The following is a 241,956-nucleotide window of genomic DNA, read 5'->3' on the forward strand; positions in this document are numbered from 1 at the left end:
ATGACAAAAGATGTTATTTTTGAAATATACAAATTTTAAACATATGCATTGATTAAACTAAAATAAAATCGTGGGGCACGTCCAATATCTACAATCGAAAGACATGGCATGTGACTTCACCCACCTAGTGGTAAGTAGCAAGTGTCGTCCATGAATGGGGTTGACGGACGAAAGTATATCAATCACAAACTGAAACCAAAACATGAACTCATTTGCATGAGACATTTGACGGGTTGTGCCTTGTAAAATCTTCACTGCGCTTAAAACTATCAAAGATTATCTTAAAGTTATCATTTCATTATTCAATGAATATGATACAGTTAATCCCAAGGTCATCCAAAATTCATTTAAAGTGGACGTGCCCTACGATTTTATTTTAGTTTAATCAATGCATTTGTTTAAAATTTGTATATTTCAAAAATAACATCTTTTGTCATAGGTGTTTACATAAATGAATATTGCATTTTTAGAAATTTATGTGACCATAGATATTTCCAGAAAGTGAGTAGGTTACGAGTTTCTTTATTTTGAAAATATAACAATGTATACATATTGGTACCCATGACTGTATCCATGAAATTATTTTTTTAGCTTTAAGTACATTTATCTGCAATATAAAACCGTTTAACTTATTTTTTTTTTTACTTTTTTATTTTTAAGTTGTTAGTTTTTATTTCTCATTCTATTCAATTCGTTGAGTGCCTCATTATTGCAAGGTTTCTTGCCTGTTAGTTTATTGCAGTCAAACTCTTCAATACGTAATCCCTCCAAAGATCTCACTCTACTAAGAGCAACGTAGGCTTGGCCTTCCTCAAATAGTTTAGCGCCTAAGTATACGACGGCGTGATCCACAGTGCTGCCCTACATTTTATGCACCGTGGAAGCCCATGACAATATTAAGGGCAACATTCGTCTTTCAGCCGTCCCGTAATTAAATTTGGCTGGAAACTGTATGGCTTTCGGGTGTATAACATGTACGCCGTCTCTTGCAAAGTCGATTCGAACTGAAGGTACGTCTGTTGCGTACATCTGAGGTCGACGAAATAGGGGCCAAACGATTTCGTTGATATATCCCAGGGGTGGCCAACCGGTCGATCGCGATCGAATGGTCGATCGCGCCGACAAGCCCAGTCGATCGTGGCAAGGCAAAAATATAAATACGTAGAACAGACCGCGCAACATAATCACTAACTGCTGCACGCATCGTCTTGTATCATTTTTTAATCAAAATAATAATAAATTATGAACTGAACTATGTTGTTTCATTTCAGATTTCAAGATGTATGTAGCTTGGTAGATCGTACAGATTATCATCAATGAAAAGTAGATCTTGGGTCTTACCAAGTTGGCCACCCCTGATATATCCTATAGCGCCATTAACTAATCCCTTTGAAACGTCAATATTGGACCGCAACATGACTTTTGCTCCCACAAATATTTCTAATTCTGCTGGTAAGCCCCCAGTCTTATTGATATCAGCTGGTATTATAGTAGCTATATCCACATTATCTGCATTTCGGGCAGTGTGTACTAGCTGGTCCTGTGCTTTTATTTTATAAATACGAGCAACGTAAAACCGCTCCCTTTGTTTTTCACGGCTTTCTTTAAGCCTGGCCTCATATTGCTCTGGTGTTTCCGAACCTAACCGCTCTGTTTTTCTTTCACGGATATCTTTAAGCCTGGCCTCACGTCGTTCAGGTGTTTCTGCCGCTAATTTTTCCCGTCGTTTCTGTAGTCGGCTATTAGTTTGATCTTTACTTCCTTGTGCGCGTTTAGCTTTATACTTGTCTTTTGCTTTTTGGAGCCGCCTTTTTCGTTGTGTTGCAGTTTCTGTTTTTTTATTTTTGTTTCTGTTCTTTTTGTTTTTTGTATTTTTTTCTGCTTTTTTTGTGTTTTTATTTTTTGTAGAATTTGTTGTTACCATTTTGTTCCCACGAGGACTGGACATTTTTACGGTCGACCCCCCCAGACGCCTAATAGAGGGGCAAGGTTATGTACAACAAGATGTGCCTGAATCTTGAAGGGAAAACGCTAATGACATATCATTTTTATCCACCCTAATGCCATACAGTTCTCGGCGCGCTTTTACCTTAACTTGGGTGGTGTACCCTTAGCGAGGTATCATTTTTAGCCACCCTAACGCCACACAGTCCTCGACAGGATACCAGATCTTGACTTGGGTGGGAGATTCATATTGTAATTTTGTATAGTATACTGTATTATACTTACCAAGCCCTTTATTTTGATACCCATATTGATGGGATTGAAAACTACATTATCCGCCGTTTTGTAGCAGTGGCCATCTTTGATTTTGATTTTGTATAGTGCACTGAATTCTACTTGTCAAGCCCTTTCATTTGATACCCATATTGATGGGATTGAAAAAAACTAAGTTGTCCGCCATCTTGTAGCGGCGGCCACCTTGGATTCACAATAATATTGAATATGGATAATTGTATTGTCACCAGAATCAAAGGCGTATACCAAATTTCAGATCAATCGGTTAACGGGAAGAGGGTTAAATTTCAATTACTAAATTTGACCCAAACAAACAAACGGGGTGAGCTAAATAAAACCGTTTAATAATAAAAAGCCGTTTAATAATAAAAATCGTTACCTATTTAATTCTTCTTTCATAAAAAACAAAACTTCGCGTTCATAATTAATGAAATTAAATAAGAAAAATAAGACCAATGCACATTTTCTATAATCCAAAATTCGCAACGCTTGTCGCTCGCAGTTAAAGGAAAACGCGGACGGGCCGCCTGGCGCAGCGATTGCACGCGGCGCGCGTGCCTTTGTGTGCCTATTTAATAAAACAGCTGATTGGGGGCATTTTATCTTTTCTACATACATTTCTTTTATTATGAAAATAATTTACTTCCTGTTATTTTAATGGAAGTGGGGTTGTGTTACCGTCTGCCTACAGCTACTCGTGACGCGAATTGCAATGCGATTTGCGGCGCGGCAAGCGACAAGCGATGAAAACAAATGTAGGAAACGATATGAAGTATGCCACAGCTACTGGCCCGAATTGTGATGTGATCTATGGCGCGGCGAACACCGAGCGAATCGCGGCAGCGATTAGTGACGCAAAACAAATGTACTAGCGAGTAGTGTTAATTAGCATTCCATTTAATGTTAGCATGCTAAATCACATTAAGCATTTCACAAATTAAATACAGTTGCTAAATTTCATGAAGTGCTTATTAATTCGCGCGTTAGCGCCCTTCGCAATAGCAGAACAAGCATGCGTGCTATCTTTAGCGCCCACATGAATAATGATAAATTCCGTGCTAAATGCTAATGCTATCGCGGCCTGTTTTGAGTGGAGGAGTGAGTGAGAAAAAAAGAGCGAGAGATGCGTCGCGCGTAGTGACTCATTCAATTATTTATATTCTTGGAAAAGTACCGAATATTATTCCGGATAATATTGCGCACAATAATATCAATTATGCTTGAATAGAGAATTAAAAGTAATTTTATGAAAGGCTTGCACATTCTACTAGGTACTTATAAACTACTGGTATCTCTTTCTATATTCTATAATATATTTTTTTTATCATATTTTATTATAAAAAGAAGTAATAAAAATTTGACGATAAATAAAAAAAGAACTTTAAACTTAGTTCGTTGATTGCGCGCAATTGCTAATTCTTCATTGTGTATTTAAATTTGCGAAATATAATTCACAAATTAAAATTCACACAATTTTAATAAATGCGTCATATTAGCAATTAACATTAGCATGGTTATTTGGCATGTTAAGACATAAAAATTAGAATGCTAATGAAATTAATTCGAAATAGCATTAATTGCCATTACTACTAGCGAGTACCGACCCGGCCACAACTCAGAGAGGCGCGCGCGACGGCGCGGCGTCGGTAAACGAACAAAATATTTTGTTTTTATCGCGCGTTCATAGTGAATTCAATCAATATTGAACAATATAATAACAAAATTATTGATAGACCCGCAAGCCACTTTTGATAGCGCCATTTTTTTAAATTACTACTAAATACGTCCGTCGCCTAATAAAAATCTTCGAATTGACAGCCTCTTCCTATTGGAAGTTGATTAAAAATTATTCATATTAATAAATAAAAATAAGAAAATAAAGGAACAGAGTCATTTGTAATATTCAAATAAAATAGGAGGTGGTTGTTATGTATTGTTCTTATCAATGAGCGTACAGTTCGTAAATTGTTGCGCTCTTTTTCTCGGACGTTTTTGAGAAGTTGATTGTGTATCTTGGCTATTTTATATATCAATGCTCCAGACATTCATAATTAGCTACCTAAGGCATTAGAAGATTTGAACATAATATCAATATTAAAAAAACAGTAAAGAAGTTTATAATGGATAAGATGTATTATTATTTACAACATTTATAATATTATGGAATAACAGAAAGTGTCATACTTCTCTTTCTTTTAAAATCTTAATTAACAAACTGACGTGACTACGAATTTTTTAATATTTTTTTCTAATTTTCTTGCGTTATAATTGTGACGTAAGTATTTTAAAACTTCAAACAATGTAATTTTGTATACTATACTCTGGTTAAATATGGTTGTTCTAAAAATCTCATGAGTTTATCACATTTGCAAAAGAAATATAACTTTAAAGCATTGATTTTTAAAGAAAAACCATCAAGCGTCGTTACAGGTCGAATTTTGGCCACAGGACGGCCAATAATTTAATAAATCTGCCCATTAAAAGAATACAGATTATTTCATAAAACTTATCTAAATAAAACTCCGCTCGCATTCGCGCATAAAACACTATAGACTTAGGAGTCTAAACCGCAGTGGCGAAGGGTGAAAATTTTCAAAAGGTAACCCGAGGAAATATTTTTTTCTACAATTATCATGTAATACGCTGTTCACAATAAATTAAAATCAGTAAAATATCATAATACATAATAATTTCCTTCTAACATTAACATTATGTCTTAACTCTAAATTTAACAAATAATCACATATTTTGAACAAAGGTACTTATCTAAAAGAGCCCAACAAAAATTAATAACCCACACTATACACAAACACTAATTATACATTCTAAATTATTAAAAAAATTCACGCCAATGGCCCAACATTAAGGCGATACCTCAAGGTCCATTTTCATACATTTTGTTTCGGCTTTAATCTGGGTAACTAAACAAGTATTGGCAAGTAAAGAATTTAAATTCACGTCTAGTTAGTGATTAGTTCTCGCAGTTGAAAGAAAAACGTAAAATAATTAATAATCATGGATATTTCGGCCTTTAAAATTTAATATGACGAAATTTTAAAGGCCGAAATATCCATGATTATTAATTATTTTTACGTTTTTCTTTCAACTGCGAGAACTAATCACTAACTAGACGTGAATTTAAATTCTTTACTTGCCAATACTTGTTTAGTTACCCAGATTAAAGCCGAAACAAAATGTATGAAAATGGACCTTGAGCTACCACCTTAAGCCGCAAATTCTCGGGTTACCCTGAAGTACATATACACGCACGCACACATGTATTTTTACGTCACTTCCAAAAGATTAGACAAAGACACCGCGCTGCGTGTAAAAGAGACAACAATATCGCGAGGGAAGCTATGCGCGGTCGGGTTCACTTCGAATACTATAAGGCGCAAGCACTGCGCGCGAGTTACGATTTAACGAATTGATAATAATATGAACTATATACCGTAATCGTTGAAGTATTGATTTAATGGAATAAGTATAGGATAACTTGTTTGAATATACTATTATTATTCCAGTTATATAGTTATGTTATTCATTTATTATTTTAAATTAATTTACAAAAAGTAAGCCGGTAGGAATCGGCTTGTATGGACGCTTCGCCACTGCTAAACCGTACTGTCATTGTCGGTCAAGAATATTTTGTAATATTTATTTTAAAGAGATTAATTCTAAAAGATTGTATTTCATAAGCAATAATTGAAGTTTTTATAATTATCTTATTTATTGACCAAATATATGAAATAGGTACTTGAAATTACTGTAACAAGACTGATAAGATTATTATTTATCAATCATCATCATCAATCACAGTATGATATGTTAGAGCGATTGAACCATAATTACAGGCGACGTGCCTTGAAGCAGCGGCGGGCGAGCGCTACCACGTCCGCGTGAGACGCGGCAGTCACGCAGGGAGCGGGTCGAAGGACATCGTAGCCACAAATCTCTCTGAAATGTTTTCGAATAACAATATTGTTCCTGATATTCATTTTTTATGAACCCCCATATAAGGGCGGTAAACGAGGGAGAAAATAAACAGCTGAAGCGAGTTTAGTGATATTTGGTATGGATACTAATAATATCTTAAACCTTGAATATAAAGCTAGGAATATTCAATTTTAGTATCAGCACCTAACTGAATGGATGACCGGAACCAAACTGATAAACCGAATGGTTGGAATTTTATTTCGCCTATATTTTAAATCCTAGGAATAATTAATATGAGATACCCATTTTTATGAACCCCTAAATAGGGGGGAAATGGGGAGGTACTTACTTAATAATATTTAAACATTTAATTCTTACGGTAAGTAATTAATTAATTAAGGTTTGGGTCCCGGGACGTTTTGTGTCTTGAAGTCCCGGGACTTTCGGTTCGAGACTCGAAACGAGATAAGTTTGTCGAAATTGTTATGTAATCATTTTTATTTTGAAATAATTTAAGGAGCCTAGCGTTTTCTAACTATGAGATTAACTTGCTTAAATTTCAAAGACATTAAACAGTTTAGCTGGTTATAGAGCGGACATAAGGACTAAATTTGAGCTTCAAAAGTTGTTACCAATTGGTAATAAATCCTTGTCTTATTTGAAATGACCGTGTGACAAGATATCACGACGTCCTTAGATAAATAATATATTAACAGAAAATATGCTAATATGGTCATTGAAAACGTATAAATAACGATATGGAAAAATGTGAAGTAAAATTGCATTGATGTCTTGCTATTTCACGGTAAATTGAGTAGCCATCGCATGATATCAAGCAATCTTACCAATACCAACTCTATATAATATTAGAATGAATCTATGTGTGATTAAAAGAAATAAAACAAGCAATTATTAAGAGTAAAATTAACGTAAAAGTGATGATTAAATTCCTGTTTCATAAATCTATATCTTCTATACTTATAATAAATCTGTAGAGAGATCAATTCTGTACATGAAATATATTTCCAAAATTACTATCAGGGGGTGATTAGGGATCGATACTGATGCCAAAAATGCAATTAGTAAAATTTTTGTCTGTCTGTCTGTATAACCGTTATAGAAACAAAAACTACTCGACCGATTTTAACGAAACTTGGTACAATTATTTTTCATACTCCTGAGCTGGTTATAGTACACTTTTCATCACGCTACAATTAATAGGAGCAGAGCAGTGAAGGGAAATGTTGGGAAAACGGGAGAAGTTTCTCCATTTTTTAAGCTTCCGTCGCGTGTGCAACCTCAATGGTTAAAGCTACACAGAAATCATGTATGACGAAAATGTTCGCCTTAAAATTATATAAAAAATATCCCACGACAGTATATGTCTATCTTTTATGGTTGACTCACAATAACACGTGTAACTCCCGATAGCTTAGCAGTTCGAAGCTTTCTCATTATATTTGTCTACTCTTACGTTTATAACACTCTCAGTCATCCCTAATTAAAAAAGTTAACATTATTAAATACTCCATAAAAAAGAATCATAGAAATCGGTATAGAAACACCAAAGTTATACATGAAATACGCTAATAATAAGCCATCACGCGTGAATACTGAATCATCTTCTAAACGCTAACGGAGTCGCGGGCACAGCCATTAACAATAATATTGTGCGGTTCCGCATTGCGATATTTTCAACAGTATTGTACATTGACATATTATATTTCCCTACTATAATACAAAAGTTAATCTGTCTGTTACATCAAAACCACTGAACCGTGAGGAAGGACATAGGCTACTTTTTTTTACGAAAAACGACGGAAAAGCGGACGAAGTCGCGGACAACAGCTATGCTATATAAAATACCGAAATCGTCATAGGTTTGCCTATAATATTAGAGGAGTTCCTTCGATTTCACCAGGATCCCACCATCTGACCCTGACCGGACAATCGGACCACCTGCATACCACCATACATTAAAAAAACATCCCGACAAATGGAGCACCTCCTCCATTTTTTAAGTCCTAAATCCACGCGGGCGAAGCTGCGGGCGGAAGCTAGTGTTTAATAAATGTTGATTTTACAAAGAATTGACTTTTTTAATACGTTTCACCATAAAGTAACTCAATTAAAATTCTTCAAAAAAGACTTAGGTACCCCCCTGGAAAACAAAAACACAAAAAAATCTTAAAAGTCTGAAGTCCCATTAATTCCCGGGACTTTGAAATTATCGGGAATTCCCATCCGAGTATAACATACAAGATCGTTCATGAAAATATAGTAGATATTTTTACACATGACATGGAAACTCCGCGTGCAAAGTCACTTACCTAATCTGTATCGGATACGATATAGCTAAAATGTTGAGAGGAGAAACCGAAACACCATCTGCTGCTTGAAGCTCGGTCTCAGAGTAGCACAAGTTTAATCTAAACCTCGGTTTAGACTAAACTTGTGCTGCTCTGGACGGTGACGCTGGAGACGGCAACAGTGGACAGTGGAGACGATTCTATTTTACTACAACAAGACGGTCGGCATTCACGAAGCAGCGCTCATCAATCAGACCGAGCAGCATGCGGCGCAACTGGCGAAAGGTGAAATCTTTCAAGAGGTGATCCGATTAAAAAATATATATATTCTCAGTGTTTGCGCGCACGAGTATTTTTTGTACTAATGCGTTCTGCCGCGACTGTTTCGTCACGGTTTTTTCTGTATTGATCAAAAGTAAAGAAACAAGTCGTAGTGACATAGTATCGATAGCTGCAGTGTGTATGCGATCGGTCACCACTCACCAGCGCGCGACCCCGGGGGAGTCGCCGCACCGCGTCGCACTGCGACATAGCCATTGGAGGTCACGCACTATCAACAGGAACCAATCCAAACGGTTAACTCGCTAGTTACGCAAGCGTCCCGGCCGAAGGTTTCCTAATCCTTGCGATAAGATACCTAAATAACAACAAATCAGTATATAAGCGATGTTATGGACACAAGAGTCCAACTCAACACTGTAAGCAACATGAATGTGACAGCAGTGGTAGTGTCAGTGGTGGTGGCGCTGGTGGCACACGCGTCGGGGGCGACGATACCGCAGGTCGGCGAGCTCCTCGAAACCAATTACCACGAGGTGGCCGGCATTCCCGCCGCGGCACGCATCAAGTGCGGTGAAGAGGCGCAGGACTTCGACGGGGCACGCATCGTGGGCGGCTCGGCGGCCGGCGTCGGCGCATACCCACATCTGGTTAGTGCTCGGGACGCTTTTGATCATGTATTGTGCTCGCCTTCGTGTCACTAACGCGTGCACTCCCTCAGGGTGGGCTGGTGATCACGCTGACGACGGGCGCTACATCGGTGTGCGGCTCGTCGCTGCTGTCGACGACTCGCGCGGTCACGGCGGCGCACTGCTGGCGGGACTCTCGCAACCAGGCGCGCCAGTTCACGGTAGTGCTGGGGTCGACACGGCTGTTCTCGGGCGGCGTGCGCCACAACACCAACACCGTGGCGGTGCACTCAGGCTACAACGTGCACACGCTGCTAAACGACGTTGCTATGATTACACTGCCCTCCGTCTCCTACACCAGTAAGCGTGCAGTTCACCTGTGAGTGTTATATGTAAGTCGTTACTCTCGCTGACTCACACGCTCTTCGCTCGTTCCAGACGCGATCCAGCCCATCAATCTGCCGAGTGGCTCGCTTGCTAGCAGCAATTTCGCAGGCACGTGGGCGCAGGCTGCCGGCTTCGGAAGAACCAGTGATAGTGAGTTATATATGTATAATCGTGCCTGAATATAACCGCGTTATTATTTGTACTCAGTGGTATGGGTGAAGGTACAGATAATATTGCGTGCATCAACAAACGTTCAGGTAGCGTCGTCTGTATGTTACAGATGCGGGTATTAGCAACAACCAATTCCTGAGCCACGTGAGCCTGCAAGTGATCACGAACGCCGTCTGCCAACAAACATTTGGTAACACGGTGGCCGCGTCGACGCTGTGCACGAGCGGCGCCGGCGGGCGCAGCACGTGCAGCGGCGACTCCGGCGGCCCGCTGTCAATCAACAGCGGCGGGCAGCGCGTACTGGTAAGTGCCACTAGTGGTGTACTGACACTGAGCCGGTGTAGAACGCGTGCTGCAGTCTGACATATCTGAACGACTGGTTGTTCACAGATCGGAATAGTGTCGTTCGGGTCGTCGCGCGGGTGCCAGCTGGGCCTACCTGCCGGGTTCGCGCGCGTCACATCTTTCGCCTCATGGATACAGTCGCGACTGTAAAGCCCCTGTGTCACGACCACAGGCTACTACATCATATAACAACTTCCCACTAGCGACCCACAAGTTCCTATTAGCTGTATTTACTTTTAAGCAAATATACTTACGACGATTACGTTAAACTGTACTGATTTTCAATTGACTGGAGAAACCCTAGTCCGATGGTACACGGGTTGCACAGTGGTCGTGTTTACCCCCGCCACATTCCTTCTTAGACAATCTAATATTTGTATTATTGTTGTTGTTTGGAGATGGCACTTTAACAATACAAATGACATGAAATGCTGATGATAAAATTTTATGCGTGTATATGCTTGCTATTACTATACCACGTTTTGATTTATGAGGAATATGCATAAATTCAAAATTTCAGCCGTATCGTAACATATGTTCCGTAAATTTTAGTTACAGTTTAAATTAAATATGGAGCGTACTCGGAATACTCTCCAAAACGAAATAGTAATAATTAACAACCCTAAAATTATTGGAGAAAATATCCATTTGCAACGTTAAGTCTTAATACTCTTGATTTAGTGTTGCAATCAATACATTTTAATCCTTTTATTGTTACCGCGAAGTAAACATTTTGCTCAAAAATAGCAACAGACTTTTAAACCATTTGACTACTACTACAATAATTTAATTGAGAACGCATGTATTCATTTTTGAACTTTTGAAGGGAAAATGTAGCGGGATGTTTTGAATTATCGGCTCTGTTTTGACTCATCTAGCTGCGCCAGTGTTGCCAGATGCCGGCATTGTGGTACGCCCAAATGCTCAAACTGAATTCTCACTAAAATTAGGGTTTTTGAAAAAAAAATCCCCCACAGTGCGCAGCTAAGGCTCGCCAATTTTCCCTTTATGAAACGGCTCTTTAAACTGTATTTCGTGCGTGGTACGATGACAGCTCCGAGATCTTGGGTTTGAATGGCAAGTCAGGGTAAGTGATATTGGGTGTTTGCTCAGTATCAGCCCGTAGTCTGGAGTCCCGATGTGGAAATAGGCCCTCTACCTATCACGTTATGGGACTGAATACACATCGCGAAAATGTTGGGTTATCCCACTGCCTTCATCTTCAAGACAGGCGTGAGTGTATGTTTGTTTTTAAGGCAAATTACTGTAATGTTCCGCTTTGAAATAAGTAAACATTTATCTCCAAACCCGCCTGAAAATTTTTGGCACCCAAAGTTTCCTTCAAGGCATTTAAATCCTTCTTATTTGCGGAAAAATCTCGCAATCTTACTTTTAGTAAGTTGAGCGTGAGTCCACATGTACTTATAATTCCCAATATTTGAGCGAAGTCGAATTCAAGGTCACGTTGATCGAAAATAAATTACCTAAAACATTTTCTGCAAAGTAGCATTAATTGTACCTTTTGTTTCTCCTTATTATTGTGATGATTATAAATTTCTTCGCGCTCGTTGTAAACTGCAAATGTGTTATACACTGTCAATTTTAGTTATTCGCTTTGGGAAGTTTACGTTACTTTTACATATTTACTGTAAACCGGAACATTCAATAAATTGATGACCAAAGTTTTTGTAAGTAGGTAAAGATGCGCAGATGGGATTTTATGCACTTTATTTATTTTATTTCGAAACACCATGAGGTAATACACAGTATAATTATCTTAAATGAAGTAAGTATTAGGGTATAGATATCAGTGTGTTTACCTTTTAAAGCTATTTACAGCTTACTCCAAATAAGTAATTAGGTACTTAATGGGATATAGGTAGGCATATTAATAACGCAATTCTGTTTTTTTACAATTTTAAATAGGTAAGTATAATATATTAGCGGTTCACTAAATTAATATTAACAAGGTTGAGTAAAAAAAAAGTATACCGAGAGTCGGGACACAGCACTTTTCATTATGAGGTACTGGTGGCGTTTACTTTTTTGTATTTTTTTTTCATTACTTTGGAAAACTCTGTTTTAATATATTTTAAAAAGCTATTAATTTATCACAAAAAGTGTCAATGTCATTACAATGAGACAAATAATTTAGTAGTTGATTTACACTTGAGGCAATAATTTTGTGGTAGGTAGTTAGTCGCATAAAAAGTAGTGGATAGGCAATGCCAGTTTTACGTATTATTAATTACTCGGGCGGACACTAAAGATCGCGATTGTCAGCTGCATTGGTATTGCAGTACGTAGGTACTACAAAGCAAATGCCGACTAAGCGTCAGCGTCCAGCGGCCCGGTCCGACCAGCTATGTGCGATTTTTGACCCGTCAGCTGATTGTACTTACGTGTTACATTACGACTTCTTTTTAATACTTATTGATTTTTTTTTTGTTTTAATAATATTTTAATAATTTATCTATCCGTATGTGACGCAGTCCCAAAATGTAAGAAAAACTTAGTTAATTACTTAGTAAGTCATCATTCGATCGGTTTTCTTATTGCCGTCATGTCAGGAATCACCAGCACTATCATCTGTCTTCGTTTACGGTAGCGTTTCCTTTACACTTATTAAATGGACACTTGCGAAAGCTAGCATAGAATAAGTATCCCTAGGTGAGAACCGGCGTACCCAGATTTACACCGGAGAGTGGTTCTTGTGCCAGTGACAGCGCTGGTAGCATCGGCGGCACTGACTCATGGTACCGGCACCTAGCCGCGGAAACATAACGCAGAGATGCGCAGGAGTTAAAGAAAACACGCACACACGTACATGAACAGATTTATTCGTTGACTCTTCGGCAAACTTAATTGGTCCACCTTTATTGCTTCTAACTAGTTGCGCGCTGCGGCGTGTGCGTTCGGGACCGCCATCCACGGGGCGGGCGCGGGAAGGACACAGGAGGGGCGCGGGTCGGGGAGCGGGACAGGAAGGGGGCCGGGACAGGAGGGGGGCCGGGACCGGGCGAACCGTGTCGGGGCGGTGGACCAGCGAAGTGGCCGCGGCGACGGCGGCGGTGGCGGCGCACCGCACCGCACCTACTCTCACACTTAACCTAGCTATGTACAAAATTAGTACCCGTTTAAATGAATGTATATCGAGGCTATTTACACGAGAAGGGTCGCCGGGGCCCGCGGGGGCGGCGCCGGCGGCGGGGTCACTGCACGGACGCGGCGGGCGCGGAGGCGGGCGCGGGCGCGGGCGCGGACGCCGGGGCCTGCGCGGGCGGCGCGGAGGGGTCGGCGCCCGACAGCCGCGCCAGCGTCTTGTAGAGCGGCGAGTTGACGAAGCGCGGGTAGGAGTCGCGGTGCATGAGCGTGTAGATCTGCAGCTGCGCCTCGTCGAACGTGTGCGGCGTGGGCTCCACCATGTTGCGGTTCACGATCTCACGCACGCGCGAGTCCAGCGACACCTGCACAATGCACACCTACTTATGATACCTAGTAGTGAGATAACGAATATCAGATTTTTATACTTATTCGTGAATAGCAATACGAGTATTTGCTTATTATTATAGCGGCTCTAGTAATATGTCTACAAACAAATATTTTGCAAGCAGCACTGCGAAATTTTCTAAATAAATGTGTTGCCCGCGTGGATAGCCTTACCTGCTACATGAGTCTCTTAAATCACTGTAACGCAGTGGCTGTAACACGATTCCTGCCGGCTTCCATTTCGTATTTATGTAAAAGCTAGTTATACTTAGAACAAGTAGTAGACCGCATATACATATGTAGGTAGGTCTTACATTATGTTATGTCGAGTTACTTTTCGGAAAACTTCACCCTTCGCCACTGCTGTACATAACATACATACATAACATCACGCATTTATCCCCGAAGGGGTATGCAGAGGCGCAACTTGGGTACCCACTTTTCGCCAAGTATGTTCCGTCCCATGATGTGATAGGTGGCGAGCCTATCGCCATATCGGGCACAAATTCCAGACTCCGGGCTGATACTGAGCAGAAAAAACCCAAATGTCACTTTGCCCAACCCGGGATTCGAACCCGGGACCTCAGAGCGCTATTGTACCGGGCATGCAATACAACTACGCCACCGAGGCAGTCATGTCGCCACTGCTGTACCGATCTATAACGCAATCTATACGATTTATTTTTATCTATTTATGATTAAATAGGATAAAAACAAATATTTCTGCGGGAGCGAGTTTTGAGATAAAAAAAAGCCTGTGTTAAACCAAAGATAGTCTGTGAGACATTTTTCATCAAACCGTTCAGTGTTTTCTGCGTTTACTTCTAATAAACTTTCAAACTAAACATGTCCACAAGTATTTATATTTATAATTTTATTAAGAATAATAAGAAAAAGTAATAAGTATACGAGTAGGTATACTTAATATCAAACAGTATAAAGTGTACATATACTAATACAATAAAGGTATAATAATACTATAGAAAATGCCTGTGCCATAGAACAGAGACAACGATTGAGCGCCTGCTCGCTTCATTTTGTTCTTCAAAGTGGTCAAATAACTAACTGTATTTCACTCATCTTTACATTCTATAATGTGCTGAACTGTTCCCTTAACGACACTAATCGTTTTCAACAAATGATAATTGCGCCGCATCTTAAGCTTAAATTATAAAATTTGTCCGCCTGGGTGCACCAAGCAGCAGTGTGTAGTCACTGTTGTGTTCCGGTTTGAAGGCCATTGTAGCCAGTGTAACGACTGGACATAATAAGACTTCACATCTCATGTCTCAGGATGGCGACCACAGTAGAATATCAAACAATACCTTGCAATTCAAGGTGTTGGATGGTTTTCTACTGTTTATGGGCGGTCGTATCCCCTACTTAATTATGAAACAAATCCGTGATTATGAGAGTTAACAATGCTGTGATCATAACACATGATTTGATACTAGAATTACTAGATAATAGTAAAGTTATCAAGAATTAGTATGATTTTAAACTGATTTCGTTTTATAACTATAAGATTTAACTGCTTAAAAGTGAATCAGTGTGGGATTAAAAGAAATAAACAAAACCATTATTAAGATTAAAATTATGGTTAAAGGTATTAAGCCGGCCCGGAGTTTCTTTCTGCCTTTCTTCTTCGGGTAGTCATCACTTAGGTAGCCAGTGAAAGGCTGGTAGGTTAGCTAGGCTAGGGCTCATGTCCTCGCCGGTGAGGATCGCGACGCGTTACCCTTCTATTTCCCCCTACTTGCCAGCCCGAGCTGGTTACTTCGGTTTGTACCTTGTCTTTTGTATAAACTTTATCCCTAATTTAAAATGTCCATAGTTATATAAGTAATTTTAATAGTTGTTTAGAAATAATAATTATTCTTATTCTTTGTTTTGATGTATCATAAGTGCAACTTTGTTCGCCTACGTGATAAATAAAGTATTTTATTTTTTAAGATTTAATTTTCTGTTTAATAAATGTTGATATTTACAAAGAATTGCCTTTATATACATACAAACCCTAATATATACATTATAGAGGCGTTGTAAATTGCATTTGAGTGTCAATCGCGAGCGACCTGACTCGCTCGTCGGAGTAACTTCTGCCCCACGACTCACCTCCTTGGGAGAGAGTATGGAGATGTAGTCTTCGTAGATGAAGCGCGCCTTCTCCTCCACAGCGTCGGGGTCCGTCTCCCGCTTGAGCTCCTCGCACGCGAGCCAGAACATAATGTTCTCCTCCGAGTACTCCCCGCGCAGGAAGTCGCGGAACACCTTGCGTCCGGCTGTTACACACAACATACGGTATAATAATGCACAATACTTATTACTTACTGAAACACGGCACGCTGTTTAGTCACCCACGACCGGCACTGTGCTGTTCAGTCGATACCGGCTGACTGTAGGTGGCCAAAGGAATGGATCTGTTTATGATGATATCACTACTGCTACTCCCGCACGAAAGTTATAATTGAACACAATTAAGAACATTAAACCATTCTATATTGTCTTCACTAGCCAAGCTTCAGTGCTCTCGTCAGACGCTGCTGTGCGGTCGATAGATAACGTTTTCTGTATCCCTGGTACTTAACTTTTAGCTTTAGGACCTCTCGGCATTATGACAACAGGCAAGTCAAATAATACCTAGATGTACTGTTAGCTCGCAATACCAAAATATTCAAGGAAAGACTTGACAGATACATTGCGAATTTGAAAAATAATTAGAGATTAACAGGATACAGGCGCTTATCAGTTTGTTATAACTGTTTGCGTGATAAGAAATAAATAAATTAAAAATAAAACCCCAGTGTATTCTCATGTCCGCACAGGTGAAGATCGCGACGCGTTGTCCTTTTATTTCCGCCTACCTGCCAGCCCGAGCTGGTTACTTCGGTTAACCTGACCTTCGGTAAATCGGTTAACCTTATGCGTTTCTCATTAATTCAAATGTCCGTAGTTATATTAATGTAAATAAAAATGCTTGGTAAGCCAGTTAAATAATAAACAATTGTAGGAAGATAATAAAGTATGATTTTAATTAGTCACCAACGCCAAAATTGGTATATACTTGTTATGTTATTAAAGATTTTTGCTTGTTGTTTTACCGCTGCTGCACCCGATGCGGGGCACCACTCACTTACTTACTTAATTTATATAAATTGATCTCATTTTATCTAAAAAAATTTTTGTTTCCCTTTGGTTATTTCTTTTCTTTGGCAACCATGGCTGGCATGGCATTTAAATACCAATGAAAGTTATTATTATTATGTTATTATTATTTATTTTTTTTTGTATCTTTCTTATTTGAAACTTCATGCATTCTTTTCATTTAAATTTCGAATTTGTATAATTACCCAAGTACCTATGTTTGCCAAGTTTGTATAGAAATACTTATTATATTTTTTTATTCTTTCTTCTTTGTTATATAAAAGAGTTTGTAGATTTTAGTTTGTTTATTATTATTATAATTTTTTTAGAATAACTGTTTTTATTTGTCTGTAATTTGCATTATCGGCTACTCATGAGTTTTTGACTCTCATTATAGGTATCCCAAGATACAGGCATAGCCTAGTTTGGGGACCCCTGACAATAATTGAAATGCTTAAACTCAGATATGCCAATTACTGTTTATGTACTTCGTAATGTTATTATTTCTGTGTTCTTTTTGTTGCAATAAAGTTAAATTATTATTATTATTATTATTAAAAAAAGAAAATAAACCCCAAAAATGAATTGTATCAAACGAACATAAGTCATTTCTAACCTTTAATGAATTCTTATGAATAACATTTTTAAGAAGAATGCATTTGTTATTAATTTGATATTCAAATTCCGGGGGCTGTCCGGCAGGGCTCTTAAAAAGTGTCCGGGTGCAACCCTGGCACTTTTGTTGTCAGGAGAAATTTCATAATTTTATTCGCCCATGACCAGCTTTGTCTATCTAACAGCCAACTGAAGCGAACATGTTTCTCAAATATTAACAAATCACAGCGCCCTGTGTCTTTGCATTGCAAAAACTCTCATGCCGAAAGGACCGAGAAACAGACTTGCCCGTAGCCTAGTAACGTTTGTAATTTCGGGCATTACAATTTAACACGGGCAGGACCGCGTGCAAAAGTGAATACATACTTAAATGGTTTTTAATTACAAACTTTTATTGAAAAGGAATGCGTTATCGCCGTCATTTTACCGGTCGCCGTGCGTACACCGGAGTGCGCCGTGTGGTTGTGTGGCCGTGTCCAGTCAATTGTGATGCATTGAGTACAAATTGTCGCCCTACCGCTGTGACGCGTCACGCATTTCATCCCTCCTACGGCATACTAAACTGTGACCAAATTCTTGTATACCATATCTCTAATGCAAGTTCAAAACCAGACATTAAACAGTATAGTTACTTATAGAGCGGACATCAGGGCCAAATTTGTGCTCCAAATTTTTTTAACCATTGGTAATATTAGTCGCTGCCATATTTGAAACGTCCGTGTGATAGATATCACAGCGTGCGATACAATTGTATCTTACATAATTCTAGAAATTTACGTAAATTATAAAGAGCATTAGGTGTTATGTGAGTGTTGTTGAAAACCTTATTTTCTGCTTCTGAGCTGCAATCTGGTGTTATGAAATTGATAGTTTTGTGTTATCGATAGTTTTTTCTTTTGCTACAATAATGACCTACAATTACAAATATAATTCTCACTCTAATACGTTTTAAATAAATAATTTGTATATTTAAGTATTCGCTTGGCTGATCCACTCAATCTGTAGACAAAATTATCTGGAGCGTGTCAGTATAACTTAAGCTTTATAGAAACAAGAAGAAATTTGAAATTTTTACACCTTTTATGTTGATTTAATATTTACAAAACGAATTTGTGAAATTTATTCTTAATACTTATGTTATTTCGATCTGTAAGAAGGCCATAGGTTGTGTTTATAATATAAAAAGTAAAAATGATGTATTTAAACATTTTAAAATGAGTTATTTGTTTTAATAGATAATGAAAGATAAACCGGACATAAAATTGGTTATATTTCTTTTTAGCTCTTGATAATCGACAATTCAAACAATCGACAACATTTACACGTTTGTCGTTAAAGTTCTCTGGTGCCGCGGCATATTATTGACCGATAATAATTTGCATTCATGATCGTGAACTCATTCTACGGAATGCAAGAATGAAATATTATGTAGGTTATAATTTAATTATACAAAGATGAAACTAAGAGTTTTGGAGGTATTAATGTAATTTTCGACCGATTTCTTTTCAGTAATAAAATATTTATCCAAACAAAATGTTGTAAAATGTTGGCGTTTTATCGATAGGGGGATCAACACTTAGGATTATCTGGCAACATGTGTGCATTTACAATTGTCAACCGCTGAAGGACATGTATAAAATAGGTACAATACAATTGTCACCGACCTACTGTGTCGAATTAAAGAATGAAGTATAGTGTGTACCCACCTGCGCTACGCATCAGCCGGTCGAACGACTGCCCCCAGCTCTGGATCTCCTCTAGTGTCGGCCTGCAAGTTAATAAAGCGAAATCGTAAATGCGTTTACGATCCGTATTGTATACGTGTACAATATTGTTAACAGTTATTGTTAAAATATTCAAACAGTGATCTGATGTCACGTTTGACATCGATAACAAAACTTTTCTTCCCGTCTGTATGAGCAGACCAACAAATTATAATTAGTAATTTTCTTCGATGACCGCAATTAAATTGTAGTGTTTAGTGTGAGTGTCGGTTTTTTTTTGGGTATCGGACTCCGCGGTCCACACTGAGGGAATCCTGTGAATAGGATGCTGGAATCCCCATGCTTAGCGGCTACAGGGCTCTGGAGGTAAGTTCGGAGGGAATAGCTGGGAAGGAAGTGTGGGGAAAGGATAGGGAATCTCTCAGGATGGGTGGAGGGGAGATAGCCAGGAAATTTTCGCCAGCCCCTTATAGGTCTCAATGTGAATTGGCAAACATGAGGTATACACCACATATACATTATACACACTTAACTGCGTGCCTCGGGCCGGGACAAATGTCGCCCAGTGCATGGGCGTGCATTCGGTGTAGACCGAGCGCACAAGAATTGCGTCCGGGGGGTGATATCGGTGTCGGTGTCCATATAGGTGTGGTGCGGTTTCTACGATAACCTTTGATATAAGGGCGAGAGTGTAGAATGGCGGCGTAATTAGTGGGTAGGGCAGATTTACCAGCTGAGTCCGGAATAAACGAATTTGTTAAAAAAGTGTGTACTCACGGCGCGTCGCCGTCGGCCAGAAGCGGCTCCTGCGGGCCCGGCTCGCGGGGCTTCTTGCCGGGACCGCCCTCGGAGCCGCGCGCCGCCAGACTGCGCAGACAATAAGTTTAATGCCACATTGTGCCAGTGACCAGACTCTAACACTTCACCGATCTCAACTACAGAATACTCATTGTATTAAACCATTTATTTATTTATTTCAATTTGAACGGATAAACCAATGGCATAGGTCTCCTCTACTACTGAGAGGGATTAGGCCTTTGTCCACCACGCTGGCCTAATGCGGATTGGTAACTTCACACACCCTCAAAATTCCTATAGGGGAATTCTCAGGTACATATGTGGGTTCCCCTTCACCGTTAAAGTAAGCGATAATTCACAAAGAATACACACATCATTTTGGAAAAGTCAGAGGTGTATACTTTTGGGGTTTGAACCTGCGACCATTCATCTCAACAGTCCGTTCCACACACAACTAGGCCATCGCCGCTTTTTGTAACCATGTTTTAAAATAAAACCGACAAGTTACGATTGTGTACTTTGACTAAAAATCGAACTGAAATTAAATAAGCTACCTAACAAATACATATGTCGATTCCTTGAATGATAAATGGTGTAACCAGCGTTTTGCCCAAAAAAAAGTTTTAAATGCAGTGTTACATAATTTTTCATGCCCTATCGATGTATATATTCAAAGTTTAAAAATGCACAAAATGTGTTGAATAGGTACATTCTCCGAGTTAAACATAGATAAACAGCATATTTTATGGTCGTAAATACTATTAACAATAATAATATTATTATGATTTTGGTTATATTACTAAGTAAAAATATCGATGTGATATAATGAAAAGAGGTATAAGGTGTCATTTATGAACTTGGTGTTTTCTGAGTTACGACCCAAGTTATTTGAAATCCAATTTGAAATAAATTCGTTTATTTTGGCCTTTACGCAGTTAAACATCAGTGTTACCAAATAAATTGACAAATAAGCCGCATAACTTTTAGAAATCAAAATTTGTCTTGAATTTTTATGATATAGGATTTTCGTACAATTTAGCGGCTTTTTTAGAACTTAAATATGAAACACCAGAAGAATATTAATAGCAGTCAGTACACAAGTTAAGTTCCTTCTACAGTTGCTCGTGCGATGGCAAAAACGAATATAAAACAAAGCTTCAATGAAGATTGCCGTAAAAGTGCCGTAAATAGGGTATTTGACCTATTTTTATGTACTTATAACTTTATAAAATCTGAACGTCGTTTAAATTCTAAAACAGAAGAAATCTGATGAAAAATATCCAAGTTATAAGCCATTGAAATTAGGTAGTAGGGGTACTTAAGTGTCAAAAAACAGAAAAGTGACGAAATACTTGCATGTGACGTCATCGGGAATTACGAAGCGCGCGAAAGAAAGAGATGGAGCTATATCCCCACTTTACGCCACTCCTGCACGTAGCAATATTTGAAACATGAATAACTGTCTCATTTCTTTTCGAATTTCAATGCTATTTTCAGAGGATTTATTTTTTGTACTACTTATTTGTTGTTACATATAAAAAAATGCACAAAATAAAACATAGTCAAATACCCTATTCCAACAGTATGTTAAGATAAAATTTATAATGGATGATAATACCAATATGCCGGTAGATTTGTTTCACACAATCCTCGAGAGAAAAATGAAGCATTTGGAAACAAGAATTACTCATGCAATAAAAGATTTTTTCAATTCGAACCAGTACCTAGTTCCTGAAATTAGCGCGTTCAAACAAACAAACAAATTCTTTAAGCTTTAGTATAGAAGTACTTATAGATAAATATGAATATCCAATCAGATAAAATTAATAAATAACCATGAAACACACTGTTATTAATATGTAGTATCAGTCAGAACATCATTATCAGCTAAAAGCACCTAGATATAAAATTTAAAAATAACTAGATTCAGAAACCGCTGTCAATAATGACTCCCTTAAAGCATTACGTTACTGCCGTGTCACACATGACTCATCTCTGGCAGCAGAACGGCCCTCATAAAGTAGTTCTTTGTTCGGTGTAAAAGCCCATTTTTTAAATTTTCGATACATGTAATTCCGAAATGCTAAAAGCTATCAAGCACTTAAAAAATTGAATGATATCGAATTCAATACGCATTCAGCTATCATCTTATAGAGTTGCGTTTGACCAAATAATCCATGTTTTTTTATTATTACAAAGAATTTTTTGTAAGAATGTGCAAACGCATTTTGTTTTTTCAGAGAATAACAAAGCTGAGTGAAGAGCTTTTTTTCTCCTAAGACTTTAATCTGTAGAAGACTGTCTTAATTTTTAGTTTCTGCTAGTCTGGTATTAAAACCCGTGACCAAAAGTTAGTTATAGTTACATAAAGCGCGAAAACAAGCGATGTAATCGTAGTGTTTCATACTCGTCGTATAATTATATTTATGAATATGGAGGACTGGAAGCCAATTAATCATGATTATGGTTTTATTGTAACAATAATATATTTTCCTAGTGATTAGTGGTCTCCACCGCGAATGAAGATCCGCCGGGGCACAGAAAGAAACTTTGTGCTTTTCATATTATATTGTTGGATCTACCACTTAACTTCTACTACTAACGAATAATGGTACTAGTAAGATTTAGAGTTATAACTTGTGTCAAGCATCGTATTACAGGATGGTGAGGGTTCAGGCAGCGCCACGTGACGTCATGATGTCCGCGCGGGCGACTGCGACACTTACCACTTGGCCCTGCAAACGAAATACACGCGAGTGAGTGATAATGCAGTAGGTACAGCGTCCACCACTCAGCGCAAAATAATAAATTGTCAAATGAACAATTGTGTTGTTATTTTCAGTAAGGATTATGGATTGTAAGTTGTGACTGACCAGGAGCAGGAGCAGCAACAGCACCAGCAAAGACAGCACGGCTTGGCGGCGGGCCGGCAGCCGCGCGCCAGCGCTGCCAGGCTGCACATCTGCAACGCACAACATAGCGGCGTGAACGTTTCGGCGCGCGGTCGAGCCGACGGCGGCAGCGGACCCGCGCCGCGCCGGCGGCTCGACCGTCACATCGTGAACGGGAGGCTGTAGGCGCCCTCTCCTCACTAGTCACACCACCGCGGGTGTGAGAGTGATCGCTCGGGAGTATTTGTGCCTGTATCCACATCGTACAATAACAACCCGATTCCCTAAACACTGTATGTGCAACACACGTGTGTGCGAACGTCGAGTGCCGACTTCGAGCCGCAGTGTGCGCGTCTGACGAGTTGCTCGCATTAATTTATAAACAATCATAAGTATAAATATTTAGGCGTCCAGACGCGGCGTGACGCGCGCGCCGCGTGGGAGCTCACTTATACTGCGCATGCCGGGGGGATTTGGGGATTCGCCTCGGCAACATCTGCACTTCTTTTACACTTATCTCCCAATGCACTGGCTTTTAGATAACCACTTAGGGTCGACAGTTGGGACTCTTGCATGGGCACGGCTTTCGGCAACGACAGCGCGAGCGCATTGCTGCAAAGGCGCGTGCGCTGCGGAAGCGGACTAGAGGAGGCGCGAAAATAAACAGCGTTTAGAGGGTAGTAGGTGAGGGTCGCGGGCGCCAGGCGCGGTGAGAAGGGGGGAGCGTATTTATAGCGCGCCCTCATTGAGGCACGCACGGCCGCGTGTTTATGCGCGCCGCTATATCGGTGCGCCGCTGCTGCCGCCGTCATCGTAAACAGCGGGCGGTGCGGCGCGCTCCGCCGAGCTCGGCGCCCGTACCACCGCTCCACTGTCCCGACCATAATATAGTCAATCGAACTAGTACCGTGTAGAAACCGATAGAGAAGCCACGGAAGGCAAAACAATGATTAGACTGAAAGTGACTGCGAGCCAAGTGGCAGATGTCTGCGCTGGGATCTGGGCGTCGGCCGCGAGAGCTGCACTCGATGGAACACTCCACTATAACCATTCCGTTGCGGTGCGACCTACATTCACACCGAGCGACGCAAACGTTAAGCCGGCTCAGGCGGCGTGCCGCGGGCTCCGAGGCGGCGACACACACGCGGGGATGGCGACCGGCGGCCGACGACGACGGTGCGCCGCCGCCGGCCGCGGCTCGACACGCGAGCACACGGTGCAGCGCCCGGCGCGGCGGCGCCCGCGGTCAATAACGGCTACGGGCGAAAACGGGCGGAGTGCGGGCGGCGGGCGGAGTGCGGCACGTGCAAGCCGCACATGCGCGAGCGACCGATCGATCAGCGAGCGACGGCTCACCTGCCCGTGGCCTGACGGGCGGAGCGGCGGCGGGCGGCTCGCCGGCCACGCCGGCGCTAGCGAGCGCGCGGGCGCGGGCGCGGCATGCGGCGAGCGCGCGGCCGGCTGCGGGCGAGGCGGCGGCGAGGGCTGCACGGGGACGGGCCGCGGTCGGGGCGCGACTGACGCGACGAGAGCGCGCGCCGCCGCCCGTCTCCCGCACGCCGCACCACACGCCCGCCCGACCCGGCGTGCGCGCGCCGCCCGGACGACCGTCGCCGCTATGAATGAACCGGCGCAAGCCACCGCCGCAGCGACCTCGTACGCGGAGCGAGTACGGCCGCGCCCGCCGCCGTCTCGCCCGCACTCTACAGCGGCACCTCCGTTCGCGCCGCCGACAATATAATACTATATTAATGCACTGTGAGAGACCCTTGGTTCGGTTTACCGATTCATAGTTTACAGTGACGGCCGGGCATCCCCGTGCGAATACGTACATACAGAGCGATCGGGCGGACCACGGCCGCGGCTGCACTGTAGCGCGGCCGAGACAGGGCGGGCGGCGCACTCGCTACGTGCGCGCTACAGGCGCGCTACGAGCGGCGCGCGCTGCGCTACGGTTGAGCCGCGCGGATGGATGCTAAACACGAGGCTGCGGACCCGACGGCTCCTCTGACGAGAGCGAGATCATACTGTATCGACAATGCAACACTGAGATGCTGATGGTGACAGTAGAATGGTTCTGGCAGTAAAAACTATTATTGGTGTGCAAAAGATGTAAGCCTTACCAGATACAGTCATTTGTAGGTTTTACTTGGATCCTTATCGACTTGGTTCCAATACATTACATAAATACATCCGGATCGAGAACGGTGTTTAACGCGGACCATCCTTAGTAACATTGGCAAAAGGTTAATAATAATAATAATGAAAATGTTTATATGTCAGGGATACATTAACTACAGAAATAACATGATCTATGTTCTAGTACTTATTGATAATTTAATCAGTTATTGAAGAAGATTAAATAATGATCAACATAACGTGTAGAGGCGCGTTGGGTCAATAAGGGCGGGCGGGCAAGGAGGCCGGGGCGGCGGGTGGCAGTAGGCGGCGGGGCGCGGCGGGGCAGCGCGGCGCGGCGGCGGGCGCGATCGATGGGCGGCGGGAGGCGGCAGTCGCGGCCGGCGCGCCGCTCCGAGCTGAGGTGGGTCTCACGACACCCGCCGCCACCGTCGCCACCGCCACCGCCGCAGGTGAGCACTCGCCGAAACACGCCGCGCGCCGCCGGCCCCTGCCCGGCGCCGGCACGGGCCCGCCACGAGCACAGCGCGGGGGAGGGGGCCGGGGGTGCGTGTGCGAAACGAGGGTGGAGCGTGCGGGATCGATCCGCCGACCGCCACCCCGGCGCGCCGCGGCCTCTGTGCGGCGCGACCCAGGGTGCACAGTCGCAGCACCGGGCGCGGCAGCCCAAATGGAGGCGGCCGGGGGGTGTGCGCCGGTGGGTCCGGGCCCCCACGGATGCACCGCCGTCACCCCGGGCTTGTCACCCGCACGCAGTGGAATGCCAGTCTCCCCTGGCCGACAATGATGAAATTTGCAACGCAATAAGTACGATCGGGATCATTCCCCACGCACTACAAACCCCAGCCTCGCGACACCTATCGTTACTCTCGGGGGGCAAATACGGGGAGAACGGGGGTTAAGCTGAGGATGACTGCATTTACTGGGTGTTTACTTTATCAACAAGTCCGTTTCATAAAATGTTTAGATCATATTCGATAGCTAGTTGAGCGACGCCTCGCGGCGGTGTTATACCTAATATTTATGAGATTACAACCCTCTGAGAAGTATGTAATAGCGCGTGATGTTCCCAGCGGTAGGGTGCAGCAGAAATGGACGGAGGCGCGGTGGGCAGCGTCGCGTCCCTCACGATGGACTGCGAGGACATGTTCAAGGAGATCACAAAGAAGCTTTACGGTGAAGAGGCCAGCGTGGGCGTGGGTGTGGGCGGCGTAGTGGGCGTTGAATTCCCGGCCGCCGAGCGGGACCTCGACGACGAATTGCGTCCTGAGGAGCACATCACCGCATGGGGCCTCGCCGCGCTCATGCAGAACGGCTTCCCACCGCCCGGTATCCTGCAGGTGAGTGCATTCCGCCCGGCACAGCGCACCGGTCGGCACCACACACGCTCTTACCGGGCACACGTGACTTTCGCAGGCGAACTTCACGCCGCGCATAGACCCCACGGCGGAGGACCGGTGGACGGCGGCGGAGGAGCCGCTGGCGTGGGCACACTCTCGCATCGCGGCGTATAACCCGGCGCAGCGTCTGTTCAAGTGCGCGCACTGCGAGTGCGTGGGGTTCTTAGCGCGGGTCGCAGAGCACTGGCTGGGCACGCACTCACAGGCTCGCGCGTTCCAGTGTCCCCTGACGGGGTGCGGGTTCGCATCAAGCTGGGCGCGCGGCGTGCGCCAGCACCTGGCGCGCGACCACCACTCGGACCCCGCCGCCGCGGACCAGCTGCTGCGCGACAACCCCGCGCTCGACGACCTCACCAGATACCTGCAGCGCCTCAAAAACAAGGTACACTTCCCATCTGCTTTCATTTCACTCACAACACGACACACTCGTACTAGGTATAAGTATTAGGTAGTTATAATTGAATATTTATTCGTCTATACTACTTACTAGCTTAGCAATTTAAATGAAACACTGGCTACAAAAAGAATATTTAATTTGTATGTAAACATAAATACACTAATCGGAGAGATGATTACATTGCATGTGCTTAATTATTTTTTTTATTAACCGACTACAATTAAAAAAAATAACCTTTATATTTCTTATGAGAATTTATCGCGTTTATAATAGTACTAGCTTTTGCTCGCGGCTCCGCCCGCGTTATAAAGTTTTTCAAGCTAAAGTTTTCCGTTATAAAAATAGTAGTTTCCCGGGAGCCTATGTTCTTCCCAGGGTCTCAAACTGTCTCCATACCAAATTTCATCTTAATACGTTGGGTAGTTTTTGAGTTTAACACGTAACAGACAGATGCAGCGGGGGACTTTTGTTATATTATTTAGAACTTTTTAAGTGAAACAATCCCGTCATACATCATTGTTGCATAACTTTAACCGTTTACGCAGCGCAGGCAACGGAAGCTCTCAAAACTCATAATTTTCCCCGTTTTTGCAACATGTTTCATTACTGCTCCGCTCCTATTGGTCATAGCGTGATGATATATAGCCTATAGCACTCCAGGAACAAAGGGCTATCCAACACAAAAAGATTTTTTCAGTTCAAACCGGTAGTTCCTGAGATTAGCCATTACTGCTCCGCTCCTATTGGTCATAGCGTGATGATATATAGCTTATAGCGGTCCACAAATGAAGGGCTATCCAACACAAAACGAATTTTTTGGTTGAAACCGGTAGTTCCTAAGATTAGCCATTACCGCTCCGGTCCTATTGGTCATAGCGTGATGATATATAACTTTGAGCACTCCACAAACAAAGGACTATTCAACACAAAAATATGTTTTCAGTTCGAATCGGTAGTTCCTGAGATTAGCCATTACTGCTCCGCTCCTATTGGGTATAGCGTGATGATATATAGCCTATAGCACTCCACGAACAAAGGGCTATCCAACGCAAAAAGAATTTTTCAGTTTGGACCGGTAGTTCCTGAGATTAGCCATTACTGCCCCGCTCCTATTGGGTATAGCGTGATGATATATAGCCTATAGCACTCCACGAACAAAGGGCTATCCAACGCAAAAATAATTTTTCAGTTTGGACCGGTAGTTCCTGAGATTAGCCATTACTGCCCCGCTCCTATTGGGTATAGCGTGATGATATATAGCCTATAGCACTCCACGAACAAAGGGCTATCCAACGCAAAAAGAATTTTTCAGTTTGGACCGGTAGTTCCTGAGATTAGCCATTACTGCCCCGCTCCTATTGGGTATAGCGTGATGATATATAGCCTATAGCACTCCACGAACAAAGGGCTATCCAACGTAAAAAGAATTTTTCGGTTTGGACCGGTAGTTCCTGAGATTAGCGCGTTCAAACAAACAAACAAACAAACTCTTCAGCTTTATATAATAGTATAGATTACAGACTAGCTTTTGCCCGCGGCTCCGCCCGCGTGATAAAGTTCTTGATTATAAAAGTCACACTATATATTTTCCCGGGTTAGAAACTAGCCTATGTTCTCCTTAAGGTCTCAAACTATCTCCATACCAAATTTCATCTAAATCCGTTGGATATTTTTTAAAGTTTCACGCGTTCAGACAGGCAGATCGATGCGGCAGGAGACTTTGTTATATAATATATTTTTTAGAACTTTTTAAGAGGAACCATTCCGTCATTAACATTTATTTCATATTTTTAAGAGTTTACTCAGCGCACATAACGGAAGCCCTCAGGAGGAATAAATTTTCGCCCGTATTTGCAACATTTTTAACCGACTTCAAAAAAAGGAGGAGGTTTTCAATTCGACGTGAATTTTCTTTTTTTTTGTATGTTTGATAGCCTCAGAACTCGCTCATTTATGAACCGATATAGAAAATTCTTTTTTAATTCGAAAGAATTTCTCTCCGGATTGGTCCCATAAAATTTTTTTCAACATCGCTTCGGTAGTTTGGTTTTAAAATTAAAAAAACTAGAATAATTATGTCGTCCAAGAAAACTAAATCGCGAATTTAGCTTTCCTGTGACGTATTTAGTTATGTTTTTGCATCGAGTTTGGTCCAGTGTACTTCTCACATACTTATACATATAGCATAACACCTTTTCCCCGTGTCAGGGGTAGGCAGAGGCATAACATTTCATCGCGATAGTCGTACTGTGTGTGAAACATAAGGTCAGGTGGGGCAAGTGCGCCGACGGGGTAAGTGCACCTACCCTAAAAAAATCGAGAACTATTGATGTTATACAATTACCGCAATCTTACATCTATGCTACTAACTGAAATACAGTTCCACTAAAAAACATAAATGGCTATGTTCATTTTAATACGATTAATTCGCCATTTTATTTTAAGTGTCATTTAGACCTGTAAACCGAGATGACCCCGTGAAAAATAACATCAAATATTTCAAGATATTTAACATATTTCTGTAAACCAGTAAGGTGAATACATAGTTTAAACCTTTTATTTTAACTTCCTGCCTGAATTTTATTTATATATACTAAAATAAATGATTTTTTAGCAATGCGAAAAAATGTACCTAAAAATTGTCGAGTAGGGCAAGTGCGCCACATTTAATAGTCGTATGGCGCACTTGCCCCTGATCCATATATAACCAACCTTTTTTGAGAATAAGTTTTACTAATATGAATTATTATTATTAAAATGTCATACTTACCAGCAGAATTTTTGTACTCAAGGTATTTTGTTTTGAGCCGACTTAAATAAAAGGGCGTATTAGTTAATTCGTTTTTACAAAAGATAAACTGAAATACCTTGGTCTAGAGCAACTTTACGTGAATAGATTGCAACTGTTCGATCAGGCGCGTTATCTGGATATAATGCAGCTAAAACATATCAAATGTCATAGGGCCAAATTCTAAGTAATTGAGTTATAACGCATTCAAAATTATTAATTCCTACATAATTGTATCTTTTTTTTAGTTTTTAGAAATAAAATGGATTTTATATTAGGGCTAACATTTTTTTATTCCAACATATCCGTACACAAAACTCTAACATAGCAAAAAATTATATATCAATAAAAAATTTAAAATGTTTTCAAGCCCTGATTTACATATATATGGCGCACTTACCCCGAATTTGATTTGACAGCCATAGTTTGTTATAATATTGATTGATTAAAAATTATCCAAGAGCAATGCGTATAAAACTTATTTCTCTATGGACTAAAGTGAGTGTTTTCTTTATAATGTTTCATATTGGCGTTTTTTTTTACACAGGCGCACTTACCCCTTTTCCGGAGGCAAGTGCGCCTACTACCATTTTTTTTTACTTTGAGCAAAATATTATTAATTTATGGTCCGATTTCCTTGAATGGCTATAGGTTGTTATCACAAAATACCAAATATTCTTAAATTAATAAAATTACATTCTTAAGTCAGCACAAAAAGAAATTATTTTGCATTGAATCCAGCTATGAAAATTTTATGGCGCACTTTCCCCGACTGACCTTATCAGTTGTGTTTTTGGGTTGGGTTTAATTGACTCTACTTCTTACATACATACATACATATATGTATATAGCATCACACCTTTTCCCCTTTTTCGGGGTAGGCAGAGGTGTTACACCACAGCGCGATAATTGGACTGTGAGCCAAATATATCAGTTGTGTTTTTGCGTTAGGTTTGCTTGAATCTACTTCTTACATACATATATATAGCATCACACCTTTTCCCCTTTTCAGGGTTAGGCAGAGGTGTAATATTTCAGCGCGATAGTCGTATCGTGTGCGAAACACAACTATGCCATCGAGGCGGTCTATTTTTTAGTAACGCAAAAAGCAAAAAATAAAAATAATTTTAACAAAAAATTAAACCGCCTTCAAAAACCACTCAAAAACAAAAAAATACTTCACATAACAGGTATATATTGGATACCAATTTTGGAGTCGGTGCTAATTAAAATTGCTAGTTAAGTTAGAGAAATACATTTACGAATATACGAAAACAATGTGCTACCAGCGTACAAAGTCAGCAAGTCAGATCGTCACCGGAGATGAACGCACCGCCGCAGCACAGCAAATGGAAGCTATTAAGGAAATATTAAAATTTGTGAAATGTACACTGTAGTATAGTTAGCTTTAGATATGTATAAGAATGAATATTGTATTAATGAGGGTAATCTGGCAGTCCGCAATAAATGGTCGAATAGAATACACGCGTTTCATTGTGCTCCTTGCTAAGATACATTACAGTGGCGACGAGGATACTTTTAACTCGCTGTGTAACAATTTCTTCCCCTTACCCAAAACTTCTTTACCCAAATTCTTCCCCTGTTGCATATAGCTAGTCAAATATGGGTGTATTACACTCCCTGCCCCGAAAAAAGAGGAAAGAAAGAGATGAAACACCATACATGTGCTTTGTATTACACCTTTCACTGTGTATGTTTGTTATTAGTAAACGCAAACCTACTCCTTTTAATTGATTTGAAAGAAATTTAGCTTATAGATGGACTATGCAACAAATATAGCTTAACTAGCAATTTTAATTAGGCACCGACTCCAAAATTGGTATCCAATATATACCTGTTATATGAAGTTATTTTCTGGTTTTTGGTGGTTTTTGAAGGCGGTTTAATTTTTCATTAAAATTATTTTATATAATACTAGTTGACCCAACAGACGTTGCAGATTTGCATCGCGCATTCTGTCAATCGCTGAAATTAACTTTTCTTAAATTTTCAAACGTTCCGCTCAACTCCCTTATTTTTTTATTTCATAAGATCCTTATCCTGACAATAACAAACACAACAAAAAACACTGTGATATCGGTCCAGCCGTTCACGCGTGATGGCGTCACCAAGGGAAATAGGGATTCATTTTTATATACAACTTATATAATAGATAATTGTTAGTTTATTGTTGTTGTTGTAGCTAATTAATAGTGGTAAGTATATATTACGATTTTTTAATTATTTTGTGTAGTTGTAATTGTAATACCTATATTTGATATTATTTGTTACCGCTGCCCTTTACCAGGGTGACATGACTCCCAGGAGTTTAACATGATTGCGCCTCGTGTGGCTACATTCAGTGACACTCGCCTTTTATAAAAGCCCTGTTCCACTCGAACAGTCAATCTACGACGAATCTCATGTATAGCTTCGCTATACCTGTTTTGTTCCGGTTTCAATGATATTGTGCCCGGTTAATGTATGATACCAAATCGCAATCTAAATTTTAATAACTTGTGACTCAAGAGCTTTCAAATAAAAACTTATATAAACTTGTATTTAGCAATAATTAAATAGAATAACTACATGAAACGTTACCAGGTGGAATCAATGCGTAACGAAAGGCGCGCCAGTGGCAGTAGCGACAGCGCACACACCGAAGCGAACAGCAACGCGGCGGCCGGCGGGGGCGGCGCCGCGGGGGAGGTTGGCAAGCGGTATGCGTGCGGCGCCTGTCCCTACGCCACCGACCGCCGCGATCTGTTCACGCGTCATGAGAACATCCACCGGGACGAGAAGCCGTTCCACTGCTACCTTTGCCAGAAACAGTTCAACCGCGCTGACCACGTCAAGAAACATTTCCTGCGCATGCACCGTGACCAGCCATACGACCTGAACCGCATCAGGCGCGCAGCCGCTAAGCCGCAGCCGCAACCGCAGCAGCAGCCGCAACCGGCACTGCATTACTACAAGCCCCCGGCGGAACCGCCACCCGCGCCAGCACCCGCGCCAGCGCCCGCCCCTCCGCCGCCGCCGCCCGAGTACCGCACGTCGTCCGCGCACACTCCGCAGGCCGCACAGCCCCCACCCGTGAAGCTGGAGCGCGCACCTCTCAAAACGGAACCGACGCCGGCAGTCGTAATGCTGAAGCCACCGCCGGCGCCGGCCGCACCTGTACCTCCACCTCCTCCTGCGCCAGCGCGTCGCAAGGTAATTGACTTGTTGACCGTGCATTTGTCGGGAGTAGTGTCTTAAATGTTGTCTGACCGAGATTGAGTTTGTTGCAGGGCGAGCGGCGATACGCGTGCTGCTACTGTGCATGGTCGGGCGTCGACAATTGGTGCCTGAAGCGGCATCTCAATACACATTTGAAGCCGTTTGCGTGCGCCCTGTGCGAGTACAAGGCGGCGCGCGCCGAGAGGCTTGCGACACACGTGCATAAGGTGCACAACAAGAAATCATGCGGAAAATGCCCGTTCCTGGCGGACGACCAGCACCAACTGGCGACCCACCTGCGTGACGCACAGTGAGTCAAATGTGTTATCAGTAGCCGCCTACGTTTTTACCTCACACGAGGCCTCTCCTCATAGTGCATCTATCTTGACAGCCACATCGAAAGCAGGAACCTGAAGGTGCCAACGGGAACAGGTCGCGGAGGAGGCGCGGGCGGCGTCGGGTTTGCAGGCAGTGCGGCGGCGTTGGCAGCGGAGGCGGGCGGCGTGGGCGCGGGCGGCAGCGGCGGGGCGGGCGGCGGGAGGCGACGCGAGCAGCGCGCAGGGGGAGCTGCACGGCTTTTCGGATATCTGGAGGCGTCGGACGGTTCCGGTGACGAGTACGAGGCGCCGCCGCTGACAGGGGAGTTCGGCGCCGGCGGGCCGGGGAGCGCGGGCGGCGCGGGGAGCGCGGCGGGGGCGGCGGCGGGGGCGCCGCACTACGCGCGCGACAAGGAGAACGCGGCGCCGCTGCACCACGCGGTGCACCACGACCACTGCCTGCGCTACTAATGGCGCCGCGCCACATCGAGCCACACCGAGTGCGTGCGTGTTTGTTCGACAGTACACTTCACGCGTGCGTTCAGTTTGCGGTCGCGCTGATAATGTTAAGTGTTAAAATCTATTCGTTAAATATACTATAATGTTTCACAAATGGATTATGTACAAAATATTAAACTATTAATAATTAAATTTTATGGAATTCATGGGATCCGTTATTGTATATCCCTAAAGTCTAAACCCGGAGCGAATCATCACTCCTTTGGTAAAATTTATTGCAGTGTGCTTAAGCAGTACATTGTAAAGTCTCGTTTTCAGTAACATTTCGGATACGACATCATACATAGATTTCCCCAACATTGAACTTCATTCCCCAAAAAACTTCGAAACTTGTCGGTAGCCGAGTAACCATAGCCTATGAATAATCTCACTCTATGTACCCACTTCTATTCAGATTTACCTCAGTATATACATTTCCTTTTTGTATGATGTTGCTTTGTATGATGGTGAGCGGCGATAGCCTAGTTGGTTGTGAAACGGACTACCGAGACGAATGTCCGCAGGTTCAAATGCCAAGGGCACATACCAGTGACTTTTCTAAAAAAATATGTGTGTATTCTTTGTGAATTATCGCTTGCTTTAACAGTGAAAGAAAACACCGTGAGAAAACCTGCATACCTGAGAAATTCTCTATTAGGAATTTTCGAGGGTGTGTGAAGTCTACCAACCCGCACTAGGCCAGCGTGGTGGACTAAGGCTTATTCCCTCTCAGTAGTAGAGGAGGCCCGTGCCCAACAGTGGGACAGTACTTATATAATTCAGGGCTGATATTATTATTATTATGATGTTCACGTAATCCATATTATCGATAATAGGATAATATAGGTACATTTAATTTCACAACTGTACACTAAAGGCAGCATTTATCTATCGCTGTCGTGAGTCTTGAGTAAGAGAATGACTATTCCGAAAGGGCGCGCGGCTCTCCTGTCCACTCAGCCACTGTGACCAAACTTACGATATACGATACTTTGATCCTAAACTAACATGTAGTCAATAGCGATATTCCAGGAATACTTAACACTAAATAAAAATGTATAGAGATAAAGTTGTTCTTCAGTGGATTACGGGGCACACATGCAAGAAATGCGTTTCATTTATATCCGATACTCCCTTACTAATTTCGAACTCTGTATGATAACGACAGGAAGAGCTCGACGGCACTTAGCTCAGCAGATACGTGAGTACGTCAATAATATTGATTTAAGTAGTGGTTTGAAATAAATTGCATTTAAAAAAAAGTCCGAAACGAAGAAACGACGAACTTTGGATTTAACTTCACTACTAAATTACTTTGGATCCGTCACCCGTCTGTAGATTAACTTAGTGGTAGGTTCAATTCCCAGTATTTTTTATTGGAGAACTACGAAGGGATGGCGAAATCATGCGGTAAATGGATCGTATCCGTCATCGGATCCGTAACACTTCGTAGGAACAAATCGTGCAATCCGTCATCCGAAATTACGGATTTCGCTTTTCGAATAAGTCCCTCAGGTCCTAGTGAATGTCCAGTGTATTGAAGGCCGAGGAATATGTTGCCCACCGAGAGACTATGTACTTATTCATCAATGGTCTGCACAATTTTGTTCTTCAAAATATGCTTTTAGTAGGTAAGTAATGTAAACCATACGAAATTGCCCAAATTCCTTGCATTTGCATTTCAAGAATATTATTTATTTTAATAATAGGCTATGTTACAGCTTTATATTGCTACTAGCTTTTGCCCGCGTTATTGTCCTCCTTAGGGCCTCAAGCTATCTCCTTACCGAATTTCGTCTAGATTCGTTGGGTACTTTTGAGTTTATCGCGTTCAGACAGGTAGACAGATGCGGCGGGGAGATGCGTAATTTTAACCGTAAATGTAACGTACGTAACGGAAGCTCTCAAAATCAATAAATTTTCCTCGTTTTTGCAACATTGGCTCCCATAACAAGTACGTATCGTTGATGGCGTCGGAACAACTCACCCTGTGGCTGACTTCAGGGTAGACAGAACTAGTGCTGTGTATAGGAACTTCACACGTCGGTTTTAATTAACATACATTTAGATAAACAAACAGGTGAAAAATTTACATTACATTCATTAATTCATAGTTTCTAAATAAAATACATTAGAAAGAAAAAGTTTATTTATTCAGATCTATAAGAGTAAGCAAAATAAAGCTCCTACAGCATAGAATAAAACGACTCGTGCGTATCAATAATACTGTTTTATTGAGTATGTAGTTAGAAGAGGTACAGCACATTGCAGAGTACACGGTCACACCGCGACGTGTCGCCAAGCGTCGGCCACGCGTCGCCACGCCGCGGTGTGACGGGATGGCCACATATGACGGCCTAAATTACATCAAAAAATACATCACGATCATGTCTATCATACATAAGAGCGTCCGAGGTGTTCTGCAGCTCCTCGGACGTTGCGAGATTCATTTCAAGCCAGTGTGCGCAGTCATCACAAACATCGCGGCCGCTCGCACTACACTAGTGCGGCGCGTCCGCGTCGGCGTCGGGCGGCGCGGGGCAGGCGGGGCAGGCGGGGCAGGCGGGGGGCGCGGGCGGCGAGGCGCGCGGCGCGTGCGGGTGCGGCGTGGGGCGGCGCAGCAGCGCGGGCTTGGCGGCCAGCGCCGGCTTCAGCGAGCCGCCCGTGAGCGTGAGCTCGGCGAACTTGGCGGCCACGCGCGCCGTGTTGCGCGCCGGCACGGGGCTGCCGTCCGCGCGCGCCTCCCCCCCACCCTCGGCACAACCCTCCGACCGCGACTGCCTGACGACAACAAACACATAATAGTCTATAGTGGCTGAACAAAATTACCTCTCATATCTGCTACCAATCATTTGTCGTCAGTCGACATTATAACCTATAACAGGACAAATAATAGGAGCTCGCATATCAGGTACGATGTATCGAAAATAAGTTGAGTATACTATTTGAGGTAGCACTCTATTTTATAGATTGTTTGTCGGTTTAAAAATGTATTATTGTAAAATACTTTATTAGAGAATCTGAAATCGTATTTTTGTACATTCATATTTCTATCCATTGTATTTTCTGCAATTATGTAGGAACGCTTTATTTACTGTGAGCACCCCGACGTGACGATGACGCCAGAATGTGGCGAGATATACCCACAGATGTAAACATGCGCGCTAGATTGAAACTACAGAGAACGTACATATAAATTCGGCTGAAATTCATATTTATAATGCGAGTGACCTTACGATGTCAAGTCAGTCCAAGTAAATCGCTGACGGTAGTGGTCATAAGTAGGGATTGCAATCCGGTCTCATTTTCAATCCAGCCGGATTCGACCGGATTTCCATTAATCCGGCCGGGTCCGGTCTGATCCGGCCGGATTGATTTATTTGATCAAACCAAGACAACTTATCTTTTTTTTTCGTTCCAACGTAGTTCGGTATAAAGCGAAAAAAAAATTATTCATCTACAAAATCAACTTTATTATGAAGAACTTTTGCAAAATAAGTATATATGTATTTTGCATCATCATCATTATCTAAATCACATTTTATTAAACATTTTGCCCTTCGTTTTATACATACTTGTGTTAAAAGGAACGGTGCGTCAAACGCTGAGTGAATGAATCAATGGATTACGGTAATTTTTTGCTTATACTCTGTGGATACTAATTAAATCAGGGACTTATCTTCGGTACTACATAATCCTCGGTTGGTCTTGGATTTGTAATAAGAATGAATTTTAGTCCCAGTACTAACTTTAATACCGTAACAAACCTGGACTTTTTAGTCTTGGTTTAAACCCAGTACTAAGCTATCTTTTTGTAATAAGGCGGTATATATTTAACTAAACACTCTTTATGGATTCTCTTGAGTGATTCTATTTGACGAAGCAATGACTAAAACAAAACACACATTTATTGACTTGAGCGATGCGTTGCTGATTGATTGAACTGGACAAGTAGTGACAAGCTGCTGCGCGGGTGAGAAGAGGGGCGCAGGGCAACGCAGTGGCTTAGCGTCGAACGACTCGCGCGTACATGCAGGCATTTAAAGTACCTACCCTTACACCAGCGCGGTTATTTTAACAAAAAATGCTAACACCGGACCCGATCATAAGAGTAAAGAGGCTGATAGGTTTAGAAGGAACAGTACAATGCGGCACCAGTGTGGGCGAGGCAACTAACTTGTGGTGCGGCCTCTTCTTGAGTGTGTCTCGGTTGTGCGCGAACGTGTCGGCCGAGTCGGCGGCGGGCGGCGCGTCGGGCGGCGCGTCGGGCGGCTCGGCGGCCGGCGCGGGCGCGGGCGCGGCGGGGGCGGGCCGCGCCGGCAGGTCCAGCACCAGGTCCGGCGTGCTCTCCGCCAGCCGCCTGCCACACACACCACGTACATCATTCGTCTGGGATTCCACTCTAGTGGCAATTGTAGCACGAATACAAACTATAGAGGTACCTGCAGCGCGCCGGCTCGGCGGCGTGCGCGGCGTGCGCGGCGTGCGCGGCGGGCAGGGCGTGCGCGGCGGGCGCGAGCGGCGCGGCGGGCGCGGGGCACGCGGCGGGCGCGGGGAGCGCGGCGGGCGGCGGCGCGGCGGCGGGCTGCGTCTGCACATACGCGCCTTCGTCAACACTGACCACCACATTCTACTCTTGCACTCTTGCACCGCCACCAACTATACACTACAAGCGAAATAAAACTCACGCGTGCTAATAATATATTCTTTATTTCAAATACTATTCAAATTGTGTGTACAAGCTCGTCGCGTGTCTACTGCGCAAGCGTGGAGTGAAGCGACCGTCGGTCGATACTGTGGGGCATGTTTTTACAGCAACACTCATAGTACTAGCCTCTATTTAAGTGAGGACCGATTTGAATTTAGATCGGATGGAGTGACATCGGTTATGCAATTTTACGCATAATATATAAATGCCTGAGCGATATAAACACAATAATGCATGCCCCACACCGACACTACAAGCTGGCCCGGTCGCGCCGTGCCCGCGCGGGGCGGGAGCGGCGCGGCGGGGCGCGGGAGGGAGGGGGCGGAGGCGCGGCGGAGCGGGGGGCGGCGCCGTCACCGCGGCGGGGCGCCCACCTGCGCGGAGCCGCGGCGTCGCTCGTCGGGCGTCCTGCAACAAGCGCACAGTGAGAGCGGTCGTGGCACGTGGCGCGACGGCGTGCGGCGCCGGTGGAGGCGGTGGTGACGCTTACCTGTGTCGCTCCATGGAGTCGCGATCTCCCCACTCGCCGTTCTCACCCTCGTCGCTCTGCTCGTCTGAAAGTAGAGATCAAAAAGTCACGAGTATTTCATTGCATCCAGACTATTTATTACACATTCTCATTGACAAGTACAAAAATGTGCAGGTCATTACAGAAAGAGGGTATCGATAATGACTAAGCAAAACATTATTTATATAAAAGCTAAATGTTCATTTATACACTAGCTTTTGCTCGTAGTTCCATTCGTATGTAAAAGTTTTTCCGGGATAAATCCTGCTTTATATATTACTATAACACGATTTGTAATGCAGGAAGGGTTATGGATGCATATCGCTGGCGAGTGCTGACCGTCGTCGTCGTCGTAGAGCGAGAGGTCGTCGCGGTCGTCGCGTGCGTCGCGCTCGTCGAGCGCGTCCCCCGCGCCCCCCTCCCGCGCCGCGCGCCCCGCCGACACTGCCGCGCCGCCCGCCGCGCCGCCACCCTCGTCCCCGCCCTCCTCCTGCGCCTCGTCCCGCGCCTCGTGCTCCCCGTCCGCTTCACTGCAACATAAACGGCGTCGGTGGCGAATATTCCTTTTCACTTCTAGCGACAAGCGTCTGCTCACATGGTCGCGCGCGCGTTAACACTCACTTGAACCTTGTGTAGAGGGCATAGGGCGCGACGTCTTGCGGGAACACGTCGCGATGGTGCAAGATGGTACGTTTTACGAGTTCATTGACGAGATTCTGCGCGGTGACCTGCGCGCCGCCCTCCCCCCACGCGGCCAGTAGTGTCGGCCCCACGCAGATGGCCAGGTTCCACGCGTCCATCATGTTGTGCTCGCTGTATTCGGTGAGGCTGTAACACAAGAGGCGCATGAGATCAGGCCAGGAGTCTCAGCAGAGCAGCAGACGGCGACCAGCGGACACTCACTGCGCTAGGAAGGCGAACAAGTAGCGCAGCACAATGAGCGCGGGCAGCGGCAGCGCGGCGAGCGTGTCGCGCAGGCGCCGCACGAATTCGTCGCGCTCCGGCAGCGCCGCGATGCGCAGCAGGCGCTCCTGCAGCTGCGGCGGCAGCAGCGGCGGCCGCACCTCGCGCAAGTACAGCTTCAGCAGCCCGCACACCGAGTTGATGTCGGAGGCGTCGCGCACGCGCGCCAGCGGGTCTTCGCCGCGCTCGAACGCCGCGCGCAGCGCCTGCATCTCCACTTGCGAGCCCGACACTCGGAAGATGCCTTGGTGTTTCAGGCCGTACGTGGCGATCACGCGCACGCACGACGTCAACACCACGGGCAGTCGGTGGTCGAGCGGAGCGGCGAACTGTCCGCGGCGCAGGCGTGCGGCGGCGCGGCGCGGGGGCGTGGGGGGCGTGGGCGGGGCGGGCGGCGGCGGCGCTTCCTCACCCAGCAGGCGTCCGCGCACAGCCGCCGCCTTGCTCTCCAGTCGCGCCAGTCGCCCCGCGCACGACACATATGATCGGAACTTCTGTAACCACATCACTCCTTAACTCGGTTGCTTCATCAAAAATGATACAACACTAATATAGATATGTGTGTGTATGTGTATCTCACCGCGAGGTAATAGTCCTCTTGGTCGCGGCGCGGCGCATCAGGCTCGTCGGCGGGAAGCGTCGGGGGCGAGCCACCCGCGCCCGGACCGAAAAATTCGCTCACGTCCCAGTTGGCGTCGGCACCCTCCATCTGCAAACGAACAAATGATGAGTGCCGGACGGCGGAGCGATGCGGGGCGTGGGATCAGGCACGCACCTGTCGCACGAGTTCTGCCTCGGCCGCGTCGAGAGTCTTGGCGTGCTCGCGGCACTCGGCCCGCAGGCGGCGCGCGGCCCCCTCCAGCTGCTGCAGACGCTGCGCCAGCTCGCCGCGAGCCTGCTCGGCGGCCGCGTCGCGCTCCTCCGCCGCCTCGCCGACAGCCTCGCGCATCTCCGCGTCCTGTCTGTACAGAGCGTGCGAGCGGTCAGCGTCGGTGGTGGGTGGTTGTGGGTGGTGGTGCAGTGTTTGCGTGGCGGCACTCACTTGTCCGGCTGCGCGCCGCGGTAGGGCAGCGGGCGCGGCGGCGCGAAGGCGGCGGCGTGCGCGTCGAGCAGGCGGCGGCGGTCGGAGAGCGCGTCGAGCGCGTCGGCGGCGGCGCGCACGGCGGCGGCGGCGGCGCCGGCGGCGGACGCGCGGGCGCTCTCCGCCGCGCTGGCGGTGCGCACCGTGCGCCCCACCACGGCGTCGAAGCCGACCTCGGTGCACTGCGGGATGGACGGTCGTGAGAGCAGGACGCGCGAGGCGCAGTGGGCGCGCCGCCTGCGGTGGCACTCACCAGGATGATGTCGGCGATGTCGTCGAGGTAGTAGCGCTGCAGCGTGGCGTTGGCGGCCTCGAGGCTGAGCACGTAGTCGGCGCGCGCCCGCAGCGCCCGCACGCGCGCCTCGCTGTGTCGGGCGCGCCGCTGAACAATCACATTTATTTTGACTGTTTGGACTGGTATTTCCTGAGATTAGCCATTACTGCTCCGCTCCTATTGGGTATAGCGTGATGATATATAGCCTATAGCACTCCACGAACAAAGGGCTATCCAACGCAAAAAGAATTTTTCTTTTTTTTTTTTTTTATTGTATGTTTTCTACGTTGAAACTTTTGAGTGATTGAACCGGTTTTGATGATTCTCTTTTTATTTGCAAGCTGGTGCTTCCCGTGTGGTCGGTCCCATGTAAATTTTTATATTGTTGGACCCTAGACACTCGCAGATATGTACATCAGAAACCTTTTTAAAAAGTTTTTGGAGGCGGTATAATTTTTCCATATCTACACAGCAATTTCTTGAAAAACCAATTGACATCCAGAATCCTTGACGCTTATGCGTTCATAATTTCTGATTTCCTTATATTTTTTAATAACATAGAATCACGCCTTTTTCCTTTTCAGAAATAGACGGAAATCTGAAATACACACATTTCGCCAGCTATGTAAAGTCCTGTGTAATAAGGTAAGGCTAAGGACCTAATGCCATTTATTTTTATTTTTTATTTTGGCCGACCTGAGTTTCGAATCCAAAACTTAGCATGATAGTCGTATTATTACAGCAATCGGTGCGACAAAACAAATGATAGCTACCTTTTCTAAGTCCTTGTCGAGCGCCTTAAGTTTCTTGTGTCTTGGCGGGTCGGCACTGGCGATGCGTTGCCTCTGGTCGTGCGCGTGTCGCAGCTTGAGCGCGGCGGCGCGCCACTCGGCGGCGGCGGCGGCGTGCGCCTTGCCCGCGCCCCACGCCTCCGCCAGCGCCGCGCCCACCTCCTCGTGCCGCTCCGTCACTGCACAGACACACACGTGACGTCGCACAGGGAACGCGTGGCTCGCGGTGCCCGGCACCGGTGCGATACTGACCGATATCGCGACACTTGCGGTGCAGCCGCAGGACGTCGTCGGCGGCGCGCTGCAGCCGAGCGGCGAGCGGGCCGCCGTACAGGTCGGCGAGCGCGGCGTGGTCCCGGGAGAGCGCGCGCGTGTTGTCGAGCGCGGCCTGCCAGCAGGCGAAGGCGCCGGTGAGCGGCCAATGCTCGCGCTTGTGCTTCTGCCCCTCGTGGCGCTGGTGCGCGGCGCGGGCGAGCTTGTCGAGCGCGCGCGAGTACTCATGCTCGAGGTCGGCGCGCCGGCGGCAGTACTCGTGCAGCTCGCCCGCCACGCCCGCCGTCGCCTCGGCGCGCGCCTCCAGCACGCGCGTGTGCTCCGCCAGCTGCAGCCGGATGTCTGCGGCACGACAACACTCACTCAACACTGTATCTTAAATCTTATCTGACTAATATTATAAATGCGAAGGTTTATGAACATGTTGATAAATCGAAATGTTGGAAGCAAATAAATATCGATAATTTCAATACATTTCTTAATATTTTCAAAAATGATGGTGTCCCCTAAGAAAGTTTTCTTGCGGCCATAATGGTTATTGTAACTGCTTTTACCGTACTGATACAAGAATCCGCCTGTATAGCCCCTCGCGTATAAATCGTCGTGAACAATGCTGTGAGTGCGTCACCGCTTGAGAAGTTATGATGAAGATTATAATTGTTATACCATTATTTGAAAAAGGTGAACGCCAGCTATACTCAACCTGCGGCCCCTGAGCTTCCAAATGAGGCGCGCTGAGCTTTAACAAGTGGCCTGTATGGTATCAAAGTTTACTTAAACTAAAAACCTTTTCCCAACATTGAACTGCGAACTATCCTTGGATATGGAAGATTTATACGGGAACTCTTAAAATCAAATAGTGTTTCTATTCAAGGGGTTTATACAATTTTAAGGTATTTCTATTCCATGTCCAAGGACCCGTGCCAATAAAGTTAACATCGGAGCATCTCGAAGCTATGGAAATTACAGGGTACATGATCGCTGAACAAAAGAAATACGTCGAACCTTATTGCAAGTGCAATGAAGTAACCTCCAAATGATTTTTTTTAAAAACGATAACTAAAATAATTAATAAATGAACGGCGATCAGTTTGTTCATATTTTAGAGTTTGCATTAGAAATACTGTACAGAGATTCACGCAATATCTAAACACTGCTTTAAAATTGTAACGATGATGACGATAACCTATAGACCATGATTTCGGTTAAATTTATAGTTAATAGAAGGGTAACGTGTCGCGATCCTCACCGGCGAGGACATGAGCCCTAACCTAGCTAACCTACCAGCCTTTCACTAGCTACCTAAGTGATGACTACCTGAAGAAGAAAGGCAGAAAGAAACTCCGGGCTTTCTTTTTTGTTATCAATTGTTCAGTACTTCTTTTGTATTTTTTTTCCAAGTCTTTCTTGTACAAAGTCACAATAGTTATATAAGCTAATGCACGCACATCACCGTTAACATGGAATAAGATGAAATCCAATCGACTAAACCTGGAGCGGCATAAAATAAAATTAGCGATAGGTAATAAAAGAGAACATGGATTCATACTTAAATAACGTCGTACAGCGTGCATTCGCCTACATTTACAATACAATCATAGTTTTCAATCATGAGAAAAGAAAAAAATAATAAAATAGTGATTTTAAAGAGGTAAACACAACATGATCGGGTGGTCGTGTTTAAAAATTACATTTCATTAAGATATGATACGATTATGTCAAATTAAAATTACAGAAATGTCATTATTATAAAAAAAAGTATGTGAGACATGTAACAAAGACATTTTAGGCAGTTAATTAATTACTAATGTGTGCTAACATGGTGGGTCATTGTGTGCAGGACAAACTTTCCAAACCGTCTTATCATTAAGGTAATCAGATATAGTATGGTATCCTTTACACATTAATTCACGCTTAACATTACACTTGAATTTTTGTTCGGTCAAATTGGTAATTTCGAAGAGAAGTTTATTATAAAACTTAATGCTATTAACTAAGAAAGATTTATTGGTTTTACAGAGCCTATGATTAGGGACAACCAATTTAATTTTATTTCTGGTATTTTGACTATGCAAGTCACTGTTTTTAATGAAAGTACTAAGGTTTTTACGGACGTACATTATATTCTGAAAAATATATTCGCCTCCTTAAACATTTGCCTAAGGGAATCATGAGAGCGAAGGTTGTAAATAGCTCTAATCGCTAGTTTCTGCAAAATAAAAATGGTCTGCAGATCTGCAGCAGAGCCCCACAGAAGAATACAATGGGACATAATGCTGTGGAAGTATGCAAAATACACTAGCCTTGCCGTAGCCACATCAGTTAATTGTCTGATCTCCCTAATAGCAAACACGGCAGAGCTTAATTTACTAGTTTTTTTTTTAATATGGGGGCCCCATTGCAATTTACTATCGATTGAAACCCCGAGGAAGACCGTTGAGGGAACTAATTCTAATTTATCCCCATCTAAATCAATATTAAGTTCCTTTTTTTTATTCAGTAACGAAAATCTGACACATTTCGTTTTTGCGGCAATTAAAAGTAAATTATTAGAAGAGAACCAGTCAGAAATCAAACTAAGTACTTTATGTGGGTCACCGAGATTCTCATCCCTTCTGTTTAACATAAAAATTATCGAAGTGTCGTCAGCGAACAATACTACATCTGCCATATTATCAACCATGTAAGGCAGGTCATTTATGTAAACTAAGAATAGAAATGGACCCAATATGGAACCCTGGGGAACCCCAATTCTAACTGCGGACCCGGCAGAGGAGACGTTGTCCATAAATACTTTTTGATTTGATTTAAAAGAATCTTACGTAAGATATCTCCCAGTTCTTTCTTATTGTATAGATCGGCAACAAGTCACGCGAGTTACCAGGTGTGAAGAGATCCTTACATGAAACATGGATCCGCTTCCGGTGTAGGAATGAATATTAGTCACGGGAACTATACGCAACGTGGCCCCAGCAAGCTGCCTAGGCTAAGGCGCGCACAACACTTGCACAAGGTGTGCGTGTGTGTTGTCTCTGAATAAACATGCATCAGTTGCCATGACGACGCATTAACAAACTTATAAAATATAGAGTAGTTTTGGATCTTTGTTTTTGATAGTTAACGCTCATTTATAAATTGTTATAATTTTCTGATTAAACCCGATTTGGCACAAAATATCGTGTACAGCAGGTAGACATAATGCGGTATAAGTAAGGAGTGCTAGTATAATGCGCAACTGCGTTAGAAATGCGCGAGTCTAATGGTGCAGTCAGAGTGTCATATTATCTTTATGACTATTATATAATTCTAAAGAGTTTGTTTGCTTGTATGAACGCGGTAATCTCAGGAACTACTGAAAGTCTACTTCAAAAAATAAATCTGTAATTTGACGGATCGCACATTTTGTTTTTACTACGTGTTACGGATCCGATGACGGATAGTCCATTAATCAAGGAAGGCTATACGCTATGTAACATCACTCTATGACCAATAGGAGCTGAGCATCAATAAAAAAAATGTTGCAAAACCGCGGTGAAAATTACTGCTTTTGAGTATGTACGCTGCGTAAACGGTTAAAGTTACGCAACTAATATGTATGACGGAATTGTTTCCTTTAAAAGTTAGAAAGAATATTATAAAATTAAAATTCATCGCCGCATCTATTTGTCTGTCTAAACGGGATAAATTCAATAACTACTCAACAGATTTCGATAAGAGTTTGGGAATTCCCGACAATTTCAAAGTCCCGAGAATTCGAAACTTTTAAGAGATTTTTTTTTAAGGTGGGTATGATATTGAAGAATTTTAATAGGGCAAATTTCTTGTAAAACGTAATTAATGCAATTATTTGTAAAAAATTATCATTTATTAACCAGAAAATTAAATCTTTATAACTTTAATGTTAATTTTAGTTTTAATAATTGTTTTGTTTATTTCTTATCATCACACACAGATACACTTTTAAGCAGTTAATCATAATTATTTATTTGTTAAACATAGGTAAATACAGTTCTCAAATATGTTTCAGTAGTAGCGCGCTATGTTATACCACTGGGGCGTAAAATATTATAGCCGTTAATTATCATTAATGTTAATTAAATTTACATTTAATCAAAATATGTTTACTAATTAATTAAATGTTAAAAAGGACCAAAAAAAATAATAACACCTGAATCAAATAAATAAAAAATATAGCCTAAAAATGTGTCAATCATTCAAATTAAATTTATGTGATGGAATTGAAATTTACATGATTATATTATGATCTAAGCTGTTATCAGTAATCAATTAAATCAATTCACTGGTTTAAACTTGTCTGTAAGAAACTCTTGTAATACTGTAATAGGCGTTTTTTAAAAAGATTAACATTAAGCTCCTTAATCGAACAATCATATATGATTATATATAATAGGCGCCATACAAAATACACTTTTATGCATCATACTTGTATTTGATTTTTCACACATTCTATGGTTGTCACGTCGGTTACGCATATTTATGTCTGATAGTTAAGGAAATAAACTCAAATCTTATAGTTATAAAATGAAGTTAGTTAAACGTCATAGGAACGTTGAAGGAAAACATCGTGAGAAAACCTGCACATCTGAGAAGTTCTCTATAGGAATTTCGAAGGTGTGTGAAGTCTACCAATCCGCACTAGGCCAGCGTGGTGGACTAAGGCCTAATCCCTCTCAGTAGTAGAGGAGGCCCGTGCTCAGCAGTGGGCAAGTATATTATAATACAGGGCTGATATTATTTATTATTATTAAACATCATAATAATTCTTAATAAATTTACTATTATCTAGTAATTCTAGTATCTAATCATTGTTAATACTCATAATAACAGATTTGTTTCATAATTAAATTATCTGAATATAAATAATAAAACAGACTTATGAATCACTCTTTTAAATAATTTACTTCTTTCCTGATTTAATAAAATAGGCTTTTAAAAAAATCAGGGCGTCAACAGCTGTGTCTGACAACCTGTTTCTATTTTTTGTAATAATATTCATTAAAATGGGACATGAGCACCCAAATGTGGTCTCAATAGCAAATGGCGCTAGGCTACTTCAATATTGAAAATAAAAATAATTAGGTACATAACAGTTTCAACGATATTGTCTCGTCACGAGTTTCGAGCCGAACATTCCGGGAGCTAAACCCTATTTTCGATGCTATTTGGTATGGAAATATTTTGAAACGCTGGGAAGGACAGAGGCTACTTTCTATCCCGGGAAAATATAACGCGGGACTTTTTTCCCGGTAAACTTTCGCGTGGACAAAAGTTATTATAAATGTTTATGCGTCTTGTAGAAGGAAACGCAAAAACTGCTATGCTATGCATTTAGAAAGAATAAAACACAAAGTCCAGGATTAACGTAATTGGGTATTTGACAAATTTTCGTAAAGTACTTTAAAATGTTCTAGAGTCACTAAAGATACGCTTGACAATTGTTTTTTTTATATTTAGAGCCATTTTAATAGCTAAAAGACAGTTTTAATAATTACATTTTGTGTTTCCCACTGAAACGCTAAGTCACGTGACAAATAAGGGGCGTGACGTCATGATGTAATACTCTTAATATAAACAATACGTGAGATTCGTTTATTATTCAAGATTATAAAAAGGCCAATACAATAAAATACCTTATAAGTAGCACACCTGATGGTATTATTAACTACATTTCTCCCTGGTTATGGTGGCAGGATTAGCGATGTATGTTTGGTTGAAAATTGCAACTTTTTAGATCATTGGGAACCTGGTGCGATTATACTAGCTGATAGAGGATTCAAGCATATTGAGCAACTGTTATTACAAAAGGGATGCAGTTTAGTGAGACCGCCAAGTGTATCAGTTAAGTCTAATTAAACCAAAGTTGAAGCTCCAAAAACTAAGGAGATAGCAAGTTTACTGATACACATTGAAAGAGTCATCCGACGTCTAAGGGAGTTCTCAATGTTTTTATAATAAGTTTGTAATTTGTAACCTTTGAAATTGTAAACAAATTCGGTTATTTACAATAAAAAATTATTATTATTATTAATGTTAAAACCGCATTCAGTTGTCAATACAAATTTAATTAAGTTTTTGGACGATTGCATTGTTATTGCACGTGCCTTAATTAATTTACTAGGCTCCTTAATTAAAAACATTTGACGAATAAAAACAAAATTTAGAATATAATGTTTTATTTTCCTATATTAAGTTATAAAAATAAGTTTTTACAATAGATTGTAAACATTATTCTTCCAAAACTTTACAACTTTAGATAAAATATCATTTACTTTGATCTCATCATACTCTATTGGTATTACATGGACTTTATTATTTTTTTCAAATTCCCAATCTGCCACACAAAATAAACCTTTTGTTAAATTACTCACATACATTTGCAAAAGAACTTAGACTGCAAACTTTTCTGTGATTGTGTTGTTACATACATAGTATATAAAACTTTTTTGGCTTGTTGGACATTTAATTTCAATAACTGTGTCACCCTTTAAAATACCATCTGGCGATGCAGCTACCATTGGGAATTTTTGGCTAATAATAAAACGACATTCTGCAATCTTGTCATATTTTTTTTCCAACTCCTTTCTTACTACTTCTTCCAATGATTTTCCTCTTTTCATGGTTGGAGTATCTGGTACTTTAGCTCTCATTATTAAGGCAACCAAGGATCCAACAGTTATTTTGCATCGTGAAACATCAAATGCTTTTGATGCTTTTATTCCTGAAAAGAAAATTCATTTTTTTTTAAATGTTAAACTAGTGACTGTCTGGTGGCCACATATACATTTATATCCCCACTAGGATGCCCTGTAGAATGGGTGCCCAACACATATGAATGTGAACACAAACATCAAAGACTAGTAAAGCTACAAGACTAATTTACATTTTGAGATTGCATCTCACATGGAAACATATAATTCCAATATATATTAATCTAAGACAGCATTTTCCAACCTTTCTTAGCTGTGGACCACTAAATGAGCAAAGATGATCACCACAGACCTCCTTAAATCACAATAAAATGCTTCTCTTAAGCACAACCTGAAACTTCATATAGCTTTAACATTGAAATCAGCCGACTCTAGATATGTCCACAGACCCCAAGTTGGGAATTTTGCTCTAGAACATTGATTTTAAATATCTTATTAGTTCAATACTTACAGTATCAAATCACATTTAAAAAGGCAACATCACATTTAAAATGCAATCAAATACCTATAAATAAATAATACCTTAACTCATGCCATGCTTGAATTTCGTGTTGTGCTCGAGTCAGACTTTCCACAAAATTTATATTTTCTTGTGTAAAAACACCATTAATTTTGGCTAAAAACGTTTCACAGTCACTTCCTTTCTTATGCTTGATGCTCTAATAATGCATCGAGAACTGAAGAATGTCGGGCACTTTGTAATCAGCTTGATGTTTTAGGATTTGAATTAGCATATGAATTAGCATCATCACCATACAACTGTCTTGATGATCTGTAAAAATAGAAATAAAGCATCACAGATAGCCACAATACGAGAAACTTTTCGTTGAAAAGATTTTACACAAATAACAGGTACCTAACCAGAGTAAGATTCTTATAAGTTATGATTTTATTGATAACGTAATAAATGTATTATTTGTATTTATAGTCTACAAAGTAAACATGTACCTATCATATGCATGACACGAAGGTTATTTTATAGCAAAACAAAATAAGGCTAAGTACATAAATCAAACTGTAATCTATTGTGAATTGAACAAAATATCAGAAAAGGATAGTTTTGTACTTACAATGAAGTTTTCACGTTCCTCAATTCTGCAGAACAAAAGTACGAGTTTGAGGCAAAGAAATTTGCGATCATAAAAGACACAATTTTTGGCAAATTTGCACTGTCCGCTTGAATAAAACCAATTTCCATGTTTGTTTTTCGGTGAAGTGCACTTTGGACACGAAATAATCAAATAAATATTAATGAAACCTGCGAAACGCGCCAAAAATCTTTTTCGGAATTACAAAACCAATAGACAAGACATTACATATAATACATCGTGACGTCACGTTCTCTAGTCTTGCTCGCTTGAGACGTTTCTTGTAAATGATGCACAGATTCAAAAACTCTTATTTTTATTTAGGAAAATAAAATATTAAATAATTTTTATTTGTAATTTAAGTCAAATATTCCTAATTAACACCTTAAATTATATAATGTTCAATACCAAATTTATTTATTTCTTTACTATGTCAAATACCCAATTATGGGCTACTTTTTATATGGGTAAATTGTATATACCGGGATAACTGTATATGTAGGATTTATATACCAGGAGAGAACTCCCACGCGAGTAAATCCGTAAGTAAAGGTATATAGATACTATAAATGAGGAGGGTATAAGATGCGGTCGGCTACTAGCTGCCCTGTAGCGCCAGGACGCCTGGAGAGCGCGCGGCCGGCCGGCTGCCTCAGCACAGCCGTTCTAAGATGCACGCCACATCATTTTGTCCATACTATTTCTCCTGTTTTTATCGTTTATGACACTAACATGCGTGCTCGTTTTCTCGACTTCTTATGTCTAAAATAGAGAAAATAGTAAATTTTATTTATCTGTAGCATTTTTTGTCTACCAACCCTAACATGACAAACATTGTTATCGATTTTTGACACATGTAACAGAGATATTTCTCTTCGTTGCTTTTGTACGAAGAGACAAACTGAGAATATTTTAATTAATTCGTTAAATAAACGATAGTGGTGTCTTATTATACTAATATAATATCAAAATACGACAAACGAGAGGCGTGTAAAGTGGAAAGAAGACATATTATAATAGATTTATGCGATCCCTCTGACGCAAAACCAATGGCATTGTACTTGTATTAAAGAAAAGCTTGCTCCCAATTTGGGTTCTCAAGCCAAAGACATGGCCGTTCGTTTCAAGGTAATTTAATATATTTACTTTATTACATAAGTAGCCGAGTTTACTATCTATTAAAATTATTTTGATGTTATAGATAAAAAATATTTTTTTTTCAGGTGTATGGCTTGTGAATTTTAAGAGACATTTAATGTGCAAGGTATATTAGGGCTCTTAGATTATACCGATATAATAAATATAATCTCCCTTTGAGCCACAAGGTGTACAATGTCAAAATATGAGGAAGGCTGTCTGTGACATCAATGTTCAACTGGTAATATACTATATATACGAGTAAACTTATGTCTTCAACGAAAAACTTATCGGTCGTAGCGTGTAGGTTAGGTAAAACCAAAAGCTCCTTAAATAAAGATTAAAAAACGAAGAAGGTAAAAGATATGTAAATAATTTAGCCATTGTTTATCGCTCTTATATTCGCCACATAATTTCAAATTCAAGCTTACCTAGCTTGTGTTACCCAGGTAAGATTATGGTGGTACACATTTATAATTACAGTACAGCTATGACCCGCTATAAAAGCATCCAATAATTTAAGATTTTAAAGATAAATACAAAGTATAAGATTTCATTGTTTGTGAAAGAATATTCATGTATGAGTGAAAGTTAGGTAGTGTCTGGCGGGTGTGATGGTGACGGTGGGGCGTTTGGTGCCCGGCGCAGGTAGCGGGAGGTGAATGCACCGATCCCGCCGGTCCCTACTACGTCACTACAAACTGTGATCACAATCGACCCCCCACCCTCCGCCCAGACACCGCGGCATCCATCTGGTGCACACGACCACTGCATTCGGCATCGACTGACTAATGGGAATATTTTGCGATGTCGACAGATGAGAGATCGAGGGAGCGCGGAAGCCCGAGGGGAGCGAGCTGAGGGTGCCCGGCGGAAACCAACTCACTTTTAGGTTTGTACACATTTAAGCTTTATACGCGGTGCGTCGGCTATTGTTGCATAGTGGGAGGGCGTGCACGGGATACAGGACGCAAGGGGGCGATGTGCACGAGGGGGCACGTGGAGGGGGAGCGGCGGGAGGCGCGCCGGCTGCCGTCTCTTGCAAGTACCATCTGCTCTGTGCTTTGTTGCACGCGCAACTAAACATTTCTGATTCCAATATCCATCCGAGGCAAAACACGCACAGTACGATAATTACACACAATCACTATCACACGCTCACGAGACGCAGGACGTCAAGAACTGCACGTAAAAAACCAAATGAGTCGGTGTGCGCCGAGTTATAATTAGTTATTAGCATTTATCAGTGTAGTGTTAATAGAACATAACGGTGTCGGTTTGTCCTCGTCGATGTGTAGGTGTGTGCGTGGCGCGGTGCGGGCGAGTGTTGACAAACATAGTGACGTCTGCGCGTGTTTACCGGGGAACGCATTGGCGAGGTCGGCGGTGCCCCAGTCATGGCGCGGTTGCACGATGCACTGGAACATGGCGGCGCGCTCGCGACTCCGCGGCCGCCGGCGCTCGACTGCCGCCCGCAGCCGCCGCCGCGCAGCCTCCGGACGAGATGCGCCCGGAGACCCGCGCCGCTCAGCTCCCGCCCCCGCCGCGCCTCGCCCGACACCGACCGCCACCGACGACGATACACCCTCATTACCTACGGTACCACCATGACAAGCTGGTGGCTTACGGTGAGCTCGAAAGAGATACTGATGCGTCCGTCATAGAAGAGACTCCATAGATGACAGTGCTACGTGTGTCGTGGTGCCAGACACACATGTTATATATATTTTATACATCTAATTACCTTTAACTATGTACATAATAATACAGATATATCTTTTATATTCAACTAATTTGAAACTATCTACAAGAAAATATTTAATACACATCGAGAACGAGTTAACTTGAACGACAAGAAGTGTTATATCAGTCGGTGCATCAGTTTAATGATTGCGCCGACTGCTATAAATAATGTAGAGTATAGCCGGAAGCATGTTTAGGGGAGATTCATGCGCACCCCGCCGGGCGGCGGGGGCGGGGGCGGCGGCGGCGGCGGTGGCGGGGCGAGCGGGTGCCGCGGAGCGAGCCCGAATACGTGCATCGAGAAGCAAACGAGCCCGCCGGGCGGCGGGCCCTCCTCTGGGACCCCGCGCGGGAACAGCTTGACGCCGGGCCGCGCCGCGAGCGACACTAGCGTCGGCCTCGACGATCGCCTGTCAATTGAACGAGAGTTCTCCGCGCAGTGATTATCAAGTCAGGCAAGCTCGAGATGGGTGTCGTGCGGTGGTCGTGGCGGAGGCGGAGGCGGGGGGCGCGACCGGTCTCGCACCGCGTGAGCTGTGTGCCGGGCTGGCTGGATGCGCCGGGTGACAGTGATGCCGCTCTTGCACCGTGCACTGTGCACACTAGTGCGGCGCGCGGTCGATACTGAGCGCCGCCAGCCGCCGCGCAGCGCGTCGCGACGCTTCGCCCTACTGCGCAGTATCACTCCTCAGTCCCAGACACTTTTGCAGCCCACACGGAATGTCCTCACAGTTGCCATTTATTTACTATTTATATTACTTTTTAAGCGGCGATAGCCTAGTTGGGTGTGGAACGGACTGCCAAGACGAATGGTTCCGCAGGTTCAAATCCCAAGAGCACACACCTCTGACTTTTCTAAAATCATGTGTATATTCTTTGTGAATTTATCATTCGCTTTAACGGTGAAGGAAAACATCGTGAGGAAACCTGTACATCTGAGAAGTTCTCTATAGGAATTTTGAGGGTGTGTGAAGTCTACCAATCCGCACTAGGCCAGCGTGGTGGAGTAAGGCCTAATCCCTCTCAGTGGTAGAGGAGGCCCGTGCTCAGCAGTGGGCAAGTATATAATGTATAGTGTTTTGGCTAAGTGCTGTAAACTTTCATTGAATTATAATAATAAATAAATAATACAGGGCTGATATTATTATTATTTTTTGAATATTCTCTTTCATGTCATTTGTAAAGTGAGGCGGACTCACTGGTTTATCACACCTCATCAATTATATGAATCTTAGCTTATTGAAATTAAAGCTTAGCTTATTGAGTCAAACATACGCGGGTAGTGAGAAATTTAAATTTATGGATCCCCGACGCAATACAAACGTACAAGCTGTAAGGTGGGACGCTAGTATATATGTACCTATGTTTATACTAGCATACAGTCGAAGGGCTGATGAGGTGTGAGGATGCGCTCTATTCATCAGGTATTATTCATAGTATTCTTACCGACACAAAGACATCTAACCTGCCTAATCCAAGTCCCATTATCGGATAACGGTGAACGCTGCCCTCCGCTATACGTTCACACTTCTGAATAAGGTGGAGCTTGACATATCCGAGGCTGTGTCTTTTCTCGGGCTACGAAATGTTCCAACACGTAATACCCATATTACAATTTGGGGGGCGCTCGTATCAGCATCGAGGTGTCAATGAAGTATTAAGGACTCGTTCTCAGTAACCAATAGAGTATTCATAAATATATCGCTGGCCTACTCTCAAGCTAATGAATGTCCCAGCAGCGTTTACATAGGTGACCTAACTCCGTCTGCCGAAAGCTCTAAGCAAGGTTGGCATGGTCTATGGACCTGTTCTATAGTCTGTTGTCTCAGGCACCTATGGTATGGGCGGATCAGCTGGCGGCCCGAAACATTGCAATATTGTGGAGCTATGATGGTATCGCACGATCTGCTACGAAGCGGCCTTCTTTCTGGGCGCATCTCTGGGATTTAAAGGCGAAGGCCTTTGCATTTTTGTACCAGTCGCGCTAGAGTGCACTAGCACTGAGCTTTCGACCAGCTGACCGGGTGGTAGCAGCTGAAAGAACTCAGCTCCAACATATCCTGGAGGCGGGATGGGAGCAATGCTTACAGCGTCTTATTTTGGTGCGGTGACTATAGAAAAGATTCGGTCTATATTTGAAAAATGGCTTCAGAGGCGGCAGTTGGCACGGCACTCTGATCTTTAAGGCTGCGTCACACAGAAAACGTGGCTGGGTGCGTTGTCGACATGGCGCGATGTACCTTAGTGTAGTGGGGCGCCATGTGTGTTCACCCATGGATGGGTTGAACACATCCATCATCGGTTGGCGGGCACTTGACACCTGTCGTATTCATACTCCAAAAGCAAATGACTTAGAGCAACTCTTTCAAATATTTACCCTTTTAAAGCTAAACTAAGCTAAAGATTTCTTCTTGTTCCGCCTTTTCAAACATACGTTTGAGTATAAAATAAACTTTAAATTACAATTTATGGATTGAATGTCAAAATCTATAAAATTATAATATAATCTATATACCTATATGTATATATCTATTATCTATACTATTATATAAATCTGAAGAGATTGTTTCTTTGTTTCCACGCGCTAATCACAGGAACTACTAGGTCGGATTGAAATATCTTTTAGTTTTGGATAGCCTATTTATCGTAAATCCCTTTCCCCACGAAACTAAAAAAAAACAAAGGGTTCAGAGCCGCACGTACGCGCAGCACAGCGTTACACTCGCGGTGCGTCATGTTGACTCGCTGTTTGCCACTCATTAGGTTGCAAGGCGCGTGCTTCACCGGAAGCTGCTCCCATTGTTCCTCCACGACGCCGATTGCCCTCGAGTGTCCATCACGAATCCGCCACCGACGCACCGGCGGCAGAACAATACACATTATGTTATGGACTTAAAGAAGGAACGACGCTCGCCCATAGCGAAAATCCAATAATATGTTCAACGGTCAGGCGCGCCGAGTATGTGTGTGTTCGGGGGTTCCAGCATCTCTAAAAGCGAAATAGTGGGTGTAGACTGTAGAGCATTTTTGACCAAAAGGATATTTTATTTCTTACTAGCTTTTGCTCGCGGATTCGCCTGTGTTTGCCGGAATAAAAGTCCCGCTATACGTCTATTTTCCGGGATGAATAGTACTCTGTCTTTCTCAGGATCTCAAAACTATCTCTATGCAAAATTTCATCGAAATCGGTTAGACAGTTTTTGAGTTTATCTCGTGTAAACAGGTTCAGTTCAGTTCAGCAACAAAGTTCGTACAACAACAAAGTAAGCCTACAATTTACAGACCTGAAAATAATGGATAGATATTGGAAGATGGTCAATATCTATTTAACTGGTTCGATGGAGACCAATTACCGAACCTGAATCTCTTCAGAACGAACCAGGTATTTAACTATTACTGAATTACTTACAAGAAATTGTAACTATTTGATTCTTAATAATGATTTTTTTTTACAGCAGAGGATACAAAACATGCTGAAGATGAAGATAATGAAGATATTCCATACCAACATTGGATTGATGATGAATTATCCAATATCAATGATGATGACTATGAAGATTAAAAAAAATTATTGAAATGTACTATCAATAAATGTAAAAAAAAAATACATTAGGTATTTTTTTTTACAAATAACAAAATTTAAATAAACTACTATTTCCTCAAATTGATTACTGTTAAAATAATAGATGTCCCAAGTACATCTAATGAAAAACATTTTTCTAACTCAACAAAGATTTGTTCATAATATTAATTATTTGAAATGTATATATTTTTAATTATGCGTTTATTATTGATATCATTCAACGTGAACATTTTACTTAATTATTACTGAAGATCCATTAGATAATTAATAACAAATTTTACAAAACTATGCTATAAAACCGTCTAACAATCACGATTGCGTTCATACACACAGAAAGCCTTTATATGTGCTGGGGGAATGTTAGGCCTCTCTGAGTGGTCTGGCTGCTTGCAAAAATATTTGAATTAGTTTCCTGAGTATCATATACAAAAACAGCACTGAGACTTTAAGTAATGTAAGTATAATTTTTATCTACCTTTCGCACCTAGTACCTGTAAATTGGCCGGCTCAAGCTAGCAGGTATGCATACTCTTATTGTATATACTAACACTACGTTATTTTATATATTTTATTTCTGAGAAAATAAGTAAAGTCTGGGGGCTCTGGGACCTTGGACTATAAGAATACATTCGCAGACCGTATTCTGTCAATCGCTGAAAGATATTTCAAACAAATGTTGAACTGTTGACAGTTATGTAAAATTAACATTGTGGTTAAGTTTTATTATATTTTATAATCTTCCGCTCCAGTTCCTTAATTTTTTCTTTCATAAGAACCTTCTCCTGATAATAATAAATACAACAAAAAAGAATTAGCGAAATTGTTCCATCCGTTCACGGGTAATGCGATGACAAAAGGAATAGAGATTTATTTTTATATATTACTAGATGACCCGGTGAACTTCGTATCACCTACGTAATTATAATTAGTTCATTATTATTATTATAATTATTCACTGTGGAACGCAGTTCTGCCATACCAATACGAATGTTACCATTGTCTGTCTCTCGCTGGTCGATAGTGCGTTTCGCACGCGTGGTAGCTCGTCGCACATTTGATTGACTTCGACGACCTTAAAGTCAGGTCGTCTTCTCCAAGGCATTGGAAAATGACAAATTAGTTTTCCCTGAGACTCGCCGAGCTTCACTGCTCGGTGTCATAAAATGCGTGCCACTGCTGATCCTGGCTTACAGGAGTTGTAGTGGTGCGTGTGAGGGTGGGAAAGTCTCTCAAATCTGGCCCATATACAATGTAACAATATCGATAGTTGCGCTTAGAATAATATGTGATTTTCATTCAAAATATGTATCTTAAATGGTCTACAATATATTCGCACGCAAGATTTACATGTTAAAGCGTACAAAATTTAACTGACTGTTCACGTAAAACGAAGATATTTATTTGGAAGGGTGCTTATTTTTCAAACTATATACATATATATTTCGATTACTCCAATTAATTTAGCGTATATGATATTAAATATTAAACCCTGTATCATATCCATTAAGAACCAATATAAAAATTACAACTTTAAATTAAAAACTTCTTATTTCTCTCAAAATTACTTATTGCTTGAACGTGAGACACCGATATGTCTGGTTTTCGGGTTATCATTTATCAGAACGTACAAAACATATTTAATCCTACAATATCCACACCCAAAGCACATGTTTTTGAATGTGCAACATATGTCACTGACCACGATGGCGATGATTGATTCGAAACAGTGGCGATTAAGTGCAGTGCTGAACACTATTGTAAGGATAAATTTAAAACTTAAAAAACGCATATAACTTGCTAAGCAAATAATTTTATTGATTTCACAGTACTTGTGTCTTATTGATTGATTTGTAGCGTCGTGAGCGTGGTGCTCGTCTCGCGTGACGGTATTATCAGTTGCGATCGGGCGGAGGGCAGTCGCAAAGGGTGTTGGCCGGTCGTGATGATTGGGCATGGGGCTGGTGTCTGTTCCGGGTCGACCGATTATAATCAGGCCACGCCGGGTGCAGACTCCCGAGCTTGAGCGCCCGCGCTAAGCTGCCTGGGATCAGTGTCCGAGACCCGCTCGCCCACGCCGACTGCTCATCGACGTCTATAAAATCATTACACTTCGGCGAAATAGATATCTCACCATATGTAAGGCTGAAGGCACTGATGTACACGAGTCCATTGAGGCGGGCTAGGGACCGAGCTAAATATAGCGCGCCGGCGCCGCCCCACTCTGATTCACGCGACGCGAAACAAACGAGGGGAGCCGAATTGTTTTGCGGCGGAAACTACTCGCTAATAATTCTTCGACGCGTTTTTATAATATGAATACGTGATCGAGCGCCACTCGCCTCGATCCGTGACACACATCGCTAAAGCAGACGCCGCGCCGCTCCGGCGGCAGTAAACAAACCCCGTGCTGCGGGTGCGAGTGCGTGTGCGCCCTTAGAACTAGAGTAATTGAATGAGGAAAACCTTGTTCGTGTTGAAGTGTGATTGCGCGGTGAGCGGTGGAATTCGGCCCGGTTCCTCGCTGCCACCCGTACAAGGATAAAACATCCATTATATGCATAAGTAACTGTCGCTGCCGCAGCCGCGCCCGGTGATACATCTCGTTTATCCTATTTATTGACAGCAGTTTCACATTCGCTCAAAGAGCCCTAAAACAATGTCAGTAAGATAATATTATAACGATTTACAAGAGTCGCAGCCCGCGGGCTTGTTACTCGACGCGAGTAATGACCGCCTCTAGCTCGGTCCGTACTCCGCAGTCGAACCACTTATCTATTTATTTCCATGAAACCTAATCATCATACTAATACCACGGCACGGCGTCGCTGGGAAATTGTTATAATTTGGAATAACATTTGTTTGTTAGTTTAACGCGTATTATACATGTGTGGTGTATGTGTTTGCAGTGTGGCAGGAGAGTACACCAAATGAGATCTATGACACAGACCGCGCCCCGCACTCGGCGCAGTGCTATCCCGCTCCTACCATGACCATGGTAGTCGGGTAATTCACATTTAACGACCGCAATAATTATACTTAAACGCCGATATTGACGATTTTACAGATTTCAAGTGTCATCCCACGACATCTACATCCCAAGACGCAAGTACACATAGTATGTAGTTTGCCATGACAAATACGTATAAGTAGTAATTTTAAAAGCTCTTCATACCAGACGCGCGGTTTATTATTGATAGCATTACTTGCAATGTAATCGATAATTCAGTGGACGCGTGTGCCGACTGCCTACTGCCAGGCCCACTCACGATAGTTTTTCTAATTAATGTGCTTGCTATTTGCATGAGGGCGAGTCTGTCCACTGGCGTCCCTTGTGACCTGTAGCCGTGCCTCGTTCGAGGCGCTCCCGGGTTAATGTCCCCGATACTTTTTAAAACTGACGTACTTTAAACTGGTACGGGTTCAATTATTATAAGCAGGTTTTTTTCGGGGATTCGAGAAGACTGTATTAACATACAGCCTCTGTTAGATATATACAACACAAGATAATATTGTTTAAAGAGTAAATTTAGCATGATTGGACCAATTCGAATGTTGATTTTGTTGGCACGTTGCTATTGTTCTTTGTTTATAAGCCTACTGCTGGCATGGTGGAAATGTATGCAGGCTATATAAGAATGAATATATTGTTCTACACAAAAAAAACATAATTAATGATAGTTTCAGATCTTGTTATTAACTCGAGTTGATTAGTCATATTACTTTTGTCCATGAGGCTCGAAATAGTTTATTCAAGATTGTAATAGTCGTATTTCTCCTATGGTAGAGTCCAGGGGAGTAGGTACCATTGTAATGTCTATTTCTGCCTCCAAGCAACTGTACAAGCACCGTTGCGTTCCTGTTTGAAGGATATTGTTACCACAATAATTACTGAGCACCATGAGACTGAACATCAGCTAATGACTCAGAATGATAAACGTAGTGCAATATGTAATGGATATTTATGGATAGTCATAATATGTGCACTGATTTCACGAACGAGATTAAACATTAAGTATATAGGTATACTAATCCGAGCGGGACTTTCACGCGGGAAACGTCACAAGCGAAAACTAGTAATAATCTGGAAACATGTTATTAGTTATTAACATGTAACGTAAGATGATTAGTGGTCGCGAGGATATCGGAAGCGACGAGCGATGACATGTGCGTGCCATGTGTCGCCCACTCCGGCGTGCATCGCTCTCTAGCCGCCGCCGTGTGCTCTCACAGCACCTCCGCATAATGAAATGGACCAGTTGCCTGTAGTAACGTCTATAACCCACGCGCGACAAAATAAATCGGCTCAAACCTTACACTTTCAGTTCAGGCTAGGATTTCCAACACTTATGTACGTCAGGCTAGTCCAATCCTTATGGCTTTTTATATGATTTATATTAGTCAAATGTACTTCTTTTTGTAGTTTTATGAACTTGCGTAATTTTAAACACATTTACAAAGTAATTATAATTAGAGCCCGTCCCTTGCGTACCAAAACTACTAAAAATATAGCGACTATGTGTACAAAATAATGTATTCTGTAACTTACTTAAATTAACAGCTTAATTTATTACTAAAATGCAAAAACACAGGAGCCGGACCAACCTGACGAAAACGCGCGCATCTTGTCGAGCGTAAGTTTCTACTTCTCGTTACAATGTCGTATAAAAAAGAATGAGGACCGTTTTAAATTTAATGTAACCATAGAATATTCCCATAACTTCTAAATCTATTGTCTTACTTATTTTTTAAGCAATTATTAAATACATTATAAATAAAATTTAAAAAACGATTAAAATATTTGAGGGAAGTTATAAGTATCGTGTTTTGAGCAATACATTAAATCACAGCACAGCAAATAATCGCAAAATGGCTATAAAATTATAACGTAATGTATTTTTTCTAATAGTGATAATGCTTATTCCATTGTTTAAAATTTTAGGAAAACGAGGATCGAATGGAATATCTTTGCCTTAAACATCTCTGACAAAGAAAAAAACATTTTTTATCCCTAATCTGCAAATAATATAATTTCTCTTTTAATTTACAAAGAAAATGCTGTTTTATTGCAATAAACCAAACATTAGCTTCAATGTTAGGTTGTGGAAATACTAAAATTACGAGTAAATAAAAATAATGAGGATACCAGGTTTATAACAATGTATTTTCTATACATTAAAAAAAACAACATTACTAGGTAGACATCTTGACTTAATAACCGCTTTTAAACGATTAAATTATCGATTTTATAAGCATATCGTTTACAAGCGGGCGGTTTAGCGTCCCATTCCTCAGAAAATTCAGCTCTAAACTCAGCTTTCTGATAGTGGCGCAGGATTCCTAGCACAAAACTTCCCTCTTGAGTTATTCCCACAAATTAAACATTCGATAGGATTCAAGTCGGAGTTGCTGGTCAAGCGTAACAATAATTTGCAAATCATACAAGCACCGTCGTCGTACAGAAGTTGCCAATAGAGTAGTTGACGACTTTTTTAAATACATTTATCAAAAATCTATGGGAATAAGAATTTTTAAAGTACACACAATTATAAATAAGCTTAAAAGCCTTGAAATTTGGTGGACAGGGAAGCTGTGAAATTACAGTAATAGTGAAATATGACGTCACCCAGTGCCACCGGCCATAATGCTACATGAGTGAGAAAAGGATAGCGCGATAACATCACCACATCCCCACTTTTGTTCACAACAATATTTCAAATATGAATAACTGCTTAATTTTACAATCAATTGTGATGCTGATTTCATATTATTTTCCGTTACATATAAAATAATAATACGAAATCATACGAAACTACGCTATTGGGCTGGGCATCATCACGGATCAGGATAAGGTTTTGTAATGAAATCGGCGCAAGGAACAACACACTCTCCCAGAATTTGTCATATACGAGTATATCGGGCCAAAGTCCCGATTCCTTTGCTAGTCACTAGTTATACAAAAATTTGCTCCGTTTTTACGATTCAACGAACCTCCTCTAAAAGAAACATTTGCTACTCAGTAACATTGTAAATCTTTCTTAGTTGCTGTGTATACACACCAGTGACTTCACATTCTCTTAAAACCACAAAGAGCGCTATTAGTCATTTTGTTGGATCTGCAAGCAGCACTAAATGCAACATTGTAACAAGTTCTCGCCGGTATTCCGAGTCAAAGATAGTCCTGGTGGAGTAGGTTCATTCTCTGGCTGCAATTGTTCTGCAGACATGAAAGGCAGGCTCGAATGTGTGCATGTGCTCAGCACGCTTTACACCAGCTGTTAGTCGACGGTCGGCGGGAGGCGGCGAGAGGCGGCGCAGCGCAGCGGCTGCGGTATTACGGGAGACCACGTCACGTGTTTACGGCACCCAGACACGCGAGTTCAATACCAACAAACAGTTATATTTAGTGAAGATTTGATTCAATACACCTAACCGGACTATGCATCTCTCACTGACGAGGAGCTGAGTGCACGCAACGCGTTCTTTGTGCCACCAATCATGTTTCTCTACTTCTCCCGGCAACCAATTATATCTAGTGTGCATGTACACTGAATAATTTATGTTCCTTTAATTGCAATAACAACAGTCTTATTAATTTATATCCTTGCATATTATAAAACAGCGTCTCCCGCCGCGTCTGCCTGTCTGAACGCGATTAACTTAAAAACTACTGACTGGATTTCAATGAAATTTGGTATAAAGTTGTTTGAGACCCTGGGAAGGACATAGGCTAAAATATATCACGGGGTTTTTATCCCAGAAAAACTCTTTCACGGCGGCGAAGTTGGTATTGAAATGATGTGTCAGAGAGTCAAGCGTAAAGTCATAAGGCCGTGTAATGTAAACTTTGCAATTTAAAGGTTACGTTACATTTAGTCGTTCTTGATTTTATGATAGACATTGGATAGTCATATTGTTGCTCATCATTATTAGAGGAGAGACAGTTACCCACTCCTTTCGGCGTTTAGTTTTCCTTGACTTGTGTTTTTTCTTTTTCATTTATATAATTATTTTAGGTCGCCCGTTTTTTATCTATGTTTTTCTTCATATTTTATATTATTATGTACTTATTGTTAAAACGTCGAAGCAATCAAGTTAATTGTGATACATTACAAGTAAAGGCACGCACTGGTCGGCAGGCGGCAGGCGGCGCGCGGCTCGTTGATGCATCTCGACTCACACCACTACACGCGCGCCGGTTCAATGAATAAATGGTGCGAGATTGTGCAACTAACACTAACCCCCTTATTCATAAACGTTTTTTATCTAAGGACGAAGTAAAGCTGTGATAACAAGCCTGTTTCTCAATGCCCAACGGCACTGAGAAACAGACATAGGGCCTTTGTGATTGGCTAATATTGTTGTATCTCAATATTAGCCAATCACAACGGCCCTATGTCTACGCACTGCGAGGGCTGTCATGCCGTCAGCACTGAGAAACAGACTTGTTATCACAGCTTTACTCCGTCCTTAGATAAAAAACGTCTATGAATAAGGGGGTAAGTCTCCAGGAAAATAGCCTATACTCATAGAATAGTCTCAATCAAAGAGAATACATAAGGATCAGCAAGGGCCTTTTTTGGTGTTTTGAGTGCAGTGCGACTTGCATAAAATCGCAGTGCACGAGTATCAAGATATCAAATTCAAAAAGTTTTTATAATATTGATTGATGTAATATGTAGTGCTGATGGTGTACCTTATTACAAATAAATAAAAAGTAAAAAACCATATTTATGCAATTATATTTCAACTTCTGTGAATCAGATGCACATTATGTTTACATCGGCGGCTGTTTAAAATTATTACAATAGGGTAATTTTCATTAGCGTTAATTATTATGACAATAGCATTATTACTAATAAGATTGATAGACGTGTCGAGTGTTTGGTCCGAATCAAGTATAGCCTATCGAATGCACGGCATTACATGGTGCGCATTCGCGTCGTGTCGGTAGGATGCAGCGCTGATTAGTATACATCAGCTGTCGGAGGAGGCGGCGATTGCTCCCGAGCTCCGCCGACACGCGCGGGGCGCAAACGACGCCACGCTGCATTGCTTCGAGGAAAATTCGTATTACAATAACAAATACTATCACTCGCGGCGACACCTACCTACTAGTTCACACGCATCACGCATTATATTGTTGCTAATACATGTGATAGAGGTAATGTATGTACCTACGGGTAGTTTTCGACCGGGTATGGTTGTCTGTGTTATTCAGAACTGCTAGAAACATTGGTTCACGAACTTTATATTTATTTAATGTTATATAAATATTAAATCTCAGTAGTTTATTTTCTTATCTGGTAGAAGGATATTTGTATCCCCGTCCGGAGAGTAGCCACCGTACACAACGCGTAAAGGCCGCTATAGTGGCCCGCGGAAGACAGTGTGTTTCAGGATATCAACCTATGAATACTTATTCGACTAAGGACAAGCAAGTATAATAATAGTATCGCCTGGCGAGGAAAGATTGATATCATTTATAAACCAGTCGAAACATTTACTATGAAGCAAATCATATTATAATTATATGTAAACCGTACCTATTGTGAATATGGTAGAGTGCGTGGCCGCTTTACTTGAGTAAACAGTTTTGTTACCAGCAAATGACGAGGAACGACCACGTGAACTCTGGACTCGGTAGCTCCACAGCTCGCCGAGTGTCCCATGCAATTCGAGCGCTAACAGCTAGTGTTAGTCATTGATTTTGTCGTTGGAATTAGTATCTACACAATTAAAATAAAGTATAATAATAATTAAGTACATAATTAGCGGGAATGGGATAGTGTGAGCCGGTGAATCCGACGTACCTACATACCTCTACAGTCTGCACCTCAGCTATCTCTCTGGCCAAGTAATGTGTTCGATCAATTTGTCGGTTATACAGTTCAAATCTAGGAGCCAATAGCAGTAGAGACGCGTAGAGTGGAATGGACATGCTCATTGGAAGTCGTTACAAAATACCTATATCCCAATACTCTATAAGCCAACACCAAGGGTTAACCGCAGTCATTTCATTGTCTTGTCACTGTCAACACCACACCAGCAGCAGCAAAAAGAAAGTGTTTTCGAAACCATGAGTTCATTATCGTACAGGAGTGACTTGTGTAGAATTATGGCCTAGTAGATGTAGAACAAACAAACAAGGGGTGACGTATAAATTATAATTATAAATTTAATATAATAATATTCATTCAATGGTCGTTCATAACGATTTCTTCGTTTCAATTAATCCTTATCCCTGTACAATTCAGATACATTCTTTAGTAAGTTTTGTTATGTAAAAGTATTCATGTTAGTGTTCTACACCAAAGTTTAAAGAAAGTTGTGGAAACATAAAACAATGAAAAATAATCGAAACAGATTTTGGGTAAAGTACGGCGGTCGCTAGTCGACGGGCCGGAACTATACGATACAATCTGTGCCAAAGGTCTACGTGCTCGGTGCCGCGCCGTGAGGAAACGATACGCGTTCCCATACAAGCCAGCTGTTTTCGACGAAGCGGCGGTGTTGTTTCGGCAGCGCAATGACCGCCCCTCTCGGCGCCGGGGGACGCAGCAGCGGGGACGGGTGGGGCCGTGCGCGAGCGGTGCGAGATAACAGCCTGAGTTGTTTGTTGTTTTCTTGTTATTGCACTAATTGGTACACATAACACAATACAAAGCGCAGCCGTTATCTTGCGCGCAGATAATACATATTCCACGCAAGTCTACACGCTTGGTGGTGACAATGGGTCACAGCGTCTGAAATTAACTGAAGCCCACAACATCCAAATATCCGTTGCGCGTATTACAAGGCCTTATTAGACAATACTGCATTAATATACGATAAGACAGTATGCTACAGGCTACGGCATAATTCAATGGCTCGACAAAGAACATAGTGAGAACTGAGAATATCAAATGGCATGCGGGCGCCAGCCGTACAAAAAAATACGACAGTATAATATAAAGCGGCGATAGCTTAGTTGGGAGTGTAACGGACTGCAAAGATGTATGTCTATAGGTTCAAAACCCAAAGGACAGTGACTTTTCTAAAGTTTTACATTTATGATTATGTATTCTTTGTAAATTATTGCTTGCTTTAACGGTGAAGGAAAACATTGTGAGGGAACCTGCGTAGCTAAGAGGTTCTCCATAAGAATTTTGAAGGTATATGAAGTCTGCCAACCCGCACTTAGCCAGCGTGGTGGATAAGTCCTAAACCATGTCACTGACAATATTACTGAGTAGAGGAGGCTCATGTCCAACAGTGGAACACAGTACATAATAAAGGGCTGATACTATAATGTATAATAGCGGCGATAGCCTAGTTGGGTGTGGAACGGAATGCCGAGACGAATGTCTGCAGGTTCAAATCCCAAGGGCACACACCTCTGACTTTTCTAAAAAATCATGTGTGTATTCTTTGTGAATTTATCGTTCGCATTAACGGTGAAGGAAAACATCGTGAGGAAACCTGCACATCTGAGAAGTTCTCTATAGGAATTTCGAAGGTGTGTGAAGTCTACCAATCCGCACTAGGCCAGCGTGGTGGACTAAGGCCTAATCCCTCTCAGTAGTAGAGGAGGCCCGTGCTTAGCAGTGGGCAAGTATATAATACAGGTCAGATATTATTATTATATTATTTATTATACTATAATTTAACTACTTATTTTTTATATTATCATATTATGGCAAAGAAGGTTTGAGAGAGAGAAAATTGTGTTTTTGCTGCTCACCACCAGCTTGCTGGTATGACATGAATTATATTACACATTATACCACAAATAACACTTCGATCACTTTTTTAAGTGACACGGTAAGGTACCTACGCATGCGAGGTGTTATACCTCTCATGACGTGCAAAAAGTATATGCTCGTGCTCTTAAAAAGTATTAATACGGCTGGACTACACAAACGATGTCAAACTACAATCGATCGAAGTCGATGAGTATCCGCTCGGTGAGTATCACAGTTCACATCACCACATTCTAAATACAAAGCTATCCTCCCATGTCCGCCCTTGACCGTGTTGTTAGTGTTCAGTTCTGTGTGTGTTGTTAGAGGCGGCGAGTGCACCCGCACCGGACCGCTTCACTAGGCTTTATGTAGATCCATAGAATAATAATATAATCTAAAGGCTCTAAAGCGGTTACTTGACATTGAATTTCGCTAATCATTCTAAAAACCTTTCTTTCATTTTTCTTGTCAATTCAGAGTCATTGCAGTGCCGGCGCCGGGAGATAGAAACTCATACATTTTAGTAGTTACGGGTTGAACCACCAATAGCGAAAAATCAGTAAATTTTAGTATGCCAGTAGCCAACAACCACTCAAGCTAAAACAGATTAAGATATTATGTGCGGCATGGGTCAGTTTCCTGCCCACGATTTTCGTTGTGTTAACATGAACATGTACAGTGGGAGCTTACGCGGTGCTGAGGGACGAGGGTGCGTGGGTGAAGTCACGGGAAGTGTCCAATGAGCGGTCGCGTGTGGTTCACCAGCTCCTTACCGCATTACATAATTTATTCATTAGAGAGCGCGGAGGAAACGATCTCGCCGACGCGAGCGGCGGACGGCCGCGGCGGAAACATTAAATTACTCGAGACAATAGTAACGTACAGCACTCGCCACTCGACACCGACGCTCGCCGAGGAAAGGGCCACTCCGGGAGTACGCGTCTTACGCATAGATATCAAACGCAGCCGAGTCCCAATTGTTACAGAAACCAAACATAGTACAAAAAGTCAATCCATTCCGGTTCTTCGACGTCAGACACAGACGTCGTGAAACCGTTACGCTGGCTCATTTAGACACTGCTATTTACAGCACGCGCTCAATAATACAAGAGCACAGCTAGCTCAAAAAGCTTTGTCAGCCATATGATGACAATAACGTACGTGGATAATATTCTAACAAAATTTCGCCTAATGTTAAGTTAGTATAGTTAAGCCCGATACAATGTTTCTAATAAGTTTATAATATATAGCATATATGGTTAAATATAATATAATTGGAGAGATGTATGAGCCCTCGGAGGTGGGGCGCGACACAGCGATTCAAACGTGTCACTTATTGAATATGGCATTATGTTCGCGACACCGAGCCCGACAAAGTCCGACCGCGGCTACAAGCAATTAGCTTCACTCGCCTGTGATTATAACACGTTCTCGTGCCGACAAATTAAGCTGTCCGCACACGTGATGTCCAAACCCGCCGAGTGCTGACCCGCGCGGTGAGCAGCCCAGCATGCATCTCGTAACTCCTAATGCAGATTGTGTGGCGATGCCTTAGTGACGCAGATCAGCGTAACCCAGAATTTCGCTAACTTTTAAAATATTATATTTAATAAGTCAAGACACTTGTGCTACAATTTATCATTATGAGGGAAAATGACAAAGTAATACAACGCCACATGTAATAAAAAAAAAGAAGACTATACATTTACATATATTACTAGCTTTTGCTGGCAGCTTCACCCGCGTGGAAGCGTTTTTCGGGATAGAAGTTCCGCTTTATATTTTCTGTAATAAAAAGTAGCCTCCATCCTTCCCAGGGTCTCTCAACTATCTCCACATCAAATTTCATCGAAATCCGTCGAGTAGTTTTTGAGCTTATCTCATTCAGACAGGCAGACAGATGCAGCGGGGGACTTTGTTTTATATATACGAGTATTTTTTTTTGAACTTTTGGAAAGAACAACATTCCGTCATACATGATTGACTTTAACGGTTTACACAGCGCACGCAGCGGAAACTCTCAAAAGAAATAAAGATTCCTTTTCTTTTCATGCTCCTATTGGTCATAGTGTGATAACCTATAGCTTTCCTTGATAAATAGGCTATCTAGTACTAAAAGTTTCATTTAAATTCGAATCGGTAGTTCTTGAGTTTAGCACGATCAAACAAACAATCAAACTCTTCAGCTTTATATAATACTAAAGATAGAATAGTATACATTATATATTGCTGCATCGCATAAAAGTCAGCATAGACTTAGATTTAAGAACTTGATGGAGCTGGCACAAGCTGTAATGCGCCGCACATACGAGTCATTACATATTGCCGCACAAGCGCTGCACGTGCGCATCGCCGCGGTGCTTATATAGCTGTGTATAGCCAGAGCTATCTCCTCAAATGCGCAACTCAATTCATATTATGCTATGAGCTATGAGAATCAGGAGAGTCACGCGCGATGGAGTTACCTGTAGATCGATAACATAATCATATTGTATTTGTCAAACATTGTACTTCTACTTGAGGTGGTTCGTACCTCCTATGGTATTACCAGATTGTCACCGATTGGCAGTAGCGCCTCAATGAGTCATGTGCAATTATCAAACGTATGAAATTGTACCACTTCCGAGTAATTACATTATTGCTGACTAATATTCGTAGTTTGCTCGATGACGTAGAGTTCAACCCCCTCATGTGAAGCGAGGGCAGGTGCGGGCAGGTCTGTGAGACGGATATAGACTGATTAAGTATTTAAACAAAGTACACCCGAACCATGCGTGATGCAGACTCGAAGTGTCTGCACTCGGCAACAATCAACCGGCTGATTAATTATTTCATGTGTCTGCCCATAAATAGTAGCCGTATTGCCCAGATGTTTGAATTACAACGTACTGCTAGGCACTGATCACAAAATATACATACACGATCATTATCTTTTTAATTTACATACCTATAATAACATTGTAACAAGCCAAAGTCTGTACATTATATATTGAAGAAAATCTAATATGGAATAAACTAATAACTCTTTATTAAAGCAACAAAAGCCAAAACAACTGTTTTAAGAATTTTTATTTTGTTATCTCGGGACACACAAAAATTACTGCATGGAATCGAATACAGTTTTCACCGATGTATTGATAGAGGTCTAATTTAAAATAGAAGTTCCATTATATCCCAGGAAAATATAAAAGGAGGCTTTTACATCCAAAAACTTTTTCACGCGGACAGAGCTACAAGCAAATACTAGTATTCTATAGAACATGAATATGCCATTAGTAATTTTATTTTATTTATTTAATTAATTAGAATATATGTTTACGACCTGTGGTGACTACTCGGGGGGAATACGAAATGAATTAATTATATTTTATATTGTTATTGGACGGAATGATGTAATGTTAAGTGTGTAAAACTAGTTATTATTTTCATTAAATACGACCAAGCCGCAGTTATTTATCGTCCACTTTTCCCGTTGGAGTACCTACGTGGTATTTATTCGCGAGGATTGCGATGACGGCGACGGGCGCGGCGCGGTTGGACCCTGCCCAGTGGGCCGTGGCAATGTCCATGTGCACAACTTGCACAAAACACGAACATACATAATATGACCTCAAATATTTGATTAAATACGTTATTATATTACAATTATAAAATATTAGTTATCTTAGTAATCCTTCCAAATTCACGGCGGTATTTACGTTGCCTGAGAGTTCCATTGGAAAATACTGTAAGAGCATTTGGCACGGCGGAATATTCCAGATGATAGTGACAGCTGCAGCGGGAGGCGAGAGGCGCCGAGTATCGAGCGAGCGCGCCGCCCGTAACCGAAACAACATATAACCGAGCTATACACACGGTGCACACGATTTTCATGTTCTCTGGCAACGAATAACTTTAGTTAAAAATTTACTGAGCCTATAAACTAATTCATAAAACAACCCTAACTGACTGAATTTTTTGCTCATTTCTAAAACAGAAATCAAGAAAGTATTAATAATTATTTGATTGATGTATTATTGAAAAAAATAAAAGACATATCTTAGGAGCCGTTCAAGTATTGCGATCGCAATTTGGGGGGAAGGGAGGTCTTGTAAAACGTTATGTAACATTGTTTTTTTTATTTTAAAACAATTACAAAGGTATTTTGCGTAAAATAATTGTGAATATTACAAAACAAAATGTCACTTTAGAGTTACATAACATTTGAAAGGGGGGCGGGGGCGTACAGGAACACGTTACGGCGCGTTACAGTGGAGGGTGAGGGGGTCAAAAATCTTCAAAAATTTCATTACGTAATACTTGAACGGCCCCTTATTACATTTAAAAAAAATCTTTTGATGAATGCCTGTTTGCCGAATATTTCGACCTAAAAAAATCGACTACCAGAACCGACACATCTTGCATTCGTTACAATTACAAGATTCGTCTGACTTTTCTGGCCATCACATTATTTGGGTGTTTTTTATTTTTAAAAAACATAAAAAAAAATAAAAGTCCGTTTCTAGTAGATATTTGGCGGATTTGAATTATTTAAGTTTATCTGAAAATATACACACCAACCTTAAAATCTTATTTAACAAAAAAAAAAGGAAATCACAGTAATAAACAAAATTTTAAAGAAATATTTAAATTTGCCTAACTTTTATTATTAACATGGTGGTGACCATTTATGCTCATAGCATGTAATATTGCAGATGTACTGCCCCTGGCAAGAACTTATAACTAAGACAAAGTATGGTGTTTCATGCATATAAGCATGCAATATATATTTTTGTAATTATGCTTGGTGCGTTACGCCTACATGGAAGAAAAAAAAATTCACAAACTTTACAAGAGATTAGTATTGATGTTCTGCAAACAAAACACCTTGGTTACAAATTATTGATAAATTGTTATTTTCTTAGAGTAATACTGCAATTTAGTTTTAGTTTTAAAGCAATTGTTTGCTAGCATTTAGATGTTACTTAAGGTGGCTACTGAAAATCAGTGCCATGCTGTGACTCACGCTGCAGTGCAGCATTATGCTGAGTGGCAACCTACCTGTCGCAACCACAGCATGAAGTTTCACATTGTATATTACCTAATTATATAAAAATGTGCATACTGAGCAAGTGTTTCATCTTTCAACTAAGATTTATCCGTTATTTAACATATAAGACAGTCCAAAGCATATATAGTTTTCTTTTCATATGGGAGTATGACATTTGTATTGTCACCCGATATGTATATCTACAGAGCTCATAAAAAATTCAAAATAGCAGTTAAAAGATTATTTTCCTACATTTGTTGCAAGAAATATTTAAAAAACTTATGCATCTATAAAAAAATTACATATGAGTGAATGTGACTGGTGCGAAAAAAAATCCTATTATTCCCCACCTTTGTGCAGTGTCAGTAGAATTTTAGCTAAAATATATCATTTCAATGTAAGCTTTTTCTCTTCAATGTAAGCTGTAGAATGTTTGTGAGTCTCTGTTATAATGACAAATAATTAAGCTAGCTGTAACAGAAAATATATTCAAAAACATGACTAGTGGGGCAGGTCAAAAATATAATAGAAAAACTTTTAAACTCTGGAATCTACAGAATATCCATAATGAAATTGTCTCCTGAACACTTCAAATAGAGATGTCTCATTATATAATTTTTGCTTCTTTTAAGGAAAAAAGTAAAGTGTAAATTGTTCCACTTTTGTTTAGTAACAAAACAAACCCATACTTAACTGTTTTAAATCAATGAGTTGGTGACTCATCACTCACATTTGGGATGTGTGAGGTATACTTTAAAACTGTCTCAAATGGATATTAACATCCTTTAGCTATTCAAACACTTTTAAAAAGTGTGACAACATGTTTATTGCTACTTCTAGGAAATATCAAATGAATATAGCCAAATCAGAGGTAATGAAAATAACTGTTATGGTTTTTGTGTTGTGGTGGTGGTGGCATGCAACATGCTTCTGTTCAAAGTGAAAAACAGCAGGAGAACTTTATCAACTTTCCTCTTTATTTACCTATGAATTTGTAAATATATAAGTGTTTCTTAATTTTTGATTGCATGCTAATTTTTGAAATGAGTTATCAATAGCATAATACAATATGTTATAGATATTTATAAAAAATATATAATTTCATGATTTTCCTCCTTTATGTGAAATGACTCATATACAAAATATACATAGTGTTTACTCATTTCATTGAAATTATTTCTATAAAACTTAATTCTTTAAACATATTTTGTATCATGAACACTTAATAATAAAAATATATATGTGAAAAGTTTAAAGTGTAAAAAAAAATTAAGTCTATGGCTTGTGCTAATTTGTTTCGTGATCAGTAAAATATGTGTGTATCGAATTATTATACTTGCTTAATGCATCTTATGTAGTAACGAAATATTATTACCTATGTATATGTAGTAGGCACAAGTCAACAAATATTATTTTATTAGTAAATCAAGACGACAGTTTGGTAGCCGCTGACGCACAACAAAGGATCTGCAATGGAAATCATAGAAGAGAGCATGTGAGGTGCGTGAAAGACGCCGGACCCCTGTACCTGTAAAATACACGAGAGTAAGCTTTCACTTACTGTTGAAGGCGGCCAGCTTGCGAGTGGAGCCAAGCCTCTTCATCGGCGTGCGAGGCTCCACATCGCGCTCGTCCAGCACCGGCACAGGTGCCTCGGTCGCCGTTGGCGTCGCCGCTCCGGACATCGCCGCTTGCATTAACTACTGTTCGCTTGTATAAACATTACACAGCACAACAGTTTCTTAAAAAGCACGGAGAACGCATACGATTTGCTTGATCACAAAGAAACGATCGCTTGCGGTTACGGATCAAAAAAACCGTATTCGATTACGTCCACCGGTTGGCGCCGCCGAAACAAAAATAACGTTTGCACTTCGCGGTACAAACTGTGACTGCACGTTCACTTAAACATTTTCAACGCGATTCACGTTCCTAACGTAATCTCCGTGTGAAATATTAACGTCTACGATAATTATGAGCTACAATAATAAAAATGAACTAAGTTATAAACTCAAACGAAGCTTTTTAAATGTTCTACTAATTCAAACAAACAGCTTTTGACTTTTGACGGACTTCAACTGAGATTTGTGGATTTCTATCGGAATTCGGTGATTCAAACAGAGTTACCAACTCATAGAAAAGTTTACCCCTAATGTTTAGTAATACCGCGCGAAAATAAAGAAAACATTATTATTTTTTATAAAATATTTTTATTAAAATATAATCTACTGTACATACCGATTTTGAAAACATTTGTATGGGGCCCAAGTGGAAGTCTTTGATTAAAAATGCGCCTAGATGAAGACGCAAAGTTGGAAACGCGGCGAAAAAAGTTGAGGTGAATCATTCACCTCTATATCCAATTCCCGGGCTTTAATGTGATTCGACTTTCGAGCTTCGCTTCGAGCTTTTATGTCACTGCGTTCACACCTGTAGCTACTCAAATTTACATTGTTTAAAATCGGTTTAGGTTTAGTGTACAGAAACTACAAAGGTCGATTTAATAATCACTTTTTGCAAAATACACCCGTTGATTCATATAAATTTTCTGAGTTCGCCATTTCTTTTGGGTTGCCAAGTTATGAAATCAGTATTTCCTAAAAAAAAAAGAATGGGAAACGTTAATCCGAATGCTCAGCGTGTGATTTTGCAAATGGCGCATTACGATCAACCTCTTCAAAAGCCAGGCAATACTTTTTTTCATTAAGACAAAGAAAGTCGAAGCGTCTAACGCTTCAGTTCGCATGTGTGATCCGATCATTCCTTGAACCAATAGGGTCAACTATTTAGGAGTGACCTTTCATCACAAGTAGATTTTCGTCCCACACGGTAACGCAGTACCTACGCACGCGATTCGCATCACGATGGGTCAATTACATTGGCTCATAAATAAAAATAGTAAAAAGTCGAGTAAAAACAAAGATTAGAATTTTTCTTTAACTTCGTGCGTTAAGCAGGGCCGTAGCTAGGAGGGGGGGGGGGGGGCATTGAGGGGCAATGCCCTACCTTAAAATGCTAATGCCCTACCTTAAAATACTAATGCCCTACCTTAATAATGAACTAAATTGTACATTACGACTCAATGAGTATATATGGAGCAGCGGTTTTATTTTACGATTTGGAAGTTGGTCCCATAGTAAGTTATTCGTATTGTGGGGTAAAATACCTTCTTTCGAGATTTAGGGGAATTTTGTTACAATCTGTATATTAGCTTAAAAATTACGTAAGTTAATTTACCTTTTTTTTTTTTTTGCTCACTTACACAAGTTAAGGAAACCAAAAATCGATTGAGCAGATCAGATCTAGTAACATTTTTATTTCCGCTCTGCTTGTAAAAACAGCTGCCCTACCTTAAATTCAAGTCTAGCTACGGCCCTGGCGTTAAGCCAATCATGACTAGACCTGAAATATACGTGACCTGAAATATATCTGAACCATTTATTGGGCTGATCTCAGCGTGGGCACTTTATTTTAAAGGGTTGCAAGGGCCTAAAGCGCTCACCCGAAAGTCCGTAGGGTGTGTAAAAGCCGACGTTTCTCAGGCTAACAAACATATCATGTCAAAAAAACACGTCGAATTGAGAACGTCCTCCTTTTCTTCAACAAACTTAAAAAAAAAGAGGATATCAATTCGACGTGATTTTTTGTATTAATGTTTATTACCTAATAACTCGCTCATTTATGAACCGATTTGGAAAATTATTATTTTTTTTATTCGAGAGAATATACCTCCAGATCAGTCCCATAGATTTATTTTCAAAATCGCTTCATTGGTTTTAAAACTAAAAAATGAAATCGCGAATTTAGCTTTCTTGTGACGTTAGTTATTCAGGGATAGGCACAGGTGTAACACCACAGCGCGATAGTCGTACTGTGGGTGAAACACAACTACGCCATTGAGACATTCTATTTTTTACTAGGCAACACAAAAATGCAAAAAACAAAAATAATTTTAACAAAAAATTAAACCGCCTTCAAAAACCACTCAAAACGAAAAAATAATTCACAGAGCAGGTATATACTGGATACTAATTTTGGAGTCGGTGCCTAATTAAAATTGCTAGTTAAACTAGATAAATATACGTAGACCCAGTCACACACTAGCGGCACGCCCCCGCTACGCACGACGAGCAGAGCATAAAGGTCTATACTTCTATCCTGTCGTATAAAATATTAATGAATCTATACTATTATATAAAGCTGAAGAGTTTGTTTGTTTGTTTGAACGCGCTAATCTCAGGAACTACCGGTCCAAACTGAAAAATTCTTTTTGCGTTGGATAGCCATTTGTTCGTGGAGTGCTATAAGCTATATATCATCACGCTATACCGAATAAGAGCGGAGCAGTAATGGCTAATCTCAGGAAATACCGGTCCAAACTGAAAAATTCTTTTTGCGTTGGATAGCCCTTTGTTCGTGGAGTACTATAGGCTATATATATATCATCACGCTATACCCATTAGGAGCAGAGCAGTAAAAGCTAATCTCAGGAACTACCGGTCCAAATTGAAAAAATATTTTTGCGTTGGATAGCCCTTTGTTTGTGGAGTGGTCTTAGTTATATATCATCACGCTATGACCAATAGGAGCGGAGCAGTAATGAAACATGTTGCAAAAACGGGGACAATTTATTAGTTTTGAGAGCGTCCGTTGCGTGCGCTGCGTAAACGGTTAAAGTTATGCAACAATGATGTATGACGGGATTGTTCCTCTTAAAAAGTTCTAAAAAATATATTATAAAACAAAGTCCCCCGCTGCATCCGTCTGCCTAAACGTGTTAAACTCAAAAACTACCCAACGTATTAAGATGAAATTTGGTATGGAGACAGTTTGAGACCCTGGGAAGAACATAGGCTCCCGGGAAACTACTACTTTTATAACGGAATACTTTAGCCTGAAAAACTTTATAACGCGGGCGGAGCCGCGGGCAAAAGCTAGTTAATACATATACATAAACCTTACTCTTAAATTACTCTATCCATTGGTGAAAACCGGATGAAAATACGTTCGGTAGAGAGTTATTTGCGTGAGACCCACTCGGAGGGGTTTGGAGCTGTTTAATAATGTGTAAGGATAAAATATATTTTGGATTAAATCAGGCGCAAATACTGTACTTTTTTAAATATGTTTATACCATAAAAGACGAAATGTACTTTACATGTTTTAATAATTACTACCGTAACGCGTATATATATATATTTTTTTTGTTTTTAGTGGTTTTTGGTGTCAGTTTCATTTATTGTTACAAAGTTTTTATTTTCTAAACCCACCTTCTATTTGAACGCAATACAAAAATTTTCATTCTATTGTATTGAGGAATTCCCTTTTGCATCTTGGAAGTTCCAGGTCCTATAAGTACTAATAAAAATGATATGGGACCATTAAAAGCTATACAAAATCGAAAGAAAAAAAAATTTGAATTGGATCACAGGGTAAAAGTTAAGCTGAACACATACAAAAAAATACGAGGAATAGATAACTTTCCTTCTTTGGAGTCGATTCAAAATACATCTGGGAAGATTTTCTGGATGATGAAATTGTATTTTATGTTTGTGCCGATAGGTTATAGAGGCATTGCAATTATTTTATACCTCCGTATCACTATCATTGATCTTAATGTAGTTTGGTAAAAATAAATGACACAGCCAAATTCAAAAAGTTTTTAAGTTTTGTACAATACTTAAATAACGAAATGAATTTCCTCGCAACAAAAATGAAGGCTGGTTGTGTTATGAATATTTAATATGAATAATCGTGGAGTGCTCAGGAGTAGAGGCGGAGGGTGGCGTCGGCGCCGGCGGCCAGCAGCCACGGCTGCTCGGGGTGGAAGCGCAGCTCCAGCGCGCACAGCTCGTCGCGCACCGCCGGCCCGCGCAGCTGCTTCAGCGGCACCAGCAGCGGGTTCTGCAGCAGGTCGCTGCACACACACACGCACTACAACATCGGCGACCGCTTCTCCAACTATTGTCTTTTTATAATAATATTATATATATTTGTATTTTTTCAAAACACGGATAGCACCATAAACTGTTTATGTACTCAATACTGTATTCTATTTCATAGCATTCAATGGAATATTGTAATAGTGTGGAAATAATGTACTCACTTGTAGACCATGCCGTGGGACACGACGATGTAGGGGTCATCGCCGGCAGAAGCGAATAGCGGGTACCGGCGGTGGAAGGCGACACTACGCACCGCGCCGCCGTGCAGCCGCAGCGTCTGGTACGGCTTGGACGACAGCTCCAAGTCGAACCATATGCACTTCCTGTCGTAGGAGCCGACAAGCAGGTTGTCGCCGGCGGGGTGCATGGCCATGCTGCTGATCCACTGCGCGCCGGTGAGCAGCTTGCGCACGAGCTGCTGCCGCACCAGGTCGTACAGCCGCACGGCGCGCTGCGTGGCCACGGCCAGCAGCGGCCGCGTCGGGTGGAACAGCGCGCACTGCACCAGCCCCTTGCTGCGCGCGAACGGCAGCTGCGAGCGGCGCCGCGACACCTGGTGCACCACCACCGCGCGCGCACCGCCGTCGCGCACCGTCGCGCACAGGTAGTCGCCGCGCGCGTGCCAGCACAGCTGCAAGCACACAATACTGTACACGCACCCGCCCACACTCGCGCCACCACAGATACTAGCATGTGGACTCACGTGCACGACAGGTTTAAAGTGAGTGATGGCGATGCGGATCCCCAGGGCCCACTCCTCAGTGGACACTTCGTCCCATTTCACGCACGCCGCCGTCCGCTCGTCCACTGAAAATAAACCAAACACAGTCTCATCATACATTTAAATACGAAAAGGATTGCTTTACAGCAAAAACAGGCTTTTGTTGTAGGTATGGAGTTGTGATGCAGAGTTAGTGAGTACTGACTGCGCACGTCTCCCTGCGGCGGCGGCTCTTGCAGCAGCTCGTCGGTGCGCTGCGCCGCACGGTGTGCGCCGACGCGGGCGCCGGGGTTGAGCAGCAGTACTCGCGACCCCACTGCCACCGCCACTAGCGTCAGCGCACCCGTCGGCAGCCACGACACGCGTGACACCGGCTCCTGCAGAGACACTGTGCGCAGGCAACGACCACTGCTCGTCTCCCACACTGGAAACAACATATACAAGTCAATATGTTATTATAATCATTCTATACAATTAAATAAAGAATATCATCCAAATTGTATAAAATTGTGCAACTACGTATTATGTCACTAATCAATATATTCTTATGAATTGCCGCAAATCGCATGGAACTCACCTTTAACGGTGCCATCATCGCTACCGCTGACGATATACTGTCCTGAAGGATCAAAGTCGACGCTTCGCACGAGCGCAGTGTGGCCTCGGAAGCAAAGCGCCTCGCTGGTGGGGAACGGCTGCAGATCTCGCGGGGACGGCAACTTCGGCACCAGGTCCTCGGGTTTGATCGTCAGCTGAAAGCAGAAACACGTTTAGAATGCAGAGCGGCGGCGTGCCGACCAGTGCAGCGGGAGGAGGTGCACTGACTCGCATCTTGATGGCGCGCGGCGCGAGGTAGAGGTCGAGGCAGCGCAGGAAGCGCTCGCGCGTGAAGCGCTCGTAGGCGGGCACGGCGCGCAGCGAGCCGAAGCGCTGCGGCAGGAACGTGTACTTGCGCTTCCACGGCGTCTCCGACAACTTGTTCCACTCCTTCATCTGCAACATGACCTCGACTGTCACCACTCACGTCCCACTATAAACACCAACTGCGTAAATACTTATAATTCTATTAGATGACTTATTTGCGAGTAAACAAAAACTTTAACAGAGGTTTTCATCAGTCTTTATTTTGCTCACAGAACACTATAAAATGAATTACAAGTGATATAGTACCTCCTTGTCATCGAGCAGGTACTCAGGCGGCGGATTATAGCTCTCTGCGTGGGAGGGTAAGGGCCTCTTCGGCGCAGGGATGTGTTTGTGAATGCCGCGCTGCGCTCGTTCCTCTTCACTTGTTGCTGAACCCCACAGGTTGTAGAAATTCTTTTCCTAATTTGGGAATATTCAGTGGTTTATTATATTAATGTTATTGAAAATAATATAAGTGATTATGAAACTCTAATATTGGCATAATGCACACCCTTCTCTTCCTTCTCTCTTCGGCGAGCTGTTTTCTAGTCTTGGTCCAGCCCATCTTGAGCGCGTGCACTATCCTGGAGATCTGCAGCTGTTCAGATCGCGATGGCAGAAACGAACGCTTGTGTTCGGGGAACGCGCGCAGCGGCGTCGCCATCACCTCGCGACTGAACCACTCTATCCATGGCTATAAATGTACAAATTTACATTCTGAACACATAAAAAAAAATACTTCATAATCAATACCGTATTGGGGTGGGTTAGTTACATTGACATGACAATTAATAGTATTATTGATACATTGCATACTGCTAGACAATTATTATCATCATTCTCACCTGGTATTCATCATGCTCAGGGTTGGGCACACGACCCTCGCGTAACCGCTGTATCAGTTGCAGATCCTCCTTGCTGAGCACCACATCTTGCCCTGTCGTGGGATCCCGCACTGTGCGCCAGAAGTCGGGATCTTCACATTTCCTGTGCCGCAATTGATTACTTCTGATTATGAACCTATTACCTAGCTGGTTTACTGCATATGCAGTCTGCTAGAACTAACTTAAAACAATTCTCCACCATATCCCAATTGGTAAGAGACTGATTGTAGATAAATTAATAAATTAACAAAAAAAAATTTTGACATTGTTAAAAGTATTAAGTGTGTAGGTAATTTTATATGTTACTATTATATTCTACTCATTATTTTTAACATAATTAGGTTCACATTCTCTTTTTTTTTTACATAATTTTATGTTAATATAGTTGCTAGTTCTATATTGTAAAAATATATGTTATTGGTTTATGTTTTCAATGTATGCTATGGCACTTAAGAATGTAGGGCATTTAATATAATTATTGTTTCATATTATTAGAGCTAGTTATATAGTAAAAACTATTGGTGTCCCATTTAAAAAAAATAGTAACAGCCTATATCACTTGATTTAAAAGGAGACTGTATATATTTTGATAGAATATCAAGAATGAATACTAGGTTAAAGCTGCCATAACAACTTGTTCCAAGATTAGGTGAGGTGCACTCAGCTTAAGCAATTAAATACATTTTGTACTACAATGTCTCTTGTTGGTCATATTGACATCTTAAAATGCAAACAAGAGAAAGATGTAAAAGAGAGTAGATAGATGTATCACTTGAGAAAGTCGTCAATATGGTCGCGCTGCGGCGGCTTCATGATGCGCCGGCCGTCCAGGTCGTAGCCGACATGCTGGTACTCATTGTACCACCACATGGGCACATCCCCCACTGTGTTTCTCCGCTCCTCCTCGTCCGATGTGTCACCAGACTCATATTCATCTGCAGTGAACATCACATCTTCATTATTACAAACTCTATACTTACGCTGAATAAATTAAACCTATAAACACACCAACTATTCTGTGAATTGTTACATTTATTATTTATAATTCTACAAATTAAACAAAGGAATTTATTTAGTATTCAACCACCAAAATATGTATAATCAAAACAACTATGGCCTAATGATCATGATCATTAATGAGAGTCTAGGGGAAGTCATGACCCCACATAAACAGTAGCACCACCAGAACTTTAACCTTTATAGCACAGCACAATGTCAATTATTTATTTCATATGGCTCTAATTCTAAGTTTGTGTTAACTGCCTTTTCACTACAAAACTGAGGAACAATTTACAGCACAATATCATATGAGAGTAAATGATAACTTTCTGCTCCACGGGCTGTGTGACACTTGTCTTTTCTATTGTGCTTGCAAGTCTATTGATGCTGTCATGTGTTTGTTTGTCATCATAGGGGGTTTTCTTTTGTTTCTGATTTTTCAGTTTAACTTTCTGTTTCTGCTTAGTTTTTGCAGTGACCTCTTGGACTTGTACATTAGTTTTTGTCTGAGATTTGGACTTTCCATTAGCAGACTCGGCCCCACTGTCCACGCTGTCACTGGCTTCCTTTTCATCATCAATCTCACCTGCTGACCCATCATCAGAGTCTTCATCATTTTCTGAATCTGTTAATTCCTGGAAATAAATTGAATGTTAGTTCTGTACTGTTAGTTATATACCTTTTATAAGTACAAAGCAATGTAAACTATGTTCAACACATAGAGTAATACTGTTTACTGACATTTGCAAAATTGATTTTATTATGTACACAATTATGCACTGTAATGTAATGAAAATACGAGCAGCACTCACTGAGGACTCATCAGATGCATACTCGACCTGCTCGTCGCCGCTGAGCGCCGAGTCCGCGCTGTCATCGAACAACACCTCCTGTTACGTGAACAATAGCGCCAAAATGTACCAAAAATATTTATGTATACTTATTCTTTTGCATTATATTTGTAGAAAACAACGAAAATTTGTTAAAAATTACATCCTGTTCCTGATCAGAACCGGTCTCTTTTTCGTCTTCATGTTCCGAGTCTGTGTCGTCGCCCTCTACATTTAGTTCACCGCCAATAAGATCGTACTCCTCAGAATCACCTGACTGCTGCGAAAGGGAACAGTCATTGAAATTATTTAAACAATATATAAGTTAGTTTAGTAAAAAAGAACCTTACACTACCTCATCTTCTGATGTATTTTTTTCGGGTACTTTCTTCGACTCTTTTGAATCAATTTTCCTTTTTAAGAGCCCAGTTCTGAACGGAGGCATTTTGGAACCCTATTTAAATCTATTCATCTATAATTAGCAAAAAAGCAATATATAGTTGGAACAATAAAAACACGTGTTGATTGGTAAATCTTGGCTTGACAGACGAAATATTGACTTTAGTGACGTTTATGTCAAATGACAGTTTTTTTTAAAGCAATTGTTATGGTTCATTATGCCAATTTCAAGTTATAGTTCATTACTATACTATTTATTAAATGGAGATCCATTCGTTTTTAAATATAATCGTATATTTCAAGTTTTAGGATTCAAAATATCACAAGATATATCATATTGAATAGCATTTTAAAGATAACCTAATTTGTCAAGTTAAACATTCTGCGTAATATGGTTTATGATCGAATCCAACGGTTTCAAAATACAATATTTACAATTTTGAGAATTTGAGGTTATATTTCAATATTACCTCTAAGTTATTTAATGAAATTAAAGTATTCCCAATAAAATGTTTTAAATCATATACATGACATATATATAATTTGTCTAGTCTTAGAAAAAAATAAAAACGTTTGATAAAATAGACAGAATTGTGTTCGAAAATGTTTCGTAACTTGTTCAAGGTCTTCAGACCCGTCGGCAATTATTTGGTAAGGTATTCTATATTTTTAATACTTAATATAAATATTCAGGTCTGAACGAAACTGATATAAGGATTTACTGAAACGGCAGATCCGCGGGTCTGGTGGAGGCTCGAACGCCGCGAGCGTCGGCGGTGCGGGTAGTGCTTTTCAGCAGAACAGCGTGTCGAAAGAGCAGCAACTATCTGCAGCATTGCGCCGCTCGATGCCCGGCATCACGTACATTAGCGTGGAGGATATATCTGGTGGCTGCGGAGCTATGTTTGAAGTAAGCAAATATGAAAAACCTATTAAGTACATGCAAAATGGTCTATTACAATTTAGGTACACTTGGCCACAAAAGTAATTAAATAAATTCAAAACTTCAAAGCGTCTTTACGCATTAAGGTTTTAAGGTGTAATTTATTAATTTTTTTATTCTTGGTTTGAAGTAAAGTAAAGCCCCTTTATCTTATTTTAGTAAAGAAAAAAAAATTGGTTATAACACAATTGAATATAGGTGATTTGAAGTCTTGAGTTTGTTCAGCTATATATTTGGACAACCGCACGTAATATTATGTAAGTAAGTAATTATGTTAGTATGTAATTATGTTAACTAAACTATATATTTTCAGATCAGTGTAGAAGCTAAAGAGTTCATAGGATTGAGCACAGTAAAACAACACCGCTTAGTGACTGAATGCCTCAAGAAAGAAATAGCAGAAATGCATGGCATACGGATCCACACAACACCGACCCCTAAAGAAAACAACTGATATCAAACATTACCTACTTATTATGTAGTACCTATATGTAAATAGTTATTATAGGTGAACCTCTAAAAATATTGTTTTATGTCTAGTTTTAAATGACTTGTTAAATATTAGCAATGTATATTATGTGTTATTAGTTGCTACTTTCAAATTTTATGATAGGATAGATTTGTTTACCTAATGCATTGTTAGATAACTAAAAAAAATAAAAATTGAATTAATTTCTTTGTTAATTTGTTCCTTGTGGCTCTTCATAACTGCTGCAGATTTTTGTAGATAAAGCACAACTGTATGTGGTACTAGCGGATTCCATAAATTGTCAGTACACAATCTATTTTTTTGTTTGCAAATTTTATACTTAAACAAATTACCCTTCCTGATCTATACTAATAATAATATAAAGGTAAAGAGTTTGTTTGCTTATATACGCTAATCTCGGGTACTAAGGATTTGATTAGAAAAATTCTTTAGTGCTTGATAGCCTATTTGTCGAACAAGGTTATAGGCTTTATAGCATCACGATATGACCACGAAACTGTCCAACGAATTTCGAGGAAATTTAATATGAATATTATTTGAGGCTCAGGCTAACAAAGGCTACTCGAGTATCACTCAAAAATATTCAGCTGTAATTTTATAGCGGAAAACTTTCATGCGAGCTAAGCCGCGAGCAAGAGAGTATATTATAAACTAGCTTTTGCCCGCGGTTCCGCCCGTGTTAGAAAGTTTTTCCGACTTAAAGTTTGCCATTATAAGAGTCACGCTATATATTTTAGCGGGATAGAAACATTTAACGTTTTCTCAGCGCACACAACGGAAGCTCTTTTAAGAGGAATCAATTTTCTTCATTATTGCAACATTTTATATTAACGCTCTGCTCCAGAGACCAATAAACTACTCTGCTCTTTCTGGTAATAGCGTGATCCTATACATCCGATAGCCAATAAACAAAAAAACAATTTCTTCAGCTTTATATAATAATATAGAATATAGATTCCGGGATAAAAATCCCGCAATATTTTTCCCGGGATAGAAAGAAGTCTAAGTCCTTAACAGGGTCTCTATCACCATACCAAATTTTATCGAAATCCGTTGGCTAGTTTTTGAATTTATCACCTTTAGTCAGGCAGACAGATGTGGCTGGGCTCTTTATTTTATTATATAAATAATAAGTATTTTTTAATTTTTCACGCAGCACACGCAACGGAAGCTCCCAAAAGGAATAAATTTACCCAGTTTTTGCAACATTTTTCATTACTGCTCCGGTTCCATAGGACATAGCGTAATGATATATAGCCTATAGCCATCCTCGATAGGTAGTTCCTGAGATTAACGCGTTCAAACGAACAAACAAACTCTTCAGCTTCAAATAATAGTTTAGTTAGCTTTTCCTCGCAGCTCCGTCCGCGTGAATTTCCTTTTGTCTAGTCTAATTTACAACCTCTATTATTATTCTAATTTACAACCTCAAACACTTAGGTTGTTAAAGTGGCAACACCATTTAGTTCTCTCAAAATCAAAATGGCGCTCAACATAAGTGTCAAGGTGCATCCCGTAGTTTTATTTCAAATTGTAGATGCATATGAACGGCGCAATGCTGATTCTCACAGAGTTATCGGCACATTACTGGGTAAATATTATTTTCTTATGTTTTATGTGTCCATTTTAAAAGCGGTTTTGTTGTGTTCCGAGTTCCGACGTCATGTGCGAAATTTATCTCCTGGTTAGTGTTTACATAGTGCTGATGGTTACTAGTGTGGGTATCTTAATACAGAGCTTTGATACAGAGATTGGAGCTGTAACTTCGGGTTCTGTGCGAGGAGCCTGTCGTATTGATAGACAGGTAAGTGTCGTGGCAGTGGCATATATAGGTTATGTTTTGATGTACGTTACAGGCACCAGCGACAAGGGAGTGGTGGAGGTGACGAACTGTTTCTGCGTGCCGCACAAGGAACACGCCGACCAGGTGGAGGCCGAGCTCAACTATGCGATGGACGTGTACGACCTCAACAGGCGAGTCAACTCTTCAGAGAGCATTGTTGGTGAGTCACCAATCAATACATAACAGATTTCCCTTGTCATGTGTAGTGTGTACTGTATGTAAAATAGTATTTTTAGCATGAATTTAATTTGTTAACAATTATACTTTAAACAAGATTGCTTTTGTAACCACAATAATCTTGTGCCTTTATTTTAGTATAGTGTTGTAATTGTAGTTAGCAGAGAGTGCACAATGTATAAATTGTTAACTTTGAGTATTCAATTTTATACGCATTTTGTTTGCAAAGTAGGGTGATTGGGCCTGTTTCATGACCAGCTCGAATAAGCAACTACTTGACGGAGATTTCTTTGCTGACAGTACAATAACCTTTCCTGTTAAAATAAAAACAAATAGTATTTTTTTGATATTGTGTGAATAGATATAGCATAATATTATTTGTGTATTTGAATACATTTTATACCAACCACTTAGTGTTTTGATGTCAGTTTTTAATAATTTGCTTCTGGTAGAACAGTTTTTTTTTAATATTACAAACATCAATAATTGGCATACCCGAATTTTGTCACTTGCCACCACTAGGATATGGGCCATTAGTTTTCCATCCCTGATGTAGGGTATGATATATTTAAATGAGAAGTCTACATTCTTGTAATATTTGTTCATTAGGCTGGTGGGCGACTGGCAATGAGGTGACAAACCACTCGTCAGTGATCCACGAGTACTACTCGCGCGAGTGCCGCGACCCGGTGCATGTCACGCTGGACACGTCGCTGCAGGGCGGGCGCATGGGGATGCGCGCCTACGTGTGCGTGGCGCTGGGCGTGCCGCGCGGCAAGCAGGGCTGCATGTTCACGCCCATCGACGTCTCTCTCACCTGCTACGAGCCTGAGGTCTCATTGTTACATTATTTTCGTAGCATACTTTTGATAGAGTATGTAGGTGTATTTGGATGATTGTTGGGCTACAGAAATATCACCTTTTTAAAATGAAATAAAACAAATTTTTATTGTAAATTTTTTTTAAGCCGGTGGTTCATAATACTATTCCAATTGAGCCATTCTCAAAACATGGCCACCAGTGGCGAAGGGTGAAAATTTTCAAAAGGGAACCTGACGAAATATTTTTTTCTACAGTTAACATAATGTAATACGCTGTTCACAATAAATTAAAATCAGTAAAATATCATATAATATCAGCCCTGTATTATATACTTGCCCACTGCTGAGCACGGGACTCCTCTACTGCTGAGAGGGATTAGGCCTTAGTCCACCATGCTGGCCTAGTGCGGGTTGGTAGACTTCACACACCTTCGAAATTCCTATAGAGAACTTCTCAGATGTGCAGGTTTCCTCACGATGTTTCCCTTCACCATTAAAGCGAACGATAAATTCACACATGATTTTAGAAAAGTCAGAGGTGTGTGCCCTTGGGATTTGAACCTGCGGACATTCGTCTTGGCAGTCCGTTCCACACCCAACTAGGCTATCGCCGCTTGTAAATATCATAATCCTTAATAATTTCTTTCTAACATTAAAATTATGTCTATTCTCTAAATTTACAAAATAATCATATATTTTGAAAATAGGTACCTAAAAGAGTCCAACAAGAATTAATAACGCACAAATACTAATTATACATTCTAAATTATTAAAAATATTTCGCGCCAATAGCTCAACATGAAGCCGCAAATTCTCGGGTTACCCTGAAGTACAGACACGCACGCACACATGTATTTTTACGTCACTTCCAAAAGATTAGACAAAGACACCTCGCTGCGTGTGAAAGAGACAACAATATAGCGAGGAAAGCTATGCGCGGCCGGCTGGGCTATTACGTAAAATTCAGCAATCGACGAAAACATCGCAAAGCAAAAGCCAAGCCATAGCGATCAATTGCTAATGTTTAAAATTTTGGTATCACGTAACCATTCGTTTGCTTATCGCTCGCTGTCCGCTCTGAGCGAATATAATGCAGTTTTTGCTAGAGCACTAGCGCCAAAAACCATCAGAAGGCAATCAATGGAACTATTTAACGTCAAACTTAAAACATCTGATTGTATTGTTACAAATAAATGGTAAACATTGCTTTTTGGTATTTCATCCCTGTGTTAATGAAAATCATATTCGACACAGTCCACTCTAAATTTCAACAAAAATAATGAAGTGCGCCATGAACAGTTAGTGAAACATTGAAACATGTGTTAAACATTGTGTAAGGATTGTTGAAAGTTAACAAGTAAAATAACTAAGCTTCCAATAGTACTTCGTTAAAGAGACGATGGAACCAAATCTACTTTGGATTTTATACGGCATTGATGTATTTTAGAAACAAGGTAAGTTGTTACATTATAAAATTACAATAGATTAACTAGTAGTAAATAACTTCATGCACTTTTGATAACTTTGTGCAATAAAATAAAACGTTAGTAGGTAGTGTAAGGAGTACGCTGTTTCCCAGTGTTATGTCACATTACAATAATTTGTTTTGATTTTTTAGGATATCAAGATGAACAGAGTGTCAAAAGAACAGCTTGAGGTTTTGTTGGAGTTTTTATAGTTCTTACAAGAACATCATTCTTTAGCCAAAGACATAGACTCGGCACCACATTCAAGAAAACTTTCGATAGTCAGTGGAAACATCTACCGATAAAGCTGAACTCTATTGGTTTAGGTTCTTCCAAAACTGGAGAGCATTTGAAACGGTAATATATTTTACTATAAGTATTTTTTTATAACTATCTTCCAATAAGTAGTATGTATAATTAATGTTATGTGTATCTATTTTTAGTACTGGGCTGATATTTAATAAGAGCAAAACCAGACTTGCTAAACATAGATGGAGTCTTCTGACTGACTGACTGGCAGCGGTCTGAGTACACCGAAAAGATATTTCCGAGATGGACATAAAAATCTGTCATTGGAGAACAGGCTCTGTTTGGGATGTAGAAAACAGAGTTCCAATATTGTAAACTACCATAAATATTATGTATATTAAAGAAAAAAAAGATTTTTATTTAATAACTAGCCTTGCCAACTTCACAACATGTCAAACATTTTAACTTTTTTTTATTTTATGTTTTCTTGTGTAGTTCACATTAATAATAATCACATTGAAATATAGTTTATTTCACTCAGGAATAATGTAGCTTTCTACTGGTAATAGAATTTAAAAAATGAATTCAGTATTTCCAGAATTAACTTAGTGCTAACAATCTTATTAACTTAGATTTTCACACATAATTTGAGTAATTAATTAAATCATTTTTTTGTTTTTAAAATGTACATAGTACTTACATGTATACAGTAGCATGTTTTATATAAATAAAAATGCCGTTTAGAATTTGATTAATAATTTAATACAAAAATTAAATTCAAATTATCTCCTAGTCGACTACAAACATTGCACAATTCTGTGTTGTTGGGCCTTTAACAATGGGAGCTCCTCAGGCTCCCTATTATCAGATTGTGATGGAGCTGACACCTAGTTATTACTGTCTTCTATATATTTGCCAAAGGTGGAACTAGCAGTCTAAGTCTGTAGCAGATGTACAAAACAACACAGGCATTGGTAATTATTGCTACCATATTATGATGATCATAATCCAACACTATGGCTAGCAAACTTTCCAACATGCTTTAATATTCCAATGTAATGCTCAATCAAATTCCTGGCGAAGTTGTAGTAAATATTGGTATAATGTTCTGCGGAACCTTTTTCTGCATTCACAATTGGATTTGAAAGCCATGTTATTAATGGATGCCCCAAGTCCCCTGCAATTTAAAGTGTTTCTCAATAAGATTACATTTAAATAATTTAATATGTATGTTTATCAAAACTATTATTACATACCTAATAACCAGATCCTTTCTCCTCTACTGTGTAAGTTTTGTAATTGAGCCTGCATTTCACAGTTTCTCCAGATATATGCATCATGACTCATCCCACTAAATGATGCATCCACATTAATTATATTTGAATCACTGTAACATATCTGAAAACATAATAGATATTCTGATACATATGGTTAGTAATAAAATTAAATATTATTAGGTGTATGTATTAAAATTTTACTTACAACTTGAACATTTATACCGTGGTAATCCTTTCCATTAAAAAATATTCAGCATGTTAATCAATGCAACCCACACAGCCAAATTTGTTTGAAAAACTGAAAGAAATGAAGTTTGTAAATTTTACTTTAAATTAAATACAATTTTATATAATTAGGACCATACCCATATATGTCATTATTTCTTTGCTGCCATGACTGAGGGAAACAAATATATCTCATCAAAATTTCTCTCGAATTTAGAGCTTTCATCACCTTATTTACTAAATTTGACACATTAGCTTGGCTCAGAACATGTGACTAGCTCATACCTGCAGGTTTTTGATATGAGCCTATAGTGAAGGAGAGTACTGTTAGCACCTGTTATGGAAAATGTAATCGTAAAGACTATTTATAAATTTTTAGACAATGTATATAGGAGCAGAAATAATAAAATAGCTTTACTCACTTTACACTCAACACAAATTTTTATTTCTCCTGCGTGTTTGCGACTTATAAGGCCTTAATTCATCGCACAATTCTTGGGATTTAATTATTAGGCAGATCCAAAGCTTCGGCATCATCCCGAAGATTGCGCCGCAAAGTAGATGTCTTACGCTTTTCTAGTTTCCCCATTCATAGCTTCTAACAATAAAAATACACTAGCCATATCCAAATAGGCACAAATTGAAACAAAAACCCTTAATAATCAACTTAAAACTATTAATAAACAGCGTTACGAACTGAGCGATCAGCGAGCGATCGACCAACAATCAATGATTTACCATTTGCTATTTGACAGTTGTATTTGTTCGCTGATTGCTATTCGATCGCTCTTAAAACTCATACGTAATACCAAAATCTGCTGTGTCTATAGAGATTGAATGCTGTTTTACTTTACCGATTGTTCGACAGAGGCAGCACTGTGTTAAAAACCGTTTGCTTTGCTATCGCTTTGTTTTTGCTCTTAGGTAATACGAATTTGACGTTTTTAGCCATTTGAAAGCAAAAATTGTACAATTTTTGCGATCGCTTTGCTATTGCAAATTACGTAATAGCCCTGCGGGTTCACTTGGAACACTATAGGCGCGAGCACTGCGCGCGAGTTACGATTTAACGAATTGATATGAACGACAAATATCATTGAAGTATTGATTTAATTTAATAAATATAAGATGACTTGTTTGAATATACTATTTTTATTCTAGTTATATTGTGTTTTTCTTTTATTATTTTTGGTTAATTTACAAAGGTAACCCGGTAGGAATCGGCTTGTATGGACGCTTCGCCACTGATAGCCACAGAAAAGTTTATTAATCATCATAATACTTATAGATAATGTACTGTTTATGCCTTTTTCTAATATTTGGATATGTTTCCAGATTGTGGGTCTCCAGTTGTGCCAAAAGACTATGGGTCCAGGAGGTCGGTCGCGACAAGTCCAGCCCATGTTAGACCTGGCGCAGGTCGCTGAGGCCGCCTCCAAACTGTCCTCATTACTAGATCAGGTACAAAATAAATTATAAAGTATGTTGTATCCTTGGCATGAAACACATAATTTTAGAGTTAAACATCTTATGTTTCCTAGTCACATCTCAGATCTCAGATAGTTATATTCGGTTACCCCTACTCTCGATAGCTTTGAAAAGTCCTCTGTGTACTAAAGGGGTGCAACACAGAAGCTATAGAACTTTCTGTATCATTTCTATTTCAGAATCCTGCGCTGCTTGCAAATTCTGTATTTGTTATTTAATTACTTAATTGACCAGTCACATGTTGGCACCAGTCATGAATTACATTCAGATATCCTAGTTTAAGACATACATATATAATTGCCAACCAGTAAATCTGTTTACTTTTGTAGATCTGTTTAATTTTAGACTTCACATTACAAGAAAAGAAATATGTTTGGTACTACTGATGTGGCAATTTCGTGTTGGGAAAGAGATTTTAATGGTCTACATATATTATCCAGGTGGCCAAAATAAGAGTAACTCCATATGATGGAAAGCAAAAATAAATAAATAAATAGTAATAAAATTTTTCACTTTGACTAAATGTCTTGTCTTACACAGTGCCACAAGCTGGTTTGAAATTAGAAATTAAATTTGACTAAGAAAAAGGTGGGAACAAATGTGGTGGTAATTTAGTTCATATACGAAATGAAACAATTACGTTATATAGAAATATAAAGGTAACAAGTGGCCGACTCCTGTTTGTGACTGACTGTGCCTGGTGCGCTGGTGCGGTGTCCTGTAGAGGTGTGTGCGCAGGTGCTGCAGTACGTGGAGGACGTGCTGGCGGAGCGCGTGGAGCCCAACAACGCGGCGGGGCGCCAGCTGCTCGAGCTCGTCAACTCCGTGCCCAACCTCTCCGCCGACACCTTCGCCGACGCCTTCGCCTCCAGCGTCAAGGACCTGCTCATGGTACCCTCTCCGCCTCTTCACACTACCAACTACAATTCCAAAACAACTCTGCATACCCAAAATATTCCTCAACATTATTTTTTATCCATGTGTTATCATAGAAATTGCTCAATTTTTATTTATCATGTAGTGAGTCTATTTTATCACTCAGCCACAAGGCTGATATGCGAGTCTCAAACATGTTGCCTTGCATCAAAATAATACTAGATTTCGGGATTTTACCGCGGTTTTGGTTTTTATGTTACTCTCCGAAACGCTTTGAAAACTAGTGTTCTGGTTGTATTATCATATTTGTAAAAAGAGTCACCAACAAAATTTTCTATATCCTGAAGCATGCTTCAGTTGAATTTCATTAGTAGCACATGGCCACAAATTTTTGCTAAAGACCGCGGATTCTCAATCAATGCAAAAGATAGTTCGAAGCTTGCACACGCCTGGGATCCTGTTAAACATTTAATTGAATTGGAACTCAAAAGACTGGCTGCCAGACTTCAAGACACTGCAAGCTCATTCTGCAATGATGGGACCCTCAGCAGCAATTTTTTTTTAAATTGTGTATTTGTAAAATGCAAGGTACATATAGTAAATATGATATTTGAAATGACCAACACCTCAGTCCAGACCATGACCATAAAGAGTTGTAAAATCTTCGAAACGGCGGAAGTAAAACAAAAAGCATAAACGGTGATAAAATCTTGATTTATATATTTTGTCTTAGGTCCCCTCGCTTGTGTGGTGTGACACGATATTATATCAGTAATACGAGTTAATTTGCCGCAGGTGGTGACCCTGGCACAGCTGATCAAGACGCAGCTCCAGCTGAACGAGAAGTTGACGCTGCTCACGTCGCAGTGAGGCGCGCCCGCCGTCCACCCTGCTCTACCGCAAGCCTCCATCCCCTCACCGGCGACACCTCGAGTGTTGCGCCGGAGATCTATAAAAGCAATTGCTCACTAGTGTAGGCCATAGCCATAACTCGGTTGGACGCAGCTGGCTAATAAAATGGCATACCTTGATTTTTCTCTCAAAATTCAGAAAATTCACATTAATTATTATAAGACTAATAAATATTATATGTAATAGTTACCAACCACATGCTCAACACTTAATATTTCTTTATATAAAATTGGCGAATGGCACCACAGCCGGGGCACGTGGCCGCACTAGTGCGCTGTCAGACAACAATAATAAACGGTGTGAATTGTTTGCAATTGTTTTATTTATGGATCAGTTGGGCGGCAGCAGCGAGCGGCATCGGTGGCAGGCCCACACCCAGGACGGCGACACTACACGCCCGCCCAAACGACCCACACTACCCATCTCCGTCCGCCCCGACACACACACCACGTAGTCCGCCTCTCCCTGCAGATATTGTAATGTCGGTTTATTGTCAAAATTCAAATACACCATTACATATGAGGCATACCACGTGAAGCGGGCACGCAAAAAAATTCGATGTCTCAGATTTTCGTAATATTTGATTATGTATGTGTCCTCGATCCAGATACAAAATATCATTAAAGTATAAAGTCTGGTTAGCGACTCAAAAGGACTTTAAAGTTTTGACTGGCCGGCTGGTATACGCCACTTCGAATCCCAATATCAAGTTTTTAAATTAAAATAAATAAAGCCATGAAATAAATACTTCATCTAAGAATGGAAGTGGGGCCAGTGCCCTTGAGCGTTTAAAGTTTTTCGGGCTTAAGTTTTCCGTTATAATAGTTACGCTGTATATTTTCCCGGGAACCTATATTCTTCCCAGGGTCTCAAACTGTCTCCATACCAAATTAAAAATCACATTTGTAAAAATTATAAAAATATTTCCGCTAAGATAAACGTGTCTAAAAGTTCTTGTGCAATATAGTAAGTACTGCGAAAACTTGCTAGTCTAAAATCGGCTCTAGTGTGTACTAGACTCGTTTTGTGGTCCAAAACATGTCCAGGTATCGACTTTAAAACGGAGCCCAAAATAATAATATTCAAAATGGTGGCCAGCAATACCAAATCTAACATATTTTTCTGTCTAGTGACCATTGATCTATAATATCAATATTTGTAATAAAATAATTCAAACATCCACCCATACCCAAATTCCAATTATTGTAATATATCGCAACACCGAAAATTACTCTTAGTAACCGAGTGACAAAATATACATAGTTGCCTAAAAATATTGTAGTTTGTCAAAAACAAAGTTTGTATGGAAGGATAAGGCATTTAATATAAATTAGATGAAGTTCAAATCACATGTTAATATTTTTTAGTTCTTATTTATGTTTTTTAATTTTACATAGAGTGTATACAGCATTTTAGAATATTTTATGTTACTTAGTACATAATATACACATCCTAGATGAAATGATGGCGACATCAATTTGTGAGAGCGCCTGATTGCGCGTAACTGCAAATATTCCTGTTACTATAAGCTGTTGTTTGAGTAGGCGTTTTTAAAAATAAATTAATATTTCGTTATATATAACGGTATTAAAAAAAATAAGATGAGTGTATTTAAAAATAGGGTATAGTATTATTTCAGAATATAGTTAACTCAAGTAAATAAGAGAGATATCGAAATGTTAACGATGTAAAATTCTTACCGTTGAGCGATGTTTGGCAGATATTATGATTTTATTCACGGTATCGTGTTTAATAAAAAGATACGCCGCTGTGCAAAAGACCATAAGCCAAACTACTTATTTCTTGAAAAATATTTCCAAAGAATGCTTACATTATTTTTTGCAGGACGCCCAAAGTGGACATAAAATTGAGTTTTACATATCTTAACCCCTTAATGAGCTTTTTTATTGTATTTTTGGAAATTGAAAAAATATTTTTATTTCTCCAAAAAAAAAAAAAAATGTTTTAAAGTTTCAAACTTGAATTTCACTAAGTTTGAAATAGAACAAGTTAATACAATTAAATCTTTTTAAAATGTTATTTATTATGCACCGTCCGCAATATAAATATATTTTTTTATATCATAATCAGTTATAATTGAATCCTGAGAGCAATGCAAAACATGATAAAATACTCTGATCTAAAGTATATAGTTTAATTCAAAGTTTTTACTACTTCGCTCTTTCTGGCGACCGCTGCGCTTCGGCACTGTAGCCGGTCTAGCTCCTAAACGACTTCTCAGTCCATTATGAAAGTTCGCAGGGATTATCTAAATAAAAGTAGCTATTTTTAGAAAAAAAAAAAAAAAATATATAAATATGCCAACTTTGTGAAATTACAGTTTGAAACTTTAAAACATATTTTTTTCGAAGAAAAAAAATTTTTTTTTTCAATTTCCAAAAATACAATAAAAAAGCTCATTAAATGAGGTATTTATTTCATGGCTTTATTATTTTAATTTTACATACATAACATAACATCACGCATTTTATCCCCGAAGGGGTATGCAGAGGCGCAACTAGGGCACCCACTTTTCGCCAAGTATGTTCCGTCCCATGATGTGATAGGGGGCGAGCCTATCGCCATATCGGGCACAAATTCCAGACTCCGGGCTGATACCGAGCAGAAAAACCTAAATATCACTTTGCCCGACCCGGGATTCGAACCCAGGACCTCAGAGCGCTATTGTACCGGACGTGCAATACAACTACGCCACCGAGGCAGTCAATTTTTTATTTTAAAGCTTGATATTGGGATTCGAAGTGGCGTATACCAGCCGGCCAGTCAAAACTTCAAAGTCCTTTTGAGTCGCTAACCAGACTTTATACTTTAAAAATATTTTGTATCTGGATCGAGGACACATACAGGTATAACATAATCAATTATTACGAAAATCTGAGACATCGATTTTTTTTGCGTGCCCGCTTCACGTGGTATGCCTCATATCGTATAAATAAAAAAGTGCAGTTGTAGACACTCACGTCCACGACGACTCCCCCGTAGGCGCGCACGTATCTGCGCACGAGGTCGGCGTCGTCGCCGCGGGACTCGCGGGCGTCGATCGCGAATGTGTATCCGTCGAAGAAGTTCGGCAAGGATTTGTTTTCATCTATCTGAAATATCGTGGCGATAGCCTAGTTGCGTGTGGGACGGTCTGTCGAGATGTATGCCTGCAGGTTCAAATCCCAAGGACACACATCACACACACCTTTCTAAAGTTATGTGTGTATTCCTTGTGAATTATCGCTTGCTTTAACGATGAAGGAAAACATCGTGAGGAAACCTGCATACCCGAGAAATTCTCTATAGGAATTAGGGTTTTCCAATCTGCACTGGGCCAGCGTGGTGTACTAAGGCCAAAACCGTCTCAATAGTAGAGGAGGCCCGTGCCCAGCAGGGGGCAGTATATAATTCAGGGTTGATATTATTATTATCTGAAATAAATAGCCTTGTTTTGTGGGAGATACACTCGCACTTTTGCCTGTTAGAAATAAACCTGGATCTATTAAAGATATCACATACAAAACAACCATGTTGGACAGGAAGGAACTGAATATTTGTCATCGCGATGTACAGATGTGTCTGCGGGGTCTCCATGCTCACCTCTTCTTTCTTAGATTTTGGTTCCTCGTCACAGACGGTTTCTTCACTGTCCGAGTCCTCAACAGTCACTTGTCCGCGGTAACGTTCGTCCTTCACGAACATGACGTCAGAGTCGTTCAGAACTGCGTCCGCGTCGGTGTCGTCATCATCGGCGCGGCCGTTGTCGGTGGCGGCGGTATCAGGTAGAGTCTGCTCAGGCGAGTGGCGCCGCTGTTTCTTTTGATTTTGGAGTACGTCTTGGATCTCGTCATCCGTATCACATTCTGAAAGTTATCATTTCATCATCATTATCAGGCTCATGAAGTCCGCCGCTGTATATAGGCCTCCCCTAAAAATGACCCAGACGGAGTCGGTAATGGCGTTTTCCTACGATCTCTATCAAATCATAAAAGTTGACATTTAGATGTAAGTATTATAAATAAAGTGGGAAGTGTCAGTTTTTAGAAATTCTGGTGATTATGACTATTTTTTGTGTAGTTGTTTACTATAATAAAAATGATAAAAAATAGTGTTTATAATGTTTTGATGATGGGCGCCTGCCGTGCCGTGCGTTGTCACTGACCGCTGGAGAGGTCGGAGTCGCCGGAGAGGGTGGAGAGCGCGGAGAGGTCGGGCGGCGCGCGGCGGTGCTGCGGCTCGGTGGCGAACCAGCGCCACGGCAGCCGCCGCGCGCGCGCCGCGCACTGCCGCAGCCACGCGCCGCGCACCGCCGGCGCCGCGCCGCCCGCCTCCGCGCGCAACTGCTTCAGCTTCGGCGTGTTCGGGAACGCGCATCTGCACACCACGCGCCGCACCACGTTACAATCTTACTGCCTACTACCATAAAACACTTGTCTATTATGAAGCTGAAACACCCTAATTAAATTTTGATGTAAAAATAATGATAATGAAAATTCACGCGGAATTGATAGATCAAGCACGCCGCACGCACCGCCGCAAGGAACGAGCGGGACTTGTGCGGGGCCGCGGGGTGAGGAAGAGAATGCTTGTAACGGTCGGCTGAAGTAGTAGGTATCAGTGAGCGATCGACATATACACTTGTGTACATATGTCTTTAGATTTTGTTTACCTTGCATAATATGATAATGGTGAATGATTTATAATTGGGATAATTTAATCTATAAGACAAAATGATACAAATGGAGTATTATAGTCGGTAACACCCGACAGCGGTACAGACACGAGGTGCGTGCAGCGCGGCGTCCAGTGGCGCTCGTAGCGTGCGCCGAGGCGCACGGCCGTGTCGCGCAGCGCGCCGCGCTCGGGGTTCTCGTACCCGCTCAGCGCGAACACCACGCCGCGCAGGGGCTGGGCGCAGCGCGGACCCACGCGCTCTGGCGTACGCAAACAAATACCATGCATTTATATTGCGAATTCTATAAACGATTCCAATAAGAAACCAGTCCCAATAAATTATATATATACATGGAAAATAACCTTTATTCTGATTCGTCTATTTATGTGATCGATGCAAAAATTCCATGGGATCATTTATGAAAACGGCGGCGTTGATGTACAAGAAGAAACAGATTGATTGAATAATCGAATAACATAGCCGAAGCCGTTGGGTCTGAGAGCAAAATTATATTTCATCAATTTAATGCAGGCGAACACTAAGAAGAGGTTAAGTTAATTTTATGCCCACTTTAAGCATCGAGAATAAAATAACATAGATATTCTTCTTAAATATTTTGCAGGAAATAGTAGTTTGCCCTATGGTCTTGTGCACGGTGGCAAATTTTTTTTATTAAACACAATACAATCATCCAAAAATACTTTAAAACCATGTATTGTACATCGTTAACATTTCTATCTCTGTGTTATTTATTTGATTTTACTATACTCTGGATTAATAACTACTTCGTTTAAAATACATATCGGGTCTTTTCTTTTAAAATATCATTGTATATAAAAAATATGTACTAAATTAATATTGAAAACGCCTACTAAAACAACAGCTTATAGTAACGGGAACTTTTGCCGCAACATGCAGTCAGGCGCTTTTGCCAACTGATGTTGATGTTATGTATTATCTGGAATGTGTATGTTATTTATGAAGTCATATAAAACGTTCTAAAATAATACATATGTACATTTTGTTATAAACTTAAAACAAAAACTATAATTTAAGAAAATTAACCATGATTTAAACCTCGTCTAATTTATATTCAATGCCTTAGCATTCCACACTAGAATATTAAGGTAACTATGTATATTTTGTCACTCGGTTTTTCTATATAATATATTGCGCGAGAACTCGCAGACGCATTTACCCGAGCGAAAATATTTTAATAATTTCATACAAATGCGACTTGCTACAAGCTCTGCAAGCTCCATAACTTGCAGAAGTCAGTTTGCCTGACAGTTTACATATTAAATATGAGGTATACATCTAACGGCAAGGAAAAAAGGGCAAAAATAAGTAACATTTTAAGAAATTATAAAAAAGAAAACTATAAAATGTTCTTTTTCATATATTATGCAGTAATTGGCCCGACAGCATATAGTACTAGACTGTGATTTATAATATTATAATATGATTTTATGTTTAAACAGGCACTGATTGGGTTCGTTTTTGTTTTCTCTTATAACAAAACCATTCTAGAGCTTAGAACGTATTTTATTTTCGAAACGGTTTTTTTAATTTTTATATAGCTAAAATCCATAATTAAATACGCAGAAAATCGAAAAACTTGTGTTTAATTGTCAAAACTTGTTATGCATCCATTTTCCCTTTTAGAAAGGCGAAAATATTCTCTATCATACAGCATAAAAAGTGTTTTCATGACAACAAATATACTGAAATACCACAGTAACGGAACGCCGCTTTATTAAATTTTTTTTTTGAATAATTTTGTTACGAAAAACTTACTGTGGCGCAATTTGAGAATGTCGAGTTTATAATCAGCGAGTACGATTAAATCCAGTTTTGTTACAAGATTCTAAATTTTAACCTGTATAATATACGCATCCGGCACCGAAAGTTTCAATGAATTAACCTGTATAATAATTAAGTATAGCTATTACAACTAAAAGCGATAAATTATGTTAACAAACGATTCCTTGGCTCGATTTAACCAATAGTTTCCTACCATAATATTTTCAAACGTAAATAAACAATACCATCTAGTGAGCGTTATAGTACAGTGCCCAAGGACATTGCTCAAGACAATGGCGTTATTTAAAGTCTTAACTACTGGTTGTCATGGCTATGAGAAACATGCGAGCGTACTACGAGCAAGAGTTATAAATCACAATGTTACCGTCATCATCTGTTGGCGCGCGGTCTTTAGTTTCTCGTGGTCTTTTCCCGCGAGTGTCGTCACGCTTGTCATGCCTCGAGCGAGGGTGCGAGTGCGTGTCGGTGCCGCCTCTGACAGCGGCGTTGTCGCGTTTGTGACCGACACTGTCCCGCTTGTTGGTCGAGTTGTGTGCGCTGTCAGTGTCACGCGCGGTGTCGCGGCTGTTGCTATCTCTCCGTTTGTGAAGGGCGGTGCTGTCCTTCGGCGGCTCGTCGCTCGAGCTTCGACCGTTCTCGTCCCGTTTATTGCCGTCCTTCGCTTTCGTACTCGTTTCTGTCTTGTCTTTGTTCTTATCGGCCATTTGTTTAGTGGGGTCTAGCTGTAACATGAAACATATAAACCCTGAGCTACACATTAAGCGTTTTATAATATGATTAATTATATTGTTTCTTATTTTAGTTTAATAGCAAATTAAATGCTTAGGTAGCTAGTGAAAGGCTGGTAGGTTAGCTAGGTTAAGGCTTTTATCGTTCTCACCAGTGTGGATCACGATGCGTTCCTCCCTTTATCTTTATTAAGATTATTTACATCATTTTATTTCTTCTTTCCTGCCCGAGCCCGAGCTGGCTCCTTTGTTTACTTTTTAGACTTTTATTTATTTTATCCACAATTTAAAATGTCTTTATTTATATAAACGACTTTATTTGAGTAGTCATAAAATATTCTCATGTACCTTGACTTATCACAAAAGCAACTATGTTCGACAATGTGATGAATAAAGCATTTTATTTTATTTTTAAATATATAAATCGCACAACAAGATAAAATAATTGCTTGGTTGGTTCCTGCTTTTAAAATCGGTTAAACGTCCAAATCGCGTTTCCTACACCGATAACCAAAATCGCATACTGCATAACAACACAGTAAACGGAACAAGGAAATGAATTTAAAATTATATGTGTAATATCAATATCATATAGGTACTATATTGTTTTCAATATATTGTCGCCGATAATAATCCTAATATTATAAATGCGAAAATTTGTAATGATATATGTATGTATGTTTATTCCTCTTTCACGAAAAAACTACATGACGGATTTGGATGAAACTACAGTTATATTGTTTATACATCAGAATAGCACATAGGCTGCAATTTATAATGATTTTGTGTATTTTGGCCATAATACGATATATAACAAGTAAGTAGGAAAAAAAATGTATCCTGGAAAAATCCTTCACGCGGGCGAAGCCGCGAGCAGGGGCTAAAATATTTATTATGTTGTTGTATATTTGAAATTGGAGGCGCTGTTCTTTACTTTAAAAAATTAATGGACTGTATTTTGCGGAGGAAAAATATGTACCTGGACACGACACGCACTTGTAGGACTAGAGCTGCCTGCGGGATAGAAATGAAAATATAGGCAACTCAAAGAGGATGGGAGCACAGTACCTTACGGCGTCTGCGGCGGCGGTTCGGCGGGATGATGCTGGCGACGACCACTTATACTAAACTTCACTCCCTATCTATGATATGCACACTCACACGAAGTTAATTAAGGAAAAAGCACCACAGACCGATAATTTTCAATGAATTATGCTCCGACGTCATCGTGTCCATTTGTTTGCGGAGCGCGAACGAGAGTGTTGCACCCGCAGCCGTGCGGCGCGCTCGCGGAACGTTTCCGAGCGAAGCGCTCTCGCTCTCGCTCTCGCTCGCTGGAAAGGTATGAGCGGGAAAGGGATGCGGTAAGGAAGTGCACGTGTCGTGTCACCAAATCATTAATAACAAAACTATTTGGATTGACGCGACCGGAAATGCGAAGTTAAAATTTATAAAGAATGAATTAGAAATATGGCGCAACCAGAAATATTACATCGATATTATTTAACTAGCCTTTGCCCGCGGCTCCGCCCGCGTTATAAAGTTTTTCGAGCTAAAGTTTTCCGTTATAAAAGTCACGCTATATATTTTCCCGGGAGCCTATGTTCTTCCCAGGGTTTCAAACTGTCTCCATACCAAATTTTATCCTAATACGTTGGGTAGTTTTTGAGTTTAACACGTTCGTGTAGACCGATGCAGCGGGGGACTTTGTTTTATGATATATTTTTGTAGAACTTTTTAAGAGGAACAATCCCGTCATACATTATTGTTGCATAACTTTAACCGTTTACGCAGCGCACGCAACAGAAGCTCTCAAAACTAATAAATTTTCCCCGTTTTTGCAACATGTTTCATTACTGCTCCGCTCCTATTGGCCATAGCGTGACGATATATAACCTATAGCACTCCAGGAACAAAGGGCTATCCAACACAAAAAATATTTTTTCATTTCAAACTGATAAGTATTTCCTGAAATTAGCCATTACTGCTCCGCTCCTATTGGGCATAGCGTGATGATATATATAGCCTATAGCATTCCAGGAACAAAGGGCTATCCAACACAAAAATAATTATTCAGTTCAAACTCCTAGTTTCTGAGATTAGCCATTACTGCTCTGCTCCTATTGGTCATAGCGTGATGATATATAGCCTATAGCACTCCACGAACAAAGGGCTATCCAACACAAAAAGATTTTTTCAGTTTGGATCGGTAGTTCCTGAGATTAGCGCGTTCAAACAAACAAACAAACTCTTCAGCTTTATATAATAGTATAGATATAGATTATATGTTGTTTACTCTATCGCAAATTGTTACATTTAAATAGTTTTTATTTCTTTTTTAAGTATTGTAATAGAGTTATCTGTTAGTGTACAATTGATAGAATAAGTACTTGAGCACTTTCTATTGTCTTAAAGATGATCATGCTGTGATTGCTTATAACTAGAGTTACATTTACGTAAGCGATTATAGCTATAAATATGTGTAGATATTATAAGAATTATTGTAAATTCCGTCAGCGATAATAATAAATAATAATATTAGCCCTGTATTATATACTTGCCCACTGCTGAGCACGGGCCTCCCCTGCTACTGAGAGGAATTAGGCCTTAGTCCACCACGCTGGCCTAGTGCGGATTGGTAGACTTCACACACCTTTGAAATTCATATAGAGAACTTCTCAGATGTGCAGGTTTCCTCACGATGTTTTCCTTCACCGTTAAAGCGAATGATAAATTCACAAAGAATACACACATGATTTTAGAAAAGTCAGAGGTGTGTGCCCTTGGGATTTGAACCTGCGGACATTCGTCTTGGCAGTCCTTTCCACACCCAACTAGGCTATCCATTAGCAATCCTTATTCAAAAAATAAATAAATATGTTATTAATAACAGACTCCTTTAGTGGCGTAGTTGTATTGCGTGGATGGTACAACCAGCGCAATGAGGTCCCAGGGTCTATTCCAGGTCGGGCAAAGGGATATTAGTTTTTTCTGCTCAGTATATGCCTAGAGTGTGGAATTTGTGCCCGCTATAGTGATAGGCTAATTCGCTATCATGCATGCGACATGTGGGCGCCCGGTTCCGCCGTTGCGTAGCTCTTCTGGGCTAAGCTCGTGATGCGTGTTTGTTGATAACTGACATTTAGTTTGTTTCGTTCGTCCTTGCGTTGCTTGTGTGTGTGCAGCAGGCGGTCGCGGTGCGCGTGCGCGGGCGCGGGCGGGCTCGCCGCCTGCTTCGAGATCGGCGTCTTGGTGAGGCGCGACGCGCTGTCTGACAAGTGCTTCAACGCTTGCGACGACGCTTGTCTTATTTGAGTTTCTAAACGCAAGGAGTTCTTTAAATAGTAATTAAGTGTTAACAGTGTTTAAATACACATGAAATTGCCTTTGAAGACACTGTTAAATATTTATAATTGTAAAAAAACTTTTATTGTACCTACTCTCGTTATTATTCAAGTTAAGAACAATATTCTGGGTATTACTTGGACATTTTTAAATCCTGCACATTGGCTACTCCACAGAATCTATACTCCACATTATTATATGAGTGTCACCTGTGTTGGTATGTTTGGTGCTGGCGTGCTGCACATGTTTGGCGAACAGTTCCCCGGGTCGGAACTCCTCCTCGTCCGAGGAACCCGGTGTGGAGTCCACGACAAAGAGGCGCGGAGGCACTGCTGATGTCACACTCGAAACCACGTCGTTAGAGTCTTCAGGCTCGTCCAAATGGATGAAAGATATGCCATACTGAAATAAATATCGTAAATAAGTTAACAGCCAAATTGTAAATGATAACAGTGTCTTATTATGAAATACATGCACTGCAAAATGTGGTAATTTATCAAGATTACTATGATAGTAATCTTGATAAATTACCACATTTTGCAGTATTGTGTATAGTAGTTATTCAGTACTGTTTTGATTGAATTATAATATACTACAAACCCGTTTACTGCAGCATAGTATAACCTTAAAACGTTAAAGTAGATATGTAGAGGATGACCTGGCAGTGTTTGTTATATGGCTGTGTGCAGACGAGGCGCAGGCGGTCCCAGCGCTGCGCGGCGTGCGCGGCGAGCTGCGCGGCGCCGAACGAGCGCACGCGCTCCGCCGCGCCACGCTCCGCCGCGCCGCGCCGCGCCTCGCCCGCGCTCACGAACACGCTGCTCGGCAACAGCACCTGCCGCCACAACACACATTACTGCTGCTTTACATATTCACTACTACCACCCTACATCAATATCAATCTCACATCACCTTGAATGACATCCAGAACAATGACAATGTGCATTAACTATGATAAAGTTAAAAGATATAATAAACACCTGGAATGGTTCATCTGGTTTCTCTGAGCGTCCTACTAGCACTTCAACAGTTGCTGCATTGTATGCTCCAATGTGGACTGCTGAAATCTAGGAATTGATTTGTATTATTGTTTTACACAAATTATATCCAACATAGTAAAATAACATGCAAACTTAGATATACTTAATGTTATGGAACCCATTACCCTGATAAATAGACTGTTTATAAAGATAATGGACATTCAATCTAGTACTTTTATAACCTTAGCATTTATATAAGTTAAGTATTCAGGAAATTTCCATACTTTATAGGGAACTCTTATTATAATTAAATAAATCTTAAGAAGGCAACATGGTAATGGTACCCAATATAATTACTTTGACAGCTTTAGCGAGCTGCAGCACCACAGAGGCAGAGGACTCGCCCGTCTTACACAACCACTTCTTCTTGCTCACCTCCCGAGCCAACAGGTTGCTGGCAGGGTTCTCCTGAGTAGTACACAATTATTTTATAAAGTTGTATTTTTTTTTGTTTTCCATGTTATGTTCATCATTTAAGAACAATGTGTTCATTTGTTGCTCGGTCTGTCAACATATGTACAAAGTCATATTTAGATTTTTGCATTTGTTAGACATTGTCCATTGAGTTTAATATAATAATAATACCGTTAAGGCCAATTGCAGTATAATTACCTAAGTTCAGTTTTGAAATGAAACAATTTATTTAATTTTATCACATATTGTAATCTGCTTCCGTTCCTGGGATAAACATGCAAACATTACTTCTATTGTTGTAATAAAATTCTGTATAGGATATGTTTGCATATTAATTATTCCATTTTAATCCATACTTATATAATCAAACTCTTACATCTTTACTCTGGTTAGATTAGACGCAAATTGAGTAACAAACTTCTATAAGATTTTTAAAAACATTGTTATGTTGACCGCATGTTTATTGTGGAGTAGAGCAACGATAGAATTTGGAATTATAACTTATAGTTTATTTATATTAGTGCTGAGTGATTTTTATAGAACTTCCATTTATCGTGGTTAATGCTTTGTGCACCTTCAGTGTCATACATATTAGAGCTTGATACTTTCATATAATGTTTTGGAATGTTTTAAACATATATGATGTGGTTGTCCTTAAATTAAAATAAAAGAAAGTATCAATATACACTGGAGGGGTTGAACATTATTAAAAGGAAATTCTTAAAAACTTCCATACTTACAGGATCCTCGCTGCTGAAACTGACGACATAGTCTATTTTCACACGGGGCATTGTGATGGTTTGCTGTTGTTTTTTTAGTTATTAACGGTTAATAGATTTTACATCACGTTAACACCAGAGTTATCACATTTAAATACAATTCAATTCAATTCAATTCAATATTTAAATACGGTTTACAAAATTATTTTGACAGTTGATAGCCACTAGTGTTGCCTAGTTGAGTATCATTAATCATAACCAAAACGAATTATAATATATATGAAAAATTAGAACACAATCAAGTACCGAATATCGATGTTAATCGAGACTAACATAATTCTTACGTAGTATATTACTTACTCTATGAACATAATGATAAGTACTCAATCTATATTGACGTAGAATGAATCCTCGAAGATGAGCATGATATATTTTTAGGATCTGGCTATGTGCTAGATATTAATTGTCAGAAATCATGCCATATTACTTTTTATTATGGTAATTATAATCACTGCTGCAAAACTGCGCGCTAGTCGTATTTTTAGAAGCTATTTACTCGAAATTTATAAAAAATATACATATAGACAAAAAATTAAAAATCTCATTTCTACAATGTGTTATCTGAGATTTGATAGTTCAAATTTTTTATGTATTTTTATGTAATATAAAAATATAAGTCCCAACCGAAGCACAATTTTGAAACTCAACCCCTTTTTAGACTCGCATGGAATTCTACGCATTGGAGGCCGTCTGAAAAACTCAGGCTATCCCGAAGAAATCAAACATCCCATTCTCATACCAGGACGGGGAAGACTAACTCAACTCATAATTGAAAAGGCTCATAAACGCACATTACACGGTGGAGCAAGATTAACGCTGGCTTTCACTAGAAATAAATATTGGATTATTAGCGGTAATCGAACCGTCAAGAAGACACTGCGACAATGCATACGATGCCGTCGTTACGCTACCACAAGAACGGAACAATTAATGGGAAATCTTCCTAAACACAGGATAACTCCATCGAGGCCATTTTCACATACTGGCGTGGACTTTACTGGACACGTGGATATAAAGATAAACAAAGGCCGTGGGATAAAAACTAGCAAAGGCTTTATAGCTATATTCATATGTATGTGGTCAAAAGCAGTGCATATCGAACTTGTTTCAGATTTATCAACACAAACCTTTATAGCAGCGTTGAAAAGAATGTGTGCAAGAAGAGGCACTCCGAAACATATCTACTCGGATAATGGAACTAACTTCGTTGGAGCAGCCAAAGTATTGATTGAAGAGTTCCAGCAGTACAAAACAATGTTATCTTCAGAATTCTTTAAAGAAATCAACGACCTTCAAATCGAATGGCACTTTAATGCTCCATCTTGGCCATCGGCAGGAGGCTTATGGGAAGCCGCTGTACGTTCCATGAAGGCACACCTGAAAAGGGTAATCGGACAACAGAGGCTAACGTACGAACAATTTGGAACGCTTCTTACTCAAATCGAAGCATGCATGAACAGCAGACCACTGGGTCCTTTATCGGAAGATGTAGAGGATTTGGAATATCTTACGCCCGGTCTTTTCCTCACAGGGTGTCCAACGCTCATATTACCACTTAATGAACCGGAAGAACTTAAATCTATAGATATCCGAAACAACTGGAAACTCATTGAACTCATGCGCCGACACTACTGGGATCGTTGGTCAAACGAATATCTGCATTTGTTACAAAACCGAAATAAGTGGCAACATATTAAAGAAAATTTAAAAACGGGACAACTAGTCCTCGTGAAGGAAAGTAATTTACCTCCCTGCAAATGGGCTATGGGTCGCATAGTCGAAGTGCACCCAGGCAGCGACAACATAGTTCGAGTAGTCACACTTAAGACTCAAAATGGGTTACTCAAAAGACCTATAACCAAACTAGCTCCACTACCTATTAACGAATATAGCATGGAAATTGTCTCACGAAAAGGTCCTGACGCTGAGCATTGTAAGAAGAAGAAAATAACTCCGACAATAAAGACGAAAACAGTCAACAGCTTGTTAATAGTACTACTACTTGTGTTAACAATGCTGACAGGTGGAAATGCTACACCCATACAACATTTTAAAATAACGCAATTGACCGACAACCAACCGATTTACTTTGACCCCGTGGGAAGTATTCAACTTATACACGATGAGTGGAAACTTCTAGTATACTACAACTTGTCAACATTCTGGCAAAGTACAAAAAAGGTCGAGAAATTCGTTAATCGTCTAGATCAACTATGTGACACTATGCCGAATGAACCCTGTCTCTCTGTGATAGAACAACTAAGATTCGAAATGAATAAACTGAATGAATACAACATGTTGCTACTATCACAACATCACAAACGTAAACGCCGCGGCTACTTCAACGGAGTAGGAAATGTGGCGCGAGCTCTGTTTGGTGTCCTTGATAGCGATTTTGCAGAAAAATACTCTCAAGAGTCAAGACATTCAAAAAATCAAAACAAACGAACAACATTTACTACAGTTGATAAGAAATCAGACACTCATTATCGAAGCAGAAAACAACATTATGACGAAAAATGAAGACTTCGTAAAAACGCAGTTAGGTGTGATTCAGCAATTCATGGAAAAAACGGAATATAATACCGCAGTCATAGAAAACAGATTTCAAATTATGAAAACGATGAACGACGTTAACGCTGGAGCAATAACTGCAAGTTTACTACTTTCCGTATTGAGAAGAAACCAACAAATGCTCCTAGATGCATTGACAAATATTTATAATGGAAATCTCGATAGGAAACTATTCACGCCAAAGCAGTTATCAGAACAACTTAATTACATTGCCGGAATTATATCGAAAAGGTTAACTCTACCAATTAAAAACAGTAACGGAGCGAGCATTCAAAATATTTACAAGCTTATATACGTCAAAGCTCGTCTCACTCAACAATACCTACTATTTGAACTGCATATTCCGTTGTTAAGCGATGATGAATATACATTATATCGCAATATACCAATACCTAGACAGCTCTCTACCAACCAATGTCAGGTGATAGAGATAACAGCAAAGTATATTGGAGTGAACTATGTAAAGAATACCTACATACAAATGGAAGAAATAGATCTTCAGCAATGTACGACTATGACGGAGGATGATTACATCTGTCACGCCTACACACCAATAAAAACCCTGAATGGAGTCACTGCATCATGTGTAGCCAAACTGCTGAGTCAACATGTCAATAATATCACATGTGATTGGATAACACAGCCATGCTCGGACAAATGGATAAAATTACATAGGCCAAACATATGGTTATATAACTGCATCGATGACTGTTCGACCCGCATCGTATGTGAAAATCAAATTACAACAACAATTATGACAAAGGCGGGACTTCTTGCCATAGGTCAGGATTGTGTAATACAACACAACGATGCTACAGTATACTCACACAACGTTTTTAGTAGTAAAACCAACATCGGCATTTCTTTGGAAATACCTACTATTGATTCACCGAATGATATGTGGAGTACGTTTAAAAATACAAAGATTGTGCTACCTAAACTGAACTTATCAGAGGATCAGAGTTTGGTCGACAACCAGATAACCGTCCAGAAGAAACAAGAGAGATTACCCAACGAGTTGAGCATCCACGACATTGGTAACTACTCGATTAGCACTTTGCTGGTGGGAGGAATCGTCTTCGCTATCATCGTATGGCAAGCTAAAAGATATCTTCCTCGGTGTAAGAACAGTAATACCCCCACAGCAGTTAAGACTCCACAGATAGCAGAGAACATAGAAATAGGGGATAGTGCCGCTTATGCTGAAATAGAAGATGGACGTCGGAAGACATTAAAGCCTCAACCAGCAATAGAGACAAGATTTCAACTATAATAATTCTTTTGTAAAAAATTATAGTGTGCTTATTATTTTAATTGCTATTTTTGTAACATTTTTACTATTCTATGTAACTTGTAACGCAAGTTTGGTGATCTGAGTATACACACCTTTCCCCCGGGAGCATGTACGAGCCAATAATGCTCATACAGCAATTATCGTACATATATTCGTCGATATGTGCTAAATAAAACAGTCGTCACAAAACACTCGTCACGCGCTAAACTATTATAAACAAACGTGCGACTCAGATTACTAAACGTATATCTTTATTTACAATAAACTCTTAAGCTTCAAAGTGGTTTGGCGTTAACTATTTTGGCCTACAAACACACAACTACTACCGGGCATCGTCAACGGCGAAAGCCCCAACACTATATTTAGTTGATTCCTATCATCTTCTCTTAAAGTACATATCATTTTAATTTGCGATGAACGCTTTAAATAGACAATTTAATAAGAAATATCTTGGTAGCTAAATATTTAAAAAAAAACAAAATTGTATTAATTTATTCGTAATGCTTTGCATATTCCTCATGTAACTCGTGCGGCAAAAAGGACTATGAAATTAATGCTCAAGCCCGTTCGAGGGAGGGGTAAGTATTATTAAAAGCGAAAGTTTGTGAAAATGATTCGATGTTTGTTGGAAGTAGATGCAGAAACAGCTGAGTGGACTTCTATTAAATTTGGTTCAAAAGTAGGTCATGTTCTGGCATAGCCTAATTTTTATTCTGGTAATTTACTCCCATAATAAATAATGGATTTTTTAAGTATGTGGCGCTAGTGTTCACAGGTGACGCTATGAATTCCTATAATGATTTAGGGACTTTGTAGTGGGCAAACTCGCTAGCAGCACTTAGTGATATAATTAATTTATTTATTCATTAGTAAAGCCTTACTAACTTAAACAATAATTTACTTAAACATTTAAATGTATGCTTCTGATTTACTTATAGGTAAGCTTGATAATAAACTAGTTTAAATTGTCATAAATTCTATAGCTAAGAGTAGTATTTATTTTTTAATTAATGGACTGGGTAATGAGATTGGTATAAAATAACAATTTATTTTAATTATAACCAAAATGGATAATATTAAATGAAAAAAAAACGTTAAATTTAAAATCATAAGTACTTATTCATTTTAATTTTATGAAATTACTAATCGAACAATGCGCAGCACTAGACATGCGTTCTAAAAACCTATTGTTTACAAATACGTTTTGAAACTAGATATCGCTTGCCTTAATTTTAGTTTCAGTTTTTATATAAAATTGGTTTATTATTGTCTTCTAAATTTTAGGATCATAAAAACACCTTTTAACATAATATCGTAAAATATTATATTATTATGTATCTCCCTTTTTCTTTCAGTATTGTTCAACTGCACGCGCCGTGCCGCACCTTGGGTAGGAACCGTAACCGAGGAGGAAGGAAATAACAGCTCAAGTTCATAATATGATTTAATGCCAGGCTGATTTAAAAAAAATGCTTTACAATATTTAAATATTGAAATAAAACTATTTTACGAACTTTATCGCGGTTTTTTATATTATAATTTTCTCTCGACGTCCGGAAGACTTTGCAGCCTTCTTGGTCATGTGAGGACTGAGTTGATTGGTTGTTGGCCATCCGAAAAGTCTACATATCCGCAGGCACAATGAAGTATAAAATATATTCATGAAATATTTGCGCCAGTATTATATTCAAAGCTTTTTAAATTTTCTTTCCCTTTTCTTTAATTTATTCAACGACCCAATTTCTCTAGTAAATTAATAAAAAGATAAGGATTTTTACAATGCTAGAGGCAATATTATGTTCGGGGATTGTTAGTAGTAAGTACCTCTGACCTCTCAATTCAAAGGCTTCTTTATGTCAAGCACTAGATTTTACTTGTACCTGCGAGGAAGGTAAGGTAGGCACCTACTTTAAGAGTGCTGGAGGTAACTCTAGGGAGATAATTTCAGTTTCCATCAGTACCTAACGTAGTGATTATATTGTTTTTGGTTAATACTTATTACCCACCATGTGTGTACAGAAGGTAACCGTTTCCTCCAAAGAGCTTTATAAGGAAACTTTATTCTCACCCCGTGACCCCCAATAGCGTATCACAGCTTGACAGGTTTTTTGCATACTTAACTATTATAAAATATATCTTTAAGTTTATTAATGAATAGCTCATTAGCGTGAGCAAAGTTTTTAGTGATAGTTACTTATAACATCCGGTCAAAATAACGCCCAAACCAACCAACCACACGCCGTTGCTGCGAGCCCCGAGCTCGCTAGCGCCGCGCCTGCACAAGGCGGAAGCGGCGGGAATCTCCGTCGACGCCATACGCGCGCCATTACTCGCCCGGCACGTTACCGCTAAGTTACACATTATTATTGTAAACTATATTATTATTATTTTAATTCCAATAAAAATTATTGTGAAATAGTTACATTAGAACGATATTTACCGCTAAGACGTTTTTATTACATAGATACGTTGTCCGAGCTCAATACTAGCAAGACGAAAGCAAGGTAATTGCCCGACATTCATTTAGTCAACCTCCAACCACTGTCGCGGCTAGTCGGCTTACTAACTTTTTGTATTTTTATAAATAAAATGCCTTCCTGTTTTAGACGATGTACAAATTATACTCCAACTGTGTATAAAAAAATGTTTCATTTCATACGTTAGTAATAAGTATACACTATTTATCTTATTTTTTTACTAATAAATGCATTTTATTCGACTATCATTGCGACGGGGCGGTCGATGCTCGGGCCCATTTAGGCATACTCGGGCTAATTCGGGCCGTATCAATGCGAGCCGCTAGGGCTGTGACTATAGTAAATAGTGCGCTGTTTTTATGTGCAATTTTGTTAGTGTATGACGCGTCTATTTGTAAAACGTCATTGGTTTACCGCGTGTAACTCATCAGGTGTCGAGCACGCGCGTCACTGATGTGGGTAATTACTGCCGTCGGCGTGCACGGCGCCCGCCGCTTCCTGCCGTTTACGTGCTGGGAGTTATTAGCGAAGAAAGTAAAACCTGTCGTGATCTTTATGATGCACATTAACATTATTTGTACACTGCATTATTGTAGTTTATGGATATGTAAATCATGACGTTCATTCAATTTGCAATATGCTAAGGTTACTTACCTACTTTTGTGTGTCAACTTTTTACAGTCAGGCGCTTTTTCGCATGAGACGGAGCACCAAACTTGGTCATTGGTTCTTCTCTGTGTTAATTATTATTCACAGAACGTAATTAACATAATAATATATTTTACGCACTCTATAAGTAGCACCAGGTTGATATTGTATAATGTAGAACATTGCACTCTCTACATTAGAAACTCGTTCTCTACAATAATGAAGTAACATTGTTTTTGAAGAGCGATTTTTTTATTTTTATGTTCTCCATCGCGGCGCTGCTGAGAATGGGAGTTAGTTGATGCTTTAGTAGGCCACTGGGTAAATAAGTAAGAAAGCTAGAGAATTTTTACGTGGGGGTCAATCAAAGAATTTGGTAAAAAATATATATATTGTTTCCTTATTTATTATGTTAGTTAAGTATACACTGCCGTTAGATTGACAAATAAAACAATATGTGTTCGTTAGAATATTAACATTGTATACAATCGTTGAAGAGTCGGGCGTGATTCACGAGATTCAATAAGAAACACTGCACCGCTCTACCTGCAAACGATTCAGTTTAGTTCGTAACAGTTCGAAATTGTCATTATACTAGTCGATAGTCGATGTGTGATCGATATAAATTACCCATACTTATCTTATAATAAGTTACAAATAATAATAAATAAAGTTAAAAACATGCTTACACTAAATGATGAACTTGACGTGGCCAGTATAAGGCGCACTATGTGCAGCGCTCATTGTCTACTCTCCCGGCGCCAAATCGAGTTATTGTGTTACAGTGAGCTTGAAACTATATTATTATAATATAGGTCTTTGTCACACGCAGCCGGGCATGGTCTGGACGGAGCAGGCGAAACCATGTTCTATATATCGTAAATAGTTGAAAGCTCTGAAGGCCTGAAAGCCCGTTGGTAGTGATGAAGCTACAGTAGCGGATAAGTGGTAGCGGTATTATTTATTGAACCTATACTTAGATAGGTATGTATTTTATTACGTTTGCCCTCATCTGCTCAGCTGCGTGTGGTCAAAGTTTTTGTCTTAAGTATTTAGTTCTCTCTCCCATCGTGCGTGCCGCATGAAGCGCATCACGTCCTCGTTATCCTGTACTTGTGAACTCTAATTATGACAGGGGACTCGGTCGGCGCAACTTTTTTTGGTACTGATTGTTTTTTTGTCGGCTCTTTTTGATATGAGTATCCTCCATGCGCGGTCGGCTTGGCGTACAGGATGGTAGGCGAGGTCTCCTGGCTCGCTGGGTACTGTGTCTGTGGCTGCGACTGCGCCTGGGACTGAGGCTCAATTTGTGACTGAGGTTGCGGCGGTGGCTTCGCGTACGTCACGTGCGCCACCGACGTTGGGTACATCTGCGCGGGGTAATCAACCTCGTTCGAAGTCAGCTGCGGCTCGGGCCGACTGTATGAGTTCTCCTGGTACACGTCAGCGTAGCTCGGTCGCACGTATGATGAGCTCACGTACGACGGCTTCGTATACTCTGAGTGCATGTACGAAGGCCGAGGGTATTCAGAGTACGCGGGCCGGTTGTAGTCCGAGTGCGAATACGAGGGTCGCGGGTAGTCATCATGCGCGTACGCGGAGGGCGGCCGCGACAGGTCCGTGAACGATGAGGAGGAGGTGGCGTACGCAGGGCGCGAGTAGGTCGGGCGGTGCTTGGAGCCGGCATGCAGCAGGTCGCGCTTGGTGGGCGCGAGGGGTGTCGGTGACAACACGTGCAGCACCGGCATGGGCGGGTGCAGCGGGAACGCGGCGAACACGTACGGCTCGTACTCCTGCGCGAACTCGCCCGCGTACACGCCGCCGTAGTGGCTTCGGCGGTGATGCGCCGCGCGCAGCGGCTCGCACTGCGCCCAGCCGCACACGCACAGCAGCAACAATGAAGCCTGACGCAAACAAAATTATCACCATTCGTTACATACTGTTCTGAATATGTGTTTCAGAGAACTATGCTGTAGAGACAGGCTGTAAGTACTTAGTCTGATTGAATCAAATGTTAGGGACTTAGTTTGAAATCAATGTATAAGTCCTGAAGCACAATATGTAATTTAGCTATTCTTTTTATATAGAACGACCGTAATATAAAAATACTGGTGCAATTACTAACTTCTAAGAACAATCTAAATATTTATACACTCTGTCATCAAAAGCGCCCAGACGGGGCAATAGTGCAGTGCAGGTGAAGTGTGGGTCGTGTTCATGTTAATATCTGCAGCTTCCCTCTGATGAGTAGCACTTCCCTCGGAGACGATATCGGGCCCCAGTGTACTTGAAGTATCGTGCAGAGTACAATATGTGGACTGTGTGAGGTTAGATGACTCACGATGATGTCCATATCGAGCGGGTGTCCGAGCGGGCGGGCGGCGGGCGAGCGACTGGCGGCGCGTGCCCCTGCCGTCTTCACTACGGCTCCGGCTGGATGTCTCGCACCAGCTATAGAGTTGTTAGCACTCTGTCACTGTATGATATTTCAGTGTGTGTCGAAATATGCATATAGTGGTCCCCGAGTTTAATGTCACGGTTGGCTTATTACCTTTGAACTAGTAGTTTTTATGCCGCGTATTTCGAGTCCCAGGTGAGTCATAACTTTGTGTATTCTTTCCTTAATAAACTGAGGAATTTAATATCAAGAAAGCTGCGGGGTAATCATATTATAGAAAAATATTTTCAATAAGTGGACCCCAACAAAAAAAGACTGATTTACGAAATCGAGTGTAAAATCTTGTTTAATCTACTTTGCACATTTGAAAAGCACTGTGAGGCTCTTTAAATATACCAAATGCTCAAAGAAAACATTAAATTGGTGTATAGAATATTCGTAAAAGACGAGTTAGTTGGTTCTCGCAGCTCTATATGCATATAGTTATTTGAGTAAGCGTGCAGCGTGCATGCGCTGGCTGTCAGCGCGGGCGGCGGCGCTTCCTTCCGCGTGGCGTCACTGGCGGCACGAGGAACCGCTCGGCTCATTGCCGCCGCGCGCGACAAAAACACGTTACTGCACTGCGCCGCCGGAATTCATTAACTTCACCGCATCGCGCCGCGCGACCGCACCAAAAAACACTTCCACTTACATGGGCTGCGGGAAGTAACACATTTTATTGTAATTATACTTTAGCCATGTAAACATCGTTAAATAGGGCGGGCCTGATATAAAACATGCGGCACAATACTTTACGAAAGTCAAGATGAATTGGGTGAGGGAGGACGAAAATGTCAAAGGAAATAAATGATTGCAGAGTTCTCGATTCAGAGGCCAGGAGAAGCACTGTCGGCCTGAGTAGGCTCAAGGCCCAGGGCAAGAGCAACAAATAAATAAAGGTTCCGAATTTTAACAATTTAGGAGGCTAAGATGCTTGATATACGTTGGTTGGTGGTGGTTACAAGGTGGTGACATAAAAAGGCCCTAAGTAGGTAATCGCGCGAGGCCCCTGGCGATGTAACTTGTCATGTAAGTACAACTAAAAAATCTCTCACATTTAGGCAATAAAGGTTGACATTACGACGGACATTTTAAATCGTTGTGAAATGACATTACATTTCAATGAAACAAGAGCGTGGGTACACGCGGTCGGAGGTCACGCGGCGCGCAGTCGTCACATACTAGAACGTTATTGTGAAAAGTAGACGATATTGGAGAAGATAAAATTGTAATATTATTTATTATACAAATGTATGCACAGCCTATAAATACGTATTAACTACGGTGTTGCCAGATGTGGAGAAATAAAGCTATAAAAATGAACGTGAAATGATTTAAGCATGAAAATAATATAATTTTTAATCACATTTTAAGGTCAAATTTTCGAATAAATATTAAAAACATTGATCGGCTTAAAGCACACGGCAACGGCCAAAATTGTTTTGTCGTTACTTTTCCAGGGGTCGGATCTAAGGAAGCCTGTAAATCCTAATGAAACAATTTGAAAAAAGAACAATACGATGTTTATAAAATGCCTTTTATTTTCTTGTTTTAAAGAAAAATATAAACTCTATATGAAAAAAGATATATAATAATGTAAGCATTGCTGGTTACTTTTAATTAATTTCAATAGAGCGATAAAATTGATTGTTTAATAAAGAAAGTGTTATGCTTTAAACCCATCGGTGTTTTTTTTTTGTTTCATCGAATTTGTACTGGAAACAATAAGCAAGGCATCACCGATTAACTATGACGCATCAATATGTAAATAACAATGAGAAGGCGTACCCTCTTGCGCTATCCGCGAATAAAGAATGTCACAATGTGCTGAATCTGTGCTAGATGCATAGATTCGCGATGATCCCCTTGACACCGCTACATATGTGATACATATTTACGTCGGCTGGTTGATAGCGGGCGAGTGTTGCAATTCGCGTTGCTGCGTGCGCGGAGCCTGTCTCACTTTGTAACGCTTTCTTATCTCTCTTTACATCTTTGTCGAAATTTACCAGTCGTATTGTTTATCTACCTTAAGCCGACTATTCGACTAAAATAGTAACAACAAAGTAATTTCCCGCAACAATACCATTTTTTAAGCAAAATTTTATAAGAGCCCCTGAATTGTTATAAAATTATATCTAAAATATGTAGCTGCTGTTTTTGTTTATTTTTTTAAAAATATTTTATATATGTCGTTTTTCATTAACTATAATATTATTTCGTTTACGAAATTTATCTGTATATGGTTTTAACGACTATATCGTGACATAAATAAAATAGTAATTGGAAAAGTTATTTATTAGCATTAATTATTTGTTATTAAATGTAATTATTTATTACCCATAATGTGTGTGGATGTCGGTTGATTAATGAAGTTGGAACATTTGCGAAACAAATCAATGTGTTCTTGTTTCTACACACGTTGCTCTCAATGTTTACGCACTTGTTATTGCGTGATTAGATTCCTATGTTCAATAACATTGTAGGTTGTTTATTATTCATGAGTGTAAATTGGTAATAATTCGTATGGCCAGTGTGACGAAAACCAACTCTTAATGAACAGAGAGGCAGATAAATAAATATAGATTATATTATTTGTTTAAACTTTGTTTATTGTGTACAAAAAATGTTTGAACAAAAACATTATTTACAAAACGAAGTAAAGGAGAAACTTAACAGTAAATAGCAATATATTAACATTTGTTTATGATAAAATTTGGCAAGAGTGCTCTAGAGCAGCTTTGTCGATGTAGTCGCTCACCACCAGCCGTGGGAGAGCGCAGGCGCGTACGACACGTGCGCCACGTGCGGCACTGACACGATCTTCTTCACGGCCACCACCTGCACACAACACAACAATTGAAGTCCAGCTCTATGGTGGAATGTATCTGATGGCATCAATTTTTTAACTCTCCGTTGTAAATCCTTAGGAAGCTGTGTTTAAATATGCAATGAAGTTGGAATTGAACATATAAATGAAAATGATATAAAGCTCTTTCATATAAATAGCGGGTGTCACGATGGTCGTTACCTTAGGAACAGAAACAATCTTCTTGACAATGACGGGTTCATGAACGATGGCGGGAGCGTGCTCAATGATGGGGGCACTGACAACACTGGCGCCGTAGCCGTAGCCCAGGCTGCCGCCGTACAGGCCGGAGCTGTAGCCGTCCCAGCCGGAGCTGTAGCCGTCCCAGCCGGAGCTGTAGCCTCCCCAGCCGGAGAGGAAGCCGCGCTTGTCGCGCTTGCCGGCCTCTGGGGCGGGGGCGGCCAGGGCGGCGGCGGCGAGGAGGACAATGCACACCTAAAACATTGGAAAACCTTTGTTACGAATGTTTCTAGAAAATATTTGGTACTCAAATAGGATGGATGTGGTTAGATCTTGCATGGTAGGCTATTTTAATATTTTGGTTTTAGTTTCAACAGAAAAGAAGTATTTTAGTTTTAGTTTCAATAGAAAGGAAAATATTAAGGTACTTATATATTTAAAATTAGTAGATTTAGGTTTTGCAAACCTATTTAAGCAATTGTGCAATGAAAAATTAATGCTTTTTTTTGGTTTAAATTTCGAATACTTACGAAGGTTTTCATGTTGTTTATTTTGTTGGTTTTGTTGGTTAGTGAGAGTCGGGAGGAGTCGGCTGACTGATGCTGAGCCCATAGACGCGTGAGTGTTTTATAGTCGGAGCGGCGCGCGTGAGGTCACTTAATTTTGTAAAACTGTCGCGGGTGTTTTGGGCGCGTTGGGTGACAGCGGGGTGACGCGAGGTGGCGGCGGGGGCTGGCAGGGGCGGTGAGGGGTGGCGGGAGATGGAAGCAGGGTAGATGCCGCAATATCTCATTATTGTAATTAATGCATATGCCGACACATCTGCCATATATTATTTGCATTATAGCAGCAGATCGCAGACGTCACGAGCATATTTTTTTAGATCCTAGTAAATATTATCGGTACAGGACCACTTATTAGTTAATCTGTTTAATGTCTTTTCGTTCATAATTACTTTCCTGTTTCTTTTTCACCAAAGGAAGTATAAAAATCGGGTTTTGAATATTAAACCGTCACATTACTCCAATGCCTGTTGGTGGATTTTTGTTGACACCGTGTTTGTTACTCAGGCACGTGTGATATATCCAGGTTTGGATATTGGGAATCCTAAGATATTTGTTGAATCCCTATATAACTACATAGGTATATACTTAGGTGACGACATAAAAAAGACCGTAAATGTGAAATTTCGATGGATGGCACAGGAGTAATAAAAAAGCTAACAGCTACACATCTGAAATGCAACACAATTGTCACTTTATAACCCATTATTGTACTTCCTGTGCGCCAGAAACCACAGTGACAGCTTTCTTAAACTTTTTATTCTCTATTAAAATTACTTAATTAATAAGGAATTATGAGAAGGACTTCAAAATATAAGTAGGTATTCTTTTGTTTTCAGAGTTAAGCAAGAGACAGAATATTACCCTTTAGAAGTAATATTTCCAAGCATAGGGAGGTGGATTCCTGAAATGTACGATCTAGGCCTCTTGATGATAAACAAAGTCGGATCCAAATAGAGTCTCGACTGGCGAGAGACGATTATCCCCCGGTAGTTGACACATTTATACCGGCTTGTTTGAAACGGGATCTACATAGACTGATCCCGAAGGCCGACGCACTTATAGTATAATTTCATCCACAAGGACGCGCCGTACTTCGTTCCCTAACCGCTTACAATGTGTGTGACACCATAAGTGTACACAGTCAAGGAAAGTGCTTCAGTCAGTCCCCTCACCCCGCGAAACTCCGCAACACCCTCGCGCGAAACGTGGTTGTGCGCGTTTTGTAGATGAAATGACCAAGACGAGGACCACTATGGCGAATAATTTGTGTACGGTGGTCGCTATTTGACCGGATACAAATATCCTATCATAGCCAATTATCTACTCTGTGGTACTATTCGAGATGATACTCTCATTTGCATTTTATCATCGGACTTCCCATCCTTGGAGAAAAGTTCATCCATTCCGTCTGAAAACCCCAGTGCCAGCACTGTGCGATTCCAGAGATAATTTTTTCCACTCTGGAATAAACTTCCGCCTACGTAACCTAGTTCAAAAGAGTTATATAACAAGTTTTTTAGGGTAGGCTGGCTGTGCTCTGGCATTGCTCATGTCCATGGGCGACGGTGACCACTTACCATCAGGCAGGCTATTAACTCTGACTCGGATGCAATAAAAAATAAAATCATACAAATCGAATGCTAGGTGCCTCACATACATTTAACTTTGCGAAACCAACATCAGGATGACTATTAAGGTAGAAAAAATGTACACATAATGTGATAATTGTCGTATGCTTGTTTATTGAGTAAATTGCTCTGATATTTGACACGTAGTACGTACAAGGGTGCAATTTTCACACAGATTGTACACATCGCAGATGTAACGCGTTCAGTAGACAAACAGAAGTGAGGTGAAGGAGATACAAGTTTCGAGAACTTTACATTTTTATTGTTTTTCTGTACGATTTACTTTAAAAAATTAAGTCGTACTTATATTTTTTATTTTTATCGGAACTAAAATTTTGTTTAATTTCTGTTATCATAATATAGAATTCGCTTATCTTCAATTTATTTTAAACAATTTAACTCATGTGGGTACTAAAGAATGATTTACCACAATAAATAAATTCCATGCCAGAATAATTGACTAAAATTTTTTTCTTTGTTGATTTCTTATTTCATTATTAAAATAAAAAGCAGTCGATTTATGGATATAATATAGTGGAAGCGCTAATATTTGTATAAACAAGTTAATGAGGAGATGCGCGTCACTCACTTGACGGAAGATGTCACGTTTGCCCTTAAACTATACCGACAGCCTCGGAAAGAAAGGCAAAATTAATTAAAACATACAGTGAATTCGCTTCGAATAATTAAAGCTAGGAATTCGTAGCATATTGTGTACAATTCATCACACCTAATGTAAAAAAATTAAAATTAACATTTTTGTAAGTTGTGACGAGGTGAGCTTTGTGGATACAACCAAATTTTTTGGTAAGTATCAGTTTTTTCACACTTGTACTCTTAACTTCAGTGGGAACCTCATATATATATATCTGCCCTAGCTAAAAAGCTGAGCGCCGCAGTTTTTGCAGTGATTGCATACATTGGTTTATTTAGCTTACTTTCATAGTTTGACGAGTTGTGGAAGTTGGCTATATGGTGAAGCTGCTGACTATAATACCATATTTGTTCTGAAAAGTAGAGGGATAAAATCAATTTATACACTAAGTTCTAGAATTCAAATGCTAATGATTAGTTTCGGTTCGCAGCTCCGAAAGTGTAAAAGTTTATTATCGCTATAAAAAGTAGCGTATAGCATTCAAAGATAGTATAGCCTCAGTTAAGGAAAGAATTTTCCGAATCGGATCAGTAAATCCAGATTAAATCAACCATCCTCACATCTCTATACGTACTCATATTATAAATGCGAAACTAACGCTGTCTGTTTGTAACGCTGTCACTGCTGCACTACAGAGCCGATTTTTAATAAATTTGCTATGAGGATAATTTGAGACTCTGGAATGGATATAGGTTACTGTTGGTTTTGGAAAAGTATACTTTAGGATTTTATCTCGGCAAAACTATATCAAGCAGGCGGAGCTCTGATAAAAGGCTAGTTAGTATAAATTAAATAAAACCTGTATGATTTATTTAGTAATTGCTGGTTTTTTATTGAGAGAATGTATGATTAGTTTCATAGTTCGTATGTCGCAGTCACGCAGCGCTTGTTTTGCGGCAATACTCACTACCCACATTAGTAGAGCAATCGCTGCGTGCGTTCATATGACGAAAATATTCTCACCTTCTTAATTACCTTAGTATTAAATTATGGACTTGTTGTAATATTATTTTATAACATTATGTCTTTATGAAGGACGCGGAAGGGGAATGCCTAGGCATAGGTTTAACTAGTGCATTCACAATACGCAGGGCTTATTAGGTTAGATAATCTTTCTTTAGATTTGTATTTCTGTTTTTTTTTTATTTCCTAGTCAATAGCGAATTTAGCGTCAGTTTATAATCGCTACACAAACTTTGAAAGCCTCGTAATTAATCTTTTCGACGTAATAATCAGTTCATTACCACTGAACCCAAGAAATTGATTGAACGTCGAAAAATTTGTGCAATACATTCTGGCGGCTCGCTCTTATGTTTACTATGCAGTAACAGCTCTGTTAACACCAATTACGGTCTGATTTCATACTTCTAATGTGGATAGTATATTAACACGCGTTTGGAATTGCTCAGCCATAACAGTAGGCGCGTAACACCTGTGTCAAGGCAGGAATACTCTTGATCATCAACGATTCTTTTACTATGTTTAGTAAGACGGAAGACCGTCAGATAACTTTAGGTTATTTAGGTCACCTAAAAGTAAGCTAGGAAGCTTACTATTAGGTGACCTAAATAACCTAAAGTTATCTTCATCAACAGCCACATGATGTCCACTGTTGAACATAATTTTATGTTCGGTATAGGCCTCTCCTAAAGATTTCTAGCCGGAATTGTCAAAAGCAGCCAGCATCCAGAGAATGTAAATATGTAGTTGAGTAACATTGCTATTACGTTACGAAGGCGTTAGATTTCCGATGAATACGATTTACTTGGCTTGTTGTATGTAGAACATTAACAATTATAAACAATTAGTGTTTCTGATAGAAATAAATAAGCAGAAGAGCATGTCTACAAATAAATAATGAGAAAAACACATCACCCACGTGACGGCAAGCGATACCAATATACAATTTTGTTGATTTCTTCAGACTTTAAAATAAGGGATGGTTAAAACTTCGTTGAGAAATAGAGTCATGTTGACTATGCAGTATGGCCATGTATTTTAAATTTATTAAGATATCCAACAACTTTGCTTTATGTTAGTCTCATGAGGTCAATTGTGTTTTTTGATAAAACACGTGTCAAGTGATCGTGACCCGAAGAGCATAAATTAAAGCTTTGGTATAGAGCACATTGCCCTGAAAAATACAAAACCTGAACATCGTAATTACAAACTCCGCTTTAGTATTTTTAGGTCAGTAAAGTTGTACGCTATAACACCAAAAGAAAAAGAGTCAGACAATTAAACAGATGGTCTGATGACATAAAAAAGGTTGCAGGACCGCTGTGTCTGAGAGTTGCAAGAGACAGAGAAGAATGGAAGAGGTTAGAGGAGGCCTATGTGTCTGCAGGACATGCTGATTTAGATTTGGAACCGGACTGATGTGCACACTTATATTCTATATAAACTCATTGTAAAATCAATAATAAAGGCTTTTGAATTTGAATTTGAAAGTTATACGCACGCATTCATCGACTGCACATCTCGCAGGATCTACTGTTGTGAGACGGTGCGGCGACGGCGCGGCGACGGCGCGGCGACGGCGCGGCGACGGCGCGGCGCCTCACTAGTCACTATTCACAGCAAGGCGACCGGTTCTACTGCCCGATTATGTCATTGTACAGCCTAGTTCTCTTATTAATATATACTACTAACTCTTATTGCTCTACATTACAACAATGTAATCGATACTGTATTTATTAACATTAAAAGAAATTAATAAGTCAATTAGGTATGTCCAAAATAAAATTTTAAGAATATTGTAGGTTATTTATTTTATGTTTAGAGCTTAAAGGATATACGGTCGTTAATTGTGATCGTATTTGATATTAGTACCACGGAATTTACTGCGGACGGGTGGGCAGCGCCAAAAGCTTGTCACGCAATATCATATAGGATCTATTCTATGTATAACGGGGCTGAGGAACAAATACATACATAACATCACGCATTTATCCCCGAAGGGGTATGCAGAGGCGCAACTAGGGCACCCACTTTTCGCCAAATATGTTCCGTCCCATGATGTGATAGGGGGCGAGCCTATCGCCATATCGGGCACAAATTCCAGACTCCGGGCTGATACTGAGCAGAAAAACCCAGATATCATTTTGCCCGACCCGGGATTCGAACCCAGGACCTCAGAGCGCTATTGTACCGGACATGCAATACAACTACGCCACCGAGGCAGTCAACACCGAGGAACAAATAATCTTTATTTTATTACGATTAAGGTAAACTTCTTCAAATATATGGAAATAGAAATATCCAAAAGCTCTACCATAACCTGACCTCCAAAACACAAGTGTTTATTCCGGAAGGCAGCTAGACCTTGGCACACACTCCACAGCCATTAATATGATGTGTTTCTATCTGTACCCCTCACCCGGCTCTGTGTTTTGCAATTGCCGGTTGCGTAAAGAGTGTGCGATAAACACATCAAGTCCAGCGCGCGAACTATTCGCAACACTAGCGGAGCGGTCTCTTGGCCAACGTGTAGCGAACACCATCAATCAGCCCCCCGCTGCAACCCGCCACCACATACATTACCGCGCGTTATAAATTCATTTTAGAAGAGAAATCACAGTTTAGTAAGTATTAAGGTCAATCAATTGGCAAACTATTCTTGGCCGCGCCTATTCCTGACTTGCAAAAAGGTTTCGCTGCGAGAGAAGTGTGTTTGTACAGAAAGTAAACAATTTGATAGCGATATATGTTTAAAAGATAGCCAAAGGCATTCGAAACCTGTGCTTAAAAAAATAAGAATTATCATACAAACTCTCACACAATATTAATTATTATGAAAAGAACTGATGAAAATCGTATCTAACGTATAATAATAATGTAAGGAACTCGTAATCTGTATGTTTATCCTCAGCTAGAGTTAAAGTGGAAGGATATGGCATAACTAAAGACGTTCTGTAAGTCCTACATTGTCTCAAACGAAATGTAATTTGTGACAGACAAAACAAGCCCACTGCCGGAGGTGTAATCCTTCAATGTACACGTCTTGTACACCGCAGGGCCTGGATCGTGGATGTTGCCTCACGTGAGATTTATCTGCCGCCGCACTGCGCGAATATGGACTGATTTGAAACTTGATTACCACCGCATCACGCAGGAAATTAAAGCTTACCTTACGACACCGGACGGCGGGCGGCGGACAGGGGACATGCTTCAGTAATAATTCATTTATTTAACTAGGTTATAATATGTCATATCTAGAATATAGATAAGTAAAATTAGCATAATATTCTTGCTTTTTGGGTTTACAGTATTCTTTGCAGTAAAACATTGTGTAAATCTATAGTCAAGTAAGCAACTAATTAAAAATTAATTTGAAATTTGACAGAAAATTCATGAATACGTTGGTGACCCTTAAACAATAGGAGTGAGAGCTTGAGCTGCTAGAGTTATATACAGCGGCACAGTAACAGTAAAAGTAAACACACACACACACATACTACGTAATTGTATCATAATAACTTTTTATTTTTATGCCAAAGATATTGAAATAAAACTATTAACTTTATAGATATTCTCGCGGGTTTTTCATAATAGTTGTATAATACTGCCTAATCGGACTTATTCTTATTGTTGACTGAACTATCTACAACAACGCACTACAGAGTTGTTTTAATGACACATCTAGATGCTAAAACTGCTGACGTTAGGTATTTAAGTACTATATTAATAGGGCGGATAATAATCATTAAGTTAATAATATTCTAACAAAAATAATTTAATTGAAATACGGTACGAACTCTATTTTATTTTACATACAGGTAAAGAAAACTTATTTTTTAATTAATCTATCTACATAAAATTTATAATTTATTTAACCAAATAAAAAATTAACATGATATTTAAAGATGTGTGTTTGAAGTCTGGTTTAATGTATGTAAATACGTTGGTAAAGTTCTGTTCACGTCGATGTACGCAAACATACTATGTATGTTCGTATATATGCGACGAGTGTATTTACATAGTGCCTTAGAGTTCCGTCGAATCATTTTGACTTATCTGTATAGGTCGGGGTCGTTGCATATAATTTATTAACATATACATATGTATAAAAACATCTTTATTAGTTATAATTTATATTGTTTTTCAAGTGGTCCCTCTCATGTTTATTAATGGCGTCAATCTTTGCAGTTATTGTAATATGCTTCTGCAACGGCTTGTGCGTGTCACTCTGGATTGGAACAAAATTAATATAATAAAAATAATAATATAAGGTTACTTTTTATTTTACCACCAGTTCGGAGAGCAGTTTCTACAGAAAAGATCGCGGCTTCCTCTAATTAAGCTCCTCTAATCAGTTTACGGCACTACAGCATAAATATTACAATAAACGGCTAATTTGCTTTAGAGCAGATCTTTTATTTAATCGTAATATGAGTTTATTTCCTATTTAAGTGAAAGTATATCAACTTGATTCAAATCTTCGTCACTTCCACCGGCTATCGGTATGAACAACCGGGCTGCTAGTACCTCTTATTTGTTGCTCGGCCGAAGCTGGCCAAAAAATAATTTCATAAACCTTATGCCGTTCATCAAAGGCCATCAAGTTAAATTTACAAATCCATAAAACATTCTACAAATCCTAATAAAATTGCCAGTCATTTCGTAATAAAATATATATTTCTTCGTTCAACAACTCGCTATATACGAATTATATATTTAGCTTTAATTATGTTATGCAAATATAGAAATATATTCGCATGCAGCATCTCACTGTCGATGTTATATTTGTGTTGTTACATTTGTCGTCGCTTGATTGGCGACTAGTCGGGATCTACGTTGTTGCGTCACAACCTCTGGTCGGACCCAGTCGCTAGTTTGTTTCCATAAATTAAATAAAAATATGATGTAAGATTTAATTTTATACACGAGTTAAAACGAATTTAATTGAAACCTTCGTCCTTATCTTCAAAAATTTTACCGCTTTTTAGGTTATAATTTTTTTAAATACAAATTTATTTAAAATGATCACCAGCAATGGGCTCTTATTTATAGTTATTGTCACCCACAGAACTAATAACATTATTGGAAGATTTATATCAAAAACTAGCTTTTGCTCGCGGTTCCGCTTGCGTGAAAAAGATTTTTAAGGGATAACAGGCCCGATTTACTTTTACCCTGGTAATTGTAGTCTAAATTTTAAATTAGACCTCTAGCAATAAACCAGTGAAAACTGTTAGTTTTTGTGTGATGCGTGAACAAACGTACAGACAGAGGGACATACAGACAAAAATTATAAAAACAGTTGTTTTGGCTTCTGTTGTTGTAATAAAGACCTCCAATATTCGTTTTTCTTCAATATCTGTAATGTACAGACTTCGATCTGTTAAAATTTTATTACTCGTAAAGATAAAAGAGACCGACCGATAAAGCTTGGTTTATACTTACGGTGTCCATACAAAAGACATCAACGTGTTCATATTATTGTATAACCTTGAACTTACTGATAAGTACACAGAGATCACTGTTTGGGAGGCTTAATTATATACTTCCGCGTGGACAAACGAATTAATAGTCAAATTGTATTGTTAATCTCGTTGTGGTGGGAATTTTAGAGGTCACGAATCAATAAAATTTTATTATACAGTGCTATTACCATAATGATATTGTGATTTTGAATCTCAATGTATTATGGTATTTCTAAATATTTTAGTTAAGATATCCTTTATATTTAATTTTTACTCAATCGTGAATGATATGGATTGTTGATTAAAAAACTATGTTGTGTCAAAAATAAAAAAATATATTTGTTTGAACAAAAACTAAACAATATTTACACTAAACGGGATCACAATGAGCGTTGACTAGACACTTCACCACCAGCCGCTGTGGCCGTGGCCACTGCCGTATCCGCCGCTGTAACCTCCGTAGCCGGAGCCGTAGCCGGAACCGTAGCCGGAGTATCCGCCAGAGTATCCACCAGAGTATCCGCCAGAGTATCCGCCAGAGTATCCGCCAATGCCGGAGTAGCCGGAGCTGTAGCTAGGGCTGGCGACGACTTTCTTGACAGTCACCACTTGGGGCACGGAGACGACCTTGTTCACGCTGACCACCTGCGGCACGCTCACCACCTTGGGTACATTGACAACCTTGTTGACAGCGATGACTTGAGCAGAGGGGGCGGAGTAGCCGCTGTAACCGCTGTAACCGCCGTATCCTCCATTTCCGCTGTATCCGCCGTATCCACCGAGGCTGTAACCGCCGTATCCGCCATGACCACTGTACCCAGAGCCATAACCGGATCCGTAGCCGGAGCTGAGTCCGTGAAGGAATCCACGCTTCTCACGAGGCTTCTCGGCCTCGGCGGCGAAAGCGACGGCCACGAGGGCGCAGACTACGATCTGAAAACATAATGTAGATTAGATACAGGTGGCGGGACAACTGACATATCGTGTGATGAAACTTTTACTAATTAATGCCGAAATTTAACTGATAGATATTTCTTTTGAGATTTTGTAAAAATTATAAAAACAGTTATCAGATTCAATATTGAAGTTCGCTCAAAAAGAGTAAATCTGGTAAACAATCCGAGCGGTTTCTGCGGTGAGTGATCACACGAACAGTGGTTGGTACTCACGAAGGATTTCATGGTGAGCGTTGGTTGGTGTGCGGTGGATGTGTGATGCTGTCGGAGGAGTCTGCTCGGTATATATACGACGCGGGAGGCGGTGTCGCAAGCCGTCCTCGCGCCGCCCGCCGGCCGCCGACGGACTCGCGGCCTCGGGGGCTGATGTCAGCCCTTCCTGCTGGCCTTCCTGCATCACGGACTTTGAGGTGTGTTAGAAAAATAAATAGAAATAACACAAAGCAAAGGCTGGATTAAAGGGAAAGAGATAAACAGGTAGGTTTTATTTACTTTATTCAATTAATTGTGTGCACCGATGTAATATTAATATACAAATTTCAATAACTTATGCAAATAAATTTGGTTACGCAGACAGATGCATTTTATTATTGCGTTTAATTTTGGTACTTCTCCTTTAATGGTACTTGATTATAATTTATCTAATCATATTTATTTGTATTTTTAAAAATATTTTATGACACATTACTTTTGTCGATTAAATGATAAACTTATTTGTAACTTGTTCACAGAGACAGACAGACATTAGACAGAGACGTAACTAATGCACCCAGTTCTTTCTATGTGTATTCCGCCCCATTATGTGATAGGGGCCGATTCTACAAGACTTACAAGTAAAATTAATATGAAATAAAATATGTAAAAGAATAATAAATGCTGCTCGACTGCCTCGGTGGCGTAGTTGTACTGCATGTCCGGTACAATAGCGCTCTGAGGTCCTGGGTTCGAATCCCGGGTCGGGCAAAGTGATATTTAGGTTTTTCTGCTCAGTATCAGCCCGGAGTCTGGAATTTGAGCCCGATATGGCGATAGGCTCGCCCCCTATCACATCATGGGACGGAACATACTTGGCGAAGAGTGGGTGCCCTAGTTGCGCCTCTGCATACCCCTTCGGGGATAAATGCGTGATGTTATGTATGTATGTAAAAGAATAATAAATAATGCACATGATAAGAATTTTAAACTGACACGTGTTTGTCGGCATTTCACATTATTTAATGGACTGTATAAAAATGCATGCTTTCTGTTTTGGTACTAATATGGCTAGTTTGATTCTTTAAATTTATCTAGAGAACAAGTATTCTATTTATAAAGTATGCTAAAGCTGTGTGTGTTCGACATTATCACTGCTGTGGCCCGCGAATAATCGTAATTATAGCCTTTTATAAACGATGAAATATTTTCATAACTCTAGTGGAACTTAAAGAATTGAAAGTGGACTCCAATTATTGCCTCAATTTAAATAACATTTAATATAATCATAATTGTTGAACTCCGCGCGCTGGGTGAAGTGAGCGAACGGCGCGGGCGCATTGTTTGTGCCATTTTGGGTAAAAGTGCATTCGATTACTTTGTGACATTTAAAGGCCTTGCAGGTGATGTAAGCTCTTATTATAATTAAATAACATCGGACAGTGTGTATCGCGGATAAATGAGATATCAAGTTCGATTCTCGTTCTAGGAATTTTATTTTATTTAAAGATTAAAGATGCTACATATTTGTTTTATATAAAATTGCCATTGACAAATTCACCATGGCAGTTCAATTTGATATATTAAAAATCGTGTAATTTTACTGAATTGAATGAGATACAACTCGGAATGCTTGGCGGCAGAAGCAGGCAAAGTTGTGATACCTATCCAAATGGACGCATGCGCAGGAGAGACCTGCGGGTAGAACTGGATGAGAAAACAGAACAATGAACATTGTCTTTAGTACCACACACGGTCACTAAACAGCAAGGCTGTTCTTGAAACGATTATTAAAATGTAAATATATTAACCCAATGCTATCGATGATGCTTGAATTATAATGTAAAAATATAAATTATATATTGTTTAGGTTACATCAAGGGCAATGTAGCTACTGTACATTATATTTTTATTTATTATTTCGTCCTTGCAATCTGTAAATATACGTAATTGGTCGTTACAATTTTACGGAAATAAATGATGTGTCCTTTTCTATCCGATTATACAAATAACGGAAAAGTAACCAAGTGGTAAGAGTTTTGGCGGCATCTATGAAGTCGTAATGGAGATACTACCGGTGCAGAGGCACAGCCCGCTGAGTTTATTCTTTTTGATAGGAATGAGCCTATCGTCAAATTAGACACTTCCAATCCTGGTCTAGCTCACCGGTATTCTTAGAAAAATGTCGGTAAATTTTTATCTAAAAAGTTTGCATGTTGAATATATTCCTCTACGTCGTTATTAGGAAAACCTCACCGTTTTAATAACGTTGTGGTAAAACTAATAAGGAGATGAATGAGCTAAAAGCCAACCTGTATAATTATCTCGATGGTCACGCTTCACATCCGCGTAAATATAGATTGATTATAGTTTTTTGGTTTCCCGCGGGTGTGACCTCTGAGTTAATGTTTTTATTGGTCTATAATTCTAAATGAAGCTGAATGATTGATATTAACGCTATAAAACTATGTGAAAAACATAAAATGAATTTATTATAGCGATAAAGTTGTATTCTTTTATGGTTGACGATTTAGAGATACATCTTCTTTCGCGGATTCACCTCTCCTTGGATTCAAATACACTTACCATTAGCTAGCTATGTATAGCTTCAAGCCTGGAAAAAAATTATTTTCTCCTACCGACGAATAAATTTGTTGTCATTGAAGCACCACTTTACGAGGATTTTGGTGCGGAATCCTCATCTATAAATAGGTACAAGATCCGGTTCTCTCACTTGAACACAAATAAACTACTGTAATATATATTATACTAGCTTCCGCCCGCAGCTTCGCCCGCGTGGATTTCGGGTTTCAAAAATGGAGAAGGTGCTCAATTTGTCGGGATGTTTTTTTAATTTATGGTGGCATGCAGGTGGTCCGATTGTCCGGTCAGGGTCTGATGATGGGATCCTGGTGAAATCGAAGGAACTTTTAACCATTAAGGTTGCACACGAAATGACGGAAGCTTAAAAAATGGAGTAACTTCTCCCGTTTTCCCAACATTTTCAAGTATACTATAACCAGCTCAGGAGTATGAAAAATAATTGTACCAAGTTAAGTTAAAATCCGTCGAGTAGTTTTTGTTTCTATAACGGTTATACAGACAGACAGACAAAAATTTTACTAATTGCATTTTTGGCATCAGTATCGATCCCTAATCACCCCCAGTTATTTTGGAAATATATTTCATGTACAGAATTGACCTCTCTACAGATTTATTATAAGTATAGATATGCAAAAGTAGCTCAAAAATTGTCCATAACGAAAACATGCATTTTAAAGTAAAACAAAAGAAATAATATCGTGAAGCCAACCAAATAACTAATGGTATATTAAATTTTGTGACTGTTTAATTTAGTCGGGTCCGCGATATCACTTTTGTTGAGTTTCAGAACGCGACATTACATTATTATATTCTGTGCTCCAACGCACACTGCTTTGATGTTAGGAACACACCTACATTGCTTAGACAACAGTGAACTTTATACAATAGCAATAAAGCTCAAATTGACTCTACGTATTAGTTAGAAAACGTTTGTATGGGAAATAGAAAAATGCTGTTTTGAGGATTTTCCCGGCAATTATTCGAATTTTTCTCACCTTTTAAACCTTCCCTAGACCTCCACGAATAATTCAAGACCAAGATAAGATAAATCCGTTCAGCCATTCTCGAGTTTTAGCGAGACTAACGAACAGAAATTCATTTTTATATATATAGATATGTTAATTAACAGTTCGTATCACATCATAACTCCAAATACACAACAGGCTCCTTATTCTTTTGGCTGTACCGGCGAATTGTTTGCGTGAATTATTTTTGCGTTGTATACCCGAAAAAGTCTATTTTTTGCTCGCAGCTCCGTCCGCGTGAAATAATTTTCCGAGAAAAATTTCTAATATGTACTATTCCAAAATTAATTTATCTTATGTCCTTCTTAAGATTTCAGATAGGCAGACTTCCTTTCCCATATATTATTATGAAATAAAGAGAAACAGTTAGTGTGTTACCAGTCTTCAGTATAGGAATGACCCTTTATGTTAGAGGTCTCTAATTTTTTGGTTAAATATAACGGGAACTAGTAACACAAGGACCATCGCGTACGGAATAACATATGCAATTATACCGTACCATTGGGAAATGTAACTTATCAAGGGCCTGTGAATCAAATCGAATGTCTTTAGTCACACCATGAAACTGTACCCACACTGAATACTTGGCTTAAAAACTAAAAATCCAATGAGCTTTTATCGTTGGCAATAAATATTAAGGCTTGCCCGCTAATTCAATTATCATTGATTGATTTATCGTGCAACATCGATCACGAAATATTTGTGAGATATTTTTACTTTAAGGTGATTGCTTCAAATACACCATGGGCTATCTTTGTACCCTTGAAGTGGTAGTCAGAAGAGCAGCCAGTACATCCATGACGATTATATTACATAGTGTGATATATACATGGTATAATATAGATACAAATCACTATCTCTATTACAAAATCAATAAAAGTTGTTTAATATTTCAACGTCCTTCGCAATCATTGACAAGGACATTGTGGTCGTTTAGTGTCACTTAAATGTGGAGCTAACACATTAATTAGTGCGATAGCTCTCCTTCAGACAGAAGTAAAAGTATGTTGCGCCACGCGGGCAGCACACGGGCGGTGCGGCGGCGGTGCGGGCGGTGGCGGCGGGCGGTGGCGAAGTGCGCACACGCCCGGCCCATCAGGACTCAGGAGCGGTTGAGATCAACAATTATCGGCTGACGAAACGGAACGTTGCAACGCAGCAAAACTAGCGCACTTACCTCATAGTTACGTTAAAAATCAAAACTAGGTGTAGTGTTGGAGTAATTTTCCACAATATCTGCGAATAAGGATGCAGTACAGACACGAATTTAGTTTTACTGAGGGGGCTAATATCAATTTGGTGAACACTGAATGGAACAGACTCTTGAGAGACAAAAATATAGCATCAGGATCATGACATAAGATATACTAGTGGTCAATAGCTAGCCGAATTGTCTTAGAGCTGATAATAGTATGACATGACAGTGGCTTTATTATTAAAAAATATTTGTATTTATTAACATGGAGTACATATTTCCGTTTTATATGATTCAAGGAGTGGGGGGCACCGACACCCATTGCCTCACTTGGATCCATATTCTGAGGCACGTTTAGAGGTCTCTTATACAGTCTGTCAGTGAGGTGTGAAATATCGTGAGAACGCGAGATATGGGCCGCCTGCAATGTCAGCTACGCGGAGTTTTTATTGCAATAAACGTTTCATTAGAATATGGACATAAAATTAGGGTTGTCCGTAAGCCATACCATGCTACACGTTCAAAGAAAAAAATGAACTAGAGCTTTAAATATATCACACTCTTAATAAAATAATGACCTATTTCAAATTTGTTAATTTGTGGCAGTTGTCGGAAAACTAATTTTTTTTTGAAGTTGCTATAGAATTGAGCTCATTAAAGATGGGTAAATAATGAAACCTATGGCATGAAAAAAAATGGCAAGAAAGTAAAAGGTCACAAACAGAAATTTATTGTTTAACGATTCCCACAAATTGGCAATTTTGGAATGGGTCATTATTTTATTAAGAGTGCTTAAGCCTGTACAACAATCACACAATATCAATTGTTTAAGTTTGAACCAATGGCGAAACAATTTGATCGCAGTTCTCTGTGGACGCATGTATGGTTGCTATGGTTCCTTCTTGACTACCTCGGTGGCTGAGGTACTATGTTCAAATCCTTTGTCGGGCCAATGATATTAGTGACTGGGTTTTTCCATCTTATAAATTACTTAGTAGCAACTCGGAGTCAGGAAGTTGATGGTGTGATAGCCCCTTCGCCTCAGAAATCACGTGAAGCCGTTGCACCTGCGGTTGATGTCTCTTCTGTCATGTCGGTTTGTCGTCTGACCGGACTATGAGAGTAAAGGAATAGAGACTGCACCTGTGTATTGCACACACAATTGTGCTTTTTAATGTTTCCTGCATACCTGACTGACCTCCGTTGAAATTGGCCACCGTGATCGAAATCCGGTTAGGAGGGATTCATGGTTCCTTAGGTAGATTTTTCTTCGACTCTCTTGATTCTTATTGATTTATAAATTCAGAATAATTTTCCATACTTCCGTGATGAAGTCTAGAAAAAGACAGTTTTACACAATATTCTTATATATAACGTACAAGAAATATTGATAAATCAGTTTACATAAATTAAAATAGTTATAGTATAGATAGTCTTTGTTATACTTTATTAAAGTGTAGTTGCTGAGAGCCAACCTTACAATAAGATATGATTAGTGTAACTGCGCAAACGTACGTGTTACAGCGTGCGTGGTGCGCCGCTTTGTTTTCATAACCATTAACTAAGTAAATAACATGACGCCACACGCCGACAGTTACTGTCCAGCGTCGCCGACGCGCCCAAAACCATGATTACCTTTTTTAGAATGCAGTACATATGTAAGTACTCGCTGATTTTGTATGTTAAATTACGAGGCTTAATTATTCATTTTATATACATTTTAATCCTTCTATATTTTGATATTCGATATAATGTGCAAAATTGTCTGAAAACATATCCAAGGCATAAAGAAACAATTTGTCTACATTGTATTGTTTGTAAGTTCCATTGTACTATGCTATACACCATTCATAACAGCAGACAATAACTTTCAGTGCGATCTAAATTAGTTAGGTATGCCATTTAGTAATCGTAAAATTTAATTCATTATTTCTTTATGCTTTAGCACACAGGTAGAACAAGGTAGACTCAGTGAACAATTACTACTCTTAATTTTGTAAAATTACACAATTGGACTTTTATACTAAAAAGTGTTTCACGTGTGCAAAGCCATGAACAAAATCTGGTTACAGTACAATTGGCATATAAAAACAAAAAGAATTTTATTGCCAGTATAATTTATGTTCTTATGCAAATAATGACTGTTAATCTTACAATAACTGATAAAGTTGGTCGCGGTTGGCGTCGTTGCAAAACGCTCTAATTGCGATGCCTTCGAGTTGGATGTGGTCACTTGTTTCAGCGTGTGGTCGCGAGGTTGGTCCGCTATAGCGTTAGAAGCATGACATTTAGATCGTTCTACATTATATTACAACATGATATCAAACACAGAGTTGTATTTTAGTCTGTCTAGACGACTCCTTGCTAATAAGATATATAAAATCAACGAAATATTTATAATATAACATGTAACTAATCCTCCCCTAAAGGTGTTCAGGCGACTCAGTGTCTGAGGCTTTGTTAAAACAAAGTCAAATCTTTTCTGTCTTGAAGGATTATGATGCCCCGATTAAATATTGGAGAAATTATGTATAAGTACAGAAATATTACTGGTGATGTCCTGAATCCGTATTTCAGTTCATGAGTGTGATCAAGTAATCTCTACCACCCGAGAACACTCAGAGTATTCAGTGATCGCTCGACTATCAGTGACGAAAGCGAAGAGTAACAATATTGGCTTCCGACATCAGGTGCCTTTTAGTTTTATTTTATTTTAATAAAATTTTGTTACAACGCTTTATTTTATAGGTCACTTCATTTACGCGATGGGTCGTTTATCATTAACTGAAACACTAAGTTACTTAATAATTTACTAGTTTTACAAGTATTTCAAAAATGATAAGACAGTGCGGCCTTTAAATCCTAAATCCACCTCTGCCGATGTGTTTGCTGGTCACCGACGCCGTTGCGAATTTACTATCATTGATAGTAACCTGTTTATACTTATTGATACACTTTTACTTATTACTCGACCGACATAATTCCTTGTAAATATTGCATATTTTAATAATAAGTGGAATATCGAAATAAATTTTGTTAAATAATTAATTTATATGTATTGACATAAAATTAATATGAATATTTTTAGTTTGGACTGTTTGTGAGGAATGTTAGACACATAATTAAATATATTAAAGTAATTATATAAATCTATGAAGCTGGCTTGGAAATATAAACTATTTCTACTTTCTCGTCTGCCGCATTCGCCTTGTAGTGTTGTCCGTGTAACGTCATCTGGTAGAAAACATTCGATGATTTGTGTATAACTTCTAAAATGCGACAAAAATGGCGCAATAAATGGTAACAATTTACAAATATTCGCAGACCGTATATATTAAAAAATCATAACTGATTTTTTTAACCGTAGAACACACCTCTGGTTAAAAAAACAAGTATTACTTCCCCGTAAATAGGTAAATCATAACTAAGATATTAATAAAATCGTAAAAACCAAATAAAACGCAGATTAAAGCGGCATTGGCGAAAACCTAATGAATATACAGCAGAGAGCTCATTTGCGGACGATTTGTCGGATCATATCGAAATTAGCAATTAGCGAAGTCATAAATAACGCGCGGACCTTCGCGGCTTGAGACGTGTCGAACTGTTCACATCGCTGTTAAATATACATTAATAACACTAGTTTATATCTGTAGCCCTGAAGATGTTGGCAGTGGTGCCATGTCGTACACAGATTCTAAAACCTGGCAACTTTCTAAAGCAAATTCTAATCTCAGGCAACTTGCTTATAATATCCGTATCATATATGGCAATGGTACAAATAGGATTGGTCTGAAATGGTGATCGTATCCAGTACCCGTTGGGTTACTAGGTACTACAATGCTTTTTATAGACTAATGCGACAACAGACGTCGTGTTGTGTCGCATGTCGTAGAGTCGGTAGAGTTGTTTGAGTCGCCGCGACCTTGAACCGGGCTCTTCTGACCATAAACACTGATCGTTTGCGCGATACAACTCCAACTGTGTACAGCAGGTGCACTAACACTCTTATAGTATTTTATATTACAATTGCAGATGATAAATGTTTTTTTAGATAGTGTAAGCTAATTAATGTGTGTTTCGTCGCCTCTCAAGATATTTAATGTATGGGCGATAATAGGGTTTAAAAATATTGATTATTTACTTTTACTAGTGGGTAAAATGGTATAAAATATTATGTTTGTAATGTATACAGTGATTAAAGAGTGATATTTACTACTAAAAAGTCATTTTTTCTATTATTGTTGGATGTTTTTATTGTACAAATGATGTTTTTTGATAGATCTGTAGAAAAAAAAGCAAATTATTTTAATAATTTTTGGTATTGTGCGCTTCGCAACTCGTGATAGAAAAAACTTTGTGTATAATATTATTTGAAGAATTTTTTTGTATACGAACTGTCTGCTCTGTATAGAAAATGTATGAATATTACATATCAAGTTTAAGAGTGAAATAAATATTCGGTGTTCGTGAATGCCGGGTCATTAATAGGTCAATAACAGCCTAACTTTATGGGCTATCTCTATTCGCATCAGTTGTCAAACGGCATTATTAAAATAGTTAACTCCGTTCTACGCCATTAGGGAAAACCAGATATACAATGTTTGAGTGGTCGTTAATGTGTTTTAATACTTTAAGCTGCGGTTTGAGGCGTGAGTCATGGGGCGGGCAGCGACGCAACCGTCTTGTGAAATGGCCGACAGCGAATTTAGTTCTAGAAAGTACTAAATAGGGTAGGATTGAGAATCTATGTGGAGCAGTCGTGGTGTAAGACTAGGGCTGCCTGCACTTGTCTAGCGAGGATTTGCCGCATTTTACATGAACGACATTTTCGAAATAGAATAGAGGTAAACAGAAGCGAATATTCTATATTTTACTCTTCGCCGAAGTAATGTTTTCACTGTATGTGAATGACTGGGAATCTATACTAGTATTTTGTATCTCTTATTATTTGTGACAATGAATTTGTACTTTATACTTTTTCATTCATTTTAGTTCTAATTTAAAATATAAGCGATTTAATTACGTTTGTAACAATTACAATTATTGACTACATTTTGTTGACATTACGTAATTGGAGCTTTGTTGGCCTATGTGATTAATAAAGTATTTTGTTGTTTATTTAATTTAATATTAAGGATTGTAGATAAGAGCCATATTATGTACGTTTATTGAAAGAAACATATCGTAATACTTAATTATGAAATTGTCTAAAAAAAGATTAAGATTGTTAAATGCAAAGACTTTTCGACTAAACAGGTATTCAAAGCCCAACGTGTCTTTTTATAACATGTTTAGATCACAGTTCTAATTTGGGAAAGATCTAGATGGAATATTTGCTCCAAACGTCTAATTTGAACCAGTGTTACCTTGCATGAATTAATTTGTCATCTTATGTTGAATATTTATGTTGAAAACTATTAACATATTATATTGAAATATTGTTTTCCAAATGTTGTAAAGCGTCGCGTACACTGCGAGATAAACTGTTCGTGTCTAAGCACCGCGGTGTGTTAGCTAATCGGTTCCTATGATTAAGGCTTTGGTGCACATTGACAGCGCTACGCATAGCTTCGACTATATTTTTATCAGGTAAGTAGATCAGCTAATAATAAGTAATATTTTCTTATACTAGCACGGCAAAGTGATCCCAATGCTCCTGGTCGTAATTGGCATGGGGTCCAATAAAATATCGACTGACGAGAGACGATGACCCCTCGGCAGTCGACACAACTATGCCGACCATAATTATAATATCAACTTTTTAAACAGAACAACGACAGACACTTCGGAAGTCACAGGTTTAAATAAGCAAGACCCTAGCCATGACTATTCCGGAGGCACTGCATCTGGCGGGTGACCGTCATGCCTGGCGATCAGCTGTCCAAGACTCGACCAAGTGACAGAGGTCACTTTCCTCAGCAATGAGGGAACGCAGAGGTTTATGGTGATAGTTGAGTCTATCCTAATTTTCCTGGTTATACGAAACGATTAATGTTGTTATTCGCATTGTTTTCATTCAAGGAGTGGCAATATTTCGGTAGAGCATCAGGTATCATTGTATTCTATCAATCAGTTTCTTCGAAGAAACATATTTTTTATGTGACACTCTCCACATTTACGAAGCATTATCGATTGTAATTAATGTTGAGAAGATGGCTCGCTAAACATGGTCAACAAACAGCTACAAAGATCTTGTTTTTTTCTATATTATAGCTTCGTTTTTGTGCGGTCGCTCGGTAGATATGCGCAGGCCTTATGTTACGAGACAGGCGAGCCACGCCCAACAGGCTATCACTCAAACACGCGCCACTGAGCTCGCCGTAAACTACCTCTAATACATTAATAGGCCTTGTATTGTACCTATAGAAGAGTATGCTGCGAGATATGTATGTTATTGAATTATATGACAACTTAATTTATTATAACGATGCGAGGACAGTACAAATGAAAATAGATTTCATGGTCTTAGTTACTACACGTAAAAAATTGGTATTACATTTTAATTTTGGTGGAGTTATTTTTTTGAAGCCAAAGATCACACAAAATAGAACCTCTATTGAACTACATTAGGTAATGAATCTAAGATGCGTTGTGACTTTAGAAAAAAGTGTTTTACCTTTTATGTTCTGTATCGTATTTCATATATTTTTAAAATATTTATATTTAATTGATTGTTGTTATACCCGGTATTACATACATTTGGTTTGTATTTATTATTTAAATGGTGTGCTCCTATACAGCTCTGTCAGTAAGGACAACAGAGCGACGTGTCGGCATCCACAGAGCAAACACTCTACTAGTATACTCATGCGCATTTATTGCTCCGGATCTGGCATAAATGATGGTCAGTATAATAAAACAGATTCAAGGCCTCAAGTGTTACTTATTTCGTAGCTTAAACTAGTATGTACCAAAACGATAAAGTTTAGAGTCTTTTGTGATATTGTAAGTAAGTCTCTCGGAGTTCCTGGTACTCAAGGAAGATAATATGTAGTGTTTGTGATGCTATATAACAGGCCGGGGTTTCCCAAAGTATTTTTTGCCACGTCAACCTACTGCCTAAAATAGAAATGCCCACGCCACCCCCTTCTCTTCAATGCAATAAAGCGGAAGACAGGGGGCTTAACAAGTATCCTGACTAATATTATGAAAATGAGTTGTTTGTTACGCCTTTACAACTTTACTACTCTAACCGATGAAATTTTTCATATACTTTGTCAGGACACAAAAGGACTTATGGTACCTTTCGTTCAACAAAAAGTACTGTTCCCGAGGATTTGAAATTGATTAACAAAATCTAAATTAATCCCCTTTACATGTTGTTCATTAGGGGACGCGTCCGCACTTTGAAAAGCAGTGTAGACTGTAGGTACTATGTATGTTGGGTGTAACATCATTATTTGAGCCTTAATATTTGTGGTTTTCCCTTAAATGGAACTTATATATAAATAAAACATAAGTGGTTTGAAACAAGAGTTGATTCGTTCAGTTATGTTACCCGCGAATATTAATGTTCTTTCGTTTGCATATTCTAATTAGTGACAGTTACTTTATACAACAGCTCAAATGTGATGGTTGTTGCCAATATTTGTCTGCACGTTTATATAATTGAGGCGGCCAATCATCGATTAATAATATGCTTACGTATTATACTTTATGTTCGTTTTTTGTCGAATGGACTCCAGATGAGGGCAAATTAATGAAGTATTTTAATACACATTACATTTATAAACGTATAAACTAATTGAGTGCCGCGACGTTTCTCGTTGGACGACATTACAGAAGACTACATTGAGCTCGCTATAGGGTCCAACCGTCCAGTGTAGTGCTGAGTAAGAATAAGAATCATTTTTTTTATTTACGAGTATATGCAAATTGTATTTCATTTGCGTATGTACTGTTCAGACGCGAGTGTCGCCGCGTGTGTTCACTTGTATACTGTAGTATCCGCCGGTGCGCTGAATGTGTGTTAGGGTCACGATACATTTGAATGTTTTATAACACTAAATTGATATCCGCGAGAGGTCACACTACCTTCTGAGCTATTAGCTAATTGGGGAAATTTCAATATGATTGCAAACAGTTAAGATATTGCTTAAAAATACATCAAATTATTGTTAAAAAACGATAATAACTATGCGCGAGAGTGCTTTACCACAGCAAACTTCTTGACCCAAGAACGAGTCGCTACTTTAGGATTTATTCTAGTATGGTTCCATGATATTCAAAATATATACACTCACATGCAATGTATAGTTAGTAACAATAGCGTAGCTTGCTATAGAGGGGCCTTGTATCTATATTTGTTCGGGAACTTTGGCCGCCCGCTTAGTTTAATGTAGGTATGAGCTAAGCGGGCCCCAAAGCTCGGGGGCCCCGTATCACTGATACGGCGGTAGCTACACCCCTGGTCAGTAATAATCTAAGAGTGATCATCATCTACAACCTGTAGAGTCAAACTGTTGGGTATAGGCATTTCTCATATCATGCCACCTTGTTTAGTCTCGAGCCAATCGCATCCAGGTTTGACCCGCGATCCTTACAATGTTGTTAGCCCATCTTGATTCCAGATTGTCTACGATAGTATGCAATAATAACACTTGTAATAGAGTTCACATTGTTTGCATGCAGACGACAAAGTAATACGCTAGTATAGACGTGTCGTCGAACACACTCGAAGGTTATAAAAACTGTGACATTTGCAGTTTTAATAACTGTTCCAATAACTTGCGTAATGTGGACGAACCGCAGGAAAACCTTGTGCTCGGAGCAGTTGTGGGTTTTTCTCAATAAACATACAATTTAAAAAGCGCATTCGCAAGTCATTTGTACTAATTGAGATAAAAACTTTTTGAGGTTTTTTTGAGAGTTCCGTGATAGATTCCTGATAAATCCCCTCCAAGAAAATTAGATAATAGGGCAACAAAAGCTGTGGCACTTGTCTCGTTACCTTTTACACGAAAATACTTAGGCATTGAATTATAATGTTGGGTTTCTGTGAGATGTAATCCTGAATCACAATTATTTTCACAATAAAAGCTAAAGCTTCCTCCTACTTCCCATAACACGGGTTTGAACTTTCATCAATACCGATCATAGACATTAAATATTACAAACACTTGTTAAAATAAATTCATAAATGGAACCTTATCCTGCAAAGCGCGGTTTAATAAAAGCTTTGTGTAAAAGCTGGTGAGTGTGCGTCGTGCGAGGTGCTCGCGACCTTGGCCGTGATCGCGCGTGCGACCGGCTCCGAGCGGCGCGGGGCGCGGGGCGCGGGCGGCGACACACCAGCGGTTATGTAACTTGTAATCACGCACTGCGACCACTACACAGCCGTCGCGGGGTCGGCCCGACAATATGTGCCGCAATAGGCTATTAGATTATTTTAAAGTATTTAATTCTAAATATCAATAATTTTAATAATTTTAATCCGGGCTCTTAAAAAAAACACACATTTCGTCATTTATATTATAATTTTGCGCATTCTGAAGATCATTGAATCCAAATGTACAGTCGAATCAAATACCTTACAATTCAGCTATCGTGCCGTGCCTAGAGTCTGGACTAATGGCCATCATTTGTATCTGCCACGTTACGCGTACGTCGCATTCGAAACGTTTCTTCATAAATATCTGAGAAGGCGATGCGCCTCGAGTGTAACAAAATATTGATATTTACTTACTGACGGCTTTAAGATGCCTACCATAACTTTAATGCTATGCCGGGATACGAGTCGCGTGCAAATGTTACAAGTGAAAATGACGATGAATATAGGTTTTAGAGGTTGTTATTACGAGCCATAAAGCAAATATATTATTGTTTGTTATTGTTCTAAGTATATTGTGTGTCACTATATCTAAATATTGGTACGAGAAAATGTGTTACATTCTGGGATTAGCTTATGTATATTCGGGGTCAAACAAGCCGCTATAATTGTGCCGACCGGCGAGGAATGATCATCCCTCGTCAATCAACATTCCTTCTGTATAAACTGCATCTCATATGCAGTGGGGTTATGTTTTATCGCGCAGCGCCTTCGCATTACTGTGAATTCGCTTGCATTTCGCCAGTATGACAAGAGCCTTAACTTTACCTTACTACGGATGAAGTAATCCGCCATAAATATGATTGGAACAGTTACTTTTATCTTGTGATTACGTGTAATTTTTTTATAATAAATACATTCAGATAAATCCGATTTCACACTTATTATTTAATATATTCAAATTTCTTGTCCCAAATAACAGATGTAGCATTGAAGATGACGAAATTAAACTATGCGAATATAATATTAAATCAACCGATAACCTATCGCCAAAGGTCGACAGCAAGTTTAACTTAATACACCGGGCATGGATAACTGCGTGAATTTAGCGAACCTCTGCCTTGGGCTTTGTACGATATGCCAGCGTTCTTAATTCTGGCAAAATAATGGGAATATATAAGCGGCGATAGCCTAGTTGGGTGTGGAACGGACTGCCAAGACGAATGTCCGCAGGTTCAAATCCCAAGGACACACACCTCTGACATTTCTAAAAAAAAAAATCATGTGTGTATTCTTTGTGAATTTATCGTTCGCTTTAACGGTGAAGGAAAACATCGTGAGGAAATCTGCACATCTGAGAAGTTCTCTATAGGAATTTCTAAGGTATGTGAAGTCTACCAATCCACACTAGGCCAGCGTGGTGGACTAAGGCCTAATCCCTCTCAGCAGTAGAGGAGGCCCGTGCTCAGCAGTGGGCAAGTATATAATACAGGGCTGATATTATTATTATTATTAATGGGAATATATTGTATGAAATAGTAATTTTTTTGTGCAATTGAATGGGTTGACGAACAATACGAGCGCCCACAAATATTAAAACCACACTGAAATTAAAATCATAAAGTACTGCGCAGCACTTCACTGCGCGTACAGTGATGTCCAAATATCGTGTCTACCAGCTTTATATTGTCATTTGCTACATATGTATTGATTGGTCGAAACGATATTTTCATTTATAATACACAAGCCGGTACAGTGAAATAACCAAACCCATGACATAGATAAATAATAGCAATTCCCATTTTGATTGTGGTACCACAAAGTGTGAGGTTCATGTAAAAGTTATTAATATAACTTTATGTATGTTGTTTGTGTGCGGATGTCCGACCTCGAGAACCGCGCTGCGATGTTTTCTAACTCATTACAATTTGATAAATATTTAACATCACCAATACATTAATATGTCGCAGACAATTTGATGTTTCCATCATTTGTGTAATGTGCCCGAAGCGGTATTTAAAACGCCGGCGTTTTTCAACTCACAAGCTTTTGGATTTATTCCCGAAATAGCGTAATTTTTAAGATCTTTTAAGTCTATTGGATCTACGACGATGGCGACTTACATTTCATTACCCGAGCATGGCAAATTGAATACACTGCACCCGATGGTAAGTGGAGTGATAGAGATCAGATAGTGTCGGTTTTAATTTATTTGAATATAACTTTTCTGTTTTGGCTATATTATGTAGAAATGCATGTCGACCATTTGTTGTCTAATTTGCAAAACTACATTCCATTTTATAGCTATGCGGTTATCTTTTGGATAAAATATGGAAGAGAAACGTTAAAATACTTTGGATAAAATGTTTGTTATTGTTTATTCAGTGATTCCCCAATCAATAGTACCCACCCAAAATTATACATACTAAAATCCCTTTTGAAAGTAGCGCTTTTTAATTCGTCCCGCCACTTTACAAAACGATCATTTCTACACATTGCCTATAACAATTCTGTAATAAATGATGATGTATAGGCCATCGACGCGAGGAGATGAGGTAACGGTTAGGGTGCAGGAGGACTATTCTCACTTCGGAGACATTTATATTGAAGGTCTCATTGAAAATATGATTATTGAGCACATGAAAAATATGATGACATAATATTTAAGTCATTCTGTCAAGTTATCCAGTGAGGGGTTGGATGTCTTGCACAGGGAACAGAGAAAAATACTAATACTACATACAGAGCATAAGGTAATCCAATTGATTTTATAAGACCGCACGTTACTGACACAAAATGTTGCTCGCGGTTCCGCCCGCGTGAGAGACTTTTCCCAGAATAAATGTCTCACTTTATACTTATAAAAGAAGCAGCTATATCTTAATCCGGGACATGGTTAACCTTCAGACATTTTCACAGACTTGCATATTTAATATTAGTAATATGATGTCTTTCCGACATAAATGTCTACTGGATGAGAATTGACTGCTGGTTTGGTGCGAGAGGCGCGTGTCGAATGCCGCGTGGCGTTGATTGATCATCGCTGCTGTCTCTCAGCGCACCTGACATCTGCCACTTGCTTTATCGCTTCCATTGTCTTGGATCATCGAGCTCCTTAGGCTTAGGTATTTAAATTTTGATATCCTTTTGTTCGCGAGCGATGAATCATAGATTAATCGTAAAGTGGTTGTCAATAACAGCACTTTGGTTTGATAATTCCACTGAAATAAATGTCTATACACTGGCAACCGAATCTTGGAAAGCTATAAAAAAAACAATATGGAGAAGTGATAGCTTTGAATTATAACCTATTATAAAGCGTTGCTCTATGTTCCTGAGTCATTATACAACTCTACTGGCCAGAATTTAATCGATCGTCTGTTCTTGACACTGGACCCAATATTGGCACACGGCTGCTTGATGGCATTAAAAGCAAAGCTCTATTTATTCACGCAGATTATATTCCATAAAGCTTACCATTTAATTACATTTAAGTTACTATTCTGAGAATTTATTCCCACTATTAGCTGTGGTGTTCACCTATGATTTGGGTGTGACTGGTTATCAATAATTTGTGCAGGCGGGCTCATATCCAGCCAGAATCTGAGTCGGACAGTGATAATACGTTTAATAAAAACTGTGATATCTGACAATCGTTGAAGTCGGGAATTCTGGCGTATGGCATCGATTACCGTGTGTTTGTTGCCAGAATATTGGAATCGTATCGACCCGATAAAGATCGCAGGAACACGCTGGATGTAGGCCGTTTTATACAGGTCCGTCTGGAAATCTTTAGCGGAGTCCTATGTTCAGCATGTGACTGATGATGGTGATGATTGAGGATCAACAGGTTTACGGCCCGTTAAGGCAGCAGCACTCGGCCACGCAGATGACACGCCAGTTAACGTCAAATAATTTTCACATTTTTCACATGAAATATTTGCCCTTTAAAAGTACTCGCGCTACTCCGGCAACCGTTGTAAGCCTATTATATTATCTTAGCAATATCTCACTAGCATAAGATACAAGGATTTATACCACTCCAATGTTACAATAATTGTATGAGAATTTAGTAAACAGTGATATTATTCTGACTAAATAGGCCCGTATTGTTGTTGTTGTTTCATTCGGTAACAATATAATATTAGTTTTGAAGGTAGGATGATCAAGTCAAAATGATTCAGGTAGTCTTTAATCTAATGTTACAGGTCAGTTCTCAACTTCTTATTTTTTATTTTTAATGAAAATCAGTTTTCCTAAATTATATTGTATACCAAACTATAATCTGTGCATGCATGCAGTCGTTACACTTGCAGACGCTAATGGGTACACCGACAGTACATTAGACGAACACTGTATGCAAAATTATTACAAGCAGTGACGCACTTACTGTAATTGTTTATTTGCATGAGTTAGTATGACACCAACTTTCAATTTCATTGAGGTTACGGAATTACTTCGGGTCTATGGGGACGTTCACACAAGCTATAGAGAAAACTGGTGACTACTCTAAATTTATTTAAATATTAAATTACATATACTACTGTCTAATGCTTAACCGATGAGCGATTGAACCTAGGAGGTTCAAGGTCCAGGTTAAGTAGGATTTTTTTAAAGATTCTTTCCCGATAATCTTGAGTTGTTTAAATTTGTATACATGTCAGATATCGTAAAAGCCTATTCACCATTTTCTGAGGAATGCGCCAATTCCTACTTACGCTATTCTTGAGCTTTTATTATGTTTTACTATAGTTCCACCAGTCGATTTTGGTGTAACCTGTATTGGCTGTGTTGATATGTAAATGAATAAATAAATAAAAATAAAATGTAAAAAAAAAAACAAAATATGTTTTAATTTTTTTTTTAACTGGTAAAGATTATTTGTTTGGATATTTGAATATGTAAACAGCATATAACAGCTATTATTAGCATCGGTTTTCCTCAAGGCACGTGCGACGGCCATGTTGAATTTTCTATACCTTTATGCATCATATCGGGTTCTCGACCAGTTAATTAAAATAAACCATATTTGTAAGAATCAACTTCACAGTTGGATGGGTGTTGGGAAATGTCTGTCCGTATGTTATTAACATTAGATGTGTAGGCATGTATATAGTATACGTTAGCATTTATGTTTTGGTGCAAAGGCCTCTCGATATAATGCCGCGGTATGAATCTTGACAGTGTATGAATTGACGGAGATTGCGATAGGCTTTGTATAAATCTAACATAATGTTATGATAAAGTTCACGTATAGACGAATTAATAATATCATGTAACTTACATATAATATGACGACCAACTAAATTAACTGCTGGGAAATATATTAAATCTAAACTATTCATTTCATAGATGTTTAATTGCTTTGAGTTGCATGTGTGAGTGCAGATGTAAATAAAAACACTATTTCGACACATCCTATGTGCCAACGTGCGGTTATTAATGTTGTAAGTGAACTGGTGCTGGTTGTTGTCTCCTAGCAAACTACTTTTACCGTCCCTCGTAAAAAATACTTCATCGTGGATTACAAAATATCTGTCATGGTTTAGTGTGCAACGAATTGTTGAGATAAATCACTTGGATTCGATTCCCAGATTATCTGTTCCGAATATTGAGGGTTATTCATAATGTAACCACGTGGTACTTGGGTACTTTTTTGGATCTAGGTATTTATCATAAAGATTCACACCGCAAGAGACATATGTTGTGGATGAAAGTCTCATTCTTGAAGGACTGCGCTAAACAGTGGCAAAATATAATACAGGGCTGATGTCATGTTTCTATTGCAGGCAAACGTGTTTATGTTAGTAATATTCTATTATTTATGGACTCTAAAATACTCATTTGCGTCTAAATAGAAGTGAAAAACATTACAAACTTATAGAGTCATAGCTCAAGGTTGATTTTGGTGTGTTATATTTTCTTCTTGACACATAATTTTTTTTTCAAATTCTTACTAAATGCACGTTTTACTTAAATTTTATTTTAATTATAGCATAGCGAATTCTTACGGTGGTGTTTTCAAGGCTACTTTTAGTTTGAAACCACAAAACATACGCTGTGTCACTGTACGAATAATTATAATTGAATGTGTATTGCGTTGGTTGATAACTCATAGTACAGGTTTAGCGAGAGTGTTATTACAAACTCCCAGTACTGTCGATTCTTCGTCAACTTGTTATGTAAAATTGACGTACATTTACCGGCTCGCAGTGGCGAAGGGGCTATGTAATCCGATTCCTGCCGACTTCCCTTTATGTAGAATCTAATTATCATTAGAACGATTTGCAGGCCACATTCATGTATATGAATGACCTATGTGTTGTGTCAAGTACACTTTCGGTTAAATTTCACTTCTGGCCGCTGCTGCCTCGTAGTAGTGTCCTTTTTACCATCAGCCAGCAACTGACTTGACACATGACTTCAACACATTTGAAAGAGTGTACCCTGTGGTACAAATATAATCGGGGCGCAGTAATTGCCAGAAATGTGTCTTCGGGTCTTAACTCATGTAGTGAATTCGATTATTTCATAAATCGATCGATTTGGTCATTCCGCTGAATCGATAAATAATTCAATTATTCATTTGACCCAGTTATTCGACTAACTCGATTATTTTGCGACCCGACTCATTTTTAGTCTCTAATGACATTCAAACACCTATACAGGCGGAATGACGGCTAGTCATCTCTATAATTATGTGACACTCATAACAGTATTGACTGACATTGATTTATTACAGTACACCAGCATACGTGTTACTTAGCGTTATAATATTAGATCAGCTTTGTATAATTCACGCAGTCTGCTGAGCAGACGCTCTCTGCTATTACCTTATGATGTTGGATAAGACTTTCTTTCCCTACGCTGACTTAATGTGAGTGCAATGACCTCATATTATGCTTTAAAAGAAATAATTACGACTCAAATTAAGGAAACCTAATTGAGATTTTTATACACACGCGTTTCAAGTGCATTTTATATAAAAGCTTATATTCTTCTGCAATTTAACGAAAATATTAGTATAATTCGAATTTGGTCAAGGTTGGGTTTTAGATCAAATCAATTTCTTTTCCTTGAATAAAAAATAATATGCTTTTTCATCTCCTTAGTCCTATTTAAATCCTACGTAAATAGTAATGTATTGTAGTAAAGTAAAATATGTGTGCCCTGGGAATCGAACCAACGACCTCGTCTTGCCAGCCCATTCCATTTACCGCTATATTACTATCCCTTACGAAGTGTTCATTAATTTGAAAATTGTAAGGTTCAGTTTTGCCCTGATGTCTATGACACAGGTTCTCCTAGGTAGGTAGGTATCAGTCGATCATTTTGCTTATTGCGACAAATATAATAAAAAAAAAATGCACAACCCTGTAACGTCTGTACACCTACTGAGTTCTGTAAGATTTGTGACTACTAACATACTTGATTTGGATAATGAACTAATGAAATGTGAACTCTTACGTAATGCTTTCAACTAAACTCAAGATCATTTGAAAGAATTAGCAGACACTTGCTCTATGTGTGATTAAAATCGTAAATCTTAATAAACGTTAGTGCTACAATATCTGCACATATCCCAAAAAATATTCTTCTCACCAGCACAGTAAAGCAATAAAAGGGCAGTAAGTACGAATGTGTAATTACCACTTAGGCAATACTTACTTGCGCTAATGTATTGTCGAGTGAACCTAACAAGGTAACTGGCAACTTTACCGCTTATTGTTTACACTTGTCATTGAGTACCTGTCTCCTCTCGAATGTCGAACTGTGACTCATTTTAGTGTAAGTCATTTTGTATACTCTTATCCTATTTCGATATGGGGTCAACGCAAACACTCTTTTAAGCTGCAAGCATGTTGCATTATAGATTCTACTTACGCTGTGTCACGCTCGTTTTAGCTACAGTGATAGCAACACAAAAAGTAACTGTAACGCATAAGATACAGTTTGATGTATACCACCAAACAATTGTGACGGATGATCAGTAATAAAATATCAGTTTGCGAATAGACTAATTTAATCAGGTACAAGTTCCAATAGTATTAATAATTAAATGAATCTCCAATCAACGATAATACGGTGTTTTTGTGTCGCGCGGAGATCAGCTCCGGTGCTCACCACCAGCCGCTGTTCCAGCCGGCGCCCTTCCAGCCTCCGTATCCTCCGTAGCCGCCGTAGCCGCTGTAGCCGTGTCCGCCGTAGCCGCCATAGCCGCCGTATCCGCCGTAGCTACCGTAGGACGGCGCGTAGGAGAGGCGGCTATAGGCCGGGCGGTTGTACCAGCCGGAGTAGGGAGAGGACCAGCCGCTGTTCACGTAGCCTGCAGAGGCCACCGCCAGCAGCACGGCGAGGGTCAGGAAGCAAACCTGACAAAAATACACAATTAGGATTTAAATAAGCAAAATCATAAAAATTTAATCCCCGCTGGCCTAAACAGTGGGTGCAATTAGACCCACGATTTACTAGGACTTAATAGGGTGCGTAATTATCTCTATATCAGGCAAAAATGTATCCAAGGTCGGAAGTGTTTTTCGAGTCGGAAAGCTTACACAATTAATTGGTTAATGGTGCACGATTCTCGGACCTCATTCGTTACTAAGTGTTTGGCTGGTACCCTGTGTGGTTAATAGAGTGTAACGAGAGAACTAATGGTAGGACTATGCACTTGAGGAACACGCCCCTCAGTTGTTGTGAGCACATCGAGCCTATTGCGAAACCACTTTGCTTCGACCATTGCGGAGAAGTAGGTAAATGTAATATATTTAAAAGTTTCTATGAGACGTTTTGAGAAATGTCCTTATTTTTACACGATTAGTAGTAAATAAAAATTTCTATTATAAATGATCTTATTTGAAGTTTAAAATTGTACAAATATTTTGTCAACAAATCAACTTAATTGTTTCTCGACCAACAATGGTTTCCCACTTTGTTGAGAGTATTTAAAGTGTGATACTTATCGCTAGAAGTAAACCTCGAGGCGATTAAAGATGATCTTGTAATGATGATTTCGGTTCTGACACGTAATAAATATGCTTGTTAATTAGAGATGACTCGATAATTGCAGTCTACATGATTGGAGTGATAGGTCAAATTAATATATTCTAGCTCAGAATTAATATCTAGGTGGAGCTACCACAAAGTCGATCAACTCTAATGTGGATGTCAAAGTGTGTTGACACTGACCCACTTAAATTGTCAAACTTAAATGACAGGTAAATTGATGATTACAATTCACAAAGCGATTGTTAATGCGCCTTGAACTCCATATTAGGTGATTACGTGGGCAAATTGTCCCGATTGGATTAATTTGAGCAATTTTGAATACTCACGAAGGATTTCATGGTAGTAGTAGTGCACCGCGGCAGGATTGCACGAAGTATGCCGTCCACAGCGCATCTTGATCCTTTTATACTGAGTAAGGCACTCCCTGCACAATGGCCACACTCCACGGCACAGCATTGTCCGGAATGCGTCAGCACGTGGCACATCTGCGCGCCACCACGTCGCTACTCACCCGAGAGACCGGCCTGTGGCTGGACGCGACAACACACACGAAACACATTTTCAATTTTGAATTTCGAACTGTATCCGACCTTTCGGCTGATTGGCAGTGTTCTCGTATAGATGTTAGGTTTTGTGTTTGATTGTGAACTCTATTTGCGAATACTGTGGCGTCGCGTCTTTCAATTTGTTTGGGAATAAGTGCTTGTCATAACTTTGGTATACGCGATGATAGTTAAATTATATGTATTAATTACGAATTTCGATGTGTAAGATCGAACAATTACTATTGGTGTCGATGTTGTTAATATTCGGTGAATGTAAACAACACATTTCTTTATACATTAGATAAGGTGTCCAGGCTATGTTAGCTCAGTTATTTACATGAAGGGTCCAATCCTAATTTAACCATTTAGTTCGTTTTTCCCACTTCCACAAAATAATTTTGAATGACAATTCACTGATCTGGACTTCATCGTACTTATCTATTTTAATGAGGAACCAGATCATCACTGTTGTTTTTGCTAATATTTAAAAAAAAATTACCAACAATCAACATCAGTTCTTTCTGAAGAATCCTATTCGAGGAACAAAGGGTTGTAACAACCTCCTTAAGATTTACGCAGCCTGGGAATCGAATATCGGTCTCTCGGTCCACAGGCCCCTTCCATCAACCTTAAGCATAACTGTTAAAAAATATTTATTGATTAAGCTCGTAGTTGCGGCGAAAGCCTAGATAGGTAGAAAACGGACTGTCGAGACGAATATCCGCAGGCTCAAATCCCAAAGGCACACACCTCTGATGTTTATAAAATTATGTGTATAATTATGTTCTTTGTGAATTATCGCTTGCCTTAACGGTAAAGGGAAATATCCTGAAAAGTTCTTTATAGCAATTTTGAGGGTGTGTGAAGTCTACCAATCTACACTAGTCCAGCGTGGTGGAGTGACGCCTAATGTCTCTCAGTAGTAGAGGGGACCAAGCAGTGGAGCAGTATATAATACAGGGCTGATATTATTATTAAAAGCTCAGTCATTGTTTGAAAACGAGTTCAGTCAAGTAAGTAAGATGTGTGCACATTCTGCGATGTCGTGTGGAAGTAACTCGGTAATAAATGATCCCACAGCTCGCAGTACTTACATTTGAATCGTGTAATAACTGTGACATTAATTCGATAAACATCACTTAGTATTTATATATGAATATGATTAATTTGATTGCAGTATGTAATTGCGACTGATACGAGAAACTTCATTACACAATGCGTGATTAATTTGTTCAAATATCTTATCAAAAGGTAACGTTTGTTTCTGAAGAGATGATTGGAGGTGTAACTCGCGAACTTAGATGCGTCGCCTTTGCTTTCGTTTCTTTCCACTATAGACTACGACCATATGGGGAACAATTTCTATTGGTTTGACTAGATTTGTACATTATATTCGGTCTGTCTAGGGTCGAACCTGGGACTGCCACTCCATCGGTTTCATAGTTTGTTTCCGCTAAATTAATTAAGCGATCATAATTCTCTAATTTATGTAGTTGTTAATAATTGCAATAAAAAATTTACAAATTTTTATTAGTCTAAAGATTCATGTTATTATAATTATGTAAATGAATATTTGATTTATATATCGTAGTTTTAGTACTCCAGTATGTATGCTAGACAGTGTTATATTTTTGTTTGTTGTGATTGTGATTTGAAGGTCTCACAATGTTTATTGAAATAGCTGTTAATACGGCGCGACGTGGCGCGAAGGGCCACGGTGTAGCCACGGTGGCCGCAAACATGAGCAAAATATTGAGGGACTTACTAATAAATAGGTCATAATATCGCTGGAATTTTGGATTGGATGGATTATGATCCCTGATATGTCTTATTTTTGGCAAAAAACGAAACAGTCAATAAAACCTAGAAAAATATAAGATATATTGAATATACCGCTAATTTTCCACTTTGGTGTTAAGTGAACTTGACCACCCATAAAAGCAGAATTCCAAAGAATCATACATGTGCTGTCGGTTTTAAAGTAAAGGACGCGGCAGGGTGTCCGGGTCTTCAGAAATTTCACTTATATGAAGCGCAAGAGTAAGCTAGTCACTAGTTCTATGAGATCGGGTCACACCAACGGCGCGGCGCCGTTCTTTCATGAAAGTACCCTAACGCGAGATCAAAAGTGACACACATATAAACTTAACGGTAGGTTTTCCAAATTATTTTAGATATCTTGAATGTATTTTTTCTTCTATTATTTAATTCTATCAAAAAATCTTTTATACATACGCCAGAGTCTGTTTTCGGTTGGAATAAAAATAACAATAATCAATATTTAAATCAAACGAATATATGTATTGGTGTCGCCAAGAACGCTATAAATTGATTGTTTATTGTGAGAGCACGTGGGTAGTTTGTGTTACGCATCTTTGTTTATGAAATTCGGCTGTGTTTTATTATTATTCGCTGAACTAATAAATTTAATGTGATTACCCTAATTGGTATTTAATTTTTGTCCGTAAAATTATAAGTAGCAACGGAATCTGACGAACAAATTGTGCAGGACACTTTTAGTCCCTTTTTTGTTTTGGCCCCGGGAGGCCTCGCCACATTATGTTTGGGGTCTGTTCGCAAAGCCTAAAAGCCTTTGAAAGTCATTATTGTAATATTTTAACGTGTATGTTGGTGTTTGTATTTATTGAATAAAACTATTTTGGCTTATATCTTGCCTCATCGAGTCCAATAACTACGCTGGTTTTAATGTCGTTCAAACTGGAACGTAACATTGCATACGCAATGCTGCTTTGCGCTAAAAATAGACATTGCGGTGGTATCTACCCTGACGGCCCCAAGAAAAGACTTACTACCATTTACCTTGGGGCTTATAAAATTTTTGAATTTTCTGATGTTTTATTTCATGTATGATATTATGCATAATATACATGTAGTTTGTTGTAATGTATATAAACAGCGCGCCCGGCAACGCATTGTCGGTTATGGGTCTGTGGTGTGTAATTATATTAATAGATAACTGATGGGTGGTTATAATTTGACGGCGCGGTGCGGTGTGAGGGCACAAATGTCATAGGGCGGGGGGCCGGCCCCGCGAGCTGAACCGATCAGTTATAATCAATGATAGGTACAATGGTTTTCAATCAAGTTTGCTTTATAAACAAACTGTTTAGCGATCTTATGTATATTTTGTATCCGAGCTACTAAAATCAACGTTTATCGTTTTTAAAAGTCACACTCCAGTTTCCCGGCATTGAAAGTATCTTTATGTCAATACGCTTACCTCATCATATTGTGGGAGGAGAATTAATGTGGGAACATTAGTTGTGTATCTGCCTAATTTTAACTGCTACGGTGAAGCATTTCTTATTGTACACAGTACGAATACGGCTACTGCGCTGAGATCTTGGGTTTGAATCCCTGGTCGGGCCAAATTATGACTGGGTTTTTCTATCTTAAAAAAATACTCAAACGAGGCTCGGAGTTAGGAAGTTGGCGGTGTGATACTCCCATGCCTCGAAAACCTAAAAGCGTTGGTCCTGCGCCTGATCTCTCTCCGATCATGTTGGATTGCTGTTTCATCGGACTATGAGAGTGAAGTAACAGAGAGTGCACCAGTGTATTGCGCACACACTTGTGCACTATAATATCTCTTGTGTTGACTGACCTCCGTTGAGATTGGCTACCGTAGCCAAAATTCGGTTAGGAAGAAATCAGTATCTGTGTTATCCTTCGGGAATGAAAGTAAGAGCTTATTTTATATAATGTCTTTTTGTTTAATAGAAAGAGACTCGAAATGCATACTAATTAAAACCATGAATGATGTATTATGAGTTATTTCGGTAGTATAACATCGTAATCAGGTTTGACAACCTGAGGTTCTGGGTTCAATTCTCAGATCATAAACTACTTGTGTTTCAATTTGATATAATTTAATTTCCCGTATTGTTTGTCATTTCACAAAACAAGTGGAGCAGTGCGTGTTGCTCATCGATTGTTGTCTTAGTTCTTAACCTATTGCCTAACTAAAACAACGCTTAAAGTACCAAATTGCTGCTTAAAGATAAGATGACCTCATAAGTTATATTTAAATTGGTTATTTTGATCTCGTAAAAATATATATTGCGGTTTACGATGTCGAAATGGCCGCGAGTCGTGTAAGCGAGCGCGGGTTTTCCCGATCTCCTGTCACGGGAATGTTACGACATCAGAGAGTGGTTTTGATTCTGAAGGTCCTGGGTGGGGTTCCCGATTGCAGCAATAAATAATTAAGAAACAATGTTAAGACTGTTGGGAACTTAGGACAAAGAGAAAGGATATTTAGTTGACTGAAACAAACGAAAGTATTGAGTATACACGTATTAGAGTATTTCTTACAATAAATGTATGTAACGAGCTAAGTTTACGAAATATTGTTATGATTATTTCTGTCTCATGTTTTTTTGTTTGTGTTAATACATTCTATATATTATTTGATTGATTTTATTAAATAAATTATTTCTCAAACTTTAAATCGAACCCAAAACTTTACAATCCACAGTCCAAATATTGTCACTAAACCAATAATGCGATATGCGGTATTTAACGGCGCGGACCTTTCCCACGCGGCGTAGTTCCGACGCTCGCGATAATTCATCCATTAATTATGCTATATTCTTTTTTACATGCATAGTTTTGAGTTGGAGGCTATCGGTATTTTTATTGATAGGCCGTCGATATACAAGCGTCCGTATTATTTCTATTAGTAGAAATCCGCCTAATGCGTTAGAGAGTTTTCTTAAAAATAGAGTTGCTGAATATAAGTTTACCGTGGGTCTGTTGTAAATAGCTTCTTATACTCGTACACCGCTTTGGTTGTGTAGCCGTATTACGTGCGCGGCGACACATTCTTAAGGTCCCGGATTTGAATTCGGGGTCAAGTTTCCCGATATGACGATAGGCCCAACTCTATCGCATCTTAGAATGGTACACACTACAAAAAGTGGGTTCCCTAGTTGCATCTCTGCCTACTTTTTGTAAATAAAGGCGTGATGTATATTATGTAAACTGTAGAGGTTCAGTAAGGTTAAGGAGGGAAGTTATGGATCTCCAGCAATACCACTTACTGTTTACTTTCACGCTTATGAATGTATATGCATTTTTTTAAACATTTTCATAGCATTCGGTTCGTTTCTCAGGTTTGAAGCATGTATGAGTGTAATATCCATTTATCATGGACTTTGTTCTCTGTATAATTATATATGAGCGAGGTGTAGGAGTGTAGCTCTGCGCCTGGTTATTGTGCAACCTTATCAGCTTGGACGGATGTACGCTTTACTAAAATCCTTGGTCTTGATTTATCTATCCGCTATGTTGATACAGATACTTGGGTTAAGAATTTGGCCAATTTTGTTTGACTGTGGGAAATATTATACGTATAACTTCCTAGATAATAAACCTTGTATTCATTTGTATGTACTTTGCAACTACAAATAAATTATAGCGTAGGAGGCCTAAAAAATCTATGACAACCATCATTCTGTTTTTATCGTAGGAAAAGTGCGTTTTATAATGTCTATTAAGATGAATGGAACGGTTATGTTGGTTTTAATGGTGTTAGCACCCAACGCCGTCCACACCCGGCTGTATAGCGTAGTCTGAGCGAACACTAAGTTGATTTTGAACATGAATTTACAAGAAATGCTTACGTTCCTTGCTTTCGAACCCTAAACAGATTTGTAAGTCAGTTTAAATTACAAATTGTAATTGAATGAAATAGATTAATCTATCGTTCTACTTCTCGCCTCTCTTCAAAACTGTTTGAAATTATTACAATAGTTCATGAAACTACGTATATCTAATAAGTACTGAGTTTGTTTGTCGACCTTCTGCTAAAGAACATTAGGCTCATTTATTATTCTTATCCGATAATAAAATACACGATGGTTTAGATAATGTGTCGATATATCGATAATTATACAATTCGCAATCGTTTTACGATACTAATTTAGTTTGTATGTTAATGTCGGAAGGTTATATTTTCGTCAATAATATAAAAATATATCATTATCATGAGCATTCCGTTGAGGGACTTCTTCATACATTTGAATACATACAAAAATAATATAAATTAGATACTTCTTTATTGACTAATTGCTGTGGGATAGATCATAGAGTGGAATTTTATGCATGTAATTAGCTTTGGTCTACAGTTTCGTCATCATTAATATGTGAACAGGATCAGGAGTATTTAGGCACAATTTACCTCCCAATGCCTTCTGCTTCATCAAATTTTGTTAAATCTGTTGCATAATAATAAAGTGTATCAACTTAACATGTAAACTGCGCACTCTATTATAATTTGCATAAATTTCGCAGCAATAACTATGATGTCATAAACTTCAAATATCAATTAATAATGTTTAATTTTCTGAATAGTAAATTATCGATTCATTAGTCTGATTTTATTGCAGTATAATTAATTAGTGGAATCGAAAAGCTAGCTCGCTGCGTAGTTTGATGAAACAAAATTTACTTGCAGTCAAGTTCATCACCTTATAGCGTTGCGCAGATATAGCAAACTTGTCTCTGAAGTATACTACACTGAGATACTACACTACTATTAAATTGAGACTTGTTTTAGCAATTTTAGCGGATAGTTAACCACGGGGCGCGGCGTCTGGGCGTCGCCTATGAGAAGAAAATAGTTCTAGACTCCTAGCTGCCCATGGGACTACTTCTCGGTTGGAGATGTACATTTCGACTACTCTCAAAAATATGTTTAATTATCCCAGATGGGTTCATGAGACTTATATTAGCGGACACTCGCAACGCGACAAGAGATGGTAATCGCTTTTTTGTTGGGTATAAATGCCGTTTGAAAAAGGATTATTCTCTTCAGAATCCTATAATTTTTTGTTCCCTTAATTGGTGTGTTTTTATCGGATTAAGAAATAATAAGTAATGTAAGCGTGCTTATGGCAGCAACACCGGGTCGCAACAGTAGTATAATAACTGTGCATTATCTGTAACAAACAGTAATTACTGCTCCCGGAACTAACCTCTCGGTTAACTAATAACTAATAATGTTGATCCGTTGTTTTCCCCATGTATCATACACTTTATTACATTGTCGTTCATTATAGCTGTTACATTAGTTATTAAGTGCAGGGATGATCGCATGATATAATTGGTTGTTTTTTATTAATGTACATACTCACACACTCATGCCTTTATCCGCGAAGGGTAAGGCAGAGGCGAAACTAGAGCACCCACTTTTGGCCATGTGTATTTCGTCCCATGATGTGATAGGGGGCGAGCCTATCGTCATATCAGCGACAAATTCCAGACTCCGGGCTGATACTGTGAAAGAGTCCCAATATCATTTCCCGATCCGAAGATTGAACCCGGGACCTCAACACGTAGTCGTACCGTAATACTACTACGATACTGTGGCAGTCAGTATTCATGTACCGTACACATAAATTCTAAGAGGTGCTCATGGAGATATTATGCATAAACAGGATAATGGTATATGAAGGTTTAAATAAGTTTTTAATAAGAGGAAAGCCTGTATCTATGTGTAGTGATATCAAGAGTCAGTAAGTTCCACACGCATATCGTCACGCTCATATATATTTTTTATTGCTTTGAATGACGAGACAAGATTGCCCTTCGCCTGATGATAAGTGATATGACCGTCTATAAACAGTAGAAACACCATGCAACACCTTCAATTACAATTAGTATTGTTTTGGTAATCCATTACGCTCGCCATCCTGAGACATAAAATGTTAAGTCTCATTATGTCCAGTAGTAAACTGGCTTCAATGTTCTTCAAACTGGAACACAACAGTGACTACACACTGCTGTTTGGCAGCAGCAATAGCTTCATCATATTTTGCCTAATTACAAAATATTATATAGATTAAGAAACTTTCGGGTCGAGACCAGCCGCGAGAGAAATATTAGCAGATAAGTTGGTTTTCGACGCAAGGAATGAACCGCGACCTCTGCTTACAGTCTGCTTATTTCACACCGTCTTACAATATGAAATCACTCACATATTCACTTTGCAAATCAGATTATAGATTATGAAGCGAGATATAATTGAAATATATTACAAAATAATTAGATTGGATGCCAAATATGGAATGGTTGCCGAGCTAAATGTAACAACCGACTTTCGTATTTACGAAATCAATGAAAATTCTCTATTCGATTATCGATACATTATCGATTTAATAATGCTCGTTAATACACAAAGCTATGACATTGTCCGAGCGTTGAGTTCAGATCAAACGCCGTTCTGCCGGCATTACATTTGCATTGTATCTTCGTAAACATAGTATTAAATGCTACTCTTTAATATTATGATTCTCATATATTGTATTGAATACTATTATAATTGAATGGCAAAGACAGATCAGAGTGGATAATGTACTATAATTATTGAAATGACGATGTTAGGGTAGGCTGAATTAATTAATTAACCTCATTAGTTTAATAATAAAGCTCACGCTCTGGTCAAATCTGTGACTGTATTTAGGACTCATCATTAGTTTTGTAACAGTGAGTTGCTCGGGATTGGAAATGTACTAGATTCGTTGATGGGGTCTCTGGTTATATCGTGACAGATGGCTTGCTATCGCAAAACACTTGTTTGGAACAAATTGACGTCATTAAATTAAAAGAAATTACAAGATATAAACGGCGTATAATAACTTTATATTCTCGTTAATAATTCAACGAGGTCATACAATATCCGTAATAATAAGTTATCATGTGTGGAACATGACGTCAGCGGTCAGTCGGCCCCAGGTCCCAGCAGATGATGGCTTCCTATCCGCCCACTCATTGGATCGTTGCAGCGTTTCCGGTTCCGCGCCAATTAGTTATGAATTTCTTTAGTTTTTGTTGCGTATGATTCGACGATGCGTAGTCTCTTGTAAATATAATTGTTTCCTACATTTCTTTTTTGTAAAACGACAGCAAATTGATTGGATCGGAATAATTATAATGCAATAAAATAGTTTAAAGAATGAGGCTATCAAAAACAATGATTTGTTTTACTTCCTGCGTCCCACTCCAACGCTGACACGCAAAATTGACGCGGTTATTGATACTTTTAATACAATTTCCCAATTCACGTTTTGAAAATGCATTTAGATTAGTTTGGACGAGTACCCGGTTGAAGGAAAATCCCTAATGTGGATGCAATAATATCGTATCAAACAATGTTTCTATAACCCAACATAATAATTACGTTATTTAAACCTTGACATATAGGAGAATAATTTGAATGATATTGAAATAAAACTATGTTATGGACTTCATTGCGGTTTTATATGTTATAATTTTCTCCCAACTGTTCGAAGAATTTGCAGCCACGTCAGGTCAGGGTGTGGACCGAGGTGGAGGTCGTCCAAAAACAAAGGTCGGGAGAAAATAATAATACAAAACATCGCGATAAAATCTGTAAAACTCTTTTATTTTTATTATATCGAATATTCGCGTAAACATAAATTATGATTGAATAATATTTATTGAAAGCGACACTGAAATGTTTAAGTATATTTTTAACAATTAAATAAATCAATACAATAAATAAATTTAAGAGCCAATAGAGTTTAACGGTCTAAGGAGTTGCAAAGCAACTAGAAATAAGCTATATGTTGTTGGCCACAAGAACTAAAATTTATTACCTGTCCTTATTTATAAAACAATTTAAGATTTATTAATCAAAGTAATGACTACAATTATTACCTTGTTATTTTGAAACACTGATTTAATTATAACTGTGATCAATAAGTTTACAAACATAATAATTACAGCATGTTATAAGGCTCTTTTGTTTACGCGTGTAAATCGTTTTGAGATCCACGGTGTGAAGCCTGAAATCTCATACGTTCACGGCGAAGAGTGTAAAGGAGTGGCTTGCAGTGCTTTACTATTCCAAGGACTGGGCTATGGTGCCATTTTTCTTGGGTTGTTACTACTACACACTTACGCTTTACATCCCCAGTGTGCACCTAGTGCACCAACATTGTGTCATGGGTAGAACATCTCTTGATGTGAGAGGCGAGCTTATCATCATATCGAGCACAAATTTCGAACACCTGGCTATTGAGCAGTGAAACACAATATCACTTTGCTCATCAAGTTTTGATTCGAACCCAAAAGTTTAGAGTTGTAACTTCGCAGTTTTTGGGTGGTCACGGCGCTAATAATTATAATCAAGACAGTTATTTACTGATCGAGTTTGAAATTATGTAAAAAAGCAGATCTTTTTCACAAACGATACAGCAACGTATCTCATCAACACCTGTTAAGTGTTTAGTTGTAATGCTTGTTAACCAGGCGCTTTTGATCAAATTTCATTTGTTAACTCTCTTAAGAATCGCCCGGTGATACAAATTGGAATCTCGGAATAGATTTTGTGAGGAGAACGAATATGTTATAACAACGAAGCATGCATCCAGTTATTGTTGGGTAGAACCTTGCTATACTCAATTCGCCTACAGCAGGAATGGCCCCTCTGTACCATGGAGGTATTACAACCTGCTTCCAAAAAACCTGTGTGGACTTGCAGTTATACTACAAGTTTTATTTTACGGTCAGTAAGACATACTGACTCCTACTCATTTCACCTTCTAGAGCCTCATTTCTTTCTCTAAAGACTAGTGACGATCGTATGGTTAGCATTAAACATTGTTTTTTAAGGTTTTACGTTTCGTTTACTGTATTCAGAGTATAAAATCAAATACAAAACGGATCTCACAAATTGGGGAAATCATGGCACATTGAACCCTTGCATAATTGAACATTGAATACTTCAACGCTACTCGCTGTTGCCTTAAAGGAGATAAATACATTTAAAAAAATAAGGTTAATTTACATTTATTTATTTTTTTTTAAGAAATCGTTCTGTTTATAGCTGTTGTAAATAATTGAAAGTTCAATGGGTAGTTAAATTTATGTTTCCTCCAAAATTTCCTAATATTCTAGATGTGACATATGTATCATTGTTTGTTCTATTTTGTACGCATCACTGTCAAGAAATAGTATAATTTGTTGTGTTAATTCTAGTTACTATTTATCTCCACAATCCTCCTCCTCTCAACGCTGCAGCTAATACAAGCTGCGTTTGTATATGGAAAACACTTGACTCCCACACATAATACGCACAATCTATTCATCTTATATTTCAAAATTACTTAAGCCCGAAATAGTATGATCATTTTGATGTTAAAATTACAAAGGCAAATGTAATTTCGAAGGATATTAGCCACAGTCATTTATTTACACGAAAATGTAAAACAAAACAAAAGATCTAGGTTACTATAAATTAAAAACGGTGAACATAATCCTGACAAGTGAAGGCAGACTATAAAATTAAGTTAAATTAGTGCAAAGCGATGTTAGGAATAAATATCTACTTACGTGCGCATTATTTCGCGTGTACTTCACAATATAAATTTATAGTCGGATTAGTGTCAAAGAGACTCGGTAATGACGAAACCATGATTTTGTTTTGTATGTTTCCAATCCCATATTTACTATAAATAAAGTCTTATTTCTAGCAACAATAAGACTTTTATTCTTGAACTGTTTCAAGTTTTAAGTGTTATAACAAATGTTTTGTCAATGTTTATTATGTGTGATAGGTCTCCACGAATATACGATCTTGATAATCATCTAATAAACGCTATTGTGAGTTGTGACACAATGAACGAAAACTCAAGAATGAGTTATTTTATTTAATGATATTACAGATCAGGCAAAAGCTTCTGAGCGAACTTTGACTCATACTACGATCTTTTGTATATTAGACCTAGATTAAGATAATACATCTAAATCTAGGTCTAATATACAAAAGATGATGAGATACTGTGATGTATTATATATCATATAGATCAATTTTACTTTATGGTTACCACTTGCAAACTCCACGACCCTCGATATTAGGGAGGGAGAGTCGAATGGTGAGGTTTTAGACTGTATACCGGATAGAAGAAAAAGGGGTTACCAGGGGAAACGCAGTCTACGTCTTTGACAACTTGAATACTTCCCCTGCGAGCACATAAAGCGTGAGGGGGCTGATTCTCCTAAATCCTTTACAGTTTACACGTTTGCGTCTAGTAGTCATATGAACTAGTGCAGTGATTGTGCGGCGGAGCGCGGCGGACACTTCATTACGTGGATGTTGACAAATCATCGCACCTATGCTCCGATGCTCATCAATAACACCTCGCCTTGCTCCTGTAATTACGGACGCAGCACCTGTCACCACACGCGGCTTTGTCTGTTTACGTTCACGAATAATCAACATGTCAATGGACCAGTATGGCAGAGGGAGGATTTTCTTTATCAGAGGCAGGGAGACAAAGAGAGAAAAAGAGTAGTTAAACATACAAGCGAAAGGTGATACTGAAAAATTTAAGAACGTTTGCTCGACACTATGTAGGTGTAATTTAAATAAAAGATTTTTATTTTTGTTCAGTATACTGGATTACTGTTAATAAACGGTATCAGTATCTTAAGCTATTTTTTATACATCAAAGTCTACAAAAAGTCTTAAATTTGAATATTCAATATACTCGAAGTACAATAAGGTATCAAAAGTTACTTTAACTAATGAAACTTATATGATCGAATCTCGCAAGCTGGATCGAAAACAACGGTTCTCTTGAGCTAGGGCTCCTGTGGTATTGTACTTAAGTGCGATAACAAAAATGCACATCAACATCTAAAGTAAACTAAATCGCAGCACTGGGACGTACTACAACCGATAATTACCAGCTGAGTGATGTTTACACGTATTCAATAACGTAACCCATTTAAGTTAAGAAGTGCGCAATAATTTGCAGCGTTGATGCGAGGAAGCCAGTTCCGGCTCGCTGCTCCGCGCGCCTCGATACCAGCCTCGGAATGATTCATACTGGACTTGACCGGTGGATGGCGTGGGTGATGATATAATTCTGGACCTGAATAAAATTGCGCAATGTTCAAAAATTTACAGATAACGTAACGCACTTCACGTGGTCTCAGTTTCATTATTCACACTTTGGTTATATAACAGATTTAAGAATACAGAGATTCGCTCATAGGTACAATAGCTTAGTCGAAACCCTTATTTTAATAAATTAGGAACTTTAGCGCTGTTCGGGTCATGACTAGCATATGTATAGAATTGCTGCTTTCACGTTCGATAAAAGAATAAATTTTAAAAAACGTATGATGGTTGCGGGACTCGTTACAAACAAAACAAATTGTCAATGTGAACGTTCCTTTAGAATTGAATTTTGTTCGTAGTTTCACCTGCATCTGAGATTAATTTATTTTAGTGCGTCGAAATAGAATTCGTAACGCAACCATGACTTATAAAAATCCATTTAAATTCTCATAAACCGCATTTAAAATTATTCTGTATCATTAAGAAACAGCCTCAAGGTCCAGGGTGCAGCGATATTTGTTTCCTGACAGTGCGCAGGCGCAAATGACGTTATCTTCTTTTATACCTTTGCCCTGCTGCGACCTCTGCCTGATCGGATTATGTAGGTTAGCTATATCACTTAATATGCCCAAGAGGTTCGATTATAGTAGCCTCTTGACTTTGTTATTACACATTGGTTATGAAATATGGTTGATGTTTATAGATTGGTATCTAAAAATCAATTTTAAACTGTCTAGTTCAAAACATGTTTGCATTTCTATCTTTGAAATGCAAACATGTAGAATTTGCATTTAGAATTTCATGAGAACTTGTTACTACCTTGAATTAATTTTTTTTTTAAATACCAGCATGTTTTTTATTATCATGTTTAGAATATTATTATTTAATTAATCAATATGTCGTTTTAACGTAGCGCACCCTTTTGAAGAGGTATTACTGGATGTTCAGATTCTGTCGCCAATCAACGCCGCGCCGTGCAAACATTAATGTATTCCTGTTTTAACATTATAGGCAGTCAACTGTGACTTAAGACTGTTTTAGCATCAGGTTACCAGAGCAGTACCCACAAGGCTTAGTCATTTATACCTATAGTTCTGTAATAATTTATAATTCTAACTGTTGTTTCTGTTTAGACACACTTATGGCGCTTATTAGACGATTACCTAGCTGGTGTCATTTAGTTATTTAAAAAACATTATTTATTAGATTATTATATTACGCAGGTATAAAGTTATATTAAATCACCGTTTACTAAAGCCGAGGTCCCGACATTATGGTAATCCGAACGAGTCGTGTCCTTTCTGTTTGTAAACACGGTTAAGTCGGTGTCCGGTCATTTGTAACAGAGACCACGGGAGAGCAAGTTAACCCTTCATAGACACTTCTGTATTGGTAGTTGTTGTCACAGTGAGGGTATTAATGATCCTCCTAATAAAAGCTTTGTTAATTAATATACTCAGCGAACAACGAAGCGACGACCGAAGCCTAGTAGGGAATAAAACGAACTACTAACACGTCCGCATGTCCATAAGTTCAAAACCCAACAACACTTCTGACATTTCTAAAGTTACGCGTGTATTTTTTAGGAATTATCGCTTGCTTTAACGGTGAACGGAAATATCGTAAGGAAACCATTAAAAAAAATTAAGGGCATCTGAAGTCTGCCTATTTGCACTAGGCCAGCGTGGTGGATTAAGGCCTGATCGCTCTTAGTAGTCGAGGAGGCCCATGCCCAGCAGTCGGACAGTATATAATACAGGGCTGATATTATTATTATGAATAGATAACATTTATTGTTCTGTGTAGTGTGGATAAATATATCGATTTATGTAACCGTCCATCAATGTAGGTACACATCTACCGTGTCTGTTTCAGTTACTAATCAGCAGTAAGATTGACATGTCCCAAATTAGAATACATTTTAGACAATGCCATTTGGTATCGAAACACTCTTCTAAAGACACAGTGTAACAAACACATTGTTCTACGTAGGTTTAAATATATTTCACTCTTGATTATAATGATCTGTGTGACCAAATATCTCCTAAAGGGTTATTCGATCAGTAACACTACACAAATCAAAAGCGAGGCCGCGCGGAATCTTCCACATTTTTATGCAAATGCACGGATTATTAACGATGCTATCAAATTATTGCATAACACTTGGGCGGAGCGAGGTTATGATGGACTATGGATGAGTGTCATAATCAATACTACACGTAGCTACCTTAATATAATTGTAATATGAGTGGTTTTCGTCTGTCACTTTAGGCCCTTATACCCTGATTATTAATACTGTCTGATGTTACATGACACAGGTGGCTTATAAAATTGAAATGACTTATAATTGGGATTTAAAAACTGATTTCTAATGGTTTGGAGTTAGACTATGATGTTACCTGCGTGATGCAGGTCTGTAGACTGAACATACCTTTCAAATTAACTTAGAGAATTTTGAGGCGTTCGTATTTCGTCATATCTTGTAAAATAACGATAAAAGTTATAATAAATTTTACGACTGGCACAAATAGTTTTTGGCATTTCGAACAAAAATTGGTCCGCATTCCGTGACCTTTAGGGTCGGCCCACAGCCGCAGTGATATAACGAAGCAGGTAGCGCGGCCACGGGAGATGATGAGGCAACCGCCACCTTTGCCGGGCCGGCGGTAATGACATTCCGTACAGCAAAGGCAGTAATTTGTCATAAACGCAATAATGGAGCTAACTTACTGATATTTTAGGAGGTAAAGTGTGGTACTTGTGTGCTACGTCCTATGATTTCCTTGAGTACGTGTCTAAATTCGAGCCAACCCATTCTCTGATGACAAGTTTTTGTAAGTCCATCATTCTGGTCTTACTATACCTTGGATTTTAAATATAACAACCAACTGGTAAACAACAGATTTAATAATTTGGTACAAAAACTTAACTAACTACCATCCACCGAGCTTGATGTGTTTGATACGCTTGATGATGGTGGTCGGGGGGTGTATGTGTGTGTGCAGGGGAGCCACCTCGTGGATGATGGGTGCGTGCAGGTGCGCGTGGTCGTAGTGGTCGGTGATGATGGGCGCGTGCAGGTGCGCGTGGGACACGTGCGGGTACGAGTGCAGCGTCGGCACGTGCAGGTGGGACAGGTCGTAGTGCAGGTGGCCATGGTGCAAGTCGTGGTGGAAGTCATGGTGTAAGTCGTGGTGGTAATCATGGTGCAAGTCGTGGTGGAAGTCGTGGTGCAGATCGTGGTGCAGGTCGTGGTGCAGGTGTGGTGTCAGCAGCCCGCCGGGCTCGCCGAAGATGCCGCGCTTGTCACGAGTCTCGGACGGTGCGGCCCATGCGGCGCCCAACAACAGGATGCACACCTGGGATTAGAAGAGCGAATTAGATCTTTATACTTTTATTCTTAAATTCATTCTGCAACACTCATCAGTCAATATAAATTTGTTTAAAATACCACATATTCTATTACAAGAAGATCCCTGTAGAGAAATAGAGAGTTAAGAGAGATAGTCACGATCGGGTGACCTACTAGTTCGTTTATCGGCCTTCTACTATAACCAAGGCGGTTCGAGATGAGGATGGCGGCAGATGTTACATTATGTATGGTGCATCACTAAGTTTTAATCAATTTTATGACAACGAATATTAATGATTATTTTGATTCATTTATGCGGACCTCGTTCTCCTTATATACTTCTATATACACTAGAGACGTCACGCGGCGTTGCTTTAGTAAAATAACATAAATTAAATATAGCAATAACCCTTAACTAGGTTAAGAGATATGATTCTAGTGACGTAGTGGGTTATGAGAATTTAAGTTAAAACGTAATTAAAAAATTAAAATCTATCTCTATTGATCTTCTTCTTGTTCTAAATAATGAATAAAATGTGGTTCTTTTCACTAAAACATGAGGAAGAAAAACAAAAGTTCGTTTAGTGAATGAGGCTGCTATGATGTTCCGTACGATTTTCATGAAGATTCTATTCAGTATTCTGAAGCCATAGTCATTCAGAAATTGAATACATAATTATTATCCTTTTCCTCTTGTATGTAATCTAACAGTCATTGGTTAACATTTAACTGAAGCCTCACAGCACACCACACTAGACCCTAACACTGATAAAAAATCAGCCTACGACCTTACATAACAAAACTTTCTATAAAAAAACATTTAAAATTCCGTTCACAAATCACTGGTAATTGATAATGAACTCACGAAGAACTTCATGATGGTTTCGAGGGTCTTGCACTTGTGATGCTTTGGGCCCGTTGTCGAAGAAATTTATACTGGGTAGAGTCATTAATTCGAGTGGTTGCGACAGCGGACCCTCCAGCCCTGCGGCCGGGTTGTGAAATAGTGGATGATACACTTCCATCAGTATGAATTATTAATTAGTTACGTGATGTGCCCTTCGGAGGGTCGGTGACAATATTGATGAGACGAGAAGATGCGATTACAACGTATTATCGGATGCTACTTAAATACGGTAAAAAAACAAAGCTTTTGAGTTGTTCCTAATTGCTCATATTTTGTTATATAATTTAAGAAAAGGAAATAGGCAGAAGACTGTATTGGAATTTGGGAAGATTTATTAGATCTTTCTCGTATTTGTCTAAAGACAATCACCAGTTTATGTCGACGAGACAATTTGACATCAACCCGGACGAGCCGACCCGTTCGTGCTGTAGATACAATAGGCTTTAACGCAATGTATTTACTAATAATTGATAATTTGGGACTATATACCATTATTATGTACGCAAATAACGGATACTTAAATTGTACATAACTGCGTAACTACACTTTGAAGTGCCGTTATACAACATAAGACATAAAATTTTATGTTCGGAATGATCTCAAAAATAAACATTGTGCCATTATTTTATTGGAGTCTTTAGATAAAAAGACTAGTTTCGATTAAACGTCACTAAATAATAGACATTTCAAAAAAAGGAAAATTTTATACACGTTCAAGTACAGTGCATCTGCTGGATATGGATCTACTTTATGTGACATAGTTACTACAAGCCTGGTGTGCTCGTCACTTTATCAGTCTAGTGTAAGTATTATATATTTTATATCAAAAACAGTACTTGCACTATATTTGTCTGACCATGCAGTTGTAATTTAGAACCTCATCTGTGTTACAACTTATCTGTGTAATATGGATATAGTGATAAGTCTATGTAGCAATGAGAATGATGCTTCTTGCGTCGATAGAAAACAATATATAAGAAAATTTATAAATAAATATTACATATTTGAAAAAGTAGGTATATCAAATTCAGTTTCATGTTTCTTAAACAACTGCGTCTTAGCAATGATATTGTAAGTACATTTTCTAGGAACGGAAGCTATTTAAGAGTGTTGTTGATTATATATTTCTAAGTTATACTTTAAATTAACCTTTAGTTTTTATGTAAAGATGTGTTGCATCAGGTTATTATAGTAATAAATTATAGCTTTAGACGAATATTCACGTTCCGAAGGCCAAATATTGAAGCGTACATTAGTCGTGACCTACAGGAATTTCATTTACATAATGCATATCTCGTAACACTTCTGTACCCCTTATTGATTTTTTCGACATGTGCTGGAGCTGATGTTTCATGTATATTTATTCCAAAGAAATATGTATGCATGTGATTTCCGCATGATAGAATGCGCCTGAGTGTCTATTCTTAAGTACCCTATTTCAGCCGCCAGACAGAGAGCACGTAGTCACCAGTGATATTGGATAATAACAGTTATAACATATGATATGACATGTTGACAAATCGATTACGGTTTTACACAGTTTTGTGTAATAAAGAGTTGGACATTTCGTCAATCGGTTTCTCCAGAGGTTGCACCAAATTTCACTGATTTATTAGGGTTGTTTTAACTATAACGATTTCTTTCCTAGATCTATCAAAAAAATGAGACCACGCTAGTGCTTCTTGCCATTTTTTTAAAATATAAAAATGACTTTGAATTGTTAGTTAATTGTCAGATTTATTATTTCCAGTAGTTCCACTTAGAAAAGAAAAAATAATAATAAGTACCAGTCGACGCGGCGCTGGAATAGTGGTGGTTACATGTGCCCCTTACTAAAACTTTGAGCAATATGACATTAAACTTATTGCTATAACGTTTTAAGTAGGTACATAGTTAATATCTAGACTTTTTGAAATACAAAAATTAGTCAAGAGACGTTTGCATTAATTATTCTTAGTACAATGGAATATTCTAAATATGATATACAAAAGCCCAATAAGGAGACTTCGTGATAATATTTGAATTTTCATTATAAAAATGCACTTAGTACACCAAAACTCCTATATGGTAGTCTGTGTTTTAAAACACAAGCTTGTGTCATGAGAATTACGCATTAAAAGGAATTTGGATAAAAATATTTTATAAATGTAGGAAATCAAACCACCTTAATATAGTTTCAGAGTTAATTATTCCTTGTGAAGACATCTGCTTCTGCAGTTGTATTATTACTGAATGACTAATACTGAATTATTATTGACTTTATATTTTTTAAAAAGATCAAGATGGCAATGCTTATTGGAACTTCTGGGTTCAGATAGCTTGTATATTCATAAAGGTTATGATGATCCATCACACTGCTTTTATGGTATTATCGTCCGTCTCTTAAAACTTCTTATAATTTTAAAAAATGGTCCCACCGTTTAACATTAAATGCGAAAACTTGCCTGAGCAATGGCAATTAAAGAAATATTAAAATAAATTAAAATTAATCGTATATTGGATTGACCAACACATGTTTAATTCATAGCGGGACCGACTCGGCGTCACCTCGCGTGTTGATTTTGATTCATGGATATTTCCTTTTTGGTTTGTGTTACGTGAACAATGTAAGTGCCGACGCGCGCACGAGTGATCGCTGCTGTTTATTATTTATTGTCGCAAAAACAACACGAGTTAAAACAGAACAAAAATAATTATGAATGTAATCTCTTAGTTTTTATAATCGAACGCTTTAGACACTCGGCGTGTAAATAAGTGTGTATAAAGTGGGTAATAAACGTTAATTGACGCCATCCTGTAGTAATTTGTCTACAGCATGAATGGACCGCCTAGGCCAGTGTACCAAGTCAGATAGACTGCCTTGTTCTAACAGCTCAGTATGGCATTTCTTCTAGCAAGAGAGATTTGCAAAGGCCTAGAGTCTCTCTCCTTTCCTAATACATTTTGCTACTTTACAACGTCGGCAGTACATCGCTTATTCTTTTAGTGTTACGGATATTTACAAAAACTTGTACATTTTTTTACCTAAGCTATAATATCGTAAAATTTTACTTTCAGATAAGTGGTAAATAAATATCTTCTATTGTATTATTTTGTTTTTGAATTTAATATAAAATATGATAATAAAAATTATTTGGAACATCGAGCCTGGATGTCCGCTTAACGCCTTGTAAAACCAACCTGAGCATTCTAGTACACATAGCAGCCCTACACTGACATGTGCTGCGGAGTCGTGTTTGTTACGAGCGCCACTCCCGCAGCAGCCCCACGTATGTAGCTCGCAGATGTGACGTGAGATAAAGTAACCCGTTCACGCGCGGAATGTGCACTCTGTTGAGTAATGTGTTATGTATATGGCACACTCTAGATGTACTTATTTTTATTGAGGTCCGGATTTTAAACAGTTGATCAGTGTTAAGGATATCATGCAGCGAGATTTAAGACTCACGATTTTAGATAGGAGATGCATTTTTCCGTGTTTTTATATTGTTGTAAAAAGAAGCGATAGTCTAGTGGCAAAAGATAGCTGAGACAGAGATTCCAGGTTCGATTCTAATACAAGAATATCGTCCCTGAACAAATGCTACTTTGAATGCTTGCTGTAATACACGATGACGGTGAATTGTGAAGCGCGTCGAAGTCTTTTTCTAGTCGAATTTCCCACGTAGCGTGTTGAAGGTTGTACCGCACGCGTCGCGTGTTTTCTAGTTTTATGTGAGCATTACATCAGTTCGACGAGGATGCCTCGCTCGTGACCCGTTTGGAATAATTTCCGTAGGTTTATTAAGCTGTGTAATTAAGTATTATTGATGAATGATTTTAATTATTATTTTGTTTCTTGACTAGTTGTCAGATGTAAAACAGGAACTATAATTAACATATTCCATCGCGTATCCTTTGTTCTAGGTTTAGAACGAGAAAGGACATTGTCAGCTATATATTTAACGAATCGGATCCGATCGCTTTTTTGTTTCCTTAATCGTTAAATTTCAAAATATAAATGTCTGACAGATAAGTGAAACATGTATGTCCGTGTGTTCCACACGTTCAGCGTGAGTTCTGGCTACCCACTAGAGCGGTCGTGTTGCGCCACCGCTATACTTTCCGCATTGGTTTATTGGTTTGTTATAATTACTTACATTCTCAGCGCTATTGACATTTGTTATGTCATTTATGTTTGTTATGTATTTTATCAAACGCTGACATAATTAGAGCGAGATAATAAACTCTAATACTACTACTAATAACTATTCCGCATTATAATAAATTTCGTTTAAATTGTTTTTCAATTTATGTGTTGGTTGCCTAATCGAACTAAGCCAGTGTGGCGGACGAAGGACAAATCCTTCTCATTAGTAGAAGAGGCAGTGGGACAGTAATATATGGCTGTTATTTATATTTTTATCTGCGCTGAAGATCATGACTAGGATCACAGTTATTGTTTTAGCAAACTAAAGTGTGTCATGTGGCTATAACTGGGTAAAGCCCTGTCATAAAGTTTGAAAATAGAGAATTTATTAAACCAAGGTAGGATATATTCAGTTTGGACAACAATTAGGAGCTTTCAAAATTCCTTGTGATCAATTAATACAATCAATGAAAATTTTTATTGAATTAATAACAATTCTGATTTAAAATCAGGTTTTAAACGTAATATAGTCTTTAAAATCAAGTTTTAAATGAAATATAGTCAGTATTTAAAACCTAAACTAACTCTTAATAATATCCGTCAATTTACCCACAATTTAATAGCCATAAATCTACAGATATTTGTTATACCTGCGTAGAGAAGTTCGCTATCGCGTATGTGGCTTTCCAGATAGAATTTCGCAAGTTTCCGTTTCCGCTTGCGACAACGCTGGGCCTATTTCATTCAAGTCTTGCAAGTACCTTTTGCCATTAAACGGCTTTTATATCAATGTAAAATGACTATTATGTGATAAAATATCAATTAAATCATGAAAAAATATGCCCTTCGTTAACCTCATGGCGGCGCTTGGTCGGTGAACCGTGTTTGCATTCGACGTAAAGAAACAATTAGTGTGAGTTTCGTGATTAGGGATTGGACATGCACAGTACAACGATATGTTCGTTACTTTAATAATAAAATACGATATTTGATCATTAAACATTTTTGTCAGTTTTGAAGCCGCTTACCAATTTCGCACGATCAGAGTGGCTTTCAAATAACGTCTATATCGATTTATAGATTAAGTTGTACCAATTTTATAACACTATTAAATATTTATAATTTGCCCAATATACTCGCACCAAATCCACTGACCACGTGTGAGTCAATAGTTAGGAAAGCTATGATTTATGTTGGGTTTATACTTGTATCTGTCAACATGCGTTCGTTAGTTCAATATCGTTTGTTAATTGTAAATAGGGCGAATGGTTCTGACCCCTAAGGTTCTATAATATTTGCTAACTGTCGTATTTAGACCTATTAATACGCTAGTACGAAGCGTACGCTCCGTGCGTATCAGTGGGTCTTACTTTTATAGGGCCTCTATCTTTTGAATCGTTATAAGTAATTCGCCTTAATTTTCAAAAAATATGTTTTATAATAGCGGATATTTTTACAAATAAATTGAGACAGAACAAAAATTAATGATACGTTAATTAGATACGTAGGTACTTAATAACTTTTTACTTTTAATAGAGAGTTGTTTTTGTAGTTAAACTATAAATCAATCAGTAAGTAAACAATCTTATTAACCATGTTGTTGAATAAATCAGTTTTGATTCATGGAACGTATAAACTTGGTTATAGTTGTAAGCGAAATTACGTAAATGGTATAGATAGTGGTAGTATTCAGAACGAATTTGCATACTTACTTCCATATAAAGCTTTCGTATTCTAAAGCGAATAATATGATGAATTTACAAATAATCTAGATATAATTTGCTTTTAAATACAAATTCAACGTAAATTTTCGCCTTATTGGAAGGACTAGTTAATTCATGTATTTTGATACTCAGAGTTGAGAAGTGTTATAAGAGATTATAATAATAACTAGATTGCAACTTGTTATAAGGATTTTAAACAAATAAACACATTTTTTTAGAAAAAAATATATTAAAATATGAAACGAGGACGTAATTGAACAATTAATTTGGCACTCGGATACACGCGTACACTAAATCAAGTCATCTAATAAACTGCGCATACTGTCGACAACAGTTTGCTAGTTCTGACAACCTGCCTGCTTAATATTACTTGAAGTGTCGCTCAATGCCATCCATGTCCGAAGCCATGTCCGAAGCCGAGGGAGCCGTAGAGCGGCGCGCTGTAGGCAACGCCGTGTCCCAGCACCGGGGCGGCGGCGACGCCGTGTCCGTACAGGCCGAGCCCGTGGCCGTAGTAGCCGTGGGACACGAGCGGCGCGGCGGCGGCGAGGCCGTGCCCGTACACGCCGTGGTCGTAGAATCCGTGCGAGATGATCGGCGCGGGCGCAGCGACCGCAGCACCGTATCCGAGCCCGAGAAGGCCGCGCTTCTCGTTCTTCTTCTCCTCGACGGCGTGCGCGGCGACGGCCAGCAACAAAATGCAGAGCTGAGGAATATTTAAAAATAATAAATAGATGTATTGTAAACACAGAATATTGGTAAAAGAGCAGATGGAGCTTTTGGAGGTAAGGAAGCCCCATGAATACTCAAAATACAAATGTCGTTTTGCCATATTTATTGCAGGTATTTAAATATTTTTTCGTGTCTGTTTCGTCTACTTTTCCTTACTTAATAAAATATAATTACATTAAAGTGAAAGATTGAAAACCAAAATTGCAATATGTCACGTGGATTCGAAGTGTGCTTATATAAATAGCATTGACAATTTAGAGTACCCACGAAGCTAGGAAATGAGTAGAAAAAGATATTGGTATTTGTAAATAATCCTATATAATTCCGTAGATTTATATTACTTCGCGCGATAAAACAGAATAAATTACAAGCATAATTAAATTTCATGTTGTATTATGAACTAAACTTGAATGACTGCTTATTGCATCAAATGTGACAAACTACTTGAAGGTATAAAAATCATTTCTAATGGCCGTAGACAGCAGACGCCATAGTGAAGCAATCATACGCAATGCGCGCGTAAATGGATCATTCCGCGTAGAGACAACGTTTGCGGATTTTTATAGACTACATTTCTATGACCACTTCGATATAAATATAATAGACATTAGGTGTAAATATAGATTGCCAAATCATTTCACTAAACTTTAAATCATGCGACAGAGGAGGGTGTATTGTGATAACATTTTAAAGACAAAAAGAAGTATAATACGACGTTTATTTAAACTGCAACTTTCAACGTACAATACTTCGTCATAAGTTAGAGAATACTGAACAAAATGATCTAAATTATACACCAGCTAATACTACACTGATTCAGCGTTATGTCAATAAAATAGCAGGTTTTTTTATTAATACACTATGTATATGCGACATCTATACAGTCGGAAACAAAGTGTGTTGCATAATGAATGTCCTTCAGCTGCACTGTGGAGTGTGGACGCGACGAATGACAATCAGATATGGGTTATCAGAGCGCCGCCGTGTTGATGCAAATGTCAACAAATACCACAGTGCAGTGGATCTCTCGCCCTTCCCTCTGACGCGTCAGTAGGTACAGTACGCGGGTCACGAGGGCTCCCACGGTAACGGCGAAAGGGCAATCAAACATTACGCAAGGATTTTTCGAAACGGACCGTTTACCGAAGAATGTTTTTCATTTTATCTTCGTATTTGCCTTTTTTGTAGACACTGTTAAATGGGAGTGGATGTTGATCGAGTTGTTGCTGGGGATTCGGGTTCAACAAATAGTATACATATAATTTGCATTTTTAAATATTATTTGGGTATTATGACTGCCGCGGTGGCGTAGTTGTATTACGGTACAGTGCTGAGGACGCGGGTTCGATCGCCAGGTCGGGCAAAGTGACATTGGGTTTTTCTATTCAATATCAGCCCGTTGTCTGCAATTTGTCTGCGCACTAGTGTGTGTGTGTGTATAGGTATTGAAGGTACTATTTGTTGATTCCACAGTAAAGGAAAACATCGCGAAAAGTCCCTCCTAAGAGTTCCTCGTAAGAATGTTATAAAAAACCACTTGATATACAAGTTGTGATAATCCTGAATAACGAACTAATCCTGATGAATTGTCGAAAGAGTCGAGTATGGAAACTCGAAACTGGTAGTTGGATAATTGAACATAGGACTGATATTATTACACTGAACGCTTACACGTATATTCTAACAATGATATGTAGAGGCGCTACTTCGACCACCACTATTCTCGTCAGACAAGATCCTATTTTTTGTCAAAAAATAAGAAAAGAATCAACAAAATCAATTCACCCAGTCAAAAGTTCTGATGTAACAAACATAAATAAAGTCGAATTGAGGACCTCCTCCTTTTTTTTGAAGTCGGTTAACAAAATAATGTCACGTAGCTTTAAAAATTACTCAAAGCATAAGTAAAATTCTTGATTGATAATATAGGAATTTACAGTTTTACAGGTAACCAAGCTTTGAATTCATTGGTAGGAACGTAGAGCTTGTAAAGACTAATATCGATCGTATATTGGAGAATGAAATATATACTAACTCCTTTTCGCTATTAGATTACCGAATATTTCGGGTTTATTCGTGCGAATTATATCGAATGGCAATTTTTAATAATGTTAGATACTTAATTGATCTATTAGTGGAAATGAGACGTTATTGAAGGAAATCATATTATACCGATAGGTATTTAGGCACAATGTCCGTTTTCAGTCACTATAAAACTATTGAGGCCTATGTCAGAAAACAATCCAGGTAATTACTTTATAAATGTAGTATTTGAACAAACTAGGGCTTAGGACGTAGAAAGATCTAAAGTCGACTTCATAATAATATTTTTTACAATTCCTACCCATTAAATCATTTAACTTAGTTTTTTTTTTGTATTTTTTGGAAAATAAAAAACTTATACTTACAGCAGCCTTCATGTTGTTTGTTGTGTGGTGTGTAGGGTGGTGACGAGGGAGCGACTGTGCGAGCACTATGTCCTGCCGAGGCCCTGCGCGCCTTATATTGCGCCTGCGCCGGACCTAGCTCGCTGCCGCGCCGCAAGCGCCGGCACCCAAGTGCACTTAGCAGCTCGCAATTGCCGTGATTACAGAATCTTTGGTATAATTTTGTTTATATTTTCGTATCTTTTAAAAAAGTTGGATATTGCCTTTAAATTTTAAATTGGAAATTGAAACATCAATCTTCTACTAACACAGTTATTTGAGACCCTAAATTTTATTTCCGCTACTTGCTAATACAATGTCTTCCGATAAATTACATTATAACGTTTACGTAGATTTTCAGTAAAATTATAAAACCTGCCATTAGTTTTAAATTCTCTCGTCTATCTATCTCTATCAGTATGTACGGAAGCACACATACCTGCTTGCTCCTGGACAATCCGTATAGTCCTACCGGAGACTCGTGCGGCCGCTGCACCGAAACGCACAAAATCGTGGGAGCACGCGGCTGTCACTCGGTATCTGCTGCCATGACAATATGTTATTGTAATGTAACACTCTTTTTACCAATCATTTGTTCAATTGTGTGTATCGGTTCAATACGGTAAGGTCTTAATGGAGTAGGTTACTACTCGCCATACACAATATAACAGTGAAGTAAGTTGTTAGTACTTATTAATCGTAACGCTCTAATGATCTGTCTCGCTTTTCGTATTCTTGGAATTTTATTTTGGCTTCGTAAATGCAACTGATGAGGATTTTGCATTACTATAGTGCATTAAAGTATGTTGAAACTTTGTTGCGATGTTTGGGCAAGTTTTTATTCCGATAGTTTTTATCGGTACATTTTGTAGGTTGGGTTCTTACTTGTTTATTAGTCCAAATGTGTATATAGATTTATGGGCGATCGTATCGCTTACCATCAGGCGAGCGGCATAGTCGTCTCTTCATTCAACCACAATAAGAAAGAAATAATAAACGCTACAAGCAAATTCATGAACTTGCCTCTAGTTCATCTAATTTATCTCTTTATGAAATTAATAAAATTAATAACAGAAACGTTGCTGTTGACATTTCATCACAGAAGACAATTAAACAGATGCATTGAACACGGGCTTCCTGTTTACAGCAGCCGGCGCACGGCGCTGTAATATCTTACTACACGGTGCGAGCTAGTGTGCAAGCTGAGATGCGAGTTACTCTGCTAAGCTTAGCATAGCACTAACACCGTATATTTCATTATGCCGCAGTATTTCCGGACAGATACGACCTGGCGACCTTTAAAAGAAGAGCTTATTCCCACCTAAAAGTCCGGCAACGCATCTCTATGTCCTCTGGTATTGCAGAAGTTCATAGGCGGCAGTGGTCACTTACCAACAGGTGAATATTATGCTCGCCCCCCTATAACAAAAAAAAATTGTGAGGCGGTCAGTTACTCTCATTGTTATACTTATAACTATTTTTACAGTCATCTTTGGTCTACTGCCCATATCTATTTGGCAGTATTTGTTCGCCATGTAAAGCAGCTAGTTCACATTGCACGAGGACCCGAGGTAAATAGAGCTACATCAAATTTTAGTTTGCCTTGATTACCAACGCAACATCGTATTCTAGATCTATGAACTAAACTATGTTGCATATCATATTATGTTTATGAACTTAAAGCAAGAATTGAATGAACATTCAAATGCACGAATCTTATTTTAATTTCCTTGGAGATACTTTCCTAGTGTAAACCTTAACCATTAGTCATAGTGTAACAAGTGATTAATCACAGCGCATGAATGTGTCGCGCAAGTTTCCGCCGCGTAAAAGGCTTGCGTTATGGCGGGTGGTGTACTCGTGTGGTCGCTGGCCAGTGGCCACTCCTCATAACATTACCTCATGTGTCCACTCCTCCAGCCGCTGTTGCATGATGCTCCAGATAGGGTAATATTGCATATTGTAGTAGCTGACAGTCCGAAACTATGACATGAATACTTCATCGGAACGTTATTTATTGCCTTTAGAGACCAAAATTTATTATGCCAAACTTAAAAAGCAACTGAATTTTTGGACCGAATCGTGCGATTGATATGTTAAACATTCACTCTCAATTCAATCATGAAGACGAGCTCATACCTTAAAGTGTAGAGAAGCCATTGACTATCCAACGCAACGTAAAATTACCTGTATTAATAACCGTTTGAAACGGAATGTTTAAGGTACCTTGGCGACATCCGCATCCGTCGGCTTGTTAATCGGCTGGTCCAGATTAGCTGTATCAAGGGTGAGAGCGGGGATTGAGGGCTGAGCGCTGAGTGGCGGACATTGCGCAAATATGTCACTCGAGACGCCTTACCTGACCTTTCGTTTGTAAAATATCAATAATATCGCGATAATTTATTCATAAATGTCGCGTTTAATGTTACTAGAACAACGAGAGCATTTTTGGGTCAAAAACAGCGAACGAACACTTAAATCCATTTTTAAATTATTTCCGATTCATAAAGACAGTTCGGTACGGGATCGAACCTGCGTCTCCTAACTTGTCAACCAACACTAGAGTTTTTTGGCCGTCCTTCTCTGTTGAGAACTGCCTTACAAACTGGTGGTAGAGATTATATTGACAGAATCTAAAGGTTTACCATTTAATTTTTTTTTTATTTCAATACCTAGACCTAGTAAATAATTATTAGGCGCAATATGCTGGAGGTTCGTACGCCAGAGCCCGGTCAGTGACTCGTATTGTTTACTTCGCCACTACATGCGGTCACCGATTGATTTCCGCAAATTAATACTCCTAGCGACCACTACTACTCGCGGCGACCCAAGCACACAATTTCGTATGTTATCTTTATATACGTGTTATGTTTTACTCAAGACTCTGTCTGCATGAATGTTCCTATCGTGGTCCAGGCTATAAATTCCGACTTGCTACTTCTGTTATATCTCTTTGGCGTGTTTCACATTAATATCGGTAGCGTAGTTGTACCACTGTTCTGAGGTTTCAGGTTCGAATCCCGGGTCGGGCAAAGTGATATTTAGGTTTTTCTGTTCACTAGCTCGGAGTTAGGAATTTGTGTTCGATATGGCGATAAGCTCGCCCTCTACCACATCATGGGTCAGAAACCACTTGGCGAAAAGTGGGTGCCGTGGTTGCACTTCTGCCTGCCCTTGAGGAAATAAAGACACGATGTGTGTTAATTTTCTGCAATATATAAAACATGTTCGAATTTGTGATTTTCTTATGACCATTTTCAAGATAATGTTAAGTTTCACATATGTAATAATTTTGTCAATTATAATTAAACTTTTAACTCATGGCTGGTGCCATTCAATAGTCTCTGCCTACCTCTATTGGGACAAGGGCGTGAGTATGTACTACTGAAATTTTATTGCATTGAGAAAGTTATCATCTCAATGTTTCCGGGAAATCATGATAAAGCTACTATTAAATACTTTATTATTTAACTATAAGTTTGTGAGGCCAGAGCTATACTTAGAAATGTCACTCATGTTCCAAACCATATGGAATAATACTATGTAGTATGATAAAAAGCTAAATATTTAAAGTAGTATGTAAAGTAAGCGTTTTAACAGGAACCTTGTGTTGTTATTTATAAGCTTTCAATGTACGGCCGTTAATGAATGTAAAATTTTATGCATAATAGCAATGTGTAAGTTTAATGAGACACTATGCCCGTGATAACAGCCCTACGATAATTACGAGCGAGCAATAAGCGCCAAAACTGGGTCGCGCAGGCGCATGCGCAGATTTTGACATTTCTGTGCAGTTCATTTATTAGGTTCGCTGTAATGTATGTATTCGGAATTGCGTATCTCTATGGATCTCATATTTTGTAATGTATTTATTTTTGGTATTTAGTTAAGTCCGTTAAGTGCGGGATGTGATTTGACTATCTATTAAATAACTTAATTTTATTGCAATATAGTATGGCATTTCGATTTAGTAGTTGATGTAGACTGTAAGTAAGGCAGATCAATGTTATTGTAACTAATTAGTTTAAATAATTTTAAGTTTATAATATCAAATTTACTTATTTTGATCGTTCTTTATGATATTATGAATCTTAACTCAGCTTATTCCTGTCTTAAGAATATACTATTTTTTTTTACTTATTATCTTAATAATATATAAATGTGAATGTGAATGTCTGTTAGAATTAAATGCAGTCACGACTAAACAGATTTGGATGAAATTTGGCACAAGAGCAGAACATGTCCTTGATTATCAGATGGATTACTTTTATCCCCGTAATTTGCTCCTATGGGAGAGTATAAATTTTAAAATTTACTTTAGTTACCAGTACTTTTTACAGGTGACAATATGAATTGCTACAGAGATTTAAAGACTTTTGGACAGGGAAAAGCCTTATTGCGCGGGAAATTCTGCGGGTGAAACGTGTTTGAATGTAATACTTCATACTCGCTTCACGGTTCTATGTTACGGCTTCTGTACACAGGCCTCCTCTATTTATATTCGTCTCTCAATGATAAAATTATGTACATTTAGTAAATACCTGAAAGGCTTATTTAAAGTAAATATTATATTATATTAAAAGTAGAGAAATCTGCTTAAAGCCATATGGCAGTAATCACGAGATATTATTTATTTTGGTGAATTATCCAGCTATAAATGAAAGTTCAAGGATTAGAAATCGTGACGGCTTCTTATAGTTTTTAAGTAGTTATTCTTGAACGGGCAAAGCGTAAAGAGTGTTTTTTTTAAAAAAGAGTGATGTATAACTCGTACAGAAATTTGAATAAAATTATTATTTTCCCAGCACGCTAATTCCTCCCTTAGGTAAATTATGAAATGTTTATATATCCTATTCGCATATAAGGCTAAAGCCTTCGCCTGAGGATCAGACATTATCAAAAACCATTATTAGCCATATCGCTTAAAATCTTATCTGTGTCCTGTCTTAGTATATCGAAAAACAAATTATAATGTGTAATGGTATTAGAGCGGCCGCCACGCCAGTCGCCACGCGTCCCACCTGCGGCCCACATCTGTGCCGGACACGCGGCTGACATATCTGACGTTGTCTACACCACTCACATGGCCCAAACCCCAGCCCTGACATCATTACCATACACACGAATATTGTTACGTATCCGGGTGTTTTGTGCCGCGTCGCTTCTGGGCTAATTAGCTTTACCTATACGATATGTGAGGGATTAGTTTTGCTCACAGCTCCACACGTCTTACTAAAGTTAGATCCGAAACATTGAGGGAAAATGTCCTCCTACAAATTCTTTTTAAATTTGTTTAGATATAATTTGACAGATTAAGCTGTAATAGTGTAAAAAATTCTGAATCCTTTCTATTTTTAATAGTTTCAGGTGTAAAAAAAAAACGATTTATTTAAAAAATATAATTTATTTACAAAATAAATAAATTGAATTAAAGCTATGTTAATAAGTTACCAGTAGACGGTATTAGGCAATACATGAACGTGAATGCACTCGATCGAACAATGAACAATATCATTGTCACATATTTCACAAAAACTCGCTGTCCGTGATACTCGACACTCGCCAGTCAATACACTATCACACGATGAGGTAACACTCACACAGGGATTATCGGAAATGGTCGAGGGGGCGGTCGAGCGGCGGCTGCAGGCCCAGGGGAATGTGGTTATGGAACCGCTGCTGCTCGCCCTCGCCTTCCGAGCTGCGCCCTTCCGCCTGCGGCACGCCGTACTCGTTGCTCGGCTGCTGCGCGAAGTTGAAGTCCTGGGCGGGCTGCCCGTACTCCTGGGCCGGCTGCGGCGTGCCGTACTCCTGGCCGAGTTGGTGGTTGTTGTAGTTTTGATCGTACTGCCCCTGTTCTATCTGCGTCTGGATGTGGTGCTGCAGCTGGTGCTGGTAGTCATACTGCTCGTCCCCGGCGTGCTGCTCGAACACCTGCGTCCCCTGCTCCTGTGTGAACTGATGGTGACCGTCTTGAGGGTATTGTGCCTCTGGGTGCTGGCCTTGAGAAAAGTCATGAGCTTGCGGCTGCACTGGGTTCCAACCATCATGATCTAGAGGCACGGAGGATTGGTGTACTCCAGGCTGTGATGGTTGTATTTGAAAGCCAGGCTGTCCTTGAAATTGGGGCACATTTGGTTGCAGAGGTTGCACACTCAGATCGGGCTGACCGGGTTGCAAGTTGAAGCCGGGTTGTGGTTGTAAATGCACGTCAGGTTGTCCGGAATGATAGTTGATATCGGTTTGACCGGGTTGCACGTGGACGTCAGTGTTTCCTTGTTGACCGTGAATGTCGTATTGTCCGGGCTGGAGATGTAGCTCAGGTTGTCCGGAGTGATAGTGCACGTCTTGTTGCCCGGGTTGAAGGTGGTAATCCGGCTGTGCTTGGTGGTAGTGAACACCTGCTTGACCCGGCTGTAGATGGAACTCAGGTTGTCCAGGTTGTAAATGTAATTCAGGTTGTCCGGATTGCAATACACCAGGTTGTCCAGGATGCAAGTGGAATCCGGGTTGCACAGGTTGAAGATGCAATTCTGGTTGGCCTGGTTGAAAGTGTACTTCAGGTTGTCCATGGTGTAAGTGAACTTCTTGCTGTCCCGGTTGTAAATGAATTTCAGGCTGACCTTGATGTAAGTGGACTTCAGGTTGGCCGGGCTGTAGATGTACTTCAGGTTGTCCTGGATGATAATGAACTTCTGGTTGTCCAGGGTGGAAATGCAAATCGGGTTGAGGTTGGTGTAGATGCACCTCCGCTTGACCTGGTTGCAAATGAACGGCAGGCTGTGGGATCACCTGTGTGGGGTGTAATAGATTAGGCTCGACAGGCACAGGTGCTGCGGGCTGAGGATGCTCAAATACGACTCCATTATGCGCGCCACCTTGAGGCACGAGATGGTAAGGCGGGACCTGAGGACGATCGAAGAGCACCGGACCCACTCCTCCGGCAGCTGCGAAAGGTAGGAAGGGGGCCTGGTAATTAAAGGCATAGCGAGGATATTGAGCGAACACTGAAGTTTGTACAGCGCCACCAGGGCGTAAGATGTACGGGATCTGTTGAGCAATCGGGTACACTGGAGACACAACTGGGGCTGCCGGTAGAGGCACAGGTGGTCCAGGCAAAACAGGCTTCAAATGTACATGATTAACTGGTGCGGCTACGGGCACTGGCACAGCTGGGGCGGGGAGTACTGGCGCAGGTAATACTGGGGCAGGGTGGATCACCGGCGTGGGAGGCGGCACTGGCACAGGATGCGCTATCGTAGCGGTCGGCTGAGGCACCGGGACTAGAGGAGTTGCAGGGAGTGGCTCCGCGGGCACGATAGGGAACACCGGCTTTGGTTCCACGTGATGATGGTGATGGTGAAAATGATGGTCAGGTTTAGGCAAAAGCACTGTCTTTGAATGATGAGGGAACTTTAGCCCGTAGTGAGGATGAGGCACGGGCACTTTATGTCCTACTGGTACCGGGTATCGCGAGATAAGAGGATGAGTAAGAGGGACCTTCACCGCTGTCACAGCAGCAGTGGGAGGGTACGAGACGACCAACGGCTTCACGACGGAGTGCGTCACGACTGGGATGTCGTGTCCGAGCTTGTAGGGCGGCACCGCGGACAGGATGCCGCGCTTGTGGTGCTTCACTTTGGCCGCAATCCTGCCGATCAGCTTCGCCTTGGCCGCCTTGACGTGGGCGACATCGCCCGCCGCCAACCACGCGCACGCGCACAACACCAACGCGATCTGAAATCCACGCACCATGTTAACACGAGATCACATCACACGACACTGCACTGGCAACTCCTACTTACGCAGGTAAGCTTCATGTCGAGCGGTCGGCCGGTCGGCGCCACTACTACACTGAGACCGAGTACCATCACCGGCCGCCACCCATACTTATAACTTAAAACGCATCGCATTAGTATGTAGCTGGTGTCCACGTTTCACTCGGGGTAGCCGGACGCTCCGGCTGCGAACTTCGTCCTTACGCGATAATGCTTTCGACTGTTCCTAAACGAACATCTAAATGCTTCTTCCGAAATTGTAGCGTTCCAAATGCTGACTTATTTTAAGGTTGTAGAGTTCATTATTGTAACGAATGGTTTGTCTTATGCGGGCACGTAGCAGGCTGCCGTCATTCCTGTAACAAGAGCATGGACTCGCATACTAATCGATCAAACGTAATCGAGAGAAAATTGTACCATCGAACACAGGGACGGACTCAGGTGAGCACTTTTACTTTCTATACCCGACCACCGACTCTAGTGTGAGATGTTTTTTTATTCGCATAATTCTCTCGTTTCACAGCGTGCTATAATATTCAGATATCAGATACTGAATGAATATTTTATTTTGACAAAGTTACCTAGCATATTTTAATATTTTATTGACAATAATTTATCACTTATGGCTTACACCGTTTAAATATTTAATACTAGGGTATTATTCTGATCCGTGCACTACGATACGTAGATACTAGTAGATACTTCATATTGCGTACATAGACAAAACTTTATTTCATAATTTAATTGTCATTAATCACCAACCTCTAGTTCACGCCTGGCTTCCATAGCCCATCATTATGGTGCCCACGTCGCACGGTTACCAAATAACGACGATCACTTTCTTCAGCTCTCACTGAGCGTTGCGGGCGGCACTGATCACTTGCCATAGTGTTATTGGACTTAACCCCTTGCGCAATACTATAGCCCGGTGTTGACTAATAGAGCAGAGTTAGTGTAATATCGTCTGTACTGCCAATGCTTGGCCAACATCTTAACTTTGTACATTCATCACGTTCTTAGCCTACCTTTAATTGTATTGCAACTGTTTATCTTACAACCGTATGCTCTTACATCGATTATAATCAAAATGTTTTTTCCATTCCGTATGCCCCTATTTAGAAATATGAATAATTTTTCCAACTATTGGCAACTAAGTATAGGAATGAAATTGGGTAAAATAAATTACGTTTATTATTACAGTTATAGAATCCATGTTCAATAAAATAGACATAGATATCGTTAATTTTACGATAATTATTTAAAGTTTAATAAAGTTACTGAGCATACAAATATAAATTGACGTTTATAATACATACAAGAACAAAACGCTGATTTGCTCTGTCATTGTCATAATCCATTAGATTGCCAGCTTCCGCGTGTTTCGAATACGAATAAAAAATTGATATTATTAGCATGATTTCTATGCTATCTATATCACACATCGTTAAAATATTATTCACCCTTCTCACTCTTACGTTAATAATTTTGTATAACATATTCCATGATTATAACTGTGTGTCAGATACTAAGATATTGTTATTTGTTTTGTAAATAAAGCATCGCAAAAATTACACCAAAGATTAATTTTATATCGTTTATCACATAAATAAAACTTAAAAGATGGAAGCCGACAGTGCAAAAACGTGTAGAATCTGTTTCAGAACGCAGGAGACTGTATTTTCTCTATACAGAAAACTTAAAGATTCTTCTCCCTATGAAAAGCTCGTAAACAGTACACACTTGAAAATAGCTATGAATGACGCCGGTCCTTCTTCCATCTGCTCCGAGTGTCTCACTGAGTTGGAAACGACGGTGAATTTTCTAGAAAAATGCAAATTGTCCAACCAGATTCTTGCAGCGATATTCAGTAATGGAATAAACGCAAGTGAGCAAATTAAGTGTGAAAATCTGATACAAGACTATGATAATCCTGCAGTGGATCTGTCTCAGGAGCATATCAGTGTTGATGAGAGTGTGGAGGTGAGGACTGCGCAAGTGCCTCCAGAGAGGAAAGTGAAGTGCAGTGATTGTGGTTCGAAGCGTCGCTGCCGGCACAAGTCTGGCTCTACGGTACATACGTGTCATTATTGCGGGAAGGTTTTCAATAGGATATTTAATTTAAACCGGCACATGTAAGTTTTGTTGTAGGTGAATTAGCACTCATAATTTATTTGTGACTTTACTTTGCTGATAGAAGTGTGCAGAAACATTTTTGTACTGAGGCTAAATTAACATAATGACTATTTTCGATGTAGTAAGACAGGACCTGGTAGTAGGTCTTGTATGTGAGAGTCCGCCCGGGTAGGTATCACCGCAATGTCTATTTCTGCTGCCTAGCAGCAGTGTGAAGTCACTGTTGTGTTTCAATTGACATTGTAGCCAGTGTACCTACTGGACATAATAACACTTAACAATCCATATCTCAGGATGGTGAGCATAGTGGGATACCAAACAATAATTTGTAATTCAAGGTATTAGACAGTATTTCTACTATTTTTGGGCAGTCATATTGCTTACCATCAGGTGAATGGCAAGCTTGTCTCATCATTCAAAGCAATAAAAAAAAACATACAAATGTGGAATGCTACTTGTCTTATTGATTGATACTATATTGGGACCACACTGTACTTACCAGGTCAAGCACATTATCCTATAAAAGCCAAAATAAAAGAAGATGAAAAAACAATTTGTAATATGTATGTAGACATATAAGGTATTATGTTAGTAGTAAAATTAATTTACTTGCAACAGTTTTAAATAGGTTGTTTGGTGTACAGTTCATGATGTGACTGATGACATGAGACTTTTTTATAGAGACTTTCCTACCCTCACACTCACCACTGCAACTTCTTTGAGATAGGATCAGCAGTGGCACACATTTTATGACACTGAGCTTTATCCTGCAACAATATTACTCAAACAGAAACATAGGGAGGACTTGGAAATATTAATTGACCAAGAATTCTGAGATATATCATGTATTTATTTTGCATTTTGGATCAAAAAATGTTTCTATTTAAATTATAATGGAGGTTTGAAAGGCTTACATAGATGTTTTTTTAAGAAAAATTTCAACTAGTTTTAAAAAACACAGAAAAATGTGCTAATTCCAAATATGTAATTTAATATTGCAAAAAAAGTTATGCTTATGTGAATTAGCCTTTCACACAAAAATATAAATGTTCATGAATTTATTCTGTCTGATTATCAGAATTTTTGATGATAGTGTATGATTGTTTCCAGTAAGAATCACAAGGGCGATGGTGCATGGTCGTGCCGGTCTTGCGGCGCGGCACAGGTGACGCGGTGGTTTGCCGAGCGACACTGTGCACCACTTGTGCGCCGCCCATGTCCTTTCGCCGGCTGCCACAAGACATTCACCACCAACAATAATCTTAAGACGCATATTAGAGCTCATAAAGGTAACTTTATGATGTGTATTATATAACAGAAGAGATTTAGTCAGCAAAATATTTGGCCATTGGTCCAATGACCAGGATCAGAACATAGGTGGCAGTTTAATAAATGTTTTACTGTATTATGCTTACAGGTGAGAGACCGTATGAGTGCAACGAGTGTGGTAAAGGCTTCACCAGTAAGGGCATATTAATAGATCACCTCAGGATACACACAGGTACAATATGACATTCACTTTATTGTTAATAACGATACATCAAAAGTGTCAGTTGTGTAACAATTTTTAAATTAAATCTTGTTATAAAGCTTGTTTAGACACAATGAGATTGGTGTAAGCGTTTTCCCCAAAGTTTCGTTTTTTTTCTTACAAGTTATCATTTCATATTAACGAATACTTAGTCAGGTTTTTACAGACAAAATGGCTATTCATTTGTACAATTGGATTTATCATTCAATTTATTTGCCCTCATAATATAAAAACCAATTATAATGTAGAGCAAATAATATTCGTTTTTTCGAACAATGTTGATAATAATATAATTAGCCATAGCATGATAGATGAGCTGTATCAGCTACAGGACATAAAATATTCGTCTTCAAAAGCAGGTTGTTTGTGTGCAGGTGAGAAGCCCTACATGTGTCCATTCTGCGGCAAGCGCTTCAGAACGAACAAGCTGTCGGCGCACGCGTGCGCGCGCGGCGGCGGCTCGGCGGCGCGCGCCCGTTCCGCTCGGGCGGCGCGCGCGGTGAGTGCGGGCGCGGGGGGCGCGGGGGGCGGCGTGTGGTGCGCGCTGTGCTCGCGGCGGTACGCGCACCAGCAGTCGCTCAACAAACACATGCGCAACCAACATGGACAGGTACCTACCTACCCACCTACTGCATTACTCGTGTCACCTTTTACAACAGGAGTACGGGTTTGACGGTTTTTAATGGTTGATAGTTTGGACACTAAACCTAGAAGTTATGTTTCATACTCTGATATCAGTAATAATAATAATAATATCAGCCCTGTATTATATACTTGCCCACTACTGGGCACCGGCCTCCTCTACTACTGAGAGGGATTAGGCCTTAGTCCACCACGCTGACCTAATGCGGATTGGTAGACTTCACACACCTTCGAAATTCCTATAGAGAACTTCTCAGATGTGCAAGTTTCCTCACGATGTTTTTCTTCACCGTTAAAGCGAACGATAAATTCACAAAGAATACACACATGATTTTAGAAAAATCAGAAGTGTGTGCCCTTGGGATTTGAACCTGCGGTCATTCATCTTGTCAGTCTGTTCCACTCCCAACTAGGCTATCGTCGCTTATATCAGTAAAGTGACTACATATTAGCTGATTTTAAGTGTAGCTAAGGCTATTGAGCTGCGAACTAAAAATATAATATCAATGGTCAACAGAATTATGCACTCAACCTGTCAAGACAAAAAAATTACTACATAGGTATTAAAGTTTTCAAGTAAGTATAGCATACCTTTTAATCATAATGCCATACTTTTGGACATGGTTCACGGTTAATAAAATGATGTTGAATTTTGTTAGCTAATTAGTTATTAATAATCAATTCAGCTAACTGACAAGGCGAGATAATGGAATGATAATAAAGATCTAAACATATAAATGTGAGTGGGTTTTGTGTTACTTTTCTATTCGCACATGTGAGTTGGCTTTTGTTTCATTTTAGATTTATAAGTGAGTGATCATATTTTGTTATGGTAACGGTTTATAGTCAGTATAGTGAGACCACAGTGTCACAACACATATCTTGTAATTAGTTCCCAATATCCACAACACTTCATAATGTTATCTTACTGTGGACTCAAGACTATAATTCTCAATAGTGGTGACATTGTTTTATCAACCCCAAATAGATTTTTTTTTTTTTTGTTAATGCTTCTTTAAGGATCAATAATTATTTATAAGGTCTGTCCTCAAAATGTGTTTAGTCGTGCTGGATATAGACTAAAAAAGTATGTGAAGTGGCATTTACTCTCTATATGGTAATGTCGCTTGGTAGGTATCATTAAAAAAGTTTAATTTAATATATTTCTTTTTATTTCGAGCCATTTTCATATTGAATGCATTGGTACATTTCAGAAGGCAGTTGATTCGATACAAGCTCGAGACATGCCGAGGCAGGTGGATGCGTGTGACGTCACAACGAGTACGTGACTACACGCGCCGCCCATCAATGACTACACAAGCGAAAGTGATTGAGGAAATGTGACGGAATTCTAATACACGTTGCATTTATTGTTGCGTTTTATTCATTGACTATAGTTTTGGTAGAGATATGCAGTCTTACTTATAAACTTGTTTTAGCGTTAAGAGATGGTTAAGAATTGTTTAAATAGCTGTCAAAAACATCACCGGTTTCCTAGTTTAAACCTTATTAATAGGCAAGATGGCGGATTTTGACTTATAGCTGATCCAGTAAATGTGTTTTAACAAAGCATTGAGCTTTGAGAAATTTGTATACTTGAGTAAGACTGCATCGTCGGCTAAGAGTGCTAAGCTGCTAACTCCATTTTTACCGAAAATGAGGTTTTGATACCATCAGATAGAGCGAGCAAAACTCTACAGAATCGTAAAACATACCAAGTGCCTCTAACACACGACAATGTCACTTTTTGAGCCTCAATAATATCTGACAACTCCTTGGATGTGAAATTAACCCGCGTAAAACTTGCTAACTCCCTCATTTGGCGCCATTTTGTGGGCAAATGTGCAGCTCAAATTCCCGCGGCATGGCATCATAACTCCTATATGAAGAAGAACTACAATTTTACTTCGTGTGTGATATTATTGAACAATGGTGATTCTTGTTTTTTTATTTTTCTATGTTTATTTTGTCTTTTGAATTGTGTTAATACATAAAAGCTTAAAATTTGGCATCCTCTTGCTAGGCTTGGGAGTTAGCCCGTTTTATTTCTTAGAAATAAGTTATGTTAAAGGAGTTAGACATAATTATTTTTTGCAATTCAATACCCTTCTATGCTTTAATAACACTTTTGTACATGTTTTAACTCAAAAAAACAGGTAATACTTATTTATATCATGAGTTATATATAGTTGGTATCCACGGTTAAGAGAGAAAATTTGCGTGGCCAAGTAATACAGTAAAGGGTAGCCGAGTCATACTTCGATGTAAATATATAAATATTAAATTTACAAATAAATCAGCAAATTTTGGGTATTTTATATCGCTATATCCAGCGATAAACATTGCACATTGATTGATTGGTGAAATCTTTGGGAAAGTATTTCTGTAGCCAGTGTTAGTTCTCTTATTTTAATCAAAATAAAAGACCCCAACTTTCAAAAGTACGATGACATCCATAAAAAACGAGGGAATCCTTTACGCAATCAGTCACTCGAAATTTTCTATAATGTTTATACATATTTTGTAACCTAAGCCGACAGATTAAAAATATAAGGATGAAAATGTAAATAATTATATTAAATATATTAAAATTAATTATATTAAAAAGCAACAAGAACGAGTGGCAAATGCCACTGGAAATTTAAGGAGAACTTTGAAAAATTTATTAAACGAATTCGGTACTGAAACACAGAGGTTAACAGAATTTTCAGTGGACAAGTTACTTGCTGAACACGGGCACACTATGTTGTGACTGCCACCTTATCAACCGGGTTTTAATCCAAATTAAAATATGTGGTCTCGACTGAAAGGCTATGTAGCCGCTAGAAACGAGGATATGAATTAGATTACAGTAAAAACAATATTCATTGAAAAGTAAATATTATCGGGGCTGAAGAATGGAAATAGGTTTGCGATCATGCAATCAAATACGAAAATAAATATCTAAGAATTTAAAACGACGTAGACGATAACACTGATAAACTAGTAAATAATATGGCCGATAGTGACAGTGATATTGAACTCTTCGAGAGCAAAGATATTTAATTCGCGAGACAGGGGGATGGCATATCCCCAAAACTGTTCAAAAGCGTACTGTAGGATTTGTTCATAACTCTGGACTGAACAGGTATGGCCATTAACATAAATGGTGATTACATCTCGCACTTGCAATTCGCAGACGACATAGTAATAATGGCAGAAACACTGGAAGAGCTGCAACAGATGCTGTGTTCAGCCTAGCATCAGCCTCACAGCGAATAAGTCTAACAATGAATCTTGATAAGACAAAAGTTATGATCAAGGACTGTTTTATCATTGTCAATGGCCACCTTCTCAAAGTTGTTTCCGAATAATCTTACCATGGGCAGATTCTGCAATTAGGAACAAACAGTTTTGAGAAGGAGGTTAAAAGGAGATTCCAGCTGGGCTGGGCCGCATTTGGTAAACTATGTCGGGTTTTCTCGTTGTTTCTACCACAATGTCTGAAAATGAAGGTTTTCACCCAATGCGTCCTACCTGTCATAACCTACGGCGCTGAAACGTGAATGCTCAAAGTGGCTGGTCCACCAGTCCAGGGTCGCTTAGCGAGCTATGGAACGTGCTATGCTCGGAGTTTCTCTGAAAGATAAACTTCATAACGAAGTCATCCGTCAGAGAACCAATGTCACCGACATAGCAGACAGGTTTAGCAAACTAAAGTAGCAGTGGGCAGGGCATATCTGTCGAAGAACCGATAACTGATGGGGTAAACGAGTTCTTGAGTGGAGACCACGACTCGGCAAACATATTTGTAGGACGCCTTCAAGCAAGGTGGAGTGACGATCTACAAAAGGTCGGTGACAAGAACTGGATGCGACAGCCCGAAGACAGGGTAAAATGGCGCATATTTGGGGAGGCCTATGTATATCATATAGGCTGATGATGATAATGAGAATTTTGATGATTAAAAGTTTTCATTTAAATGTTATTTTAGCAATTATATAATGAATAGTGTTTAATATGTACGCTACATGACGAATTACTCACCAAATTATGTAATCGTGTTAAAAACATTTTCTTTTTATTTTATTTTCCCTAATCAAAAGACAACACCTAAATATTTTAACAGCACGTAATAAACACGGGATTCTTAGTGTTTTGTGTATCCAAATGTCGATGTGCGATATGTATCGTCGAATACTTATAACGACTTGCAGGTGATAAAGGAGACGTTCCCATCCAATTTTTTACTATTATGAAAGTTTTATTTCATTACTAATCATAATTATTGAATAGGTACTAATAATAATATGCGTGTGTTTAATATTTTTTTTATAAACGCATTATACTCAAAATATTAAGATTATTTATTTAATGTGATAAAATGCTAACTCCAATTTAATAGCAATATAAATCTAATTTTCTAAAACGAAAAATGGCTAACTCCATTTTTCTGTAATAATTCTAAATGATTTGATAGTTAATAGTTGTTTTGTGCAAATATATAAAGCTTAAAGAAATATGTACCAACGGGAGCTTCATTTTTTAGATTTTGTAAGAAATAAAATAATAATTCAGTTTTTTTATCCTGTTACTAATTATCTATTATGGAGTTAGCAGCTCAGCACTCTTAGCCGACGATATTTTCGCAGTTTTGTCTCCAATGACCTTCTTCAATAAGGTTGATTTGCTGGGCAGGTTGGCTAGTTCCGGCTACTGTGGAAAGATAATGTTGCCTCTTTGGCCAACGAGCATTAAGTTTAGGACTGATATACTTACCATTCTCTAGACAGGATTATCGTCCTCACAGAACCTTGGCGCATTGCCTTGCCCGAGGACCTATTTTTGCTACACTTACCGTAACTTAGCCAATCGATAAATTTAATCAATGGATGATTCTAGAACGAGCGCATATGGCAGTGGCGAAAGCTGAAATTTTCTGTAAGGAAACTCAACACAACATATAAATAAGTATGTATGTATGCATGAATGCAGTCTGTCAAACCTTCTAATGGTAATTAGATTTTACATAAATTAAGAAAGGGAAGCCGGCAGTAATTGGATTATATGGACCTTTCGCCACTGCCGTATGGTTTTATATTTGTACATAGGACTCTGTAACATAAGGTATAATATCGTTTTACTAACTGTTGTGCTTATGGATAAACAGTTTCATCAGACACTATCCGGCTCGTCATTCTATGCAGGCGACGGCATCGGATAATGCACCGTTCAAGGTGATGCTCTAGATTACGCGCATACATACATACGTAATGTCAGCTCTATTTGTTATGCGGGAGGATAAACATGGACTGAGGATTACTTCCCACGATGCTTATTACAATGGTTCATTTACCCTGGTAGAGTATGGAACGTATCAGTGAAGGGGTTGTAGTTCGTGAACCGGGCAACCGCCCAGGGTTTCGTCCTCGCAGGAATTTTGCGCAGTGCCTTGCCTGAGGAGCTATTTTTTTACAATAATACCGCCCTGATATCCAACAACAAAGCACCTTACCTGTGATTTTTTTATAGGAGTAGCTTTTTTTGCTTCTACCTAGGATTGTGCGTTAGTTTAGGCAACTACTAGGTATTTTGTATCCAAACTCCAGACTGTATAACGATCATTTACCTGCTGAGAAATTACAGTGGCTCGTCCGAACTACTTGTGCTCAATCAGCTAATGTACATCCTATCTGAACGACGTCCATCCTATCATCCTAGTTGAACGACGCAACATTTTGCTTGCAGGTGTATCTGGACTGCACTGTATTAAACATCTTGTTTGATGTGAACAGTAGCTAGAATAAAAATGGATTTAAGAAAATAAACTTTTCCTGAATCAAGGATTTGACGAATGCCGTAGCTACTTTCTGCCGTGAACGTAAAATGCGGTATTATACCATCAGACCCACTTATTATTGGTAGCTATTATTAAAAGTACATTTGTAGGATGGCAAATAATAGATGGGCAAAAATTATAACGGAATGGATACCACGAAATAATACGAGAGGTAAGGGTCGACCAATGAGGAGATGGAAAGATATTTTCTTGAAGTTAGCTGGACCAGACTGGATGACGAAAGCAAGAGATAGGAAGCTGTGGAAGTCGATGGGGGAGGCCTACGCCGAGGGGGCGACTACTACGTGAAGGTGTAACAATAATGTAAAGTATATTAAGTCCTATGAAAAGTATGTAAGTAGTACAAATGAAGGCTTATTTATTTATTTATTTATCATTAAAAGTAGATACTCCATGCATGGCCCAGTAAACTCGCATGACGTCACGTTACATAACATTCCATTTTCCACTGACACGGATGATTCCGTCAGTTTTCGGCGCTTCCTTCTCTATTACCCATTCTCGGTGCAACTCAAACTTTCGCAATTGATTTCGCTGTGAATTTTGAATTACTGCTTTTAAATTGAATAACCTGTATTTGAATAGTACGTGGTTGACATGGGAAGCGATTTCTCATTGCGGTCATGCTGTATATTGGAAAACAGAGGGGCTATACAACGAGGTAGAAATAAGTAGTTGTAGGCTCTCGTTGGAGCTATCATCATTGGAATTTTGATACCAACACACCAAACCTTGGCTTGGGATCACCTAATCGATAGATTATAATTTGTCAATATAGTTCTGCATAGTCCATAATCTTGTACTTACAGACCTGGCCATTGATTGAAGCGGTAAAGGACCCACCGACCACCCTAAAAACGTCTCTGCCCAACCTAGATAAAGTGTTTTTCGAACCGAAAAAACAGATTAGAGTTCTCGGAGATTAAAAGTAAAAAAATATCAGCGTGACGTGGGTTCACTATGTGTACCAACCTTGGAGATTACAGCTTGAGATTATAAGTGTTGTAGACTCTTAACATGTTGTAAGGAATTTATTACCTCTACGTGCAGAGCAAAGAAGATGGACATTGCTAAAGTCTGCCACAGCACTGACCCGCCAGCATCTGTGTCAGCGCTCGGCGCCGCGCGTTGCCTCACGCTGCTCTCTGCGCAATTATTGCTTCCTAGCATCATATCTGACTGGAATACTGAAATCAAGGGTGACCTGCATTTCCCAGTAATTTATTAAGCTGTGCAGATAGTGACTGAATATATGCTTTTCAATTACTATAGCTTAATTAAGCTAAGGAACTGACTGCAAAGGTAAAGTGCTTTGATTGCTCCGATATTTTGAGTATTGTGGACATAAGGATGAGTTTTATGTTGAAAATAAACTTTGACTTGGGTTTATTTTAGTCCATACAGGGTATTTTGTTATTTTTAATCACCGAACTAACGATCTTAGACTCATATTTGAAAAGGAATCTTTAATTAGGTAGGCACCTGCATATGGAATACAATAATACTACGTTATATTTACAATATGAGTTTATATAAGTGGTGTGTTTCAATTATTTTTTAAAACTTTTTGTTATAAAACAACGACACAATTGATAGTTTGCCAAGAGATTTTCCTTTAGTTATGTAACAAACATTTTGATTAAAATGTAATATGGCACAATCGTGAATAAAGTGCCAAAAGTTGAACAAAAAGAAAGTGAGGATATGTTAGAAATACAAAGAAGTTATGTAGGTACCTTCTTAAATAAGTACTTTTTACTTTGCAAAGATATGAGTATTAATTTATGCAAAATTCATTAATTCAATAATGTGAATTAATGTTGTGTACTCTTCCAAGGTACTCAAACTATAAATGGGTATACATATTAGGAATGGTAGATTGTTGTTAATGTTTTCGGTTTGTTCGAACCGAATAACAGTTCTCGGTCAAGGCCGTTGCACAACACTGCCTTTAGTAATAGTTCGCAAATATTGTCGTAAAAAATAATCTACTTTTGGCTGAACTAGATTGCATTGTTAATATGAATTACTTTGAAATATCCAATTAATGGCACATAAAATAAATGAATTTAAATTTCTTTTTTATTGTTTTTGCAAATAGTAATCACTTTTACTTTGTTTTTAGCATAGATTCATTAGAAGCGTATTCAAATAGAAAGTTAATTATCACCCGCCTAAGGTCTGGTTACACACCGCTCCGTGGCCTACAGTAAGCACGTGCTGTGCACAGACCGTGGGTTGCAGCTGCGGTTGCCGCGACCACTTAAAAAATGCAATTGAGTTACCAATCGTTTACCAACCGAACATTTGCGAATCGCTCGCGAACTGGGTCATTGCACTTGAAACGTTCATGAAACTGTCGCCAATGATCGGCAGTTTTCTATTCCGTTTTCTATTAGATCTGCCCGCGGACCTTCACCCACTTAGCCGACAGACGTTGTCCGTGCCTCGACCTGCCTCCACTAAATCAAATTTCACGCCCCGACAGTGATTAGAGCTGCTACTTCGTCAATAATGAAACGCTTACTTTTACGAAATTTTATTTGGAAACTTAAGTACAACTCTCTTAGGATCTAAGTATAAAAATAATAAAGACTATCGAGTGACGCGCAATATGCGTGCGTACATACACAACAGTGGCTGGGACACACGTCGCCGCGGCTTCACACCGGGAACTATACAATCGACAACAATGCGTCCGTGTCAGCGTTGCCGTCGATCACAGATTAGTGGTGCGTAATAAATAACTTATGTGTATGGCGGAGGCTCACGGCGAGCCGGTGGTCACCGTCTTTCTTTTGACGGTGGCGACCTGTGGATGCGGGTCGTCCACCTGCACGTTGGTGGAGTGCACGTAGTTGTTCTGGTAGCCGGTCTCGTGAACGCGCGCGTTGGGGCTGAGCTTGTCGGTGCGCTCGCGTTCGTCGGCGCGACCCTTGTCGCTGGCGCGTTCCGTATCCTTCACAGAGCGTTCCTGCGAGTCAGCGCGTTCGTGTGAGTCTGCTCTTCCCGAATCGTCGCCGCGGTCCTTATCATCGCTCCTTTCGTCCTCCCCGGAGCGCTCGGGATCCTCTTGCAGTCGCTCGGAGTCCCCTTTTAGCCGCTCAGGGTCATCCTTTAGCCGCTCGTGCTCATCCAAAGCGTGTTCTTGCGGCGCTTCGAGACGCGCGAGGTCCGCATCTTTAGTCGGTGTCGGAACTGTCAGCTGCATGTAGTACTTCTCTTCCTTAGAAACTGGAAGTTTTTTACCATAATAGTCGTAGTCTCCGGCCGTGTACTCGGCGCTCTCCTCGACGGATCGTGTTTTACGGTTCTGCTTGCGGCGGCGCTTGCGCTTGATGGGCCGCTCAGTATGCGGTGTCAGCCAACTGTCCTCGCCATCCGTGTCGTGAGACTCACCTTCCTCGTTCCTAGGTTGAAATTCGGCGCCGTCCTCGGTTTCGGTGCTTTCCCGCTCGCTCTCGACGGGTCGTACGCGATGCTTTTTCGGCCGTTTTGCCTTGTATATCGGAGGTACCCGCACGGTCACAGTATCAATTTCATTTGGATTGTGTTCAGTGGGAGGCAGCACTCTTGGTCGCAGCGGTCTCTTGGGGTCCTCAGTAGTGGTGGTGGCTTCGCCATCATCTTCATTCTCAGGCAGTGCGGGCAGCGGCAACGGTATTCGGTTAGGGCGAGGTCGTTCTTGCTGCAAGCTTTGCAGACGTACTTGAGACGCGAGCTCACGATCACCGAAATGCACATTCTGGTAGTGGTTCGGTGCCAGTTTTTGCGGCTGCGGTCTTCTTTGTTGCTTCTTATGTTGCCAGAACTGATCCACTGCGGTGCCAAACTCTTGCACTGCTTTGGTTCTGTCGCGCGACTCTTGCGCGTCTTCATAATCGTCGTATTGCGCCTGTTCGTTTTCTTCATCATACGCGAGATAATCCTCATCGGCAGCTCTCTGGGGGTCGAACTGATTCGCATCGACTGTATCAACTTTCTGTGCAACACCGTTTCGTACCACGAATGCATCTACGTAAACCCGTGGCTTCCTTGGCTCTGAAGGTGGTAGCTTAGCAGCTCTCGGCTCGATAGCAATCGGTGCGATGGGGGCGGCTTGTTCTTGTTCGGGTTCAGCTTCGGCTTCCTCTTCGGCTTCGGCAGCCGCCGGAGCATTTGCAGGTTTCCTGTTAAAGTTGAAGTTAAGCTGGAAATTAGAGGAAATTGTTTCAAGGTTTGAGTCAGCCTGCTGTTTCGGAGGGGGAGGTGGAGGAGGAGGGGCCGGTGCACAGGGCGACGGGGTAGTCGGGTTAGCACGCGGCTTAGCACAGGGCGGCGGCGGTGGTGGAGGCGGCGGCGGCGGAGGCGGTTTAGGTTTCGGTTTAGGCGCTGCACGAGGTCTCGCACATGGTGGAGCCGCTTTGGGTTTCGGGGCTGGCGGTCGTTGAGCGCGACAAGGAGGAGGAGCTGCGGCCCGAGCAGCACCACACGGCGCAGGCGCAGCCACGGCGGGAGCCGCTGGCGCGGGTGTAGCGGCCTGCACAGGCGTGTCTATACCAGGCACCGGTGCTAGCGGTGGCGGGAACGCAGCCTGCGGCGGTTTACGCGCCACATTGTAGCCCAGCACATCAGCTAACCCACGGAACACAATGTCGCCGAACGTCCGCTTCTTACGCACCACCGGCTCATGTTCGCCGTCTGATTCGTCTGTGAGTGTATCATTGGCATTGAAACTGGTGTCATTGGCGAGAACGAGGTCTTCGGCGAGTGTGTAGTTAGTCCTGTTAGGGAGTGTATCGTCGTTGTCGCCAGCAGGGCCGTCTGTCGCGGCGGCGGCAGCAGCGGCGGCCAGCAGCAGCAGGAGCGCAGCGGTGCGCATGGCGCATGGTCGAATGTCGCGCGGGCGGGAGAGCCGCGCGGTTTTGTCCGGCTGGATGTTGCCCAAGCGTCGTCACGTTCCGCTGAACACGGTCGGAGGCTGTAGGGTTTGCTCGTATATTCTGGTAATAGAACCGGATGTACGGCCTACGAAGAGCTTAGAGCAGAACATTAAACACATTAATGTTACTGACCTTAGTTAGAGACCTTACTTAGATGGGAGGAACATATTATGTGTTGTCTGCAAGCGACAGGGCTATTGGAATGTGATCGTTCTAATAGCTAATATGTTATCTACCTCAATTATTATAATATCGCCAGTCCTGGCAAATTTATCGAATCTTCTGAGTTTTTAGAATTTAGAAATTTCGTTAGTTGTACATGTTATAGATGATCATAAGATAAAAATACTCATACTAATGATTACCTTTCACATGATGTAAGTTTATCCATTTTATTTGAAAACACAGACTTCAAGCACAATGCGTTTGCAAAGGTTTTTTATCTGATGCACCTACAAACTCTGAATAATTTTTACTGTTATTTCATTACCGACTTAAACGTGCCTAGAAATATTTCGTTGTATGCAGGAATTTGACTAAGTTCCGAACATAGTTGATAGCCATGGCTGAGGGAAACCATGCACCAACAGGTCGGCTATTAGTTCAGTTGTTTTAAAGGTCGTAAAAACTGCTCCTCACCTTGGAAAGCGACATAATCTATTAGTCCCGGCTATTACCAAATAACCGTTCTTGTAATGGCATGAGGACCGCCTTGTCGATGCACTAGCAGTGAACTTGGACGATGAACTGTGAGGCTGTGAGTTCGATCGTCTTTGGCTTTAATAGTTGTAGATGGTGATCCAAATATTTGACTTGGTTAGGAACATCTGTTTCACATGTCACCAAGCTCGCTGTATGTATGATACCTTAGGGGAAGAAAATAAACTTTTCGAAAAATATGGCTTATTTTCTCAGATAGCGATCATCGTACACAAGGGGTACACTCCGCTATAGCGGCTCATGTTAGTGTGTTACGTTCCGGGATGTCTATATTTCCGATTTAAAACAGGCCAGCATAATTGTGTCGACTGGCGAGGGATAATCATATTTTCTCGTCCGTCGACATACTATCTGTGGTCGTAGTGTAGAGGCTTTTCTACAATCGTTAAAAAATATGTGGGAATGACATCTGCGATCGATAAAGTCGCTTGGATATGTCATGACTACCTCGGTGGCGTAGTTATACTGCATGCGCGGTACGGCAGTGCTCTGAGGTTCTTGGTTCGAATCCCGGGTTGGGCAAATGATATTTGGGTTTTTCTGCTCAGTATCAGCCCCGGACTCTGGAATTTATGCCCGACATGGCGATAAGCTCGTCCCCTATCACATCATGGGACGGAACACATTTGGCGAAAAGTGGGCAACCTGGTTGCGCCTCTGCATAACCCTTCGGAGATAAATGCGTGATGTGTGTGTGTGTGTGTGATATGATATTTCCATACATTTTTTGTTTTCTATTAAGGTTAACGATTATAAAAAGGCGTCTTGGCTACAGGTGTCGGCTCCATTTTGCCTACCATCACATGCAGTGAGTCCACTTTGCCGTGGCCGGATAAAAAAATGTATCCGTAGTCTGCACGAACCACTCTAACAAGTTTTCAATTATCATCATCTGTATGGTGTGCTAATCTGGTATAAGTGATATTCTGTGATAATTTTTCCTCCTTTCAAATACTACTACATTATCCAATATGTACCCTGTAGAGTGGTGTAAAGTCTTTGATATTGTACTCGCGTTTCATTTTATTTTTTATTGCCAGAAGAATTTAAAGTTAATTAGTTTTTAAAGGAGCTAATAGGTCTTGATATAATATTATGTAAGTACAATAAATCAAAATAATTAAATAAAAGTTTTTTGTTTGGCTTGATAAAAAAAATGTAAAGCGTAAAAATAATTACCTACCTGTTTTGTCTAGTTATATAAAATGTTTTATACAAAGTTGTTACAACTTCTGTATATAGACAAATAATGTAGTATATACACTCAACAGCATTAGAGAGCATACGAGCGTATAGAAATGCGATAGTTTTTTAAATATACAATATAATATCAGCCCTGTATTATATACTTGCCCACTGCTGAGCACGGGCCTCCTCTACTACTGAGAGGGATTAGGCCTTAGTCCACCACGCTGGCCTAGTGCGGATTGGTAGACTTCACACACCTTCGAATTCCTATAGAGAACTTCTCAGATGTGCAGGTTTCCTCACGATGTTTTCCTTCACCGATAAATTCACAAAGAATACACACATGATTTTAGAAAAGTCAGAGATGTGTGACCTGGAATTTGAATCTGCGGACATTTGTCTTAGCAGTCCGTCCCACACCCAACTAGGCTATCGCCGCTGTTTAAATAGGGTTGCTTTAATAATGTGATAAATTCGAGAAATATTTTTGTTTATTATTTAAAACCGACGTATAGGATTAGGTTTTTTTATTATTATATCAAAGTTGAAAAACATTTTCTCTATCATTTTATTTTCAAGATAACACATTATAGAAACAAAGATTCGAACTATTACTCTATGTCAAGTTTGATGTATAATATTATCTCGTTCAAACCAGACAAGTCATTTTGTAGGCACAGTTGTATATAGCAGCTCTACTTATTATTATTTCTTCAATGTTATATTTACTTCTATAATATCAGTATACTGTAGAAGCAAATATAATATATAAATATAGTATATAGTAGACAGATATCAACCGACACCATTTCGGTTTTGCTTCACAATGTCGACCATGACAAATACAAAGTATTGCCGAGTCGGATCCGGCTTAGATTTCTTTTCATGGTTGATTATTATAATTTATTAACCCGTCATGACTTGTCAAAATTTTATTTTCAAATATGTACAGGTAGCTGAATGTTTGCCGCCAAACATTGACAGCTACGCGTGTGACGGAAAAATAACCTTATTATGTAGTATATAAGGTTATAATCCCGTGACACACGCAAATGTCATGTAGCTGTCTTGGCTCGCCGGCGAGCCACGAGAGACCAAGAGTAAACATTGGTTGGTAAACATTTGATATAAACCATTATATTTTATTTTCGCTTTTATTGTTGGAGGTTTAGGCAGAAGCACTCCTGTTCCTCGAACTTATTTCTGTTCTACATATAGAAATGAGTATCCCAATATTTATCAGTCTGATTAGTGATTGTTGCTGTCCGTAAACAGTAAAGTTTTATAAAATAGGTCGCAAAGTTTGGAATTTCGAATAAAATGTAGTAACAAGGGTGTTGTTAAATAAGTTCGTTTTCTGTGATACTTAATAATAACAACTGTTTCAAGGATGCAGATAGACAGGTCATCAAGGTCGCGCTCACGGCAGTCGTTACTCGCGTCAGGTGCTCGGAGCCATTGATTTTGGTTAGAATTTGTATCGTGGATAAATAGTCTTCGGGACACGGTCCAGCACAATACGTTCTTTGAAGCGATCATCTCTCCTGGCCACCTTAAGTAGATTGATAAGTTCATTTTACCTAACCATTTCTTTAGGTACCTAAGGACTGCGTGGTATCGATAATTTCATTTTACCCATGAAAATATCAAGTATGTATTCCAATTGTACGGAACTATCATAGCTTGGATTATAATAGCCGACGTCACGAGTCGTGTCGCCGATTGCGATGTAAAACCCTAGTTGCATTCAAAAACGCAGCGAATGATTCGTAACTCGGCAGTAGAGCAAAATCTTGTGGATTTTATGCAACATTGCTTCATCGATGGATGTCGAGGCGGGTGTTTCGATCGCTATTAAATAATAACTTGAGTCATTCGATAAATCCACGACTTAATCTAGAACGTTGGCTAATGGAGTTTAGTAACAATAAGAATGAGGTTGGATAGCTAATAATTCGATCGATCAATTGCAAGATGTTATGCTTGCGATGTCGGTGGTGATGATTCTAATTCTTAATATTCGAAGCACAGATACAAAAGGAAAAAAGACAAAAAAAGTGCGCTCAAAAACGAATAACAAATAAGGCGCAGTTTTTACAGAACGCGGTTGTATTATTAAAGAAGAACAGTTGTGTTTAAATTCTTGAATTACAAAAATTGAATTGCAATTACAAATCAGTCACAGCGACGTCGGCTTGATGCTTGATTAAATGCAACTCGGCAACAGTCTTGTTCTGTTGTGGTCACATTTTAGAATGCTGAATAGTTGCCATCATGGTAAACTATAATCATAGTTCGACATCTTACGGAATTCAGGTAAGAATGACAGTTTCCTTATTCGACTTTATCTTGGTGTCGTGATTATTCACCATGCCTTGCAGTAGCGAAGAGTGGAATTTTCCGAGAGCGAACCCGACTCTACATATAGGTATTAATATGTATAGATGCTGCCTGCAAATCATTCTAATGATAATTAAATTCTATATAAATGGAAGCCGGCAGGAATCGGATTATATGGACCCTCCGCCACTGATGATTTGCCAAACAGAGGCGCTATGAAACATTGATCATAAGAAAACCGGAGGATGAAATAATGTTATAGAATAAATTATTTATATAATTAATCTTATTAGGTACCTATCACGGTTTGTAAAATCTTTAGCTAGAACGATATTGATTCGGTAACATATATACCAGTTTCTTGTTATGCCACCACAAAATTAGTAAACAACCTCGGCGTTACATAAATATATTTGTTGGTCAACGTTAATGAGAATTGATTGAAAATAATGCGCCATGAGTAACACTAGGCGAGTTGAAAAACGACTGTAGTGAAGAAATATAGCCGCTGCGACCACAACAGTCCGCTGACACGCTCCAATTTATAACAAATGTTTATTTGTTCACCAAAAACTTATTAACATTTATTGAATTTATGAAATTAGTATTTCAAAGTGTTGTTCAATTAACCTTATCTAATATTGTGTAAATTGTCGTAGATATTTTTCTTGTCGCCCTATGGTTTCTGTAGACCATTTGAAAAGAGAAGAGGCATAAGAATTACTAAGTTAATATAGAAAATTCTCACGAATTTTGTTATCTAGATTCGGATTGAAGTTGACCTAATTATTGCATGATTTGACATTTAAAAAGCATACTGCAAACATTGCATATAAATGCAGTTTTTAGACATTTTTGTCTTTTGTAGTTTAATAAACCTTAAACTGAATTTGAAAAAAGCAACATTAGAGTATCTTGGCCGATCTTCTTTGGTCAGAACTGACTTTCCGAACTGGTGGAAGAGTAAACATTGATGGAATCTAAATAATGTATAACATTTTACAGGTTCAAATATAACATTCTACTTCATTTATTCATATTACTTCAACACCGTGATTTTCTATCGCAATGAATCAAAATAAACAAACCGACTCGGATTTCCTCACTCTTTCTAGAAAGACCGTCTAGTTTAGTCTAGATTTTACAATTAGATTGTCGCGGAGACACGTAGGCGACATCGGCAGGCCAACAGTACGGTTAATTTATTCAATGATAGACAAAGGTTGCGTCGAGCGGGTCAAGGCGGTAACTTATTAATAAACTATTATACCGCCGTCGTGTTTACGATTTTACTATAATTTATGCATATAGTGGGGCAAAGGTCGTCTGTGTGCAGTATCACAAAATCTAAAATTACTTCTGACAATGTAGAGACAGATCTGACGAGGTAGAGTACAGATGAAGAGCATTTTTGCTTTTATCGATGTATAATAATATTAATGATTTCTTATGTTTACGCGAATGTTAGGCATTAAAAATAAACTCGTTTGTATCATTTTAAAATGTAGGTAGATATTGTAACTTTGACTTTGCGGATGACCAACATCTCAGTCTCCCTCATCGACCACGAAGGCTGCGAAGTTTTCGAAACATCGGTAGAAAACTAAAATATTAAAACCGCGATAAAATCTGAAAAACAAATTTAATTTGAATATATTTAATAATAGTATTTTTTTTTACTGGCACGGCAGTGTTACACACTGTACCTGATCGTAAAGGAAGCAGGGTCCAGACAGTGTCGACTGACGAGAGACTGACTGATCACTCCTCGTCAGTCGACACAATCATCTCGACCTGTTTAAAACTGGATAGGTGTACAAAGGCTAATCCGAAAGTAAGATATGAATGTAAACAAACAGGTCCAGCATATACCCCAGTGCAGTTGTCAGTGAAATCAATCCATATTATCCTGCGTCAGGTTACGTGGTTGCTGTCTTCTATCGATAACTGATTGACTTGAATCTATTGCAGCCTTCCTGCCTATGACGTGGTTGTAGGCCGCCCGCATTGACTTATCAAGTATTATTATATAATTAAATATTATGAAGTGCCATGTCTATAGTACCGTTTACAAATTTTTTTTCCATCAATAAATCACTAATTTTTTCGAGCAACTGTTGCGGTTATAACTAAAGAATACCATGTAATAAACGTTGAACACTAATGAAGCCTACTGTGCTGTATAGCATCGTCAACATCGTAGTAATGCTATTAGAAAAATATCAGGCGCTTAATACGCTTTAATTGAATTACGCGATTTTGCTATTTTTTTCGCAAGGCGCCCCGACGGTAGAATACATTTAGTGCCTAAATCCATTTTAGATAATTACAATAATAGGCTAAAACTAATATCTACTTACACGTGAATGTCGGACCATGTGAAATAACTATAGCATGTAATCTTGTTAAATAGATTTGTGTAAATTTTAGGACTACCTTGGAAAGTTATAAGGGCAATGTGCATGTAAGGTTTAATTGGTATAATATTTTTGACAGGCAATATTATCGCTCCATGATTTTTACAACATATGGTAATTAACTCACATATAATAACACCCAGCAAGAACATAATATAAGAAGTAGTTAGTAGTTATTAGTTTATTCAGAATTTAGAAGTACATACTGCTTTAAAGACTTATTATACCACTTTGAGTCCTTTGAATACGTGTGCTGCCGGAAATATCACTAATATCATGGACACATCGCTTTTTAATCTAAATAAGTGCAAGGATTTTAAATGATATAGATCTTTTTTAATCACAGCTCTAACATTGATTTGCGTCGTACGTAAAACACTACATATTTTTTATTGATTCTTAAATTGATTCTCCAAATAGTTATTGATTGATAGAATTCATGAACCTTTTATTATGACATCAGATTCTTCCGCAACTTCGCTTAGGGTAACACAACTATTTTCCGGATCTTTTATTCTGGAATCAAAGCCTTTTCATAAGCGAGTTAAAGCTGCAACATAAAAGAAAATGGTTGTATTAAGAAGAATCTGCATCTATCTTAAATATTAGACATCTAACACGGTGCTTTTAAACTCGATTCAACCCTGCATAAATGATATGTAGTCTCAAAGTGCTTTTAATACAAATCGTACAGTTTGGATAGATCGTGACAAGTGGAAAAGGGAAAGAAAGACTTGAACTGAACAAAATAAATGAAGTTTTTATACAATAAAACAATTTTCTTTGATGTTTCTAAATAGATATTTCATGCAATTCATTGAGCATTACAACTTTATCAAGAGATACTTAGCAACTTTTTTGAGGTAACAATGACCATTGACCCTAACAATGAACAATTACAGCATTAATTCGTGAGGCTCGCGAAACGAACGCTATCTAACGAGTTCGTGATCGCGGCTTGTATCAGATCGAGCGCCGACAGATCGACTATAAGGATAACTGTATGTTAATGCGAAGGCGGAGGTACAGGGCGACGCAGATTCTAAGAATTATTATATTTGTTTACCATTTCTGTGACTAATTAGACGAGGAGCTGGCCTTGTTATCTATACTTATAATAAATCTGTAGAGAGGTCAATTCTGTACATGAAATATATTTCCAAAATAACTATCAGGGGGTGATTAGGGATCGATACTGATGCCAAAAATGCAATTTGTAAAATTTTTGTCTGTCTGTCTGTCTGTCCGTCTGTCTGTCTGTCTGTCTGTCTGTCTGTCTGTATAACCGTTATAGAAACAAAAACTACTCAACGGATTTTAACGAAACTTGGTACAATTATTTGTCATACTCCTGTGCTGGTTATAGTATACTTTTCATCACGCTACAATTAATAGGAGCAGAGCAGTGAAGGGAAATGTTGGGAAAACGGGAGAAGTTACTCCATTTTTTAAGCTTCCGTCGCGTGTGCTACCTTAATGGTTAAAGCTACACAGAAATCATGTATGACGGAAATGTTCTCCTTAAAATTATGTAAAAAATATCCCACGACAGCATATGTCTATCTTTTATGGTTGAGTTCGAAGCTTTCTTATTATATTTGTCTACTCTTACGTTTATAACACTCTCAGTCATCCCTAATTAAAAAAGTTAACATTATTAAATATTCCATAAATAGAATCATAGAAATCGGTATAGAAACACCAAAGTTATACATGATATGCTAATAATAAGCCATTACGCGTGAATACTGAATCCCATCATCAGACCCTGACCGGACAATCGGACCACCTGCATACCACCATACATTAAAAAAACATCCCGACAAATTGAGCACCTCCTCCATTTTTGAAGTCCGAAATCCACGCGGGCGAAGCTGCGAGCGGAAGCTAGTATTGAATATTTTTGTGTGCAGCGGAAGTGTAAATACTTTTTAATACTCGGAACAAAATACTTTGCATGTCAGAAAATTAGACTTACAGTAATTTAATATCTAGTTATGTAACTTTTGTTTCTTTGTCTAATTGACTTTCGTTGTCTCTCCTCGAGTATTTTAGAACATACTGGAAACTTCATGTCATATCTCTGTGCTGTGCTGCGTCGTCTGCGCCGCAATATACTCATCGCCTAATTCTTGGAACCCGAGGAATAGCCGTGGCGAATCCGACCATTTCACTCTCTTCAAATTGTAGTGATTTGGTTAGCGATCTGATGCGGACGATTTGCTATCTGTGCTGCGATTTACGATAGAATTAAGGTTGAATATGTAGTACAGAGTTTAATGTAATCGTGTAATACTTTGTAAAACAACCTTCGTACATATAAAGCTGAAAATGTACGAGATTTTAATATCACACTCACTATTAAAATGGTAGGTCTTTCATATAAGTTTGTTTGGGTATTTATATACCTATAAACGCTTTGTTTTCTTTGCTAAGTATTATGTATTGTTTTAAACACGATTAATTCGCCAGCCACTGTGACGTTTGTGTGATATTAGGTCTCAGGAGGAACAAATGCTTTCTGTCAGATGTTGTGATTAAATGTGTGGTATTTCAACTAGAATGTTGAGTGGCTATATTATTCACAATTAAAGTTATCTATGTATGTGAAATTATGAAATTTACGATTCTCGACTACAGCGGCTTCTGATGACGGCTAAGTTGTGCCCTAGATAGTATTGTCTTATTTCGTCTGTTTTATTTATTTTTTCCGTAGTCGGGTTTCAGTTTTTTTTAATTTTTTTTTGTGGCTATGGATATTTATATTAGCTACGTTCAGGCCACGTGTTCCACTGCTTGTTAATTCGCAAGCGACGCTCCACAAAAATAATACGATTTTCGTATCGTATTTGCCCCAAATCCAGTTTGGACTCGCGGCGAGTAATTGGATTTAGTGCGATTTATACGTCTATTGTGTTGGGTGTGCGATGGACTGAACAGCGGGTATAACTTTAGTTATTATATTCGCTATAAATAACTAATGAGATTTTAATATTTAAAACCGTAACACAGGGAATTAGGCATATTCATTTATTTCTTTCATCCCAATGTTGTCCCGGCGTACTGCCAAAATCCACTTTCTTCTCCAATACTTTAACTTTGCTAGATCTTAAGAATTCAAGAAATACTACTAAAATAACAATATCATGAGCCCTGTATTATATTAGTTGATTCACTTTCCGATCGATTCCGATTTTCCTTTTCCATTCTGCCTTCGTATTTTTGACGCACTCCTGGCCTGTAGGGTTTAAAATCATTATACATATATAAATTAAACCCCTTCGCTGCGTCTGACTGTCTGTCTGAACGCGATAAACTCAAAAACTGCTGAACGGATTTTGATACGATTTTCACCACGGGACGGAATGATGCCAGAGGAAGGTTTATGTGTGTAATTCATTCAAGTTGTGTACGATAAAAAAAATGTTTAGGCATATGTGCTCTACTACCCGTGCAAAGCCGAGGCAAGCGACTAGTTTGAGATATAAATGCTATAAACATATTTTTGTTTTCAAACATAAGTAATGACGTGTACTTATCCATAAGTTCCAAGGCTTCGTATTAAATTATGCACGATATGCGAGAGAATCTTTCACACGACGACACCTGCAGTTGACAACCTCCGCATAATACATGAGGCCCTAGTAACGCGACACCATGATATAATAATTTTATGTTCACTACAAAAACATTAAACCAACTGCAAATTGGTTTCAAACAATTCAATGGCAACTTAGTCGCTAGTGTGATGGTAAGCCATTGATTAACAAAACCATCTGAAAAATTCGACATACTAATTCTCAATTTTTTTCGGCATGAATAAAGATTGGCTTGAATATTCGATAGATACTGTATTCAAAGAATTTATAGTGGCAGGATGGGAAGACGACAAGAAATCTACTATCCAAATTACCGTTAATAAAGTATTTCACGGCACTGAACAAAGCACATCAGGTATCCTGGGTCATGTTATGTTAAATCTCAATACCCAATGTGTACAATATCCTTCATAGTGATAAGAACACAACAGTGCCACATTGGGGCTTGAAATACACATACATTTATTGCTTTTTATGCTAGCAGTTGTCATTAAAGCGGGCACGCGTGTCCCCGGCGCACGCGCATCACACAACGGCATCCAGCACCGTTCTGCCAACGGTCAAGTTTTTGGAGGGTAATGTCGGCGCGACATGCACCTCGTGCGAGACGATTTACAGTTTCAATTAGATATTACTGTTCAGTATCTAAGGCCACTAGTGTAATGTGAGCGCGTGTTGAGTGTGCACTGTTATTTTAATACACCTCAAAATATCTATAAGGTGTTAGCGAATGGGAATACTTGATTTTGTCGATTAAACAACGATAGCACGCATGGTAAAATATCACGGTCACTGCGGTCATGGGTGTTTCGTATTGTTACTGGCTAGTAGGGAAGGATAGCATAATTCTGCTCAATTACTGGATAGCCTTAAATGTGTATGTAAGGCTATTTTCGACCATGAACTTTGGCATTTCAGTTTCTTATCTTGTTTTGAACGCGTTTTTAGTGTCTGCTTTTCTACTTAATCCTCTACTTAGTATTTTTATATTATAGGAAATAGAGGAAACATAAGTTGAATTCGTTCAGGCAGCTAACGTGTTGCAAATTAATGTTGTTTTCTAAAAATGTCTAAAAATAAAACATAACATTTATATTTGTAGCACACAAGAGTTTAATTTATTCATTAATTCATTTAAGATTTCCGCTTGATAATGAAAGTAGATCCGTTTACTTCCTGCTCCTTTTGCGAAGCTCAACGGATGACACGGAAGCAACGCTTTACTAATCTGTCGATGCAATTCAGTCCTTTAGAAGAATAATATGTATTGCTAGTTTTGTGAGCGTGACAACTCAACATAGGCATATGCCGGTATCCCCCAGTATAGAATTAGCAAGCAGTACCGTGTTTTATAAAAAAAAAACCTTCGGGTAATAAGATGTACCTAAATATTAGGAATCTTTTTACAAGCGAGTCTGGCGTGTGCCAGAAACATTCTATCATGTAGAGGGTTACAAAAGGCGATTGGTAGTAGATGGATGCGAGCTACTTAACAGCGGGCTGGTTGATATTCACATGGGGAGGTCTACATTGAGCATTGGACATCGAAAGGCAGGTTCATTGCTACAACATGAATTAACATGTCTTGTCTGCAGTCTCAGGCAGTAGACTACGACACAATAAAAAAACAATTAATAATACTTGCTTAGCGTATGGTTCGCACTAGCTCCACAGCGACAGTGTTACGCTGGCACTAGTTCTACTAGTTTACTGCGACTATGAATTCATATTATATTTCGCACAGTATGTGTATCTATGATCTGTCTAGCCGATGCACTTCCGCGCTTACACCGCCGGTGGTCGCGGCCACCTTACGTCACAACATTTGCTTGCTTTGAAATTTACCTATTAAACGATGTTAGTCTGTATACTAATTTGTTGCTCATTAAAATACAATGAGATTTATTTTTAAATGAAGTTAATATTATGTGCATTAATATTGTTCATCCGCATTCTATTTTCTAAATTGTTTTCTTTACCTCTTCGTGGATTATGGTGGCTGGCGGGTAAAGCTTGATGTTTTATATATTGTAGTAGTAACAAAGCTATTACGCTTTTATAATAAATGAAGGTCGGTTCAAGTAACCATGCCATTGCAACATTAAGCGATTTGTATAATGTGAATTAAGTATAAATCACATTATGGTGTGAAGGATAATTTGAAAGTAGCGTCGCGTCGTGTTCGTTTGTTTAGTATCCAATATCCATAAGGAGTTCAGTGTCTGCGTTTAATATTACACGGACTACATAGGTACGGTTCAAGATGGTGAATGTCATTGTAAAAAATCGTGAACAAGCGTTCGTACCTTCCTCGTATAAACAACGTCTTCTTCATCTTCAGCTTTTAATTTCCACGGTTGAACGAAGGTCTCTCCTATAGATTTCTTTAGGAAATTGTTAGAAGCGGCCTGCATTCAGTTATTAAAATTTTCTTCCTTCCATCCACAGTTGCAATGTCACAAATTTAGGTTGGCATTATTATGATGTGATGGGTTACCTGGCGAAAAAATTGATCTTTGTATTGATTTCGTTCGATCTGTCTATCCATAGTTATCCTGGTTTAGAGCTAAGAACCGCCCTTTTCCTAGACCGCTGCCAAATCACCCAATCTTGAACATCCTTAACGAGACCACTTATGGTTATGATATCTTTAATTATTTCCCCGAGCAAATGTTTGATTCAATCCTAGATGAAGATCCCTTAGTCCCTCCGCCCTTGTATATCCTTATAGGCACAAGACTTATAACTTAGTATAGATATAACTAAGTATAAATATAACACTATAACTACATTTAGTTATATCTATTAATATACTGTAATAGATATAACTAAATGTAGTTATAGTGTTATATTAAGTTAAGTCAATAGGTACCTATTGATTGCATTTTCATATTCCATGTAAAAATATTTTTAACCACTTATGATATTTTATCTCTGCGCCTTCCTAGGTTCATAAGAGAATGCCTCAGGCGTTAAGTCCGGATTCACATACTTTATATAAAGTGAAATAAAACATAAATCTGAACTTTCCCCATTCCGTTTCAAGACAATCTCTTGTAATATATTTGAGTCCACTCAAATCCGGCGCCCTAGTTCGATTTCTGTGGTCCATAATTTCCTTCCGGCACATTTATCTTTGCGCAGCAGTTAGACGATGGGAGTTTCTAGTTGATGTTATTCATTATCGAGTGGAGAGCGGAGCGGTGGCGCGGTGGACAGTGGTTGCCGTTCCAATTGGCACTTGTCATCTAAATTGGGCGCAATGGCTTCGGGCTGAGACCGCCAGAGACGTGACTGTGCTGTATTAAGAAAGCACAGTACTGTACAAGAGTCGTGTACTATTGTCGAATTTATTTGCGGAAATCGCGGGAGTATTGATTAGCTATAAAGTATATAGATAAGTAATTTCAGGTCATAAATAGCTTTTAGTTAAACCATTGACATATCGTAGTACATACCTATGTATATATATGGGATACATGCGTTTCCATGTGACACTTATTTGAGCGAACTGGTTTCATGTTATGATATAAATATTCCTGCATTTTGTAACTAAAATAGTAGGGTTAATTATTCTTTCTTTTGTTTTCTTCGTTCAATTAGTCACAAATTATTTTTATGGATAAATAATATACGGTATGTAATTGTTTCATTATAAATCCTTTTATTGTATTTTCTTGGTTCAGAAGACTAACCGAGTACGAGCCTGGTATAAATACTTTCACCACGGATCTAAACGGTTCCCGGAAGACTCCAAATATTATTTGCTGGTCGCTCTCATTAGCCTTGCTTTAGTGTTAGTTTTATTTAAATGTAAAGCCGTAGATGCGTCTCTTCATAGTAAGATCTTGTCCGAGGTCAGCCATAAAGCATAATGACCTTTAAGTACATTTCCGAATTTTAAGTAGGAGGAATGATAATTAGGAGAGAAGAGAAAATTTTATAAATTCCACAAAATCACTCTTCTTACATATGATAACAGGAAATCACCCACACTATGTTGGCTTTCTGAGTGACTCCGTTAGTGCCCCGGTAGATCTTATTTATGCTGTAGGCAAAATTGTCTTCAAAGTAGCTCTACCACTAATATTTATTAAACGTTAACAAAGTGTAGAAAGAGTTATTATGTTTCGTTTATATGTATTTGCCGTAAGAGGCAAGCGTGCTCACTAAGCATAAAAAAACTTATTATTGCATTCGCAACTGCGGAAAAATATGTTTTTTTTAGCCTCTGACGCAGTTTTGCAGTATTCGATTTTGCTTAAGCTCACAAACCTACATAATATAAATTATTGTTTATTAGTAATTTACTCATAGCTTCTGTATGATAAATTTTGTAGAATATAAAAAATCTACATCTCTACTAATAGCTGTTAATGTGTATCTTAGTTGTAACACGCAGTCCCTTCGTATGTGAGTCATCGCAGCGATCTTACGTCAACGTTTACTTACACTTGCCGTTGTTAATGAAAATTAAACATATATAAGTCATTATTATTTCTACAATATCCAAGGAGTTAGACAGCATCACTCATGGAACAGCTTCAATTCCACTCGAAGTGGGTGGAGAGCAAGCTATCGCCCTAATTGTTCAAACAATTTCGATTCCTGTGTATTAATAGTTTAAGTTGTATTGTATCAGCATATTATAATGTTCTAATGTTGGGGAAAGGCCTCACCAAGATTCTTCCATTAATCACGATCCTGCGCTGTAATGAACCAGTTTTTTTAATGATTCCAGTTGGTCCCACCATCTAAGTTTAAGTACTCATTTTTTTTACTATTAGAATTGAATATTGAACTTGGGACCTTGCTGTGTCTACATTCTCTGAAAAGCCAATAGGTCAATGCGACGATAATTTACACGTGCTTGCATATAATAACTGGGTGCTCTTAATTGTAAGAAATTGCTATTCTTGGTTTGATATAATGAGTTATATAACTTCACAAACGGTGTTTGCTTTATCAGTGTGAATGTTAATAGTTTAAACTATTACAGAACGTGAGTTAGAAGTTGTATTAGTTATTCGCAGTATTCAGTCTTTGCCAGTTAATTAATTTTTCTGTACTATCAGTTATTTTCAAAATGAAAGACCAGATAGTCTTTCTGTAATTATTTTCCATTTGTACATAAATAATCTACATCTTTATTGTATAAGGAGTATATCTTCACCTCAATTTTATACCTTACCCTAGGAAATGAGATGTTAAGTCTCATGGTGCCTAACAAATATTGGCTATAGTTTCCTTTTGAAATGCTATACGTTGATGAAGTTAGTAACATTGCACAACACTAGTCTAGATGGAATTTCGTATACCTGAATGCTACCTCTTTAATCAATTTATATAGATACTAGCTTTTGCCCGCGGCTCCGCCCGCGTTATACAGTTTTTCAGGCTAAAGTTTTCCGTTATAAAAGTAGTAGTTTCCCGGGAGCCTCTGTTCTTTCCAGGGACTCAAACTGCCTCGGGGACTTTGTTTTATAATATATTTTTTAGAACTTTTTAAGAGGAATAATCCCGTCTTACATCATTGTTGCATAACTTTAACCGTTTACGCAGCGCACGCAACGGAAGCTCTCAAAACTAATAATTTTTCCCCGTTTTTGCAACATGTTTCATTACTGCTCCGCTCCGATTGGTCATAGCGTGATGATATATAGCCTATAGCACTCCAGGAACAAAGGGCTATCCAACATAAAAAGATTTTTTCAGTTCAAACACGGTAGTTCCTGAGATTAGCCATTACTGCTCCGCTCCTATTAGTCATAGCGTGATGATATATAGTCTATAGCACTCCAGGCACAAAGTGCTATCCAACACAAAAATATTTTTTCAGTTTGAACCGGTAGTTCCTGAGATTAGCCATTACTGCTCCGCTCCTATTGGTCATAGCGTGATGATATATAGCCTATAGCACTACACTAATAAAGAGCTATCCAACACAAAAGAATTTTTCAGTTCGAACCGGTAGTTCCTGAGATTAGTCATTACTGCTCCGCTCCTATTGGTCATAGCGTGATGATATATAGCCTATAGCACTCCACGAACAAAGGGCTATCCAACGCAAAAAGAATTTTTCAATTTGGACTGGTAGTTCCTGAGATTAGCGCGTTCAAACAAACAAACAAACAAACAAACAAACTCTTCAGCTTTATATAATAGTATAGATGAAATCAGTGCTTCTAGAAATCAAACTAATAAAAACCACGTCCACAAGTGAGACTATCAGCCTACCCCTTAAAATAACAAAGTGGGAATAATCCACGCCTAGACTGTATCACTAGATAAACATTAAACATTTGTTCCAGTTGTACAGTGTTCGAAGAATTGTTCAAAGTGAATCAGTTTGTAGTTTCAAGTGCGTTTCTATTTGTCTTTAAAACTACTCGCATACATACTAAATAGTTTCTGCAGCATGTAGTTGTTAAGGTTCAGTTTGAAAGACTTTGTTGAATGCAGCCAATGAAATAATGATATTAGGTATAAGTGAATTCTTCTTCCTCTCTCTTCTTTTTATATTATGGCTTCAATCGTTAATTATTAGTGATTTAGTCAATGTCAAATATTGTAAAAAAATATATAAATTGGTAAGCGATATGAATGCATCTTGATTTGAGTGACCTCTGTTACAGTTGCTATATAGGCAATGCATACTTCACAGATATTGGAAAGCTTATAATCAGACGAACAACATCAGCTCGTCATTAAATGTTTAGTACTATGAATGAAACAATAATCGTGTAGAGCTGTTTGTACGCAAGGGACGTACGTGGTAGCGTCGGTGCCGGCGTGTTGTCTCAGCTGCGAACACGCGGGAGACGCCGCATGACTCACCACACGTATTGTTTTACTACAATGCTGATTTCAGTTCTAATCCTTTTTGTTTTATAGATGTTGCGTCACTTGACAGTCACCAGAATGCCGTTCTGACTTATTACTTGCGCTGGATTACCCTGGTACGCGATTTCTTTCGGAATGAACTATTTTACCAGTCCACCATCTGAAAGATAATCTATCTTATTGGTTGCAAGATATATCCTTACGATTACGACCATTATTAGGTTTTATAATATCCATTACTCTCTTTAAGTGTTATTTACATTTCAACAAGCTATTAAAATCCGAAAACGCTCTCGCTCCATCCACTTTCAACACTTTATCGCGTCTCATCTCGTCAGTCACCTGTTACAAGGCGTGTAATGCTCGACCTCCGAAACAAAAGCAACAAACCACGTAACAATGTCACCGCGACGCATTCTCACAGTTGTTTAGCGTAGCGAGTTCAACCGCCAGTAACGAGGCGTTGTGGGAACTGCCTAGACTCAATTATCTGCTGAATTAAGGATATTTTCATGGATTATGAGCGTGCTAATAAAGGTATCTAGAATTTTAGGGTCTATTTGGGGAGCTAGGTCAACGAGTCGTAGATAACTTGGAACTAATGTAATTGGAGTAAAATTAGATTAGGTTAGATATTGCGCTCGATTTGGCGATAGCTGTATCTTGCGACATAAACAGTTTTGACAAACTATAGATGTGTTAGCTAAGCCTTTACCCATCATGTAGTTAGCTGGTATTATAAAGCGTATTTTAAAGCCTACAGAAAAATATTTCTTAAATTCAATATTCATTATATCTGTGAGATGTAGCCTAATTCCCATACTATACAGAATTTGTCGCTGGAAAATCTGGCACGTGTCACCTCTTCCACTGCGCATAGATCATGCGCGTGTGGCCTGTGTTTGGGATCTCACCGCGCCGTACGCCGAGTGTACTTTAATCACGTACAGATGGTATCTTCTTTAATGTCTTGTGTGTTGATATGATTTACGAATTTTTGGGTAAATTTGTGGCAAGTAAGTTGGCAATGTAATCGGAAATTTGAATTACAAACACAGAAATGATGCGAATGTACATTATAGGTTTCTTATGAGCGACAGTCTATCTAGATACGTCGTGGTCTGTTTCTGCCATTTCGAAATATTACATCTAATTTCTTTTCTTATGTCTAAAAGCAACACACCCCGACATAAACTAAACGCAATAATATTCACCATGAACTCAAGCGCACCTAACAACAGACTATTAGACGTTCTAAAAGGTAAAATAAATACAAAACGCAATAAACAGCTTCGGTGGTCACTTTCGAGCACTTTACTCAAATGACACACTCGCAGCGGTCACGCGACGCGAAGGTCTTTGGGCACCGCACTCCACAGTAGCTGATGCTTATACTTGCCAATATTTCCATGGTAGATTATTCTCTATTATTACCGGTCGTTTAGTAGGACAAAGTCTTAAATACAATGGTAGACCAGTTGCAAATTTAATCGCTTGTTAACGTCTAACTAAAAATAACACTGCGCATAATCAACACGTCATAGACCTGCTACAAGATAATAAAAAGTTTTATGATGCAGGTATCAGTGTTTGTATAAGATAAATGCATAAAAGGATTTTGAATGACTGGAACAAGCCAGTATGGGTAGGTGCTATGATGTTTTGTATTTATTATTTGATTAAACCGCTGCAAACCGCAGATTTCTCTGCGGCACCAGTGATGGGTGACATTGCTTTATGAATGCCTAGGTGGCGTAGTTATATTACGGTGTTACGTAGTTGTATGATGATATGACTGCAACGCTAAAGTCGCAGGTTCGATGATGGGGTCGGTTAAAGTGATATTAGGTTTTCTGTTCAGTATCAGCCCGGAGTCGGAAATTTATACCCGACGTGGCGATAGGCTCGTCAACCATCACATCACGTGACGGAATACACACGGCGGAAAGTGAGTTCACCAGTTGTGCTTTCGCGTACTTCTTTGGGAATAAAAGACGTGAGTACGCGTGTGTGTGCGATTTCTGTAAGAACTGTCAGGTCCCTGGTCCACAGTCTACAGAGCTGCGGTTATTTTAGCTTGATTTAAAGTTTTTATCAACTCAGTCCGTATAATTTGGGGTCAAGTAAAAAAGTATCCGAATATATGAAAATAGAAGATTGATGTTACCCAACATTTCAGGCCACTTTCTCCCCAACCTGTCTCCCGACCGGTGTCCTCAGTTTGTTGCACCGAGTTATGGTCAGTGCATCCACACTGGTTTTGCTCTCTGCTTACGTAATCCTGCGTAACACATCTCTATTTTTGATTCGCCACGTCGTAAATCTCACGCTTCCGAGACACTTCCTTTTTTATTTGCATCATCACTTGTTACACTTGATTGTAGTATAACGATAAGTATAGTTTATGGTTTGTTGCTTTCATTTTATTTTGTATCTGCTTTTGGCAAGCTTGATATCCTTGCCTAAAACTGGTATTATGGTTACAACTCTTTCATAATATTATACAGACCATAGTTTGTAACTTTCATTGCATTATAACGAAGATACATTTAAATTTAAATATTCAAATAGCTTTTGGATTACAGATTTTGCTTTCATTTCTAGTTCTGTCGTGATTATAGCGGTACCATCTAATATTTACCGCTTAATTTCCATATAGGATCAAATGCCAAAAAGTATCCTGCAGCTAAATTAAAATTGCATCTATACGCTATGACGCGACGTTACGAAACATCATTAATGCCTTGTTTTATCCACATAAAATGGTGGGAAGTGACCTATCCTAACGTTTCACGACAAGAATCTAGTTAAGTGGCGTACGTACAGAGCGTCCTATTCTCAGGTCCTATTTCTCTGCAATTAATTGACAAATTCACGTAGATTTAATCGACTTGACAGCAAATGTTATAATGGACGTAATAGTTTGAAAGTTATAAGTGTTTATATTGTTGGATATATAATTTATAGACGTTTGAGGACGTTCAGCGCGATCCACTGGTCAATTCTCACGGTTCCATTAAAAGTTGAGGTTACATCGATCGGGTCGCGTGCTGTGCCGCATTGCCTACTTAAGTCTAGATACTAGGATTTACTTGAAGAAATTATTCACATTTACTCGTTTAGTGCAGATTTTATCAGTCGAATGCGGCTCACTGATCTAATGACAGCATACTTGAGATCTGAATTGGCTTTTGGCTTCTATTTCAGACAGGTCGCATAATTTTTTGTGTTCATCCATTTGCCAAACTCACGCATCATCTGTAATCATGTCTTTTTAAAATAATTAAAGCTTTAGATTTCTAGACCACCTATGTACTCTCTTTGTTTATGATTTTTTTGTCTAATATCTCGGAACAATAGATAATTCTCAAAAGAAGCTTTAACGGATGTCCGGTACAAATCCACCCAGATTGGTAAAAGCAGCGTCCGGCCCATGTAATATTGAAGGTATTCACTTAACGAGGCGCCACCTTCATTAAATTGCCCTGTAATTGACTTTCGTTTCGAACGCTCTGTATTTTAGCTTCCATCGCTAAATAAGTAATTTAGATTTGATGAGATGGTTTAGTGCTGTTATTTGCTGAAGAATGCTGTAGAAGGTAATAAGGTTATGATTATATAAATTGTCTTGCAAGTTGCATAAGGTAGGCATTTAGGCGACTTGCCTAATTTGATGGTAAATAATAATCATCGTCCTTGAGCAGCCTAATGAATGAAAAGCGACGCACCCGCCTTGGTTACCCTTTTACAACGAGGAGTAAGTATTTAGAGCAGTATTTTTTTAGCATCTCTGGCAAATTCAATGCCACGCTAAGTACGCACTTCACGTACGTTTTTTATGAGACAGTGATTCAAAGAATTACAAACCAATGCAATTCGTTAAAATTCATCACCAGTTAAAATTGTCGACGTATTTCCGAAGGTACGCATTTATTAGTCATAGAAAATCAGTTTACTCGACAATTTTTTTTTATCGTACCTTTTTAGTCGAGCTAGTTTCCTTATAACGTTTCTTCAAATAACGTAAAAATTAAACTATTTCACATTTTGAATGTTGTAATTATGTACACAGCACAGAGTGAGCGCAGTAAATCAATTCAATGTAGCGATTCGTCAGCCGTCGACACGTTTAACAGCCCATTGTGGTGTAAACGCTAACATTGTCAATTGTTACATTTTCAAAATCATACTATAGCGGTGTAATTACAATTATTATCTGGACTTGCCGTTTATCTACAGTTTTGGGTGCCTTTGCTGTTGAATTGTTTGATAGTTTCGGATCATTCAGTTATAAGAAAACCTAAAGATCTGATGTCAATAGCATGTTTTACAGCAATGGTAGACAGAGGAGCATAGAGTTACAGTTTGCCTAGCTTACTTGTACCCTGTGACAGAGACCCAATTTCATTGAAATGTTTCCAATTCCAACTAATTGACAATCGAATACATTGACACAAACGAATGTAGGACATAACCTCTTTCGCAGCATATGCAGCCACATTTCTACATTCCCACACTCCCGAATTTTATTAACAATTTTGGAAAGGCGTAATTATCACGTTGCCTAGCAGTTAGCTCATACTTCCGCGTACATCTCATCGTAAACTGCATCTGTTATCCAACCAGGAGCCCAAATAAAGTTCAACGCTCTTTGTGAAAAAAAATTAACAACAACGGAGAGAATGTTTGAGTGAAAGTGCGGAGTGCGGTGCAGGAAAGCGGGCGGGGGTCAGGGAGGGACCTCGGACTGTTTGTTTATTTAGTTCAGTTACGTACGCATCGAGATCATCTCTAACCACAATAAACTCAATTTACTAGTTTGCTGTTAAAGATAGTAAACCCAACTTACTGTTGAGAGCCCTAGAATAATTTATTTTGCAAGTCCAATTAGATAGGTAAAATTATAATTACTCTTCTTATGTAAATCGACATAGTGACACGTTTCGGCGAATCGTGTTTTGGAATCATCCGGTGTGCATCCAATAAAGCGGATCAGCATAATGATGAGCAATGAGAGGCAACGGCAGAGGTAGATAAATCCAGAATCATAAGATGCAGACTGTGGTGGCTGCATCATGCTGCCCTAGACAATCAGAAGTGATTATGATACCGGCCTACAATACTCGTTGATCCCGAAACAAGTCGCATAATCAAGTTAACATGATATTTTCCACTCGTAAGCATTTAGATAGTTCGCGTGTGAAAACCGATTCAAGGTTTCGACAAATGTGCATGTAATTAGAAACTACGACTGCAGGATACATATAGGGATTAGGTAATTGTGTATTTTGAAACTTATAGAATTTTAAATACCAGTACCAGTATGTATATCATGGGTTTCTTGTTAGTAATTTGCATTGAGGAAAATTATTATTATATTTTTTGTGCTTTAGTAGACAAACGAGCGAGAGGTTCGCCTGACGGTAAGTATCATCCGCCGCCCATGGACTAAAGCAATGCTAGGGGCACAGCTGAGCCGTTATCTAACGAGGATATAACATGGAGCAATGGTTTCCTTTACCGTAATGATTATTTAAATAAATTCGTATTTATACGTTAAAAAATATTATTGTATACTAGCTGACCCGACAGACGTCCCGTCTTAACTATGAATTTGCAGCGCGCATTCTGTCATCGCTGAAATCAACTTTTCTTAAATCTTCTAACTTTCCGCTCAATTTCCTTAATTTTTTCTTTAAGATCCTTCTCCGGAGAATAACAAACACAACAAAAAAAAATTTGTTAAATCGGTCCAGCCGTTCACGCGTGATGGCGTGACCAAGGGAAATAGGGATTCATATTTATATATATCTACTTAGTCTGGCCATAAATACTGTTACACTTAATTATAAAAAAATATTACATTTGAATTTCGAATCTGTCATTTTTATACGATTGTTCATTGTGTTTTCTCATTTTGGCGCCAATACATTGTAAAATATTTTGCGATATTAAAATGGTGTGGGGTGATAAAGAGAACCGAATCGCTGTGATAGCATTACACAAAGTAGGTATGGAGCCAAATGCAATTTTTAAAACTCTCCATACACTTGGTATTAGTAAAATGTTTGTGTACCGGGCTATTAATAGGTACAATGAGACCTCCTCTGTTTGTGACAGAAAAGATCTGGCCGTCCACGTAGTGTTCGTACGAAAAAGGTGGTCAAAGCAGTAAGGGAAAGAATTCGAAGAAATCCTGTCCGAAAGCAAAAGATTTTATCTCGGGAAATGAAGATAGCACCTAGAACCATGTCGCGTATTTTAAAAGATGACTTAGGACTTGCAGCCTATAAGAGACGCACTGGCCATTTCTTAACTGATAATTTAAAGAAGAATAGGGTGGTAAAATCGAAACAACTACTGAAGCGGTACGCAAAGGGAGGTCACAGAAAAATTTTGTTTACGGATGAGAAAATTTTTACAATTGAGCAACATTTTAACAAACAAAATGACCGTATTTATGCTCAAAGCTCTAAGGAAGCTTCCCAATTAGTCGACAGAGTGCAACGTGGACATTATCCGACTTCAGTGATGGTTTGGTGGGGTGTTAGCTATGAAGGAGTGACTGAGCCATATTTTTGTGAAAAAGGTATCAAAACATCGGCACAAGTGTATCAAGATACCATTCTTGAGAAGGTAGTTAAGCCCCTTAACATCACCATGTTCAATAACCAAGTATGGTCCTTCCAGCAAGACTCGGCGCCGGGTCATAAAGCTCGGTCCACGCAGTCTTGGTTGGAATCGAACGTTTCGGACTTCATCAGAGCTGAAGACTGGCCGTCGTCTAGTCCCGATCTTAATCCGCTGGATTATGATTTGTGGTCAGTTTTAGAGAGTACAGCTTGCTCTAAACGCCATGATAATTTGGAGTCCCTAAAACAATCTATACGATTGGCAGTGAAGAATTTTCCCATGGAAAGAGTGCGTGCTTCTATTGATAACTGGCCTCATCGTTTAAAGGACTGTATTGCAGCCAATGGAGACCACTTCGAATAAGCTTTTTATATTTTTAATTGTTTTATATTTATGTATTAAACTGACACACTGTAAAAGTAATAAATGTTATTTGCAGTTAACAATTTTCTTTTTTCTTTATTACAATATTTATGGCAAGACTAGGTATAGATAGATATAGATAATAATAACAGCTATGAGTAAAAGGTCACTCACTATGCTGGCAGCATGTAACAAAGCCAAGAAAAGGTTACAAACCTTTAGAGACCTCAACACAATGAGTCTTGACGGTGGCCGCTGTCACGCGACGTGACACTCGCGCGGAGTGACAAATTGCCGCGTTTTGCGTGTCGCGCGTGTTCGACGCACTTCACATGTTAATAGAAAGTTTATTGTAGTGAGTGCCAATAATGGATCACATTAGTGTGATTGATGTTGATTGATGTACTGTGTTTGTTGCAATAATTGTAATAATTAATTTATCAGATATTTCGTAGATGTTTTATATCGTTAAATCTCGAGACGAGCAATCGTTTGCGTGATGGTAATCGTCACACTTACCCGCAGACATCAGTAACATCAGATAACACCAGAAAGTTTGATAGTAACTATAACGTTATTGAAGCTTGTACACAATATTGTTTATACATCTTTGTATGAAGGCAGAACAATGATATATTCCTTGTCAGGGCCCGTAACGCATCTCATACTTGACAGAGCTATCAAATGATAATTCCGGGTGTGATTTATCCAGTATTTACAGATCATCTGAGATTATAAAGCCAAGAAAGGAATAATAAGAACAGAAAATTCTATTCCAAGTCTCATACACATCAAGACAATAGATTACGAACTATTTAAAATCTACAAGGACGAGCGAAAGAATTCGAGCATGTTTTCGGAAGCGGCATGTGTAGCGAGGTCAGTGACGACGAACATTCCACCACCACCAGAACAAACGCTATGACACCGATTTGCATAACAATACAGGCGTCCGCGCGCAGTACCACCGCACTCAGAGGGCACTTAGATTGCTTTTTGGTATTATTTTCTTGGTCCTGTGGCAGCGTATCTGCTGTTGCCTGATAAAGCTCGAATTCCAGGTCGGACAATATGGTGCGTATTTTGCATGATCCGTCCGGGTCTGGAGATTCGTGAGTAGAAGACGAATGCCTTTTTTTTAAGTTTAATTTTTTAATATGTAAATTAAGTACTTGATTGAGTAGCCTGATCTAAATATTGTCTTCTGGAACTTGTATACTCTTCTTGTATCGTCCGATGGTATGTTAATTCATTATATCCGATGCGTCAATAATTATTTTTTATTATAATTTGTGGGTGTATCATGTTTGCCTACCTCATTATATATATAGATAGAATGTCCGTTAGTGCTTTTTGTTACCGCGGTAGTGCGGTGTGCTATCACTGTTGTGTTCCGGTTTGAAGCGCATCATAACCGGTGAAATTACTGGGTATTATGGAATAATTTCTTGTCACGGGATGACGACAGCAATGCAGTGACATTCTCTCTGTAATTTAATGTTCGGGGTGGCGTTACTGATGTTTAAGATCGTACGAGATGGGAATGATAAAACTATTCACCTACTAGACATACTTTCGTAATTTTTTAATTTTATTTTTCATTTCTTGCTTAAGTTTTTGTAACTATGTTAGTTTATTCTAGAGTAATAGTTTTGTGCATATGTCATCCACTCTGCTCTTGGTATTCCTGCATTGTATTGACAGTGCGTAGTATGTTGGGGCGAGGTCGGCACAGGTCGCCGCGCGACTGCGAACAAATAGGGCTTGGCTCACTAATCCGCCGCGCCTCTCGCCCTGAGAACATCACCTTTCATTATTTACATAGGATTTGGTATTACGTACATCTTTTTATCGTCAAGAAGTATTTAAAGCTATAGCGTGAAGTGTTATATGAAAGAGCTGGATATATTCGTATCATTCTGAATAGCGATGATGTTTCTGCGAAATTTCGAAGAATTAAGCAAAAGAGAGATTCTGCAAGTTGAAATGTCTAAAACCGATGGCAGCCTTCCAGAAAAATCTTCCTTCTAGTAAATTCTAGAGTTGATTCGGCTGCTAAACAAAAGTCTCTGGGTTCTATTCTATTTTCATTGATGTGAACCGCAGTAAAATTGTATGCACCGTGTGATAATGCAGAGGTCACTGAGTGATAAATGCCGAAGCTTTTGACACGTTTAACTAGTGTGCACAGTTTTGTCAATGTTTGCCGACGTTTGAGGTTTAGTTTCCCACGACCTCGTGTTTGATAAGAAATGGTATCATTTTTGTTTGGGTTACTAATACAGAATTGGAAGGTGCATTTGAGACGTGTTGAAGTTTATAAGTAATGCACAGGATCGATTTGTATCGTCTCGTTAGTAACAAATTTTACAAGTCACCAGGTAAGATCCGGTTTTCAGTTCATAAATGTTCTAGATATCTGAGGTTTCCTGTTTGACTTATAATAGGAAAAGCGGATAATCTGGGGGCTTACCACCAGGCGAAAGCCTTCCTTTTCTAAACTTGAGATAGATTTTGGAGTAAATAGATTGCCGTGCTATGACTGAAGAGAGGGTTTGAACAGCTCAAAAGCGTCATTATAACATTCTTAGGAAATGTTTGTGATGTGAACGTTTTTTATTATCCATTATCATCTAATTGTAAATGCAAACAGAGCATCGCTCGCCGAGTTCGTGTTAAAAGGGCAATGTAGGTGTGTTTGATTGAAAATTCACGAGTTTGAATGTATTGTGATGGGTTCAATGCAGGCTTCCATAGTTTGCTTATCTATCAGTAATAAATGTATACATGTATTACTATGGTGTATGAGAAATACAGAGAAAAATATTTAAGAATTTTTATTTTAAGATTTATTGGTACAAAATACCATACACACGATGAGAACAGTTCCTAGTAACAAACTTTGAAGTCCAGATATTAATGTTTACATTTTACTGGACAAAAGCCACAACATAAATCTTGGTGATGTCAGAAAAATGTTTTATGTGCGTGGGCCACGAGGCGGGAACTGGGTCAGTGCTGGGCTCGCCGGTGGCCGCGCACCTCCCTCCCCTGACCCCAACACTCGCCCAAGACCACCTGACCTTCGCTGTCACGGTAGCATCATTAAGTCGTAAACCTAGGGTGCTCTCTATTATTTGGCATTGAGTTGTTTTTTTTTATTAAATTAGACGCAGCGGATTATTATCGATCGAATATTTAGCGTTATTGCGGAATTAAAAATAATCGTAATTCAAAATCAAAACCACGTCTCGGAAGAATATTTGTGAGCTATTATAGACTACTGTGTTTATATTTAAACATATATCAAATATAATTGTCCTGCAGGGCAACCTTCCTACCACTTCCACGGTAATGGAAGTTTCATTTGGTAAACGCTTTTTAACTCCATGTAAAGATCTTTCACAAATATATTGTAAATTCTGCTTGGAACATTGTAACAGGTAAGCCTTCTTTCGATTTTGATAAAATTTAGGACGAAGTTTTTTTTTAATTGTAGGATTAATAATCGATAAAAAGCGCTAAATTCGTTAAGTGTCGCTAAAATAAAAATTGTTTAAAAATGCTAAATTCGATAAAGGTAAAAAGGAACATCTGCTACTTCTCAATTAAGATTTACTTACACAAAATCTGACAAACAAATTTCAATGCTGTGTCATAGATTACAGATTTACAAATAGGTTATTAAACTATCGTTTACAGCGATAATGCAAAAAGAAATATCTGTGACCACATCCAATCAATTATTGAAATCCTCCGAATCTTCCGATATGAAAAAATCTAATGTCATGCATCTTAAACATAATAGGAGTTGTGGAAACGTGTTTTTGCAACGACTATAAACGTTCCGAAGGCTCTTTCCTTGAAGTTTCTTAATTTATTGAAACCATGTTGCATATAAAGACATTGCAACCAAAGTATACGGATATTGTAAAGAAATCTTCGAGCTCGTAATTTTTGAGGTTTATTAGGTTGTGTGCAGTTACAGCTCGCGAATTCGACTCAATGTGTAGTGCATGGGTATTTTGCGGAATAATAATAACTGACGTCTCCAATGGAACAAAATATTTATATGCAAAAATTACGTTGATCTGTTGCTCTATATCTATGTGGGAAGGTAAACAAAAAATCTTCTTAAGGAATCTTGAGTACCACCGCTCCAGTAAGACAATACAAACTGTTCGGTTAAGTATTAATTGCCGCGTCATCGGTGCTGGTACCGTTCCGATGAATAACCAACCGCCTCACTGTCACCAACCTTATCAAAGGCACAATCACGACTCGATAATTATTTTATTGATTTCTTTCATTTATGTCATTGCCTCGTTATAGTTAAAAATGCTCGAAACAGAATTATATACCGTATTATTTTTAAATTTTATTAGAAAGCTAGCAGAAGAGCAAGTCTCCTTCATAGACAGATAGATATCTATAGACTTCAGCAATATTCTTCATAATATAACGGAAAACAATTATAATGCCAAAAACGTTATGAATGTGGTAAACGGCGTGCGGAGTATTGGAACTTAGGACATCTTATTCGCCAATGACCAAACAAAACAAAATAACAAGCGCTCATTACACATTAGTTTTTTCATGAGATAAATTCATTACTAGATCCATTGATGCTGAAGACAAAGTATGGCTCTCGCGTAGTTCTGCCATTTTAAAACCACATATAGTAGGTAAGTGGTTTACTTGTTTATAGTATGTGAGCACGTGGGCCGTGGTGTCGCGGTGTCGCACTAACGGTATCCCTCCTCGATCACTCCGGGCGGGTGACGGGTGACGGCGAGCTCCCGCGACGCGCCAAATTACTCACATCCGCACTTTTTACTACATTATTAATATTTTTTGTATATTAACTCGTTTACGGTTTACCGTTGTAGGCATTCTGCCATTAACATGCAAGTTTATTTGCAGTTCAAAGGAAATCATTGGGAGATTGACGCTTTCTTTATGATTGGATTTTAAAAGCCAATATGAAAGTGTTACTTAATGCCTCGTTAGTTGCAGAACATTACTTTTTTATACAAATAAAATTTTAACGAGACGAGCAAGTCGCTCGCCTGATGGTCTAATAATGATCAGTGATTACGCTAGCTGGTAGCTACAATGTCACTCACAGTAGAACATAAGGTAAATTCGAAGTCTATCAGACAATTCACGTATGATCTCTCGATTAGAAAAACCCAAATTTTATTTGCCCTAAAAATCTAACCCAACACCTCACGGTCGACGACCCAACAAACCACTAGACTAATGAGATGGTAATATTGTAGAGCTATAAGAATCTCGTCCCACACACGGCGCGTCTGGGCAAAGACCCGGCATCACGGGCATTGCGGCGCATGACTGGCAGAGGTCGCCGGTTCAGCCAGTCATCGTCTAATTGCACGCTCGTTTGCTTTTCCACTCATTTTCGCGCTTGTAGAGAAATTGGGCGGCTGGGGTGTTTTCTTCATTTCCTACGTCTTTTGTGTGTGAATTGCGTATCACTGCTGTGTTCCGCCACCAGCCGTATTGGATCATTATATTGCATTAGTCTTAAAGATCCTATCAGAATATCATTATTAAATTATAAGGCTTAACATCGAATGTCTCAGAATGGACACTGCAACGAACCATGTAGTATGTAATTATTGGATTAGAATGTGATTGACCTAATGAGTTATTCGTCTCATCCATACAAATATTCGTTCGGTTAAGAATTCTTCCAGAATTAAGTTCAGGACTGTACGGACGGAGAATATTTGGTAAGGATAAGCTTGGCGGCGGTGCCAAATAAACGTCTTGAGAGTTAGACAAAGGAATTAAACCACAATACGTAGCCGAGATGGATTCCGTTCTATGCTGCACAAATGCTACGCTGAACCCAAAATCAAACGCGACCAAGTATAATGATCTCCCACTTGTGCACTAAAGATTAGATAAATTAAAATTACCGTTTTCTTGTGAGTATTTGTTATCGTTCGGCAGAATATGATTCTTTATGTCGCTACACTATACCGATATTAATTGCCGGCAATCATATAAAGTTTAATTTGAACTCAAAAAATTTACAGTTACCAACCTACATAACACATTAATTCGTTTCCGTACCTTATAATGACGTGTTTTTTTGTCTCGCACCCCAATTTTCAATGCTCAGGTTAAGGAACTTGTGGTTAGTACTAAGAATTCATACCCGAGTGAGTAGTTTAACACTTATCTTTTATGTTGACGCGATAGATGAGCTTATAGATATAGCGAATAAAAATATATTTTGGACACCAATTATTTTTCGATTTAAAAAGTCAATAGATTTTTGGCTGCGCCGCATGAGTCCGTTTACGCTCTCATTAGACAAATGCATTATGTGTCTATTCTTTATGAATTATCGCTTGCTTTAACGGCGAAGGAAAACATCGTGACGTAAACTGCATACCCGAGAAATACTCTATTAGGAATTTTGAGGGTGTATGTAGTCTAGCAATCCGCATTAGGCCGGTGTGGTGGACTAAGGCCTAATCTCTCTCAGTAGTAGAGGAGGCCCGTGCGGCAGTGGGACAGTATATAATACAGAGCCCATATTATATATAGATAAATGATTGCATCACTCCTTTCATGTTTGAAAAGTCTATTTCTGTTATAAATATATATATACCATAATCATATTATGATACTATATAACCCCATTGCAGGTCGCAATATTCTCCCACATGAGCAGGTAGAGTAATGATGGTGACCGACTTTGACATTAAAAACTGACATAACAAGAGTGGTTAAGAGACGGTTGCCGCTCGCAAGTCGCTGGTCGCTCGTAGAGTCGCAGCGCAAATTGATTACATTGTTACGCTACGCTATTGCTCCTGGTGTAAGTTATAAGCGAAGTACTTGCATGTTTTTATAGCTTAGAACTAGTTTTAATATTATATGCCGGACAATAAGTTTAACTAGTTATAATCTTATCTAATCTATACATATAATGTAGTAGTACCGTCAGTAGTAAAACAGTGTATTTGTTAACTGTTTTCTACAGCATATTGATAAAAACGGCTGAATAAATAAATTTTGTTATTTTATTTTCAAAATTATAAACCAAACGTTTAAGAAAAGAACTCGTTAACTGTGTTCCTCTTACGTTCCCGACGGGTAAACCTAATAAGAAGTCAGCTAGCAAGAAAATAAAAGCTATTTTTCGTAGTTTTTTATATTATGATTCATCATTTGGTAATCAGTAGTTAAAGCTATAAAAAAATTTCAAATAGCCAACAAAATAATTCAACGAATTATTGGAATTATTAATACCAAATAATTTCAAAATTGAAACTTATCAAATTAGAAAATAGATTATCCAAGTACATGGAAATTGATATTTTTAGCTTACTACTGGAACCACTTTTAGATGTTTCAATATTGAGAACACTTACCGTCCGTGTCTTTAGCTACAAAAAGATCTATTTAATATATCATTATAATTATTACGTATTTCCACCTGTTCTTATCCTACGCTAGTGTGTAATAAAATTCTTAAATATTGAACTTATAGTTGTAAAACATTATTTGTTATAATATCTGCTGAGATAAAGTCTTCGCTCTCAATCGCGCTATTGATTTAATGGCTACAAATTGGAGCTCCTTGGCCCAGAGGCAGTAAATATCGGCGGTAAACCAAAAATATCACTCACTATACGATACGTAACAGCAAACTGCAACCGTACGTTGGCTTTCTGTAGGTCAAGCTTATTACAAATGTCGATAGACGTGTGATAGAAATGTATTTTTATGGGCAATTAGAATTATTTTCAAATAAAGTAAAGCTGCCTTACGAAAACCAATGGTAACATAATGAGATTACCGCATCGCTAATAAAGCTTTTCTTTACATCTGCTCCCCGCTCGCTCTCATCCCTCGCGCCCCACTGTTCGATACAGTGCGTACTTTGATTGCTCCACAATTAGCCGACATTTCTCACGGAATGCCAATGTCTTCATTTACGCCGCTTCATTAAATATAATGGTTGGGGATTCAAGCACGTGAGAATCACTCAATACTTAACTGAAGTTGCTGATGGGAGAGAACTACTTCAGTTTGTATCTACGGGGATAGATAAAAGTCATAGAGGCTTATTGTGTGGATTTTCATCCTGTGCCTATATGTTGATGTACCAATATTTTTGTTTATATGGGCATGGGAAGAGTGGAATCCGGATAGTCTCGAGTGATGAGAGATGATTATCGCTCGCCAGTCGAAATAATTATGCCGGCCCGATTGAAATCGGATTATTTCCTTCGCCCAGCACGTCTCTTCCCCTCTACCTTGCCCATCATTCATAACTATCAGACGCTGCATAATTCATTTAAACTGAAGATGCACTTTAAATGCTATTAAAATGCGCAGTAAACACGATGCAAAGCAACCAGTGTCCTCTTACATAAATGTATGTGCTGTAACATAGAGCGTACACTATTAAAAACAGCGTTTTGTCATAACCTTTATCACCTTACACAGTGCAATCATTTTCGCGTATCAAGATGAAAAGTCAAATTCATAAATGTGTTGTATTTGTTGAATACGATTCGTCTTTTTTTATACCAAGGGGTTAAACAGGACGGGTTCCGCATGAGCGAGCAGAGTTCGAGTTCCGGATGGAAGCGGTCAGTAAATTCAGGGTCCTCTCCCTTTTTAGAGCGCGTTAAATATCAATTTACAAGTAACGGTGACCGGAACAACTAAGGTCCTTCAAAGTAGATATTCTGATAGTGATTAGTTTTCCTCATTGAATTTATTTGAGACACCTATAAGTCGTCAGTAAGAATTATCATTAAAATATACTTAATACTCACAATGCATACTTGAACACCTTAACAGAATATTTATATCACATCAAAAAGATGTCACATCACAATGTATATAGGTGTTATTATTGTGGTTCTTAACCCCTAAAATATTTGATCAATAAATTCGGATTTAGTACCTTCATAAAGCAAATATTTGAATAGTGGAGCAAACAAACAGATACGCTACGATAAGTCCGCGGCGAGCGCCGTGAGAGGTGACTCAGCCTCTTATCTGATAACGACTTGTCGAATATCGATACCTGCCTGTTGGCTTTGTACTCTAATTATATTGTTTTATATAATGTCTACTACCTATGTTCCTGTGAAATATTCTCGCTGAAGACGATTGAGATGCAAAAAGATGAGAAGGCTTCTGATTAAGAACAAACCATCGACATAATTTAATACACACAACCACGTCAAACTTTTATTTCCAAAGGGGTAGACAGAGATGTTAGCTGGGCACCCATTTTTCGCCTGTATATTATGATATGGAGGGATAGTGGGCGAGCCTATCACGCTATCAGTCGCTATCCTTAAAAGTCGTATAATGTTCCAAGATTATACGACTATTAAGGAGATGAAAGTGATCTAAGGATATATGCATGTGACATATTGATATTTTATTTTTAGCAGAGCATGGTACGCAGAATTTGATGGTTACTTTAATTTAAGTATATCAAAAAAGGACAAACATTGTATTCTTCATCACTATATTCCGACTTGTATTACTGGATGCCTTATTGGTGATCCTTTAACATCATTTCTCGGGCCGATCTACTACGGAGAGTTTTTCATGTATCTAAAGATTTTCTCCATTTGGTTGCTGGTAAAGAATTTAAAAATAGCAGACAACAAAACTCTGCTGAAATACACCCTGAGACAGTTACCAGACGGCTCGCTTGAGTACACACCAGGGACAAATGTTTACGGATCTCCGAATTATTTATTTTTCCCAAGGGACTGACGCCATGCTCAGGCGAACATTAAACAACATTTGAAAGTAAATTCAATATAGAAAATGATCAACGAAGCAAGTGGTTGATCGGATTGAATAAATCGCCGCCTTAATCTTGAAGAATGGAAGAGTTGAGAGATATAGTATTTAATATGGCAGTGATTGGTTTGGATTATTCTAATAATACTACAGCTTAAATCAAGCAGAATACTTGCCTCACGAAATAAAACCTACCGGTATCATCTAGTCTGTATAAATATTTTATAGAAAACTGCAACACAAGCAATAGGTTGCTGACATCTTTGTGTCAAAAGATAGTTGACATTTTACATTACTATTCTATATTTGGTCCCTAAATATTCGTTGATAACATTCGATATGCAGTAAGTCACGACTCGCGGAGTCACGGCGCGTGGGCTGGCTGACGCCTGACGCTGCGTTATCATTGCTCCATCGATCAGCTGATTACGCTCTATCAGCCATATTGTTTCATATCCAGCTGATATAATGTGCGCAATTTTTTTTTTCAAGTGTTATGAGAAACGAAGCTGTGTTTTATATGTTGGGTTCAACATTCTAAATATTTTCTCGAGAAGTTTATTGTGGTTGAACTATTACAGAGCTGGCTCGAGCGATATAAGTCTTTCTAACAAAAAAACTAAGGCGAAGTAACAGCTTTGCTATTGCGTTGGAAGAGATCGATGAGACAGCCGAGAACCCGTAGCCTTTACTTCACTTATCTTTTTTCCTTCAGGTCAACTACAGTTCATATATCCTTTGTTTTTTGCATTGTAAATGTTTATTCCTTATTGTCCAATTTTTTGTTATAAGGCTATACCATTTAAAGACATATTCCCTCTTCATTTATTATTTTTTAATTAGACAAAAGCAAGCTCTTTTGTCAACCGCGGGTCCATGAGAATTATGGAGTGCATACAAAATTATAAAATGTACCTACTGTCGATTCGATAGTATCTCTGAATGGCTTTTGTGAAAATACAACTTTCATCTGTTACGCAAATAAAGACGCGTCATGGAGACCTTCGATTTCGATTCCAGTTCCATATAAGTAATCAGAAGATAACTGCATGTAATGCATTCCAATGTAGAAAACAGATAATGGTAAGTTGAATGGAGCCACACTGCAGACAAATATTGATGGTTCACTATTACAAGGTTATATGTTATATTTGATGTGCAAATTGATTTATATATCACATGATTTCAAGTTTTTTAATATAATGTTCTTATACTTAACCCCGAAAGATAAATAAAGAGAGAACGATAAATTATTGTGTTTTTTATTTTTTACTAACATTAACGTTATTAAACTTATTATTGAAATATAAGTAAAAATTAACATGAGACGTTGTAACATTGAGCCAGCGATATATCTATAGCCTCAGATACAGTATATTAGATCCAGCACTACAAGAGTAATGCTATTATCTCATAGATAACCGACGCAACGTGAACTGACAGTGTTCTTATTAGTGTTGCGATTCGTACTGTGAGAGATATTTTTATGAAGATCCAACAAACTCCTCTCTCCTTTTATAAGTACCTATAAGGCCGGAAGCACATTCACGATTCTTATGATTTATCCGCTGTCTAACTTGCTCGTGTTGTCTTTTTTATTAAAACCTAAAGCAAATAACATTAAGAAATTGTTTTACAAACATTTTTATTGCTCTGCCCTTCAATTGATAGGATGTTTTGTGGAGTCAGTAATTGAGCATGTCTGTGATACAATATCTTATCGAGCGTTAATCGTCGTCATATACAAAGCTAATTATCGGCAAGATATCGACCGACCACACATTCCTCGATAGACTGTTAAATTTATAATAACGTTAAATAAACAACAGTGACGGTCACTGTCACCTACAAAATACACAAAACACGCATCACGCATTTATCCCCGGCGGTATACAGAGCCGCAACCACTTTTCGCGAAGTGTGTTATGTCCCATGATGTGGTTGGAGGCAATCCTATCGCCATATAAAGCACAATTTTCAGACTCCGGGCTGATACTGAGCAGAAAAAAACTCTAATATGACTTTCCTCGACCCGGGATTCCAATCCAGGACATCGGAGTGCTGCCGTACCGCGTGTGCAATACAACTACGCCACCGGGGCAGTCGATGTTTTGTGGTTTTTATACAATTTAATGTAGTAAACGTCTCGACTTCTCATAAAGAGCACAAGTAGCAGCACTAACCAGAACATTGAATTACAAAGGGCTACATGGGAGTTAATATTGCTTCCCATCCAACATCGTTAGATATATATATTTGATAATACCAATTAACACAAATCTTTCTCGAATTTATTAAATTAGATTTATTATTAAACTCCATATACATTGCCACTGTGTTTTTATTACCCACACTAGATCGCAGGTACTAATAATTATATTCATCAGAATAATAGCTGAAAAGGATATTCCAGTTAACATAATCCTTCATTGTTTAATATCTTACAGCTTTGTTAGTGAAGGAAAGTAGCCGACTCCTGCGAAACCAGTTTGAAATGCCACAATGCAGGAATTCAGCGGGCGGTGTGACGCAACGAGCGACAATGCGTTGTCGCCCTTATCACAAGAATGTAGCCAGCAATCGCAGAGCCAGATTGCCTGGAGTGTGGAGTGTGGACTGTTGTAGATTGAACGATCGCGTAATGCGGGGGACGGGTTTCACTCTCAAATTATATGAGGCCTGTTGAAAACTAAAATAATAGAGGTATTGCAAGAACTATAAGATATATTAGAAATGATTTGAGTTTTACTTATTAAGTACCTGATGAAAAATGTTTGAGAGATGTTAAGAAGTAGTAATCACATGAAATGCAAGACCAAACGGTTTATTTTAGTTTTCAATAGTCCCTACTAGTTTTTTTAGTATCTTGTCTTTATGAATAGTCATGTAGCTTTATACAACGCTGTAACAAAAAATAACTAATAGCTCTACCATTTACACCTGATTTTTGGTATAAAATACTTTTTACTTGTTTTTGATAGTAATCCACGCAGGTGGATATTTTATATAAAATTAACAATAATATAACTAATGATTTCTATGAAACTGATAAGGTTATCTATCCACAAAAATGTACGCGGCAAGATAAAATCTACACTTAGATCATAATCGAAACTAAACGCGCAGTTTATACAAACACTAATAAAGTGCATTGTTAACAAAATAATAAAACAAGAGGAAATACATATTTAATTGCTTTCTTATTATTGAAAATATTGCGTTTGGAAGCAATCATATTCAACCAACTTCAGGACAGAGCATCATGTGGTGCTCCGTGCTGGTTAACGTATAATATCCGGCAAACAACTTGAGCACACTAACGCGTTGTAGAGGATCTTTTTAATAATAATGTAGTTACACTTACAAAATATAAAACCTCCATTACGCGGTAGTGTGCCGGCATTATACGAGGATAGACACATCCACGTCAGTTCCACGAGGTTGTGTAAGGCAAAAGGTCTAATCTGATGACGTAGAAGGCCTTTGCCAAAAATATTTTTCTTGCAGATCTTATAAAACCCAATTCATTCTTTATTACAATGAACAGTAATAATAAATGAGTCAATGTGACGATAAAACTTAGTGATATCAGATTTTAATTTCCTCAAACACATCCTAGTTCCAAACTTTTATCTATTCGGATATTTGGATATTTTTTATAATCATTGTTTTATCAATCGTTATAATAAGAATTGACGTAGCGAAGAAGCAGACTAAACACTAATTTAAGTTAATTAAAATCCTTGCATTAAAAAAAAATTGATAGAACGTCTTCAAACGTCATATTTGTATTAAAAAATTTAATTATAATTCATATTTTCATCATAGCCGCGTAGTGAGTGCGTCATGAGATTATCCGCAGTAGTGGTGGTGCGATAACAGCGTGGTAACACGATTAGTTCAATACCACTGTTGCACATTAGGCTTAGTTACATTGTTCTGTAATGCGAACGTCACGGAGTTACGATTGTCCAACTAGTTCTGATTAGACCTGTGCAGGGTTTCAACACTGACGGTAGCCATATTGAATGCAACCGTTTTAGTGAGCCATGTTAGGTGTAAAACGGAGATTTTTTATTTAAAAAGATATTATGAAAGAATTGTTTTAAATTTTTACTTTTAATATATTAAAATATGAATTCACGAGCTAACTACACTTGTAAGAACCCCTTGTCAGCGAACAGGCGAGGCATATGCGACTCAACAAGCACTACCTTTTTCCCTGAATAACCACAATTTCCTTTTAATGGCCGTTTAGAATGTTTTTTAACTTAAATGAAATCGGACAGAAATATTTATTTTGTTATACTTCAATATAAGTTATTGGCGGCTTCGTCCTGCATGAGGTGGATCGATGCATTGAAAAAACACGAACAAACTAGGATGCTTTTAGTTTTCACATGTATTTTTTACATTTATAAATATTGGAATATAAGCTCTGTGTACAAATAAATCAGTATGAAGCTGTGTCATACCAGGATACTGGAAAAAAGATCATATCATTTAGAACACAATGTAATCTGTCACTTGTTGTGCAACATCAGGTTTTTATAACCGTGTGGAATTTCACTTTTATGGTATAAGTTTATTTTTATGCAAGTAAAATACCGCTGCGAGCATAAAATGTGTCACTCGTGTGAGATGTACCATAAACTGTAATATCACAGGACATCCTATTACAAATGCGATGACTGCTCCATTCTGCTGACACTGAATGACTTGTAAGTCGATCATTTAAAAATGCAAAAGCTAAATCCAAAGCTTATAAACGCTAAATCAAATTCTTATTTAAATGAGAACAAAAAATGTACACAAGTTTATTCTTTTTAGGTCGACACTAATTGAGTATTTTTTGAGTATAGAAGCGGGATTTTCCGTTTGACGCACTAAGCTCGTGAAACTCAACTACTGAGAATTTGCATGCGTCATGTTTACCTTCGATCTCTGACTGTCGTATTGACTGAGATGCATTTATATAAATGATTAATTAATTAGATATATTTATTCCACTGCGCTCGCTATCCTGAGACATGAGATGTTAAGTCTTATTATATCCAGTAGTTACACTGGCTACATTGTCCTTCATCCAGAACACAACAAGGAATCCACAGCTTGGCGGCAGAAATAGAAAGTGCGGTGCTACCTACCCAGGCGAACTCTCACAGATGAGAGACCTACCACCAGTAATTTGTTTACCAGGTACTTGTGAGTTTATCTTTGAACAAGATTATATTGTTATTTGCACCGTCTAACTGAGACTATGCACCGACTATTATCGTCCAAGATGGGGACCGCACTGTGCGTGTATACAGCCGCATCCCCCGCAGGATTCTCCTTGTACGGCACCAATCACGTCGTAAAATATTATACCTTATGCCAAGTGCACGCATGCATTCGCACGTCACCTTTTCAGTCGTTTAATTTGCACGATCGCGTTGTGCAGCAGTTGCTTCCGGGTTAATTTGTGGTACGAACGCACTATTAGAATTCTTTGAGGAAGATCCATTGCGATCAGCTCCTTGATTAGAATGCGATCTAGGTTGCTTTACAATATGTGGGTTTTTTTTGTGAGCGCTCGAACCTCGATTTTTTTCTTATTACGCACATCGATTAGTGGTAAGAGAATTTATTGTAACAATGACCATATTTACGCATTTGTATTGTAAAATATGCCGTGGAAATCCCCACCTTCCAGACCCTGTCATACCATGTCGGGAACTAAATTAGTATTACATTAGTGCATAATTTATGCGTGACATTAGCATAAATCTAGTTCGAGAGGTAATCTCGCGGCGCCGTGAGGTACTCACACGAAACACATTTATCCATTTGCTACAAATTTGATTGTATAATTTATTACCCCATTAGTTATTGCTAA

The 241,956-nt window shown here is 39.1% G+C and overlaps 17 protein-coding genes and 3 long non-coding RNA genes across 26 annotated transcripts; 7 read left to right on the top strand and 13 right to left on the bottom strand.

Moving 5' to 3' along the window:
• The first annotated feature begins 9,075 nt into the window (after positions 1 to 9,075).
• Positions 9,076 to 10,550, top strand: LOC115449596 (collagenase). The gene is made up of 5 exons (XM_030177459.2): positions 9,076 to 9,412; positions 9,484 to 9,751; positions 9,830 to 9,928; positions 10,059 to 10,252; positions 10,340 to 10,550. Exons 1-5 carry the CDS (start codon positions 9,155 to 9,157, stop codon positions 10,442 to 10,444), a joined length of 924 nt encoding a protein of 307 aa, XP_030033319.2. The 5' UTR covers positions 9,076 to 9,154; the 3' UTR covers positions 10,445 to 10,550.
• Positions 10,551 to 13,114: 2,564 nt separating this feature from the next.
• On the bottom strand, positions 13,115 to 24,810 carry LOC115449599 (regulator of G-protein signaling rgs-2). 3 transcript variants are annotated; one of them, XM_037437597.1, is made up of 7 exons: positions 24,788 to 24,810; positions 22,938 to 23,026; positions 22,791 to 22,799; positions 20,044 to 20,133; positions 19,249 to 19,310; positions 15,899 to 16,065; positions 13,115 to 13,761 (listed from the first exon to the last, which is right to left on the bottom strand). In XM_037437597.1, the coding sequence occupies exons 2-7, from the start codon at positions 23,024 to 23,026 to the stop codon at positions 13,507 to 13,509; spliced, it is 672 nt and encodes a 223-aa protein (XP_037293494.1). In that variant the 5' UTR covers positions 24,788 to 24,810; the 3' UTR covers positions 13,115 to 13,506. The 3 variants fall into 3 exon arrangements, with proteins under 3 accessions (XP_037293494.1, XP_037293492.1, XP_037293493.1); XM_037437595.1 differs by lacking the exon at positions 24,788 to 24,810 and adding an exon at positions 24,312 to 24,365; XM_037437596.1 differs by lacking the exon at positions 24,788 to 24,810 and adding an exon at positions 24,027 to 24,284.
• Positions 24,811 to 25,039: 229 nt separating this feature from the next.
• LOC115449603 (zinc finger protein 219) lies at positions 25,040 to 33,869 on the top strand. Its single transcript, XM_037437594.1, is given in 7 exon segments — positions 25,040 to 25,546; positions 26,168 to 26,434; positions 26,511 to 26,876; positions 32,284 to 32,892; positions 32,970 to 33,208; positions 33,290 to 33,384; positions 33,387 to 33,869. Coding segments are annotated over 6 exon segments (1,989 nt in total). The 5' UTR covers positions 25,040 to 25,546; positions 26,168 to 26,185; the 3' UTR covers positions 33,818 to 33,869.
• Positions 33,870 to 35,924: 2,055 nt separating this feature from the next.
• On the bottom strand, positions 35,925 to 75,326 carry LOC115449583 (rho GTPase-activating protein 4-like). Its single transcript, XM_037437669.1, is given in 17 exon segments — positions 35,925 to 36,494; positions 37,891 to 38,189; positions 38,278 to 38,304; positions 38,796 to 38,829; positions 38,912 to 38,975; positions 39,269 to 39,459; positions 39,551 to 39,757; positions 39,833 to 40,208; positions 40,211 to 40,236; positions 40,238 to 40,386; positions 40,473 to 40,601; positions 40,668 to 40,854; positions 40,935 to 41,155; positions 41,227 to 41,355; positions 42,021 to 42,217; positions 42,291 to 42,653; positions 73,902 to 75,326. Coding segments are annotated over 17 exon segments (3,003 nt in total). The 5' UTR covers positions 74,026 to 75,326; the 3' UTR covers positions 35,925 to 36,214.
• Positions 50,987 to 57,815, top strand: LOC119188997. Of its 2 annotated transcripts, none has more exons than XR_005112203.1 (4): positions 50,987 to 51,255; positions 51,351 to 51,505; positions 52,082 to 52,156; positions 56,463 to 57,815. It is a non-coding gene; the product is annotated as an uncharacterized LOC119188997 (long non-coding RNA). The 2 variants fall into 2 exon arrangements; XR_005112202.1 differs by lacking the exon at positions 56,463 to 57,815 and adding an exon at positions 52,563 to 52,697.
• A 2,125-nt stretch (positions 75,327 to 77,451) lies between the features above and the next one.
• LOC115449594 (ribosome biogenesis protein BOP1 homolog) lies at positions 77,452 to 83,209 on the bottom strand. 2 transcript variants are annotated; one of them, XM_030177455.2, is made up of 14 exons: positions 82,981 to 83,209; positions 82,789 to 82,905; positions 82,608 to 82,685; positions 82,121 to 82,430; positions 81,569 to 81,731; positions 80,758 to 80,899; positions 80,424 to 80,606; positions 80,177 to 80,332; positions 79,832 to 79,999; positions 79,584 to 79,758; positions 79,212 to 79,430; positions 78,989 to 79,092; positions 78,447 to 78,916; positions 77,452 to 78,257 (listed from the first exon to the last, which is right to left on the bottom strand). In XM_030177455.2, the coding sequence occupies exons 1-14, from the start codon at positions 83,068 to 83,070 to the stop codon at positions 78,104 to 78,106; spliced, it is 2,529 nt and encodes an 842-aa protein (XP_030033315.1). In that variant the 5' UTR covers positions 83,071 to 83,209; the 3' UTR covers positions 77,452 to 78,103. The 2 variants fall into 2 exon arrangements, with proteins under 2 accessions (XP_030033315.1, XP_030033316.1); XM_030177456.2 differs by having other exon boundaries at positions 82,789 to 82,902; positions 82,981 to 83,204.
• A 194-nt stretch (positions 83,210 to 83,403) lies between these two features.
• LOC115449595 (bolA-like protein 3) lies at positions 83,404 to 84,748 on the top strand. The gene is made up of 3 exons (XM_030177458.2): positions 83,404 to 83,675; positions 83,758 to 83,934; positions 84,281 to 84,748. Exons 1-3 carry the CDS (start codon positions 83,628 to 83,630, stop codon positions 84,419 to 84,421), a joined length of 366 nt encoding a protein of 121 aa, XP_030033318.1. The 5' UTR covers positions 83,404 to 83,627; the 3' UTR covers positions 84,422 to 84,748.
• A 1,015-nt stretch (positions 84,749 to 85,763) lies between these two features.
• On the top strand, positions 85,764 to 94,100 carry LOC115449589 (eukaryotic translation initiation factor 3 subunit F). The gene is made up of 6 exons (XM_030177452.2): positions 85,764 to 86,048; positions 86,314 to 86,460; positions 87,087 to 87,310; positions 91,851 to 91,976; positions 92,742 to 92,894; positions 93,675 to 94,100. The coding sequence occupies exons 1-6, from the start codon at positions 85,940 to 85,942 to the stop codon at positions 93,747 to 93,749; spliced, it is 834 nt and encodes a 277-aa protein (XP_030033312.1). The 5' UTR covers positions 85,764 to 85,939; the 3' UTR covers positions 93,750 to 94,100.
• Positions 88,182 to 90,036, top strand: LOC119188991. The gene is made up of 3 exons (XR_005112194.1): positions 88,182 to 88,752; positions 88,917 to 89,121; positions 89,208 to 90,036. It is a non-coding gene; the product is annotated as an uncharacterized LOC119188991 (long non-coding RNA).
• Positions 89,925 to 91,561, bottom strand: LOC119188992. Of its 3 annotated transcripts, XR_005112197.1 has the most exons (4): positions 90,656 to 91,555; positions 90,496 to 90,588; positions 90,270 to 90,411; positions 89,925 to 90,190 (listed from the first exon to the last, which is right to left on the bottom strand). It is a non-coding gene; the product is annotated as an uncharacterized LOC119188992 (long non-coding RNA). The 3 variants fall into 3 exon arrangements; XR_005112196.1 differs by having other exon boundaries at positions 90,270 to 90,849; positions 90,938 to 91,561; XR_005112195.1 differs by having other exon boundaries at positions 90,496 to 91,545.
• On the bottom strand, positions 94,094 to 106,923 carry LOC115449588 (DNA repair protein XRCC1). The gene is made up of 12 exons (XM_037437434.1): positions 106,561 to 106,923; positions 105,704 to 105,814; positions 105,347 to 105,433; positions 105,025 to 105,201; positions 104,576 to 104,768; positions 104,162 to 104,340; positions 100,658 to 101,015; positions 98,575 to 98,728; positions 97,957 to 98,168; positions 97,395 to 97,657; positions 96,773 to 96,904; positions 94,094 to 94,256 (listed from the first exon to the last, which is right to left on the bottom strand). The coding sequence occupies exons 1-12, from the start codon at positions 106,609 to 106,611 to the stop codon at positions 94,122 to 94,124; spliced, it is 2,052 nt and encodes a 683-aa protein (XP_037293331.1). The 5' UTR covers positions 106,612 to 106,923; the 3' UTR covers positions 94,094 to 94,121.
• A 7,057-nt stretch (positions 106,924 to 113,980) lies between these two features.
• Positions 113,981 to 116,007, bottom strand: LOC115449609 (adhesive plaque matrix protein). The gene is made up of 2 exons (XM_030177472.1): positions 115,934 to 116,007; positions 113,981 to 115,496 (listed from the first exon to the last, which is right to left on the bottom strand). Exons 1-2 carry the CDS (start codon positions 115,943 to 115,945, stop codon positions 114,684 to 114,686), a joined length of 825 nt encoding a protein of 274 aa, XP_030033332.1. The 5' UTR covers positions 115,946 to 116,007; the 3' UTR covers positions 113,981 to 114,683.
• A 2,613-nt stretch (positions 116,008 to 118,620) lies between these two features.
• On the bottom strand, positions 118,621 to 119,720 carry LOC115449605 (neuropeptide-like protein 30). The gene is made up of 3 exons (XM_030177467.2): positions 119,609 to 119,720; positions 119,061 to 119,333; positions 118,621 to 118,870 (listed from the first exon to the last, which is right to left on the bottom strand). The coding sequence occupies exons 1-3, from the start codon at positions 119,618 to 119,620 to the stop codon at positions 118,787 to 118,789; spliced, it is 369 nt and encodes a 122-aa protein (XP_030033327.1). The 5' UTR covers positions 119,621 to 119,720; the 3' UTR covers positions 118,621 to 118,786.
• Positions 119,721 to 128,666: 8,946 nt separating this feature from the next.
• On the bottom strand, positions 128,667 to 129,598 carry LOC115449606 (keratin-associated protein 19-2). The gene is made up of 2 exons (XM_030177469.2): positions 129,522 to 129,598; positions 128,667 to 129,285 (listed from the first exon to the last, which is right to left on the bottom strand). The coding sequence occupies exons 1-2, from the start codon at positions 129,531 to 129,533 to the stop codon at positions 128,758 to 128,760; spliced, it is 540 nt and encodes a 179-aa protein (XP_030033329.1). The 5' UTR covers positions 129,534 to 129,598; the 3' UTR covers positions 128,667 to 128,757.
• Positions 129,599 to 151,600: 22,002 nt separating this feature from the next.
• On the bottom strand, positions 151,601 to 153,104 carry LOC119189051 (glycine-rich protein-like). The gene is made up of 2 exons (XM_037437700.1): positions 152,931 to 153,104; positions 151,601 to 151,967 (listed from the first exon to the last, which is right to left on the bottom strand). The coding sequence occupies exons 1-2, from the start codon at positions 153,087 to 153,089 to the stop codon at positions 151,716 to 151,718; spliced, it is 411 nt and encodes a 136-aa protein (XP_037293597.1). The 5' UTR covers positions 153,090 to 153,104; the 3' UTR covers positions 151,601 to 151,715.
• A 15,826-nt stretch (positions 153,105 to 168,930) lies between these two features.
• LOC115449604 (histidine-rich glycoprotein) lies at positions 168,931 to 170,287 on the bottom strand. The gene is made up of 2 exons (XM_030177466.2): positions 170,259 to 170,287; positions 168,931 to 169,400 (listed from the first exon to the last, which is right to left on the bottom strand). Exons 1-2 carry the CDS (start codon positions 170,268 to 170,270, stop codon positions 168,975 to 168,977), a joined length of 438 nt encoding a protein of 145 aa, XP_030033326.1. The 5' UTR covers positions 170,271 to 170,287; the 3' UTR covers positions 168,931 to 168,974.
• A 6,075-nt stretch (positions 170,288 to 176,362) lies between these two features.
• On the bottom strand, positions 176,363 to 179,391 carry LOC115449608 (cuticle protein 64-like). Its single transcript, XM_030177471.2, has 2 exons — positions 179,294 to 179,391; positions 176,363 to 176,859 (listed from the first exon to the last, which is right to left on the bottom strand). Exons 1-2 carry the CDS (start codon positions 179,303 to 179,305, stop codon positions 176,536 to 176,538), a joined length of 336 nt encoding a protein of 111 aa, XP_030033331.1. The 5' UTR covers positions 179,306 to 179,391; the 3' UTR covers positions 176,363 to 176,535.
• A 5,304-nt stretch (positions 179,392 to 184,695) lies between these two features.
• On the bottom strand, positions 184,696 to 187,190 carry LOC115449607 (glutenin, high molecular weight subunit PW212). The gene is made up of 2 exons (XM_030177470.2): positions 187,117 to 187,190; positions 184,696 to 187,048 (listed from the first exon to the last, which is right to left on the bottom strand). The coding sequence occupies exons 1-2, from the start codon at positions 187,180 to 187,182 to the stop codon at positions 184,919 to 184,921; spliced, it is 2,196 nt and encodes a 731-aa protein (XP_030033330.2). The 5' UTR covers positions 187,183 to 187,190; the 3' UTR covers positions 184,696 to 184,918.
• Positions 187,191 to 188,595: 1,405 nt separating this feature from the next.
• On the top strand, positions 188,596 to 192,766 carry LOC115449584 (zinc finger protein 211). The gene is made up of 5 exons (XM_037437630.1): positions 188,596 to 189,221; positions 190,333 to 190,511; positions 190,640 to 190,723; positions 191,128 to 191,363; positions 192,610 to 192,766. The coding sequence occupies exons 1-5, from the start codon at positions 188,710 to 188,712 to the stop codon at positions 192,682 to 192,684; spliced, it is 1,086 nt and encodes a 361-aa protein (XP_037293527.1). The 5' UTR covers positions 188,596 to 188,709; the 3' UTR covers positions 192,685 to 192,766.
• A 7,235-nt stretch (positions 192,767 to 200,001) lies between these two features.
• Positions 200,002 to 202,095, bottom strand: LOC115449585 (translation initiation factor IF-2). Its single transcript, XM_030177448.2, has one exon. The coding sequence runs from the start codon at positions 202,093 to 202,095 to the stop codon at positions 200,002 to 200,004; it is 2,094 nt and encodes a 697-aa protein (XP_030033308.2).
• Positions 202,096 to 241,956: the final 39,861 nt, after the last annotated feature.

The sequence above is a fragment of the Manduca sexta genome, chromosome 11, assembly GCF_014839805.1.
Source record: "Manduca sexta isolate Smith_Timp_Sample1 chromosome 11, JHU_Msex_v1.0, whole genome shotgun sequence".
NCBI lineage: Eukaryota > Metazoa > Arthropoda > Insecta > Lepidoptera > Sphingidae > Manduca > Manduca sexta.

What these genes read in the sequence shown, in the direction of transcription:
- LOC115449596 (XM_030177459.2), top strand. Translation starts at nt 9,155, where the DNA reads ATGGACACAAGAGTCCAACTCAACACTGTAAGCAACATGAATGTGACA. An exon ending in TCGGCGCATACCCACATCTG is followed by an intron (nt 9,413 to 9,483) that starts GTTAGTGCTCGG and finishes GCACTCCCTCAG; the next exon opens with GGTGGGCTGGTGATCACGCT. An exon ending in GCGGCGGGCAGCGCGTACTG is followed by an intron (nt 10,253 to 10,339) that starts GTAAGTGCCACT and finishes GGTTGTTCACAG; the next exon opens with ATCGGAATAGTGTCGTTCGG.
- LOC115449599 (XM_037437597.1), bottom strand. Translation starts at nt 23,026, where the DNA reads ATGTGCAGCCTGGCAGCGCTGGCGCGCGGCTGCCGGCCCGCCGCCAAG. An exon ending in CTGGCCGACGGCGACGCGCC is followed by an intron (nt 19,311 to 20,043) that starts GTGAGTACACAC and finishes ATTAACTTGCAG; the next exon opens with GCCGACACTAGAGGAGATCC. An exon ending in CCGGCTGATGCGTAGCGCAG is followed by an intron (nt 16,066 to 19,248) that starts GTGGGTACACAC and finishes TGTGTGTAACAG; the next exon opens with CCGGACGCAAGGTGTTCCGC.
- LOC115449594 (XM_030177455.2), bottom strand. Translation starts at nt 83,070, where the DNA reads ATGCCTCCGTTCAGAACTGGGCTCTTAAAAAGGAAAATTGATTCAAAA. An exon ending in ATGCATCTGATGAGTCCTCA is followed by an intron (nt 82,431 to 82,607) that starts GTGAGTGCTGCT and finishes ATTTATTTCCAG; the next exon opens with GAATTAACAGATTCAGAAAA. An exon ending in GCCGCAGGGAGACGTGCGCA is followed by an intron (nt 79,093 to 79,211) that starts GTCAGTACTCAC and finishes GTTTATTTTCAG; the next exon opens with TGGACGAGCGGACGGCGGCG.
- LOC115449595 (XM_030177458.2), top strand. Translation starts at nt 83,628, where the DNA reads ATGTTTCGTAACTTGTTCAAGGTCTTCAGACCCGTCGGCAATTATTTG. An exon ending in GACCCGTCGGCAATTATTTG is followed by an intron (nt 83,676 to 83,757) that starts GTAAGGTATTCT and finishes CTGAAACGGCAG; the next exon opens with ATCCGCGGGTCTGGTGGAGG. An exon ending in GCTGCGGAGCTATGTTTGAA is followed by an intron (nt 83,935 to 84,280) that starts GTAAGCAAATAT and finishes ATATATTTTCAG; the next exon opens with ATCAGTGTAGAAGCTAAAGA.
- LOC115449589 (XM_030177452.2), top strand. Translation starts at nt 85,940, where the DNA reads ATGGCGCTCAACATAAGTGTCAAGGTGCATCCCGTAGTTTTATTTCAA. An exon ending in AGTTATCGGCACATTACTGG is followed by an intron (nt 86,049 to 86,313) that starts GTAAATATTATT and finishes TGTACGTTACAG; the next exon opens with GCACCAGCGACAAGGGAGTG. An exon ending in GCGTCAAGGACCTGCTCATG is followed by an intron (nt 92,895 to 93,674) that starts GTACCCTCTCCG and finishes AATTTGCCGCAG; the next exon opens with GTGGTGACCCTGGCACAGCT.
- LOC115449588 (XM_037437434.1), bottom strand. Translation starts at nt 106,611, where the DNA reads ATGCCCCGTGTGAAAATAGACTATGTCGTCAGTTTCAGCAGCGAGGAT. An exon ending in CACCAAACATACCAACACAG is followed by an intron (nt 104,341 to 104,575) that starts GTGACACTCATA and finishes CCTTGCGTTTAG; the next exon opens with AAACTCAAATAAGACAAGCG. An exon ending in CAAAATCTAAGAAAGAAGAG is followed by an intron (nt 96,905 to 97,394) that starts GTGAGCATGGAG and finishes ACGATATTTCAG; the next exon opens with ATAGATGAAAACAAATCCTT.
- LOC115449605 (XM_030177467.2), bottom strand. An exon ending in AGATTGTTTCTGTTCCTAAG is followed by an intron (nt 118,871 to 119,060) that starts GTAACGACCATC and finishes TGTTGTGTGCAG; the next exon opens with GTGGTGGCCGTGAAGAAGAT.
- LOC119189051 (XM_037437700.1), bottom strand. Translation starts at nt 153,089, where the DNA reads ATGTGCCACGTGCTGACGCATTCCGGACAATGCTGTGCCGTGGAGTGT. An exon ending in CTACTACCATGAAATCCTTC is followed by an intron (nt 151,968 to 152,930) that starts GTGAGTATTCAA and finishes TATTTTTGTCAG; the next exon opens with GTTTGCTTCCTGACCCTCGC.
- LOC115449607 (XM_030177470.2), bottom strand. Translation starts at nt 187,182, where the DNA reads ATGGTACTCGGTCTCAGTGTAGTAGTGGCGCCGACCGGCCGACCGCTC. An exon ending in TCGACATGAAGCTTACCTGC is followed by an intron (nt 187,049 to 187,116) that starts GTAAGTAGGAGT and finishes CGTGGATTTCAG; the next exon opens with ATCGCGTTGGTGTTGTGCGC.
- LOC115449584 (XM_037437630.1), top strand. Translation starts at nt 188,710, where the DNA reads ATGGAAGCCGACAGTGCAAAAACGTGTAGAATCTGTTTCAGAACGCAG. An exon ending in TTTAATTTAAACCGGCACAT is followed by an intron (nt 189,222 to 190,332) that starts GTAAGTTTTGTT and finishes GATTGTTTCCAG; the next exon opens with TAAGAATCACAAGGGCGATG. An exon ending in GCATATTAGAGCTCATAAAG is followed by an intron (nt 190,512 to 190,639) that starts GTAACTTTATGA and finishes TTATGCTTACAG; the next exon opens with GTGAGAGACCGTATGAGTGC.
- LOC115449585 (XM_030177448.2), bottom strand. Translation starts at nt 202,095, where the DNA reads ATGCGCACCGCTGCGCTCCTGCTGCTGCTGGCCGCCGCTGCTGCCGCC.